General features: G+C 40.4%; 2 protein-coding genes across 9 annotated transcripts; one reads left to right on the forward strand and one right to left on the reverse strand.

Annotated features, from left to right (window-relative positions):
* The first annotated feature begins 16628 nt into the window (after nt 1-16628).
* Nucleotides 16629-83387, forward strand: rai2 (retinoic acid induced 2). 5 transcript variants are annotated; one of them, XM_072260717.1, is made up of 4 exons: nt 16629-17076; nt 76361-77606; nt 80433-80483; nt 82696-83387. In XM_072260717.1, exons 1-3 carry the CDS (start codon nt 17059-17061, stop codon nt 80441-80443), a joined length of 1275 nt encoding a protein of 424 aa, XP_072116818.1. In that variant the 5' UTR covers nt 16629-17058; the 3' UTR covers nt 80444-80483; nt 82696-83387. The 5 variants fall into 5 exon arrangements, 4 of the variants coding, with proteins under 4 accessions (XP_072116818.1, XP_072116817.1, XP_072116815.1 ...); XR_011886354.1 differs by having other exon boundaries at nt 76361-80483; XM_072260716.1 differs by having other exon boundaries at nt 80433-83387.
* A 4929-nt stretch (nt 83388-88316) lies between these two features.
* On the reverse strand, nt 88317-228866 carry scml2 (Scm polycomb group protein like 2). 4 transcript variants are annotated; one of them, XM_072260721.1, is made up of 16 exons: nt 228786-228860; nt 203530-203621; nt 192526-192594; nt 191776-191797; nt 182074-182144; nt 179221-179455; nt 169194-169282; nt 165774-166017; nt 151459-151706; nt 147025-147160; nt 146231-146434; nt 139486-139668; nt 121573-121698; nt 117643-117921; nt 89885-90048; nt 88317-89776 (listed from the first exon to the last, which is right to left on the reverse strand). In XM_072260721.1, the coding sequence occupies exons 3-16, from the start codon at nt 192526-192528 to the stop codon at nt 89651-89653; spliced, it is 2130 nt and encodes a 709-aa protein (XP_072116822.1). In that variant the 5' UTR covers nt 192529-192594; nt 203530-203621; nt 228786-228860; the 3' UTR covers nt 88317-89650. The 4 variants fall into 4 exon arrangements, with proteins under 4 accessions (XP_072116822.1, XP_072116819.1, XP_072116823.1 ...); XM_072260718.1 differs by lacking the exon at nt 191776-191797 and having other exon boundaries at nt 228786-228866; XM_072260722.1 differs by lacking the exons at nt 191776-191797; nt 203530-203621 and having other exon boundaries at nt 228786-228843.
* Between the last annotated feature and the right edge of the window lie 59492 nt (nt 228867-288358).

Raw genomic sequence — 288358 nt, forward strand, 5'->3', positions numbered from 1 at the left:
TTGTGATGGAGCTAGAGGTGTTGCTGCCAATACAGATGACTGTGGTTTTTCTGTCAAGAGTCCAAGATCCAATTAGAGAAAAAAGTTGTGGAGACCCAACGAGGACAGTTTAGTTTCTGAGGGATGATCATATTAAATACTGAGATCAGGTCGATAAGCAGCATCCTACCATATGGGCTGCCATTTTCCAGGTGGGACAGGATGGACTGGAGGATAGATCAGCACATCAGCATTATAAAATTATTTAATTCTTCTTCTTGCACCATTTCTCATATTTACCTATAATTTTGCAATTTTATTGAAAGGGGCAGATCTGGAGGAGCCCAAGGTACACAAATAATTGAAGATTAATGGTTATTATGAGAATAAATCAGATTATCAGATGACTAATAGATGCATGTTTTTTTTGGAGCTGCCAAGGTCATCTCTGATCAAAACACCCAAGTGCCTGCCCCAGTGAGAGCCAAGTATATGGACAGCTTATAAAGGATTGACAGTCAACATCCAAACCAATTTTTACTTCTGTATTTCCTTGACAGAGAAGGGAACCATACAACCCATTTGGTCACGAGAGAGAGAGAGACTACAGATCAAAGTAAAATTTATTATCAGAGTACACACATGTCGCCACATACAATCCTAAGGTGCTTTTTCTGTGGGCATATTTAGCAAATCTATAGAACAGTAACTGTGAACAGAATCTGTAAACTGTAAACATCAGTAACTGTAAACTGTAAACAAACTGTGCAAATGCAGATAATAAATAAATAACAAGCATGGAATAACAAGATAAAAAAGTCCTTAAATAAGTGTAGTTGTTCCCTTCTGTTCTTGAACCTGGTGGTGCGAGTCCTGAGGCTCTTGTACCTTCTACCTGATGGCAGCAGCAAGAAAAGAGCATGGCCTGGGTGGTGAGGTCCCAGAACCGAGCCTTATGGGACACCACTAGTCACAACCCTCCAATCCGAATGTACTCCCTCCACCACGACCCTCTGCTTTCTGCAGGGAAGCCAATTCTGAATCCCCCTGGCCAAACTTCCCTGATTCTTTTGGAAAGGGACAGCAGCTGACAAGCCCAGGATCCATGGCATTTGGTTTGCAATGAAGAATTAGCTTACCTGTCAACTCTCTGAACTTCCGGTGGGGATCAGTGATAACCCGTTTGGTACTTACCAACAATCAGATGGCAACCACTGAGAGTGCTAATCCACTGGACTCACGGGTATGAAATAGAGGCCTTCTACACTTGCCAAGACATGATACTGTTCACCGTCCCCAAGGAGGGTAAGATCATTCTCCTAGGGAACTTCGGTGTCAGGTTGGTCGGGACTTCAACCATTGGAAGAGTACCATAGGAAAGGAGAACATTAGAAACATCAACTCAGGTGGTGTATAATTCTCACCATATGTGCTGAGCACAATCTTATCATCATGAACATCCCTTCTACCAGAAAAACAAATTCAAGACATTTTGGCAGCACCCGATCTAGACCATGTCATTGTCCGAGCTAGGGATCGCTGTGATGTGAACATCACCTGGACAGATCATCACCTGATCCACTTCAACATGTCCATCAGACTCATGAAAAAGAGAAGGGTTCATAAGGAGCAGATTGGGTGGGCCAAGATTAAAACTTGAGAGTCTTCTTGAAACTACCACCCAATAGTATCTCCAGGCGTCATTTGCGAAAAATCTCCAACAGGAATATCCAGAGGTTATTAAAGAACATTGGGATCTGCTTAAATCCACCATCATCAATACCTGCAAAATCATCCTTGGGTACAAGTTCAGAAAACATCAGGACTGGTCTGGTGATAATGACATGGAGATAGATCAACTTATCTCCAAGAAAAGGAAAGTGTTTTGTGCTTGACAGAAGGACTTTGGCAGCAAGGCCAAAAGGGAAACCTACTCCAGAGCCAAGGTAAATGTTCAGTGTACGGTAAGGGAGCTAAAGAATCTTTAGTGGACTGAGAAAGTCCTAGAAATCCAGAGACTGGCAGATCCTGCTGACATGAGAGACTTCTTCAGTACTACCAAAGCTCAGCACATATGGTGAGAATTATGGTACCAGTTCTTTTGGATTTAAACCCCTTGCACTTAAAGAATGGGAAGTACTACCTTATCGGATTGGAGGAATATCACCAATCAATGGCGAGAGCACTTACAAAAACTTCTTAATCGGAACAGCACTGCTGAATCAAGGGTTACTAACCAAGTTCTCTAGAGATCTGTGACAGAAGGCTTGGGGGAATATCCCAATATGAAAGAGGTCCATGATGCCACCAGGAGCCTGAAAAGCAACGTTGACTGGTCCCGCTGGGATCCTAGCAGACCACATACAAAATGCTGGAGGAACTCAGCAGGCCAGGCAGCATCTATGGAAAAAAGTACAATCGATGTTTCGGGTTGAGATGCTTCAGCAGGACTGGTAGACCAACACTCCTGCACCACATTCATGCCTTGCACCTGAAGGTCTGTGACAAGGAACAAATGCCCTCAGGGATGCTCTAATAGTTACCATATTCAAGATGTGAGACAAGGTGGACCATGGCAAGTACAGAGGCAGCTTCCTCCTATCATCAACAGGCAAAGTGTTTGCATACATTCTTGTCAACTGACTCCTTTCACTATCTGTAAAAGCACTCCCTGAATCACAATGTGGGTTCTGCCTATCTAGAGGTACCGCAGATTACAAGGCGCCAATTACAAAAAAAAAATGCTGCAAACAAAGGCAATCCGCATATTTGGCTTTCATAGATTTGACAAAGGCATTTGATACAGTAGACCATATACTATCAAGATATTGCTGTCCTGACATGTACTTACAGATACCAAGGCTACTGCATGACGGCATGTCAGCTACAGTACTTAGCAATCAGAACCTTTCAATGTCAAGACGGGAGTTAAACAGGACTATATCATTGCACCCATTCTATTTGCCATCTTTGTTGCTGCTATCCTTCACTTCATTGGCCAAGACCAGCCACAGGGAATCCCAACTGTGTACAGAATGGACAACTTGCTTTGCAACCTTAACAGCTTCAAGACTAAAAACATGGGTCAGCACCACCACCATCATGGAACTTCAGTATGTGGATCACAACACACTTAGAAGAAAATCTCCAGTGTATCCTGAATGCCTTTGCCATCCCGAATGGTTTTGTTTTGAATATTAAAAAAACACAGGTCCTATATCAGCTATCACCCAACCAGCCATATATCCAGCCCTCTGTAAAAGTTGACGGTATCGTCCTTGAAAACGTAGACAACTTTCCCTACCTTGGCTAGGGTAGTGCTGGTGGAGCCTACACAAGATTAAGAAAAAGAGTCTTTGAAGACACTCATCTATGGGTTCAAACAAAACTTTTGGTCTGTAGAAAAGTTGTCCTCCCTACATTACTGTATGGAGCTGAACCATGGACCAACTATACAGTAAGCACTCGAAAGCCCTGGAACAATACCACCAATGATCCTTACAAAAGATTTTAAGGATCAGCTGGAAGGACAGACGCACTAACACCAGCGTACTGGAGGAGGCCAACATGAACAGCATCTCCACCACGATAAAGCAATACCAACTCTGATGGATAGGTCATGTCATCCAAATGTCTAACTCACTTCTCCCCAAACAAATCCTTTACTCCCAGTTGAAGGAAGGTCAGTGAGCCCCTGGTGGGCAAAGGAAACGTTTGAAAGGGAACATCAAAATCAGCCTGAAGACATTGCATTCAATAGATGCACCTGGAGAAGATCTGTTCAAGAGGGAGCTCTGCTACACGAGAACAACCTCCACTGCATCACAGAGAACAAGCAGCAGCTGCTGCAAAAGGAGAAAATAAACAACCAAGAGACTAAACCACTAACCACAGGCACCTCTTACTTGTGTCCTCACTGCACCAGAATATGTAGATCCTTGACTGGGCTCTGCAGCCACCTGAGAGACACATTAGTAAACAACCTCTTAGGAGAGCATCATACTTGCTTCGACTGAGCACACTATTAATACTACAGAAAACCCAAGCACAAGAGTATTCCCCTGCTGCCTTCAATCAGAAAGGTTAGTATTAGGGTCCTCCTTGACCACTCTCTTCAATGACCATAGACTTGTTCCATGAATCACAGTGTGGATTCAGCTCTCTGGAGGCTTAGTGCACTTGATTTTCACCATACATTAGCTTCAAGAGAAATTCACACAGCAGTATCAACCACAATATGTGGTCCTTTATAACATCACAAAAGCCACTGGCTGTCAAGAGGGACTGTGAAGTATTTTCTCAAAAGTTGGGTGTTCTCTGAAATTGTCATTATGTGCCACCTGTTTTATGAGGAGGATCTTTACCAACAGATCAGTACCCAATCTCAGTGTGGTGGCAACCGTTAGTCTCGTGAGACCATAGATCTGCGCCTGGAAAGTCTTGCTTCAGATTGTATTAGAGCAGCGTCTGTTGTGGCTGTAGAGTCCCACACGAGTGACAGATTCGGTTGCAGCGACTGCACTTGAAGGCACTGTTCCCCAGTGTTGTCTTGGTGCTGTTTTTCCGATGAGTGCGCTTTTCTTCAGCAGCAAGCCTCAGCTTCTCTTCTCTTCTTTTTAGACCTCTGCGTAGTTCCAGCCTCCAGTGAGAGCGATCGCTTGCGATGTCCTCCCACCTCTCGACGTTCATTTTCAGTGACTTCATGTCTCTCTTGCAAACGTCTTTGAAACGAAGATGGGGCCACCCTTGTGCTCTCTTGCCGGAGGCCAGTTCCCTGTACAGCACGTCTTTCGGGATCCTCCCATCTGGCATGCGGTGTACGTGGCCCAGCCAGCGGAGACGGCGTTGTTGGAGGAGGGTGAAGCGGCTGGGTATCTGGGCGCAGGCTAGGACCTCATTGTTGGTGACTCGGTCAGTCCATGTGATGTCCAGGATGCGTCTCAGTGTGAGCTGGTATTAAATAAGACTGGGACATCACCACAAAATTCTCTTCAATCTTTCTAACCTTAATGCTACACATTACATCCAGCAAAACAGGACAGTGTCAAACCCACATTGCCTGCAATCCAGAACCAAGAATTCCCTAATCTCGTCAATCTGCAGAATATGGACATCACTTGGTTTAGATGCACATTTGGAGGCCAATCTCTATATCATTGATACAGACACATGAGAGTGTAGATGCTGGAATCTGGAGTAATAGATAATCTGCGAGAGGAACCCAGCAGATCAAGCAGCATTTGTGGGAGGAAACATTGAGTCAGATCTCTACACCCAAATCATCAAAAAATCCCTTGCTGAAGCATGAAGAGGATTGTCCTCACATGACACAGATTGGTTACTTGTTTCCATTATGCAATGTAGCACCCAACGATAAATGCTCAAAATGAAACACTGAGAAACATGGAACACAACCCTTACCTAGAAACCACTGCACAGCAAAGATGATACTATTAAATTCCAGTACTGCCTTCAATGCTCCAGCAGACACTGTCACTGAAGACCAATTCCTCAGTCCAGGCACAAAGCCCATGATTTGCAAGCAGCAAAGTTCCTTGCTCTCCTGTACACCTTTGAGCCATGCTCTATTTCAGTATACAAGCCAAAGTCCTTGAGAAGTACCTCCACAAAATCTTCATCCACCAATCAGTGAATCAAAGTCAGTGCATTTCAACTGCTCGGACCTCCAGGACTAATGCTGTAATTACACACAACTAACTTTGAAGGCCAGGCCAAAAATTCTACCTGCCCAACACCACACTTCCAAATAGGCACTCTAAGCTCCATCAAGAAAGAGCTTCTCAAACAAACAGAGGAAATAATTCAACATTGCTTCCAAAGCCTCCATGAAAAGGTACAGCTTCCTTACATTAGGACCAAAATAAGACATAGGAGCAGTATTAGGCCACTTAGCCCATTGATTCTGCTCTGCCATTCCATTACGGCTGATTTATTATCCCTCTCAGCCCAGTTCAATCCATAGCTCACAACCACTCAATTTGGCAGAGCAATTTCAAATCCCTTTGTGTGAAGCACGCATAAGCACAGTGTAAATGAAGGTCAGAGTGCCCCACCTTACAAAAGTTACTCCACTGGATGTCACCATGTCTTTATTAGTCAACTCAGAACCAAGAGAACTGGAGTGGTAACAACTCCTGCTCAATTCCTATTAAAAGAAGGTGGAAAAAAAGAGGAAGAGGAGAAAAGAAAAAAGATTGTTCAGGTTTAATGCTTTGTACAGGCTTTTAGCTGGCCATAACTAGTTCCAGTCCTCTCCCTGATAGAGAAAGCAGAGGTCCTTGAAAATTATTCGGAGGAGGATTACATTGAATACCTATCTTGAATGAAACTTGTTATGAGCACAGGCTAGAAATAAGTGACTTTTTAAACTATGAACTCTAGGGGAACTGCCTCCATGTGGTGGAATCTAAAGCTAGGTATCATTAAGATAAAATAGACACAAGGAAAATAAGGAATTCAGAGAAAAACTTTTATTGTGAATGCATTGAGAATATTGAACCCACAACCACAAGAAGACATGACATAAATAACATGACTATATTTAAGATAAAATTTAATAATGTATGGGAGAACAGAATAAAATCAAGATTTCTGCTACATTTTCATCAAATACAAATTGATTGACTTAATTGGATTAATTCTGTCCATCACATAAGCGTGATGCCTCTGATCGGTATGCTTCTGTTAAAATTGTATCCTCTTACTGGCTGAGCATCAGATACAGTTTTGTTCTTCTGTTCACTTGAAAACAGATCAGAATGATTTAATTTTGAGCTAAAAATGAAGGGCAGATAGTCTCCACTGTGAGTTTAATGCTCCCTAAGGAGTCACTCTTGATTGTCACAACAGATAAAATGTACATTTAGTGCAAAAAGAATAAAAAAACTGGATAACTGAAAAGCAGTTTGCAAAGATTCCATCGGCTCTTCAGGTACCAGGGATTAAAGGACAGCTTCATTTATTGTATGGTAAATTTAACATGCTTGGGAGAAATAGGCATCTACAGATCTTTGGTTTCTAATAACTTCCTTACCCCATGACTTGGTCTGATGTGGGACTGAAGTTGATGATAATAAAAGGTCAACATTGATGAATCTTCTTGAAATGACCTGGATTTGGCCTTTGGCCTTTGTTTAGTAATTGTTCCATACAAGTCAACTACAATAAAATCATTACTGTCAGAAAGTTTACAGGTTCTGAGAGAGAGAGAAAAAAAAGGGAAAGATAAATTAACGACAGTATTGGGCACAACACTCTTCTCATTTGACACAATAACAAAAATGCATTGCCGGTACATATGAGGAAGAAAAAGCACAATTCCCAATATTTACAAAAGAGGAAAACCATACAGAATAACTTAGGGCAACTTCTTAAGGCATTCTACAGATTTTGTTTACAAATGGATTCACTATAGAAAAAATCAATTAATAGATCATTTTAATTCATTTAAAGTAATTTTTTGTTCAAGTAAAGCCATTATTATTTGATGTTCATGTTAAGCTAGTAGAATTATATTTACATTTTCTGCTTTAAATACTTGGTATTTAAGCATTATTTTGCCATTTTCTCCAAATTTGCAAATACCTTTCAAGAAAAAAATAAGCATTAATTCCATGGATAAAATGTTTACACAATGTGACCTCAAGAAGAAATTGAATATGCTCTTGGAAAGCAAAAGATAAAATTGAATGAGTAGTAATTTTATAGTATTTGTTAAATACTTAATGGTGATTCTCTAAAACATGCATTTTTAATTTTAAAAACTTAGCTAATTGAGTCCATTTTCAGATGTTGGCTGATCTATTATATCCTTAGTATTTTCTGATGGGATTCCACTGTTTTTTCATAACACCTCTCAATTACATAATAAAGCACACCGGTGTCAAGCAGAGTAACAATAACACCACTGTTATGTAAACAACATTTTCCACACACAACTGGTGAGAAATCACCTTGCATCTAAATTTTATAGTCCATATACAAGTTAAACCATTGCATGGACTTGAGATGCACAAGTTTACAATTGCAGAAATTGCCATCTGTACATCAGTCCTGAAACGTCATTGACTGTTTATGCATTTCTATATTATAGATGCTGCTTGACCTGCTGAGTTTCTGTGCTTGCTTTGGATTTCCAGCATCCCTTTCTTCTGTTTATCATCTGTACAGCAATTTTTAAGAATTGTTTTAAGATACCAAGTGCTGCTTTAACCAAACTACCCCCACTTTCTTCTAGGATCCTCATACACTGTTCTGTTTCTTTCCCAGGGTATTCCTCTTCCAAGAAGATTTTATTTCAGGTGAGGCTTAACCAGTGTCTTGAACAGAAGGTTCTGTATTTAAGATCTTAACCCAAATTCTACAGTGACATTAGGAGCCTTAAGGGCTTATTCTTGCCTTTTTTAACTATGGATGATGATTCTTTTCTTGCACTTGCATTTCTTTCTGAATTGCATTGAGATGGGTACACATTAAAGCTTTCCTCCTTTCTTTATTATTATGTAATAACTCACAATTGATCCTTATTCCACTTGTTCTTGCACCTTTTTACATCACTCTGCCAGTTTTCAATTTGTTGGTAACTGGATTACCAGTCTTCATTTGGGTGTTAATCAGTTTGCAACCTTTATGACTAAATTAAAGTTAGGGAAAATTAATATAGCCCCAGCTAGAATGCCATCCAAAAATGATCAGTTTTTCCACAATGCTTTATTTTCCTTTCACCAGCCCTTCAACAGAATTACTACATTCCCTTCCATGTTACAGGATCCTGATTTTCTCAAACAATTAGTTATGCCCTAACTGAAATAGCTTTTATGTAAACTACACACAATGCATTGCTTTGTTTTCAGCTATTCCCTTAAAATGTTATCTTGACCTTTTCTCTATAAATCAGTGCTAAGATTCCTAATAAATCTTTAGGTATTTATTTGAACTATCCTTAATTATGGTTTCTGCCAATTAATGCCTATTGCAAATGATACCTGTTTTCTCGATTCCCCTTTGAACACTTAAAACATTAATGACAGATAACTGCTTTTTAAAAGTCCTAATAAGCCTATCGGCTAAAACTTCAATATTATAGAATCCAAGACAGTTGTAGAACCCTTATCTTCTTCAGCACTTTATATCATTGGTGTGAATAGTCAGCCATTAAATTTCTACCCTCTCACTAAACATATTTGCATAAATTTGAACCAAGCCCTGCTACCTGCTTTACTTGTGTCCATTCCATAATGTTTTGGTTGTTACCATACGTTTACCTGCATTTCCGTTTGATGCACTGTGGGTGTACCTACACCTCAGGGACTGCGGTGGTTCAAGAGGCAACTCATCACCACCTTCTGTAACTAGGGGCGGGCAATAACGCTGGCTTCGCTGGCGACGCCCACATCCCGTAAATGAATATTTTTTTTTAAATGCCCTTTCGACAAAATAAGGAGGAAATGTTTATGTACATTGAATTCTGAGAATGAAGCATGGACAGAATACTTTGCATTAGGTTCATAAAGATTGCAATACCAGCAAAGTGAAAAGTAGTTTGACTTTTGTCGAAAAGCAGTGATTGTAAATTTAATGTAATATCTAGATCTGGTCACGGTCTAATTATGATTTCATATTTTTTATTGAATTACTTACGTTTTGTAAGTAAGATGTTATTTTCTGAAAGGCACACGCGAATGCATCTCGACAGAGGCTATATTCTGCCAGACATACATTGAATGCGTAGTTCAAGTTTGCTAGCCTAAAACTCCCTCCCTACGTACTTTTAAACAACCCTTTGCTGGTGTGTAGTCTTGAGTGCGCGTGACTGTGTAGCGCGGAGAGCGCCAACGCCGCGAACTATTCATTTGATAAAACGACAAAGGTTTTGCGAAGACAACGGGGCCCGGCGGCTCTCCGGTGGGCTAGATCTGGCACTGTATAATTGACAGCGATCTCTGGGGAGGCGGAGAGGGCTAGCGAGTCCAAGTCAAATGCCGCCTAATTAAACGAGAGCAATCTCCACCACCCAGTCGCCTGCTGCCGAAGCCGCTTATTTAGATTAATGACTTGTATTTCCGCTTTGTCAATGCAGTGAGCCACTGCTGTCTGGGATCTACCTTTAGATTTTGCAAACGGCTTTATTTTGTAATCATTTTTATTTACATATTAGGAGGAAAACTCCAGCTTCCTTGTCCCCAGTTATTTATGTAAATGAAATCCCGCTGCCTTTAGAGCAAAAACAAAAAAAAAGGCAAGCAAACGATTGTTGCGACTGATGTTGCTGCTGCAAGGCATCAGTTTTTGTTGTTTTTTTGCTGAGAGCGAGGGACGTGCGATTTCCCTACACATGAACCCCTTGTACTAACGTTCCCAGTATCGGTTCGCTTGCTGTACATTCTGGCTCACCTACGTTTTCCACGTACAGGCTCTCGCCAAATACGCCGCAATAAATAAATCTGCCCTCGTGACAGTGCTTAACGTCGACAATTATATCTCACTATCAGCAGCTTGGTTTCATCAAGCTTCATACACAGTTAATCTCTTCGTTCCTCATGTTTAAACTGTTCGTCGAAATAGAATCACAAGCCTGATGTTAAGTAGCTCGTGGGAATATCTACTTAAAAACGTTTGCCGTCATTTGTCATACACGATGTTTATCTTTGTATCAAAACCAAATTAATGATTACCAAACGAGGGACGGCTCTTTGACATGTTCACAGATTATTTTACGGAAAAGTTCACGAACAAAATCGTTAAATGGAGCAAAAGACTATGTTTTTTTTCATCGCCGCGCGTAATAAACAAACAACAATATATCTTTAGGCAAAGCAGAGAGAGAAAAAAATATTTATTACTTTACCATAAGTCTTGAGGATCTTAGCGGGTACAGATTCAAAAATATTATCATTGTAATCGATTAACGTAACTTTGCAGCATGCAGCCACAAAAAGAAACATACCTTAAAAGCTACCAATCGAAATCATTTACCACTATTTATTAATTGCAACGTATTTGAAAGGTTCTATTTCACTAAAAACTTCAGCTTACTTCTGCCAACCACTCTTTGTCGAATCTTATTCCATACTAAATTTCATTGTGCTCACGTCTGTTAGTCAACCAAAATCTACTTGAATTCGCCTAATTACATCCTATTAACAACTGCTTATTACCAGTAAGGTCGCCAGAACCCACTCGACTGCTCCCTCACCATCTGCCTACCCCATGGGCAGTGTTTTATGTGACTTTAAAAATTGTTGAAAGCACATTTGCAAACATCCCCCCCCCCTTTACTTGGGGGGGATGTTTACTTTAATGCTTACATCTTGCATAATTTTTGGTGAATGCATATAGAATTGATAACTTACCAAGTGTAAAGCAGGCTTGAAAAGTACTACCACCAGTTTATTTTGCCAGATATTATTCTCGTTTTCACCCTAGATGGAAGAAGCTTTCTTTTGGGGGTGGGAGCTTTCCAATACTTTTTTTTGCAATTTTTTAAAACCAAAAAGGGCAACATTCAATCTTGTTGCATATTTTATCTAATCTTGACAGATTCAGCTTTAGAACATCCTATTTAGAATATATAGAAGCATAAGAAAAATGCTTGAGAAGATTTGCTTTTAGGCTCATGGGACAATTTCAATTTAACCTGTGGCAGGTTGCCTCCCTTGTCCAACTGGAAAACGATTCTTGATTTATTTTATTTTATTTTAAAAACTTATTGTGTTTGAAAGATTTTGCAAAAAAACAAGAAAAATAAACCACTACTTTAAAAAATCATGTCTTGACATTCCAGAATAATGTGAAATCATACATTGGTTCTTTCATATTGATTAAAGTGTCTATGGTGCCTTTATTGGTCTCAGTAGTTAAGGAGAGCATACTTGAATTTTTATTTGAAAATCATTGTGGATAACTTTCTCAAAAGTGTTATAAACAAGTTTTAGTTCATTATCTACTAACAAGAACACATTGTTAGAGATACACTAACCAAAAAATGGTTTTATCAAGCTGCAATCTAATCAAAGGATTTAGATATCATAAAGCATGTTGCAACTATTATCTGGGTCTAGATATCAGATCACAGGGTTGAATGTGACCAGGAGCAACTACTTAACAGTTTAAGAACACATATTATTTAACTTCAAAGTTAGTGGATTCAGTCCAGTAAAAACCCTCCCAATTATTGAGCTTATCTACATGAAACATTGCCATGGAAAAGCAGCATCCATCATTGGAGATCGCCACTGCCCAGGCCATGCTCCTTTCTCACTGCTGCCAGCAGGCAGAAGGTACAAGAGCTTTAGGATTAACACCAACAGGTTCAAGAACAGTTACCCCTCAACCATCAGGCTCTTGAATAAAAGGGGTCAACTACACTCATCTAAGGACTCTTATCTTGTTATTCCATGCTTGGTATTTATTATCTGCATTTGCACAGTTTGTTTACAGTTTGCAGATCCTGATTACAGTTACTATTTTATAGATTTGCTAAGCATGCCAGCAGAAAGCAATCTCAGTGTTGTATGTGGTGACATGCATGTACTCTGATAATAAATTTTACATTGAACTTTGAACTTTTTCCTGTGGGTGTGGCCATGTGTTCAATTTTAAATTAGGAAGATAGCAACCTAAAGCTTACCAAAACATGATTAAAGTTAGTTACTAACAAATTCTATTTATGTTCACATAGGTTGACTATCAGGACTGAGAAGCCAACAATTACATAAAGGACCATCTGACAAAAATACTGAAAATGGGAATTTTATGAATGTCACTTCAGCTTAGGGGAAAAAAAGGCTTTGGATGTATCAAATGCTAATATGTCTTATTATGGTGAATGAAGCTGTCAGCATTATCATGGATCAGCTTCTTACTGGGAATGGGCTGAGCTGATCCTCTCCCTGGGAAATAGTAACTGAAAACACAGGAAAAATATGTGCCATGTGTACATAAAGCAAGGATAAGGATTGAACAGCTGCTGATATTTGATCTGAAGAAAATGATTTGAGGGGAAAGCTTTTTGACACAGTGAGTGTTTGATAAGTGGAACTCCCTGCCAGAGGAGGTAATAGAGCCACTATGATTAAGAGACATTTAGATGGACACTTAAATAGGCAAAGCATTAAAAAATATTGACTTAATGCAGACAAACAGAATCAGTGTAGATGGACAAAATGTCAGCATTGAATGTGGTAGGCTAAAGGCCATGTCTTGTGTGGTACAACTCTGTGACATTATGATGTGTAATAACACTTGGTAAATGACCTAAAAACTGTTCAATGCTTAAATCATTATGTCAAGGAGCTTGTACTCAGTATATCCACCTTATCTGGTTTGTTTTCCTGCATTAACCAATGTTGTTCTGCATATTATTTATATTATACACATGCTCTTTTTTTTGTTGAAGGGGTTTAATTAGTACTTTGTAATTTGCATGGCAGTTTCCACACTAGATTATGATCATATTGCAAACATGTCAGACTTGGAACAATGTACTAGCAAACCATAAGAAAATATCTTTGTTTGCTTTTAACTGTCATGGATAGACAAGGGGACATAATAAAAGACACAGAAGTGTCTTTATCCATATATTTGTGTATTAAATAGTGTATTCAGTTGGGAAAATATCTACAGTCAATATAACAATATTTCACATGATATTTGTATAAAGTATTTAACAACTGTAGTAACACAACACTTTCCAATAAATTATTGGAGCATATTCTGAGTGGTGAATGACAATTTTACTACTTAAATAATGAAATAACAATTTGTAATATATATTCTAAGCTTTAGAGAAAGAGGTTTCATTCATATACTACTGTTAACATAATAAAACATCTCAAGATACTTGCAAAGCATTCCCATATAAAATGTGGCACCAAGCACAAATAAATATATCAGATGAACAAATATTATATCAATGAAGCAGATTTTACAAAGCATCTAGAAAAAGAGGAAAGATGGATTTCAAGGGAGTGAAGGTACATCATTTGAAAAGTAAAGCTTGGCAAGCTGTAAACTGTGGTGAGGTGATGGAAATGGTTGTTGTAATTAAGTCTAAATTGGAAGAGAATGGAGATCTTGGAGAATTAGGTTGTGGGCGGAAATTGCAGGGATGCCAGGAGGTGCAGCAATGGGTGGATTTTAAAGCAAGATTGAGAAATTTAAATTCAGGCATATTGGTTGCCTTGGAGATGGAAAGGGCCAGGGCCAGTAAAAGGTACCATGAAGGTTAGTTTAGCTTCTGCGCAGTTTTCAGATGGCATTGTCTCAAGTGCAGAAGTTGGGAGTAATTTTCTCCAGAGGCCATATGGACAGTACGGCTAAGGCAAGGACACAGATGGACAGGTTTACAGAACAAGAATTAAGTAATTTTGGTGACGGAAGGATATTTGTGTCAGAACTTTAAATTTAAATAAAATATCAAGATCACAAACTCTCTGGTTTAACAAGAGGCATTAGCTAAGGATAGGAATGGAAAGGTTTACCATTGAATGATGTTCCGTAGCTAAGGATCAAACACAGCTGCTTTGCTATCTTAACCATAAGACATTTCTACTTATCCAGTATTGTCTTTGCAACAGGATATATGACAAATTTGACAACATGGGGTTGAGAGAGGGGATGGAGAGAGATGGTAGTGAAGTGTCCTGCAAGTTGCTAAAATGAACACATAATGTGTTTTGAATTTATCACTGAGCATAGCATGTTGATGAAAAATATGAGGGCCAGAAACAGACTCTTGCAGAACAGGGAGACCAGGAAAGGAAGGCATCAGAAGAGATTTTCTAACTATCACTGGATAGATGAACAAGACCAATCCATTTGCCTGGATTAATTTGCAGGATTAATCCAGATCAATGGATTAGATAAGGACTGCATAGAGTGGGGAGGATATTTTGAATAATGTAAGAATCTAGGACCAGGAGGCACAGCTTCAGAATAGAAGGACATCCCTTTAGGACAGAAACCAGGAGGAATTTCTTTAACCATATGGAGGTGAATCTATGGAATCATTGTTACAGATGGCTGTCATTGGGAATATTTGACAAGTTGAAAAGCTCTTGATTAATGAGGGAATCAATGATTACGGGAAGAAGGCAGGAGAACAGTGTTGATCATCAGTCATGATCAAATTACAGAGCAGACTGCAAGGGCCAAGTGACCTAATTCTGCTCCTATGTCTCTTGGTCTTATCAGGGTATTGAAGGCAATATCGATATCTATTGCCTGTAACACACATCAGAGTTGCTGGTGAACACAGCAGGCCAGGCAGCATCTCTAGGAAGAGGTACAGTTGACGTTTCGAGCCGAGATCCTTGTTCAATTACCCTTGAGGAGGTGGTGGCTTGACTCCTTCTTGAATCTCTAGATTCCTTCTGATAAAGGTTCTTTGCCAATGCCAAATTTTCTACCAAAAAAGGCCAATATACTGATTCCCTTCCTTAACTGCTTGCTGCACCTGTATGTTACATTTCAATGATTTATATGCAAGGGCCTCCGGGGTTGCTTTGAACGTCAGTACCTCCCATTCACTCACCATTTAAGGTATTCATTAGATTCCAGTTTATTTTTGTTAAAATGAGATACCTGACACTTCTCAGCATTCTGCTCTATCTGCCAGTCGTTAATTTATTCCGTCGATTCCAGCCTTTTTACATCTTCATCATTACTCACATTCCCACTTAGTTTTACGTCATTAGCGAATTTGAAAGCCCTATGTTTAGTTCCCTCATATTAAGAAGAAACTGGTCGTACATATTGTGAATAGTTATTGCCAAACAAGTTTTAATTCAAAGAACTTTGGCAATGCAAAAAAAAGAAACGGGGTTAAACAAAGATTAGTGATTATTAGTCACCTGTACATCGAAATATACAATGAAGTGTGTAATTTGCGTCAACGATCATCACCGTCCGAGGATGAGCTAGCTCCCTGTAAGAGTTGCCATTCTTCTGGCGTCAACATAGCATGCTCACAATTTACTAATCCTAATCCCCGTACGTTTTTGAAACGTTGGAGGAAACCAGAGTACCCGGAGGAAACTCGCCCTGCCACAGGGAGTACAAGCAAGTTCCTTACAGACTGCAACAGAAATCGATCACGTAGCGCTGTAAAATGTTACGGCAACCGTGTCATCCTCCGGCGGGGATAAGAAGGGCAATACATTGAATTGGAATAAACAATTTAAATATCAACAAAAACATTTAATTCAATCAGAAAATATGATTTAACACATCGGTGTTGTTTTAGTTGAATTACTGCTCTCAGTATAACAGTAACAATTAGCCATATTAAGTGGGTAGTCATGAGTTTAAATAACACAGCAAGATTGCTGATAAATTTAGAAAATTGATGGAAACAATGATTTTGGAAAAAGTATCTCAAACTGCAAACTAGCTAACCACAAACTATTTGCACTAATTGTTTTAATTTATTAGGCTCTTCCATCTCCCCGTTCCGTATCAAAGACTTGAGTCCCGCACAGTGTTTATCTGAGTCATCTTGTACTGTGAGATGTTAAACGTGCAATTGGCCCGCAGATAGACACGGCAGGACAAGGCATGACGCAATTGCTTAAAAATATAAATTACTCTGAACCCTTTGAGCCTCTGCGGGAGAAATGTACGAACTGGAGACTGATGTGAACTTGCACCGATCCTCCCTGCGCTCAGGCCTGAGGGGGTCTGCGCAGGACAGTGCACTTCCAGTAAGCGTAAAGTCACGGTTCGTAGCGTGATATCAATGTGTGAGGGCTGTGCCCAGCATGTGGGGGAGTTCTATTGCAGTTCAGTATGGGCGGGATGGGATGTGATGCGGCGGGGCGGGGCGTGCGCAGCCTGTCGCTTCGCCGCGATTAGGACCCGGTTCCAGGTCGGAAAGCGACCGCAGATCACGAGGCAACCTTACCTTGACAGCCCGAACACCGCCCGCCCCTAAAACCGGAGGGGGAGGGTTAAAAGAGACGCGCTTTAAACCGGGGGTTAAAAGAACGAGAGAAGGACATGTAACTAGAGGAAGCTTACACACAAGCGAAGCCTCCTCTGCTGTCTTCTCGAACACCAGCAATGAATGACAACAACAAGGTGAGTGTGGAAAAAAAAACATCCTACAAGGGAGCCCTTCATAAAAGATTAAAAATGAGTCCGTGCCGTCAAATATTCAGTAGCACTCTGACACTGATACATTGTCACCAGTTCCAAAGGCCAGGCTGCGGCGGTGGAATGGAAGCTGCAGGCTGGCTAGATCCTTCTGTTTATGTGAGAATATTTGTTTTTGTCTTAAATGGTATTTTGCATTTCGAGCTCGCGCTGTCGAAATTCTCCCGCTCCCCGAAGCCCCTCTTGGTTTATTCCGTTACAGTTATTACTGAGGTTTTTTTAAAAAAATGTCGTGTTTTTTTTTCTTTTGTTGAACTGCCCTGGGTAAATAGACTCGTAGTCCCGTGAAAATCAAGGTCTCGCTCTGTGCTGTTTGCGTAAACCTGCACATTCACAAAACTCGTAAATGCGGCCACGTTAATTATGTCCTATCCGTGTTCGTTTAAATTTATTATTTAGTTATCGGGTATGTGCCGCCATCCTGTCAAAACATCGGCAGCTGCAGAAAGTGCGCTTGTTTGGTTATGGGCACACGTTTTATTATTTTTTTTAAATTTGCTTTAATAATAAAGGCGATTTATTGAGAGCTGTCAACAACTGCTTCCCACCATCGCACCTTTATGCAAATGTGCATGATTACGCGTCAAATCCCCTCCCCTCCCCTCCCTCCCACCACACGAGGATGTGCTTGTTCTCACCGCTGACGGAATCGAGATTTTGTGTGTGTGTGTGTGTGTGTGTGTGTGTGTGTGTGTGTGTATGTATGTATGTGTTTTTATATAATGTGTGTGTTGAGGCGAGGAGGAAGCCCCGCCGCTGGAGGTTTTTCCGGCTGAGAGCCCCATTGGAGGGTACAGCTGGCCGCCCCCTTGACTCTTGAGTCTGGCCTCGGCCCCGGCCAGCTGGGTCAGTGTTTACATCGCCTCATTGGCAACCTGCAGTTGGTCGTCGGCGCCCCCTTGATGGACTCCTGTTCCAAACGTCACCGCTGTGCTGTCAATCGACCGTCGATATTTGGATTGGTTGTCCTTCCTTCAAGTATCAGGTGCGTGTGACATACCCCTTATCTCAGGAAAATTATGCGTTTTTAAACATTTCTGATATGGCGATATCAGGGATGGCAATAGGAAAATAAGCTTTGACGAGTTTTGATTTTTTTTTGGTGGCGGAGGAACTGTCGATTTAAGAGAAATGTTTGGGGCCACCTGGTGTTTGAGCCCTCCGCTCGAAATGTCCCGTGTTGCTGGTTCTGTAAACAAGCCTCTTTGGGTGTTGATTCATATTTTGTAAACCTCACGCATCTGCAGCAGTTCTTGCGTTTGTTAATTCACTGCCGATTGATATTTTAAGTGACGGGCTTGCTTGAGAGGGTTGAGAGCGCTAGTGTTTTTAAAATTGTGATTATGGTGGTGGGGGGGGCATAAGAAGTGGCGTAGGACTTGGCTCTGGGGTCTTTCGAGTCCATTTCAATAATAACTCAGCCTTCATCTATACTTCCTGGTCCCGCTAAATATTGATTTCTTCAAAAATCTGATATTTAGAGTAAAATAAATTCACGAAACCGAACCTTCGGGCAATGTAGGGAAGATGTTGAAAGAACCCAGTGTTGTTTCATTACTTAGCGGGCGTATGTGCTCTGTCTACAGACCTTGTCAAATCCTAATCTTACAAACTTCAATCATTCAGGGAAGAAATTCTGCCAAGGTCATCCTGTCTGGTGTTTCAGTGACCCTAAACACACCCATGTATTGACTCTGAACAACTTTCAAAGTGCGGGGAAATTAAGAATGGGCAATAAATGCTGCCACATGAGTAGATTGTTTTTTTTAGAAAAGTTTATTGGCTGTATAATACACTTTCAATGGAATGAAAATAAATGGCTGACCCAGTTTTCAACAAAAACAATTTGCACAGCTAATGACTTACTGGTGGCTTGTTTCAACTTTAAGAGACTAGGAGTTGGTGGTTTTGGCAGACCTCAGTGAATTTTCTTTTCCTCTCACTATCTCCCCAAATGGGATGTGCAGAATGTCCACAAAGGTCATAGAAGAGAGTTGCTGAAATAAAGAAGAAACATGAGTGAGGAGGTTACAGGAGGAAGGTGCAATAGTGATAGTTCCGTTTTAACTATTATTTCTTTTGAGGCTTAGAGAAGCTAATATCAATGGGTCCTTGAGTTGGCACTAATTTTTAAAAAAGATCAATAGAGTTGATCTTCAGATTGGACTTGGTAAGGTTGCACTCTTTTCAACAGCAATTACTAGCCAATATACAAGGAAACATAGTTTGTGAACTAAAAAGTCCCAGATGGAGTTCTTTAAATTTCTAGGTGGCTCCCAAGTGAACAGAATGTGTAAGCTTAACAGGTGCCATGGGATTCTGAAGGAACTCTCTGTCATGTACAATATCCAGTGTAATTAGATGCACCCTAATTAAGGGAATAAAAGCAGTTTTCTATGCTGTTGGAAAACAAATACATAGATCCACTAATCTGTAACCAGAACACAGCAGAGGAAAGGTCATTGAAATCAGAATCTATACTGAGAACGGTTACAGATACCTGAATAGTGTGATGGAATATGCAGTGTGATCCAGAACTACATTATTCCAGTGATCAATTCCCTTATGGTCACAACCTTCTGAAAAAACTTTATCTATTTTCAATATATTCCACAGAAAATTCTAAATCTGGAAGTTGTTTTAAAAGAAAACCACACACACAAACACCCCCCCCTTCAGAAAATGTAGAGCAAATCAGGCAAACCAATGCTTTATTTTTGACCTTAGTTTTTCCTTCCCCCTACTACTTCAAGACATTGTTGCTATTGCTTCATTAAAATATATTAAAATTTATGGTGTCTTGGTGACAAACAGAAACCATAATACAAATAGACAACACAAAATGGACGTGTACTGGATAAATTGACTAAGCCTTCAGGATACAGTAAACAGGAAGGTTGAAGGTCCTGTCAAAGGGTTTCGGCCAGAACCGTCGACTGTACTTTTTTTTTTCCATAGATGCTACCTGGCCTGCTGAGTTCCTCCAGTATTTTGTGTGTGTTGCTCAAATTTCCAGCATCTTCAGATTTTGTTGTTTTATTTTGAGATTAAAGAGGAATCGGTACCTGTGGATTTGACTTAAAAAGACACTTTCAATGAAATATCACATGAAAGGTTACTGCACAGATTATGAGCTTCTGACATTGGGGGTAATATGATGGCATGCCTAGGACATTGGTTTAACCTGCAGAAAATGAGATGCGGGTAGTTACATGGGTCATTACATGGGTCAGGTTGGCACATTGTAACTATTAAGGTGCTATTTGGATCAGTGCTGGGCCTCAGTTATTTAACCATCTGTGCAAGGACCAATATGTTGTAGCCAAATTGACTGTATAAAGATGCGTGGGAAAGCAAATTGTGAAGAGGACAAAAGATGTGTATTAGTTCAGAGAGTAGGCAAAACATGGCCTTGGAATTTTAAGAAGGAGGAATGTGATGTTTTCCACATTGATAGGAAGAATAGAGAAACATTATTTATTAAGGGAGAGATAATAAAATGCCGTGGTACAGAGGGATCTGAATGTCCTTGTTAGTGCAAAGTAAGCATATACAGTAGATATAGCAAGAAATTGTCTGTTTCTGGAGTTGGAGTAATAGAGCACAAAAACTTCAGCTCAACTGGTCCATGCTGACCATGGCAACTTCCTTGTTGCCCACATTTGGGCTGTGACCCTCTAACCCCATCCCCTCCATGTACTTACTCAGATGCCTCTTAAATATTGAAATTATACTTGACTCAACCACTTCTGGCAGCTCATTCCAGATGTTCTCTTCAGCCTGTTAAGAAGTATTTTCTCAGGTCTCTTTCTAATCTCTTGTCTCTTACCTAGTACCTGACTTCTCAAGGTTTGGATTTTTCAATCCTGGAGAAAGGACTACGACTTTCTACCTTGTCCGTACCCCTCATGACTTTATAAACTGAGGTCACCCCTCATTACCCCTGTGGTCCAGTGGATAAAGTTCCAGCGTGGCTAACTTCTCCTGAGAACTGAGGCCCTCGAATCCAGGCAACATCCTTGTCAATCTCTTCTATACTGTCTCCAGCTTGACAACATTTTCCTTATAACATTTTCCTATATGCAATTCTAAAACTGCGGTCTTGCCAACACTATGCTGCAGTTATACAATGTGTCCCTATTCCTAAACTGGATGCCCTGACTGAGGAAGGCCAGCATGCTAAATGCCTTCTTTACCATGTCTTCTGTACGGCTCGTTTCCCAAAAAAAACCTGTTCCACTTGTACTCCTTTTGAAAGCTAAAAAAACCTGTAATTTTTATATAGGATTGAATTGGTTATTGCCAGCCAATAAAACCCCTGAAAATAAATGGTCAATACTAGCTCATTTATTGAGATGCAGCATGGAACAGGCTCTACTGGCTCTTCCAGCCACGCCACCTGGGAATCCTCAGTTGAACCCTAGCCTAAACGCAGGGCAATTTACAATGACCAGTTAACCTACCAACAGACACGTCTTTTGACTGCAGGAGGAAACTGGAGCACTCGGAGAAAATTTGCACATTCCACGGGGAGGACTCCTTAAAGTTGATGTCAGAACTGAACACTCACCTCTGATGCCCTGAGCTGTAATAGTGTCATGCTAACTGTTGTGTTATTGTGGCATCCATCTCTTATTAAAATCTCCCTGTCAATTTTTATTTTATCCAATGGCTATGTGCTAATGTATAAACACCTACTAATTAAAAGTGACCTTGTGACTTATAAAACATAGTAATATTGTGTATTGGCTAAATTTTGTGCTTAATTTGAATTCTATAAATCTGTTCTGTTGGGAAGGCTATTTTATTATGCAACATTTGCTGTGGATTACTGCATCGGATTTGACGGCTTCTAAATTCTGTGTCAAGTGAAGGTTGTATAACACATTACTTTTATTACCAAGATCAATTTGTACTTGGGGTTGGCTTTTGTTAAGTGTGAAACTGTGGCAACTATATCCAGTCAATCAGAAAGTGAGAGCCTTGGAGTAAATTACTACGACACTTATTCTCTGTCAGATAATAACCTTATTTTAATAAAGATGTCAAAAGCATACAAAATAATTTGTGTGAATAACCAATTCCACACACCTGTATTTTTCTCACATCACCTATGTTTGCAAAGTTGCTGCATTAATTTATGTAGATTTTATTAAATACTTTTGTCTGATTATTCAATCTGTTCCAGTGGTGTAGTGGTATCCGCACCCAGACTTCGGAACAAGAGGTTGCAGGTTCGAATCCAGCAGGTTCCTTGCATGCTTTCCATCTGTGCTGGGTTGAGTATTGAGCTAGCCTTGTTAAAAATAAAAGACAAAATACTAAAGAAACTGTAAGATTGCTGCCTGATGAGCCAAACAAGGTGTGGGGAGGAATTTTATATGATTATTTAGCCACAGTAAATTTTCAAAATGTTAGAGGGTCTGTTAATTTCACTATTTACAACACATATTCAACTCAAAGTTTTTGAAATGAAGAAAAGTACTTAAGCTTGCTTTAAAGTCGCCAGGTGGAGCTGCCTGCAGTTTCCTTTAGTTACTTCACCAATAGCCCTATTTGGATTGTTGAAAGAAAAGATTATTAATCCATTTATGCACATTTCTCCCCCCCCCCCCACCCCAAGCATTCATGATTGATTCTGCAGATCTCAAAGTATGCTGTAAAAGTAGGGAGCATGTTCTTCTGAGTAACAGCCTTCTAAAGTTGTAGACAAACATGCTTGAAAAATAATACTTGCTTCCTCTTACTTGCTGTGATTTGCCAAGTTTAGTAAATGGGTCCTGACAGGAGTGCTGATGACCTTCCAAAATGCTATATCAAACATTCCATCCCATTATACTAGAGGCCTGTAAGATCTGCACTTTTCATAATATTGCTGTTTAAATTGGACATTTCTTGAGTGATCTGAAGCATGGTCATCAATCTAGTGTAACTCCAGTGATCCTCTCACCAGATGCTGCCTGAACTGCTTGTGTTGTTTGTGTTGTATTGAAAATATTTGAATTATGAAGCTAATATAGTAATCCTTAGGAAAATTTGTTCTTCTGGAAAACATTTTATAAAGCAATTTGGCAAATCAAGAAGTCTACTATAATGGTTAAGATTAAAATTAATAATTTTATTTTGAATAAAGGTAAACTTTTAAATTTACACCTTTTTCTGAGGCTACTCCCTGAAGGGTAAGGCTGCTTTTCATGCTGAGGTGAATGGGGAGACGAGAAGCTAAAGAGAGTTGGTGTGAGGTAGAGGGGCTGCTGGTGTTGGATGATAATGAACCTGGGCTGGGAACTTGTGATGTTGATGGCAAGGATTTTTTTGTGATACTGCACTTCTGGATGGGTAATGAACAGGGCCTCAAGAGGTATCAGTAGAAGTCTGGGCAATCCTTGTTTTGATTTTAAAGAAAGACAAATTAGCTTTATTTGTCACATGTATAACAAGCATACAGTGAACTGCATCGTTTTGTGTTAACGATGTGCCGGGGCAGTGCGCAATTGTCGCCGTGCTGTTAGCGCCAACATTGCATGCCCACAACTTACTAACCCTTACTAATCCATATACCTCTGGAATGTGGGAAGAAACTGAAGCACCTGGAGGAAATCCATACGGTCTTGAAGAGAATGTCCCAACTCCTTCCAGACAGATGTGGAAATTGAACCTTAGTCAGACTCTCCCTTCTCCACCTCTTTATCTCTTTCACCCACCAACCTCCCAGATCTTTGATTCACCCCTCCCTCCTCCTCTCCTGGTTTCACCTAAACTCTACTTCCACCCCTCCCCCCCTCCCCCCCCCCCCCCACCTGCTGATGCTGACCTTTTCCCTTCCTTTCCAGTCCTGATGAAGGGCCTCGGCCTGAAACGTCAACTGTTTACTTTTTTTTTTCTGTAGATGCTGCCTGACCTGAGTTCCTCCAGCATCTTGTGTGTGTTGTAGCAAATCATGCCATCTCGCAACACGGGGCCATGTTTAACGCTGTTATCCACAATGAGATTGTTGCCACTTGTTTGTGGGCTGCCGGGGTGGGGAAAGGGCTGCTCCCACAGGCTGATCTTTGCAGGAAGTTGGTGTGATTCTGTGGCTTGTAGTTCTTTAACCTCCGTTAATCAAGCTGTAACAGAACCTTGTAACTCTAGCAAATGACTCCAGTAACTTTTACATCATAGTTTTGTACTTTGACAAACCCACCCAAGTCTGCCGGCTTGACATTTACTTTTCCCTTGTGTTTTTCAAGTTTGTAAACCTGCAGGACTTGTGAGCAAATACTGGTCATAATTTCATCCAAAATTCATTCCTTGTTGCATGGGTTACATTTCATGGGGCACTGAAGTGGTCCTTGGCTATCTTGCTGTTGTTCATAATTTTCCAGAATGGTTGTGTTGATTCCAAAATGGCAAGCTTCATGATGCATTAATAGTAGGTATAACCTTCAATATAATGGAGAATGAGGGGCAAAAGCACATGGTTGTGACAGCTTCCCTTGTTAACTGGATATCCAGAGGTATTGTCAACAAAGAAAATTCCAATTTTCACACAGTATATTTCAATGAAGCTGGAGGAAAACGGATTTAACATAGAAGATCCTACAAAGGACTGTGAGAACAGCTGAGGGGATCATAGGGATCTCCCTACTGTCCATCTGGGACATTTATCAGGAATGCTGCATGCATAGGGCCCTTAGTATCATTAAGGATCCCACCCATCCATCTAGCATTCTCTTTGATTTTCTACCATCAGGTAGGAGACTCCAAAGCGCTGGAGGAACTCAGCAGGTCGGGCAGCATCCGTGGAAACGATCAGTTGACGTTTTGGGCCAGAACCCTTCATCAGGACTGAATAGGGAAGGGGCAGAGGCCCTATAAAGAAGGTGGGGGAGGGTTGGAAGGAGAAGGCTGGTAGGTCCAGTTGAAAAAACAGTAATTTGAAAGACAAAGGGGTGGGGGGAGGGGAAGCAGGGAGGTGATAGGCAGGAAAACAATGGGTAGTAGGAGGTGGAACCATGAGGGAGGTGATAGGCAGCTGGGGGAGGGGGCAGAGTGAAATAGGGATAGAGGAAGGGAGGGGGAGGGAATTACCGGAAGTTGGAGAATTCTACGTTCATACCAAGGGGCTGGAGACTACCTAGACGGTATATGAGGTGTTGCTCCTCCAACCTGAGTTTAGCCTCATCATCTACTACTCCTCAGGTTGGGAGAGCAACAACATGGCCTCCTCTGCTCACAGCCTTCTCCTTCCCACCCTCCCCCCACCTTCTTTATAGGGCCTGTGCCCCTTCCCTCTTCAGTCCTGACGAAGGGTTCCAGCCCAAAATGTGGACTCATTGTTTCTACGGATGCTGCCCGACCTGCTGAGTTCCTCCAGCGTGTTGTGAGTGTCGCTTTGATCCCAGCATCTGCAGATTATTTTGTGTTTAAGAGACTCCGATGCATTAAAAACAAGAAGGGTCAGAATGGCTTCTGAACTCTCTGCCGCACTGTATTCAAAGTGTCACTGGCTATGCTGTTCTGTACCTTACCATATTTAATATTAATGCAAACAACAGGAATTCTACAGATGCTGGAAATTCAAGCAACACACATCAAAGTTGCTGGTGAACACAGCAGGCCAGGCAGCATCTCTAGGAAGAGGTACAGTCGACGTTTCAGGCCGAGACTCTTCGTCAGGACTAACTGAAGGAAGAGTGAGTAAGAGATTTGAGAGGGGGAGGGGGAGATACAAAATAATAGGAGAAGACAGGAGGGGGAGGGATGAAGCCAAGAGCTGGACAGGTGATTGGCAAAGGGGATATGAGAGGATCATGGGACAGGAGGTCCGGGGAGAAAGACAAGGTGGGGGGAAACCCAGAGGATGTGCACGGCCTCCTCTACTGTAAAGATGAAGCCACACTCAGGTTGGAGGAACAACACCTTATATTCTGTCTGGGTAGCCTCCAACCTGATGGCATGAACATTGGTGTCTCTAACTTCCACTAATGCCCCACCTCCCCCTCATACCCCATCTGTTATTTATTTTTATACACACATTCTTTCTCTCACTCTCTTTCTCCCTCTGACTATACCCCTTGCCCATCCTCTGGGTTCCCCCCCCCCTTGTCTTTCTCCCTGGACCTCCTGTCCCATGATCCTCTCATATCCCCTTTGCCAATCACCTGTCCAGCTCTTGGCTCCACCCCTCCCCCTCCTGTCTTCTCCTACCATTTTGTATCTCCCCTTCCCCCTCCCACTTTCAAATCTCTTACTAACTCTTCCTTCAGTTAGTCCTGACGAAGGGTCTCGGCCTGCAACGTCGACTGTACCTCTTCCTAGAGATGCTGCCTGGCCTGCTGCGTTCACCAGCAACTTTGATGTGTGTTGCTTAATATTAATGCACTTTAGTTTGTTATTTATGTGTGATTTACCTGTAGATTTTATCCTTGCCCTCATAAGGTATCGTGTGTTAGTGTCCTTTACACCCTGGTTTGGAGAAACATTGTCTCTTTTCTATGTACATGATATGGTTTTGTATGTTATAAACATGTATATAGTTAAATGACAATAAATGTGACTTGAATAACCTTGGAAGAACAGCACTATCATCCAGCTTTTCCTTGTTAAATTGCCACACCACTAGCCTTTGAATATTTCTTTTGATCACTTGGATTTTCTGGATAGAAGTCTAAGAGAGGCTAAACTCAAACCCATTCTCGGCAATGCTCCTGAGCAGAAGAGTAGGGTGATCTTTGCTGTTTAAAGCCTGGAACTGCCTTCTCAGCTTGCAAAATAAATGTGAGGGCTCTGCCAAAAACGTAACCCATTTCATTTGCATTAAACACCTGTTTAGGAGAGTGGCCATCTTCCTTAATGATTCACTTCTGTAAAAATTTGTTGCCTGTTGCCACAAGTAGAATATTACAGTATACATGCATCTTGAAGCATTCAAAGCAGTAAAGACTAGACTTAGAACATATTGCCATTTTCAGAAGGTGTATTACCCTCATTCATTCAAAGTCCTGGCAGAATGACTTTGTATTTTCATGAAATACAGGAATATACTTGGCTGTCATCTTCAAACAACACACTCAACCCTTTTTCCATTTTTTTTTGTTGTTGTAGTATCTGTCTTTTGTTAGGTATGAAGCATTTCCTGCACCAAGCAGCACTGTAGACCCTTTGATTTGAAAGAGTTAATGGAAAATGTTCATTGTCCTATGCTTTTGTTAATTATATTCAGCTTGTTATTAGCTTGCCACGATTTACTAGCAGATAGGTATTCTGTAGAATTCCCAGGGTGTTTTACAACTAATACGAATGATACATAAAATAAATTGTGATTATGTTATGATAAAAAGTGTCACTGAAAGCACAAAGACATGAAGTTCTGCAAAGTGTATTTGAGTGGAGAGAAGTGTATGATTTACTTATGGCAAGAAATATCTTTGTAAATGGAATACACATACCTGCAAGTGGCAGTATAGTACAACGATTTAAATCCTACATTTGCAAGTAGAGTACTGTTTTGTGTGCAGGTCATTGAAGTGTCACCAGGGAATAAAATGTTGCATGGATGAACTCAAGTTTAGCCAGTGTTAGATATTTTCAGGGTAGCTGCTTGCCAACTTTGTTGGGAAAACCACAATAATTTTTTGGTTGTTGTCAATTCTTTCCTAAGGCTTGATCTAAATCAGTAGAATGAGTCATGATCTCTCATTTTAGTTGTTTGTACTTCAGAGTGCTACTTGGTATTTTGAGAATAAAAACTGCTATTATCTGTGGAATTAGAAATGATTGTTGGTACATCATGTACTCGGGGGATACTTGTTCAAAGACATTGGTGGATACTTTGGTAATAAACCTACTGTATGCAAGGAAATGGTCTGTTTGTCCCAACCAGAGTTAAACGTGGATGTGAACACTAGTCCCCATCCCATGTTTCTCTTTCCATATCCCTTCACCTGTCTTACTTTCAGCCATCAACTTAAGCTTTTTTTTAAAAAATAAATTAATAATTTATCCCTCATTATCAATTTATTTTGTACTTCTAAACATATTAACCTTTTTATTGCTGGGATGTGAAGGTCTGTTTACTGTACAGAAATATATTGGTTAATGTGGTTAATAATTGTATGGAAGCAAAGCAAATGTAAAACTGCATGATTGCACACTGAAAATTGGACTGAAGGTGGGACATTTTGAATCTCAGACTGAAATGTGTATGCTTGCACAAAAATAGCAGTGGATGTTGGAGATGCTTAGTAGGTCAGCTGAAGTCTGTGGCAAGAGAAACTGGGCTAAAGTTTCAGACCTTCATTCTATTGTGTGTTACAGTGTGTCATCAGTTAAAACTCCATAGCCACATTCTCCTAGGTTGTTTCAAGTTAATTCAGTATCTCAAGAACCTGGGAGAAGTTTGTGACTGTGGCAAGCCAGAAAAATATGCAAGGGCACTTTCTTGGCTTGGGTTGAGTTTGGGTAAGCAGCCAAGAGCATAGTTGTGAAGTGCCTGTAGCAGTCTCTGTACTTGCGTACTAACATGTTATTGCCTACAAAATTCGAGTTGCAGTGAGATAATGGTTTTTATTGTTGTCCCATCAAACCTCCACTATGACTGAGGCTGTATGTGGGGTGGGTGGAGGTTGCAGTGTTAGAGGGATGGGATTGCCTTCAAATCTCTGATGGGAAGGGCAGTGTGAGATCCAGTCATCATGTTGCAGATGGGTGAAAGTAGGTGGGAAGGTGGGAGGAATTGGTCTGGTGCATGGTGGGCAAGGTGTGAGTTTGAAAGCTGACATTGTCTGGCTTGGAGATTGGCAGCAGGAATGGCATAAAGTATCGAAATGCAATAGGGGAGGGAGTAACAGTAAAGGGATTACTGGGATGGAATAGTACATTCTGAGTTCAGGGAGTGAACTGGAATTCAGGGGGAATGTAAGGAGGAGTGGAAGGTGTGTGCGTGTGTACACTTATTCACTCACTCACTCACTCGTTAGCGCTGCAGGATTAAGACCAGAGGAGTGGCCAATGCTGTGACATCTCATGAGGGAGAGGGAGAGAGGAAAAAAAAAGGTCCATGTCACTCTGCAAGGCTTGAAAAGGGAGGTAACAAGGAATATTATCATTCCAGAGATGAATTCACTTTGACATCACTCCTAATTTGAGATTTGACTGGAAATGTGGGTAAGGTTAACTTTCAAATGCATAGCACTCAAATTCATCACCTGTACACGGTGATGAATCTTACAGCGCTATGCACTCACAACTTTCTCATCTTGCACCAGACCAATCCCACCCATTTTCCATCTAATTCCACCCCATCTGCAACTCGCGTATCTCATTAGTTTTGAGGATGCTGTTCCATCACACATTTATTACATATCCGGTCTAATTTGCTTAGCCAAGCAGCAGAGCAGGGAATCTGCTCTGGAGCATTCCCAGTGTTTTCCTTGTACCTAACCATGAAGAGGTGTCGAAGATTCCAGAGGTACAAAGCTTTGTCTTCATTGCACTCCTGCCAGGAGTGGTTGCATCTTGTCTATACTGCCCAGATAAGCAGTTAAATGGAATAGTATCCAGCCAGGTCCCATCCTCCTTCTGCAGCACCAGAGGATACTGTATTAACCCCTTTGCTTTTGATCTTCAAAGGATGGATGCATACAGTTGTATCCTGATGTTAGTTGGAATTCTGCTCTTGTTATCAAATGTGAAGATAGAAGAGTGATGTGAAGAACAAATTAATATTTTAATTCCAGTCACTGAAATCTCATTTCAATAAGATCTGAGGATGACCACAGTTGGCCACTATGCTTTCATTTGTGAAAGATGGCAACTATGAGGGGTGATTGATAAGTTCTTGGCCTAAGGAAGAAGGTGTCAATTAAAAAAAAACCTAGCACATTTATTTTTCAACATAGTCCCTTCCTACATATACACACTTAGTCCAGCGGTCGTGGAGCATACGGATCCCTTCTTTGTAGAAGTTGGCGCCTTGGACCTCCAGAAAATGGTCCACAGCAGGGTTGATTGATAAGTTCATGGCCTAAGGTAAAAGGAAATGAGATATTAACTTCAAACTTTCTGCATAATCACTGAGTTGAACTGTGTGTGCATGCAATGAGAGCTGTATAACTCATCTCCTTCTACCTTAGGCCACAAACTTACCAATCACCCCTCGTATATAACACATTTTATAACAATTAAATACTGTTTTATTGCCTGCAAATTTGAGTTATAGTGAGACAACTTTTTAACCAATAACTGAAGTATAGGTTAATATAATGCAATGATGCCTGGCAGTCAGACTTCTGCCAGAAGTATAATGCGATTCTGATCCTGTTGAGGAACACAATGTAATTGTAATGGTCTCAGTTGCAAGTTAGAATGTGACCTGCTGGAATATAACACAGAAGAGAATTTGCAGGCAAAATAGTGTGAAGAATATCCATAAAATATTTAGTATTTTCTTTCCTTTGAAGCAAAAGGCAGTCAGCTGAAATTTTGGAGATTCAGTGGAGTAAATCCCCATTGTCTTTTGACTGTTTTACCAAACTCTAGGCAATCGTTTGATGTACACAGAGTGAAAGAAACTTGATTTTATCACATGTTTATTGATAGATACAGTGAAATGCATAATTTGCATTAGTAACCAACACAACTGTGGGTATGCGGGGTAGCCTGCAAGAGTTGCCATGCATTCTGGTGCCAACACCGCATGCTCATAATGTTCAACAGAACAAGAGCAAAATAAGCCCCTTGCCTCCCTCCTACCTACTTGCTCATGCAGACACAGTTTTCAAACCCCAGGACAGGCCATCTCCAGGCACCAGCGGACTTGGATCTGCAGATATTGGGTCCTTGACTTCCCCAGGGGACTCGCAGAGACTTGTACTCCTTGGCTTCGGCCACTGGGCCGTGGGTTCCAGATTTCTGATTGACCTTTGGGCTTCTATCTTCAGTATCAATCCCATGATGATGATATATGAGGACTCCAGACTCCAGGCCTCTAATTCAGAATTGGGAGAGGTGGGGGTCTGGTTGTATCAGCTGTCGTCCCCGCTGGTCTGCCTACCTGACATCTGACCATTGTCGTCCTTGGCCCATTGTCTATGCCTCTGGCTATTGAACATGGAGTGCAGGCCTACACTCTGGCCTGACCTCTAACTTCCCCACACTTCTGTCCCCAAAACAAGTCCTGTGACCCGGGGAGGGGGGGAACTATTAAGTTTGAGTCACAACCTTGATGGAGACTGCAGTTTACACCATTACAACATAGTCATAGGACCAACTGTATCTGCTTTTGGGTTGAAATGGACTTCACTGATCTTGCTCTGCAAGGTTTACTTTTACTTAGACATAGAAAAATGTATATTTTTAACTGCAACACTTAGTTTTGTTGTGTACATTTTTTTTCAAATATGTAGTCCAACTGGGAATTCCTTGGAACTCCAGAGTGTGCTAAACCTTGTATGTAAATAAACCACTCATTTGACTGTATGTTATTATCAAAACATACAGAACTTCATACCAAAATCTAAATGACTTTATGAAGAGTAGTATTTGTCAGTGATGGTCATTACATTTTTATTTTTAGCAAAAATAGAAGCTGTAAGTTAGAGCCACAAAAGACGGCAGGTGTTGGATCTGGAGCAACAGACAATCTACTGGGGGAGCTCAGTAACCTATTTGTTGTGGGGATGGAGAGGGAGAAGTTAATGTTTTAGGTTGAAACTCTGCTTTATGATTTGAACTCTGGAAACCTGCCTTGTTGGATTCTGCACATCAGCTGCGATGTATAGGTTGCAAGAGAAATGGATCTAAGTATGGAATGTGGTGTTATGCCGTCTGCAGCTTTTGTGACAACCAAGAGTTAATAGTTCAACCATCCAAAGTATTATTGACTGCTCAGTTTCAGATAAGTTTGATTTTTTTTTTAATATAGGACCAGAGGTAGGAAATTTTATGGCTTTGTCAGTATTCCAGCAATGACTTTAAGGCTATGCTATGTTAAAAGTAGCAGCTCCCAGTAAGGCCTATGTTTTTGAATGTACATGCAATGTTCTTACATCTTAAAACTGTGCTTGTTTTGAATAAGTTTATAAATAATATATAACCTGAAATAGGCATTTAAGTTCAGCATGGTGCTTCAATTTATGCCTCGGTGAGATATTATGTTAAATCTTGACTGTTAGTATGTGCAGTGTTGTTGTAAGACCGTTCTCAAGATCTTTGAGACCCTATTTTAAATGAAAGAAGTGAACATGACTGGGTGAGCGCTGGAAGTGGGATTCCTTCCGCTGTAGTCGGTGATGATTTGTGACAGGGTGAAGTGTTAAATCTGCTTTTGTTATTTGTGTCTTCTGACTCTCAATTTTAATATGAAGTGAAAATTTTCAACATCTTCCAGTTTTCCATATCAAACATAAATACAAAAAGTAAATGGAACTAAATTGTATAATTAACGTTAAGGGACAAATTTCTGTTGGGTAATATAAAATGAAGTTAACTTGCAGCTACTAGACAAATATAGCCAACAATTTCTGTGTTATGATCAATATGAGTATAATGGCTATATGAAACAGGAAAAATTGCAAATTTTACCTACTTGTAAGTTTTTTCAGACATCAGTGTAGTTCTTCTGCTTGATGTTATTGCCTCTCCCTCCCCATTGGTACAATGGCACTAAATTAGAGGCATGGAGGCTCTATAAGCATTTGCCTGCAAGTTAAACTGGTTCTGTCTGGCTCTCCATGCTTCCAACTGTCTAGCGTTTAGATTTTCCTACAACCTGGCTGTACATGAGTAAATGGTTCCTGGCAATTAAGTAAGTTGTCTTAATAGTTGAGTGAGTGGAAACAAAAATCAGTGATTGCACCACTGAGAGCCAATTGTCCATGTTTGTGCAAATAGAAATCTCCAGCTATTCAAATCCCATTTTCATGCCCCCTTCTTTGACTCTACTGCCGTTTTGGAAATTCTCTACAAGCATTTTCAATGATATTGCATTTTGTCTACCATTTAGCAATTCAGTGAACTTTTCCCAAATAAAAGTTCATCTTTTGTCATCTGTATTAATTGTCTTCAAAAGCACTAGCTGCCTTTTGTATTCAACTCCACACATTGGATTCTATTCTGCATCTGCTTCCAAGTCATAATACAGAGGCTCAAACATAAAAATCTAGATTGAAAGTCTAACACTGTATAGCATTACTCTGCATTGTTGGAGATGTCATTCTTTAGATGAGACAATAAGCCTGTCTGTTCTGTTGGGTGAAATTGAAAGGATACTGGCATTATTACACCCCAGAACAGAAGAGAAATCCTCCATGTTCTGATAGTATTTATCTCTTGATCAATATTTCTAAAACTAACCTTATGAAATGCTGTCTGAGGAAAACTTGCTTGCTACAAAACAGTGCTTCAGTCATTGTAAAGTGCCTTTGAACACGCAGTATTGGTTTATACTCGTCACGTGGGCTTGGATACAGTGAAAAGCTTGTCTGTTCATACAGATCAAACAATTACAAAGTGCATTGAGGTAGAACAAGGTAAATTAATACCAATGCAGAATAAAATGTAAGGGCTACAGAGAAAGTGCACTGCAGGTAAATGATGAGGTGCAAGATCCTAACAAGGTGGAATTTATGGTCAGGAGTCCATTTTACCATATGAGAGGTCTGTTCAGGAGTCTGATAACAGTGGGTAGAAGCTGTCCTTGGGCCAGGTGGTACATGTTTGCAGGCTTTTGGATCTTCTGCCCAATGGGAGAGGGGAGAAGAGAGTTGTCTGGGGTGGGTATGGGTTTTGATTATACTGACTGCTTTACTGATCTATAGTGAGAGGTATAGACGGTCCATGAGAGGAGGCTGGTTTTCACGGTGTGTTGAGCTTTGTCCGCAACTCTGCAGTTCTTTTGCAATTGCATGCACAGCAATTGCTACACCAAGCTGCGATGCATTTAGGTTGTATGCTTTCTATGCTGCATTGATTAAAAATTGGTAAGGGTTGACAGAAATATGCCAAATTTATTTAGCCTCCTGAGGAAGTAGAGGCAGTGGTGAACTTCCTTGGCCATGACATCAATGTGATTAGACTACAGTAAGCTATTGGTAATGTTCAGTCCTAGGAACTTGGAGTTCTCAACCCTCTCAGCCTCAACATTGAGAGATGACCATGTGCACTGTTGCCTTTCCTGAAGTCAATGACCCAATTCTTTTGCATTGTTGATGTGCTACTAAGCTCTGTCTCCTTCCTGCACTCTGATACACTGTTATTTAAGATTGTGGCCCACTTTGGTCGTATCATAGTGAATTTGCACAAATGGAGTTAAAGCAGATCTGGTCGTGCGGCCTTGAATGTATAGGGTGGGGAGTAGTGGGGGTGGGGTGGGGTGAAGGTGCAGCCTTGTGGATCACTAGTGTTTACAATAATCATCAGAGGTTTTGCCGCCAGTACAAAATGTGAAATGGCAAGTCTCTCATCATCAAAGAAGGGCATGTGGTTTGCAATACATTGAGCTAATCTGGTAGACTTCAATCTTGGTAGTTACTAATTAACCTGTTTAAAATCGTATGGTACAAGTCAGAATTTAAAACCAGCTTAAGCAAGCCATCAAACCATGCATTTAATTTTTCTTTTTTGTCAAAAGGTACATTTGATTTAAAACAGTTAAAAGACTTGGATTAAATTAAACATCTCCAGTAAAATGAAATCAAGTTTAAAAAAAAATTCTAAGTTGCTTTTAATATATTAAGGAAAGGTGGGCATTTCATTATCATTTATGTGCCTTCAGGATATTTCAAATTATTTTACAAGGAAGTTCTTTTGAATTGTATGTACTGGTTTAATATACATTCTTGTTAAACCCTGTACAGTTTTTCAATTTCCAACCAATGCAACCAGCAGCTCTATCCTTAATCACTACAGTGACCACTTTGGGCAATTTTTGGTAAAAAAAATCATTGTATAATTAGTTTTTATTGTGAAAGCTGCTTATATTTGCCTTGTGCCTGTAATACTGTTGCACTGCTGTTTTGCATGTAGCCATAAACTCTGAATACCGACAGTATCCAGTTTCTTTTCTTTCACTTTAAGTAAAACATTTTCATGTGATTGAAGTATTTTTAAGTTCTTCTATATAATAATCTAATTTTAATGTAGCAGGGTCTGAAACTGGGTTCATGTGAGATTTATGTATTCATTCCAATTTAAGATAATAGGATGGGTACAAAATTTTTACTTGTATATGAATGAATATATTATAGAATGGATCCTACAAGTTAACCTTTGTTGATCTGAGCTTTTATTTGTGTAATTTTATACTACAATATGATTAAGTATTTGGGTAAGTATAGGGATGGCATGAGTGTAATGCTATTACAGTGCCGCAACCCAGGCTCAATTCCGCCACTGTCTGTAAGGGGTTTGTATGCTCTCCTGTGGGTTTCCTCCCACTTTCCAAAGATGGACGGATTAGTAGGTTGATATGTCACATGGGAGGTGCGGGCTCCTTGGGCTGGATGCTGGATCTCTGGAAAAACTAAGAAGGGTGTGAAATAAAGCAGTTCAAAATGTCTGCAGGTGTATTCAATTGATTTTGATTACTATTTGGAAACTACATTTGAGTCTGCAGTCAAATACAAAATTGACCAAAATAGCTACCTGTTCTTGTGTTATCATTAGTCTTGCTGCTAAGTTGGGCTCGAGGTGTTCTGTATGCAATCCATTACTGATAATTATTCATAATTATCAATTTAATAGATTCCATGCAGAAAAATCTGTGTTTGTGACCCCATTTCACATTATCACTGAACAAGCTGTGTTTGCTTTAGGGAAACTTGAAGTTGTTGTGCTCCTGCCAACAAGTGAAATGTGTTCAAAGATCATTGTGTTTTTTTTTTACAGATGATTAATATAGTACATGTTGCTGCTCGATATGATGCTTGTATCACTTTGGCTTCAGTTACAAAAGTAACATTATAAATGCATGTGTTTTAGGAAAATTTAAAGGATGTGGGCTATACTTGCATAATTTCAGAGATGACATTGCTTGAGGGTAACATTTACTGTCCATTCCTGATGTCAGGAAGAAACTGTGTATGAGGTGCAATTAAATGCAAAACAGACTTGGTCCAGGTGTTTAATCTCCTTTCCTGAGGGACATTATTAAACAGTTGGGTTTTAAAAGTTGTAGGGTTTCATGATTTTTTTAAAAAAAAGTTCCGTATGTATAGAATTCAACTTTATGGGCTGTCATTGTTGGATATTCACTTTCAACCTTTTAGTTTATTAGTCTGTTATTACACCCATAACACCTAAAGTACTTGAATGACCAACATTTTAGTATTGGTGGAGTTAACTTTCTTAAAATAGAGAAATAAGACTCTGTAATATTGAACAGAACAACATGCACAGAATGCTGGTGGAACTTGTAGGTCAGGCAGCAACTATGGAAATGAATAAACAGTTGATGTTTTGGGCTGAGAGCCTTTTTCAGGACTGTATAGGATGGGGGAAGAAGCTAGAATAATAAGGTGGGGTGGAAAGCAAGCTAGGAAATTCATGACCTCCTCTACTGCAGCAATGAGGCTACTCTCAGATTGGAGGAGCAGCATCTCATTTCATCTAGGTAGCTTCAAACTTGATGGCACAAACATCTATTTCTCCAATGTCTGGTAAGTTTTACCCTTCCTTCTGACTACTTCAATCCTCCCCCCCCCCCCCCCCCCCACTGGCCTCCCTTAACTCTTTGCTTCTCTTCAGCTCCCTCTTTTGCCCCTCCCTTTCTCCCATGGAACATTCCCCTCCCCTCTTGGATTCCTTCTTAAGCCCTTTACTGTTTCCACCTATCATCTTTCCCCCTTCTTACTTCATCTGCTCCCCCCCACATGACTTCACCTATCATCTTCTAGTTTGTACTTTCCCCACCCCCACCCTCACCCTCACCCTCACCCTATTCTGGCTTCTTCCCCCTTCCTTTCTAGTCCTGATGAAGGGGTTCAGCTTGAAACATTGACTGTTAATTCATTTCCATAGATGCTGCCTGACCTGCTGAATTCCTCCAACATTTTATGTGTGTTGCTCTGGATTTCCAGCATCTGCAGAATCTCTTGTGTTTGTAATATTGGACAGACTTTCTTTTTTTTTTAAAAAAAGAACTGACAATTAATTATTTTAAGATGTTGTTTTACATTGGAGCAACAATTAATGCAGATGCTCAGTAATCTAACCTTGTGGACAATTGAAAGTGTAATTGAAGGTAGGTGATTTCCATTTGTGCAGTGTGTAAGCTGGTTAGCCATTCAATCCACTTTAAAGCTGCATGTTACAATGGGATAAATCAGAGTGGAGTAGATATACTAGCAAATATTTCTCCCTCCATCAATCAGCATTGCAAAGACACATGATCTAATTGTCATCTCATCATTGTGGCATAGACATTTGCTCAAAGTGCAGAGTTCAAAATAAATTTATCATCAAAGTGTGTATATGTCACCACATGAGACTCATTTTCTTGTGGGCAATTGCAATGGAACAAAAGAAGAATAGAATCAATGAAAAACTACACCGAGAAAAAACCTGACAAACAGCCAATGTGCAAAAGAAGACGATCTGTGCAAATTCATAAATGTGGAAAACAAGCTGCAGAGTCCTTGAAGGTGATTCCGTAGGTTGTGAAATCAGTAGAGAGTGGAGATGAGTGAAATTATTCATGCTGGTTTGGGAGCTTGATGGGTTGAAGGATAATAACTGCTCCTCAACACAGTGCTGTGAGACCTACAGCTCCAGTAGCCCCTTTCTGATGAGGGCAGTGAGAAGAGAGCATGGCCTGGATGATGGGCTGTTTCCTCTATGCTCTATGCTGAGTCTGCAGCCGCGCAATAACTGAAGTGCTCCTGCAAACTTGGCCTTTGTGTGCAGCTGGAAAATTCCCTGTAATTCATTATGTGTTAATGAATATAATCCATAATTTTTCTAAATAATAAATATATCACAACATTTACTTTGAAACATATTGGAGCTTCAAGGTATTTATATTGTTAGTGTTTCAAGTTACAAAACTGTTACAAATTGTAACAATATACACTGAATGGAAATCATTTTTAATAAACAGCCTGGCTGCTGAAAACCAATTAGTTAAAACATTTTACTTTTGCCATTGTGCTTGTCAGTTGTTTTGACTGCCTGACATTGTTTGCTTTTGTGAGTTGTGGTTTGTGTTCGTTTGATGTGCATATTACAAAAAAAAAATTTAAAGTACAGCATAGTTTTTGGGCAGTGATTTTTAAAATTTATGTTTTATGTTCCTTCTCAGAGCAATGGTTGAAATGTGCAGCTGTTTATATTTAAAAAAAAAACATTAGAGGAAACTTTGGGGGTCAATGATGATAGATGATTTCTTGTGACATTTTTCCTTGTAAATGTGCTCTGTGGTGGAGAGGGCACTTTCTGTTGTAACGTGAACAAAGTCACCAGAGAGGCACTGAAGCTGGTGGATACAAAAGTGGTTTGTTCAACAAAATGAGCTGCTCTTGGAGGAAGAGGCCTCTTGACCCAATATTACATGACATTTTTATATGCTAAAGATCAAAGGTAACAGCAGGATAATTCTAAAGTTACATTGTATCTACAATGCGTCCTCTGAATTACATACTGTTTTACATCTCCTTACACTCCAGACACCTAAAATGAATGTTAATTGGCATTGCCTGGTTTAATATTAACTCCAGTCCACAGCTCTGTGAAAACTATTGTTCAGAGCTGCATTTTAAATTCCATCTGCAATCCACTTTCAAATCTGAAGAATGGCTGCTGTTGAACTTGATGTTTGTTATATATCCTAACTCCAGAATATGCCCTAACACTGTGATGGACTAGTATGTATACACGATATTTTTGGAGTCTTCTCCATCCTTGGGCATTGGTATTTTCATATCAGGCCCTGATACAACCAGTTGTGATGTACTCCACTCTTTATCTGTATACGTTTGTAAAGTTTTAGATGGCATGCTCAAATTTAAAAGATGTATCAAACGTCTGACTCCTTACTTTCTCCAAACTTAAACAAAACATAATGGAGGAGAGCCAAAAAAAAAACAGTAGGTAGATTGGGATCCTTCTAGTACAATAGAATAGCCCTCCTAGCCAATAAAGTTGAGAAAGTTATCATGTGTTCAGTGGAAGCAGGAATGTTTCCTGCTTCCGTTGGAATAATCCCAAAGATTGCCATAAATGAATTAGGTTGTAGGTCCAAACCTATGACTTTTGATAACGTTCTAAAAACATCTCTCCAAAAATTATTTAACTTTATGCAGAACCAAATCATATGAGTTAAGGTAGCCATCTCAGTGTTGCATCTATCACAGGTAGGATTTATATTAGAAAAAATATGCACTAGTTTATCTTTTGACATGTGCACCCTGTGCACTACCTTGAACTGAATCAAGGAGTGACAGGCACAGATAGATGAACTATTAACAAAATGACAAATTTTATTCCATTGATTATCTGAAAGTGACTCTTGAAGTTCCAATTCCCAAGCATGTTTAACCTAATTGTTAGACACCATTCGTAAATTCAATAGCCATTTATATATAATGGCTATCAATCCTTTTTGAAATGGTTTAAGCTGAAAGATATCATCTATCATATTTGGTAAATGAGCAAATGGGTAATTCGGTAACAAATCGTGTATTTAAAAAAAATTGTGTGTTAGATAAATCATATTTGTCCATTTAAACAATCCTCTAAAAACAAATCTAGATAAGTTTTTATTCCCTTAGTTTTCCATGTTAAAAAGGCCTTATCTAAAATTGATGGTTTAAAAAAATAGTTAAAATGGATATTTTAGAAAGAACAAAGTTATTTAAGTCAAAAAATCTGTGAAACTGAAACCAAATTTTTAATGTATGTCTAACAATGGGACTAAGATCTTTTAAATTTGAGCAAACTTGGTGACCTTTTATTCAATATTTTCATGTGATCTAATTCTTTTTACGTTTTCAGTTAAATTTTTTTTCTTTTCCGTGAAGTTTTAGATTTGACCAGAAGGATTTTTCTGTTTTTTTAAAATTGTATCCTCAAAATGGACTGCCCAGTCCCTTTTTTTTTTGTTTTAGGTTAGGTTAGTAGGTTTTTTTTCCCCTCAATAAGAGAAATCTTGAGTCTTTTTTTCTATGAACTGTTAAGAGGAGAAGTGATTCTTTATATTATAATACTATATATGATTTCGATAGTGTATATTCCTTTGTACTATTATTGAAATATGTATTCGAGATAACCTCTCCTCTGATTTCCATTTATCCTTTTTAAATCAATAAAAAAGATTGGAAGTGAAAGTTTTAGATGGCATGATTAATCTGTGCCAACTTTTAAGAAAGTAGAAGCATGGCTTTGCCGCCTTCATAATGGCACTTGTGTGCTGGTCCCAAGACAGATCCTCTGAAATGACTAACACTGAGGAATTTCAAGTTGCTGACCCTCTCCACCTCTGAATCCCCAATACCAACTGGCTCATGGACCTCCTGTTTTCTCTTCCTGAAGTCAATAAGCAGCTCCTTGGATTTGCTGACATTGAGTGAGAGGTGGTTGTTGTTATGGCACCACCCAGCCAGATGTTCAATCTCCCTCCGATATGCACATAGTCTGCACATTGTTTGTCCTTCTACAGCATTTACCACTACACTGGATTTGTACAAGTACTTTGGGACTACCTAAAAGCTTAGTGATCATTCCAGGATAGGAAGCAATAAAATATTCTCTTGAAATATTAAATCAAAAAAAATTGGAACATAAAAATAAGAACTTGTCATCAAAATGCTAATTGACCCTAGTTGGGAGATGTGATTATATGTTTTTGACTAACTTTAGAGAGGTGTTTTCTAACATGAGACTGGTCTTGCAAGGTTGAGTAGTTCATGGTGAAATATGGACCAGTGAAGATCCTATTAGTGGGTTTTGAATACATATTAGAAATGTATAGAGCATTCTTTATACAGTGGGCTGGATTTGACATGTTACCCATGGTTGTAGACCTGATGCAGCTGAACAAGTTGACTCTCTGCATTCTTGAGGCCTCTGGTGATCGGTAGCAAGGCCTTGGGAGGATGCTGCTAAGCCTTTGCTCCCCCAGCACTTGGACAGGATTGATGGAAATTGGTGCTGGAGGTGGAGCTTTACCCCTTGTTGAAGCAAGGAAGCTTTGTAATGAGTTATTAAATGTATCTAATATTGAGATTGGTTTAAAATCCTTTAAGTAACTGCTTTGGAGTTCATAACTATGAAATAAGTGACACCATTAAAACACTAACTCCTCAGTCTGACTGCTAGAGGCTTGAAGAGGCCGGTTCCTTAGCAAGCTGAGGAATCCCAGCATGATCAAACCTTGCTATTGGATCATATTGACAGATATACTGGCAGATTCCAGACTTGGAATGAGTTTGCATAAATCCATAAATTACTTGGCTGGGAAAGGCTGATCACTGCTGCTTCACTGGAATGCTGACTTTGACCAGAACTATTTGGTCTAATCAATAATGCATGTTCCATATTGGTTGGCAGAGGATCGAGATCTGAAACTTGGGCAGGATGCTTTTCCGTTGCCAAATACCTTGGATTCCTTAAGATCATGACTCTACTAATCGTGACTAGTAGAAATTAAAAATCAGTTCTTGTGAATAGTAATGGAGTTGCTAAACAATAAAACATTTTTTTATATTTAAAAAAAAATGAAATGAAGAATAATAGTCCATTTGGCCCTGCCACTCAACATTATCATGACAAATCCTGTCTCAATACCATATTCTTACTTGTTCTCATGCCCTTGGATGCTGTTGACTGATGTCTGATAAGGTTGACTGATAAGGTGCCACACAAGGCTTCTTTAACAAGATAAAATTCAATGGTGTTACAGGAAAGATACTGGCATGGATAGAGGAATGGCTGACAGGCAGGAGGCATCGAGTGGGAATAAAGGGGGCCTTTTCTGGTTGGCTGCCAGAGACTAGTGGTGTTCCTCGGGTCTGTATTGGGGCTGCTGCTTTTTACAATGTTTGTCAGTGATTTGGATGATGGAATTGACAGCTTTGTGGCAAAATTTGCAGATGATAAGATGAGTGGAGGGGTGGATAGTGCTGAGGAAGCAATGCAATTGCAGAAAGATCTAGAGAAATTGGAAGAATGGGCAAAAAAAGTTGCAGATGGAATACAGTGTTGGATAATGTATGATGCATTTTGCTAAAAGGGACAACAGTGCAGAGTATTATCTAAATGGGGAGAAAATTCAAATGTCAGAGGTGCAAAGGGACTTTGGGAGTCCTCGTGCAAGACTCTCAGAAGCATAATTTACAGGTCGAGGCTGTGGCAAAGAAGGCAAATGCAATGTTGGCATTTATTTCAAGGGGAATAGAATATAAAAGCAAGGAGATGATGCTGAAGCTTTGTAAGACAATAGTCAGGCCGCAATTGGAGTATTGTCAAAAGTTCTGGGCCCCATATCTCGGAAAGGATGTGTTATTGGAGAGAGTCCAGAAGAGGTTCAGGAGGATGATTCTGGGAATGAAGGAGTTAACATATGAGACCCATTTGGCAGCTTTAGGCCGGTTCTCACTGGAGTTTAGAAGAATGCAGGGGATCTCATTGGAACCTACTGAATGTTGAAAGGACTAGATAGGGTAGATGTGGAGAGAATGCTTCCTATGGTGGGGGTACTCAGAACTAGAGGGCACAGGCTCAAAATTGAGGGGCAACCTTTTAGAATGGGTAAGGAGAGATTTTCTTTTAAGCAAAGTGTAGTGAATCTGCAGAATGCTCTGCCACGGACTGCAGTGGAAACCAAGTCTATGGGTATATTTAAGGCAAAAGTTGATAGTTTTCTGACTGGTCAGGGCATCAAAGATGTGGTGAGGAGGCAGGTGTATGGGGTTGATTGGGATCCAAGATCAGCCATGATGGAATGGCAAGTGGATTTGATGGGCTGAATGGCCTAATTCTCCTATGTCTTATGGTGACCTCGTTGAAACATATCAAATGGTGAAAGGCCTTGATATAGTGGACATGGAGAGGATGTTTCCTATGGTGGCCAAATCTAAGACCAGAGGACACACCCTCAGAATAGAGGGGCATCCTTTTAGAATGGGGATGAGGATTTTCTTTAGCCAGAGAGGGTGAATCTTTGGAACTCTTTGCCATAGGAAGCTGTGGAGGCCAAGTCTTTATGTATATTTAAGGCAGAGGTTGATAGACTCTTGATTGGTCAGGGCATAAGGTATACAGAGAGAAGGCAGGAGATTGAGGCTGAGAGGCATAAGGTATACAGAGAGAAGGCAGGAGATTGAGGCTGAGAGGAAGATTAGATCAGTCATGATAAAATGGCGGAGCAGTCTTGAGCCAAGTGGCCTGATTCTGCTCCTAAATCTTACGCTGTTAATGGATGTACAAGGAGACCCAGGTCCATCTTGGTAGCTCAATGTTTCTCAGTCTTCCACTTAAATTTGTTTTTTTTTTCATTCTAAGTTGGATAATCATTTTCATCAACATTTTATTTAATACGCCATTATTTTTGACAGCTCAATCAACTTATCAAAATTCCTTTAACATCTCCTTTGCATCCTCACAGTTCACAATCTCACCAATTTTCATGTCACTGACAAACTTAGAAATATTATATTAGGTTCCTCCATCAATATTGATGCTGGTTCCAGGTAGTCACCCAGAAGTCACTACCTACCACTGTGAAAAAGACCTATTCATTCCAAGCTAAATAGGCAGCAAAAACTGGTTGCAGTAGTAACTTTCAAAGGGTATTAGCTGATAGAACGGTTGATAGAGTTTTGCAGGATTCAGAAGGGCAGAGATCGGATCTCATAGCTCTTTGAAAGATGGGCAGAAGTATGTTTAGAAGATAATTTGAAAGACTGCAACTGACTCACTTTAGAGCATGTCTTCTAAAACAATTTAATCTGAAAATGTTTTTGTTTGGTTGTAAAAGAACTGACTTCACCAGAAACCATAAAAAGTTACATATGGTCTGTAAATGACCAATTTATTACTCTCAGAAGAATTTCAAAAAATGAACAGATTTCAGAAGAATTGGAAGGAAAGTTGATGTGTACATGTTTTTAGCACTTGACCAGATGTTCTTTTTGTATTTTTGTATGAAAATATATTACGTTATGTTAAGATTTTTAAAATCTTAGGGGAGTAATTAATGTTGGAAACTGAAGTGTTATTAACAAGCAACACACATCAAAGTTGCTAGTGAACGCAGCAGGCCAGGCAGCATCTGTAGGAAGAGGTGCAGTCGACGTGTCAGGCCGAGACCCTTCGTCAGGACTAACTGAAGGAAGAGTGAGTAAGGGATTTGAAAGTTGGAGGGGGAGGGGAGATCCAAAATGATAGGAGAAGACAGGAGGGGGAGGGATGGAGCCAAGAGCTGGACAGGTGATAGGCAAAAGGGGATACGAGAGGATCATGGGACAGGAGGTCCGGGAGGAAAGACGGGGGGGGGGGACCCAGAGGATGGGCAAGGGGTATATTCAGAGGGACAGAGGGAGAAAAAGGAGAGTGAGAGAAAGAATGTGTGCATAAAAATAAATAACAGATGGGGTACGAGGGGGAGGTGGGGCCTAGCGGAAGTTAGAGAAGTCGATGTTCATGCCATCAGGTTGGAGGCTACCCAGACGGAATATAAGGTGTTGTTCCTCCAACCTGAGTGTGGCTTCATCTCTACAGTAGAGGAGGCCGTGGATAGACATGTCAGAATGGGAATGGGATGTGGAATTAAAATGTGTGGCCACTGGGAGATCCTGCTTTCTCTGGCGGACAGAGCGTAGATGTTCAGCAAAGCGGTCTCCCAGTCTGCGTCGGGTCTCGCCAATATATAAAAGGCCACATCGGGAGCACCGGACGCAGTATATCACCCCAGTCGACTCACAGGTGAAGTGTTGCCTCACCTGGAAGGACTGTTTAAGTCTTGTTATTAACAAGATGTTTTAACATTAAAATATTTAAGTTGATATCTAATTATGCTAGTAAAGTTAAAGGGATGGAGTAGAGTTGGGTACCCTGCAAATGATCATGCTTCACTGACTAGAAATGCATAGAGAGGATCTTTAATCATTGTGTGTACGTTGCAAAACAGTTTGCTATTAATTGGCAAAAGGTTGGCATTCGTGTTCAGATGATGGATGTGTCATTCTATATTAAAAAAGGACAGTACTTGTGAATAGAATGCTTCTGAAATTGGAATAGCTTAAAAGTGGTTTGTTTTACAGATGAGCAGAATCTTAATGCACGTGTGTGAGAAAGAGGTATCTGAAGCTACTGTTGTGCTCCCAAAACCCTAGGAGTCTGAAACCAGTCACTAGATGAATACAATGCTTAGGGTAGATTTTAAAAATACATATAAAATTTGAAATAAAATAAATTTCAACTCTCTCTCTCTCTCTCTGGACAGTCAGATTGGGACTATTTGTGCTAGAAAATTCCAAAGCACAATAGGAAACATGCAGAAAATAAAATTCCATAGACTATTCTGAACAGGAGTGTTAAAAGTTTGTTTTGGTACAGAGCAATTCAAAACAGGTCAGAAGCATTCGGCAAAGTACCAATTTTTAAAGTGATTCAAAGTTAACGCATAATTTGATATGCTGGTTGCCATTGCAGTTTCTTCCTATTGTACTTTTATTCAATGTTACATCCTTTTAAAAACTTTAATGTTATATTTACCTTAAAAGTGAAGTTTTAAAACTATAAGAAAGATCTGGAATGCAATAACCTTTTGAAAGTAGAGTAAGGTTCCATGATTTACTGTTGCTTGAATGCTGTCAGTATATAATTTTTTGAATTAAGCTTTGATTGTAAATTATCAGCATGATTTTTGGCCTTTTTGACAAAGGCAAGTTTTAGAATTTCACCTGTAGATGGTGTTCTTTATGCTGTAACTCTTGTGGTGGTCACGTTAAAGCAAAATTAGCCTGGGCCAGTTGTAGTCAGATGAGACCACTGGAGACATCTCTGCTTACTACAGATGGGATAGGCAAGGGTAAGTAAGGAAGTGTGTACTCAAGCTAAATGAGTTAAGCCTCTGTAGTGAGACTTTTCCCAAAAGGTCTTCCAAAAACATAGTGTCCCTTTACCCCACATGAGGTGCCAGAGACAGATGAGATAGAACAACAGATGGATAATTTTCTATCGTCTGTACTAACTTCAAAATATCATTGGCTGTCTGCTCAAAGTTTCGATTGACTTCACCGTCTCTATTGTGAATGGCTATTGATTTTGCGAGTAATGAACTCAAACTTGTACAATTTACTATGATTAATATCTGTAAGTGAGGGGCTAATTCTGTATAAAAATAGCAGTTTTCTGTACACACCTCAGCAGTGTGGGTGATGCTGTTTTCTTTGTGTGCAAGTAAAATAAATCAAGTATGCTGGAGTTGTAAGAGTGTGTGTGTTCTAGGCCTGGTTGGGTGATTTTGTTTTATTATCAGCAATGGACAGTTACTCCAACAGTATGAGACTTTGACAGGGAAAAGGATGGACAACCACGGGAACAGGCTTTTACTTATTTAACTACCCCCATGCACTGAAGAGGATTATGCTGCAGATATGTGCTAGAGCGGCAGTTTTCTCAGCATACTGGAGGCCTTGTTTGAGAAGGCATTAGCTGTCACAGCTGGTCCTAAAGTGGGGCATTCATGTATCCGGGATGAGCCTTGGAATGACTGCTCTCAACTTATTTTCTTTCTTTTTCCAGGCCCAACCAAAGTTTTTCTTTCACAGTTAGATTCCTAACTCTATCCGGACAGGCAAACAACTGATGATGTCACCTCGACTGGTGATGAGAGATACAGCGAGCAGCACTACAAGCAAGTAGCCAACCTGAGCTACCATTCTCCTCTTTCATTTCAAACCCATCTCGGTCCACGCCTGCCAGATGCTCTCTAATGTCATCAAAAATATCCTTTCTCCAAGTTAGAATCTCAATCCTAAAACCCCTTCACCATAATTATCTTGAAACTAATGGATCTATGATCACTAGATCCAAAGTATTTCCCTACTACACCTCTGTCATTTGCCCTGTCGCATTCCCTAATCAGAGATACAGCACTCTCTCCAATTGGTACCTTTGCGTCTTAGTTAACACGTTTGACAAACTGTATTTCATCCAGCCATTTTATGGTATGGGATTTGTGGAACCTTAAAAATCACCTACCATCATGACTTTATTTTTCTTGCAACACACAAAATGCTGGAAGAACTCCACCGGCCAGGCAGCATCTGTGGAAAGAGTAAACAGTTGACGTTTCAGGCTGAGACCCTTCATCAGAACTGGAGAAAAAAGATGAGGAGTCAGAGTAAGATGGGGAGAGGGGATGAAGGAATGCAAGGTTGCATAGGTGAAACTGGGAGGGGGGTGGGAGGATGAAGTAAAGAGCTGGGAAGCGGATAGTGAAAGAGGTAAAGGGCTGGAGAAGTGGGAATCTGATAGGAGAGGACGGAAAGCCATGGAAGAAAGGGAAGGGGGAGGAGCACCAGAGGGAGGCGAAAGAGGGAGATGAGGGATTGGGGGGTGGGGTGGGGTTTGTGGGTATCCATTACTGGAAGTTCGAGAAATCGCTATTCATGCCATCAGGTTGGAGGCTATCCAGATGGAATATAAGTTGTTGCTCTTCCAACTTGAGTGTGGCCTCATAACCATAGTAGAGAAGGCCATGGACTGGCATGTCGGAATGGGAATGTGAAGTGGGATGGAAACTCTCTCCCACTGTTCCCCCTCTCTCATCTCTGCTACCCACCAATTCTTCGACCACCCAGACGCATTACCACAGCCACAGCCACGTATCCTTCCTGGGATCATGTCTTTGCCACCATCTTGTACTACATGGCTTCCAGACCCATTTCCAACTTGTCAATTTGGACCCTCTGAGGACTCCAGGTACTCACATTCAATAACACTTTCCATTTCCATTCCAACATGTCAGTCCATGGCTTCTTCTACTGAGGACACTTTCAGGTTGGAGGAGCAACACCTTATATTCCACTTAGGTAGCCTCCAACTCCAACCTGGTGGCATGAACATTGATTTCTTGAACTCCCAGTAATGCCCCCTCTTCACCATTCCCCATTCCTGTTTCCTTCTTTCACCTTATTTCCTTACCTGCCCATCCCCTCCCCTTCCCCTCTCCTATCAGATTTCCCCCTCTTCAGCCCTTTATCTCTTTCACCAATCGACTTCGCACTCTTTACTTCCTCTCCTCTCCCCCACAACCCCCGCCAGTTTCACCTATCACCTCCTCCCATCCCTCCACCTTCTTACTCCTCACCTTTTTATTCCAGTTCTGATGAAGGGTCTCGGCCAAAATATTCACTGTTTACTCTTTCCCACAGATGCCGTCTGGCCTGCTGAGTTCCTCCAGCACTTTGTGTGTTGCTTAGATTTCTTGCATCTGATCAGATTTTCTCTTTATTTTTCTTGCAACTGTTGACTTTCTGTCTGTAAATTTGCTCCTGTAAATCCTGCTGTCTATTGTGGTCTGTAATATAATCCCATTGTGAAAATCTATCTTGGTCCAGACTTTGCTGTCTTTTTGGATTTTGCTTTCTTGTTTTCAAATGTTTTTATTGTGAAACAATATCAGCCTAACCACAACCAACAATGTCCTAAAGTACATTGCTTTTTTTTCTTTTCTTTCTTATAACAACATAATGAAAATCAAATGAATGTATGTATAGTAAACAAACAAAAAGCAAAGGAAACCCTACCACCCCGTCTGCTTTCCCTTTCCCGGCCCTACCCTCCCCTCACCCCTCCAGTATGTGCTGTTCAGGTCCTACCGCCCCCCCACACTTAGTTCAGCTGTCGGTCTCTTCTAAATACAACAGTAATGGTTGCCAGATTTTTTCAAATTCCTTGAGTCTGTCCTTGATAACGTATCTTATCCTCTCTAGATGCAGAGTATCCATTAATGCAGCCAGCATTGTCTGAGTGGTGGAGTTTCCTCCTTTTTCCAGAACATCAGTATGAGTTTCTTTCCATTAAGTAGGATTTTGCTTTCTTATTGCTCAGCATTGAAGTCAACATTTGACTGCATCACCCACTCAGCTTGTCTGTCAATTCATCGCAGTCAGTTATAATAAAGACAGTGATGATACAAGAAATTGCAGATGCTGGAACAAAAAAGGGTTGGAAGAACTAGTCCTGACGAGGGTCTCGGCCTGAAACGTCGACTGCACCTCTTCCTATAGATGCTGCCTGGCCTGCTGCGTTCACCAGCAACTTTGATGTGTGTTGCTTGAATTTCCAGCATCTGCAGAGTTCCTGTTTGGAGGAACACAGTAGGTCAGGCAGCATCAGTGGAGGGAAATGGGAGTTGACATTTTGGGTCAAATCCCTTCAGTAGCATGAGTGTCTTGATGTGAAAGATGAGTTTAAAGGCAGTGCAATTTGCTGCTGTTGCTACTGCATGATATGTTTAGTGCTAACAGTTTGGGATGAATTTCTAGGCACAGATTTGGTAACTTTGTGCTACTATTGTGCGCACTTGCTGTGCCACTGTCTTTTTGAATGCAAGTACAGTGGATTTTGGTTAATTGGGCCATTGGTTAATCAGGGCAGCTGCTTATTTGGGACAACTCTTAAAGAACAAATCAAATCAAGAAAACAGACAGGACTTCCTGTGTTTATTTGGGACACTATATGCTTAATTGGAAGAGGAGACTGTTGACAAACATTTTTAGTCGGGTGCACATATACACCGTGCTCAGAGCAAACAGTTTTTAAATAGCGTTAGTTGCATATGCTTAGGTTATGCCATTAATTTGGGTCAACTGCTGCCAAATTAAAAAGCAGTGATTTTTGACATGACTTCATGCATGAAAGCAATGAAGGCACTAGATGCCTGTGCTGATTTTGTTCATTTACATTCAATCAAAAGAACATGGCAGTGTACACTGTATGATTTCATCTATCAATAACTATTGGGAATTAATACAGTTTTATAATACATTTGTACTATCGGTGGTGTTCTAATTTGCTATTCAAATGATAGTTCATCTTTAAACTATTTCCACGAAACTGCAGCTAATTGCAGCAGCCGCTTATTTGGGCCAAAATGTACTGATCCCAATGTGTCCCAATTAACCAGAATCCACTGTATTATTTTTCCTATTTGCTGATAGGTAACATGAACGTTTTACCCTCAGACTTCTGCAATAAGTCACTTACTTCGAACTACAACAAATCTCTAACATTTGTATTATTTAGTACAATTGCCTTCCAGTTGCTTTAATTCTTGCTCATGGTCTCAATTTCCAAAAAGGTTATGCAGAAGTCCATCTCTTCCATCTACTTTAGTTGGTTAACCAAACATTTCAGTAAGGTTTGTGGACAAATTCAAATTGGCTCTTGCTATTCACCGTGTTCTTAATTATAGATAACAAAACTTGCCAACTGTTTGTAAATTCCTGCTTTCTTTTGGCTTTCTGAATCAAGTAGTTTTAATTTCCAGTATTTGAATCCAGTGGGTTGTGAAAGTTTTGTAATATTGTAAGTAAAGCATTTGCATACCTTAAAGTCTCAAGGTGGAGCTATCTGTTCCTAGAAATTAAATATAGCACAGTTACTTTTTCTAATACACTTCTTTTTCCCTTGGGTCAAATATTTGGTTTTTAGTCCTTGATTCCTTTTAATGGCTGATATTAATTAATTCTAAGTTTGCCATGTCTTTATTTTCACAGTAATATTACTCTTGTCTTACTGCCATGACCACTTCTGCTCTTGGAGAATTGTAAAAAAAAAATTGTACTAATCTTTGGTTATTGAAATTTCTTCATTCATTTACAACTTATTTTTGTTTACTATATTGCTCCTTCATCCTTGCACTATTACATAATATTTTCATTTAAATTTTTCACATTGTTGTTTTATTTGGTAAGCAGGGCATTTTTCAGATTAGTGTGATTTTTGTTTTGGTATATGCTCTGTTTACTAAGTTATTTATTAAATCTTTCTGGGGTGCCTTTCAGGATGATAAATCATTTCACTGTGATCCATCCCTACTTCATTTTGTTAAAATGAGCCATACCAAAACCTGGACATGGAACAATTTAAATTTATATCATGTCTTTTCTGGCCATTGCAATGCATGTTGCAGCTAATTAAATTGCTTTATAATAGAGAAAGCATAGCAGGCAGTTTGTGCAATCCAAGTGCAACAGCAGTGATACTTGACAGAGACTTGCAGCCTCTGCCAGCACTTGGCTGTTCTGCAGGACTGTTGGTAGGTGTAGATACCAGTGCACCTGACACTCTTTTTGTTGCACCTCGCTTTGCTTATCCCATTCTACAGCCAAACAGGATCAGAGTCTCCTTTCATTTCAAAGATTTTCAAGCTGAAGGTTAAAGGTAGGATTTTTAAACTTGTTAAAAATAATTTCTTTATCTTAATCATTTAAATAATTTGTTACTAAAACTTATAGTAGCATTAATTATGTCTTTAACAGGCGTTTAAGAAAAGCTTTGTGGGATTTGACAGAGATGAAGCCCTGCTCTCATCAACACTGGATTGAAAGAAATTCCAGGCATTCTGCAGGCATAGCTTCAGCATTCCCCCAGCAGAAGCCTGCATTTTGTCTCAATATTTACCTCTCAACTAACGTGGCTGAAAGAAACGCCAGCATGATTCAACTCGGTCTGCTTTTAGTGATTGGAGAGATAAATATTGGAGAGGATGGCAGAAAAACTGCATTCACCTTAAAAAGTCAGAGGGACTAGACTGAAATATGGCAGCTCTGATTACATTAAACCGTTGCTCCCCCCCCCCCCCGACCCCCAACCATCAGACTCTTGAACCAGAGGGGATAACTTAACTCATTTTCACTCAACCTAAAACTGAACTGTTCCCACAACCTATGGATTCATTTTCAAAGACTATTCATCTCATGTTCTCCATTTATTGTTTATTATATATATATTCTTTTTGTAATTTGCAGTTTGTTGTCTTTTGCACATGGCTTGTTTGTACATCTTGTATGCTGTTTTTCATTGAGTCAGTGGTGTTTCTATGTATCTACTGTGAATGCCCACAAGAAAATGAACCTCAGGGTTGTATATGGTGATATGTATTTACTTTCAACTTCAAATCTGAATTTGTAGGCATGCAGTCTTATCACTGGGGAATAATTTTGAGATGTGTTGCAGCAACGCTTTATTGCATTTGTTGATGGAATCTGCTTTTTATTTTATGGTATCAAAAGTACAAAACCAAAAGGTTTGTGGAATGTTACATTCCTCATGGAGATCTTGTGACTTACTTGTGAGAACAATGTAATGGTCTTTTGGAGGTCACCTGATGTAATTTTCCCACAGATGTGAGGTCACGTGATGACAAGTTCACCACGGGTATAAAAGGGAAGACCCCTGGTGACGCAGTTAGTTTTCCAGTTAGAACGTCAATGAGATACTCCGCCCCACTGTGTATTTGCATTATGATCCAGTTTTGATTTTAAACAGATTTTTATGTTCTATTGTAAGGTACAGAAGTCTGAGCCGGCAGTTTAACCAATCGCTGCCAGGTTTGTTAATGTATCTTTTCAGTAACATTGGAGAGTGAAGACGGGAACCTGAAGGAGACGTTTGACGGGTCTGGAAAGGATCAACCGTTATTGAATTTGTTCAAGAAAGAGTGGTCTGCATGAGATAGCCTCTGCTAAAAGTGGTAGAAAAGGCTGTGCAGGATCTATTCTATGGAGGAGGAAGGTCAGTGCCTTTAAAACCATCTTATTTCCGTCGTCAATCCTGTGGACAAGGCAGGATCCGGCTGGGAGTGGCAGTGACATCGTGTCTTCGAGGAATTCGTTACTTCATGGAAGTCTCTCCTAATTGACTATATTAATCTCTTGGACTTTAAAACTTACCATTCGAAGAACTGTGTTTGAATTTATCGCTTTAAGAACTGGTTTTGTATTTATCGCTTTAAGAACTAGTACTGAGTAGCGGTTTACTGAATGACCGCAGAGCCGTTTACTTCCAGTTAGGGTTTTCGTTTTTTTTTTCATTGTTTATCAGGGTCTAATAAATGTTTGTTTGTTTATAAGTCCTGACTCGAGATATTCATTGTTGCCGATCACGTGACAGGAAAGAGTGAGGAATATGGTGTTGAGGCCAATATTGGATCAACCATGGCCTTATTGATTGAATCATTGAACTGACTTGTAGATGACTGGCCAACTCCTGTTCCTGTTATGCTTTTGCACAAAGCTGTGCAAGCATTGCTCAAGTGCTTTATTCTCTGAAAATGGAAGGATTCGAAGACCTGAAGCTTTCATCAAACAGCATTGTACTAGTATAAGTAAAAGGAAATGTCGTCTTTGATGTAAGTCTTGTGATTTGTTTGAAATTTTAAAAAAAATGAATGAAGTAGTTTTTGTATATAGGCAGTATAAAGGATGATGGTATGGAAACTCTTCCATGAATTTAGCCTCTGAGAGATTGCTCCTGATACAAAGAGAGTGTGTTTTCAAGAGTCTTCCTTGTAATGTTGGAGGGCAGTGTGGTGCAGCAGAATCAGATTTCTGGAGGAGCTCAGATGTTGAATGCATCCTTTCTTGTTTCAATAAACTACTCAGTCTTGGATATTGGTTTCTGAGGGTGCACGAATGCACACATCATCTGCAGTCTGTAGCTCAAGTGTTGCGATTCTGGAGTGCTTAGCTTTGAAGTGTAATCACCATACAGTAAGGTTCTAATTATCTCTGAAGAATATTCCACCTTTTGAAGTTTATTTGATTTGAGATGCAATATTGGACAAGAAATGGAGGAAAAATTATTTGGGGTAGTGATGAAGCCGTGACCCCAGTTCTCACTAAGATTTATTAGTATTGTGGCTTGCATTCCATTGTGGAGCAAATGTAAGCTGGAAACCAACTTTAATGGGCATCTAGATTTGAGGAGAGTCTTACACAGTTTCTCTTGATTAATGGTGTTAAGGCTTTTGCGAGGTCAAAGAAGTCCATGTACAGTGATATTTTTTCTGAGTTATCATTTGATGTCGATCGTGGTCCACTTTGCATCTGTATAGATGGAATCCATACTGATATAGGTACAGCTCTTTGGTCACCGGGAGAAAGTGGTTAAGGAAGACACCATGATGATTCAAGTTTTTGGATCATTGGGACCTCTTTTGGCGCAGGCGTGACCTGTACAAAAAGGACGGGTTGCACTTGAATCCTAGGGGGACCAATATCCTGGCAGGGAGATTAGCGGGGGCTACTGAGGTGACTTTAAACTAGAATGGTTGGGGGTGGGAATCAAATTAAAGAGGCTAGGGGTGAGGAGGTTAGTTCACTACAGGGGGATGGGAACCAGTGCAGAGAGGCAGAGGGGTGTAAAGTGAGGGTAGAAACAAAAAGTACTATGGAGAAAAGTAAAAGTGGCAGGCTGACAAATCCAGGGCAAGCATTAAAAAGGGCCACTTTTCAGCATAATTGTATAAGGGCTAAGAGAGTTGTAAAAGAGCGCCTGAAGGCTTTGTGTGTCAATGCAAGGAGCATTTGTAATAAAGTGGATGAATTGAAAGTGCAGATTGTTATTAATGATTATGATATAGTTGGGATCACAGAGACATGGCTCCAGGGTGACCAGGGATGGGAGCTCAACGTTCAGGGATATTCAATATTCAGGAGGGATAGACATGAAGGAAGGGGAGGTGGGGTGGCGTTGCTGGTTAAAGATGAGATTAACACAATAGAAAGGAAGGACATAAGCCGGGAAGATGTGGAATCGATATGGGTAGAGCTGCGTAACACTAAGGGGCAGAAGACGCTGGTGGGAGTTGTGTACAGGCCACCTAACAGTAGTAGTGAGGTCGGAGATGGTATTAAACAGGAAATTAGAAATGTGTGTAATAAAGGAACAGCAGTTACAATGCGTGACTTCAATCTACATGTAGATTGGGTGAACCAAATTGGTAAAGGTGCTGAGGAAGAGGATTTCTTGGAATGTATGCGGGATGGTTTTTTGAACCAACATGTCGAGGAACCGACTAGAGAGCAGGCTATTCTGGACTGGGTTTTGAGCAATGAGGAAGGGTTAATTAGCAATCTTGTCGTGAGAGGCCCCTTGGGTAACAGTGACCATAATATGATGGAATTCTTCACTAAGATGGAGAGTGACAGTTAATTCAGAAACAAAGGTTCTGAACTTAAAGAGGGGTAACTTTGAAGGTATGAGACGTGAATTAGCTAAGATAGACTGGCAAATGACACTTAAGGGATTGACGGTGGATATGCAATGGCAAGCATTTAAAGGTTGCATGGATGAACTGCAACAAATGTTCATCCCAGTTTGGCAAAAGAATAAATCAAGGAAGGTAGTGCACCCATGGCTGACAAGAGAAATTAGGGATAGTATCAATTCCAAAGAAGAGGCATACAAATTAGCCAGAGAAAGTGGCTCACCTGAGGACTGGGAGAAATTCAGAGTTCAGCAGAGGAGGACAAAGGGCTTAATTAGGAAGGGGAAAAAAGATTATGAGAGAAAACTGGCAGGCAACATAAAAACGGACTGTAAAAGCTTTTATAGATATGTAAAAAGGAAAAGACTGGTAAAGACAAATGTAGGTCCCCTGCAGACAGAAACAGGTGAATTGATTATGGGGAGCAAGGACATGGCAGACCAATTGAATAATTACTTTGGTTCTGTCTTCACTAAGGAGGACATAAATAATCTTCCAGAAATAGTAGGGGACAGAGGGTCCAGTGAGATGGAGGAACTGAGCAAAATACATGTTAGTAGGGAAGTGGTGTTAGGTAAATTGAAGGGATTGAAGGCAGATAAATCCCCAGGGCCAGATGGTCTGCATCCCAGGGTGCTTAAGGAAGTAGCCCAAGAAATAGTGGATGCATTAGTGATAATTTTTCAAAACTCGTTAGATTCTGGACTAGTTCCTGAGGATTGGAGGGTGGCTAATATAACTCCACTTTTTAAAAAAGGAGGGAGAGAGAAACCGGGGAATTATAGACCGGTTAGCCTAACGTTGGTGGTGGGGAAACTGCTGGAGTCAGTTATCAAGGATGTAATAACAGCACATTTGGAAAGCGGTGAAATGATCGGACAAAGTCAGCATGGATTTGTGAAAGGAAAATCATGTCTGACGAATCTCATAGAATTTTTTGAGGATGTAACTAGTAGAGTGGATAGGGGAGAACCAGTGGATGTGGTATATTTGGATTTTCAGAAGGCTTTTGACAAGGTCCCACACAGGAGATTAGTGTGCAAACTTAAAGCACATGGTATTGGGGGTAAGGTATTGGTGTGGGTGGAGAGTTGGTTAGCAGACAGGAAGCAAAGAGTGGGAATAAACGGGACCTTTTCAGAATGGCAGGCGGTGACTAGTGAGGTACCGCAAGGCTCAGTGCTGGGACCCCAGTTGTTTACAATATATATTAATGACTTGGATGAGGAAATTAAATGCAGCATCTCCAAGTTTGCGGATGACACGAAGCTGGGTGGCAGTGTTAGCTGTGAGGAGGATGCTAAGAGGATGCAGGGTGACTTGGATAGGTTGGGTGAGTGGGCAAATTCATGGCAGATGCAATTTAATGTGGATAAATGTGAAGTTATCCACTTTGGTGGCAAAAATAGGAAAACAGATTATTATCTGAATGGTGGCCGATTAGGAAAAGGGGAGGTGCAACGAGACCTGGGTGTCATTATACACCAGTCAGTGAAAGTGGGCATGCAGGTACAGCAGGTGGTGAAAAAGGCGAATGGTATGCTGGCATTTATAGCGAGAGGATTTGAGTACAGGAGCAGGGAGGTACTACTGCAGTTGTACAAGGCCTTGGTGAGATCACACCTGGAGTATTGTGTGCAGTTTTGGTCCCCTAATCTGAGGAAAGACATCCTTGCCATAGAGGGAGTACAGAGAAGGTTCACCAGATTGATTCCTGGGATGGCAGGACTTTCATATGAAGAAAGACTGGATGAACTGGGCTTGTACTCGTTGGAATTTAGAAGATTGAGGAGGGATCTGATTGAAACGTATAAGATCCTAAAGGGATTGGACAGGCTAGATGCAGGAAGATTGTTCCCGATGTTGGGGAAGTCCAGAACGAGGGGTCACAGTTTGAGGATAGAGGGGAAGCCTTTTAGGAATGAGATTAGGATAAACTTCTTCACACAGAGAGTGGTGAATCTGTGGAATTCTCTGCCACAGGAAACAGTTGAGGCCAGTTCATTGGCTATATTTAAGAGGGAGTTAGATATGGCCCTTGTGGCTACGGGGGTCAGGGGGTATGGAGGGAAGGCTGGGGCGGTGTTCTGAGTTGGATGATCAGCCATGATCATATTAAATGGCGGTGCAGGCTCGAAGGGCCGAATGGCCTACTCCTGCACCTATTTTCTATGTTTCTATGACTTTCCCACTGTAGTTACCACAGTCAGATCTTCTCCCCTGAAGTGGAGTATGACATGGATGTATTTGGGGGGGGGGTGTGGAGGGGAGAAGGTTGGTAATGGGTAATAATCTAACTGCAGAATGTCTGTAACTACTTGTCATTTAACCTGAATATCATGCCTTCAAACCATGTGCCACAGAAATGAAGGCACAATGTTTATAGGCTTTCTTCTTTCGAACTGTTATTGCAATTAAAACTGGTTGAAGCACCCAAGTTGTAATGGGGACAAGTGCATTGGCAGTTTTCTCAGCTAGTATTTTTATTAGGCAGTATTTGTAATAGTCAGAACTATTCTCTCTACCTTCTGTTTTACCCATAACAAAATACTGGCTTCATTCAAGTCTAAACACAAATAATTTTTTTACCAATGTGAAATGACGGACACTTGTATCCATATATAGTAGTGTTAAAATCCTGCTGGTTATATTTATATATAGCAGCATGACTTAATTGATGATCCTTATTGCTTTCTTTAACATCACCCTCCACATTTTAAGCCACATGTGGTGAATTGTGGACACCATGGTGGCCTCTCGTATCACTGTTTCCCAGACATTCAGTGGATTCTGTTTAGACTGGATTTTTCCTCGTGACTCATGGATGCCATTTCTCTGTTTCTTCAGGTGACCCATAATAATGTGAAGTAACCGTCAGTAGCAAACTGGGTTTTTCTCCATGTGTTCATCAAGGCTCTTGCACATCTGAATTGAGGGAGAAGTTTTTATGTCTTTTTAGGTTTCCTTGTGCCTTCTATAATTATTACCAAGTTTATTTTCATCTAGATTTTGGTTGTGTGCTGGTATAATACGTTCAACTCCAAGAATACACTATTCCTAAATTTGTGTACTACAATTAGCTTATTTTAAGTAAAACTGGGGAAGTTGAAACATACATCCAATAATTTTAAAAGCAAATTGAAGATTCATGTCTCAAACCACCTCAAAAAAAATAGTAATCAATTTGGAATGGGATTTTGTTTTGGGAAAGTGAGCTACTCCATTAAAATCTGTTTTGACATATTCAATACATTGAAGGAAAAGCTCCTGGCATTAAGCAATTGGGATCATGATATTTCATAGGAATTGAGGATGCAATCCTTTAAAAACTAAAAGGCATAATGAGAGAAGCTAATGGGTGACGATGCATTTCTTCAGACCCAACAGAAACTAATGTTTGTTTAGCACTGGCACATGAGAACGAGTGAGTTTCCACCTGTCGAGGAATGTTGAATTTTGTATGCCTGCTAGTATGAAAGTATGACCAAACATCTTTATGGAGGAGATGAAGTCACCCTTCTTACACAAAGATATTGGTGGTATAATTAAGGGATATGTTTCCATTATAATTTGAAAATTGTTATACATAAGGTTTTGTTTAAAAGCCCAGTGTCTGGACATTGGCACAATTGGCGCATTGTTTGTGGCCATGAGTAGTTTTAACCGAGGTTGGATCAGGCTCATGATCATCTCTAGATGAAAGGGCAGCCTTTTTGAATTGGATGGGGCTTGCTGTTTTACTGGTGTTGTGTATCCGTGCCACTGGTCACACAGTGTGTATTTTGATGCTTACTGACAGAAGTTGGAACTTTCAAATACAACTGACGATAAGGGTGGATACTTGTAGGACCACATGTTATTTTGGATTTGTATTCATTTTATAGGACACACAAGACAATGTTGAGACCTGACTCAGCAGCTTCAAACACCACCTAAAATCCACTGTGTGTGCTTAACTTCATGGAGAGTGCTTTCAATTCAAGGCATCATTATTGGTATAGGAGCCATGCATCTGCTATCTGCTTTGTATTCTGTGTTGCGTATGGTAGTTTGTCACATGGAGGGGGCCTGGTAAAAGCAAAAGGAATAAGTTACATATTTGTGCTCTGTTCTGGGCAGTTTGAGGATGGGGACTGAAGGATATTTTTTTTACCACTTAATTCTGCTTAAGTTTCATCACTTCAAGATGGTATGTTTTGTTTGTTGCTAATGAAGGATCAAAAACAGTTCTTGTAATGTCATTACTGGAGTGATTGGAGGGTGCATTGTACAAGGATAACAATCTGTGGGAGTTGCCAGCAGAGGCAATTGGTTAAGTAGAATTGGCTGCTACAATTGGTATTAATGTAGGGTTGGGTCAGAGAAGCAAAGATGTGTTGCCTGTAAAGGGCCCACTTCTAGAGACACTTCAAAAACCCACTTCGACCTGGACCTCTTCTGAATCTGTACTTGTAGCTTCATGTTTTTCAAGGCAGTCAATACTTAGGTTATGTAAAATGATCCTTGGCTGCAAATACACTGAGTTTCTATGTATAATTAGCTGGGAATATTAATACTTCACTTAAAAGTAGGAATAGTGTAGCATATGTTAGAGGAGCTCATGTCCCTGATATTATTTAAGCAAAGTGCCACATTTTTGGTTCTTGAGCAGACCTAGCAGACCACATAGTTAAAATAACCGGAATCTCTAGTTACCATTCTGGTCCTGTAAACTCAATTTTAGAACATGATATCAACAACAGTTCTTTATATTGGTTAAGGGATACTTCAAATTTAAGAAATGTACCTTAATAGTGAAGTACTGTAATGTAACTCCTGCAAATGGGCAATTCAAAGCAAACAACAATATCACTTACTAGTCAATATTTATATAGATTGTGAGACTGAGTACCACTGAGGAGCAAAATGCACTTGTTCAACAAATCAAAACTTCCCTGCTTAATCATCCGGGCTTATTTGCTGAAGATGTGGATAAAGGAGCGACTGTATTTGACAGTGGAAGGAAACTTAGAGCCAGATCAGAGCCCCAAAACAAGTCTCAAGATTTTGAAATGAGTATGTATTGGTCTGGATTGCAGAGTCCCACCAGCACCATCTGCACCTCCTGTGGATGCCTGGTGTACTCGTGGGCTCCCAACTCCTCGTGAGGCAGATCAGCCCTTGGGTAATGAGTAGACCGTAGGAAGCAGCAACTAATTCCTTGCCTGCTGTCTGCCCTAATGAACAACTGACTTCTGATGTAAAAGGTCTCTTCCATAGTTTCTAAATATCTCTGATATTGAAAGACATTACGAGACAACTCAAAAATGTTTCAATTTAAAAGAAATGTTACTTAAATATAAACCCATTTCAAGCCCACAGACAACTTGTGTTAATTGAAGCCCTTTGCTTTTTTTTTAAAAAAAAACACTTGCCCTCACTAGCTTTCTAGTGAAGAACTAGGTCTACCTGTGAGGACTGTAGAGTTAAGTAGCTGGATATGGTGCATCTGGCCCCTTAGTTCAGTGCATTATGGAATGCCTCTGGACTCTTGTTTGGAGGATTTGGGAGATAAAGTACTGGTGAAGTGATTAACTTTCTGTACCTTTCCACTATAGCGAGCTGGCCACTTTGACCAGGACTTTCTACAAGACAGTTTCTCAAGGTTTTACAGTATGCCAAGTAAAAGTAGTATCAGTGGTCTTTTAGTTACAGTCTGCAGCATGAATGGCACCAGGAACAAAATTGATGCCTGCACTCTCTATTGGGTGGTGGCTGGTAAGTGGGCATCATTGTGCTATGAATCAGGAGGAAGGGGCAACAAATATGGGTACTTGTTGAGAGCTGTGAAATACAAGTGTTCAGAGGTCATACATGAATCACGGATGCTTGCATCATTTTTGATTGTGGTGATAAAGTTTAAGGGAATGGGAGATTCTCAGATTCCTGTAAACAATGGATTCAGTACTGATTATGTCTGTGACTGCAGTGTGTTTGAATAATGTCTCACAGCTGCTTTCTTTGGAGCAAGATGAGGGTTAAAGTTCGCCCAGATCCACATGTCTCTGGGCTTTTCACACCTTTTGATTTTGACAAAAAGCAGTACCTGATGGAAATTAGACAGAACATTCCTTTCTTAATTAAAGCACAAATTTGACAGATGTTCTTATCTTTGTCATTAAGTTGTGGCTCCAGCAAACCAGGTAGGACATTTCTTTCCTTAATTAAGGTGGCTGGAGTGTCTAACAAATTGATTGTACGTTTGTATCAATAGTCCATTGACTTGGCCAGAATAGTTATCAAACTGATTGTTCTTTTGTATCGGTGGCCTTATAACTTCTGACAATTCTGATATCGGGCAGTGAACTTGAACTGCTGGGGAGATGAGAAAGGTTCTCTCCCTGATGTCGAGTCCAAGTTCACTCGCCGGCTGATCTCAAAGAAATAAACCGGTGAAAAGATTAGTTACGATATTTTTGTGCTGTCGTTATTTGATCCAGCAAAGTTACGTTTACAGTGGGTGTACTGTAACTGAATTATAAATCTTCATTAAAACTAAATATATCAAAGGTCATGGATAAATTGTATCTATATGTAATATGCAGATAATAAGTTCTTGTTTAAAGTTGATTCTGTTTTGAAAAATATAAAATATTTACTGATCTTAAATCTCTAGTGTCAAAGAGTTTTTTTCTACAAAAGTATTCATTAGTTTGAAAGGCTTTTCTGATAATTGGCTGTCTGTAGTAATAATTTTAAAGAATTATGTTTTTTGTTTTGCCTACTTTTCAATGCCACAGTATGACAGATTATCTGTGAAGTGTATTGAGATTGCAGAGTGCTTACAGCCACAACTAGATAAATAAGGTTAAACGATAGGAACTTTATGTTTGTATTAAACCTGTGTAAAGGATTTGCAGCAACAAACAAAAACCATAGAAATATAGAATCATGCAGTACTGCCTCTTGGACCTCCGGCCCAATGAGTCCATGCCAACCATGGTGCCTACCCAGCTGGTCAAAATAATGAAGATTTCAGTACAATTGAAGGTGTCAAATCTGTGCAACTAAATACTATCTCACTATTCAGTAGTAAAGAAGGCAAATGCAGTGTTGGCATTTATTTCAAGGGGACTAGGATATAAAAGCACCAATGTAATGCTGAGGCTTTATAAAGCATTGGTCAGAAGTTATTTGGAGTATTGTGAGCTTGGGCCCCTTATCGAAGAAACGATGTACTGGCATTTGGAGAAGGTTCAAGGGAGGTTTACAAAATGCTCCCAGGTATATAAAGGTTAATGTATGAGGAGTGCTTGGCTCTGGGCCAGTGCTTACAAGAGCTTAAAAGATTGAGGAGGGGAGGGGTCTCATTGAAACCTATTGAAAGGCTTGGGTAAGGTGGTCATGGAGAGAAGGGGAGTCTAGGACCAGAGGGCACAACTCAGAATAGAAGGATGTCCCTTTAGAATACAGATGAGGAATTTCTTTAGCCAGAAGGTGGTGTATCTGTGGAATTCATTGCCACAGCAGCTGTGGAGGCCAGATCTTTGGGTATATTAAAGTGGAGGTTGATAGGTTCCCGATTAGAAGGAGTATCAAAGGTTATGGGAGAAGGCAGGAGAATGGGGTTGAGAAGTAAAATAAATCAACCATGATGAATAGTAGATAGGCCAAGAGGCCTAATTCTGCTCCCATGTTTTATGGTCTTGTAGTTAGCCTGACATCATATTATTAAAGCAGTAACTGGGCAGGTAGAAAATAACAAGATTGGGCATTGTTTGTGGATTGGAATAATATGCCGGCACAGATTGAAAACTGGCTCGGTCTCTTCAGGATTTTATGGCTCCCGTCCTGAGACCTGGGAGTTAAATGGATAAATCTTTCTTTTAGAGAGCCACAGGAATACACCCCACTGCATGGTTTGGTTAAAGCCTGAAAGTGAGGTTTAACTCCCTGCAACAAAACTTTCTCGATGTTAAGTAGCAGACACAAAATGCTGGAGAAACTCATCAAGTCAGACAGTATTTATGGAGAGAAATTCTTATTGTTAAGCCCTCTGATAAGAGTATTGTGACAAACTCAAGACACAAGCTGCCTTACTTTATAGTATGGTATACCTCTTATTAAGGCAAGTGATATGTGTATTTAATAAGATCGTAAATTGATGTTTGTAGTTTTTAATCTGTGAGGAGAACAGGATGACTTTTCCAGTAAAATGCCAAAATTATTAATTCTATACAAGGCACTTTACAAATTGTTTCTGAATAGATTTCAAGTTTTTTTTTTAGTTTCTTGGAGTTCATTTAGAAGAGAATACTCTAATTAATGGATGAACTACAACAATTGTTCATCCCAGTTTGGCAAAAGAATAAATCAAGGAAGGTAGTGCACCCGTGGCTGACAAGAGAAATTAGGGATAGTATCAATTCCAAAGAAGAAGCATACAAATTAGCCAGAAAAAGTGACTCACCTGAGGACTGGGAGAAATTCAGAGTTCAGCAGAGGAGGACAAAGGGCTTAATTAGGAAGGGGAAAAAAGATTATGAGAGAAAACTGGCAGGGAACATAAAAACTGACTGTAAAAGCTTTTATAGATATGTAAAAAGGAAAAGACTGGTAAAGACAAATGTAGGTCCCCTGCAGACAGAAACAGGTGAATTGATTATGGGGAGCAAGGACATGGCAGACCAATTGAATAATTACTTTGGTTCTGTCTTCACTAAGGAGGACATAAATAATCTTCCAGAAATAGTAGGGGACAGAGGGTCCAGTGAGATGGAGGAACTGAGCGAAATGCATGTTAGTAGGGAAGTGATGTTAGGTAAATTGAAGGGATTAAAGGCAGATAAATCCCCAGGGCCAGATGGTCTGCATCCCAGAGTGCTTAAGGAAGTAGCCCAAGAAATAGTGGATGCATTAGTGATAATTTTTCAAAACTCGTTAGATCCTGGATTAGTTCCTGAGGATTGGAGGGTGGCTAATGTAACCCCACTTTTTAAAAAAAGAGGGAGAGAGAAACCGGGGAATTATAGACCGGTTAGCCTAATGTCGGTGGTGGGGAAGCTGCTGGAGTCAGTTATCAAGGATGTGATAACAGCACATTTGGAAAGCAGTGAAATCATCGGACAAAGTCAGCATGGATTTGTGAAAGGAAAATCATGTCTGACGAATCTCATAGAATTTTTTGAGGATGTAACTAGTAGAGTGGATAGAGGAGAACCAGTGGATGTGGTATATTTGGATTTTCAAAAGGCTTTTGACAAGGTCCCACACAGGAGATTAGTGTGCAAACTTAAAGCACACGGTATTGGGGGTAAGGTATTGACGTGGATAGAGAATTGGTTAGCAGACAGGAAGCAAAGAGTGGGAATAAACAGGACCTTTTCAGAATGGCAGGCAGTGACTAGTGGGGTACCGCAAGGCTCAGTGCTGGGACCCCAGTTGTTTACAATAAATATTAATGACTTGGATGAGGGAATTAAATGCAGCATCTCCAAGTTTGCGGATGACACAAAGCTGGGTGGCAGTGTTAGCTGTGAGGAGGATGCTAAGAGGATGCAGGGTGACTTGGATAGGTTAGGTGAGTGGGCAAATTCATGGCAGATGCAATTTAATGTGGATAAATGTGAAGTTATCCACCTTGGTGGCAAAAATAAGAAAACAGATTATTATCTGAATGGTGGCCGATTAGGAAAAGGGGAGGTGCAATGAGACCTGGGTGTCATTATGCACCAGTCATTGAAAGTGAGCATGCAGGTACAGCAGGTGGTGAAAAAGGCGAATGGTATGCTGGCATTTATAGCAAGAGGATTCGAGTACAGGAGCAGGAAGGTACTACTGCAGTTGTACAAGGCCTTGGTGAGACCACACCTGGACTATTGTGTGCAGTTTTGGTCCCCTAATCTGAGGAAAGACATCCTTGCCATAGAGGGAGTACAAAGAAGGTTCACCAGATTGATTCCTGGGATGGCAGGACTTTCATATGAAGAAAGACTGGATGAACTGGGCTTGTACTTGTTGGAATTTAGAAGATTGAGGGGGGATCTGATTGAAACGTATAAAATCCTAAAGGGATTGGACAGGCTAGATGCAGGAGGATTGTTCCCGATGTTGGGGAAGTCCAGAACGAGGGGTCACAGTTTGAGGATAAAGGGGAAGCCTTTTAGGACTGAGATTAGGAAAAACTTCTTCACACAGAGAGTGGTGAATCTGTGGAATTCTCTGCCACAGGAAACAGTTGAGGCCAGTTCATTGGCTATATTTAAGATGGAGTTAGATATGGCCCTTGTGGCTATGGGGATCAGGGGGTATGGAGGGAAGGCTGGTGCAGGGTTCTGAGTTGGATGATCAGCCATGATCATAATAAATGGCGGTGCAGACTCGAAGGGCCGAATGGCCTACTCCACCTATTTTCTATGTTTCTAAAGTACATTTTGTAACTGTATTTATTGCTGACAAATTTTAATTTGGTTCACAGTTTGAACTACTTTCCTGAAGCTACTTATTGCTGGTACATTCAGTACATGTGTAAAATTTGACATCTTCAATTTTGGTTTACTGCTGTCAGATTAAGATTTGGACATTTATTTTTTTCAAAGAAACAAATAATTAACTTTATCATTGATGTGCTGAAGAGTCTTGGCCTGAAATGTTGACTGTACTCTTTTTTCATAGATGCTGCCTGGCTTGCTGAGTTCCTCCAGCATTTTGTGTGTGAAACTTTATCACTGTTACATTTGTTCCAGATTTGAAATATTTGCAATTGCTGTAGTTTTGGGATAGTGCCAGATATCAGCACTGACTGTTGCACTAAAGCAAAGCTAGTTAAGTAGATCTTATTGTCAGTGATCAATTAGAACTGCATTGTCACCATATTACAATAAAAGTTGTGCTTTGTCATGGACCAGAATCTAGAAATGTTATGATTCCTGATGTAGGGTTTATACCTGAATTGGTGACAAGCCCTTTCCTCCTACAGATGCTGCTCAGCCTGCTGAGTTCCTTCGGCAGATTCAAGCATCTACAATCTACTTTCTATTGACTTCACTTGCTGAATAAAAAAATGAATGGAAGGATTAGGAATTTTAATCCTGCACTGTATTATCTGAACATGTGGTGTTGAACTTGTTTGCATTGGGGGTCATGTCTAAGATATAGTTCCATTAGAATATACTGTACGTTTAATAGTTACAAGTCAATTTGGGCGGAAGGTATCACTTAAGAGAATACTAAAATTTGTCATTGCTGAATTATAATTACGGGTTGTGACCCCACTATTTTGGAAAAGTTTCAAAAGGCTAATTAAGTAATTAAAAATGAGACATTAAAAAAATTAATCTTGTGATCATTTAAACATTTGAAAAATTTTTTTGTCTTTTGGCGTTCTCAAGCACACATTGGATTTAGTGTCCTTCATGGCACCCGTGCAGCTTCCATGACGGGTGTGAATTGTACCTTGATGTAGGTTTCATTGGACATTAGGCAGGAAGAAATAAAAAGTTAAATTATATTTGTTTTGATTTATATTAATCAGCTTTTCATGTATATGTCAATCCAATCAATTTCGTAGTAAAATGTTTTCTTTTCCAAGATGTTTACTTCCAAGGTGAATTGCAAAGGAGTCTGAGTTTTGGTAAGGTAGGGCACAAGAAAGGGAGAACAAATCTTGTGCTTTAATGTGTGCATTACACTGAGATACACTCAAACTTCTATAAATATATCGTGGATCTGACAGGCTGCATCACTGTCTGGTATGGGGAGGTGGGGGGCTACTGCACAGGACTGAAAAAAGCTATAGGGAGTTGTAAATTCGGTCAGCTCCCTCTTTGGTACTAGCCTGCAAAGCACCCTGGACATCAGAAAGGCAGCGCCCATTATTAAGGACCTCCAGCACCCAGGGCATGCCCTTTTCTCACTGTTACCATCAGGTAGGAGGTACAGAAACCTAAAGGCACACACTCAGCAATTTAGGAACAACTTCTTTCCCTTTGCCATCCGATTCCTAAACGGACATTGAACCCGTGAACATTACCTCACGTTTTTAATATATATTTCTGCTTTTTGCAGTATTTTTAATCCATTCAATATATACTGCAACTGATTTATTTTTTCTTCTATATTATATATTGCATTGAACTGCTGCTGCTAAGTTAACAAATTTCACGACATATGCCGGTGATAATAAACCTGATTCTGAGATGGAAGGGAACAATTATTTATTGTAGGCATGACATATTTTGAATGGGGAAGGAGGCTGGGAGCAGAGTAGTGGAAATCCTCCACTCTAGTAGGGGGAACAAATACCAAGTTCTTCGTAAGACTACGGCTAACATTCGGATTGAATCATCCAGAAGAAGAAAGCAGCCACTGGCGGTTGCAATAAATGTCCAAAATCTTCAGTTTTTTTTTCAGGTTCCACAAATGCATTAGTGAACAAATGACTCTTTGGGTATTTAATATAACTCGTTGTGATGTAGAAATATCTATGCTAGTTCCCAGCAGAAAAGTTTCATGAAATCCCGTTTGTTGTTATTTCAATTAAACCTGCAATTTATTCTCTCCTTTTGTCACTTAATTACACCAGGGCAGTCTGCTGCAGCCGGTTAATCTACTGGTACCTTTTCATATGTAGGAGAAAACAGGATTCACATAGTGATGGGAGAATTTGTAATCGTCACACAAACAGCATCTGAAATTCAGATTGAACCTGGATCACTGGAGCTGTGAGATGAATTATTTTTGCTTTCTTTAAATTGATCATTCCAACACTTTTTTAAAAAGGCATTGCTGTAAAAACTTAATTTCAGGAAAGCGGACTTCCTGATTTATTTGCAACTGATTGCCATCTTCATCCACTTTTTCATTCACACAGCAGTTGTCACTGTGCAGGTTTCCTGAATTCTAGTGTCTATCAAGGGGTTTTGTGCACAGGAATTGGCTGCTTTATACGTTTGTAAGTGGCTTTGGAGCTCATTGCTATAGATGATGTCGATTTATAATTTTCTTTCAAAATGGTGGGTTTTCTTTTATCTCAGATATAATCTGTTACTGGTGACTTCTAAAAGGTCTTTTTCATCTTTGAACTAAGATAAAATTCTGTACCTGTTCAAACTGGGGCTGGCCATTATCTCAGGACCTGAAATTCTTCTTTCCATTTAAAATGCCTCAGATGGGTTTGGTAAGGCTGTGATGATCCCCTTCAAGTTGTAGCAATATTTTATACATTTAGAGCAGCTCATTATTTCTAGCCACCAAGTCTGATGCATGGAGATCATGTAGAAGTCTTAAAATAATTTGACCCATGAGGTGCTGTGAATATCTTATCCCTTCAACCAGACACCCACCCTCCAGTCCAGCTCCCAGTCAAAACCACCCCGATAAGAAAGTTTGACTTACAAATATACTAAGTACACAAAATATCAAACACACAGCATGTTGGGCAACATCGGACAAAGGAGAAGTTAATCTTTTTCATCAAAGATCCCAAATTGGAACTATTTTAGACTTCTCACTTTATTTCCACTGTCTGCAGTTTTGTGATCGTATAAAAAACCTCAACGGTAGAATCAGAATTATTTGTCAAATTACTGTTAAGTTCATATAAAAAGAACTATCATTGTTTTAGAAATGGAATATTTTTTGGAACTTTAAAGGATGGTTAAGAAAGCATATGGAGCATTGGCCTTCAATCGTGGGACTGAGTTTAAGATCCGAGAGGTAATGTTACAGCTATATAGGACCCAGGTCAGACCCCACTTGGAAGTACTGTGCTCAGTTCTGGTCACCTCACTGCAGGAAGGATGTGGAAACCACAGAAAGGGTGCAGGGGAGATTTACAAGGATGTTGCCTGGATTGGGGAGCGTGCCTTATGAGAATAGGTTGAGCGAACTCGGCCTTTTCTCCTTGGAGCGATGGAGGATTAGAGGTGACCTGATAGAGGTGTACAAGATAATGAGAGACATTGATAGTGTGGATAGTCAGAGGCATTTTCCCAGGGCTGAAATGGCTGGCATGAGAGGGCATAGTTTTAAGGTGCTTGGAAGTAGGTAGAGGAGATGTCAGGGGTAAGATTTTTTTACGCAGAGAGTGGTGAGTGAGTGGACTGGACTGCCGGTGGTGGAGGTGGAAATGATAGGGTCTTTTAAAAGACTCTTGGATGGCTACATGGAGCTTAGAAAAATAGAGGGCTATGGGTAAGCCTGGGTATTTCTAAGGCAAGGACACGTTCAGCACAGCTTTGTGGCTGAAGGGCCTGTATTGTGCTGTAGGTTTTCTATGTTTCATGATGCCTTAGAAAGCTGTCTAGCTTTGATTTGTATTTGCTTTTTACAAGACTCCTGATTTTTTTTTTCTTCTTTTAATTGCCTGGTTGCCATTCTGACAGTTTGCCTTTTCATCTTTGTTTACTTCCTAGCTAATGTTCAGCTTCAGACATGAACGGTTTAGAAATAAGTTAAAATATATTGGCTTAAAAGGTATGTCATGACTTTAAGCTTAACCCACATCCCTGAGAGGTAAATCATAAACTCTTAAACCCATTTAACCCATATATATTTTTAAAAAGTGTAATCGTGCCTTTTAACTATTGCCGAGTGCCATTGAATACAAACTTCACATGTGCCAACTGTTAATAAAACTAATAATATAACAAAAACTTTCAGAGTAGTTCATCCTCTCATGTAACTGAATTCCAGAAGCTGAATCTAGTGTACAGTTCAAAGTATGTTGTATTATCAAAGTACACATATCACCATATATAGCCTTGAGATTAATTTACCTGTGAGCATACTCAACAAATCTATGGAATAGTAACTATAAGAGGACCAATGAAAGATCAGCTAGAGTACAGAAGGCAAATTGCATAAATGCAAATATAAATAAACAGCTATAAATAATAACATGAAATAACAAGTTATGGAGTCCTTAAAGTGAGATCATTGGTTGTGGAACATCTCAGTGGATGGGCAAGTGAGTGTAGTTATCTCCTTTGTTCAGGAGCCTGATGGGAGAGGGGTAGTAGCTGTTCTTGAACCTGGTGGTGAAAGTCTTGAGGCTCTTGTACCTTCTGCCTGAGAGCAGTATTGAGAAAAGAGTATTGCTTGGGTGGTGGGGATCTCTAATGATAGATGCTGCCTTCCTACGACAGCATTTCATGTAGATGTGCTTCATGGTTGGGAGGGCTTTACCCATGATGTACTGGGCCGAATCCACTACCGTTTGTAGGATTTTCTGTTCAAAGGCATTGATGTTTCCATGCAAACAATAGGAATTCTGCAGATGCTGGAAATTCAAGTAACACACATCAAAGTTGCTGGTGAACGCAGCAGGCCAGGCAGCATCTGTAGGAAGAGGTGCCGTCGACATTTCAGGCCGAGACCCTTCGTTAGGATGTTTCCATACTAGCTTCTACCATGTGTTATGTGTTCATGCTGTTTTAAGGACATTGGAAAAAAAATTGCATAAGAGTGGCCCATCCCACCCCTTGAGCGACAAGTCACTAGCTTATCTACCCCAACATTACTGCAGTACACCATTTCCCTAACCCTTGATTCCTCTGATGAATATTGAAGGAAACCAACAACTGAGGATCCCCAACCCTCCAGGGCAGGTAATTCCAAAGTGCACGTCCCCATTTCAAAATGGAAATGCACAGTACTGATCTGATACACAAGAGGTTCTGCAGAAGCTAGAGTTCCAGAGTAACACAAAGTGCTGGAGGAGCTTGGCAGGTCAGGCAGCACCTGTGGAAAAGAATAAACATTCGATATTTTGGACCAAGATCCTTAATCGGGACTGAAAAGGGAAGAAGCCAGAATAAGAAGATGGGGGAGGGAAAGGAGTACAAGCAAGAAGGTGATAGCTGGGGGGAGGGGAGATGAAGTGAGAAGCTGGAAGGTGATGGGTGGAAAAGGTAAATCTGGTGATATCATGTGCAATGATGTGCCAGTACGTGATTGGACAGAGCACTGAGCATGCATGGGATTGCCAGAATGTTCCGGCACGTGGCTGGGTTAAGACGTGTTTGTTTATTACTGTAAATAAAAGTTCTCTAATTCTTCCAGAATATGATTCTTTACTGTTAACCCACAGTACGTTTAAACAGAAGTAACATAACAGTAAAGGAGTGAAGAAGTGATCTGAGTGGCAATGAGAGTGGACCTTTGGAAAAGGGTAGGAGGAGGAGCACCAAGGAAGGTGATAGACAGATGAAGGGGAGAGGCGAGAGTGGAATGTAAGAAGGGGAAGGGAGAAAATGATCAGAAGTTAGAGCAATCGATGTTCATGCCATCAGGTTGGAGGCTACGCAGTCTGAAGGTGAAGTGTTGCTCCTCCAACCTGAGAGTGGCCTGATCATGGCAGTAGAGGAGGGCGTGGACCAAAATGTCGGATTGGGATTGGAATTAAAATATTTGGCCACAGGGAAATCTTGCTTGCTCCAGACAGGTGAAAGTGCTCAACAAAGTGGTCCCCCAACCTACGTCTGATCTCACTAATGTAGAGGAGGTTGCATTGGGAGTACTGGATACAGTAGACAACCCCAGCAGACTTGCAAATGAAGTGTTGCTTCACCTGAATAGAGATGAGGGAGGAGGTGAATGGGCAGGTGTGGCACTTCTCCTTGCAGGGATAAATTCAATTTTAATTATCATTCAACCATACATGACTACCCTTGAATACAGCCAAATGAAACTGCGTTCCTCTGCGGCAAAGGTGCAAAACACTGCACTAACAGTCAAAACACAACACAAGGCACATTTAGCACATATAAAATAGCAAGTAAACATAACAGTCAGAGAAAAATGTATGTATATAGCCTAAGTGACAGGTCCTGTTAATTAATGGTGCATGGGTGTTGTCAGCAGGAAAAAACAGTACTCAACAGCCCACAGTTGAACGCATGCAAGCATACAATCCACCTTGTAATTCCACAGATCCAACACTGGAGGGCGACACCAATAGGAGGACACAGCACCCGCGCCCACCCCACCCCACCCCTGACCCAGCATGGACATCGCACTACACTGCCTTCTACATCTGCTCTCCTGGACTGCTGCAACAGGCAGGCTTGTGGCTCGAGGTCTAGTCCTCCCTACAACTGAGTCCATGCTCTCTGTCCCACCAATAAACAAGGAAAACAAACTTGCACCATTTTACATTATCAATGCCAACAGGGTTTTGCAACCTCAAGGGAAATGCCCAAGACAACCACTCGCTGGTATACTGCACCCCACCTTTAGGCACTGACTCCGATGTCTGCTACAAGAGGGCAGTAACATGGTCCACACCATGTCAAACTCCATGTCATAGCAGCTCACTGATAGGGTTGACCTTCAGTACCCAAGGTTCTTGATATCTAGCATTGCGCTGCGATTGTTTTTTAAAAAAAGACATTTTTAAAGGAGACAAAAACACCTTTGGTTGTTCCCCAAAGGGCCACAGTGACCAAAGTTGCCAGATAAATGCCAGGAGGGAGATTTTTGGTGAGAAATGAATGGCCAAGGGAATCACTGAGGAAGCAATCCCTGCAGAGATTTTGGGGGGGGGGGGGGGGAGGATCCTGTTGAGGATGGCAGAGGTTGGATTGGATACGGAGAGTCATGGGTAGTAGGTGAAAATAAGAGGAATACAATCCTTGCCAAGGTGGTGGGAAGATGGGGTGAGGGCAGCTGTATGGGAAATGGAGATGAGGGTATCAATGGAGGAGGAAGAGGAACCCTATTCTTTGAAGGGGGAGAACATCTCCGATGTTCTGGAATTTGAAGGATGACAATATTTTGAGACAAACTCTTCATTTGCATATGAGTAAGGGGACCTTTTCTCTTTTTCCAGATAGTGCTTGATTTCTAGCAATCATGGTTTAACTTTCAGCAAAACAAATTTTAAATAGAGTACATTCCCCAACATTTGGTCACTAGCAATTTTGTCCTAATCGCATGTATATCAAATCTTAATTTCCTGATTAGTCTAGATTGGTTTATCCATAGTTAAAATGGCATCATATAGGGAGCATGTAGAGCATGTTGTCTGTTAGTGTGTGGCCTGTTCTCCAAACCGATCCCACTCTTGAGCTTCTTTTGATTAATTTTCAGCATTGACATTGAAGATGGTTTTCATTTTTACTCTATGTATTCAAGCAAAGTAAATTTTCCAGTAATTTATATTTTTACTTTGGAATCCTGTATAGTCAGTGGACAGACAAAATGTATGTGCCTGAACTTGAATTTTGCAGGCATCCCTCTAAGCTATGGGAATGAAATGAAAATCTATTCACCATAGGTGGATTTCATGATTTACCACATGATTTACTTAAATCTAAATAAGGTGTGTGGTTTATTGCTAGCTTCTATAATGTAAACTCTTATAGACAGGCAGAATGAAGTATCTTTCACTCGAATGTTCATATTGCTCTTTAGTATTGTGCAGGTACTGCCACTCTTATATTTCAATTGTCCCAAGCTGCAATCCTAACCTGGTGCTGTCTCCATGGAGTTGATTGTTTTCCCCATGCTCACGCGGGGTTCTCTTGGGTGCTGTAATTACCTCCTACATATGGAAACTGTGCTAATTGTTAGGTTAATTGGTTACTCTGCATTGCCTCTAGTGTGCAGAGGATAAAAGCTGGAAGCTGTAGTGGGCCAGAATAGGTTATAGGCTAATAAGCTAATGTTTGGTATCCGTAGGGGTACTCTGAAAGCCAACACTCAATGGGCTGAATGGCCTTCATCTACGCCCAAAGGAACTATGAATTAAACATGTGCAAAACTTTTATAAAGTTAAAGTTTATTTTATATAAAGGACTTGCTCTTAAGAAACATAAGAAATGTACAGCACATTACAGGTCCTTCAGCCCACAATGTTGTGCTGGCCATGTAACCCAGTGGCCCCCAACCACCAGGCCGTGGACCAGTACTGGGCTGCAAAGATGTGCTACCGGGCCGCAAGGAAACAATATGACTCAGCTGCACCTTTCCTCATTTCCTGTCACGCACTGTTGAACTGGAACAACCCCCCCCCCGTCAGCCAGTCCGCAAGAATATCATTAATATTAAACTGGTCCACAGTACAAAAAAGGTTGGGGACCCCTGATATAACCTACCCTAGAAGCTACCCGGAATTTCCCTACCATATAGTCCTCTATCCTTCTAGGCTCTATGTACCTATCTAACAGTCTCTTAAAGGACTCTCTTGGAGCTGCAGAACCTGTGTGGTTGGTTGGTTGGTATGATGGTGCATACTATTGAATGTCAACGGATGGCCTTTTACCCCTTCTACCCCACCTTCTCATTTTCCATTCCCCATTTTGGTTACCCTCTCACCCCTTCTGTTTTCCTGCCCATCACTTCTTGGTTCCCCAGCGCCTTCCCCTTATTCCACGGTCTACTGTCCTTATTAGATTCGTTCTTCAATCCTTAACCTCTTCCATCTATTATCTCCCAGCTTCTTGCATCATCCCCTCATTTTGTCTCACCCATCATCTGATGGCTTTTACTCTTTCCCACTCCCTCAACCAACTTGCTCTGGCTTCTGCCCACTTACTGCCTGGTGAAGAGTCTTGGCCTGAAACATCAGTTTATTCCCTTCCTTAAGTGCTGCCTGACTTGCTGAGTTCCTCCAGCATTTTGGTTGTTACTTAGAACAATGCGGGTCCTTTGGCCAACCTACATAAACCTACTCAGTGGTCAATCTACCCTTCCCTCTTACATAGCCCATAACCTTACATTTATATCCATGAACCTATCTAATAGTCTCTTGTATCAGCCTTACCACCACTCCTGGCTGTGCATTCTGGGCACCTACTAATCTGTTTCGAAAGTGCCGGCCTCTGACATCTTCGCAAAACTTTCCTTCACGCACCTTAAACAATATTCTCTGGTACTGGCCTGTGCCTCACTGGAAAGAGATGCTGACTGTCTACTCTATGTGGGATTTCCCTGAGCACTGGGCAATCTTTGCGGAGAAAGAAAAAAAAACTTGGTTAATATTACAGGCGGATAAACCTAGAGTAGATCCGGCCATTTCTAATACAAATGGGGGGTGGGGGAACAAGTTAAAGGAAATAGCTGAAATGAATGTTTAATCCTGAAGGCTGCAACATGCTAAGTCAGATGAGGTTCTGTTTCTGAAGCTTGCATTGACTTCACTGGAGCAGTACAGCAGATGATAAATGATTGTGTGAGTGGGATGGGATACTAAGTGACTGGCATGTAAAAGAAGGGAGCTACCTCTACAGATGGAGGAGTTGCTCTGTAAAGTGGTTACTCACCTGCATCGAATAGGGCTGAAGCAAGGATTTTTCCACCCATCCTACAGGAGATTCATAGCTTGAGCTCATATGACTTCCCATCACCACATCTTCAGATCTGAAGAATGAGTAGAAACGAAGTTGGTCAATGTAAGAAAGAGTTCGGTGCTGTGAATGAAGTGGACTGCTTCAAGTAAGCAGAGGACCCTCGAACCATACTGGTATGGGATGGAGATGTAGAGGGCTTGTTTGTCATTAGAGAAAGTGAACCAGTCAGGAGCAGGAAACTGGAAGCTGTCAGAGGCGGAGGGTGATAAAATATGTTGCAGGTGTAAGTGCAAAGGGTAGGAAGGATGAATTCTAGCTTGGGGGAAAAATAAATCTGGTGATGTGAGGGGGCTGAAACTTGGATGATCTTGCATGTGGATCTCAGGAAAGGGGTAGAAGTGGATTGCGAGAGGTTGGAATATGATCAAATGAAGGGTATGAAGAAGTCTAAATGAAATGAGATTGATACCTGGATGAGACTTGAGATACTGATGGAGAACTGTGAGTGGATGATCTGTCCATCGTTTAGACTTGTTAGTGCACTGGAGAAGGAAGGAAATGTAATTTTAAAAATAGTTTAACATAAACCACAGCATTCTAACATGACTTGAGTACACGATCTTCAGTTGTTGAGAATTTATTGTTGAATTTTTCCAAGTTCTATGTCGCAGCATCATAGGCAAAGAAATCCAAAAGGCCCTGGTCACTAATAGAGATTTTTCCATTTAACTTGCAGGCCTGCGATTGGTGTAAACATATTCACCACACTAAAGACAATGCGGATACCAGTGACAGTGAGAGCAAGATACAGTTCTGTAGCATGAAATGCTTAAACCAGTACAAGATGGATCGATTTTACAAAGAAGCTCCATCTAGCCTGCCAATGGATGTTACAGACTCTCCATCCCCTATAATAACAAACAATAAATTGGAGAATGGCGTGACGCAGCTCATTACAGCAGAGGCTTGGAATATCAATCCTACAGGTATCATGAGAAAAGCACTTTCCCCTTTAGTTGCAGTTCCAGCTTCTTCTATAATGACACCACAAACTGAACCTCCTAGTGGAGTCTCACTTAAGTTGGCTGCTACGGTACTCCAACCAATTTGTTTAGGAGATAATCCTATGGTCCTACCAATCCACTTGCAGGTGGCTGGTAGTTCAACGCCACAGGTACCTCCTGGTAGTAACGCACCATGGGTGATGACTAATCAAGGTGCAGTGCCACTGTCTGTATTACTGGAACAGCATTTGATTCAACATTTAAATTCTCCACTACTGTTGACTTCACCTACCCCAAGTCCTGTGAACTCTGCCCAGAACCACATTCTTCAAGGTGCTGCTGGTTCTTACATTCAGACCCAACCACTGGGCCAAAAAGCCTCAAATCAAGCACCAGAGTATGACTTGACACCACCCCTTCAGATCCCTGGTTTTCCTACAGTTCTACAGGATTTCTTTCCTCCACACAGCATACCATCAGTCCCGAATGTTCAGTTGGGCCCTGAGAATACGTCAACGGGTTTTTCCTCATTTCCACACCAGAACCTTGGTGGTGTGCTTTCTCCATTAGTTCCCCCTGCCACTCTTCTTGTTCCATATCCAGTGATAGTTCCTCTTCCTGTCCCAATACCAATTCCCATCCCCATTCCTATCCCCATGGCCAAGGATTCAGATCTTAACAAACAAGCAGACATGCAGAGAAAAACTAACTTCAGCAACAGCACCACAAACAGAGCAACCCAGACATCAACTGAAAAAGAACAAAAAATCTCGGAGTGTATTCAGCACCAGGGAGTACAAGATTATCAACACACCAATTGCAAGTTCAATGCTGAAGCAGAAGCTCTTGATCTTTCAATGAAAAGAACATTTGTAGTAAAGAAAAATGAGTTTTTTTGTCAACCGATTGAACAGGATGGAGTGTTGGATTTATCAATTGCAACCCCCAAGAAACTGAAAGAAAGTCAGAACATATCAGGTAATGCATCTTCTAATCCATCAGCTAATTTGTTGAATGAACCTCTGTCACATCCTAACGAATCCTGGTCCAATGGAGTACCACTGTTAAGTGCACAGAAAGTGGAAGGAGTGTTACACGCCTCAACTAACAGCTGCGAGTTTTCTAGCCAGCATAAGTGGGTAGTGGATCAAAATTACAATAGGATTAGGGATGACTCACGAGCTGGCAGTAATACTGACACCTTGAACAGCACAGATACTACGAAAGTCATTGTGTCTGTAAAAGATGCTGGCCCAGCTATTCTCTGTGGTAAAATAAAAACGGTTGTTGGAGTATCTACAAAAAACTTTTCCTACAAGACAGATTTATCACAGGAGTCTGTGTTGCAGTGTTATGATGTCAAATCACAGCTTGATCTCAGAGACAGCAAAAAAAACAATAAAAATAGAAGCATAAAATTAAAGAAAATGAACTCGCAGGATTTCCATGTCCTTCCAATAAAAAAACAACGATTAGCTGCCTTTTTTGCAAGGAAGTAACATTTGCCATTTTACAGTACTTCAGGAAACAAATCCTGTAAAAAGGAGCAAACTGGAATACAGATTAGGTTGAGGCATCTGTTTTGAAATGAATTCCTGTCGTAATGAAGTTTTATGGAATATTTATTAAATAAACTTTTGTTTGAACCTTGCCGACAGCTTGTATTGAAACAAAATTAGAATAATTTTCAGTCCCCCTCCTGTTCACACAGGAGCTTTGGTAAACGGCCAGTAGTTATAAAAACAATTACAAGGTGTATTGTTTCATATCCTGAAATATTTCCTGTTGAACCCATGACTCTGCAGGTGTTAAATCTCTCTCCTGGCTTGGTTTAAGCGCTTGTATAAAAGTCAGTTCACTTCATCATTAACCTATTTAATGTCCAGGCCTGTGACTGGAAGCAACACATATCAGCCCACATTAAAATTAATGAACAGTTGTTTCTTTGGTTTTCTTCCCCTTCCCCCAAGAGAGTGGTTAATTTTGTCTGAGTAGTATTTGCAGAAATTAAAACAAAATTCATGAGGGCAACTGTTCCATCTGAATCCATTCAATAGTGTATGGTGTAATGTCAATGTTGTACTTAATTTTATTTCACCATATTACATGTGCCTAATTTAGTATAATTTACAAGAATGATAAATGATTGGATTTCCACCTGGTTGTTGACTGTTGTTTTTGAACAGTTAAAAGGAATTGGTAATGTGTTACTTGCCGATTGTTATTGCTGCAATCTAACCACGGAAGTCTCCAATAGTGCTTTAACAGCACTAATGGCCAATAAACTGGTATCTTTTGTATCGTTCTGAAATTCTGACTCTCCAGTAATCTGAAGAAAACAAGTTTGACAAATCTACAACTGCCACAGAAGTAAAATTGGCCAGAAGGCAACAGAACTGTCAGCGTAACCATGTTTGTATCCATAACTTTTTGTGTGCCTCATTAAATGAGATGATGTCTGCCCAGGGGTGACCTTTCATCTCCTGTGATTAATATTCCAACACAGTGATTTCCATGAACTCTTGAAAATTCATCATGGATCTTCAAGCTGATTCAATCATCAGTCACTCAGTTTAACTTTGTATGAAGGTCTCTTGAAGATTCATACGAAACTACACTTGCATTCTACCTAAGCCAATCATGTAACATACAAGAAACGTAGTGTTAGAAATGTCTTGCATCTCGTGTAGAAGTATGTACTTTAAGAGATCAGTTAAGAGTGGATGGTAGTCATATTCACATTAACACAAACCCAGACAGCAGTTTCTGCAGTACTCCTGAGGGTGCTTGTGCAATATTTTAAATAATGAGCATATAGTACATGAATGCAAAGTTTTCACTTGTGTCTCCATTGTCATCATTGCAAACATGAGTGCACTGGTCACCAATGCTTACCATAGAAAGTTTATATTTCCTGTGTGTAATTTAAAAATATTTATTTTGTACATTTCTTTCAAGACTGCATTGTTTTCACTGGGCTCAGATCATCAGTTGCAAAATCAAACTGAATAACGAGTAAGATTAAATGTTTAAGATTACTGCAATCCCTTCAGTATTCTCTATTCAGCCAATTTAACAAGGCTACAGAAAATGAAGTCCTTACTTGACTGGGAGAGTTAAGTTTTCTTTTAAATTTGTTTTGTGGGGGGAAAAATCAATGTGATGATTATATTAAGTTTGCAGTTTATTCAGAATAGTTAAAAACTTAATGACTATAGTACTTCAAAATTGGCATATAACAAGACTTGTAATTAAGCCTTTCAAGAATTCTGAACTTGAAAGTGATAACTAAACTGTATTCATAATTAAATGATTTTCTTTGGGGAAAATATGATCAGTGTAGTGTTAGAAAATGCAGTAAAAAAAAAAGTTGAGGGTAAAATGTAAAAACTTATTAATGTAGCCAGAATGATATCAAAAATTAATTTGTTTCAGAAATTATGGTTTCAGAAATAGTTTGTATTGTATTTTAATTTTGCACTGTTTGAGATGAAAGGCTGAACCACCAAATTTACCATTTTATTTCAAATTGTGCAGTAGTTTTAGAAACGTGTATAGATGGTTTTGGAGAAAATTTAAAACATACATTCAACAAGATGTCAAATATTACTTTCAATTGATAAGCATATGCAAATAGTCCTTCAAAAGTAATTCTTCTTACACCCTTGTGGCAAAAATTGACAGTGGATTAAAATGCATACACTTCACTAATTTTGAAGAAATTATTATGAAGGTATTAAAGAGATTTAACCACGATGTGTGTATACTGAAAGGTACAAATCTCGGACTTTTTTTTTGTTTCAGTTACTCTTTAGGTGGGGTCATTCCATTTTGATTTCTTCACTACGATGTATGGTATGTGGTAATTCTTAATCCTTTTATGGCGCATTAAATGTACAATCTAAACCTTCAATAGAAATCATTCTAGGAGCAATGTTATACAAGTCCAACCATGTATCAAATTCTTAATGCTTTTTGTTCTGCTTATATTTGCTTCATTGAACCAGTTACTTAATCCTACAAATTATGTTTGTAGGGTAATATGCAACTGTTCCTGAATTTAGTGGTGTGGGACTAGGGCTTCTGTACCTCCTACCTGATGGTAGTTGTGAGAAGAGAGCATGGCCTAGATGATGAGGTCTTTGATGGATGCTGCTTTCTTGTGGCAACACTCCATTATAACTGGGCTGTATCCACTACTTTCTGTAGCCTTTTCCATTCCTGGGCATTGATATTTCTATACCAGGCTGTGATGTAGCCAGTTAAAATATTCTCCATTGTGCACCTGTAGAAGTTTTTCAATGCTTTAGGTGAAATGCTGAATATATGCAAACTTCTAAGAAAGTATAAGTTTGCTGCTATGCCGCCTTTATGATGATACTTTTTGTGTGCTGGTCCCAGGACAGATCCTCTGATGGTAAGACCAAAGAATTTAAAGGTACTGACCTTCTCCACGCCCAGTCCCCTAATGAGAACTGCCTTGTGCACCTCCAGCTACTTCCTCCTGTAGACAATAATCAGCTCTTTCTTAAAGTTGTTCACTCAGTCCCCATATCTGCTGGCTCCACAATCTTCAATGGACAGGCTGCTCATTCTTGCTGCTGCATTCAGTGTCCTGTGCTCCTTTGCCTCCATTTTGCAGTGACTCTGGATTTGCCTTTCACCCAGCTGTAGGCTCTCTGGACTTAATTGCTCTTGGCTCCTGACTTTCATTCCTGTCTTGCCAGCTGGATTACAGGTTCCAACAAAATTTAATGGCAAGGCACCTTCCATTTATATTCCTGGCTCACTGTAAACAGCCCATTCTTCTTCAATTGTTTGTTTTCCCTTAAGTAACCTTGAGACATTAAGGACCAATAAGTCTTGGGCTCACTTCCTTTCCATTTCCATGCAAATTTTAGTTGATGCTCCACAACTAGATTCTCCCCCCCCCCCATAAGATCTTCTCTCCTTGCATCTTTCTGTCATGATACTTATTTCTCCTTCCTTGAGTACTTTGCTTCCAATTACTACCTCGACACTGCCTTTGTCTCCTACTTGCATCTCAAACTTATAAACAAACTTTGACAAATCTACAGCCACTCTGCCTCTCCTTTATTTCCCAAGGGCTCCAGCAAGGCATGTCACACAAGCAAAAGCTTCAACTGCTCCACTTGCTTATTATTTTCTTGTTCAGTATATTTGCAGGGAGCTAATTTCTCCTAGCCCCATCTCCATACTATTCCCCAGTCAAACACTCCTCATTCTTCGTCCACCTCTGAATCTATAAATTTCATTAATGGATCACTCTCCCCTCCAAACATGTACCATAAAGACAATTCACATGACTGGATACTGGGATGGAAAATTTCAATTGCATTCATTCAAGTTCTAGTAATTGTAGCATTTTGTTGGCTGTAAATATTCTATCTGAAAGAGCTCAAATATCTTTAATTTAGTTGAAACTGGATATGGATCCAACATAGCTTCTGAGTTGCTAATCAATTGGCAATATTACTCAAGGATTGACTTCTGGGAATTGTAAAAATGTCACATTGGTGTAGATGTAAAAATATGATTTAGAGGTAACTGTAACTAAGCACACTGTACCTAATTTGGGATTAATATGGACATTGTGCATGTTATTTGGGTGCTGCAGTTAACAAGGCAATACATCTTGGTTTGTTTAGAATTACAATTAATGAAAGTGCCAGGTCTACGGTGTACTTGATAAGAATTTTTGAAGGATTATATGAAATGTGGCTAAGCAAATATGTTTAAGGTCCATCTAGGGCCCACATAACTCTTGTGCTGTGTTAATTTTGGTTGCCATTCTGGCTTTGCCTTATTCTCTCTCTCTCCCCCCACCCCCTGACCCCAGTGATAATAGTACAAAATGTGCACAATGAGCTGTTGAAATCTGCCTTAAATAACAGAATGAGTGATAGTAAAATTAATTGCTTAGCAAAATGGAATAATGGTGTTTAGAAAATGTTATTTATGGCAAATTTTTAAATGTAATTTGTATTTTATTGTTAAACATTGAAAGAAATCTATATATTCTAAATTAATCTTAATTTTTTTTCAGAAGATGGCCAAATGAATTAGCATAGTTTGTTATTCAGCATCATTGTAAATGTGGTGTTCTTTAATAAATTATTATATATAGTTGTCAAGCTGTAGTCCTATTATTGACTAAAACAGGGAATAAAATTACAATATGCTATGGTTTTCTAGATGTGATGGATGGGTGTGGAAATCTTTAAATGCTTCCTCTACCACAATACACACTTACCTTTGCTATTTTATCTGCCAGTCAATAATCTTTAATTTGGTGAGAGAAGAGCAAATTCTCTGAATCAGTATAATTTGGTATATATGCACACAGAACAATCCCATGATTGTATTGAGATGTATTGTACACTATTTCCACCCAAACTAAACAAAAGGACAGGAACTATAATGTTCTATACCTGTATATTTTTGTAGGGTTTTACATATGCCTGTGGTTAATTCTCAGATGCTAATGTGAATGATATGAAATTTAAGTCTCCCAGTATAAAAACAGTTAAAAGTTTGTGCATTTCAGAAAAGTAGCGCCATGTTTTGAACTCCAAAACATGAAACTAATTGTGGGGGGAGGGGGAATCTAGAGCCGGGAGATGTGTGTCTTAGTTTCATTTTACTTTAGTGAGGTGCGCACTTATGACGTGATGGTGTAGTTACATGTTATTCACGTACATTGGCATAACATTTGTAATGAATTCAATAAAGAATGCTTTATCAAACAATATATTTATAATGACTCAAATATTACTGAAATATTCAATGTACAACTCTCCTTGTTTAGCTACTAACTCCAACTCAATATAGAATGCATCTCACCTTCACACACCTGTGTGTGTGTGTGTGTGTATATATGTATATTTATGTGCATGTATATATACCCACACCTTTCTCTCCCACCCCCCAAGCAAACTATCGTGACATTGACAACACAGTAAATTTTAAATTGTTCCATTTTTAATTGTGAAGGATTTCTTATTCTTGTGGGAAAATGTCTACCCTGATAAGGTCACTCCGGCAGGTGAGACTTGTGTCTGTAAAACAATCTTGGGTTCTGTGGCACTTGCAGGAGTTGACTCTGGATTGCAGCAAGTCTTAACAGCTCTTGATTTATTTTTTTTTTTCCAAGATGCTCTTGGCATTTTCTGGACAAGTTAGCAACCCAACACTGCAAGGCAAGCTACTCGATCTGCAGATCTATCTCAGGCCACCTGACAAAGCTTTCGGCCAATGTTTTCATTTTAACCATGCCTCGATGACTGGCATGGAGCTCCTCCAACCCTTTAGTGCTCAGTTCGGATGGTGCACTCTCAATCCCCACATAAAGGCAACCCCTATGAAGGGCATTTTCATCCCATTGCTGGTAAAACTGGGGGGGAAATGGAATTTCTACATGTTCTAGCCTTTTGGTTTGCCATATTGACTTGAGACAGTGTTTGGTTTCACTTTTGATCACCTCTGCTATAACAGGAAGACTTTCAATTTGCATTAGGAAGAATACACCAAGAAATGTCCTCTTTTGTATGTAAAATTTTCAGGTATTTTCTTTTCCAAGGGTAAACGGGACAATCCATCAGCATTTCCACGATCAGTCGTCCTTTTGAACTTGATCTTGTAATTGTGTCCTTGAAGAAACAGCCCATCTCTGCATTTGTGCTGCTGCTGTTTTCAACACCCTTCTGTGGATTGAAAATGGACACTAGTGGTTGATGATCAGCAATAAAGATAAACACACTCCAGTACAAGTACTGGTTGAAATATTTTACACTTCAAACCAGACTCAAGGCCTCTCTATCAATCTGTGTGTAATTTTTCTCTGCACTAGTAAGAGAATGTGATGAAAAAGTTATGGGCCATTCACTTCCATCACTCATAACAAGTAACTACACCTATACCATAAGGTGAGGTAACACAAGCTTCACTGGAGGATATGGATCATAATGTGAATACAGTGTCTGACATCACCATTTTCTTTGTCTTTTGGAAAGCCACTTCACACTACTTTGTCCATTGCCCTAGCTTCCTAATCTGCAGGGATGAGTTCAAGAGGTGGAACATGGTAGTCAAGTATGGCAGGAACCTATTATAGTAATTGACAAATCCTAAAAAGGGCAACACCTGTGAGATATCGTTTGGCCTTGGACCATCCACCACTGCTTGAATTTTCTCAGCACACTTGTATAATCCTTATGTGTCAATGGTGACCACAGTAAGTGGGGCAGATGCTGCACCAAAAATAAGCATAGCAATAAAGCCCTTCATGAGTGTTTATGGTGAGAAACATGTAGGGCTCTTTTTCCATTTCTATCTGACTTGTTGGCCTTTCAATCCTAACAATGCTCTCAGCATCATTGCTTAAATTTGCCCTTCTTGGTAGACTCCAGGTTCCTTAACATTTCTGACACAATATTTGTGAAGATAGGATGAAATTTCTGTGTTTCTTTGTTATCTGTTATAAATTGTCGCATTTCTAACTGTTAGGGTTCCTGTGGAATGTATGGGTTTTCTCCGGGTGCTCCAGTTTCCTTCCACATTCCAAATTAGTCATTGTAAATAATCCTGTGGTTAGGCTAGGGTTACAAATTGGGGGTTGGTAGTGCAGCTCGAAGGGCCTATTTCATGCTGTATCTCTAAATAAAATAAAGAGCACCAACAAAAGGCAGGGTTTTGCCCAATTTCTGGTGCAGCAGCACACACTGGGAATCATTTTTTTGTTAAAATAGAGTTTACTTACTCATCAATATTGAGCAAGGTTAAAACAAAGGTACCTGGGGGTGAAAATTCTTAAGTCCTTGAAAGTAATAGGGCGAGTCAAGAACACAGCTAAGAAATTAAGTGGTATCTTGGCTATGTAGTTTGAAATACTGGATATATAATTTTAAAAAATGTACCAAATCCTTACAAACTCCATCTTAGATCTCAATTGAGAACAATGTCAAGGCCCCTGGATTGCATAGAGGGTACCAGCATGGAGTTCAATTATGTGAAGAAATCAGATGATGACATTCTTCCCTTCAGAGCAGAGAAATTTAAGGGAAATTGAACAGAGGCATTCAAAATACGGGCCAGCTGGTGGTGGTGTGATATCAGCACTGGACTTCAGGGCGGATGGTCCTGAGTTTGAATCTCGCTGGGTATCTGCGCAGAAGAAAGGCCTGGCAATGTACCTCTGTATCTTGCCACAAAAACCCTATGGACAACTACACTATCTATACAGTCGCCATAAGTCAAAGGTAACTTGACGGCACTCAATAACATTAAAAAAATATGGAGGATTTTGATCAATGAAGTAGGGAAAGTAATTATTTCCTCTGGAAATTGGTTCCATAACATAGGTTATTTATTTGTTATAAAATGAAAAGGCTAAAAGGAATTTCCTCATGTTTAAGATTTAGAATACACTTCCCAAAATGATGCTGAGGGTGGAAGAAATTGGGGGTACAGTTCTAAATGCGGGAGTGTCTTCATGTCAGTGTAAGTGGGATGGGCGAAATGAATTTTGTGCTTTAAAATTCTGCCAATATGAATGACATTTATAAAGGAATAAAGTACAAATTATTTAGATCACACCAATGACTGAGGTTATTCTGATCGGCTGTGTAATTCTGGGAAAAAGTGCCTGACATGATTGTATGTTTGGTCAGTTTGGAAGTTTTGAATGCACGGTTTATAAGAACATTTTGATTAACCACACTGCCTGAGGAAGAACATTTCTGATCAGGAAGTGTAACTGGGACAGAAAATAATAAATATGATTTTATGGAAGGGTAATATTTCATAGATCTGTTAAAAGGTTTCCTGGAGCAGAATAATTTGGAGAAATATAGTATGTGTATTCTGTGTACACATTACTCAGGAGAGTGTGGGTCACAGACTTTGCATAACTAAAACAAGACCTGGGTCAAAGCTGGATCTGTGGCACAGTTGCAGAGCCTGAGTCAGAAGCTCAGGTCCAATCCTGACCATAAGTGCTACCCACATAGAGCTTGCCCTGTGACTGTGGGATTACTTTGGCTCTTCTGGTTTCCTCACGTAGATGATTACCCATGAAGTCACCTATGGATAATCAGGTACAACATCAAACTCAAATGAAGCCATTAGAAACCATAAACTCATAGAAATAAAGTTTATAAACAAACATGTACCTGAATGGCAGCACCAGTATTGGAAAAGGGTATAGAATTAGAGACTCTGCACAGTAACAGGCCCTTCTGGCCCAATATGTCTATGCACTCAATTACACCCATGTGACCAATTAATCCACTACTCCTCATGTCTTTGGAATGTGGGAAGAAACTGGAGCGTCCGGAGGAAATCCATGCTTCATACAATCTCCTTCCAGACAGTGGTGGAATTGAACCCACGTTGCTTGCACCGTAATAGCGTTAACACTAACTGCTACAATACTGTGTGCCTGATGTTTGAAGAAGACCAACTGCCTTTTTGGTAACACTAACCAATTAATTCTACTTTTCTGCTCTTTCTCAATAGCCCTGCAACTTTCCCCCCTTTAATTATTAGAACATAGAAATCTACAGCACATTGCAGGCTTTTCAGCCCACAATGTTGTGCTGAACTACTCGAGAGACTGCCCAGAATTTCCAGCCCTCTATTTTTCTAATCTCCATGTACCTATCTAAGAGGCTCTTAAAAACAAAAATCTATTGTATCCACCTCTACCACCATTCCATGCACCACACACTCTCTATGTAGAAAAACTTAGCCCCGACATCCCCCACCTCCCCCCCGTACCTACTTTCAAGCATCTTAAAACTATGCCCTGTCATGTTAGTCATTTCAGCCCTGGGAAAAAGCCTCTGGCTATCCACACGATCTATGCATCTCATCATTTTATACACCCCTGTCAGGTCACTTCTCATCCTCTGTTGCTCCAAGGAGAAAAGGCCAAGTTCACTCAATCTATTCTCATAAGGCACTCTCTCCAATCCAGGCAACATCCTTGTAAATCTCCTCTGCACTCTCTCTATAGTATCCACATCCTTCCTGTAGGGAGGTGACCAGAACTGAACACAGTATTCCAAGTGGGTCTAACTAAGGTCTTATATAGTTGTAACATTACCTCACGGCTCTTGAACTCAATCCCACAGTTGAGGAAGGCCAACACAACATACACCCTCTTAATAACACTGTCAAACTGTGCAGCAGTTTTGAGTGTCTTATGGACAAGGACCCCAAGATCTCTCTGATCTCTGATCCTCCACACTGCCAATATTCTTGCAAATATCTTTTGAAATGTTACCATTGTTCCTGGTTTCACCCTCCTTTCAGGTATAGACAACTTGTATAATATGCATTTCTTTACATTACCTTTTTTTAAGTTTAAGAAATCACCTTACAATCTGTCTTCTGCTTATTATTCTGCCACAGGAAGTTTCTCTTTATTTACTCAAAAACCACTAATGAAATACCAACAGAAAATATTGAAAATATTCAGGTTATCAACTATGGAGAAAGGGTTAATTTTTCAGCTCAGTGATATTTCATGAGTTCAACATCTACTGCTTCTCTACAATGCTCCATCGATATCTAAATATATCCTTGAAAACTGTCACATTATACATTGTCAACTTTTGTCGATATGCCACAAGAGGCAATGAAGCACAAAACAGCAAACTGACCAAAATCATTTATTTCTTGCCAAGATGCTGTATTATGTACAGTGCTTTAACTATTGCTTATTAGAACTGCAATAGAAAAATGTTCAGTTAGAACCAAAAATGGAACTGTTCATAAACAATGACAGACTATATTTAAATTACAACATGACTACACTTACACAAGTTACACAAGTTTATATAACTACAAAATGTTTATTACGCATAAAGCATTTTTGCCATAAGTATGTCATTACCAATGCAAAACAAATTTGCTTTTATGTTACTAAAAGGAAATTACCTTGGATAAAAAGGCAACCAGCAACAAAATAAACTATTTCACAGACTTCAAACTTGTGTAAAATAGTTATTTCTTCCAATTAATTTACTCATTATGAAATACATTCAAACTGTTACTGGCAAGGAAATTTTACATTCTTATCCCTGATTTAATTTATCTTCACAGGCACAGATAGTAAAATAGATTACTATCAATATGTTAGACCTCACAGTGTATAAAAACATGGCTAGTTGACTAATCATATAGTCAACAAATTATATAAAAAATTGAGGGTAAGAACATACTAGAAATGTGTGAAGGTCTAAACATAACCTTCCAAAACATTGTGCTAGTTTTAGTTTTCAATTACTGCATAACAGTGTAAACTACTGTCTGACCCCTTCAAGGGTGACAGTATTAGCCTGGTTGATCATATGATAAAAATCATATGGTAGAAGACAGATTGCTCCACTGGAGCATAGGAAGAGCTAGGTAAGAATAGTCACAGGATTTGCTATCGAGGCAAGAACACCTGATCATTCAAAAATCCTTCTAGTAATCTAGAAGCTTTGCATAAATATTTTAGCACAGTAAAATCCTGATGTAGATATCCTTTGGATTTTAGCTATTTTGGTAACAAGAAACAACTGTATTTATGGATTATCAGAAACTTGCAAATATTGTAACACTACTGCACTTTAAGGAAGATACAAATGAAAGGTATGTAAACTGCAGACTGAAATGTGTCAAAAAATTAACAAATTTACATAAGTATAAATGCATAAAATTTAGCATTTTGAACTTTGAATATTTACTTTGAATTCTGCACCCTTGTTTGAATTACCAAAGCAACAATAAAACTTACACAAATATTCTTTGACAATGATTAAAATAGGGGCCATTTCAAATTCTACATTGCAGGATGAAACTGTACATTTTTCTTGGTTTAGAAGTCTCATTAAACAGCAAAGCAGCTGCTCCTCCAAGAGAAATCTGAAAATTGTTATACACAATAGAGGATATTGATGGCTTTCAGGATCAAAACTTCCATCTAGCTGTTAAAAATGAAATGTTATTTTCTCTTAGTATTTTCCATGCTTCAATCTTTCAATATGATAACAAAGCTTCAAAGCTGGGCCCAACTTCAGCCCCATGTATTTCATTATCATGTCACTTCGCAGTAAGAGTAGTGCCTTCCCATCGATTTCCTGCAATACCATAACACATGTTAATACAAGAATTGCTGCCACAAAGGCAATACTTACAAACAGTAGAGATAAAGAAAAGTACTTCTGATAGCTCTGAAAACTACTTGCATGTTTTCTGAAGAGATCTGCATGTGGTGCCAACGCTAGGGGATCTGCATCCTTTACAAATTTCATGACTTCTTCAATTGACCAAGTTGAAGGATCTTTGCTATTAGTTCTTAGAGACTCTCGTTCTGTCGAATGAAGGTCAGGTCCAGTAGTAGAACTTGCAGCTACATTAAAAATTGTAAAATTACAACAAGCTGAACATTGAAAAGCTGTTGATAATTTTGTAATAATTCCTGTAAAATCAGCAAAACTGTTTTCATCTTCCGAAATCATTTATTGATCTGCTCTGTAGAAGTGTAATTACCTTTTAATTGATTGATTTTTAGGTAACCACAGCACTTGAAGTGTGTACTGACAAATGTCAATTCATTGTTTAGTTCACTTTAGTAAATTATTTCAGAAATATCCAGTTGTCAACCAGAATTTGCAAGAGTAAGCCAAGAGAAATTTTCTGTGAGTTAACAGTGAATTGAGAAAGGAAGCCAAAAAAGAATTTTATTTGTTATCTCCCACATCACTGCCATGTGTATGTTTTAAAGAAATTACAATACAAACATATTGCTTTGCTCCCAGTTTGAAGCCTATGGAAATCAGTACTGTCCCATTGACCCCATGAGCTCACTGGAGCAAATATTAGTCCAGAAGACACAGGAGAAAAGTGAGGCCACTCAGCCGATAGAGTCTGCTCCACCATTCCATCATCCCTCTCAACCACAATCTCCTGCCTTCTCCCCGTAACCTTTGACATCCTAACTAATCAATAACCTATCAACCTCTGCCTTAAATATACTCAGTGACTTGGGCCTCCGAAACCATTTATTATCCTACCTATGTTATTGGTACCAATTGTTCATCCCAGTTTGGCAAAAGAATAAATCAAGGAAGGTAGTGCACCCGTGGCTGACAAGAGAAATTAGGGATAGTATCAATTCCAAAGAAGAAGCATACAAATTAGCCAGAAAAAGTGGCTCACCTGAGGACTGGGAGAAATTCAGAGTTCAGCAGAGGAGGACAAAGGGCTTAATTAGGAAGGGGGAAAAAAGATTATGAGAGAAAACTGGCAGGGAACATGAAAACTGACTGTAAAAGCTTTTATAGATATGTAAAAAGGAAAAGACTGGTAAAAACAAATGTAGGTCCCCTACAGACAGAAACAGATGAATTGATTATGGGGAGCAAGGACATGGCAGACCAATTGAATAATTACTTTGATTCTGTCTTCACTAAGGAGGACATAAATAATCTTCCAGAAATAGTAGGGGACAGAGGGTCCAGTGAGATGGAAGAACTGAGCGAAATACATGTTAGTAGGGAAGTGGTGTTAGGTAAATTGAAGGGATTAAAGGCAGATAAATTCCCAGGGCCAGATGGTCTGCATCCCAGAGTGCTTAAGGAAGTAGCCCAAGAAATAGTGGATGCATTAGTGATAATTTTTCAAAACTCGTTAGATTCTGGACTAGTTCCTGAGGATTGGAGGGTGGCTAATGTAATCCCACTTTTTAAAAAAGGAGGGAGAGAGAAACCGGGGAATTATAGACCAGTTAGCCTAACGTCGGTGGTGGGGAAACTGCTGGAGTCAGTTATCAAAGATGTGATAACAGCACATTTGGAAAGCGGTGAAATCATCGGACAAAGTCAGCATGGATTTCTGAAAGGAAAATCATGTCTGACGAATCTCATAGAATTTTTTGAGGATGTAACTAGTAGAGTGGTTAGGGGAGAAACAGTGGATGTGGTATATTTGGATTTTCAAAAGGCTTTTGACAAGGTCCCACACAGGAGATTAGTGTGCAAACTTAAAGCACACGGTATTGGGGGTAAGGTATTGACGTGGATAGAGAATTGGTTAGCAGACAGGAAGCAAAGAGTGGGAATAAACGGGACCTTTTCAGAATGGCAGGCAGTGACTAGTGGGGTACCACAAGGCTCAGTGCTGGGACCCCAGTTGTTTACAATACATATTAATGACTTGGATGAGGGAATTAAATGCAGCATCTCCAAGTTTGCGGATGACACGAAGCTGGGCGGCAGTGTTAGCTGTGAGGAGGATGCTAAGAGGATGCAGGGTGACTTGGATAGGTTGGGTGAGTGGGCAAATTCATGGCAGATGCAATTTAATGTGGATAAATGTGAAGTTATCCACTTTGGTGGCAAAAATAGGAAAACAGATTATTATCTGAATGGTGGCCAATTAGGAAAAGGGGAGGTGCAACAAGACCTGGGTGTCATTATACACCAGTCATTGAAAGTAGGCATGCAGGTACAGCAGGCGGTGAAAAAGGCGAATGGTATGCTGGCATTTATAGCAAGAGGATTCGAGTATAGGAGCAGGGAGGTACTACTGCAGTTGTACAAGGCCTTGGTGAGACCACACCTGGAGTATTGTGTGCAGTTTTGGTCCCCTAATCTGAGGAAAGACATCCTTGCCATAGAGGGAGTACAAAGAAGGTTCACCAGATTGATTCCTGGGATGGCAGGACTTTCATATGAAGAAAGACTGGATGAACTAGGCTTGTACTTGTTGGAATTTAGATGATTGAGGGGGGATCTGATTGAAACGTATAAAATCTTAAAGGGATTGGACAGGCTAGATGCAGGAAGATTGTTCTCGATGTTGGGGAAGTCCAGAACGAGGGGTCACAGTTTGAGGATAAAGGGAAAGCCTTTTAGGACTGAGATTAGGAAAAACTTCTTCACACAGAGAGTGGTGAATCTGTGGAATTCTCTGCCACAGGAAACAGTTGAGGCCAGTTCATTGGCTATATTTAAGAAGGAGTTAGATATGGCCCTTGTGGCTACGGGGATCAGGGGCTATGGAGGGAAGGCTGGTGCAGGGTTCTGAGTTGGATGATCAGCCATGATCATAATAAATGGCGGTGCAGGCTCGAAGGGCCGAATGGCCTACTCCTGCACCTATTTTCTATGTTTCTAAGAGGGAATTCAGGGAGTTGGGTAGGAGGCTGAAAAGCAGGACCTCCAGGGAAGTAATCTCAGGATTGCTGCCTGTGCCATGTGCTAATGAGCACAAGAATAGCATGATCAGGCATATTAATGCGTGGCTGAGAGACTGATTTAGGGGCCAAGGCTTCAGATTCCTGGATCTTTGGGGACTCTTCTGGGGGAGGTACGACCTGTACAAAAAGGATGGGTTACACCTGAATCCAAAAGGATCCAATATCCTAGCGGTCAGGTTTAATAGAGCTGTTAGGGAGGGTTAAACTAATTTGGCAGGAACCAGAGTGATAGGGCTGAGAAAGGGGAAAACAGAAATAAATCAAAGATAGCATGCAACAGAGATGATAGAAAGGAGATGAGCCAGTGGGATGAGTTACAGGGCAATAGAGGTGTGGTGCAGTTAAACCAGAAAGTAACAAATACTGAACTGGAAGTGTTATATTTGAATGCATGCAGCATAAGAAATAAAATGGACGATCTTGAAATTCAGCTACAGATTGGCAAGTATGACATTGTGGCCATCTCTGAAACTTGGCTAAAGGATGACTGCCATTGGGAGCTGAACGTCCAAGTATACACAGTGTATCAGAAAGATAGGTTAGTAGGCAGAGGGGGTGGTGTGGCCCTGTGCATAAGAAATAATATTAAATCATTAGAAAGGAATAATATAGGATCAGAAGGTGTGGAGTCTCTATGGGTTGAGTTAAGAAATGGCAAGGGTAAAAGGACCCTAATGGCAGTTATGTGTAGGCCTCCAAACAGCAGCTGGGTTGTGGATTACAAATTACAGCAGGAGATAGAAAAGGCATGTCAGAAGGGCAATGTCATGATAATCGTTGGGGATTTTAACATGAAAGTAGATTGGGAAAACCAGGTCAGTACTGGACCTCAAGAGAGAGAATTTGTAGAATGTCTAAGGGATGACTTTTTAGAACAGCTTGTTGTTGAGCCCACTAGGGGATCAGCTGTGCTGGATTGGGTGTTGTGCAATGATCCAGAGGTGATAAAAGAGCTTAGAGTTAAGGAACCCTTAGGGAACAGTGATTACAATATGATCGCGTTCACTTTGAAATTTGAGAAGGAGAAACTAAAATCCAATGTGTCGGTATTTCAGCGGAACAAAGAAAATTACAATGGCATGAGTGGGGATCTGGGCAAAGTTGACTGGAAAGGGACACTAGCAGGAAAGACAGCAGAGCAGTAATGGCTGGAGTTTCTGCAAAAAATGATGGAAGTGCAAGACATATATTCCAAGTAAGAAGAAATTTTCGAATGGAAGAAGGACACTACCGTGGCTGACAAGTGAAGACAGAGCCAAAATAAAAGCAAAAGAGAGGAAGCCAAAGCTAGTGGGAAGATAGAGGATTGGGAAGCTTTTAAAACTTGCAGAAGGAAATTAAGAAGGTCATTAGGAAGGAAAAGATGAATTATGAAAGGAAGCTGGTGACTAATATCAAAGAAGGTACTATATACTTAAAAAAAGCATTTAAAGGGTAAAAGAGAGTTAATGGTAGATATAGGACCAATAAAAAATGACGCTGGAGATTTTGCAATGAAAGACGCAGAGATGGCAGAGGAACTGAATGCGTATCTTGCATCAGTCTTTACAGTGGAAGATATCTGCAGTATACCGGACATTCAAGAGTATCAGGGAAGTGAAATACATGCAGTGAAAATTACAACTGAATAGGTGCTCAGGAAGCTTAATGGTCTGAGGTGTACAAATCTGCTGGACCTGATGGAATGCACCCTCGGGTTCTGAAGGAAGTAGCTGGAGAGATTGCGGAGGCATTAACAGTGATCTTTCAAAAAATTGATAGATTCTGCCATTGTACCGGATGACTGGAAAATTGCAAATGTTACTCCACTATTTAAGAAGGGTGGGAGGCAGCAGAAAGGAAACTATAGACCTGTTAGCCTGACATTAGTAGTTGGGAAGTTGTTGGAATCGATCATTATTGATGAGATTACGGAGTACCTGGAGGCAAATGACAAGACAGGCTAAAGCCAGCATGGTTTCCTGAAGGGAAAATTTTGCCTGACAAACCTACAGGAATTTTTTGAGGAAATTACAAGCAGACTAGACAAAGGAGATGTAGTAGATGTGGTGTACTTGGACTTTCAGAAGGCCTTTGACAAGGTGTCGCACATGAGGCTGCTTAGCAAGATAAAAGCCCATGGAATTACAGGGAAGTTACTAGCATGGGTGGAGCATTGGCTGATCAGCAGAAAACAGAGAGTGGGAATAAAGGGATCCTATTCTGGCTGGCTGCCGGTTACCAGTGGAGTTCCACAGGGGTTGGTGTTGGGACTGCAGCTTTTTACGATGTATGTCAATGATTTGGACTATGAGGTTAATGGATTTGTGGCTAAATATGCCGATGATACAAAGATAGGTGGAAGAGCGGGTAGTGTTGAGGAAATAGAGAGCCTGCAAAGAGACTTAAGTAGTTTAGGAGAATGGGCAAAGAAGTGGCAAATGAAATACAATGTTGGAAAGTGTATGGTCATGCACTTTGGTGGAAGAAATAAACAGGTAGACTATTATTCAGATGGGATGAGAATTCAAAACGCAGAGATGCATGCAAAGGGACTTGGGAGTCCTTGTGCAGGACACCTTAAAGATTAACCTCCAGGTTGAGTCGGTGGTGAAGACAACGAATGCAATGTTGGCATTCATTTCTAGAGGTATAGAATACAAGAGCAGGGATGTGATGTTGAGGCACTATAAGGCACTCATGAGACCACACTTGGAATATTGTGTGCAGTTTTGGGCTCCTTATTTTAGAAAGGATTACTGACATTGGAGAGGGTTCAGAGAAGATTCACAAGAATGATTCCAGGAATGAAAGGGTTACCGTATGAGGAACGTCTGGCAGCTCTTGTGCTGTATTGCCAGGAGTTCAGGAGAATGGTGGGGGGGGATCTCACTGAAACATTCTGAATGTTAAAAGGCCTGAACAGATTAGATATGGCAAAGTTATTTCCCATGGTTGGGGAGCCTCAGACGAGGGCACGACTTCAGGATTGAAGGACGTCCATTTAGAACAGAGATGCAGAGAAATTACTTTAGTCAGAGGGTGGTAAATCTGTGGAATTTGTTTCCATGAGTGGCTGTGAAGGTCAAGTCATTGGATGTATTTAAGGCAGCGATAGATAGGTTTTTGATTAGCCAGGGCATCAAAGGGTATGGGGAGAAGGCAGGGGAGTGGGCAAGACTGGAAGAATTTGATCAGCCCATGATTGAATGGCAGAGCAGACTCGAGGGACCGAATGGCCTACTTCTGATTCTATATCTTATGGTCTTATATCTTATCTTCTGGCTAAAGAAATTCATCCTCATCTCTGTTCTAAATGGACGTCCCTGAGGCTGTCTGGTCCTAGACTCAACCACTATAGGAATCATCATCATCTCTGCATCCACTCTATCTAAGCCATTCAATAGGTTTCAATGGAATCTCTCTCCCCCTCCCCCCCCATTCTTATAAACTCCAGCGAGTGTGGGCCCAGAGTCATCAAATGTTCCTTATACACTAACTCTTTCTTCCTGGAACCATTCTCCTGAACCTCCTCAAGACCCTCTCCAATGGCAGCACATCTTTTCTTAGATAGATAAGGGACCCAAAATTGCTCACAATGTATGAAGCTGCAGCATAACATCCTTGGTCTTATATTCTACCCTTCTTGAAATGAATGCTAACATTGCATACGACTTCCTTACCACTAACTCAGCCTGAAAGTTAACATTTAGAGAATCCTGCACAAGAAGTCCCAAGTCCCTTTGCACCTCTGATTTTGAATTTTCTCCATGTTTTGAAAAGAATCTACACCTTTATTCTTTCTACCAAATTACATGACCATACACTTCCCTCTACTATATTCTATCTGTCACTGCTTAGACCTTCTCTTAATCTAAATCCTTCTGCAGACTCCCTAGTTCCTCAACACTAGCTGCCCCTCCTTCCTATTGTCCGCAAACCTGGCCACAGAGCCATCAATTCTGTCATCCAAATCACTGACATATAACGTAAAAAGCAGTCCCAATATCGACCCTTACAGAACACCAATAGTTATTAGCAGCCACCAGAAAAGGCCCACTTTATTCTTATTCTTTGCCTCCTGCCAGTCAGCCAAAGCTTCTATCATTGCTTCTATCTTTCATATACGATGATGGTTTCTTAATCTTGTTAAGCAGCTTTATGTGTGGCACCTTGTTAAAGGCCCCCTGAAGATCCAAGTAAACAAAATCCACTGATTCTTCGTCTATTCTGTCTGTCATTCCTTCAAAGAATTCCAATAGATTAGTTGGACAAGATTTCCCCTTTAAGAAAACCATGCTGACTTTAGCTTACTTTATCATGTGCATTTAAGTACTCCAAAATCTCATCCTTAGTTATGGACTCCCAACATCTTTCAAATCACAGATGGTTAACTAACTAGTCAGGCTAACTAGCTTATTACTTCCTGCCTCTCTTCCTTCTTAAAGAGTGGAGTGACATTTGCAATTTTCCGGGCCTCCAGAACCATTCCCGAATCTAGTTATTTTTGAAAGATCATTACTAATGCCTCCAGAATCTCTTCAGCTACCTCTTTCAGAATCCTGGGGTGGATGACTTATCCACCTTCAGACCTTTCAGCTTCCCAAGCAACTTCTTAGTAATAGCAACTGCACTCACTTCTGCCTCCTGACACTCTCAAATTTCTGGCATACTGCTAGTGTCTTCCACTGTAAAGAGAGATGCAAGATACTTATTAAGATCCCCTGCCACTTAATTGTCCCTCATTACTACTCCTCCAGCGTCATTTTGCAGTGGTCCAATATCCACTCTGTTTTACTCTTTATATATCTGAAGAAACTTTTGATATTTTCTTTTATATCATTGGCTAGTTTATCTTCATATTTCATCTTTTCTCTCATTTTTTTTAGTTGTCTTCTGTTGGTTTTTAAAAGCTTCCCAATCTTCTAATTTTTCACTAATTTTTGTTATATTATATGCCCTCTCTTTTGCTTTTACGCTGTCTTTGACTTTCCTCGTCAGTCACAGTTGCCTCATCCTCCCTTTAGAATACTTATTCATCTTTGGGATGTATCCATCCTGCGCCTTTTGAATTGCCTCCAAAAACTCCAGCCATTGCTGTTCTGCCATCATCCCTGCTAGTGTCCTCTTCCAATCAACTTTGGTCAGCTCCTCTCTCATGCCTCTGTAATCCCCTTTACTCCACTGTAATACTGATACATATGACCTTACTCTTCCTTCTCAAATTGCAAGGTGAATCCTATGTTATGATCACTGACTCCTAAGGGTTCCTTTACCTTATCAAATCTGGTTCACTACACCACACACAATCCTGAATTGCCTATTGTCCTAATGGGTTCAATCACAAGCTGCTCTAAAAAGTCATCTCGTAGGCATTCTACAAATGCCCTCTCTTAGGATTTAGCACCAAGCTAATTTTCCCAACCTACCTGCATATTGAAATCCCCCATGACGATCATAACATTGCCCTTTTGACATGCATTTTCTATCTCCCATTGTAATTTGTAGCCCACATCCTGGCTACCGTTCAAGCCAAATATTGTGGGATGGAAGAGGCTCATAATTTTATAACATTAATTACTCGTAATGTATGAAATAATTAATACATTATCAGTAAATAGTAGATAGATAGATATACTTTATTGATCCCGAGGGAAATTGGGTTTCGTTACAGCCGCACCAACCAAGAATAGAACATAAATATAGCAATACAAAAATCACAAACAATCAAACAAAAAAATGCAAACTATGCCAGACGGAAATAAGTCCAGGACCAGCCTATTGGCTCAGGGTGGCTGACCCTCCACAGGAGGAGCTGCAAAGTTTGATGGCCACAGGCAGGAACAACCTCCAGTGACGCCCACTGTTGTATCTCAGTGGAATATGGCCAGAGTCCAACAGCAAAAAGTTCAATATCCGGTCTACAAACACGTTCCTTGATCGTAATATGACCCGGATTGCACCATCCGTTGTTAACCAGAACAATAAGCACCCAACTCCTTTACGCTTACCGCTCTCAGTGCACTTCCAGTCAGCCCGAACGGTCTGGAAGCTGTCCATGGAAAAGTTTTGATCGGGTATGTCCTCGTGCAGCCCCGTTCCAGTAAAACACATAACACTGCACTCCCGAAATGTTCTCTGATGCCTGGCTAGCGCCGTGAACTCATCTATTTTATTACCCACTGAACTCCTCTTCTCCATAAGTCTCTGTTGTCTCCACCCGGTCCTCTTTCCTCACCTTTGTGATCCCCCCTGCATCCTCTATGTTTTCCTCCAGATTTCAGCAGGGGTGTCCGCCACTCTGCTCACTAAACCGGCTGGCATAAGCGCAAGCAGCTGGTCCCTGAAATAAACAATGCGACCATGCTTCTGCCCCGCTAATGAGGTATGTCGGAATGTAACTATTTCCAGCACTAAAAACCCAAATAAAACTCTCTCTACCAGCATGTTAGAGAGGGTGCAACTTCAACATGTTACCGTGAAAAAAAAAATACAATAAGTAACGTAAGTTAAAAGAGTAAGAAGAGAAAAGTAAGAATTAGTCGGAACAGCTGTAACAGGCTGCATGCACGACCGGCGCATGCGCACTTTTATATAATGTTGTGTTTGGAGTGAGAATACATTCAGCTTTTTAAATGATGTTTTTGACTGGATAACCATGCAGTAACACAGCCAATAAAAGGAAGGCAAGATCAAGCAGAGTGACCATTTTGAAGTGGCCAGTTATAGACAAAATGGCAGCCAGGGCAGTTGAATGCTTCCCCTGCAAGAAATGGGAAGTCAGTGAACCTCAGGGTCCCCCTGATAACTGTATCTACAGAAAGTGCACTCAGCTGTGACTCTTGACAGACTGGATGAAGGGGGTACTGTTGGATGTACTCAGGATCATCCAGGATGCTGAGGACATTATATATGAAAGTTTTAGTGTGCTGGTCATGCTTACTGTGCAGACTTCAGGGTGACCACAAAGAGAAGGGAGTTAACAGAGAGTGCAGAATTATACAATAGTTATTCCCTTCAGTGACAGCTGTATTTCTTTAGGTGTGTGTACGCGCGTGGGGGAGTGCCCTTTCAGAGGACAGCAGCAGTAGCTGGGTTAGTGGCACCATGCCCAGCTCTGAGGCAAGGAAGGGAAGGTGAAGTCAGGCAGAGTAATAGAGATAAGGACTTGATAGTAAAAGGTGAGGATAGGCATTTCTGCTGCTACAAATGAGACTCCAGAATTGTGAGTTGCCTCCCTGGTGCCAGAGTCAAGGATGCCTCACAGAAGGTACAGGTGATTCTGAAAGGCACAGGTGAGTAATCAACTGGAGATTATGGTCCATATAGGTACCAAATGACATGGGCCCGAGTTGGGATGAGGTCCAGCAAAGGGAGTAGCCACTGAGAGATGGAGGAATAGATACATAGACAGTTAATTAAAAGTGCAGAAACAACAGATTTGTCATAATGAAAGACTAACTTTCCCAGTATTGATTGGAACCTCCCTAATACAAGAGACTTAAATGGAGCAGAATTACTCCAGTGCACCTAAGAGGGGCTCTTAAAACAGTATGTGGAGAGTCCAACTAGAGGAGAGAACATAGTAGACCTGGTTTTGGGAAGTGAACCAGGTTAGGTGACAGACCTGATAGTGGGTGAACATTATGAGAAAAGTGACTACAACTCACTCTGTTTTAAGATAGTCATGGATAAAAATAAAATTGGAACGTGGTCAGGGGCTAAATTGGCGGGGGGGCGGCAGAAGGGTAAATTAAGACAGGATGGGAAAAAAGCTAAGGGGTATTGACTGTAAGCAGCTGCTGACAAACAGTCTGACGTCTGGGAGTTATTTAAAAGTTAGCTGATGGGATGGGAATATTCTGGTAAGGAGTAAAGACATAACAGCAAAGTAATAGAATCTTTTATGGCCTGTGAGGTCCTAAATTTAGTCAGGAAGAAAAAGTATACACAAGGTGTAGGAAGCTGAAGTGATACTGGGTCCTTATGAAATATAAAGTAAAAGTTCGGCACAGACTAGAAGGGCCGAGATGGCCTGTTTCCATGCTGTAATTGTTATATGGTTATATATAAAGAAAACAGGCAAGTGCTCAAGCAGGTGCTTAAGAAGGGCATGAAATATCCTTGGCAAACAGGATCAAGGAAAACTCCAAGGCATTTTTTATTTAAGAAAAAAAAAGGATAACTAAAGAGAGGGTAGGACCACTCAAGGATAAAGGAGGGAATTTGTATTTGGAGTCAAAGCAAGTGACTGAGGTGTTAAATGAATACTTTGAGGTATTTACCAGGGAGAAGGATTTGGAGGATAGTGAAAATAGAGTTGGATGTGCCAATATGCTATGATATTTTGAGGTTAAAGAGGAGGTAGTGCTGAGTCTTCAGAAAAGCATCAAGGTGAATCAGTCCCAAGGCCTGAATGCATAAAGCAATATGTGAGAGATTGTTGGGACCTTGACAAATATCTTTGTGTCCTCACTATCAATAGGTGACGTCTGACAGTACTGGAGAGTAGCAAATGTTGTTTTTGTTCAAGGAGGAAAATAGGGATAATCCAGGAGATAATCGGCCAGTGACCCTCATATCAGTGGTTACAGAGAAACTGCAGTGCAGTTAGACAAAAAGGCACAAGATTGTAGTGAGGCAATTGTGAGGTCAGGAGTCCAACATATATTAGGACACCATTCAAGTCTTATAACTGCAGTATAAAAATTATTAAAAAAGGTACATGCTTTCAAGCTTTTGTATCTTCTGCCCAGTGGAGGGGGGTGGGGGAAAAAAAAGAATGGTTGGTTGGGACCTTTAATAAGGCAGTGAGAAGTGCAGACAAAGTCCATGGAGGGGAGGCTGTTCTCCATGATGTGCTTTGCTGAGCTGTGCCTACAACCCTCTGCAGTTCAAGCTGACACAAGCAGAGCAATTGCTAAACCAAGCCGTTTTGCATTTGGATAGGATGCTTTCTATGGTGCATTGATAAATATTGGTGAGGCACAAAGGAGAAGATAAAGATGTATGGTATCCAGGGTGAATTGCAAGTTCGGATTCAGAACTGGCTTGACATAGAAGATAAGAGTTCAGGGGTGGAAGGCTGTTATTCTAGCTAGAGTCCGTGACCAGCAGTGTTCTGCAAGGATCAGTGCTAGGTTCTGTATTGTTTGTGATATATACCAAGGATATGGATGAAAATGTAGATGGTTGGATTAGCAAGTTTGTAGATGACTCAAAGAGTGGTGGAATTGTGGACAGTGTAAAGGACCATCAAAGAATATTGTGGGATATGGATACATTACAGATATGGCAGAGAAATAGCTGATAAAGTTTAATATAGGCTGGTGCGAGGTATTGCACTTTGGGAGATCAAATTAAAAGAGAAATTTTGGTACAGAGGGATCTTGGGTTCCAGCTCCATAGTTCACTGAAAGTTGCTATGGCAAGTTGATAAAGTGGTAATGAAGGTGTATGTTATGCTTGCCTTCACTGGCAGAGATGTGAGTAGAAATGTAAAGAAGTGATGCTGTAAAACACGTTTGGTCAGATCACACTTTGAGTATTGTATGCGGTCCTGTTCACCCCATGTAGGAAGGATGTGGAGACTAAGATGCTGCCTGGATTAGATTAAGGAAAGGTTGGACAAACTTGGATTATTCTCCCCAGAGCATCCGAGGAATAGATATGGTATGGTATCAGAATGTTTTCCCCAGAATAAAAAATGAGAGAGGAAGCTAGTGACTTGAAGGGCAAGTTTTTTTTTTAAAAAACATAGAAAATGACAGGTGCCTGGAATGGGTTACCAGAGGTAGTAGATGAAGCAGGCATTTTGGTGGAATTTAAGAGACTTTTCAATAGACACATGAAAATAAAGGGAACAGAGGATGTGGATGATATATAGGAAGAGAACATCTAGTATAAATTGGCATGCAATTTGACACATCGTGAGCAGTGCTGTACTGCTTCATGTCCTTATGTTGATAGTTACAAGATTAATAATAATTGAACTATAATTATGAATGTGCCAGCTAATGGAATAATTTGTGATTCTTCACTGGAATGTCATGGTCCAGATTCATCCAAGCAGATATTGCAGACTGGAAAAAGCTCATGTATTTCCACATGGATACTCATTTAAGTATTAACATTAGACCATTGGTCCATAAGGTATAGGAGAGGAATTAGGCCATTTGGCCTATCGAGTCTACTCCATGCTGATCTAATTTTCTTCTCAGTCCCAATCTCCTGCCTTCTCCCCGTATCCCTTCATATCCTGGCTAATCAATAAGTTATCAACTTCTGGCTTAAAAATACATTAAGACTTGGCCTCCTCAGCTGCCTGTGGCAAAGAATTCCAGAGATTCACCACTCTGGCTAAAAAGATGCCCTTCTATTCTGAGGCTGTGTCCAATGGTCTTAGACTCTCCTACCATAGGAAGCATCCTCTCCACATCCACTCTATCAAAGCCTTTCACCATTCGATAGGTTTCCATGAGGTCACCCCTCATTCTTTTAATTCCAGTCAATACAGCCACAGAGCCGTCAAATACTCTGCATTTGACAAGCAGTTCAATCCAGGAATAATTTTCGTGAATCTCCTTTGAACCCTCTCCAGTTCAACATGTCCTTTCTAAGATAAGGTGCCCAAACCTGCTCACAATACTTCAAAAGAGGCCTCACCAGTGATTTATGAAGTTTCAACATTACTTTTATATTTTAGACCTCTTAAAATGAATGCTAGCATTACATTTGCCTTCCTCACCAGACTCAACCTGCAAATTAACCTTTAGGGAGTCCTGCACAAGGACTCCCAAGTCCCTTTGCACCTCAGTTTATTGTATTTTCTCTCCATTTAGAAAATAGTCAATCCTTTCCTTTATTTAACAAAAGTGCATGACCATACACTTCCCGACACTGTATTCCAACTGCTATTTCTTTGCCCATTCTCCTAATCTGTCTAAGCCCTTCTGTAGGCTCTCTACTTCCTCAAAACTACCTGCTCCTCCAACTATCTGAATATCATATGCAAACTTTCAAAAAAAGCCATCAATTCTATTGTCCAAGTCATTGACATTTCACGTAAAACAAAACAGCCCGAACACAGATCTCTGTGAAACAATAATAGTCAACAGCAGCCAGCCAGAAAAGGCTCCCTTTATTCCCACTCTTTGCCTCCTGCCAATCAGCCACTGCTTTATTCATGCTAGGATCTTTCCTGTAATACCAGGGGCTTATAGTTGTTCAGCAAACTCATGTGTGGCACCCTGTCAAAGGCCTTCTTAAAATCTTTGTCTATCCTGCTTGTTATTTCTTCAAAGAATTCCAACAGATTTGTCAGGCAAGATTTTCCCTTGAGGAAACCATGCTGACTCAGGCCTATTTTATCGTGTGCCTCCAAGTACCCTGAAACCTTATCCTTAATAATCAATTCCAACATCTTCCCAACCATTGAGGTCAGACTAACAGGCCTATAGCAGTATTGCACCCATATTATACTGTCTCAGTACTTATACATTTGAGTGCTGTAGCACTTACTTTTTATTCAAAGTTATTTTGTAAATAACACTATTCTTTGCATTTCTGGTCAGATGCTACTGCATTTCATTTGCTTTGTACCTGTACTCGGCACAACGACAATAAAGTTGAATCTCATCTAATCTAGTCTATAGCTTCCTTTCTTCTGCCTCTCTCCCTTCTTAAAGAGTGGAGTGACATTTGCATTTTGTCTTCTGGAACAATTCCACTATCTAGTGATTCTTGAAAGGCCATTACTAATGCCTGCACAGTCTCTTCAGCCACCTCTTTCAGAACTCACCATCTGGTCCAGGTGATTTATCTACCTTCAGACCTTTCAGTTGCCCAAGAACCTTCTCTCTAGTTATGGTAACTTCACACACTTAATGCCCCCTAACACTTGGAACTTCCACCATACAGCTAGCACTTTCCACAGTAAAGACTAATGCAAAATACTTATTCAGTTTGCTTGTCATTTCATTCTTCCCCATTACCACTTCTCCAGCATCATTTTCCAGCAGTCTGATATCCACTCTCGCCTCTCTTTTACACTTTAGTGTATAAACCCCTAACAACCCTGATTTAACCCTAACTTAATCACAGGTAATTTACAATGACCAATAACTCTACCTGGTACATCTTTGGACCGTGTGAGGAAACCAGAACACCCATGGGGAGGACATACAGAGACTCCTTACAGAGAATTCTGGAATTGAACTTTGATGTTCAACATCCTAAGGTGTAACAGCGCTATGCTACCATGGCAGTATTCATTTTGCCACTTAATCTGTACATTCCACCCTATCACAGACCTTCCTTTTGATTTTCTTCTCCCCTTCCTCCTCTCTCTGAAATTCAAGGACATGCTTAATTCTATTTTTTCTTAATTCTCAAAAGGTCACATTAATTTTCATTTTCATTTAGATCTTTTTACTAATTATTGAAAATTGACAACAAAAAACATTAATATAATCAAGTCAATATATCAATATGTATAATAAGAGTTAAACTATTAACCAAGCTAAACAGTGTATCAATAATAATAATTTAAAAAAAAAACAAAATGTTAAAGCTTTTTTTTTGGGAAAAAGAACCCCTGCTAACTAAAACAAAAAAAACCCTGCTATCAAAAAAAAACACAAGAAGAAAGCACCCATTTGGAGCACAAACCCAGAGCTATACGCCATACAAGCTTCCATTAAAAAAAAGACATCAATCCGCCACCAAATCCATTTACCCAAGAATCAGAAGGGGACCATCTTAATTAACACAAATCAAATGATAGTAGCGGGCAAAAGAACCCCAACTTTTCTCAAAGTCAAATCGAGAATCAAAAGTTCGACTTCTGATTCTTTCCAAACTAAGACATAGCATCACCCGAGAGAACTATTGTATCAAAGTGGGAGCAGAAGCATCTTTCCATTTTAATAAAATAGCCCTTCTAGCCAATAATGTAACAAATGCAATTACATGTTGGTCTGATATAGAAATACCATGAATACATTGAGGAATTATACCAAACAAAGCTGTCAATTTATTAGGTTGTAAATTAATTTTTAAAGCTTTAGAAATTGTAAAAAAAAATATATTTCCAAAACTGTTTCAATACAGAACATGACCAAAACATATGTGTCAATGTAGCTATCTCAGTTTTACATCTATTAACATTAGGAAATATTTTAGACAGTCTCTCCTTTGTCAAATAATAACGATGTACAATTTTAAATTCAATTAGAGAATAATTGGCGCAAATCAAAGAAGAGTTAACCAACTTCAAAATTCGCAACCAATCCTCTGTTATCAAGGTCATGTTAAGCTCTCTTTCCCAATCTTGCTTAATCTTAAGTAGAGGATAATTATCCCGTTGTAATAGTAAATTATAAATTTTCTCAATAAAACCTTTCACTAAAGGGTTCATTTTTAAAATAATATCTAACAGGTCAGAATTTTGTATATATGGAAGATTGCTTAAATATTCTTGTAAAAAATGTCTGGCCTGAAGATATTGCAAAAAGTGTGAGTGTGAAAGAGAGTATTTAGTTGTTAATTTCTCAAAGGACATCAATCGGCCTTCTTGAAACAGATCCATAAAGGGATAAGTTCCTTTATTCCTCCAAAGAGAAAAGGTAGGATTACTAAGTGAAGGTTTAAATAAATACTTTCAATAAATTAAACTAAGAAGGTTAAATTTTTTAAGATTAAAAAACTTCCGAAACTGGTACCAAATTGGTAATGATTGCTTAATAGAAACCATAGAACCATACAAACTACTACACAGAAACAGGCCTTATGGCCCTTCTTGGCTGTGCCGAACCATTTTCTGCCTAGTCCCACTGACCTGCACACGGACCATATCCCTCCATACACCTCCCATCCATGTATCTGTCCAATTTATTCTTAAATGTTAAAAAAGAACCCGCATTTACCACCTCATCTGGCAGCTCATTCCATACTCCCACCACTCTGTGTGAAGAAGCCCCCCCAATGTTCCCTTTAAACTTCCCCCCCCCTCACCCTTAACCCATGACCTCTGGTTTTTTTTCTCCCCTTGCCTCAGTGGAAAAAGCCTGCTTGCATTCACTCTATCTATACCCATCATAATTTTATATACCTCTATCAAATCTCCCCTCATTCTTCTACGCTTCAGGGATTAAAGTCCTAACCTATTCAACCTTTCTCTGTAACTGAGTTTTTCAAGTCCCGGCAACATCCTTGTAAACCTTCTCTGCACTCTTTCAACCTTATTTATGTCCTTCCTGTAATTTGGTGACCAAAACTGAACACAATACTCCAGATTCGGCCTCACCAATGCCTTATACAACCTCATCATGACATTCCAGCTCTTATACTCAATACTTTGATTAATAAAGGCCAATGTACCAAAAGCTCTCTTTACGACCCTATCTACCTATGACACCACTTCTGGGGAATTTTGTATCTGTATTCCCAGATCCCTCTGTTCCACTGCACTCCTCAGTGCCTTACCATTAATCCTGTATGTTCTACCTTGGTTTGTCCTTCCAACGTGCAATACCTCACACTTGTCTGTATTAAACTCCATCTGCCATTTTTCTGCCCATTTTTCCAACTGATCCAAGTCCCGCTGCAGGCTCTGAAAACCTTCCTCACTGTCTACTACACCTCCAATCTTTGTATCATCAGCAAATTTGCTGATCCAATTTACCACATTATCATCCAGATCATTGATATAGATGACAAATAACAATGGACCCAGCACTGATCCCTGTGGCACACCACTAGTCACAGGCCTCCACTTGGAGAAGCAATTCTCTACTACCACTCTTTGGCTTCTTCCATTGAGCCAATGTCTAATCCAATTTACCACCTCTCCATGTATACCTAGCGACTGAATTTTCCTAACTAATCTCCCATGCGGGACCTTGTCAAAGGCCTTACTGAAGTCCATGTAGACAATATCCACTGCCTTCCCTTCATCCACTTTCCTGGTAACCTCCTCGAAAAACTCCAATAGATTGGTCAAACATGACCTACCACGCACAAAGCCATGTTGACTCTCCCTAATAAGTCCCTGTCTATCCAAATGCTTGTAGATTCTGTCTCTTAGTACTCCTTCCAATAACTTACCTACTACCGATGTTAAACTTACCGGCCTATAATTTCCCAGATTACTTTTCGATCCTTTTTTAAACAATGGAACAACATGAGCCACTCTCCAATCCTCCGGCACCTCACCTGTAGACAGCGACATTTTAAATATTTTTGCCAGGGCCCCTGCAATTTCAACACTAGTCTCCTTCAAGGTCCGAGGGAACACCCTGTCAGGTCCCAGGGATTTATCCACTTTAATTTTCCTCAAGACAGCAAGCACCTCCTCCTTTTTGATCTGTACAGTTTCCATGATCTCACTACTTGTTTCCTTTAATTCCATAGACTTCATGCCAGTTTCCTTAGTAAATACAGACACAAAAAACCTATTTAAGATCTCCCCCATTTCCTTTGGTTCCACACATAGCCCACCACTCTGATCTTCAAGAGGACCAATTTTATCCCTTACAATCCTTTTGCTCTTCATATACCTGTAAAAGCTCTTTGGATTATCCTTCACTTTGACTGCCAAGGCAACCTCACGTCTTCTTTTAGCCCTCCTGATTTCTTTCTTAAGTATTTTCTTGCACTTCTTGTACTCCTCAAGCACCTTATTTACTCCCTGCTTCCTATACATGTCATACAACTCCCTCTTCTTCTTTATCAGAGTTGCAATATCCCTTGAGAACCAAGGTTCCTTATTTCTATTCACTTTGCCTTTAATCCTGACAGGAACATACAAATTCTGCACTCTCAAAATTTCTCCTTTGAAGGCTTCCCACCTACCGATCACATCCTTGCCAGAGAACAACCTGTCCCAATCCACGCTTTTTAGATCCTTTCTCATTTCTTCAAATTTGGCCTTCTTCCAGTTCAGAACCTCAACTCTAGGACCAGATCTATTCTTTTCCATGATCAAGTTGAAACTAATGGTGTTATGATCACTGGAACCAAAGTGCTCCCCTACACAGACTTCTGTCACTTGTCCTAACTCATTTCCTAACAGGAGATCCAATATTGCATCCCCTCTAGTTGGTCCCTCTATATATTGATTTAGAAAACTTTCCTGAACACATTTTACAAACTCTAAACCATCTAGACCCCTAACGGTATGGGAGTCCCAATCAATGTATGGAAAATTAAAATCCCCTACCACCACAACTTTATGTTTCCTGCAGTTGCCTGCTATGTCTCTGCAGATTTGCTCTTCCAATTCTCGTTGACTATTGGGTGGTATGTAATACAATCCCACTAATGTGGCCATACCTTTCCTGTTTCTCAGCTCCACCCATAAGGACTCAGTAGACAAGCCCTCTAATCTGTCCTGCCTGAGCACTGCTGTAATATTTTCCCCTAACAAGCAATGCTACTCCCCCACCTTTCATTCCTCTGCTTCGATCACATCTGAAACATCGGAACCCTGGAATATTAAGCTGCCAGTCCTGCCCCTCCTGTAGCCGTTTCACTAATTGCTATAACGTCATAATGCCATGTGTCAATCCACGCCCTCAACTCATCCGCCTTCCCCGCAATACTCCTAGCATTGAAATATATACACCTCAGAAGATTTTTACCACCACTCACAACCTGTTAGTGGATTTGCTTGAACTTTTAACATCATTTATTTTTACCCCAGCCACACTGTCAGCTCTGGCACTCTGGTTCCCACCCCCCTGCAAATCTAGTTTAAAGCCTCCCCAACAGCACTAACAAACCTCCCTGAAAGGATATTGGTCCCCCTGTAGTTCAAGTGTAACCCGATCCCAGCTGCCCCAGAAGAGGTCCCAAATATCCTGAAATCTGAAACCCTGCCCCCTACACCAGTTCCTCAGCCACTTGTTCATCCTCCAGAGCATCCTATTCCTACCCTCACTGGCACGTAGCACAGGTAGCAATCCTGAGATTACCACCTTCGAGGTCCTGCTTTTCAACTTCCTACCAAGCTCTCTATACTCACTCTCCAGGACCTCCTCACTCTTCCTTGCTATGTCATTGGTACTGATGTGCACCACGACATCTGGCTGATCACCCTCCCACTTCAGAATGTCATGCAATCGATCAGAGACATCCTTGACCCTGGCACCCGGGAGGCAACAAACCATCCTGGATTCTCTGTCACGACCACAGAACCTCCTATCTGCACCTCTAACTATCGAGTCCCCTATCACTACCGCTCTCCTCTTTCTCCCCCCTCCCTTCTACACTGCAGAGCCAGACTCAGTGCCACTGATCCGGCTACTGCAGCTTGTCCCAGGTAAGTCATCCTCCCCAACAGTATCCAATGCGGTATACTTATTGTTGAGGGGAATGGCCACAGGGGAACCCTGCTCTAAATCATAGGATCCTAAATCCTAAATCATAGGATTTATATTTAAACTAGAAATTTTGGCTAGTTGTACAGGTAAAGAAGCTCCTAATAACGAAGTTAAGTAAAATTGTTTCACAGCTTACAATTCCAGACCAACCCATGGTGGTCGTTCATTTTTATTGGTCCAATATAACCAAGAACACGCATAATGTAAATTAACCGCCCAATAATACATTCTTAAATTAGGCAAAGCAAGACCTCCGTCCATTTTTAATTTTTGTAAATGACATTTTCCAATTCTTGGTCTTTTATTATTCCAAACAAAAGATGAAATAATAGTCAACCTGATCAAAAAACTTCTTAGTTAAAAAAACAAGAATATTTTGAAATACATATAAAAATTTTGGTAAGATCATCATTTTAACTGCATGAATTCGATCAACTAACAAAAGTGTAAGAGGATTCCATCCAGAAAATAATTACTTCATAAAATCCACTAAGGGAACTAAATTAGCTCTATAAAGGTCTCCATAATTTTTAGTGATGATAATACCTAAATATTTAAAAGAATCCGTAACTTTAAAAGGAATATCATCATACATAAAAGCAGAATCATTTAAAGGAAATAGTTCGCTTTTATGCAGGTTTAATTTATATTCTGAAAATTTTCCAAATTCATTTAATAATTTCAATAAACTGGGAACAGATTCTTCAGGATTCAAAACATAAACTAAGAGATCATCAGCATAAAGGGAGATCTTATGAATAGTCCCATTTTTGGAAATTCCTTGAATACCCCTAGCTTCATGAAGTGCAATAGCCAGAGGTTCCAGCACCAAATTAAATAACAAAGGACTTAACGGACATCCTTGTCTCGTACCCCGTGGAAGTCGAAAAAAGGGGGATCTACAGTTATTAGTAATCACAGTGGCAATAGGGCTTTTATATATCATTCTAATCCACTTATTAAAATTAGTACCAAAGCTAAATTTCTCTAAATCATTAAATAAATATTTCCATTCAACTCTATCAAATGCCTTTTCAGCATCAAGAGAAACAACACATTGGGGAGTTTTCGAGGGGGATGAGTATATAACATTTAACGGTCTCCGAGGGTTAGAAAAGGAATAACAGCCTTTTATAAAACCTGTTTGGTCCTGAGAAATAATTTTAGCTAGTATATTCTCCAACCGATTAGCCATTATTTTTGAAAGAATTTTAGCATCTACATTTAATAATGAGATAGGTCTATATGAAGCACAATCCACAGGGTCTTTATCTTTCTTAAGAATTAAAGAAATAGAAGCTTCATAAAATGTGGAAGGTAACTCTCCTAACAAAAAAGTATCTTTAAGCATTTCCAACATATAAGGAGTAAGCAAATCTTCAAATTTTTTTATAAAATCCTATAGAAAAATCATCCAGTCCAGGAGCTTTACCAGATTGCATTGAAAAAATAGCTTTCTGAATTTCTCTTTCAGTAAAAGGAGTATCAAGAATTTGTTGATCTTCAACAGATATTCTAGGAAAATCAATCTTTTGTAAAGAGGCATTCACTTTAGAAGGATCAGCTGGAAACTGAGATTTATAGAGTTCACTGTAATAGTCTTGAAAAATTTTATATCTTCATAATTACAAGATAAACTATCATCTCCCTTACAAATTTTTAAAAATTTAAATTAAATTAAATTAGAAAATTTAAAAAAAAGCTCTAACTGCTTTTAGTTGGGATGCTAATAGCTTATGACTTTTATCTCCAAACACATAAAATTGACTTTTTAATTTAAGCAAATTTTTTTCAATAGGATAAGTTAATAATAAATTATATTGTGATTGAAGTTCAACCCTTTGTTTAAATAAATCAATATTAGGAGAAACTGCATAAGTGTTATCCAAGTCTTTAATTTGTTTTGAAATCCTACCTAACTCTATTTTTGGTCACATTAAAACATTAATTATCTTTCCACAGGGACTGCTCAATTGACTAAGAATATTCACTATTTCCTCTATTTCAGATTTCCAGTATTTACAGTACATATTTTGGTTTTGCTCTTCATATTCCCAATGGCAGGTTAATTGGCCAATGTAAATTTCCCCTAGTGAGTAGGTGAGTCATAGAACGTGGGGATAAATGATAAAAATTTAAGGAGAACAAAATGTGGGTTCATTGTAAGTGACTGCTTGATGATGGGTCGAAGGGCCTGTATCCATGCTGTGTCTCTTTATGGTTCCACGTCTTGAATCAAAAATAAAAGACAATGAATTACAAGTGGTATTTACAAGAAGCACTACGGAGGTTAAGAACTTAAAGATGTAGATGATACCATATAAAACCAACACAAAATCCTCAAAAAAGACATTGCTTATGTAGATAATGAGCAATGGCAGGAGAGGTAATTGTCATACTAGAGAAAAAAGTTTTAAACATATTCAAAACAGGAATGACAGTAGACTGAGGGCTGTATAAAACAGAAAAGTATCAAGAAAGAAAAAAAATAAGCATTAACTAACAGGAAATGCCAGTATTAATTGAAAATGTTTAAAGGCAAATGAAATGCACGATGAAGCAAAAAGATAGAAGCAGGCAAGTCTGGTATTGGCTTGTTAAACAAATATCCCTTTCATGATAGGAAAATTACAATATTCTACCTGTGTAATAATCTTCAATGTGTGGAAGGCAGAATATTGCATGTAAAACAAAATAGATATGGCAATGATAATGGTTCATAAGAGAGACAATTATGTTGTTGGTACTGTCTACTTCTTAATTCAAAACAAAATTGTGAATATATAGTCTCTAATTTTCCAAACTCGTTAGAGACAGGAAATACACTCTAGAAATAGACATGTGAAGCATAAATGATCACAAGAGTGGTGAAGAAAAATAAGGTCCACATGGATTCCAGAAGACATTTGATCTGGTATGGCACTGAACTACTGGAAATTAAGCTCAATGTGGTTAGCTATATAGGAATGAAAAATTATTTACTTAATGTTTCGATACAGAGAACTGTTAGGGAGGAAAGAAATGGGTATCTATGTACAGAAAACTTTAAAAGCAACATACAAGAATAAAGGTATTCAAAAAATAACTGAATGCTGTATTTTAGCCACCTTAAGATAGAAACTATGAGGAAGTTAAACTTCAGTTATGCAGAGCTATAATCAGATCAGAATTGCAGTACCACATATCATTTGGACATAGAACCTGAGTGAATGCATCAGTCTTGTATTAATAGAATGGAGATTCACTAGAACAATACCAGAGTTCCAAAGGCTAGAGAACATAAGTTGCCTGACATTTAATATTATAATTCACAGATTGAAGAATGTGTAAAATAATAAAAATGTCTGAAAAAGTAGATGGCGAGAAACTATTTACTCTTGCATCTCTTATGCATCAATCTCAAAATGAGAGTAGGCATATCATGAGTATGGCATTTTGAGGCAACCTTGCACAGAAATATTGATGGAAAGCTGGAAAACTTCCAAAAAGCTGCTTCTTTTGGGGCAAATGGAGTTTTCAATAATGAAAGATTAATAAAAGATATCAAGCAGCATAGATCAAAAATACAGAGACATAGGAGTCACAATCTAATTCAGGTGCTTGGGATAGTAGGTCTGACAGATAGAATGGCCTACTTTCTGCTCTTTGAACAGACAAGCAAAACTATGAGCAGTGCACTTCAGATCAGTATTATCACCGGAGTCAGTATTATGTACCATCAAATAGTGTTCAACAGCCAAGTTATTCTGTACAATTCATACCGCATGGACTTTCTCAGCAACTCAAACAAAACTTATTTTTGATTTCTGGTTTCTCACCAAACTAAATAGTCAAATCGAATTTGGGGGAGGGAAGAAAGCAACTAAGAAGGGATTCACTTATATTGAAGTAGAATTCTCTATAATTAAAATAACCAGTTTAGTCCATACTTTGGTAAATCAGATTACCAAGGTGTGCTCTTTCTCCTTGCATACAAACAGAACCTGAAACAGGATGATCCAGTACAGAAAATTGTACTGTCTTCTGTCTGAAGAAATACATAAATTCCTACATGACTCCATTGAGTCAGTACACCAGTCCATGTTCAAATGCTCAGCAGCCAGCCTAGGTGAGTGCTTCACCACCATCGTGGACTTAGTCCTTCAAGCATTTGATGATAATGTACCAAAATGGACTGCCTGGTTGAAACCGTGGGTGAACCAGGAGATCCACTCGCTACTGAAATCTAGGACTGCAGCATTCATATCAGCTAACCCTGACCTTCACAAGAAATTAAGATATGAACTGCATAAAGCTATCAGAGATGACAAGAGACCATACCAGTCCAAAATCAAATCCCAAAAGAGCTGTCTGTTGTGGCAGGACTTGTAGGCTATAAAAGTCAGGCAGCTCATTCCTTTCTGTTTTAAGCAGAAGGGGATCAGTATGTCACCCCCACACCAACAGCTTCCAATTCATCTGAACCTACAGTCACCGCTGCAGGCTTAAGATGAATCTTCTGGAGAGTGAACCTGCCTAATGCGTCTGATCGGAATTATGTTCCTGGCTGTGTCCTTAGATCTCGCCCATGTTGATCAGTAGGTGAGGGTATTTTCAGACATTTTTAACCTCTACCTGCTTCTACCTGAGGCTCCCACCTGCTTTAAGATGATCACAATCACTGTACCTAAAAAGAATTGAAGTAATGTGCCTTAATGAAAACCACCCAGTGGCTCTGAAACCCACCATCATGAAGTGTTTCCAAGAGGTTGGCCTTGACATATTATTAACTCCAGCCCCCCTGACAGTTTTGACCCACAGCAATTCATTTACCACAATGACAGGTCTATGGAGCACTTCATCCCCCTCACCCTACATTCATCTCTAGAGCACCTGGACACTAAAGACACCTACGTTAGACTATTGTCTATTGACTACAGCTCTGCCTTCAAGATTATAATTCCAAGCAAACTCATCACCAAAATCAGAGGTGTGGGAGTCAACACCTTCCTCTGCAAATGGATTCTTGATCCAGTAAGGAGAGACAACATCTCTACCACGATTATTCTTAACATTAGTGCTCCACAAGATTACACAACCTCCTAATCTACTCCTTGTACACTAATAACTGCATGGCCAGAATCTGCTGCAACACTCATCTAAAAGTCTGCAGATTATACCACCATAGTGGCCTGTATCTCAAATAACAATACACTGGAGTACCAGAAGGAGAAAGACAGCTTAGGAACATGAAGTCATGGTAACAACATTTCCCTCAATGGCAGCAAAACTGAAGGAAGGGTCAATGACTTCAGGAAAGGAGCTGGTGCAGAGACTCTTATCTACTTATCTAACTGGAGGTGGAGCTTAGGATGGTGGTGGTGTCTAACGGTGACACCTTTGCTTGCATCTTTGGAAACAGCTCTATTTCTAGCTTTGATATCTCAATTTTTCCCTTTCAAAGTTCTTTTGAAGACCCCAACCTGGAGTTACACGCTGAGTTCGGTTCTTTGCAGGCTTTGACATCTCATCAGAATGACTGGATCATCCTGCCTTTAGGATACTTATTTGCAATGTATCTATCCTGCGCCTTCCCAATTCCTCCCAGAAACGCCAGCCATTGCTGCTCTGCCATCATCCCTTCAGTCAATTTTGGCCAGCTCCTCAGTTATGCCTCTGTAATTCCCTTTAATCCACTGTAATACTGATACATCTGACCTCAGCTTTTCCTTCTCAAATTACAGGGTAAATTCTATCATATTACGATACTGACACTCCCCCCCTCCCCACAGGGTTCCTTTACCTTAAGCTCTCTAATCAATTCTTGTTCATTGCACAGCACCCAAATCAGAACAGCTGATCCCCTAGTTAGTTCAACCAGGAGCTGATCTAAAGAATACCAAGTAGTCTATCTCACCTGTGAGTTGCTGGACAGCAGTGAAGCTGGACGTATTGCACATCGTTTTGTAGCCTGCGTCAGGGAATAAAGCATCAGAGGCAGTGCACGAGGATGGTAAAGCATCAGAGGCAGTGCACGAGGGTGGTATGTGATCCAACAAACAGTGGAAATGATTGGCTCAGACGGCAAGACCCTGTTGAATACTGAGAGTCTAATTCATTGTTTCATTGGAGAGATCAATGCTGGGGGAGCTGCATTGCCTTGGTTGTTGCATGGGTAGGGCCTTCATGCCTCTGGGCTGGCTGTTGTGGCTGCTGGGGAAGGAGGCAACAGAGCTGCCACTGGATTCGGTGTTTGGTTGGGGACTGGCCCCTCATTTCAATGCTGCCCTCCAGTGTTTGCTTAGCCAAAGATGAGCTGGATTGCATTCGTCTACAACTGTACTAGGCGAGATGAGGAACTGCTATGGGCTTGTTCTACAGAAACGTGTCTTCAGGACAACATCCATACACCATCTAACTACATGCCGTGACACAGTGATTTCTGCTGTATATTTTTTAAAACATATTTTTTGCGACTTGAGTTTTTCTGCCATCATAATTACATGTGCAATATCTGCTGTGTGCTGAATGTGACTGTTGTGTTTTGCACCGTGGCCTCATAAGACCACTGTTTCATTGGCTGTATTGTATGCTTGAACGACAATTAAACTTGAACCAGAATGCATTCTGTCTGGATATATCATGATTTGGTATACCAATTGCTCCGCCTGTGACTGCAAAAAACTGCAGAGCATTCAGCACTTCATGGAATCCAGCCTCCCCTCCATGGACTCTGTCCATACCTCTCACTGCCTTAACAGATAGCATAATCAAATATCCACTCATCCCGAACATCCTCACTTCTCCTTTCTCTCATCAGACAAAATATAAAGCAATAAAACATGTACCACCTGGTTGAAAGACAGCTTCTACCCCACTGTGGTAAGTCTATTGGATTCCCTATTACAATAAGATGGACTCTTGACCTCAGAATCTTTATGATCTTCTTGCATTTACCGTTTATCTGCACTGCACTTTCTTCTTAATATTGTTATTGATTTACCTTGTACTACCTCAATGCACTGTGTAATGAATTGATCTATATAAACACTATGTAGGATAAATTTTTCTCAGTACTTTAGTACATGTGATAATAAATCTCAGTAATATTCCTCTATTACTACAACTAAATTTATTAAAGTTCTAAGATTACTGGCAGGCAATCCACTGAGCTGATAAGTACTATTTTTTAAATGCTTCTGCACTATGCCACTGACTGTAAGAACTAGAACCAGTTTCAGTGAAGGTAAACAACTATTTTAAATTGGAATCTGAAAATCTCCATTCATTTCTTCCTGTTTTCTTTCCTATAACTATGTGATCCTTACATCAAGAAGAATATGCTTGAACAATAGACAACAAACATGTTGTCACAAAAAAAAAGTTGCACTAATTAATTCCTTACCTTCTATTCTCCTTTGCATTCTGGCTCTATTGACATCGTAGTAACCATTATTTGCTGCTGAGTTTGAAGTCATCCTTCGTAAAGTAGATGCAGAGTTTGAGGTAGAACAGGATGGTACAACTGAACTTCTGAAACCAAGTTTACTTCCTGAGTTACGAAATTCACTTGAATTTCGTTGAGAGGGGCTAGGTGGTTTAGCAGAGTTCAGAGCAGAATCCAAGGACTCTGAGTATTTGTGTTCCTTTGGTGTAATATTATCTTCTGCAGGCAATACCTCAGCTAAAGGTAAAAATGAAGAGGTCAGAACCTGCAGCCTATTAAAACAATTACATTAACACTTCCCTGAGTTATGCTTTAGAACTATGCCCATTTAAATCATTTCTCACAAACAGCACATGTAGCTTCACCAAATTAAACCAGATTAGACTTTCATTTGCCATACTGATTCATACATATGATAAACTTTGAGTCACTGATTGTACTAGTGTCTTCAAGAGTGAGTGAGAGTGATTCAGTGATTCAAAGAGATATATTGATACATAAAAAACTGGTTCCAGAGGATGACATTTTCAAATGATTAAAAATATGTATTACAAAGTAGTGCCTTAGCACTAAAGGCAACATAGAATAAGTGAAACACTTCTTGAACATATAAATAATATATATGTACACAATTACAATATCAATTACAATAGAACTAACAAAAGTTGGGCAGACTTTCATTGATTCTGTTATGGTTACTATCCTATAAAATGAATCTCAGGATTGTATATGGTGACATACATGTATAGTACTTTGACAATAAATTTACTTAGAACTTTGAAAAATGTATTTCAGCCTCAATATTTACAGCAATTATTGCTTTGCATCTTCTGTTTGGAATCCGGCTTCAAAACAGAATCCATATTTGGAAGCCACCGAATAAGATTTCATTTAAGCTTTAAATGTAAATTGACCAATTACAGGTAGCATAAAAATAACTAACTGCTAAATACATTCTACCTTAACTTTGTAACTTATATTTCTAATTCAACTAGCATTAACAACTAATTTCATTTCGCCAAACCAAGCAGAACCAAATTTAAGCAGGAAGCATAAATATTCTACTTTGAGTCACAACTTATAATTGTTGTGATTTAATACAAATTCCTGCATCAAGCAGTTGTAGGGAAATTGCTGGAGAAAATTCTTAGGGATAGGATATATGATTAAGGAAATGTGTAAAAAATAATAAGGTTATTGTTACAGGGGATTTCAACTTCACTAATATAAATTGGATCCTTCTTAGTGCAAGGAGTTTAGATGGGGCAGAATTTGTTAAGGGTAACCAGGAAGGTTTCTTAAATCAGTATGTCAATGGTCCAATGAGAGGCGGTGCTGTACTAGACCTGGTGTTGGGTAATGAGCCTGGCCAGGTGACTGACTTTTCAGTGGGTGAATAGTTGGGGAACAGTGACCACAACTCCTTAACTTTCAGAATAGCTATAGGCAAGGATAAGTATGGTCCTTATGAAAAGGTTTTAAATTGGAGTAGGGTAAATTACAAGGGCATTGGGCAGGAATTTAGTCAAGAAGAGAAAGGGAAAGTATGTAAAGCTTTGAAGTTAGGATCAAACGAAGCACACGCGGAGTATAAGGAAGCCAAAAAAGAACTAAAGAAGGGAATTAGGAAAGCTGGGGTGGGGGGGGAGCCCAAGAAAAGTCCTTGGCAAGTAGAATGAAGGTGAATCCCAAGGCATTCTGTACACATATCAAGAACAAGAGGATAATTAGGGAGAGGGTGGGACTACTCGAGGATGGGGGCGGGGGGGGAGAGGACATTTACTTGGACGTGGAGAATGTGAGTGAGGCACTTAATGAGTACTTTGCTTCAGTATTTACCAAGAAAAAGGATATGTGGACCAGGAGATCAGTGCTCTGAGTGTATAAATATATTAGATCACTTAGGAGGTCAAGGAGGAGGAAATGTTGGACCTTCTAATGGGTATTTAGGTGGTTAACTCCCAGGGCCTGATGGGATTTACCCCAGATTATTGAAAGAGACAAGATTGTTAGACTTTGACCAGTATCTTTTTGCTCTCTCCAGGCAAGGTAATGTCCTGGAAAATTAGCGAGTGGCTAATGTTCTACGTTTAAGAAGGGAACAAGGGAAAACCTTGGGAACTATAGTTCGATGAGTCTCATGTTAGTTGTAGGGAAATTGTTAGAGAAAATTCTTAGGGATAGGATATATGAGCATTTGGAAACTCATGGGCTAATTAGGGAGAGCCTGTATGGCTTTGTGTGTGGCTTGATTGAGTTTTTGACAAGGTCATAAGACAGATTGATGAGGGTAGGACAGTAGATGTTGTCCACATGAATTTTAAGTAAGGTGTAACTCATGCAAGGCTAATCCAGAAGATTAAGATGCATGGGGTCCATGGCGAATTGGTTGTTTGGATTCAGAAGACAGAGGGCAGTGGTTGAAGGGAATTATTCGAGCTGAAGGTCTATAATTAGTGGTGTTCTGTGGGGATCTGTGCTGGAACCTCTGCTGTATGTGATGTATGTAAATGACCTGGATGAAAATGTAGATGGGTGGGTTAGTAAGTTTGCGGATGATGCTAAGATGGGTGGAGTTGTGGATAGTGTAGAAGACTGGCAAAGGAGACAGCACAATATAGATTACTTGCAGATATAGGCAGAGAAATGGCGCATGGAATTTAACCCAGATAAATGTGAGGCGTTGCACCTTCGTAGGGCTAAAGCAAGGAGACAGTACACTGTTAAGGGTAAGATCCTTAACAGTGCTGCTGAGCAGAGAGATCTTGGAGGTCCAGGTTCGTAGCTCCGTGAAAGTGGCTACAGAGGTCAATAAGGTTGTTAAGGAGGTTTATGGACTGCTTGCTTTTATTAGTCAAGGCACTGAGTTCAAAAGTCAGGAGGTTATGTTACAACTTTATAAAACTGGTTAGGCCACATTAGTACTGCGTACAGTTCTGGTTGCCCCACTATAAGGATGATGTTGGGACTTTTGAGGGGGTACAGAAGAGCTTTACCAGGATCTGCCTGGTTTAGAGGGCATTTAGTATCATGAGAGGCTGGATAAACTTGGGTTGTTTTCTCTGGAGTGCTGGAGGCTGAGAGGAGATCTGATAGAGGTTTACAAAACTGATAGGCAGAGATAGAGTAGACAGGGAGTATCTGTTTCCCAGGGTAGAAATGTCTAATACCAGAGGGCATGCATTGAAGGTGAGAGGGGACAGGTTTAAAAGAGATGCAAGTACTTTCACTCAAAGGATCGTGGATGCCTGGGATGCACTGCCTGATATGGTGGCAGAAGCAAATACATTGGAAGTTTTTAAGAGATGTTCGGATAGGCACATGGATGTAAGGAAGATGGAGGGATATGGACATTGTGTAGGTAGGAGAGATTAGTGTTTGGGTGTTTCTGATGTGCTTTTTAGCTGTTTCAGCACAATATTGTGAGTCGAGTGGCCTGTTTCTGTGCTGTACTGTTCTATGTTAAGCATCTCAGAAAAATCAATATTGGAAGGATGCAAGTTAAATTGATTCCTCTGTGATTCATACACAGTAAATTAAGGTAATGGAGACAGATCAACTAACTTCAGCCTCCTCCTCACTGTTTATAAAATAGTATGTATTCATGGTAAGGAAAAACTGAACTACATCTACTGCAATGTTAATTGCTACCAAATGGAGAAAATGGATGCAATAACATAAAAATTCCAACTTTAAGTTACGTACTTGTGGATACCTCTTTAGGATTCAAAATGGCAACTCAGGCAACTAAGCAAAACCAGCACACAAAAAGGGGAAGAATGTTCATCAGGGTAAATATATTACTTTGTATTCAAGTTAAACTCATTTAATCTAAATACAATTCATATTCAGTAATTAATAGATCACCTTCAGTAAAAAGTACAGTACCTTCAGAAGGATAAGATTCTGCTCTGGGAAGCTTTGGGGAGAGGGGAGCAGTATATGGTGGAGATTCCTGTGGAAATCGTTTTAGTCCCCTGCTTAGTGTAGCAGGATCTGATATCTCTTCTTTGGCTAAGGGAAAGAATTGCAATATTGTCATGAATATATTACATCAGTCACACCATTAACTTCAATAGAATACTGAATCTCAGACTGAATGTAGACTTAAAAGTAATAAATTTGACAAGTTGCCTATTTTTTGCTTCGGAACTATCTTGGTTATTCAGAGCTATCTACCCAGAAGGAAAAAAAAACAAGAGTTAATCCAGTTCCTATTTAAAAGCTTTAACTCAACTTGTATCAGCTTTCTAAAACTGCAACTCACCACATAAACTAACAATTGAGAAGTTCAGTCTCTGCACCTCTAGTTCCAATTTAAGAACTTTACTGCATAGTAGTATTAATTGACAAGAGAGACATAGTGAGGCATGTATGAGGATCCAATTACTAAATCTTCATATTGCATATTGTACCTCTAGTTAATCTAACTACAGCTTAGATTAGAACTTCAAAAGTATCCTTGTTCAAAAATAACATTCCTCCATTTCATTTGAAATTAAAGCACTCCACACCAATTGCTTACAGAATGTAATAGTGAAAAAAATCATTGCAAACAGTGCATTTTGATCCATTAAATTAAAAAGATACTGTGACACAAGAGGCTCTCACTTGTAATCAATATCACTTGAACATAACCACGTGGATCAGGTGAATTTAAAAATGGTACTAGATTCTGTATTAAATTTTGCATCATCTTTCCACAAAAAGTCAGATATTAATATCATTTTCAAATGAACAAACTTAACTTTTAAGTAAATGCTTTGTAACATTGATATGAAACTGAGAAGCACGGGGTAAATTTAAATTCAAATTGCTTTTAGAGAACAATAACTGTGACTTAATATTCTCTGTAGCTATAATTGTTAGGTTTACATCAACACAGTACAAAACTTTTCATGTCTCAGCAGTTCATTCACTTTCCATACACTAATGCAGTTCCTAGAGACCCAATACCACAGTTAAAACTATTTCACAAGATTGACAGTTTTGTGCATCTGAATATTATAAAAAGCAAGCTGTTGTCAAGTGAAAGTGGAGTCTGCGGGCTACGCTTTCATCCTAAACTCAACACAAGTGTTCAAAAAGAGAAACTGAGCTATCTTGCTACTATGTTTAGAGTAAGTACTGCTTCCTTCAAAGGCATGTTTGTCAATTTCAAAACTTTTCTATGATTCATGATGCTTTAAATATTCATTAAAACTGTTTATTAAAGCAGCAGTTTTTAAAAACGTTCAAATATATTTAAGGCAATTTCTGTTTCTTTTGTAGATCTAAAACGCATACATGGATCTGTTAAAATATTATTAGTATATAGTTGTAATACTAATGTGCAGTGGCACAAGTCGGCCCTTGAATCAACAAACAGTTGCAGTTTGTGTGTATTACAATGCTGATCTTGGTTCTTCAATACTGTAGTACTCGTAGTTCTAATAGCATAATGGATCGAACCTGATGCATCTGAAGTGGTACAAGTTTCCACTCTTTTAAGGGTATATATTGTTCTGCAGGTTAATGGTTCAAGCTTGCAAAATCATTTTCATATTAATTTCAGCAAACTTGTGAAGCTGAGGTCCTCTAAATTTATTTGCATTTTATAGGTCTTGATAGGTTTATTATTTAAAAGCATTTTAAGGGTTCATTGCCCTAAATGTTTATTGATCCAAGATGCTGCATTAGCTTGTGCAATTTATGCATTTCTGGTGCCTTATTGTCTGAATTGCTGTAAATGTTTCAGTGCTGTGCATTTAAGGTACTCAATTTTTTTGATGCATCTTAAATGCAAGTAGTGCATGGATAATCTAATGCTGTACAATACATATGTAATTAAATTATGCATGTACGACTGCATGACTTGTGTGAGATGTTGCATTTTTGGGGTGTTCTATGATTCTGAAGAACTACATTAATTTAATGGGCTTCGTGTTTCTGATATACTACATTACTTTAGAGTGAATTATGAGCCTATAATGTTCTATTATTTTGAGGTGCTTCAGAGTCCTCACTTTTGTTGCAGTATGGTATACACCATGGGTCTGAAGTGCTGTTTTACTTCAAACTGCTGGTATGGATGATGTTTTATAATAATCCTGCTGTTGTTTATTTACTTAGGCTGCAATACTGCAGGTGTCCCCTGCTTTTCAAACGTTTGCTTTACGAAACCTCACTGTTACGAAAGACCTACATTAGTTACCTGTTTTCGCTAACAGAAGGTGTTTTCACTGTTATGAAAAAAGGCAGCGTGCGGGAAAAAACCAGCGCGCCGCGCGCCCCGAGCAGCCACTCTTCCCCAGATTCGGAACGGCATTCTAGCCGGCATTGCTAAACACGTGTCTGTGACCAGCCGTTTGCAAGATGAGTTCTAAGGTATCGGAAAAGCCTAAAAGAGCTCGTAAGGGTGTTACACTTAGCACAAAACTAGACATAATTAAGCGTTTCAAACATGGTGAATGAAGTAAGGACAAAGTGAGTTTGGCTTGTGAAAGTTGACGTAGATGATGCTGAAGAGGTTTTGGCATCCCATGACCAAGATTTCATAGATGAAGAGCTCATGCAATTGGAAGAGGAAAGGATAACAATCGAAACCGAATGCAGTAGTGAACCGAACGTGAAGCAAGTGCGTGAGATTTTCGCTGCAATGATAAAGTACGACTTTAATTTTGAAAGGGTACGTCGGTTTAGGGCATATTTGCAAGCTGGTTTGAGTGCTTACAAAGAACTGTATGATAGAAAATGCGCGAGACTAAGCAGTCAAGCAAGCCTTCCACATCAGATGACGAACCTCGACATCAAGGCAGGCAGACATAGGAGAAGATGAGCTGCCTGCCCTAATGGAAACAGAGGATGATGAGATGACACCCCAGTGTCCCACCACTCCAACCTCCAGGCCGCGGACAGATACCGATTCGTGGAGAATGCAGCGGTAGCCAGGCGGCACCCAGCACATCTTTTAAGAAAAAAGCCGAAATAAACATGCTAATTAATTAGGTGCCGCCTGGCACGTAAACATCGGCCCAGATCAGAGGCGACGCAATCGACAATCACCTCTGATCTGGTCTGACAGTTACGTGCCAGGCGACACCTAATTAATTAGCATGTTTATTTCGGCTTTTTTCTTAAAGATGTGCTGTGTGCCTCCCGGCTACCTCTGTACCACTGCATTCTTCGCGGCAATGTATCAGTCGGCGGCCTGGAGGGTGGGGGCCACTGCACCACCCCAACCTGCGACGACTCAGCCTAACACACCATCATCAGTGTGCTCGGCATTGTCTTCCCGATTCCCGTAAGTGATACTACACTGTACATACATTATTTCTACTTTATATTGGCTGTATATTTTTATGTGTTATTTGGTATGATTTGGCAGCTTCATAGCTTAAAGGTTACTGGAGAGCGCTTGCGCCATGTTTCTGCCAAGAGCGCTTGTGTAAGATTTTCGCTACAGCGAACAGTGCAGGCAATGGTTGTAGAAAAGTATTTCTACTTTATACTAGGCTGTATATTTATTATATCATTCCTGCTTTTACTATATGTTACTGTTATTTTAGGTTTTGTGTGTTATTTGGCATGATTTGGTAGGTTATTTTTGGGGTCTGTGAACGCTCACAAAATTTTCCCATATAAATAAATGGTAATTGCTTCTTCGCTTTATGACATTCTGGCTTACGAACCCTTTCATAGGAGCGCTCTACCTTCGGATGGTGGGGGAAACCTGTAATATGAGGCAGAATCACAGTTTGGGGGTGTTTTTGGTACTTGGATTCTTAAATTGGTTGAGGTGCTTTTAACAGCCTAAGATTACATACTAATTTGGTATAGTTTATAGATCCATGGAGCTGCGACAATTTCTGCTTTAAGAGGTTATGTATTTGTAATAATTTCAGATGTTCATAGGTTCCCTATGATTTCATGGCTTTTATGGATGAGATGTGGTTAGAGTTGGATTTGAGGTTTTGTGCCTACAGGTCTGCAATACTCCATTCATTTGATGTCCCATGTAGGTGTACTGGCTGGAACTACGTTGTGGTCTATTGTTCTCTCAACTTATTGTAATTTTATGGCTCTGATGAGGGTGGACCCGTAAAAGTCTGATTCACTGAATAAAAAGTAATTGGTGAACTTGAGTTTATGGATAGTTTGAGGGTGCTTTAATGACATGAATGCTGCATTTGTTTGAGATGTTTTGAGTGTCTGAGGTGCTGTAATACATTTATATGCTTTGAGGGGCTGATGGACAAGGAGCTCCAGAGCAACAAAGCACTACACGCACTAACCAGAAGCCATGGATGACCACAGAGGTGCATGCGCTGCTGAGGACCCGTGACTCCGTCTTCAGAGGGGCTGACAAGGCAGCCCTAACAACAGTGAGGGCCAAACTGTTCCGGGACATCAGAGGGGCAAAGCATGCACACGCCCAGCGAATCCACAGCCACTTCCAGGACAGCGGCGACACGCGGCGGATGTGGAAGGTCATTCAGGACATCACCAACTACAAGACAACACCACCTGCCTGTGTTGGTGATGCCGCCCTCCCAGACGCATTGGATAACTTCTACGCTCGTTTTGAGGCGGAAAATGACGTGGCGGTGAGGAAGATCACCCCTCCTCCAAATGACCAGGTGCTGTGTCTTACCGTGGCCAACGTGAGGAGAACCCTGTGCAGGGTCAACCCATGGAAGGCTGCTGGACCAGACAATATTCCTGGCAGAGTGTTTAGAGGATGTGCAGACCAGCTAGCTGAGATTTTCACTGACATCTTCAACATCTCCCTGAGCAGCACCATCATTCCTACATGCATCAAGGCCGCCATCATCGTCCCCATGCCGAAGAAACCTTCAGTGTCCTGCCTCAACGACTATCGTCCCGTCGCACTCACATCCACCATCATGAAGTGTTTCGAGAGGCTCGGCATGAGGCACATCAAGACCCTGCTGCCCCCCTCACTGGACCACCTGCAGTTCGTGTACCGTCCCAACCGTTCAACAGATGATGCCATTGGCATCACCCTCCACCTGGCCCTAACCCACCTGGACAAAAAAGACATATATGTTCGAATGCTGTTCATAGACTTCAGCTCAGCATTCAACACAATCATTCCTCAGAAACTGACTGGAAAGCTGAGCCTACTGGGCCTGAACACCTTCCTCTGCAACTGGATCCTAGACTTCCTGACTGGGAGACTTCAGTCAGTCCAGACTGGAAGCAGCATCTCCAGCACCATCATACTGAGCACAAGGGCCCCCCAGGGCTGTGTGCTCAGTCCACTGCTGTTCACTCTGCTGACCCACGACTGCGCTGCAACACACAGTTCGAAACACATCATCAAGTTCGCCGATGACACAACCGTGGTGGGTCTCATCAGCAAGAATGATGAGTCAGCATACAGAGAGGAGGTGCAACACCTAATGGACTGGTGCAGAGCCAACAACCCGTTTCTGAATGTGAACAAAACCAAAGAGATGGTTGTTGACGTCAGGAGGACACGGAGCGACCACTCTCCGCTGAACATTGACGAATCCTCCGTAGAGATTGTTAAGAGCACCAAATTTCTTGGTGTTCACCTGACGGAGAATCTCACCTGGTTCCTCAACACCAGTTCCATAGCAAAGAAAGCCGAGCAGCATCTCTACTTTCTGCGAAGGCTGAGAAAAGTCCATTTCCCACCCCCCATCCTCACCACACTCTACAGAGGTTGTATTGAGAGCATCCTGGGCAGCTGCATCACTGCCAGGTTTGGAAATTGCACCATCTCGGATCGCAAGACCCTACAGTGGATAGTGAGGTCAGCTGAGAAGATCATCAGGGTCTCTCTTCTCACCATTACAGACATTTACACCACACACTGCATCAGTAAAGCAAACAGCATTATGAAGGATACCACGCACCCCTCATATAAACTCTTCTCCCTCCTGCCATCTGGCAAAAGGCACTGAAGCATTCGGGCTCTCACGACCAGACTATGTAACAGTTTCTTCCCCCAAGCCATCAGACTCCTCAATATCCAGAGCCTGGACTGACACCAACATACTGCCCTCTACTGTGCCTATTGTCTTGTTTATATTTATTGTAATGCCTGCACTGTTTTGTGCACTTTATGCAGTCCTGGGTAGGTCTGTAGTCTAGTGTAGTTTTGTGTTGTTTTACGTAGTTCAGTGTAGTTTTTGTATTGTTCATGTAGCATCATGGTCCTGAAAAACATTGTCTCGTTTTTACTGTGTACTGTACCAGCAGTTATGGTCGAAATGACAATAAAAAGTGACTTGACTTGAAAGGGCAAAGAATTATTTTACTTACTTAGAGATACAGTGCAGAACAGGCTCTTCTGAGCCACTGAGCTACAATGCCCAGCAGCCCACGTATTTAACAGTAGCTTAATAACCGGACATTTTACAACAGCCAATTAACCTCCTAACTGATACGTCTTTGAACTGTGGCTAGGCTTGTGACTGGATTGTCACAACAATAGTGATTTACGTATCTATGCAAGGAAATTTACATACTAAAATGTAAACATGCACGGAATTACAAGTCAACATCTGTGACTCAGTCCTACTACTTAATTATTGAAATTGGTGTTTAAAATGCACCTGCAGATCCTAAGCGCTTTTGACACAAGCTGGAAAAATATGGGTTCTTCTTGGTTTGCCAACTCTCAAATCTAGCATATTAGAAGTTTTCCTAGTTTATGGCAGAGCTAATTTTGGTTGCAGGATAAACAACAAGTTAAGCCACATCATAGTGAAACCTCTTTGCATTGGTGGAATGAGTGAATGCAACTGCATATTTTTCATTAAGAGCAACACCATTAAAAATACCAATTTCCCTGTGCATGTGAACCATCAACGAGGTATGTTGATATAACTTATGTTCCAAATCTTTGACTATTCACCAGTAAATCATATATATTAATCTCATAAATCTAATTACTTGTAACGTGAATCGGGAGCTTATGACAAATGACGCTAGAAAAAAATCCAGACTCTTTAAGACATTTACCATATACAGACAGTAAAAACAGAACTTATTTTGTGAAATACCTCAATAATCTTTAGTGTAAATGTTCTACTGAACCACATACATACAGTGCAATGTTCATGCTTAACAAAGTTCGAAGTAAATTTATTATCTAAGTATATGTAACATCACCACATAATACCGAGATTCATTTTCTTGCAGGTATTCACAGCAAATACAAAGAAATACAATTGGCCCTCCTTATCCACGAGGGATTGTTTCTGAGACCCCCCGCGAATACCAAAAAACGCGGATGCTCAAGTCCCTTATTTAACCTGTCACAGTGCGGGTGAACTTTAGGACCCAGGGCAGCACAGGACCCGCCGCCCGCAGTGTTTCTGTTCCATTGATATATAATATCTAATACAATGTAAATGCTAAGTAAATAGTTGTTATACTGTATTGTTTAGGGAATAATAACAAGAAAAAAATGTCTGCACATGTTCAGTACAGGCGCAACCATCTTAGCTCTTCTGGGAACGCTGATGCTGCCTTGGCATCAGCCGATCCCGATTCTCCTGTAATCTTTAAGTTCTTGAGGCTGTAACACTTTACATAGCCAGCCAGCCAGCTATCCCTAGCACTAACACTTCCACGAATTTCAGCTTCTTTCTGCTTTATTGTGAGAATGCTCGATTCGTTCTTACGGCCCACTTCGGAATGCGACTTTTCAGAAAATCTAATATTTCTAATTTCTCGGCGAGAGATAGCACTTTATGTTCCCTCTTAGCCTTTGAGGAATTGCTTTGACCACGTAATTGTTTTTTAGGAGCCATTTTTTCACAGAAACAAAGTAGCAAACGAACGAGACACGAGGCGAACAATGCTCGAACGAGTGCTGGAGAGAGAACTTCCGGGTTTTCCCGATTTGCGGTTGATTGAATTCGCGCATGCGGAACTCGCAGATAAGGAAGGCCGACTGTACAAAAGAGTCAATGGAAAACTGCACACAATGAAGACCATGAGCAAAAGACAACAAATTACGAGGGGTGATTGATAAGTTCATGGCCTAAGGTAGAAGGAATCAATTTTAGAAAACCTAGCACATTTATTTTTCAACATAGTCCCCTCCTACATGTACACACTCAGTCCAGCGGTTGTGGAGCATACAGATCCCTTCTTTGTAGAAGTGGTCCACGGCAGGGGTGATTGATAAGTTTGTGACCTAAGGTAGAAGGAGTTGAGTTATTAATTTCAAACTTTCTGCATTATCACTCAAAGATTTGAACTGCATGTGCACGTAACAAGAGTGTCTTGGACTCCAGGTGGTCCACAGCACAAGTGACTGATAAGTTCATGGCCCAAGGTAGGGTTATACAGCTCTCATTACATGCACATGCAGTTTGTCTCTTTAAGTGATAATGCAGAAAGTTTGAAGTTAATAACTCATCTCCTTCTACCTTAGGCCACGAACTTAATCGCCCCTGCTGTGGACCACTTCTACAATGTAAGAAAAATAAATGTGCCTAGGTTTTCTAAAATTGTCTCCTTCTACCCTAGGCCACAAACTTATTAATCACCCCTCGTATGTAAATAACAACAAAGGGAAAAAAAAAACAAAATAATAAGTAATAAATATTGAGAACAAGAGTTGTAAGATCCTTCAAATTGAGCCCATATATTGTGGAATCAGTTCATATTGTGGTGAATGAAGTCATCCACTCTGATTCAGGAGCTTGACGGTTGAGGGGCAGTGTGGGTCCTGAGGTTCCTGTGCTTTCTTCCTGATGGCAACAGTGAGAAGAGAGCATGGCATGGATAAAGAAAGTCCTTGATGGATACTGCTTTCCTATGATAGCACACCTCATAGATGTGCTCAACGATGGGTAGGGCTTTACCTATGATGAACTGAATCTACTATTTTTGCAGGATTTTCCAATCAAGGGCATTCATATTTCCATACCAGACCATGATGCAGTCAGTATACTCTCCACCATGCATCTATAGAAGTTTGTTAAAGTTTTAGATGACATGACAAATCTTGGCAAAATTCTAAGAAAGTAGAGGTGCTGTGCTGTGCCTTCTTTGTAACAGCCCTTATGTCCTGGACAGATCTTCTGAAATGATAACGCCAAGGAGTTTATATTTACTGACACTCTCCACCTCTGATCCCCTGATGAGGACTGTTTCATAGACCCTTAGTTTCCTCCTCCTGTAGTCAATAATCAGCTCTTTGGTTTTGCTGGCATCAAGTGAGGTTGTTGTGGCATTCTGCCAGATTTTCAATCTCTCTCCTATATGCTGATTTGACACCACCTTTGATTTGGGCAGCATCAGTGGTGTCATCAGCAAACTTAAATACAGCATTTGAGCTGTATTTATCCTCATAGACATACGTATAAAGAGAATAGAGTAGGGGTTAAGCACATAGTCTTGGGGTGCACCTGTACTGATGGAAATTGTGGAGGGAATATTGTTGCCAATCCGAACGAACTGGGGTCTGCAAATGAAGAAGTCAAGGATCCAGAAGGCATTGAAGCATAGGTCTTGGAGCTTAATAATTCATTTTGAAAGGGGAGTCGAGTAGAATTCAAGGCTGTAATCTATGAAAAACATTCTGATGAATGCATCTTCACTGTCCAGATGCTCTAGGTTGAGTGAAGAGCTATTGAAATGCTGCTGACCTATTGTGATGCTAGGTAAATTGAAGCGGATACGAGTTGCTCCTCGGGCAGGAGTTGATGTATTTTTATCACCAACCTCTCAAAGCACTTCAAAGTGGATGGAAGTGCTGATGAACGATCGTGAATGAGACAGGTTACAATGTTCTTTTTGGGCACTGGTATGATTGAAACCTGCTTAAAGCAGGTAGGGACTTCAGACTGCTGAAGCAAGAGGTTAAAGGTTATCAGTAAACACTCCAGCTAGTTGATCCGTACAGGTCTTCGTTGCTCAGCCAGGTATACCATCTGGGCTAGATGCTTTTGGCGGGTTCACTACCTGAAAGATGCTCTCACGTCAGCTTCAAGAGACTGAAATCACAGGGTCATCAGGGGCAGTGGGAGCTCGTGAAGGTGCCATGTTTTGTCAGTCAAAGCAAGTATAACAGGCATTGAGCTCATCTGAGAGCAAGATCTTTTTGTCACATATGTCGCTTGGTTTTAATTTGTAAGAGGTGATAGCATTCAAGCCCTACCATAGCTGTTGAGCATCCTTCTGTGATTCAAACTTGGTTCAGAATTGCCACTTTGCATGTGACTTGGCTTTCCAGAGGTCATACCTGGACATCTTGCATTTTACTTGCTCGCCAAACCTGCACGCCATTGATCTGGCCCTCAGCTGATTCTCAATCCCTTAGTTCACCCAGGGGTTTTAGTTGTGGAAGAGTTTGGATGATTGTGTGGGACCATACTCATCCTCGAGTAATTTTATAAAGTCTGTGTCAACCATGATGTATTTGTTCAGATCCTCTGTTGGGTCTTTGAATATAGCCTAGTCCACCAAATCAAAGCAATCCTGCAGCTGCTGCTCTGCCTCCTGCACCCACCTCATAGTTATCCTTACCTCCGGAGCCTTGCTATTTAGTCTCTGCCTGTATGCAGGTAGGAAGAGGACAACCAGATGATCAAATTTCCCAAAATGCAGTCTAGGGAATGATCAGCAGGCATTCCTATCATGGTGAAACAGTGGTCGAGTTTGTTGGGACCCCTGGTGCTGCAGGTGATAACGATAATTGGGCAGAGAGATTTCTTCAAGCAAACTTGATTCAAGTTCCCAGCAATGATTTGTCAGGCATTGGGGTAGGCTGTTTCTTGCTTGCTAATTGCCACACTCAATACATTAAGTGCTTGCTTAACATCTGCCTTTGGTGGTACATAAACTGCGATCAGGATCACATTAAGCAGAATGGATGGCTCTTAATTATTAGTTATTCCAGGTCAGGAGAACAAGAGTGTGACAAAACCACTATCAGGAAGACATATTTAATTTAACCTTTAATTTAATGTCTTGCATCTGCATCATCTTCAATTTGCAATTGCTTCCTTTCAACAGGGATATTCACAATTATGTGTTGCTGATTCTGCTTTAAGGGTTATCACAAGGAACATACTGTTTGGAAACACTTTAGCATTCAATACTCATGGCATTAAATGTCTCACAATAGAAAGGCGGGTGTCAGAAAATACTTGAAGTTATTGGAAAATAAATTTAAGCTTTGAAGGGGTAGGAAAGAAATCACATTGTTGTTAAATGCAAAAAGATTTTAATCATATTCAGTGACCTTCTGTTCACCTGGTCCATGATGCTATTTTGAGAACCTTAATTTAAAGCAAATTAAGTTCAGGTTTTAGAAATCAAAATTCATTGAAAACAGTAAACCAAAGCTAACAGAAAGTTAACAAGCAAGAAAGGAGGTCTCGTTAAAATCTATTTAAACCAACTTGTTGTGTACCAGCCATTGAGGTCCATTGAAAGTGTTAGAAATTGATGACTGGAAGTTCTCAAACGTACTTCAGAAATTAATGTGGATTTTCTCTGTATTCAATCCTGATGTAGTCAAATTAAAAATCATGCTCAAGGTTGTGTTGATAAAGCATCAATAAACTTGCAAGCAATTTCCACATGGTTATGTAATTACCAGTTCTTTTTTTAAAATGACATCAGCGGCTAATAATGTTTTAAAGTATTCCCAATGCTATTCGCCTGGACCCATTCCTAATACCTTTGGTTGCTTAAGTGGTAATATGCCTTCCCTCCCCTTATACTATCATGATTTTGTCTGAATGACTCCTGTCTTACATTCTATCACACACTTGCCCTTGTATTTGTTTCTCCACTTCTCATTTTTCTAATATGCATTGCATTTGCAGCATTTTAATGTTAAAATAGTAATCATTTATCTCCAAACATGTTTCCTGATCTGTTTTATATTTCAGTTTCACAGGATGGGGAAATACTGTGTTCTTTCAAAAACTCACTTAGATTGACAGCAACAAGAATATTCCAAAATATTCACACAAATGATATGAGAGAATTGGATCTACTTAAATGCCAAATAATCTCCAGCCAAGTTAAATGTGATTCCCTCAAACAATACGGTTGAGTGACGATGCTTTAGTTTTTAAACTGCAGGAAGTCTGGTAGCCACCAATTATCCTCTCATATTCTTCCACAAAATATGCAGCATTACTGTCTACTACTACAGCAAATTTTGTAAGTTGTCATATTTCATTCTCTTGATACTGAAGGACTGTTAACTCTTTGAGGGAAATGGTGCAATGCACAGTGAGAGTATAAACTAAAAGAAAAATTGTAAACCTAAATTCCCTTAGAATAGCCATGCTACCAAGCAACTCTTGGTGATGGTGGTTGAGCCTACATGTAGAATATACACTGTACCCTTGCTACTTTCAAGGTATTGTTCAATATTGATTTATTAAGGATAGAAGGGGGAAATCAGTTGCTTTCTTTGCCCATGCTTGACCCATGCAACTCCCTTCCGCGTGTATACCACCATACTGCCAATTCCAGCGGGTCCAGACTGTGATGGGGGAATCCGGCACTTTATGAACAAGTTATGATTCTGTGGCTGTAACTACTGTAGGTCAGATAGTTACTGGATAAGTCTGTGGTTCACCTTCCTCAATTTTGACATCAATCCTCAGATAATTGTGAGGCGGATTACGCACCTTACTGGCCGGCTTTTGCTTCTGAATTTGATACCTAGATTGAAGATGGGCAATCTATTTGGTTTTACCTCCACTCCGTTTTAACACTGCAATAAAGATACAAACAGGTGGCCTGTTGGGCAGTTTCAGTGAGCAATTAAGCGGCCATCACATTGATGTCTATCATCGAACATACACATTCAAAACTGGGCAGGGATGGTAGATTTCCTACCCTGAAGGGCAAGAACCTGGAAATTCCATAGTCATCATTAAGAGTAATTTTTTTTTAAGTTCCACAGTTGCCATGATGGGATATGAAGTTGGGATTCTGGATTATTAACCCTGTGTCTGAGTTACTGAAACTTCTGTGGAATATTAAACTAAACTTATATTCTTTTTAGGAAAAATACTGTGACCATTTACCTTGCCCCTCATGATTTTATACACCCTTGAAGGTCACCCTTCAAGCCTACTAAGCTCAAGCTTTACTATACTAAAGCCCAACAGTCCCAGTATCATCCTGATAAATCTTTCCTGTACCTTTCCAGTTTAATGACATCCTTCCTATGCCTAGGTGGCCAGAACTGCACACATACTCCAAGTGTGCTTTCACCAACAACTTGTAGAGATGTGACATGATGTCCCAACTCCCGTACTCAGTGCCTTGACTGATGAAGAATATATTTGGCATGCTTGTCTTCAATATCTCCAGTTTTAGAGATCTCTTTGCCTGTTTCCTTAGGTTTCTCTGTTGTGTAACATGGTCCAGAGCACTACCATTTACCAAGTCCTACCCAGGTTTAACTTACCAATATGTAACACCTCACACAAATCTGAAATTAATTTTATCTGACATTCCTTGGCCCAGTCTCCCAGCTGATCTAGATTTTAGGTAGCCCTCTTCACAGTCCACTATACAGGTTTCCCCCGCCATCCGAAGGTACAGCATTCCTATGAAACGGTTCATAAGCCGGAATGTCGTAAAGCAAAGAAGCAATTACCATTTATTTATATGGGAAAATTTTGTGAGCATTCGCAGACCCAAAAATAACCTACCAAATCATGCCAAATAACACATAAAACCTAAAATAACAGTAACATATAGTAAAAGCAGGAATGATATGATGAATACACAGCCTATATAAAGTAGAAATACTTCTCCACAATCATTGCTGCACTGTTCTCCGTAGCGAAAATCTCACGCAAGCGCTCTCGGCAGAAACATGGCGCAAACGCTCTCCAGTAACCTTTAAGCTATGAAGCTGCCAAATCATACCAAATAACACGTAAAAATACACAGCTGATAAAAAGTAGAAATAATGTATGTACAGTGTAGTATCACTTACCGGAATTGGAACAGCGCTGAGCACACTGATGGTGTGTTAGGCCGAGTCGTCGGAGGTTGGTGTGGTGCAGTGGCCCCCACCCTCTGGGCAACAAACTGATACCAATTCATGGAGAATGCAGGGATACAGCAGTAGCCCAGATGCACCCAGCACATCTTCAAGAAAAAAGTCAAAACAAACAAGCTAATTAATTAGGTGCCACCCAGCAAGTAAATGTCGTCCCAGATCAGAGGAGACACAATCGGCTCTGATCTGGGCCGACATTTAAGTGCCGGGCGGCACCTAATTAATTAGCTTGTTTATTTCGGCGTTTTTTCTTAAAGATGTGCTGGATGCGTCCCGGCTACTGCTGCATTCTTTGCGGATCGGTATCTGTCCGCGGCCCGGGGGTTGGGGTGGTGGGACACTGGGGTGTCATCTCATCGTCGTCTGTTTCCATCAGGGCGGGCAGGTCATCTTCTTCTATGTCTGCCTGCCTCATAGTCGAAGGTCGAGGTTCGTCGTCTGCTGTGGCTGATGTGGAAGGCTTGCTTGACTGCTTAGCCTCGTGCATTTTTCTATCATACAATTCTTTGTAAGCACACAAACTATCCTGCAAATATGCCCTAAACCGACACACCCTTTCAAAATTAAAGTCGTACTTTTCTGCAATTATTGCAGCGAAAATCTCACGCAGTTGCTTCACGTTCAGTTCCTGGATGACTTCACTTTTGATCCGTTCGCTACTGCATTCGGTTTTGATTGTTATCCTTTCCCCTTCCAATTGCATCAGCTCTTCATCTATCAGTTCTTCGTCATGGGATGCCAAAACCTCTTCAACATCATCTTCGTCAACTTCCACAAGCCAAACTCACTTTGTCCTTGCTTCGCTCACCACAATCAAAACCATTAATTGTCTAGTTTTACGCTAAGTGTAACACCCTTACGAGCTCCTTCAGGCTTTTCCGATAACTTAGAACTCATCTTGCTAACGGCTGCTCACAGGCACGTGTTTAAGCAATGCCAGCGAGAATGCCGTTCTAAATCCGGGGGAGAGCGGCTACTCAGGGCGCGTGCTGCCTTTTTTCGTAACAGTGAAAATACCTTCTGTTTGTGAAAACAGGTAACTAATGTAGGTCTTTCGTAACAGTGAGGTTTCGTAAAGCGAACGTTCTAAAAGCGGCGGACACCTATACTACTAATTCTGGTGTCACCTGCAAAGTTACTAAACATGCCAAATACATTCTCATCCAAATTATTAATATAAACAACAAACAACAGGGGACCCAACACCAATCCTATGGCATACCACTGGTCACAGCCACCAATTTTAACCTTACACTAACATTTTCTGCTTCCTTCCACTAAGCCAATCTTGTATTCAATTGGTTTGCTCACTCTGGATCCTACATTATGACTTGCCTATCATGCTGGACCTTTATCAATGGCCTTGCTAAAGAGTGGCTAAAGTACCAGGAATATACTGTGTTCCAATAATCCTCTAACATTGACAATTCACTTATGATCAGACTAAACAGTATTAGGTACATATCCAGTTATATATGGATACGGTGTATTAGAGGTATTGCCTTCAGAGTTCTTTAAAAGCAAACTTCAAGAAGGGTAGTTTTTCACATGCGTTTGCAAGATCCTTTTTTTCTGTGCCAATGACAATAGCTCATGGATGTCTTCAAACTCCAGGACTTTATTTTTCCCATTATGCCATGATTTATGGTTCACATAGTGACCAGCATCTTGTTCACACACAGAAAAGAAAATATAACACTTAAGGAGACATACTACAATTCCATTATTCATAATCTGTGCAATCAGATCTCTATTTATCCAGCCACATTCAAACTGCAACTTCATTATGTAACGAATATGCAGTTGGTAAAGTAAAAACAAAACTCTTTCAGGAATAGTGTACGATACTTGATTTGTTTGATGGGTAGCATTTGTTCTAGTAACATAGTACTTTAGAAGTATTGTTACGCTATTAATACGTCAATAACATATTACAGGTCAACTTTCACTCATCCGACTACCTGTGATACGGTTCCTTCGATAATCTGCACTGATTTCAAATCATACCAGTCTGCTGCGCATTGTTTCAGTTGTGCTAGTTCTGTTCACGTGTTGGCGCGCTCTTGTAAGCACAGACAGGCAATTCCTGCTTGCTTTCCTGCGGGGGAGCTGGCGCGCGCTGGGTTGGTCCGCCTTCTCACCTGCCTGCCAGCAGTCGCACAGTGCCCTCCAGCGTTGCCCAGCCAGCACTCCATTCTCTTCTGCCTACAACTCAGATCAGATGTGGCTACCCACTGAATTTAAGCATATTACTAAGCGGAGGAAAAGAAACTCACGAGGATTCCCTCGGTAACTGCCAGTGCAATGTAGTCTTTGGGGTAACTGCAAGTCTGTGTCTTTGCTATCGCTTTGCTCACGCCTGAGTGCTGGTAGTGGGTGCACTTTTTTTTGCCCGTGGGGAGGGGGGGGGATTGTTGCTCGCTGCCGCTTATGTGCGGGAGGAAGGGGAGCTGGGGGGAACTTAGGGGTTCTAATATTTAACTGTCGTTCATTCTTCAGGGCATTCCTCTGTTTTTGTAGATGGTTGTGAAGAATAAGCATTTCAGGATGTATATTGTATACATTTCTCTGACATTAAATGAACCTTTGAATCCTTTGTTATTTTAAAGGTATGATGAGACGGTTAGCTATTGCTTGATGTGATCCTTCAGTAATTCGGCATTTTCACTAATCCGGCACTCTTCAGGTCCCAATGGTGCCGGATTATAGAAGGTTGACCCATAGTACACTATAGCACCTTTCAGCTGTCGAGAACAGTCCAAAATTGACTCAAAGTTTGTTTGTTCAGAAGTACAGTTCATAATCAAAATGGGCATTTATGATAAACCTGCAATCATTACACAAGAGTCACGACCAAACTAAGGAAGCCTTTCCCCAAAAGTCAGCGCCATTAGAAATGGAAAGATTTAAAAACACAAAACTCTACAGCACATTACAGGCCTTTCGGCCCACAATGTTTTGCAATGTAATTACGCTAGAAACTGCCTAGAATTTCTCTACCGCATTGCCCTCTATTTTTCTAAGTTCAATGTACCTATCTAAGAGTCTCTTAAAAAACTCTATTGTATCCATTTCTACCATCTTCGCTGGCAGTGCAGTTCATGAACCCACCACTTTCTGCATGAAAAACTTACCTTTGACATCACCATTGTACCTACTTCCAAGCACTTTAAAATTATCTCACGTTAGCAATTTCAGCCCTAGGACAAAGCCACTGGCTATTCACATGATCAATGCCTCTCATCATCTTACACACCTCTATCAGCTCTCATCCCCTCTAATCTTCCGTCACTCCAGGGAGAAAAGGCCAAGTTCACTCTAACTATTCTCATAGGCATGTTCTCCAAATCTTGTAACAAATTAACCAAGTTCATCTCCAATTTTTTATTTTGGATTGAAAAGTGTTATTAATTTGAGAGTTGTCGGTGTTTTTTTTATTACGTAAATCACATTCTTGTTAATACCATGTCCCAAAATGAATGTTATGAGACAGATGAAATGAAACAAATAAATACAGTTATTTAAGCATTGCCTTGTCTTCCTAGATCACTAAGCTCATGTCATGGAAGTAAAATTTAAGATCCAATTATCTTCATTTCCAATCACTGTTGAAAATAAAATAAAACTTCGCTCCTAAGAATGGTCATTACTATTAGTATATCTAATTCCATTTCTTGACATATTATTTTGTAATTTTGCATCATACCCTGCAGTACGTAATATTGCATTCACCTTTAGAACAATAATTAAAATTGAATGCTCTTTACCTGATTTTACTCTTTCATATTCTGTTGGACTATGTGCATTTCCTATATATGGGCTGAAAGGCTGGCTGCTGAAAAGGTTCTCACAATGCAGACTGTAACAGAGTTTTTCCAGAAATCGTAATACAAATGAGACACTATTTACAGATGGAAGCTTCACTGTATGCTTCTCTCCATCAAACGAGGCTGCAATGACAAAAAGGGAAAAAAGTGTGTTACAATGTACAAAACAATAAGGAAAAATTTTTTAAAAATGAAATTAAATACAGAATCTTATTAAATTAGTTCAGTCTATGAATGGGCCTTGTAGTCCAAGGCTTGCGTAGTTTTAGATCTACTTGCTTTTGTAAGTTCCTGAATGACATGGAACAGCTCCAAAGTATCCTACAATATGACAGAATTAAAAATGTTTCAATATTTAACAAATTTGGAAATGTAGTTCAGAACTCCAGTAGATAATACTGAACAGAATATATACCAAATGCTGTTAACATCCCAAAACTGATCGCTGAGCGTCTTGCGATGAAGATGATCTTTGCATCATCAATAGGGACGGGAGACGTACCGGATGATTGGAGGGTTGCAAATGTTGTTCCCTTGTTCAAGAATGGGAGTAGAGATAACACAGGAAATTATAGACCACTGAGTCTGACTTCAGTCATGGGAAAGCTGTTGGGAGAAGATCCTGAGAGACAGGACTTGAGCATTTGGAGAGATATCATCTAATTAGGGATAGTCAGCATGGCTTTGTCAAGGGCAGTTCATGCCTTACGAGCTTGATTGAATTCTCTGAGGATGTAACACATTGATGAAGGTAGAGCAGTGGATGTAGTGCATATGGATTTCAGTAAGGCATTTGATAAGGTTCCCCATAAAAGGCTCCTTCAGAAAGTAAGGAGGTATGGGATCCAAGGAAACCTTGCTTTGTGGATCCAGAATTGGCTTGCCCACAGAAAACAAAGGGTGGTTGTAGATGGTTCATATTCTGCATGGAGGTCGGTGACCAGTGGTGTTGCGCAGGGATCTGTTCTGGGACCCCTCCACTTTGTGATTTTTATAAATGACCTGGATGAAGAAGTAGAAGGGTGGGTTAGTAAGTGTGCTTGATGACACAAAGATTGGAGGTGCTGTGGATAGTCTGGAGGGTTGTCAGAGGTTACAGTGGGACATCAATAGGATGCAGAACTGGGCTGAGAAGTGGCAGATGGACTTCAACCCTGATAAGTGTGAAGTGGTTCATTTTGGTAGGTCAAATTTGAAGACAGAATATAATATTAATGTTAAAACTCTTGGCAGTGTGGAGGATCTGAGAGATTCTGGGGTCTGTGTCCACAGGACACTCAAAAGCTGCTGTGCAGGTTGACAGTGTTGTTTAGAAGGCGTATGGTGTGTTGGCATGCATCAACCGTGGGTTTGAGTTCAAGAGCCGTGAGGTAATGTTGCAGCTATATAGGACCCTGGTCAGACTCAACTTGGAGTACTGCGTTCAGTTCTGGTCACATCACTACAAGGATGTGGATACTATAGAAAGAATGCAGAGGAGATTTACAAGGATGTTACCTAGATTGGGGAGCATGCCTTATGAGAATAGGTTGAGTGAACTCTGACTTTTCTCCTTGGAGCGATAGAGGAGAGATGACCTGAAAGAGGTGTATAAGATAACGAAAGGCATTGATCTTGTGGATAGCCAGAAGCCTTTTCCCAGGGTTGAAATGGCTAACACGAGGAGGCATAACTTTAAGGTGCTTGAAAAAGGGTACAGAGGAGATGTCAGGGGTAAGTTTTCCACACGGAGACTGGTGGGTGTGTGGAATGCACTGCTGGCAGCGGCGGTGGTGGAAGTGGAACAATAGGGTCTTTCAGGAGTCTCTTAGGTAGGTACATGGAGCTTAGAAAAATAGAGGGGTATGCACTGGGGAAATTCTAGGCAGTTTCTAGAGTAGGTTACATGGTTGGTACAACATTGTGGGCTGAAGGGCCAGTAATGTGCCATAGATTCTATGTTCTAAAACTTCTATATGCTGCTGGCCATCTAGTCATAACTGCCATCTGAATGTTAGAGTCAATGTCATTAGCAATAACATGTCATTTCATCTTGTAACCAAAGAATATAGCTTAATATAGCAAACTCAATCACTAAATGTTTTAAAAAGATATATTAGATCGAATTCTTGTGGTTTGGGATAAACGTGAACCTGTCCACCTGTAGGCTTTACAGTATGGAAAATATTTGTTCGAATATTCCTGATAACAGTAAACAGAACATGTTTAAAGTTTCTTTTTATCGGCTTCTGTATCTTTCTTCGAAAGTTTCATCGATTTACTGCCAAACGAGTCCTCGCTTCATACAATTCACATTTTGACAAAATTTTTCTTGTATCCTTCCCTCAATTTTTTCAAGCCTAATCACATTTTGTGACATTTTTTACTGATCTAAGATGAACTTGGGAATCTGATAAACCTGTGGGATATGAATGTAAAGGATTTCCAGTACATTTGGAAGTAATGACTTTCTCAAATCAAGGGAGAGTTATTCATCCCATCAAGTCCATGTCAGGTCTCAGAGCACTCCCATACCTCCACTTTTTCTTATTTCTTCTCACATTCCTATCAACTCCATCCCAATTCTTATGTACTTACCCACATTAGGGGTAATTTGCACAGTTGCCAATTTAGCTAACAACCAGTACCTTTTTGGGTACTAAAATGCCCTGAGAAAACCCATGTGATTACAGGGGTAATGTACAAACTCTACAAAGATAGCACTGGAGGTCAGGATTGAATCTAGGTCAATGCAGCTGTGAGACAGTCACTTTTCCTGCTGTGCCATTTCAGGAAAATATGCCACTGACTTCAGGTGCGTTAAGATAAAGGCTCATTACAGCATTTAACAATACCTCTGCTCAGCCTCAGACCTAAAGAGCTACAGAATCGGGAGGCTGAAGATGACAATGCAAAAATAATGTTACTGTTTATTTAAAATGATGTGTGCAGATCTGTAATCTAATGGCACTGTAATAGCGTTGCAGTAATTGCTACAGTGCCGTGATACCCCAGATGTGAGGCAATGTTTTTGGGGGGGGGGGGGGAGGGAGGCAAACAAGGTAGCGGAATTCACAGCAATGCTAGGATTCTAAGAAGTGCATGTCCACAGGTCATGTGGTTAGTTAGCAAGTTTAAGTAAGCAAAGGGATTAGTCTTCTTTGATAGCCAAGGCATGAAATACAAGAGCAAGGAGAAACAGCTCAGTACGGCACTGGAGGAGTAGCTAAGAGAATTACATGCATGTCTAAAAGCCAGGAGAGTTTTAGCCATGACCAAAGATTGGGTGCACTGGTGTGTCTTCTTGGATTTGAAGAAACTGTGGGAGTAGTTAAGTGTTTATAACTATAATGGACATTGGTATATTAGATAATTTAGTAGAGAAGTGGGTAACCAGAGAAAGTAATAAGAGGATGATTAAAAGTCAATATTTGTTTTCAAAGGATAGTACATTCAAACTGCTTGAAAGTATAGTCATGGCATAAATACTAATCACATATAAAGTGTGTTTGAATAAGCTAGCAAAAGGGATACACTGGATAGTATTTCTTCAGCTGATATTGACAGGCAGGTTGAATAACCTTCTGTATAGCTGAGTTTTAATTCTATTATAGCAATTTGTAAAAAACATTGATTAAAAAAAACATCTTAAATCCCTTCAGCAAGGAATCACCATTGCAGGTTAACCGATTACTTAAAAGAATTAGTAGTAATAATGTCTAGAAAACATTAAGCAAGTAAAAACTGGAAACGGAATCTGGACTCTCCTCTGAACTCTTTGATTTAGTCACAGTTTAAGAACTATTCTTGACTGCCCGTGGAGAATGAGTAATCTATGCCTAATCTGGTAGGCAAATTTTGCAAGATGGATCTCTGATTTTTTTTTTGTTAGCACTTTAAATCCCATCACATGTCTCTATGCCAACAATGGGTCATCAGCATTTTCATTCCTTGGCCATCAACCTACACCGAGAAAACACCCCATCTTTTAACTTAGGTACCTACAAATTCTTCCATCTTGGGAATGCTAAGTAAGTAAAGTTTATTATCAAAGTACATACATGTCATTACATACAACCCTGTAATCTTTTTTCTGTGAGCATACTTAGCAAATCTATAGAACGCCAACTGTAAACAGGATCAATGAACAACAAACTGTGCAAATGCAAAATATAAATAAATAGCAATAAATAACGAGTATGAAATAACAAGATCAAGATTTCTGAAAGTGAGACCATCGGTTATGGGAACAACAGAAAAAGAATGAGTGCAGTTATCCCCTTTTGTTCAAGAGCCTGATGACTGAGGGGTAACAACTGTTCTTGAACCTGGTGGTACAAGTCCTGAAGAACTTGTACCTTTGACCTAACGGCACAGCGAAAAAAGAGCATGGCCTGGTGGAGAGGGTCTTTGATAATGGATGCTGCTTTTCTACAGCAATGTTTCATGCTCAGTGGCTGGGAGGGCCTTACTGTGATGTACTGCACCAAATCCACTACCTTTTGCAGGCATTTCCACTTAAAGGAATTGATGTTCACATACCAGGTAGCAATGCTGCCAGTCACCACACTTTCCACCACACATCTATAGAAGTTTGCCAAAGTTTTTGATGACATGCCAAACCTCTGCAGACTCCTAAGGAAGTAGAGGTGCTGCAGTGCTATCTTTGCAGTTATATTTATATGATGGGTCCACGACAGGTCCTTTGAGATAGTGACACCTAAGAATCTGAAGTTACTGGCCCTCTCCACCTCTGATCTTCCGATGAGTACTGGCTCATGGACCACTGGTTTCCCTCTCCTGAAGTCTACTATCAGTTCCTTGGTCTTATTAACATTGAGTGAGAAGTTGTTATTATTACACTACGCAGCCAAGTTTTCAACCTCCCTCCTGTATGCCGATTAATTACCATCTTTGATATGGCCCACAACACTGGTGTCATCAGAAAACTTGTACATGATGTTGGAGCTGTACTTAGCCACATAGTCATAGGTGTAAAGTGAGTAGAGCAGGGGGCGAAGCACACATCGCTGTGGTGCTCCTGTCCTGATGGAGATTGTGGAGAGATGTTTTTGCCAATCTGAACTGACTGGGGTCTGCAAATGAGGAAATCCATAACTCAACTGCACAAAGGAGTAATGAGGCCCAGGTCTTGGGGTTTACTGATTAGTTTTGAGAGGATGATGGTATCAAATGCTGAGCTGTAATTGATAAAGAGCATCCTGATATTTGCATCTTTGCTGTCCAGATGTTCCAGGGCTGTGTGAAAAGCCAATGAGATGGCATTCACTATAGATCTGATGCTTCATTTTAAGCAAATTGAAGCAGATCCAAGTCACCAATCTGATATGCTTCAACACCACCCTGTCAAAACACTGGGAAGATGGTCATTGAGACAGGTTGCCATGCTGTTCTTGGGCACCAGTACGATTGAAGCCAGTCTGAAGCAGATGAGTACCACACAGTGCTGAAGCGACAGATTGAAGATATCCATGAACACACCAGGCAATTGGTCAGCACAGGTCTTCAGTACTCGGCCAGGTACTCCATCCGGACCGGATGCTTTCTTTGGATGCACTCTCTTGAAAGCATCTTCAAATACTGAAATCAAACAATTATTGGGAGGCACAGGGGAGCATGATGGTTCCCCCCATTCTGGTGGTGAAAGCGAGCAAAGGCTGCACTGAGCTAATCTGGAAACTCTGCCTTCCCCTATGTTGCAAGATTTAACTTTGTAGGGAGTTATGGCATTCAAACCCACCCTGCCACAGCTATCGAGCATCCCTTGTTGATTCCAGTCTAGTCTGGAATCTCCACTCCACCCTTGAGGTGGCTTTTCGGAGGTCATACCTGCACTTCTTGTAGCGTTCTTGAGCTCCAGACTTGAATGTCTCTGTTCTGGCTCTCAGCAAATTCCAGATTTCATGGTTCATCCAGGGCTTCTGATTGGGGTAAATCCTGAAAGATTTTATGGGGATGCACTCATTCACAGCTGTCTTAATAAAATCTGTAACCACCCTGGTGTGGTCATTCACGTCCTCAGATGAGCTCTTGAACACTGACTGAAGGCAATCCTGCAACCGTTCCTCTGCCTCCCATGACCACCTCTTAGTTGTCTTGATTTCGGGAGTCTTGCTTTTTAGGCTTTGTATGCAGGTAGTAGGAATACAGTCAAGTGGTCCAATTTGCCAAAATGCAGTCTGGGAAAGAAATAATAGTGTAGTAGTGGTCTAGTGTGTTGGGACCTCTGGTGCAACAGATTACATGCTGGTGATCACTGGGCAGTGTTTTCTTCAAACAGGCCTGAAAAAGTGTCCTGAAGAAGGGTCTTGGCCCCAAAACGTTGACTTTTATTCATTTCCATAGATGCTGCCCGACTTACTGAGTTCCTCCAGCATTTTGTGTGTGTTGCAAAAGGTATGGTACAAGTGATTGTTATTTTCAATTGATGCAAGGGCCTATCTACATTTTGACTACAGTACCAAAGTACTAAATCAGCTGTAGTGTGTTCTTCAGTTGCTAAAGGGTGATCTAAACTATGAAAATGTGAAACAGAAATCTACTTGAGTGAACCATCTTAAACTTTTTCCAAATATACAACAATCTTTGTATTCCTTTATAAAATCTCATCAAAAATTAAGTATCTATAACTCTTTATCACTTTATAATTAATGTCATTGAAAGGACTAAAGGTATTCCCTCTCACCAGTTATTGCCTCTCCTCCATGATGTCCAGACTTCAGAAATGAGAAGACTGTTTTAGCCTGGTAAGCACAATCAACACAGCCTTGTACAGCCTGCTGAAGCACTGTTGGCACAGGGCCTGGCCCAAAGTGATCTGGAAGCTGCTGAACTTTTTTCTTATTCAGATGAGGTCCACAGTTTCCATGTTTGTTAACGTACACACAAACTGTAACAAAACAGCCACTATTAAATATCAAGACTTAACAACAAAACAATTTGTGATAATTTCCATTGCATACAAGGTGCCATGAGTAAATGTAATTCTCAAAGATAAGGAAGGACAAAAGATTAGTACACTCGTCAGCTGCTTTTTTAGCTACTACATTAATGGACCTTTAAAACAGGGGCCTGATTAAAAATTAAGCACAGACTTATGAAATGGGTTATTCAAAGACTGGATGTCACTTAGGTATTAAATTTACAATGCTCTAATACTTACAAGCCACTCAGTCCAAATATTTCTTTTAAAATATCAAATAGAACAACAAATCTAACAAAAAAATCTATAACTTAATATTGCCTTCTTTGGGGTTTGAATTGTGCAATTTACAATGATCAAGGCACATCTTTGTTGTGCATCACACAAATTTATGTAATTCACTTGATTAGAATTATGTAAATTATGTGAACTTAAAGAGTGAAGTGTATTTGAAATATAAGGAGGAATCAACTGTCATGCCACACAATCATCAACTGTTAAAGACTCTTGTCCTTCCTTGTATTTGACTATTATTAGAAATGAATAGAGTTGTTTACCTGTGGATAAAACTGATGGCGTCGTATTGGGAATACTAACAGCATCTTGGGGTCCTTGGGCACTGCTAACGTCAGTTTTGGCTATTGTTGCAGTGGGTGAAGGAGGATGCGGGCTCTGTACTGTTCGACTCTTTCTCTAAAGTACAAAAAAAAGTATCTTACAACTTTCCACAACCTGTGTAAAGGTATGCAAAGGGAATATGTTTTTATTTATGTTTTAATAATGTGAACATAACCAAAATGATTGCACATTTCATCTTTTGATTGTGTCTCTTTGGGCGTGCTTTTGTTCAATTGCGCTTTTCACAGTCTGCTTTATTAAACTTAGCATAAACTCACGTTTATCCAAAATTGTACTGTCAATGCTCTCACATTAAGCTTGATTCACATAAAACTGTCTTTGCTGAGTTGCACTGGCACACGTTTAAGCAACACTTTGATTTTCAAATTCTATTCACTTTTAAAAAAAAACATCTGCAGTGCCTTGCTTACCATCTTTCTCATTAACCATGACCAACAATTCCTCCAAGAAAACTTACATTTTTAAAATTCAAGCATCTTTCTTACCTTTGAATAGCTTCCTTCAACAGAATAAATGAATGGCCCAGTCTGAATTAGTAAATTGTTTTATTGTCATCACATGTATCAAGGTACAGTGAAAAACTTTGTTTTAACTTCAATACAGATTACTTTATTACAATAATGCAATGAGATAGTACAAGGGAAAACAAGAGAAACAAATTCTGGAATAACTCAGCAAGTCAGGCAGCATCTATGGGGTGCTTTGAGCCAAGACCCTTCATCAGGACAGAAAAGGAAGGGAGCAGAAGTCAGAATAAGATGGGGTTGGGGGTGAAGGGAAGGAGTACGAAGTAGGCAGGTAATAGATAAAACCAAGTGAGGGGGAAGTTGGGTGGCTGGAAGAGTAGGATGAAATAAACTGTGAGAGATAGGTGAAAGAGACAAAGGGCTGAAGAAGGAATCTGATAAGAGAGGGCAGTGGACCATGGAAGAAAGGGCAGGAGGAGCGGAACCAGTGGGAGATGACAGACAGGTTAGGAGAAGAGAAAGAGTGAGAGGTAACCAGAATGGGGAGTTGAAAAAGAGAGGAGGGTTGGAAGGGGAAGAGATTACCCAAAGTTGGAGAAATCAGTGTTCATGCCATCAGGTTAGAGACTACCCCAGATGAACATATGGTGTTGCTTCTCCAAACTCCAATAAAGGTAGATTATGGAATCACAAGTTCATCTTGGCATACAAGAGATCTATTCAGTAGTTCTGTAACAGTGGGATTAAAGCTTTCCTTGAGTCTGGTGGTATGTGCTTTCAAGCTTTGTATCAGCCTGACAGGAAGGAAAAAAATGTTCAGGGTGGAGAGGGGTCTTTGATTACGTTGGCTACTTTACCAAGTCAGCAAGGTGTGGGCATAGACCATGGAGGTGGCACAAGAGATTCTGCAAATGAAGGAAGACTTCAGCAACATACAAAATTCTGGAGGAACTCAGCAAGGCAGAATGAAAAGCCTCAGCCCAAAAAGTTGATTGTGTATTCCCCTTCATATATGCTGCTCCAACATTCTGTGTGTATTGCCAATGGAGAGGGGACTGGTTTCCATGATGTGCTACACTACACCCACAACTATCTGCAGTTTCCAGCAGTCTTGGGCAAATCATGATGCCAACCCATGATGCATCCAGTCAGGAGCTTTCTGTGATGCATTGATAAAAATTGGTGTGGTTCAAAGTGGCATGCTGAATTTCTTTAGCCTTCCAAGGAAGTAGAGGTGATGATCCACATTCTTGGCCATGGCATCTACTAGGTTGGACCAAGGCAAGCGGTTGGCGATGATCACACCTAAGAACTTGAAGTTTTCAACTCCCTAAACTTCAGCACTGTTAATGTAAAGGGAGCAAATGCATTGCACCCACACCCCCTCCCAATGACCAAATCTTACGTTTGGCTGATACTGAGGGAAAAGTAATTGTCATAACACCATGCCACTATGCTGTCTATCTCCTTCCTGTACTCCAATTCAATTGAGATTTGACCCATTATGGTGGTGACATTTGTGAACTGATAGGAAAAGTTAGAGCAGAATTTGGCCACATAGTCATGAGTGTACATGAAATTAAGTAGGGGGCTGAGGATGCAGCCCTGTGGGGCACCAGTGTTGAGAATAATCATGGCAAAGCTGTTGCTGTATCTTGTTATTGATTGTGGTCTGTTGAATGGGAATTAAGGATCTAGTAGCAAAGGCATATGTTGAATCTCAGGTCTAGGAGTCTGGAGATGAATTTGCTTGAAATTATAGCATTGAAGACAGAGCTGTTGTCAATAAACAATAGTCTATTACTGGTATTGTTACCATCACAATGCTTGATAAAAAGAAATGTAGAACCAGTGATATGGTATCTACCATAGACCTGCTTAGGTGGTAGGCAAATTGCAGTATGTTGAGGTTCTCTGGGATGCTGGAGTTAATGTGTGCCACGACCAGTCTAAAGGGAGCCATGGCCACTTGAAATGATTTGTTTCTGCTTGAACACATTCGTGTTAAGTGCTCTGGGATGTTTTGCTGTAATATTGACTATTATTTGAAGGAAGTACACACAAAACTAAAACAATGCTCTTTCTATCACTACATTTTTCAGAAGTTTCTTTCTGAACAGTTCTGCCATACAACACATACAAAATTCTGGAGGAACTCAGAAGGCCAGGTAGCATCTATGGAAAAGAGTACAGTCGACATTTTGGGCCAAGACCCTTCAGCAGGACTAGAGAAGACATAAAAGGTGGGGGGGGGGAGGGAGGGAGAAACACAAGGTGATAGGTGAACTGGGAAAGGGAGGGATGAAGTAAAAAGCTGGGAAGTAAACTGGTGAAAGAGATACAGGGCTGGAGAAGGGGGAATCTAATAGGAGAGGACAGAAGGCCATGGAAGAAAGATAAGTGGGGAGGAGCACCAGAGGGAGGCAATATGCAGGTAAGGAGATAAGAAAGGGAAAAAAGGGAAAAGGGGATGGGGCAGTGGGGGGGGGGGTATTACCGAAGTTTAAGAAATCGATGGTCATGCCTTCAGCTTGGAGGCTACCCAGACAGAGTACAATATGTTATTCCTCCAACTTGACTGTGGCCTCATTGCAACAGTAGGGGAATCCATGAATTGACATATCAGAATGGGAATGGGAAGTGGAATTAAAATACGTGGTCACTAGGAGATCCTGCTTCTTCTGGCAGACTGCTTGGGGCCCTGAATGGTAGTGAGAGAGGTGGTGTAGGGGCAGGTGTAGCACTTGTTCCAGGAGGGAGATCAGTGGGGAGGGGCAAATGGACAAGGGAATCGCGTAGAGAGTGATTCCTGCGGAGAGCAGAAAGTGGGGGTAGAAAGATGTGCTTGGTGGCAGGATCCTGTTGGAGATTGCAGAAGTTGCGGAGAATTATGAGCTGGACATGGAGGCTGATGGGGTGGTAAGTGAGGACAAGAGGAACCCTATCCCGAGGGTGTCAGGAGGATGGGATGAGAGCAGATGTGTGTGAAATGGAAGAGAAGTGGTTGAGGGTGGCATTGATGGTGGAGGAAGGGAAGCCCCTCTCTTTTGAAAAGGACATCTTCATTCTGGAATGAAAAGCCTCCTCCTCCCGGTTTCAATGATCACCTTGTGTTTCTCCTTCCCCTCCACCCACCTTTTAAATCTACTCCTCATTTTTTTTCCCTCTAGTCCTGCTGAAGGGTTTCAGCCCGAAAAGTCGACTATACTCTTTTCCATAGATGCTGTCTGGCCTACTGAGTTCCTCCAGCATTTTGAGTATATTGCTTGGATTTACAGCATCTGCAGATTTTCTCTCAGTTCTGACATACAACTGGGATAGAGAACAAGTTATCTGCTTGCTCACCTACAAACAGAATGGAATTTCATTTTAAAAAATGTAAAGAGCAGAAAGATTAGGCCCGAAATGTTCATTTAAAATTGAATCAGTTGAGTAATAAGGGAAATAATAGCAGCTTTTATAATTAATTTCAAGATACTCTGCACTCCCACAAAGTTTGCCACATTAGGATATCATTGGCAGACAGCATGAAAAAATATCAAGTTTCTTGACATTATTACTCTTATCAAACAAATACTCACCGAACATCACAAAAATGAGTTATGACTGGTATTTCATAGGCAAGTGAATTTATAATAGTGTGCTCAATTTTGTTTATCAGTAAACCTTCTTTCTGGTACTTGTATAAGTACTAAGTATCATTCCTTTCTATCTATTCAGCAAAAAGAGTTCTACAAAATTCAAATAAATTATTGAAGATCCTGTACAATCATTTACCAAAATATCTATGAATCTTTTGTCTCTGACAACATAACATATAACAGACACTTTGGGTATTGCATTTATAAATACTCGAAAAGTTTAAATAGAGGTGTCTTGACAAACCTTAAGTCCAGGCTTTGCTCCTCTTTTAGCTGGTTTGATTGGATCAGTACAAGAAACAGATTTAGGTGATAAATTACTTTCAGATGCTATGGTCTTTTTTGAAGTGGACGGCCCAGGTCGTTTTCCTCGAATGTTTTTACGGCCTTTCTGTGTTAGCACTTCATCAGGTTTCTGTGGTGACTGCATAGTCCTTTTAGTCAATCTTGAAGGAGTTGATGGAGTTGCAGGAATACTCTTTGAAATAGAAACTGTGAATAAGCAGAACATTTAAAAAACAGAACTCCTGAACATGTCAAAATCACTGGTGTCTAATATATATTCCTCTTGTTCACAAGAAACAGATCATTCCATATTTTTCCTTCACAATCTAGCAAGACCAATCACTTCTCCATCTGTTTTATTGAATGCTATTGTCAGCCTGTCAACAATAATATATTTATCTCTTCACCAGAAGTTATGAGGTCCAACTCCAGTCCTGATATATAAATATAACGGATGTTTTAAGGCTGTATAGATGGATATACAATTTAAACCAGAGGAGAAAAAAAATCTGGTTTAACAAAAACTCAACTTGTGAGAAAAAGACATACGATCCTGTGCAAAGTCCTAACACATATTTAGCTAGAGTGCCTAAGACTTTTGCACAGTACTGTAGTAAAAAATCCTAATTTCATAACATATGTGAGTGATGATAAACCAGATCCAGATACATATCTCTACTGTGGACTGAGAGTGGGAAAAGGGCAGGCAGAGGGGAATCATGGTTGGAAAACTGGAAAGGGAGAGGGGAGAGAGCGGGAAGCACCAGAGAGACATTCTATAATGATCAATAAGCCAACTGTTTGGAACCAAACGTCCTTGCCTGGTGCTTCAGGGCTGGGTGTACCTGGACCAGTGCCTGATACTATGCTACCTGTCACACACCCCTCCTGCAGTGTGCCACCCTCGCCATTACCAACATTCCTTGCACTCCACTCCACTTTGATAAACACAGTACTGTGCCAAAATCTCAGGCATCCTAGTTATATATGTTATATATGTGCCTAAGACTTTTGCACAGCACTGTGTGTGTGTGTGTGTGTGTGTGTGTGTGTGTGTGTGTGTGTATATATATATGTGTATTTTTTTCCCTAATATACAAATTGTTAGTATTTAGAATTATTAACTCATTTTTGAATTCTTCTGTCTGCTTGGGAGGGTGGAAAGAAGAAATTATTGGTTTAGTGCAGCTTCATTGGAAAATGGGTTTATGTGAGACCCGTTACTGAAAAGCTTGAAAAAAATAATTTAAGGTTTGCTAAACTTGAAGAAAAATCAACTCTCACCCATTATTATTTGACTAATTAAGAAGATTAGTAATCCTCTGTTATCCAACAATCCACTGAGATGAAGAAAAATGAGAAAAATCAAAAAGGATTGCAAAATGTAACTGACAGAATCCATATGCTCCTTAAACCTGTTGCAATTTCTAACTGAGCCACATTCACAAAACAAGAGAAAATCTGCAGATGCTGGAAATCCAAGCAACATGCACAAAATGCTGGAGGAACTCAGCAGACCAGGTAGCATCTATGGAAAAGAGTACAGTCAATGTTTTGGGCCCAGACCCTTTAGAGGGGTCTCATCCTGAAACATAGACTGTACTCTTCTCCATTTTGCATGTATCACATGCTTACCATTGGGTCTTTTGACTGAACGTCCTCAATGGAATTAAGAAAAGCTTAATTCACAAATACAGAAATTGCAAGCAATTGTTTATATCAGATCTTGAGTGCTATTTATAAATTACTGTGTGTGGTTTCCATGTTTTCCCTAGGGCCACATAGGCTTCCCTCAGATGCTTTAATTTCCTTCCACATCACAAAGAAATAACTAACTATAGTAAACTAACTCTAGTAAGGATAGGTTCCAGGAGGATGTGATGGGTCTGTGAGGAAGAATGGACTAAGGGAAATTAGGGATCAATAGGAGTGATAGGTGTGCTCCAAGAGCCAGCACTGAGTAGGCCAAGTGGTTTTCTATGCTAAATGGGTATTTCCATGCAGTCTGCATTAAACATTTCATTTTTTGAGTGGAAGACAATAAAATGGTAAGGAACCTTAGTATTCATATGGGTTTAGCAAAGTAGCTTTTCATAAATACTTTATAGAAATACAATATAAAATAATTGAAGTGCTCATGATTTTAAACTGTACACAAAAGAACAGTTTTTAATCAAAGATACAGATGTCCGCTGCTTTTCGAACATTCGCTTTACGAAACCTCACTGTTACGAAAGACCTACATTAGTTCCCTGTTTTCGCTAACAGAAGGTGTTTTCACTCTTACGAAAAAAATCAGCGCGCGATAAAATCAGCCGCTGTCCCCCGGATTCGGAACGGCATTCTCACTGGCATTGCCTAAACACGTGCCTGTGAGAAGCCGTTTGCAAGATGAGTTCTAAGGTATCGGAAAAGCCTAAAAGAACTCATAAGGGTGTAACACTTAGTGTAAAACTAGACATAATTAAGCGTTTCGATCGTGGTGAATGAAGTAAGGACAAAGTGAGTTTGGCTTGTGGAAGCTGATGAAGATGATGGGCATCCCATGACCAAGAACTGATAGATGAACAGCTGATGCAATTGGACGAAGAAAGGATAACAATTGAAACCGAATGCAGTAGCGAATTGAACGTGAAGCAACTGCGTGAGATTTTCACTGCAATGATAAAGTACGACTTTAATTTTGAAAGGGTACGTAGGTTTAGGGGATATTTGCAGGATGGTTTGAGTGCTTACAAAGAACTGTACGATCGAAAAATGCGCGAGGCTCAGCAGTCAAGCAAGCCTTCCACGTCAGCCACAGCAGACGACAAACCTCAACCTTCGACATCGAGGCGGGCAGTCATAGAAGAAGATGACCTGCCTGCCCTAATGGAAACAGGCGATGATGAGATGACACCCCAGTGTCCCACCACCCCAACCCCCAGGCCGCGACAGATACCGATTCGCGGAGAATGCAGCAGTAGCCGGGAGGCACACAGCACATCTTTAAGAAAAAAGCCGAAATAAACATGTGAATTAATTAGGTGCTGCCCGACACGTAATTGTCGGCCTAGATCAGAGGCGATGCAATTGGCTTTTTTCTTAAGGATGTGCTGGATGCCTCCTGGCTACTGCTGTACCACTGCATGCTTTGCAGATCGGTATCGGGTCGCTGCCCGGAGGGCGGGGGTCACTGCACCACCCCAACTCCGACGACTCAGTCTAACACACCATCATCAGTGTGCTCAGCAAGCTGTCTTCCCGATTCCCTTAAGTGATACTACACTGTACATACATTATTTCTACTTTATATTGGCTGTGTAATTTTACATGTTATTTGGTATGATTTGGCAGCTTCATAGCTTAAAGGTTACTAGGAGAGAGTGTTTCTGCCAACGGCGCTTGCGTGAGATTTTCTGCCAAGAGCAAGAGCGCTTGCGCCGTGTTTTTGCCGGCTTGCATGAGATTTTCGCTATGGAGAACAGTGCAGCAATGATTGTGGAAAAGTATTTCTACTTTATATAGGCTGTGTATTTATCATATCATTCCTGCTTTTACTATATGTTACTGTTATTTTAGGTTTTGTGTGTTATTTGGCATGATTTTGTCAGTAATTTTTGGGTCTGCGATTGCTTACAAAATTTTCCCATATAAATAAATGGTAATTGCTTTTTCGCCTTACGACATTTCGGCTTACGAACCGTTTCATAGGAACGCTCTACCTTTGGATGGTAGGGGAAACCTGTACTCCAAAAGCTGTACTACTAAAATGTAGGGGAAAAAACATCACTTTTTATGACTTTTCAAACTCAATTAACGTTAAGCACAAGTTTAACACTGAATTTATCTGGTGTTAACTATAGGCAACTCTAGGCCCGTATGTGGTTGACTTAACTGCCCTCTGAACTATCCTAGCAGTTCACAAAAAGTAAAACTCCAATAATCTCCAATCCAATTGTTCAGAAATCCCAGAAGTTAAATATCGGCTCACCATAGTACTTTTCCCACAGTCAATTTGAAGTCACTGGGGCCTATTCCCTCACTTTAAACACAGCAGGCACCATTTCCTCTGTTAGTACAAACACTATTATTGATGTCTGACACATGTTCAGTTATAGACAGTAAAAGTGATAATCCAGCTCCCAAGTTTGATATAGATCATCACAATCAAAGCTTTTAGCCATATCCCAGGCAATTCCATCATAGTGTTCTGCCTCACCAGCAAGACAGAGATGGGAGGCCATGGAATAAAATCAGGTGCTGTGGTCCCAGCAGTACTCCTCCCACAATTCCACCACATCTAAAACAACATTAGGTCAGATAATTCTCACTCTAACATTACTATTAAGCCAGGAAATCAAATGACATTCAATCATTGCAGAAGATCAAAAGAAACACCAGTCAGACATAAAAATGAAATTCTACTCAGTGTACCATCAAAAAAAAAGGATATGAACTAAATCTAAACTATAATAGGAACACAATGAGTGACACAGTAACGAAGGTTTCCTATGATCATGCCTCCGGCACTCACATTTGAATCATTTATAGAGTCATACAGCACAGAAACAAACCCACCAGCTCAAATTTGGCTCTATGTATCCAGTAATCAGGGATAAGATAAACTGAAATAACAGGAGAGCTTATGAACATCGACACAAAAGGCCCAGCACACAAATGCCGTAGAAGATGAATACCTGGAGTATGGAAACAGGCCACCGGCCTATTGCGTCTAAGTTGATCAGTGGGCAACCATCTGTATTAAACCAGTACTTAGTTCATTGCCTTCTATGATTGGTCGATTCAAGTGCTTATCTAGATACCTCTGAAAGACTATCAGCAACTATGCTTAAACTAATCTCTTAGGCAGTGTTTTTCAAGAACTCACCACTCTCTGGGTGAAAAAGCTCAACCCCCACCAGATCCCTTTGATGTCATTCTTCTTGCCCTAAATCTATGACCTCTGGAATTACCTGCCTCCAATATGGGGAAAGGTTTATTGCAGTCTACACTGCCTATATCCTCAATTTTATAACCAGTTCCTCCATCTTAACCTCCTCCATTCCAGGAAAAACAGACCTAGCCTCTCCAGTCTCTGTTCAATTAAAATACTGTATCCCGAATAACATTCCAGTAAACCTTTGCTGCACCCTCTCCAGCACCAACAGATTTTTTTTATGTGTTAAGGTTGAGAGTAACATTTAGGCTTCAGCTAATGACTGGCAAGTAGCATTTGCACAATGTATCAGGCAAATGATTACAAGAGAACATTAAACCACTTCCCAATGACAATGGCATTACCATCAGAAGACCGTGTAAGGAATCTGGAGCAGCAGCTGGATGACCTTCGACTCATAAGGGAGAATGAGGCAGTCATTGATGAGAATTCAGGGAGGTAGTCACACCTAGGCTGTCGGAAGCAGGTTGTTGGGTGACAGTCAGAGGGGGGAAAGCAAAGGTGAGCAGACAGGTAGTGCAGAGCACCCCTGTAGCCATTCCCCTGAATACTAAGTTTACCATCCTGGATACTGTTGGCCGAGATGACCGACCAGGTGTGAGCCACAGTGGCAGGGCCTCTGGCACTGAGTCCGACCCAGTGGTGCAGAAGGGTGGGACGGAGAAAAGGAGAGCTGTCGTCATTGGAAACTCTATAGTCAGGGGAGCAGAAAGGAGATCTTGTGGACGTGAGAAGGACACCCGCATGGTTTGTTGCCTCCCGGGTGCCAGGGTCCGGGATGTCTCCGACCAGGTGCACGACATCCTGGTACGAGAGGGAAAGCAACCAGAAGTCGTGATACATGTTGGGACCAACGACATAGGGATGAGGTCCTGAAGCGTGAGTTTCGGGAATTAGGCAGAAGGCTGAAGAACAGGACCTCAAGGGTGACGTTCTCAGGATTGCTGCCAGTGCTACGTGACAGAGGTGGTAAGAATTGGAGGAGATGGCAGTTGAATGTGTGGCTGAGGAGTTGGTGCAGGGAGCAGGGTTTTAGATTTTTAGATCATTGGGATCTCTTCTGGGGAAGGTGGGACCTGTACAGATTGGATGGGTTGCACCTGAACTCGAGGGGGAGCAATATCCTTGCAGGTAGGTTTGCTAGCATGCTTCGGGAGGGTTTAAACTAATTTGCGAGGGGGATGGGACCCAGAGCGATACAGCAGTGCAAGAAGTGCATGGAGTAAAGCCAGATCTAACATACAGAGAGGATTTGAGGAAAGAGAAGCAGAATAAACGGTGTAAAGACAGTAAGGTAGAAGGGCTGAAATGTGTGTACCTCAATGCAAGAAGCATCAGGAACAAAGGTGATGAACTGAGAGCTTGGATACATACATGGAATTATGATATAGTGGCCATTACAGAGACTTGGCTGGCACCAGGGCAGGAATGGATTCACAATATTCCTGGATTTCAGTGCTTTAAAAGGGATAAAGAGGGCGGAAAAAGGGGAGGAGGGGTGGCATTACTGGTCAGGGATACTATTACAGCTACAGAAAGGGTGGGTAATGTAGCAGGATCCTCTTTTGAGTCAATATGGGTGGAAGTCAGGAACAGGAAGGGAGCAGTTACTCTACTGGGGGTATTCTATAGGCCCCCTGGTAGCAGCAGAGATACAGAGGAGCAGATTGGGAGGCAGATTTTGGAAAGGTGCAAAAATAATAGGGTTGTTATCATGGGTGACTTTAACTTCCCTAATATTGATTGGCACCTGATTAGTTCCAAGGGTTTAGATGGGGCAGAATTTGTTAAGTGTGTCCAGGATGGACTCCTGTCACAGTATGTGGACAGGCCGACCAGTGGGAATGCCATACTAGATCTAGTACTAGGTAATGAACCGGGTCAGGTCACAGATCTCTCAGTGGGTGAGCATCTGGGGGACAGTGACCACCGCTCCCTGGCCTTGAGCATTATCATGGAAAAGGATAGAATCAGAGAGGACAGGAAAATTTTTAATTGGGGAAAGGGAAATTATGAGGCTATAAGGCTCGAACTTGCGGGTGTGAATTGGGATGATGTTTTTGTAGGGAAGTATACTATGGACATGTGGTCGATGTTTAGAGATCTCTTGCGGGATGTTAGGGATAAATTTGTCCCAGTGAGGAAGATAAAGAATGGTAGGGTGAAGGAACCATGGGTGACAAGTGAGGTGGGAAATCTAGTCAGGTGGAAGAAGGCAGCATACATGAGGTTTAGGAAGCAAGGATCAGTTGGGTCTATTGAGGAATATAGGGAAGCAAGAAAAGAGCTTAAGAAGGGACTGAGAAGAGCAAGAAGGGGGCATGAGAAGGCCTTGGCGAGTAGGGTAAAGGAAAACCCCAAGGCATTCTTCAATTATGTGAAGAAAAAAAGGAAGACAGGAGTGAAGGTAGGACCGATTAGAGATGAAGGTGGGAAGATGTGCCTAGAGGCTGTGGAAGTGAGCGAGGTCCTCAATGAATACTTCTCTTCGGTATTCACCAATCAGAGGGAACTTGATGATGGTGAGGACAATATGAGTGAGATTGATGTTCTGGAGCATGTTGATATTAAGGGAGAGGAGGTGTTGGAGTTGTTAAAATACATTAGGTCAGATAAGTCCCCGGGGCCTGACGGAATATTCCCCAGGCTGCTCCACGAGGTGAGAGAAGAGATTGCTGAGCCTCTGGCTAGGATCTTTATGTCCTCGTTGTCTGCGGGAATGGTACCGGAGGATTAGAGGGAGGCGAATTTGTTCCCTTGTTCAAAAAAGGTAGTAAGGATAGTCCGGGTAATTATAGACCAGTGAGCCTTACGTCTGTGGTGGGAAAGCTGTTGGAAAAGATTCTTAGAGATAGGATATATAGGCATTTAGAGAATCATGGTCTGATCAGGGACAGTCAGCATGGCTTTGTGAAGGGCAGATCGTGTCTAACAAGCCTGATAGAGTTCTTTGAGGTGGTGACCAGGCATATAGATGAGGGTAGTGAAGTGGATGTGATCTATATGGATTTTAGTAAGGCATTTGACAAGGTTCCACATGGTAGGCTTATTCAGAAAGTTAGAAGGCATGGGAACCAGGGAAGTTTGGCCAGGTGGATTCAGAATTGGCTTGCCTGCAGAAGGCAGAAGGTGGTGGTGGAGGGAGTACATTCAGATTGGAGGATTGTGACTAGTGGTGTCCCACAAGGATCTGTTCTGGGACCTCTACTTTTCGTGATTTTTATTAACGACCTGGACGTGGGGGTAGAAGGGTGGGTTGGCAAGTTTGCAGACGACACAAAGGTTGGTGGTGTTGTAAATAGTGTAGAGGATTGTCAAAGATTGCAGAGAGACATTGATAGGATGCAGAAGTGGGCTGAGAAGTGGCAGATGGAGTTCAACCCAGAGAAGTGTGAGGTGGTACACTTTGGAAGGACAAACTCCAAGGCAGAGTACAAAGTAAATGGCAGGATACTTGGTAGTGTGGAGGAGCAGAGGGATCTCGGGGTACATGTCCACAGATCCCTGAAAGTTGCCTCACAGGTGGATAGGGTAGTTAAGAAAGCTTATGGGGTGTTGGCTTTCATAAGTCGAGGGATAGAGTTTAAGAGTCGCGATGTAATGATGCAGCTCTATAAAACTCTGGTTAGGCCACACTTGGAGTACTGTGTCCAGTTCTGGTCACCTCACTATAGGAAGGATGTGGAAGCATTGGAAAGGGTACAGAGGAGATTTACCAGGATGCTGCCTGGTTTAGAAAGTATGCATTATGATCAGAGATTAAGGGAGCTAGAGCTTTACTCTTTGGAGAGAAGGAGGATGAGAGGAGACGTGATAGAGGTGTACAAGATAATAAGAGGAATAGTTAGAGTGGATAGCCAGTGCCTCTTCCCCAGGGCACCACTGCTCAACACAAGAGGACATAGCTTTAAGGTAAGGGGTGGGAAGTTCAAGGGGGATATTAGAGGAAGGTTTTTTACTCAGAGAGTGGTTGGTGTGTGGAATGCACTGCCTGAGTCAGTGGTGGAGGCAGGGACACTAGTGAAGTTTAAGAGACTACTAGACAGGTATATGGAGGAATCTAAGGTGGGGGCTTATATGGGAGGCAGGGTTTGAGGGTCAGCACAACATTGTGGGCTGAAGGGCCTGTACTGTGCTGTACTATTCTATGCTCTATGTTCTATCACCGATATCTCACCATTTTGTTGTTCACAGCTAAAGCAAAATTTAACTAGACCAGATACTCAAACAGTACAACTACAGGATTATCTTTGCTTCTAAATTGGTAGTGTGTTATGATACTCTACACCGATCTGGAAGAGTATATTTTTGAAATACTCAAGAAGCTGAATACAACAGATTATCTGTCACCTCCGTGGATTATGGCAGACTATAGCTGCAGTGTGTATTTCAGCCTCTCTGCAGTGTCCTAACCAAGGATTCTGTGACAGTATCTTTTGTGACACTACCAGAAAGAAGGATTTTGCTGATGAATAAACACAAGAGATTCTGCAGATGCTGTTAATCCAGAGCAACACACAATGCTGGAGGAACTCAGCAGGTCGATCAGCCAGCATCAAAGGGGAGGAATAAACATTTTCAGCTGAGCCCCAGTCCAGATAACACACACAAAATGCTGGAGGAATACAGCAGGCCAGGTAGCATTTATGGAAAAAAGTACAGTCAACGTTTTGGGCCAAAACCCTTTGAGAGACCCAGTCCAGACGAAGGATCTCAGCCTGAAGCTTCGACCACTCCCCTCCATTGATTATGCTTGACTTGCCGAATTCCTCCAGGAATTTGTGTGTGCCGTTCTTTTATCGACGAATCATAGTAAAAAATGGAAATCGTTGAAAAGTACAAAGGAAAATGTTTGATTGTCAGGGCAAAGGAGGAATGTAATACTATCATCCACAGTATCTGCACTACATGCACATTTGTGGCTTAAGTACCCCAACTGTCATTTGCGATGGGCAATAAATGGAGGCTTGACAGCAATCTGTTACTGCATGGATGAACTTAAAAATCTTTCATTAGCCAGCAAGAGGGATGGAAGATTATTCATTACAGAACTGAGAGGTTCAGGCAGAACGTAGCAACATGGAGGAGGAGAAGATGGCGGCACGACACAGCGCGCACAGCCTCTCTGGTGGTGATGTCTGTTATCTGTCAAGTAGGAGGCCGTGCACAATTCTGATTTGATGGAGGCAGACGTGAGAGCACGGAGGAACACCTGGTGAAACTTCTGAAATGCCCGCTTCGCTGCCGCTGCTGCTGTGTGATCCGAAATCTCCAGAGGGGAAGGCCCCAAATCCTCGGCTTTGCCTGTTGCTTGGCGGCCAGGGCTGGGGTCGAAGCACTCGGCAGAGATTGTGCTCGGTGTTGGAGGGTTGGTCGGAGGCTCAAAGTTTTCGGACGGAGTCAGAGTCGGACTGTGGTCGGGTGCTTCCAGGATGCTGCATCGGCAAGTTTGTGGCACTGGAAGCTCAAGGCAGGGAGAGTTTCTTCCTTCCACCGTCTGCGTGAGATGTTGGGGCTAATCGGGACTTTGAGACTTTTTTTTTTTACCATGCCCATGGTCTGCTCTCATCAAATTACGGTATTGCTTTGCACTGTTGTAACTATATGTTATAATTATGTGGTTTTTGTCAGTTTTAGTCTTGGTCTGGCTTGTGTTTCCGTGATATCATACCGGAGGAATATGTATCATTTTCTAATGCTTGCATTTCTAAATGACAATAAACTAGGACTGAGTGTCCTCATAATCTAATCTAATCTAACTATACTTTCCCCAACACCGTTTATTGTCTAACCCGAACAACTTCATGAACTAGATGAATTGCCTCTAAATAACTCAGCATGGAAAACTGACGAATACTGAGGAGAAAACAAAGTGTGCAAATATATTAATTTGTTGAATTTTTAAGCAATGTCACAGAGCCAATTTATTTTAGTCCACAAGTAGGACCTCGGTAAGTAGTGCAAAATTTGAATTTGTAGTATTTCAGTTTGTTCATTTAATGATACACTGTCTTTTTCTGATCATTGTTTAAATTGAGAAATACAATTATTTTGCAATTGACATGAGGCAGCTGGTGACCATAGAGTATTAAGTGATATATGAAATATTATTTCACAATCAATATACCAAACACATCCATTACTGGTCCATTCAAACATCTACTTAAAAATACAGCAACAATAAGAAAACTATTTTGCTATCCACCTTAAAGAATAATTCACCCTTCTCACAATCAGCAACTGTTCTAATAAATAATAATTTTAACAATGAACATGAGTAATTTTACTAAAATGTTAGATGAATTAAAACTTTAGCAAATGGTATGGTCTTGTTCCAAAACAAAAAAATCAAATCTACGAAGAAACAAATTAATCTTTCAAATTTTTAATTAAGTTAAATTCTATCACAATAAGCTCAGGACTGGAAATGTTTGATATTAAAGTTATACTGCATCATGCATTTATAATTAATAGCACAAAATACAAAAAATATTCACCAACTGCATTAGAATATATATCAATTTTTGAGAGCCTGGACCGGTGATAAGTGTATTGCAACACCATTTACTGCACATTTGGACTTAAGCACTCTTATCAAACAAAAGCTACACAGGCAACCAATAACAAAGGTAGCTTTGTTCATTTAAAAGAAGTAAAATAAGAAATATATATGCTTCAGTAACATTTACCGTGGTTTGATTTAGGTGCATCCTACCAACTCCTACGAGCCTAAAAGTCCCTCATTTCCCTTCTAAATTTTCTCTGTCGACTGTACTTTTTTTGCCTACCAACCCATCCACAAAGCCCATACTTGACTGAAGCTTGATATTTGCATTAGTTTGGGGATGTGGGGGGATGGTAGAAAAGTGATGAATTTTAAACTAATCTGTATACCATGTGCAGGCTAGAGACAGTGCTCATCAGTCACCTGCTCCCACTATCTTCACCCCTAATTTTGCACAAGGCTAAAAGGTTAAAATGGGTCACAGATTCACAAAAGGCAGAAACTCAAGTTGGTCATCTGCATTTGCAGACAACGGTCGCCATTCTAAAATGTATACTAAATCAAAACCAGAAACACTTGCATCAAATTCTCATGCATTGGTAGTCTTATAGTCAGTAAAACAGGTTTTGATATTTACATAAATCTCTGATTATGTTACCAAATAGGGAAACAGGCAACATTCATTTCACAACTCTATCATATAGAACACACTTATTATAGCAACTAAGAATTAAAACCCAAATATGCCATTGCAAATCCTATAGAAATTAGATATGGTCAAATAATGGGCAAATATCCATCAATAATTAATTTTCACCTTGTTTTTCAAATGATCATATTTTACAAGGTCACATGAATATTAAACAAAATGATCATAACTTATTTACCTAAAACAAATTAAGAGGAAGCTGTAAAAGTGCAGCAGTTTACAGATTAGACTTTCAAGTCTTCACATTAAAGGAACGTATTTGACAGTTACAGGGCTGGAAATTTGCATGTAACTATCCCCTAGGTAATTTGCAGCATGTAAGAATTCATATCCATACACTAATTTAAATACTTCTTCTATTCAAGTTTAAACTTGCACATAGAGCTACTTCTAAGCATCTTACCAAAACTTAAAATTTGAATTTGAAATTGAACTATCAATCTGCCATGTTTAACAAAAGATCAGCTACATTTAAAAATATTAAGATTGAACTCAAATTATAAATTCCAGGATTTATCAGTCAATATCATAGCAAAATAAATGTTTTAACAACCTCAAATAAAGAAAGAATTTAATCTACAACACTGAGCATTACATATTATTGTTAGGCATCTTGATATATATGATCAATAGGCAGGGTTAAATAAAAACATAAAAACTGTTTTGTTGGAAGGACAGATCAATAGTTCAGTCCTTTTCAGAAAATGTCACCCTACTGCCTGCCAGTAAGTTCAATTGCTCATTCCACACTCTGTGCCCATGTTGTTACTAGATTCCCATGAAAACAAAGAGCCTCTGTCTTATTGGCTGATATTTGAATGCTGTGCCTTCCCTGCCTTTCACATTCAAAGTGCTTGTGTGCAACTATTGTGACTCCTGAGTATTTCAATATGCAACTCAACTAAGCATGGTCTGATCCTCCTGAGTTCTATGAAATAAATGAAAGCCCAACTAAAACATTATCAACTAGAGCTTTCAATTTATTCAACCTTTTTAAACGACAGTTGTGGATTTCCAAAGCCAACAATATTTAATAATTCTCTGACAATTAAATTTCTGAAACAAAGCAAATGATATTCCTCAAATTTTTTAATGCTAGATTTTAATAAAGGAAAATGAAACACAATCCAAATATTCTAACCATCTGATTTTATTTAAGATTTCATTTAATGTACACTGTCATATGGGAAAAGTCTTAAGGTATCTTCAATCTAAGCCATAGAGCAACTGAAATTATTGAAAACTCAGTCATTGATTTAATTAGCTAATATAACATATAAACAAATACATGCACCGTACAAGTTAAGCCTAGCTCTTAAATCACAATAATTCCCATCTAACACAGAACCGTTAACCTCAAACCCTTCCCTCCCCATTTTTGTTTCTCTCTCCTTCTGATCCAACTGGCCCCACCACCCTTAGTCTTTCTCCTCTCCCACCCTTTCCCCTTCCTCATCCTCTGCCCATCACTCACACACTTCTCCCAACAGTTCCCCAAATCTCCATCTCTGAATTCCATGCTTCACCATCTACTCTGAAACTGTCTGTGAATTGATATTAGTATAAAATCATCTGAAGATGTTATTATTTCAAACTTTTAACAAAGAATGACACCACGTCAACTTGGAAATCAATTTCTAGTTTTGGATCATCAATAGTTAAAAATCTTACACTTTCCTGATTATTTATCAGAATTCATTACAACATTCAAAGTTTATCAACAACTCTTCAAGGCAAACTAAGAGTAACCAGTAAATACAGGAAATTTTTTTACTGGCTCCCATATCTCAAATTTTCAAGAAGGTTGTCTACAGCTAAGTAACAGTAAATTAAAAGTTTAAATTAAACTAAAAATAACTTGCATTTCTACAGCAAATCTAATGGCTTCAACATCTGCTACTGAGTTATAATCATTGCTGTCATTGTCAGAGAAGGTGACAGGTAATTTACTTGACATTGTAATAAGAATTAAGGATAATCTTGTGAGATTTTGGTTGAAGTATGAAAATTGGCTAGGTAACCAACTGATAATTCTACAATTAAGCAAATCTTTGTTAAACATACCAAAATGTATCTTCCTCACAAAACTTTAAAACAAACAATATTCAGTTTAAAACTTACCCCTATTGCCAGGTGGCTGGAGACTATCTCCTGTCATAGCACACCATCCCACTGGAAAAATATCACGAGAGTCATATTTGCACCAGTAGTCGAAAGCACCTCTCCAACCATCAAATGTTATAAAAATGTCATCTCCTTTCACTTCACTGATAGTTGCTGGACAAATCAGATGAGGATTTTTCCGGTCCACAGCTTCCAGTTTCATACCAACTTTGAAATGATTATGCTGTGGACTGGGAGGTTCCTCCAAGAGAAGAGAAGTATAATTTTTAAGTGTACGCATTCATTTAAAACTCATAAAGAATATTACAACTTTAACTAAACATTAACTTAAGTGTAAAAGTAAGTAATAGAGGCTTGGCATCATTCTTCAGTTTTCTTGAATGCAAAGTTAAACTTTTTCAATCAAGTATGATTGCAGTTACAAGGTTAAAACTTAAATGGTGTCCTTTGTTGAAAGGAACATGAAAAGCAAAGGAGGAACAAGAAAGTACTGAGGTTCAAAAGCAGATTCACTAATTGAGCAATTTTCGTCCAACAGACTCATAAATATAACAGTCCATACCTGTCCACAAAAAATCCTTGTAAGCATACCCAACTCTATCGCAACACTGCCTTTTTCAACTTCTTTACTCCTTCTAAAATGTCAGACAACTAATTTTAATTGCAGTAACAGATAAGCACAAGTTTCCTGCAACTAAAGGGCCACTATCATCTTTGACATAAAATGCATATCCCTAGCAATCATTTAAATGAGCTAAATCATTCAAAATTTTGTCATACCTAACTGAAGTTGAACTTCATCTACATATGCATCACATCACTACGACCAACTACTTCCAATTCTATAACATAATTCAAATTCAACCCAATTTCAGTTGTCAATTGTTGAAGTCCTCATCCATGCCAGAGTTACTGCAAGACAACTACTCCAATTTACATACGTTAGTCTCCTTGTTTAATCATGATGAAGCAGGGTAATTTGGGATAGGTTCTAAACATTTTTGTTGCTTGCAACCTATCTCATGTTAAATTTTGCTTAACTATACTTGTCAGGTTAAGCAATGTTCCAGCATTATTTTTTAATTATGTTTTCAGTCCCCCCCCCCCCCGCCACCCATAGCTCCCAAACTCAGTAAGCTCCTCTAGCCCCACAATTTCAGATACATTCTAATTCTAGTCTGTTGTGATTTAGGACTATAGTTATTCCACCACTGGCACCTATGCCATTTAGTTGCTCAAAGACTAAACTCTGGACAAGCTTCCCTAAACTTCTTCACTTTTCAAAGCCTTTTTTTTTAGGCTGTTCTTAAAATTTGACACTTTGCCCTCTGCAGCTTGATCTGGTTAGGTATCTTGGTATAATTTATTTAGGATCAAATTTAAATCAAAGAAAATGAAGATATTAAGTTACACACATCAAAGTTGCTGGTGAACGCAGCAGGCCAGGCAGCATCTCTAGGAAGAGGTGCAGTTGACGTTTCAGGCCAAGACCCTTCGTCAGGAAGATATTAAGTTCTTCAGTTCATTTTCAGAACAAAAAAAAAGGTGTGGATCAAAAAAGGAACCACACAAATTTATATGTTTAACGGCTTGATTAATTTAGGAAAGAGAAAAATTTCTGGAGAGATCAATTTAAATTATAATTTAGGATGGAAAACTTATTTTAAGTCTTGCACTGTAGCTTAAACTTAGCCTGGATTGGCAGTATAATCAAATAGCAGTACAGCAGGGACTACATTTAGGAGACAAAAACCATTGCTGCCATTAAAAAAAAACTACAAAAAGAGAATAGCCAAGTAACAGCTTGCATTAACAGCTACCATTAAGTGACATTTTATCACTACCTCTGAACTCACAACTTCAATTCCTGAATTCAGCTACTGATTTGATCATTTGTGCCAGAGATTTGGTTGGTCTTCCGGATAAACGTGCTTCCAATGACATTTGATCTGTTATCAAACATTATTTAATGAATTTTAGGGCTCTGTGTAGTAAAGCATTAACCTTGTTGAAAATATTTAGCAATATACAAAATGAATTCCTCAGACTTAAAGTAGTACTCCCAGCATCCTATACTGAAAAAAATGCTTTACTCCAGGATGTGCTGTCTTCCAAGGTATAAATATCATCTTGCCATCAGTTAAATTGGACTAATGATCCTGTGTTTATAGTGTAAGTTTATTCACAAGTGAAAATACAACCCAAGTATATTACTGCTACAAAGCATCTTGTAAATCTTTGAAAGCATCTAGTCATTAGTACTATTTCCTACAGCTCAATACTTGCTTTTTAATAATGCTTCATTATGTCCTGAAGTTCTTCACAAAAAATGCATTCCTTTTCAAATGCTGTAACTGATACTGAAGTAAATGTGAGAAGTCTTTGAAATAAGATGCCACAAATGGATAGCAACCAAATAATCTGTTATGCTAGTGATGCTCGTTGAGAAACGGATTTTAGTCATGCCACCAGGGGACCTCCTTGCTCCTTACAAAGGAATTTCATGTCCATTTCACTCTGCTAAATTTAAAGTTCCATCTAAGAGGGTGTTTAGAAAAATGAAATGCTGTCTTAATAGAGCACTGAAAAGTCAACCCAGTTTTATGTAAACAACAGGAATTCTGCAGATGCTGGAAATTCAAGCAACACACATCAAAGTTGCTGGTGAACGCAGCAGGCCAGGCAGCAGCTCTAGGAAGAGGTGCAGTCAACGTTTCAGGCCGAGACCCTTCGTCAGGACTAACTGAAGGAAGAGTGAGTAAGGGATTTGAAAGTTGGAGGGGGAGGGGGAGATCCAAAATGATAGGAGAAGACAGGAGGGGGAGGGATGGAGCCAAGAGCTGGACAGGTGATTGGCAAAAGGGGATACGAGAGGATCATGGGACAGGAGGTCCAGGAAGAAAGACAAGGGGGGGGGGCCCCAGAGGATGGGCAAGAGGTATATTCAGAGGGACAGAGGGAGAAAAAGGAGAGTGAGAGAAAGAATGTGTGCATAAAAATAAGTAACAGACGGGGTACGAGGGGGAGGTGGGGCCTAGCGTTTTTATGTATTCAAGTTTTTAAAATCTTCAGTATGATTTAAAGGATTTTCCTAAATCAATATCCTTTTAATTATTAGTTTATATTTTGAAAGAAGATTCAAATCTTTTCACCCTATGCCAAACACAAATAGTTTCAAATCTAACATCACCCTATGGCAAACACCCTTGTATTATTTACAAGGATGGGTGACACCTTCACATGAGAAGCAGAATCTTCAGAACACTGCAGCCTAGCAATAAAATATTAAATTTTATAATTAAAGGGGTAAGAGGGCAGTGTTGGTCAATGCACATCAATAAGAGTTCAACAGAAAATAAGGCATCAGATAAAATGGTAACAACACTTGGTGTATTATTTGAAAAGGACATTTCTTACCTTTTTAAATATAGATGCTGGGGCCATTTCTGCTCCATTTAATGTTCTAAGCAGAAACATCGGCCACGAAGAAGCATTCATTCTGAATCCTGTCCACCCATGCAAAACAAACATGAGGTAGGTTTCAAACAGTACTGAAATCATAGGGGAAAATAATGCCAATTCCAAGTTACGGAATAGATTTTCCATCGCAAGTGGCCAGTCTTTTATTTATAAGAAGTTTTTTAAAAGCTGCTTATGTCATTTCTGGTGCTCATAAGTAAATCCTTAAGATTACCACTTCGCAGGCATCAAAATTATGTTATACATTTAGATACCTTACATCTCAAATGAATAGCCCAGCCAAAGGTGATGGGAACAGTGAACTAAATTAAGAGACAAATTCAGTTCGACATCTTTTTGTGAAGACAGCTCCAATTTTTAACATGGACAAACAATGAAATAGAAATGTAGATCAAAAAAAGAAAACTCCAAACAGTTCAAAACTTCATGGCCAAAGGCCTTTATGTCACAAGTTGGTACCTACACTTGCCTGCCTTTTCACAAGCTTGAGACAAAGTCAACTCTTATTTTGAAAATAAATGTAAGCATTGAAAATGTTAAAAATATGCAAACCATCAGGAAAACAAATGGTACAATGCCCTTTATTGTAAGAGGATTTGACTATAAAATGCTACATGACCTTATGAGTGGAGATATCTTGCTCCATAAAGGCAAGATAACATCTGGAATATTCATCATTGAAGGATATACTTATTATAGATTGAGAGCAGCGAAGGTTCCCGAGATAGATTCCTGAAAGGTCAGGTAAAGCAGATTGTGTCTATATTCTCCATTGCAGAAAAATAAGAGGCTACTTCCTTGAAACACACAAAATTCTCAGCAGGCTTGGCAGGGTAGATATGGATCTGATGCATCCCATGCCTGAGATGGTGGAGAATAAGGAATCACAGTTTCAAAATAGGGATCTGCAATTCAGGATGGGGTGCGGGGGGGGGGGGGGGGGAGGGAAGAGGGGAGGGAAGAATTCTTTGCACCCAGAAGACAGTAAATCCTGTTATGGCCATGGAAGCTGAATCATTCACATTCAATACAGATTTTTTAAGCTATTAAGGAATATGGGATTAATGCAGGAAAGAACAGAATTAAAAGATTCATCTAATTGAATGGTGCAGCTGCCTCAGAGGAATGAATAGCCTACTCCTGATAGTCTTACTTACATTCTACTAGCTTAAGTTCAAGACAAGGGTGGTGATCCTACGGCACCCACGCCCAAGATGGCACGTGCAAAAATTTTGTTGGCAAGCAGCACATAGTGCCAACCCTCAATTCTTTAAACCCTATCCATAAATAAAAAGATAATGATTATCTTTACTGCCAAATAAATCATGATATTTTACAACCTGAGAACAGTGAGATGTTTGCACAGGAAACAGCCAGTGGTTGTGAGAGCACGTGATGTTGGATAATGTGTTTTAAAAACCTCACAGACCTGGTGCACCTATCAGTACTTGGTTAGTAAACAGATACAATAATAATATTTGGAAATTATGTTTTTTCAATTATCTTTAACAAGATTAATATTAAAAATTTTGAAACTGATTTTCTAAAATGTTTCATTTATTTCAAGAGCAATATGCACTAAATGCTGGAGAAACTCAGCCAGTCAGGCAGCATCTATGAAATGGTGTAGTCAACTTTTTTTGGACTGAGAACCTTCATCAGGACTTAATGAAGGGTCTTGACCCAAAACATCAACTGCTTACTCCATTCCATACATGCTACCTGACAGGCTGATTTCCTCCAACATTTTGTGCTTGCTGTGCAAGATTTCCGGTATCTCTGCTGAATCTCATGGTTGTCCTTATTCCAATCTGTCTCTTTTTATTTTATTAATAGTCAAACAATGAATACATGTAAGTAAGCAACAAGACTCATCCTCGTTCCTTAAAAAATTCCATAATTATTGTTACTAATTCGTTAACCAATGATCATCTCAGCTCCGCATTACCATGGCACATGAGAAAATTTTTCTTAGCAGACGGTCACCAATTCTCAAAAAGGTACTCCACCTCTTTTCAAGAAAGTTAGAGGCAGGTTATCGATTTTGGCTTAACTTCTGATAAAGATCAGACCAAAATCTAAATTGACTTTTGTACACCTTCTGATATGTGGATTCCCAGAATTTTCCTTAACCTTTATAACTGTTTAAGTAACAGGCTCTCATATTGAAATGGCAAATAAATAAAACATCAACAGCAAAATAGTTTTCATGGTAAAAATTCCAAGTTCCTGGTCCTTTTACAATTTATATGAAACGAAAAAATGTGAAACTTTCTAACCTGAAACAGATGGATCCCTGTTTTCAGCATTCTAAAAAATTATAAAGCTTGTCTGTTGGCCTTCTCCTTTCAATTTTCCCACATAATATTCTCATAGAAAAGCAGTTAGCCTTTATTCACAGCCACTCCTGATGAGATTGTAAACCACAGAGAAATGAACATCAGAAATAGAAGAAAAAAGATCTAGCTAATCTACGATGCCTGATACAAAACAAAGCTACTCTGGGTTCCCTAATATCCAGTGGAAAACTCATGGATCCCATGTACAAGAGTAATTAAGGTTGTTTTACTGGTTCTTTGATAAAGTAAAGAATAGTACAACTATAGCAACTTTTCTTTTCATTAGCTTAACTTAAAAATATCTAGAAATATAATTTTACAGAGTTTTAACAGCTAATAGCAGGTGATTGGTGTATCTGTTAGCAAAAAATAGAGTGAAAGGAAAGGAAAGGGAAAGAGAATGACACGTTTTCTCATGACTAACTATTGCAACATCAACTAACAAACTTGTGCCTCAAAGATTCAGCTCATGCAGAGGGTCTAGCTGATTCTGAGTTTTGTTAAGATTTTACAAGATGCATCCATATCAAAACTAAACTGCCAATAGTCAAACCATTAAAGCAACTGGTTCAAGTCTAATAAACATCACCAATATAATTATTGTGCTTTGAAGAATTAACTAACTTAAACTGAAAAGTTACATGTGAATGGGTCATATATCATGTTTATGCCTCATTCCTGGGGGTTCCATTTCTTCCTCAAGAGAACCAGCTTAAAATATACAACCATAATTAAAGTGTATTGTCTAAGGGTTGACCATAATTGCTAATAATTTTAAATAAATCACTTGAGAGTAAATATCAAGCTGAAGTTTAAACCAAAAAGGTATTTCATTACAGTTACCAATTAATTTATCTACCTCCTAAAATAGTAAACTAAAGCAGAACATCTAATCAAAGAGGTTGTCAGGAAAAGTAACCCTACCATCCAACTACACAAAACTGTCTTGATTCTTTTCCAAAAAGAAAACAAAGGAAAGCCTCTAAGATTGGTTGGGATCAGGGCATGATTTGCTTTCTTTCCCCCCCTATCTTCCAAGATCAAAAGTGTGTCTCACATTCAAAAATAAAAGGAAACAAAAACAGCCTCAGCCATTATTTGCAGATACACTATTTGTGTGGACACAGACCACTGCAATATGCCACTCGATCACTTATTGAATAACAAATGCAATACCTATGCAAGACAAAGCTATGGATGACCAAAACCACCAGCCGTTTATGGAGAAAACCAACAGAATAATCTGCAAATACTCAGATAGTAAGCCAACAATTACGAGGATGAGGCCCACTGACATCTTACGCTGCCTTCTATTAAACCTTTTAACACTTAATCTCATTTTCTACCTTACTATATTTTGTCCTTCTCTTTTGATCTCTTCCACTACACGTTTAGTGTTTCACAAAGTAATATAGCTTTTTGCAATTCTGACCAAAAAAAAGTTATCCAAAACATATAACTGTTTATCTCTTCTGCAAATATGCCCTGACCTGCAGAGTATTTACATTTACTTCACTCAAACGGAGGGAACGTCGACTCAGACCATGAGAGGCCTGCCTCCCCTTCGACGTTCCCTCATTCAAAGCTTGTGTGCAATGTAAAGTATATTGACAAATTTCTATAGATGCGAGGTTGAAAATATATTGACAGGTTGCATCATGGCCTGGTACGGAAAAGCCTTCAATGTTGACACAGCCTAGCCCATCATCCTAGCTATCACTGCTGTCACAGGAAAACAGCATCTACCATCAAGACCCCCACCATCCAGGCCATGCTCTTTTCTTGCTGCTGCCATCAAGAAGGTGGTATACGAACAGTTATTACTCCTCAACCATCAGGGACTTGAACCAGAGGGGATAACTCCACTCAATTTCACTCGCCTCTTCATTGAACTGTTCATATGACACATGGAACAAGGACTATTTATCTCATGTTTGCTCTATTTATTGCTTATTTATTATATTTTTAATTTTCTTTTTGCATAGCTGGTTGATTTTTTTTGCATACTGGTTATTATTGTTCCTCTTGGGTGTCGTCTTTCATTAGTTCTATTGTGTTTCTTGTACTTACTGTGATTGCCCATAAGAAAATGAATCTCATACTTGTATATGGTGACATATATACTTCGATGATATATTTACTTTGAACATTGATCAAGGATAATTTCATTCCAGGCTTTGCTCCAAAACAAAGCAATATCATGATGAATAAATTCCAGTATGAAATTTGAATGCATTGTAATTTAACTTACATTTATAACTCTTCAGTGATGCCTGGATCTAACTATAGTTAAATATCTATTTCCAAATATCACATGTTAAATGAATTCCAACCTACATAAATCATATTGTCTGGAGTCCATCCTCCATACATTGATCTTCTTAAACTGTGCTCACCCATTGAAGTATATACACTCAACTTTACTTATTATTTTCCCTTCTATTTTTACTTTAAATTGTCCATTCTATTTGAAGCACTTTGAAAGTTAAAGCAGAGGTATTATAGCAAACAACATTCCTGTAAAAAACAGAAATACACTAGATTCCAGTTAATTGGGCCATTGGTTAATTGAGACAGCCATTTATTTAGGACAACTGTTAAAATAAAGAAAATAGCTGTGATTCCCTTTGTTTATTTGGGACACTGTGCCACTTAATTGGGACAGGAAGCTGTTGCTGAACAGATTCTAACTAGCTTTAATCGCGTGCGCTTGTGTGGCCTTTAGACACTGCACCATGCTTAGGCAAAACAGTTTTTAAATAATGCCAATTGCATACGCTTGTCTTATGTTATCCATTGGCCAATGGACACCAATTCAAATTAGTGAATTTTGATAATTTTGTTTTTATTTCAACTTTTAAAAATTTTCAAACCCTTGTCAAGATGTCATGAAAAGATTAGACACTAGCCAAAAAATTACCCTACTGGACCACATTAAAAGCCATCCACCAAACATCAGTCATTAGTACAGTTTGTCACTGGTGGGAAATATGAAGTCAAGGAATGTAACAAAGGTGGCACATCTAAACAAAACTGGAAGACTGTACAGGATAACAGGATATTTATTGTTGGATTACCAACACTACTTCATGCAGGAAGACAACGAAGGAGTCCATTATCTGTACTCGGTGTCTGCGCTGAATCTGTTCATCTACAATGCCTGTAAAAAGTATTCACCCCTTCCCCCAGAAATTTTCATGTTTTCTTGGATTTAATGTGGCTTTTTTTTCAAAAACATTGAATCAACAGAAAAAGACTCTTTCGTGTCAACATGAAAACATATTCTTCAAAGTGATCTAAATTAATTACAAATATAAAACACAACATAATTGATTGCAAATATTCAACCCCTTCAAGTCAGTATTTAATAGACACACTTTTGGCAGCAATTACAGCCTTGAGTCTGTGTGGATGGGTCTCTATCAGCTTTGCACATCTGGACACTACAACCTTTCCCCATTCTTCTTTACAAAACTACTCAAGCTCTGTCAGATTGCATGGGGATTGTGAATAAACAGCCCTTTTCAAGACCAATGGAATTGGGGACTCTGCCTTGGCCACTCCAGAACATTAACTTTGTTATTTTTAAGCCACTCCTGTGTAGCTTTGGTTTTATGCCTGGGCTCATTGTCTTGCTGGAAAACAAATCTTCTCCCAAGCCACAGTTCTCTTGCAGACTATGCCAGGTTTTCCCTGCATTTTGCTGCATTCATTTTACCTTCTACCTTCACATGCTTCCAGGGGCTGATACAGTGAAGCATCCCTACAGCATGATGTAGCCACCACCATGCTTCACAGTAGCGATGATGTGTTTTTGATGATGTGCGGTGTTTAGCTTATGCCAAAAAGCTCAATTTTGGTTGCATCAGACCATTGAACTTTCTTCCAGCTGACTTCAGAGGCACCACTTGCCTTCTGGCAAACCCTACCTTACAGTTCATGTGAGTTTTTTTCCCCCCAACAGTGGCTTCTCTTTGCCACTCTCCCATAAAGCTGCGACAGGTGAAGCAAGTGGGCAACAGTTGTTGTACGCGCAGTTTCTCCCATCTCAGCCACTGAAGCCTGCAACTCCTCCAGAGTGGTCACAGGTCTCTTGGTGGCCTCCCTCACTATTCCCCTTCTTGCACAGTCACTCATTTTTTGAAGACAGCCTGCTCTAGGCAGATTTACAGCTGTGCCATATTCTTTCCATTTCTTGATGATTAACTATATTCCAAGGGATATTCAGTGATTTGGAAATTTTCTTGTACAGGTGTCCCCCGCTTTTCGAACATTCGCTTTACGAAACCTCACTATTATGAAAGACCTACATTAGTACCCTGTTTTCGCTTTCAGAAGGTGTTTTCACGGTTACAAAAAAAAGCAGCGTGCGATAAAAAATCAGCACACGAGAAAAAGCAGCGTGCGATAAAAGGCAGCACGCGCCCCGAGCAGCCACTCTCCCCGGATTCGGAACGGCATTCTCGCCGGCATTGCTTAAACACGTGCCTGTGAGCAGTCGTTTCCAAGATGAGTTCTATGGTATCGGAAAAGCCTAAAAGAGCTCGTAAGGGTGTTACACATAGCGTAAAACTAGACATAATTAAGCGTTTCGATCGTGGTGAACGAAGTAAGGACAAAGTGAGTTTGGCTTGTGGAAGTTGACGAAGATGATGTTGAAGAGGTTTTGGCATCCCATGACCAAGAACTAATAGATGAAGAGCTGATGTAATTGGAAGAAGAAAGAATAACAATCGAAACCGAATACAGTAGCACACGGACCAAAGGTGAAGTCATCCAGGAACTGAACATGAAGCAACTGCGTGAGATTTTCGCTGCAATGATATAGTACGACTTTAATTTTGAAAGGATACGTAGCTTTAGGGCATATTTGCTGGACGGTTTGAGTGCTTACAAAGAACTGTATGATAGAAAAATGTGTGAGGTTCAGCAGTCAAGCAAGCCTTCCACATCAGCCACAGCAGATGACGAACCTCGACCTTCGACATCGAGGCAGGCAGTCATAGGAGAAGATGAGCTGCCAACAATGGAAACAGACAACGATGAGATGACACCCCAGTGTCCCACCACCCCAATTTGCGACGACTCAGCCTAATACACCATCATCAGTGTGCTCGGCGCTGTCCCAATTCCGGTAAGTGATACTACACTGTACATACATTATTTCTACTTTATATCGGCTGTGTATTTTCACGTGTTATTTGGTATGATTTGGCAGCTTCAAGCCTAAAGGTTACTGGAGAGAGTGTTTTGCCAAGAGCGCTTGCACCGTGTTTTTGCCGACGGCGCTTGCGTGAGATTTTCGCTATGGGAACAGTGCAGGCAATCGTTGCAGAGAAGTATTTCTAATTTATATAGGCTGTGTATTTATCATATCATTCCTGCTTTTACTATGTGTTACTGTTATTTTAGGTTTTATGTGTTATCTGGTAGGTTATTTTTGGGTCTGCGAACGCTCACAAAATTTTCCCATATAAATAAATGATAATTGCTTCTTCGCTTTACGACATTTCGGCTTACGAACCATTTCATAGGAACGCTCTACCTTCAGATGGCGGGGGAAACCTGTATCCATCTCCTGACTTGTGCTTTTCAATAACCTTTTCACAGAGTTGCATGGAATGTTCTTTTGTCTTATTGGTGTGGTTTTTGCCAGGATACTGATACATTAGCAGTTGGACCTTCCAGATACAGGTGTATTTTTACTACAATCAATTGAAACATCTAGACTGTACACTAGTGATCTCCATTTAATTAATTATGTGACTTCTAAAACCAATTAGCTGCACCAGTGATGATTTGGTGTGTCATATTAAAGGAGGTGAATACTTATACAATCAATTATTTTGTGTTTTATATTTGTAATTAATTTAGATCACTTTGTAGAGGCATGTTTTCACTTTGACATGAAAGAAGTCTTTTTCTGTTGATCAGTGTCAATAAAAGCCAAATTAAATCCACTGATTCAATATTGTAAAATGATAAAAATTGAAAACTTACAAGAGGAGCAAATACTTTTTATAGGCACTGTACATTCAAAAGAACAAGGCAGCATGTAGTTCATTGATAATCATTAGGAACAAATACACAGTTTTATGGTACTATAATAGTATTGGTAGCGTTCTAAATTATTCTATATTTCACTTAAATACATAATTTGTTACTCAGTTAAATAGTAGTTTGCCCTTTTTTCAAAAAAAAAATACCTTCTTAACAACTTCCACGAAACCAGTTAATTTGGGCAGCTGCTAAATTGGGCCAAAATGTGGTCCAATTATCTAGAGGCTACTGTATATCTAAACACTAACATTCGGAATCAGAGATTGAAGCAGGTGAAAATTATCCTGGGGAATTTAGATCAGAATCTCTATTTTCTATGTTTTATGGTCAATCTCAACCCCAGGATGTAATATACAGAACCACATCACTGTTCAATAAACTTGCAACAGTGATGTAACATATTCTTGCACAAGAGTTCATGCTTATCACTGGTAAATCATGATTCAACGATATTGTTGTTAAATAACCTCAGAGTGAATATACATTATGTTTCAGAATTTTGACTGGCTTGAGTGGAAAACCAACTGGATTTATAAAAGGATTTTTTCATTAGGTTAAATTTAGCTAAAAAGGTTGTAAGGTCATAAATTCCATACAACATATACAATATTTGAAAATGGCAATATCCAGACGTTTTTGAACACAATTACATGACTTGCATGCCAAATTTATTAATTACATTCAAGAACAGGATTTGGATGTAATCTTAAAATCACCTCATCACTGAGTAAGCCATAGGGGGAATTTCGGGAACTTGTATTGATTCAATTCTAAAAGGAGTATTTCAGCAATGTTCTGTATATTTTTTAAAGTTAACTGTATTGAGTACATTGGGTCTACTGAAGGGAGAAAATTATGTCCTTTCCCTTTTAGTTTAAATTTCCTACAGAATTAATTAAAAGTAAGGACATTAACAGGACAGGTCTTTCTTTTTTTACATATCCTGCTTTTTAATAAAACAAACAAAACTATTAATTTGATAAAATGTTATCCACTAAATCTCCAAACCATAAGAGGAGGAGTAAGCATAAAGTTACAAGCCCAACTCCACCTAGCTTGGTATTGAATAAAATAGTGGATTGATCTTCTGGTATTAAATCCACTTTCATACCTTTTCTCCTTCATTCCTCCCAGCTCAAAATCAATGAGCTTGTGTATATTCAAAAATGAACTATCATCAGATTCTCTTCAGCTGCAAGAATTGTAATCCTTTTACTGAAGGCATTTCTCCTTAGTCCAATCCCAAATATTTGACAGCGTTCTTTGGGAAAGGGCCCACATGAAAAAGTTATGGATGTTCTTTTTCAAAAAAAGTTACAGAACGATTTTGTGGGACAAATGATACACACATAACTTAAGAGAATAACTTCGTTTCACAAACTATAATTATCAATCAAGCACCCAAAAACAGATTCTTACATTTGTTATTCTCTAAATTTGTTGCAATTATTTACACCTTGTCATTTAGTAACTAATTTATTATGTAGGAAGTGAATAGTATTTACATTTATATACTGATGAAGTGTACACCATCAATTCAAACAGGTAAACATAGATTTTCTTACCGAGTGGAGGCTGCAGCATTCCACTGTTCTTCTCACAGGTCCCAATAGGTTGTATATCGGATGAGTCAACTAATCGCCAAAAATCATTTTTGTTGTCACTCCCATCAAGACGTAATCGCAGCCTTGCTCCCGTTATTCCAACCACAGTGGCTATACAAATTGAAGTAACATTCCTTGGATCCTGAGCTTCAAGCTTCATGTTAATTTTGAACTCATTGTTGGGTGGAATTCTTGGCTGATGTGAAGAATCAATGTTAATACAAGTCTTCAGTGAAAATTTTTTTCTATATTTTCATAAAAAGGCAATGTAAATTTTAAACAATTTTCTATCTCGAAATACAGTCAAGCAACTAACCACTTCAGGATGCTTGCATGAGAGTGCAAGGTCTCAAGACTCTCTTTCCTCGAGACTGTATGATCCCTTAGGCCTATTCTAATGTTACCTGAGAATACTGCAAAGAGTCTACATGCAAACTTCTCCAATGTTGAAGGGTGAGTAATTTAGACAGTACTTTGTACAAATGGGCATTACCAGACAATATTGAGGGATTCATCTTCAAATCTAAATGAATATACCATAGTTGTCACCAACTTCATCAAGACCTGTGTGGATGAGCGTGTGCCTTTGAGAACATATTGGACAAACCTAAATCCAAAGTCATGGATGATTTGTAGTCTGCTAAGGGCTATATCTGTGGTTTTCAAGACTGGTGATCTAGAACTATACAAGTAGTTCAGGTATGACCTATGGAAGGCAAAAAAACCTATTCTGATTGAAGTTAGAAACAGAATCAGATGCACATTGGCTCTGGCAAGATTTGTAGGCCATGACTTCCTACAAGGCGAAACCTAACATCAAGAATGGTTGTGATGCTTCATTCCCAGTTGAATCCAATGCCTGTTATGAATGTTTTGAAAGGGAGAATAAAACTACTCCTGTGTGAACCCTTGCAGCTTCTGGTCATCTTGAAAGATCATCTTTCAAGAGCAAACCAACTGGCCCTGATGGTGAACCTGGTAGGGCACAGAAAAGCTGTGCCTATCAACTGGTAGAAGTGTTCAAGGACATCTTTAGTCTCTTACAACTGCAGTCAGAGGTTGTGACTTCCTTCAAAAGGGTGACAATTATACCAGTGCCCAAGAAGAGCTTTGAAAGTTTGGTCATGGCCAGAATCAGCTCCTGCCTAAGCAAGGACCTGGACCTGCTGCCATTTGCCTATTGCCACGATAGGTCTACAGATGTAATCTCACTGGCTCTCCATTTGGCCTTGGATCACCCGGACAACAGCAACACCCACATCAGGCTGTTGTTGATTGATTGCAACTCAGTATTCAATACCATCATAGCTTCAGTACTACTCAAAAACCGCCACAACTTGGACCTCTGCATCTTGCTCTGTAACTGTATCCTTGACTTCATCAGGAGACCACAGTCAGTGCAGAATAGAATTAACATTATCTCACTGACCTCAAGAATGTGTGATTAGCCCACTGCTCTACTCTCTCTGAATCCACCACTGCGTGGCTAGCACAGCTCAAACTCCATCTATAAATTTGCCGATTGTTGGCGGAATTTCAGATCATGACAAGGGGGCATACAATACAGGAGTGAGATAAATCAGCTGATTGAGTGGTGTGATTGAGTGGTGTCACAGCAACAACCACAAGGGGTCAGCAGTGCAAATACTGAGCAGTTTCAAATTCCTGGATGTAAACATCTCTGAAGATTTATCCTGGGTGCAACACATTGATGCAATTACACAGAAGGCATGACAATGGCTATATTTTAGGAGTATGAGGAGATATAGCATGTCAAAGACTCTAGCATATTTCCGCAAATATACTAAGCAGAGCATTCTAACTGGTTGCATCACCATCTGGTATGAAGGAGCCACTGTACAGGATCAGGAAAAAGCTACAGAAAATTGCAAACGCAGCCAGCTCCATCATGGGCACTAGCCTCCCTAGCTTCGAGGACATCTTCAAAAGGCAGCATCCATCTTCAGAGACTCCCAAGATTCAGGACGTGCCCTCTTCTCATTGCTAACATCAAGGAAGAAGTACAGAAGCCTTAAAACACACACTCAATATCTTAGAACAGTTTCTTCCACTCCACCATTAGATTTCTGTATGGACAATAAACCCATGGAAACTACCTCAATAAAAACTGTCCAAGTCCCTCAAAACTGAACCAAGGTAACCAAAGCCACATTTTCCAAATTTAGGTAATAGAAAATTTTCTCTTGAAGTAGAGATACACAGAATGTAGATTACAAGTACATATTAGTGAAAAGAAAACATATCTGATATCCTGAGATACTCTCAAAATCAAACAATACCTGTGCATTTTCCACCTACAGATGAAAACATTTTAACCCATTAAGTTAAAGAATATGTTAACAATCACCAATAAATTGACATACTTGTGTGCATTGGGATTAAATGACAACACTGCAAAGGAGCCAGTATCTGTTGGCAATTATTGAGAAAGGTTAACAGCAAATACTGAAACTAATTCTAACAGTGAATGCTGAATAACAATCAACTAAATAAATACACCTCTACAAACAAGTAATGTCAAATCTTCACCAATGCAACTTGGAAAACAAATGAGTCTGTGTGTTGGGGGGGGAGTGATTGCAGCAATGTGAACAAAAGTAAAATCTTCATTTTAAACCATGAACTTTATATTGTGTTGGAACATTAACAACACTTGAATGAAGATGTAGAAAAGTTATATAACTGAGCCAACTCTATTCAACAGTTTGATCCTGTCATTAAACGAACAATGGCCTCACTTCAAAAACCTAAATGACTATCACCATGTGCAATTCAGCTTCTGTAGTTACATACCTGTCTAAAACAATGTGGGGGAGCTGGAACTTCTCCACTTTCTTTCAAGTAATCATCCCAGTTAAAATGTTCTGTAAACAACAAGAACAATTTTGTACAATAGAGTGTCATACAAGTTCTATTCTTGATGGGTGTTTTCGCCATTGCAATTTAAATGTATTTTGGACAAAAGTAAGAGGTTAAGGAAAATTTGATTAGGATATTTGGATGAAGTAGCTTGAAGTTTCAGAATTTCATGACTGATAATCTTGTGACCATGAACCTGCTTTTGTTGGATCAATATCCAAGTTGCTAATTAATTAACAATAATTATTTCATTTTCTATACAATAATACCATCTAAAATTGTGTTACTGAGCAAGAAATGGAAGAAATATTTATGGCATAACAGTTTAATTATTTTCTTAGCTCCAAATTAATTATTCCCTGCAGCTATTCAATTCGCCTTGTTCAGAAATTCAAACAAATGAAGCTGAACATAAAAGCTGTAATAGGTTTAAATATGTAAGACCATTAGAAAATCACTTAAGAACAGGGGGCACATCAAATCTTATGTATAAACATGAGAGGCTCTTATAAGTTCTGCACAGTAGCAATAACATGCACTGATAATCATGGTTTGGGCCTCCTCATCGTAGGGGGAGCAATATCCTTGCAGGTAGGTTTGCTAGCATGGTTCGGGAGGGTTTAAACTAATTTGCGAGGGGGATGGGACCCAGAGCGATAGAGCAGTGAAAGAAGTGCATGGAGTAAAGCCAGATCTAACATACAGAGAGCATTTGAGGAAAGAGAAGCAGAATAAACAGTGTAAAGACAGTAAGGTAGAAGGGCTGAAATGTGTGTACCTCAATGCAAGAAACATCAGGAACAAAGGTGATGAACTGCGAGCTTGGATACATACATGGAATTATGATGTAGTGGCCATTACAGAGACTTGGCTGGCACCAAGGCAGGAATTGATTCTCAATATTCCTGGATTTCGGTGCTTTAAAAGGGATAGAGAGGGCAGAAAAAGGGGAGGAGGGGTGGCATTACTGGTCAGGGATACGATTATAGTTACAGATAATATAGCAGGGTCCTCTTTTGAGTCAATATGGGTGGAAGTCAGGAACAGGAAGGGAGCAGTTACTCTACTGGGGGTATTCTATAGGCCCCCTGGTAGCAGCAGAGATACAGAGGAGCAGATTGGGAGGCAGATTTTGGAAAGATGCAAAAATAATAGGGTTGTTATCATGGGTGACATTAACTTCCATAATATTGATTGGCACCTGATTAGTTCCAAGGGTTTAGATGGGGCAGAATTTGTTAAGTGTGTCCAGGACAGATTCCTGTCACAGTATGTGGACAGGCCAACCAGGGGGAATGCCACACTCGATCTAGTACTAGGTAATGAACCGGGTCAGGTCACAGATCTCTCAGTGGGTGAGCATCTGGGGGACAGTGACCACTGCTCCCTGGCCTTTAGCATTATCATGGAAAAGGATAGAATCAGAGAGGACAGGAAAATTTTTAATTGGGGAAAGGCAAATTATGAGGCTATAAGGCTCGAACTTGCGGGTGTGAATTGGGATGATGTTTTTGCAGGGAAATGTACTATGGACATGTGGTCGATGTTTAGAGATCTCTTGCGGAATGTTGGGGATAAATTTGTCCCGGTGAGGAAGACGAAGGGACAAGGAAGGGACGTAGGGTGAAGGAACCATGGGTGACAAGTGAGGTGGAAAATCTAGTCAGGTGGAAGAAGGCAGCATACATGAGGTTTAGGAAGCAAGGATCAGATGGGTCATTGAGGAATATAGGGAAGCAAGAAAGGAGCTTAAGAAGGGGCTGAGAAGAGCAAGAAGGGGGCATGAGAAGGCCTTGGTGAGTAGGGTAAAGGAAAACCCCAAGGCATTCTTCAATTATGTGAAGAAAAAAAAGGATGACAGGAGTGAAGGTAGGAGGGATTAGAGATAAAGCTGAGAAAATGTGCCTGGAGGCTGTGGAAGTGAGCGAGGTCATCAATGAATACTTCTCTTCGGTATTCACCAATCAGAGGGAACTTGATGATGGTGAAGACAATATGAGTGAGGTTGATGTTCTGGAGCATGTTGATATTAAGGGAGAGGAGGGGTTGGAGTTGTTAAAATACATTAGGACAGACAAGTCCCCGGGGCCTGACGGAATATTCCCCAGGCTGCTCCACGAGGCAAGAGAAGAGATTGCTGAGCCTCTGGCTAGGATCTTTATATCCTCGTTGTCCATGGCAATGGTACCGGAGGACTGGAGGGAGGCGAATGTTGTCCCTTTGTTCAAAAAAGGTAGTAGGGATAGTCCGGGTAATTATAGACCAGTGAACCTTACATCTGTGGTGGGAAAGCTGTTGGAAAAGATTCTTAGAGATAGGATCTACAGGCATTTAGAGAATCATGGTCTGATCAGGGACAGTCAGCGTGGCTTTGTGAAGGGCAGATCCTGTCTAACAAGCCTGATAGAGTTCTTTGAGGTGGTGACCAGGCATATAGATGAGGGTAGTGCAGTGGATGTGATCTATATGGATTTTAGTAAGGCATTTGACAAGGTTCCACACGGTAGGCTTATTCAGAAAGTTAGAAGGCATAGGAACCAGGGAAGTTTGGCCAGGTGGATTCAGAATTGGCTTGCCTGCAGAAGGCAGAGGGTGGTGGTGGAGGGAGTACATTCAGATTGGAGGATTGTGACTAGTGGTGTCCCACAAGGATCTGTTCTAGGACCTCTACTTTTCGTGATTTTTATTAACGACCTGGATGTGGGGGTAGAAGGGTGGGTTGGCAAGTTTGCAGACGACACAAAGGTTGGTGGTGTTGTAGATAGTGGAGGATTGTCAAAGATTGCAGAGAGACATTGATAGGATGCAGGACTAGGCTGAGAAGTGGCAGATGGAGTTCAACCCGGGGAAGTGTGAGGTGGTACACTTTGGAGGGAGAAACTCCAAGGCAGAGTACAAAGTAAATGGCAGGATACTTGGTAGTGTGGAGGAGCAGAGGGATCTCGGGGTACATGTCCACAGATCCCCGAAAGTTGCCTCACAGGTGGATAGGGTAGTTAAGAAAGCTTATGGGGTGTTGGCTTTCATAAGTCGAGGGATAGAGTTTAAGAGTCGCGATGTAATGATGCAGCTCTATAAAAACTCTGGTTAGGCCACACTTGGAGTACTGTGTCCAGTTCTGGTCACCTCACTATAGGAAGGATGTGGAAGCATTGGAAAGGGTACAGAGGAGATTTACCAGGATGCTGCCTGGTTTAGAAAGTATGCATTATGATCAGAGATTAAGGGAGCTAGGGCTTTACTCTTTGGAGAGAAGGAGGATGAGAGGAGACATGGTAGAGGTGTACAAGGTAATAAGAGGAATAGATAGAGTGAATAGCCAGTGCCTCTTCCCCAGGGTACCACTGCTCAATACAAGAGGACATGGTTTTAAGGTAAGGGGTGGGAAGTTCAAGGGGGATATTAGAGGAAGGTTTTTTTACTCAGAGAGTGGTTTGTGCATGGAATGCACTGCCTCAGTCAGTGGTGGAGGCAGATACACTAGTGAAGTTTAAGAGACTACTAGACAGGTATATGGAGGAATTTAAGGTGGGGGCTTATAATGGGAGGCGGGGTTTGAGGGTCAGCACAATATTGTGGGCCGAAGGACCTGTACTGTGCTGTACTATTCTATGTAAGGTGTAAATCTGTATTTTTCAGCTGAATAAGAATGTCAATGATTGATTACACTCCAAGCATCAAACAATTATTGAGAAATCTTTTAAAAAGCCAAATAAAATTTCGGAGAAAAATTAAGCATTTGTACAGCCAGCTATTCAGAGAACTCCATGACTTTTACTGCAAATGAGAGTGTACATCAAACTGCTGGATAATTTCAATAATACTCTTAATTGGTTCTGACAGTTAAATTTGATCCAGACCAGATCATTGCTCTTCGGCTACAGCTTCAAAAATGCTAAGAGTCAAATATGGAGAAACTGTAAAGGAAAAGGTATATCATAAGTACAGTTGCAAGAAAAAAAGTTAGTGAACCCTTAGCAATTACCTGGTTTCTGCATTACTCATAAAATATGGTCTGATCTTCATCTAGGTCACAATAATAGACAAACACAATCTGCCTCAACCAATAACGCACAAACAATTGTACTTCTTGTCAATACTGAGTACACCATTTAACAACCACATTCTAGGTTCAAAGAAAGTATGTGAACCTCTGGGATGATGCCCTCTACAAAAGCTATTTGGAGTCAGGTTTCCAATCAATGAGATGAAATTGGAGGTGTGGGTTGTAGAGGTTACCTGCCCTATAAAAAAGACAAAATCAGGTTACTGACAGAGCACGCTCTTCTCAAGAAAGATCTGATTATGTGCACCATGCCTCAATCCAAACAACTTTCAGAGGGCCTTAGAAGAATTGTAGAGATGTATGAAGCTGGAAAAGGCTACAAAAGCATTTCTAAGACCTGGTTCATCAGTCCAGTAACAGAAATTGTCTACAAATGGAAGAAATTTAATACCGTTGCTACTCTCACTAGGAGTGGGTGACCTGCAAAGAGCACAACGTGTAATGCTAAAGGAGGTGAGAAAGAACCCAGAGCAAAAGACTTGCAGAAATCTCTAGAACTTGCTGATGTCTCTGTTCATGTGACCACAATAAGAAAAACACTGAACAAGAATGATATTCATGCAAGAACACCACAGAGGAAACCACTGCTCTCCAATAAAAACTTTGCTACGTGTCACAAGTTTGCAAAAGACTACCTAGATGTTCCACAATGCTTCTGGGAAAATGTTCCGTGGACAGATGAGAAAAATTTGAACTTTCTTGCAGAAATGCATACCACGATGTTCAGAGGAAAAAGGCACTGCACACCAACACCAAAACCTCATCCTAACTGTTAAGTATGGTAAGGAATATCATGGTTTGGGCTGCTTTGCTGCGCCAGGGCCTGGTCAGCTTGCAATCGTTGAGGGAACAATTAATTCAAAATTTTATTGAGACATTTACAGGAGAATGTCAAAGTAGTGGTCCATCATCTGAAGCTTAATAGAAGTTGGATGATGCAACAAGACAATGATCTGAAACACAAGACTAAATCAACAACAGAATGATTTAAGAAGGAAGAAAATTTGTGTTTTGGAATAGCCACGTCAGAGTCCAGACCTTAACTCAATTGAGATGCTGTGGCATGACCTAAAAAGGACTATTCATGAAAGGTATTCAAGAAATATTGATCAACTTAAACAGTTTTGTATGGAGGAATGGTCTAAAATTCCTCCTAGCTGCTGTGCAAGTCTGATTAGCAGCTTCAGGAAATGTTTGGTGCAGGTTATTGCTGCCAAAGGAGCTTCTACCAGTTGTTTAATACAAGGGTTCACATACCTTTTCCGGCCTGAAAAGTGAATGATTAAACAATGTGTTCAATAAAGACATGAAAAGTACAATTGTTTGTGTGTTATTAGATTAGGCAGTTTGTGTTTGTCTATTATTGTGACTTAGACGAAGATCAGACCACATTTTATGGGTAATTAATGCAGAAAACCAGGTAATTGCAAAGGGTTCATGAACTTTAACTTGCAACAGTAGCTAGAAGACTGTCAACATTGAATTGATAAACCTTCTATTATACTTGAAAATAGTTAGCCGGATTAATTAGAGGTTTTCTTGCTTTGAACTAATTTCCCAATGGAATTTCAAGCTATTATTTTATTGCACACTTTAATACCAGGAAACAATGTGGATATCCACCATTTCTGTCATGTGGATACTGGTACTTTGAAAATGAGTATAAAACAATGCAAAGGGCAGTCTGTTTTAGTGATTAAAAATGATGTAATGCAATTTTTTGATAAAAATATGCAACTCTGGGTCCAGGACTGATTAACATGAGCAAAGCTGCGAACTATGCACTGAACACCTCTGAATTTCAAATGTTACTCTAATGAATCCTCCTTCTCTCCCACCTATTTTCCTCCTCTACTGGGTCCACTCTCAATATGCCAATACATAAAGGCAGACAATGGCATTATTATAAGCCAGTTAGTCTGACCTTACTGGCATAAATACATCATTGAATACATTCACTGAACACTTGGAAAATTTTGCAAAACTGAAATTATGGTATCATAAACACATAGGATTCATGAAAAGAAATGTTGTTTGACAAATCAGATACTTTTTTCTGAGGTTGCAACTAAGGGGGTTGATAAAGGAAGAATCTGAGCAAAATGTATTTGCAGTTTCAAAAAGCATTCAATGATGCCACACAAGTGGTTACTACTCAAAATAACTGTTCGGTAATGGAAGATTTTACTTAACAATATAGCATAGATATGCGTACAGGTAAAAGGATTAACAGAATGGTAGGCTGTTATCCACAGCAATTATGTAACAGTGGGGAAATCAATAATAATAGTCCATATTTTGTCACCAACTTCAAAGTAAGCTACCCACAGAAATCACACATTATCAGTGTCATGGATTTCTTTCTCCCATTTCATAAATTAAATTTTCACAATATTAATGTCATCAAACATGTTGAAAAATAGTTATGTAGCCTTGGTCTATATTCCCTTGAGTTTTCAAAAAGGTAAGTTATAAAAGTGAAGCCTGATATCACCAAAGAGACTATAGGAGATCCTTCTCTCTATACGAGAGGCCCTCTAAAGTATCTCTGATTGCCCGTTTAGCTCTCCCTGTTAAAAATATGCATCTCTGAGTTGCACAAACACAGCACCAATAAAATGCATCCATCGGCTGCTGTGCACAAATGTAGGAATTAAAGGAAGCCATCATACAAATTTCACTAGCATTCATTTTCATTGGAAAAGCACAAAAATAATGACCAAATTACTCCATTGGAGGACACTAGAGTTCTTGTAACTGACAAAACATTCCAGCAGAAAAATCATAACTTGTCCAAATCTCAAATCCATCTTTTACTTATTTGGGAAAGTTAGTGCAGAAACCAACTTCATCTCAAGGTTTTTAACTTAAAATTTTAACTACTTTCTAAAATTTAAATCAACCACATCTAAAATTAAGATTTAACTTTAAATAGTTCAGCAAGAAATTGTATAATATAGACGTAAATATCTAGTGGCCTTGAGTGATGTGTGGAGACAAAACTACTGAATCTTGGACTTGTTCAAAAAGCTGCAGCATAAAAGAGTTTACTCTTTATTTCTTTGTATTCTAATAATACACTCTAGGAAAATTGTGCATCTTAGCAAAATGGACTTAATGAGAAATAAAATTGTATCTTCAAAAAGCTTTTGCATGGCATCTCTGCTTGACAGCTGTACATTTTTTAAAAATCAGATGCTGGGACCTCAACTGTTTATAATTTATAGTCCTGACAGATGGAGAGATTAAGTGTACTGTAGTCAGATTTACTAAAGATACAAAGATAATTAAGAAAGCAAGGTGTGAGGAGAATTCAAAGAATCTACAAGGAAGCAGAAAGGTTAAACAATTGGAGAACATTTTGGCTGATCAAGTTCTATTAACAAGAAAATATGAGGTTACTGTATTGGTAGAAAGAATTAAAAAGGAGAACAGTGTTTAATAAATAAAAAGTATGGAGGGGCCTGAATGTCCCGTATATGTAACATAGAAATACAGCATTTTAGGAAGATAAATGGAAGATTAGCTTTCCTTACAAAGGCAGTGGCATATAAAAGTCACGGTGCGACTTTCAGGACATTGGCAATACAAACATCCATAACACTGAATATAATTCCTGTCTCCTGGGTGAAGAAAAAGTATTTCTGCATCACAGACAGTTCAGAGAAAATGCACTAGGTTGAATCCTGAGACTGAGAGTTTGTCTAATGAGAAAAGATGGAGTAGGTTGGGAGTGCCTACAGCAATTGACAAGAATGAGGGGTGACCAAATTGAAACATAAAATATTCTGAGAATGCTTGATAACTTTGATTCCAAAATAATGTTTCGCCATGATACTTTACAAGCATCATACAAGAAAATAATTAATCCACATGTATTGAGGCTTACTAATATTTAATCCTAGAAGAGTGCATTTTAGAAGAAGCATTTCTAACCTGTCCACCATAGTCAATGATGAAAACAAATACCAGCAAGGAATGTAAAGGAGACTTGGCTTGAGCCCTCAGAAGAATCAAGAAGCCAACAGTTTGGCAAATGAGAACAAAAGTTTTATATTTTTAAAAATCAAACAAGGTAATTAAAGCTAGCAAAGAGAATATTGGTACAAAGAGATCATGGATTTAATGCATGTTTCACTCAGAAATTTCTTTCCTGCTGCTGGAATTTCACAAGTCTCACATACTGTGACAAAGAATCACATAGCAGACATACAGAATACAGAGAAACATAACAATTTAACATTATTTTCACCTATTTTTAATATAGTATAAAGTGAACAATTTTATTGTCAAAATTAAGCCTTATGGTCAGAAACAAATAAGTATAACATTGGGCTATATTCATGACATTAGTGAATACAATGTATACAAGTTTTGTATTTAATATTCAAGCAGTTACAAAAAAAAAACAATAAATGTGCATCCTTAACATTTAATTTACAAAAATTAACTCAATCTTTTCAATGAAGCAACAGTGAATTTGTGCTAACTCTCAGATGTTGCAACAACCTTATCTTTAATATTTCTGAAGGCAAGTCTTACAAAAGATCATAAGCCAAATGCACTGGCTCTAAAAATAATGTCCATATTTCAAAGAATTTGCTTAAAAATCCTCTAAATATTTCTATATAGTCACTTATTTAGAAGAGTTAATTTTGCAGTGTTACAGTCCTTCATATGAACAAGCTCACTATTCAAAACTACCATGTGAAGCAAATTAATTAATAACTAGTAATGCATTGCCAATTCAATCAAGAAAAAAATGACACTGAAAATCAAGCATTGTTTGGATATTTTACATAAACTCTATACAAGTTTCTTTGTTTACCTGTCTCACCAATGTAAAGCAATTTCAAAAATCCTTCATCAAAATAGTGATTAACGAAAAGCCTATTAAGATGTGTCATTTTTGCAACTTTACAGTAAAATCCATCAAGGTCACGTATCTTCATACCAAAATGAGCAAAGAAAACTAAAACTCAACCACATAAGCCCAGTATATACAGCTGTCCAAACTACACAAAAATCAAAAAAATGCAAATCCAGATCAAAAATACAAACTAAAACTGAATTTTTGGAGTCACTTAACAAATATTTAATCAACTTTGAAAAGAATTAAAAGAAAGAAATGGGAAGAAAACAATTGCATACATGTACATACTTGCACAGAGTGAAATTAAAAGGGGCCTGTAAGCTCTTAAAACAGAAAATAATTAAAAAGGCTGATGTGATATAAACCCAAGACAATATGAAGCATAAAAAAAAGATTTAACGTGTTTCACAACCCCTGGATATTTCATAGTGATTTACAGCCAAATGAAGTACTTTCATGTGTGGTCACTGTTATGACATGGGAAAAGCAACAGCCAATTTGTGCAATAAAAAAGCTCCTATAAACAGCTATGTGATAATAACCAATAAAAAAGTAGGAATGGCAAAAGAGAAAGCTAGCAATGCAAAACAGGCTCAGGAAAAGAAAAGGAAAATAGCATGCCAGAGACACAAAGGTGCAGAAGGCCCCACCAGTTCAGAGTTCTGTCAGAGGGCCCCCACCTCAAGCACCAACTCACCTCCCCGAAATGCCAGCATCTCCTGCCATAGAGAAAGTGTGATTTTAAGTTTAGTCAGAAATTAGAGATCAGTATTAATTCCTGAGGTTAAACAAATCTTTAAGTTTGGAAACAGTAATGACATGTACCAAAAGCACTGTTTTTTTTAGTAGTTTAGATTCCCAAACTGGTTTTTAAGCTATTTACAATTATAAGAATAACTAACTGCTCTATGACCTACTGGTATGATTAAATCAGTCATTAAATATGAGCTTATTTACTGCATCCTCTGAAGACACAAAGGTTTGTTTAATTCTCAGTTACTTTAACAGGATTACTGCAACAGCATTTGTCCTGTTAACTCAAAGCTGAGACAATCTGACAAATGCATCCTTTCCAATAGCACTGGTCAAATCAGAGGCTTCTATTGTTGTGAAGTGCCACCAAATCTATCACATACTCAATCTTTTCCAGATATTCTAGACATACATTTGAAGTAAACACTCAAACAACAGCTTTAATAAAGGGAAAAAAACTTTTATTTCAACAAGTTTTACTTGTTTGCATGCATAATACAAAATAATAACACTTCAAAAAAGTTACAATATTTAACATATAACAGCATCTCCAAACCAAGCCACAAAAAACAGAATTAATTCAAAAGGTAAAATAATATTTTAATATACACAAACTTAAGTGGTTCAAAAGATGATTATCAGGCATCCTCAACACAAGATTTTATACTTTGCTTTCCCTAATGTAAGCACTTACCATTGCTCTTAAGGGAATTATTTGGCAGATGATTCTTCCCAGATTTTTCTTTACGACCTTCCTTTGAATCTAAAAAAAGTGCAAATATGCTGCTTTAAGTACATTAATTATAGCTACAGAAGAATAAGTTCTTCATCTGATGAATAAATTAAATACTAAATAATTTGTTTACCCCTTTTGAAAGGCACTCTGACCAAAATTAATCCTTACTCAAACTAATGATTTTATCACAAGGAAAATAATAACCTACTGGGGGAGCTCAATGGGTCAAATGGCACCTGTGGAGGTAAAGACATGGTCAACATTTTGACCAGTCACGATGCAGGGGCTTGATTCAAGACAGAGGATCCCTTTGCCTCTACAGATGCTGCTTGATCCACTGAGATCCTCCAGCTGCTTGTTTTTTGCTCCAAATTCCACGACATCTGTAGTCTCTTATATCTCCAATGAATTTGTCACAATGGGCAACCTATGATAAGGCTTCATCTGGCTTTTACTGGTTACAACTATGAGGTCAAAGGTGAAACAAAACATACAAAAGAGCTTTTTATTAAATCGACATAATACCAAAGTCTAGTACTGTGCTGTACTATTCTATGTTCTATTAAGATACTACTAGACAGGTATATGGAGGAATTTAAGGTGGGGGGTTATATGGGAGGCAGGGTTTAAGGGTCTGCACAACATTGTGGGCCGAAGGGCCTGTACTGTGCTGTACTATTCTATGTTCTATGTTCTAGTTGCAAGTTTCACGTTCAAAAACCATGGTTCCAAACTGTCTTTACAAAGGGAATGCCGATGGTTGTATAAAACACACTATATACAAAAGTGTGTCAAACAAAATACTTAAATAATCTATTACTTCATGCAGAAGTAAAGCCTGTATAGCCACTAGCCAAGCCCAAGAGTAACACATGCAACTCTAGCCATAACACTTGCCATGAAAAGTTCTTGGCAAATGGGATTAAAGAGAATTCCAAGGACAGCAATTGTTGGAGTTGGACAGTGTAAGAGTGGGAGGCTAAGGCTTTGACTCAAGAGGCTTCAGCGTAGAGGTGGAGCAAGTGGCCAAGGAAATAAAAGCACAGCACTTTTTAAGAGAAAGGCTTCAGTGAGAAGGCACAGATAAGAACAGGTGGTGTTTTATTGTGTCATTTATCCTTAGTCCTTACTTCTGTCTTGGCAGGATAGTAGGGGTTAGTGGAATTATCCTGCAAGATGTGGGAAGTCAGGGAACCTCAGGGGATCTCTGAAAAGTGCACGACAAACTGGGCCAAGGAACTGGTGCTGAATCTGCAAGTACTCATAATCATCCGGGAAACTGAAGGCTTCGTGGACAAGACTTTTACTGAGGTGTTCGCACACAAGGAAGCGGCTTCAGGTAGATAAGTGACTACCTAGAATAAGTAAGGAGAGTTGGCACCTGGGGCCATTCTCCTCAACAATAAGTGTACCTCTTCTGATACTGCTGGAGGTGATGGCCTATCAAAGTGCAGCAGCAACACCCAGGTAGTGGCACTGTGATTGCCTCTGAAACTCAGAAGGGAAGCACAAATTCATCCAGAGCAACTCAGATAGGAGACATGACAGTAGGGGAGACAGAAAGGAGATTCTGTGGGTATGTAAGAGACACTAGGATGGTGCACTGCCTCCTGGGTGCTATGGTTAAGGATGCCCCAGACAGGCTGCAGAATATTCTTAAGAGGGACAGTGAGTAACCAGAGGTCATGGTGCACACTGGCACGAATGACATAGGTAGAAAGAGAAAAGAGGTCCTGCACAATGAGTATCGGGATTTGGAAACAGATAGAACAGATGAATGAATTGCTGAGGGTGCAGGAACAGGATTTCATGTTCCTGGCTCACTGGAATCTCTTTTGGAGCAGACCTGACCTGTACAAGACAGATGGATTGCATTGTATCTGGAGAGGAACCAATGGCCTGGCCAGGAGGCTTGCTGAGGTTAATGAGGTGAGTTTACACCAGTTTGGTATTCTGGCATGTCAGAATGTGGAGGAACTGAGAGGAACATAGATGCTATGACAGGACCAAGGTCATAGGCACCATGGGATGGAAAGACTGAAGTGTTTTTTTTAATTCTAGGAACATTATGGTAACATTATGGATCAGTACATGGAACTATGATGCTGTAGCCATAGCAGGGACTTTGTTGGGAGGGGGAAACGAATGAATGCTTAATATTCCAGGGTTTTGATGTTTTAGAAAAGAGAGGAGGAGGTAAAAGGGAGGGAAGTGGAGTTGCACTATTGATCAGAGACAATATCACTTAGCTGTGACATAATGGAGGACTCATCCTGAGAGCCTCTATGGGTAGAACTCAAAAATAAGAAAGGTGCAATCCCTCTGAGAGAGTTATATTACAGACACCCCAATAGCCACTGGAACATTAAGTATAGTTATGCAAACAGATTAGGGAAAGATGTAAAAATCAAAGTTGTAGTAATGGGCAACTTACACTCCTCTAATATTGACAGGGCCTCTGTACTGCAAGAAGTTTAGACGGGGCAGAAATTGTTTCTTGCATCCAGAGTGGCTTCTTAAATCAATATGTAGATAGCCCAACAGGACCTGATGTTGGTTAATGAACCTGACCAGGTAACTGACCTTTCTGTGGTAAAAGTTAGGGAACAGTGATCACAACTCTAAGTTTCAAGACAGCTATAGGTAATAATAAGTATGGGCCTTGCAGAGACCATCAAATTGAAGCAGAACAAATTACGAGACTATTAGGCAGGAACTGGGAGAGTTAACTGGAAACAGCTGCTTTTGGGAACATCCACATCTGATATGTGGAGGGTATTTAAAGGCCAACTGCACAGAGTACAGAAGAGGTACGTTCCAGCAAGAAGAAAGGACAAGGATAGGATATATTGCAGGCTATTGAGAGTCAAGACATGTCATTGCTCGGGCTTTGACCAATATACCTGTGCTCTCTCTAGCCACAGGCAAGGTCCTGGAAGACTGGTGAATAGCCAATGAGGTTCCATTATTCAAGAAGGAAATTAAGAATAATCCTGGAAACTATGAGTGGTAAAGAAGTTAAATCCTCGAGATAGGATTTATGAGCAATTGAAAAACAACAGCCCAATTAATGCAAGGCAAGTCAGGCTTACTAACTTGACTGAGATTTTTGAGAAGATGACAAAGGTGTTAGAGAAGATAAAGCTCTGAATGTTATCTACGTGGATTTTATAAAGTGTTTGACAAGGTCCCTCATGGTAGGCACATCTACAAGATTAAAATGCATGTGATCCACTGTGAATTGGCCATTTAGATCAAAATTTGCCCATAAAACTCAGAAGGTAGTGGTTGATGGAACTTATTATGGGTGGAGGTCTGTGTCTTGTGGTGTTCCATAGGGATCAATACTGGGACCTCTGCTCTTTGTAATATACAAGTGACCTGGATGAAAATGTTGGATAGTGAGTTAGTAATATTGCAGTCAAAACTGCTCTGCTGAAGAACATCCCTACTCTACCCACTGGAATAAATGAACCTATCATGAAGTTCCGCTCTCCTCTCAGCAAGTCCCGGCATATCACCATTGTCAGTGTCTATGCAACAACTCTCGTGAGTCCAGATGAAGACATGGAAAGTTTCTACGAGGACCTGGACCAGACTATTTAGACAACCACCAGCGACAAACTCGTCATCTTGGGCGACTTCAACGCTAGGGTGGGGACAGACAGCGACAACTGGGACGGAGTCCTTGGGAGACATGGGGTGGGAAAACTAAACAGTAACGGCCTGCTGCTTCTGAGCAAGTGTGCCGAGCACAACCTGTGCATCATTAACACGATGTTCAGACTTGCAAACACGTACAAAACAACCTGGATACATCCCAGGTCCAAACACTGGCACCAACTCGACTATGTCATAGTACGCCAGCATAACCTTCAAGATGACACCATCACCCGGGACATGCGAGGTGCTGAGTGTTAGACAGATCACAGGCTGGTTCGGTTGGTCCTCAACCTGCACATAGCCCCTTTGCTTTTTAAGCAACCAGAGACTGTCAGAGTGTCATTCAACATTGGCAGACTGCAAGACCGAGGTCAAGTCCAACGTTTTCGAGATGTATTTAATGAAAAACTCTCCGGCAATTCACCACTTGTGGAACCTGTTCTGAAAAGTGGACACAGTTCAAAGATGTCATCACACAGACTGCAACAACTGTACTCGGACTGAAAACCCGAGTGCATCAAGACTGGTTTGATGAAAACCACAAGACTATCTCAGCAGCCCTTCAGGCCAAGAACAAGGCCTATGCAGACTGGCAGAATGACCCGTCATCTGTCTCAAAGAAAGACAAGTTTAAACACCTGCAGTCCAAAGTACAGGCGGAACTGCGAGAAATGCAGGACAAGTGGTGGCAGATAAAGGCTGAGCAGGTGGAACGCTATGCAGACATGCATGCCACCAGAGAGTTCTTCAGCACCATAAAGTCAGTTTACAGTCCTTCTAAACCAGGATGTTCCCCCTTGCTGTCATCTGACAGGTCGAGCCTGACCAAAGACCAGGAAGGACTGCAAAACCGCTGGGCTGAACACTTTTCCAACCTACTCAATAGGCCGTCCACAGCTGATCCTGATGTCTTACAGCAGATCCCTAAGCAGCCAGTCCTGGATGACCTAGACCTGTTGCCCTCTACTGACGAGATCGAGGGCAGGATGGCATTCTTGCCGAGATCTACAACGCATTAGGCCCAAATGCCTTACGGGCGTTCCAAGACATCCTGGAAGACATCTGGATCACAGAGGAGATGCCTGACAACTTCCATGATGCCCTCATCGTGGCTCTCTACAAAAACAAGGGAAGCAAATCAGACTGCGGAAACTACAAGGGTATCTCACTGCTGTCCATTGCAGGCAAGATTTTTGCCCGCATTCTCCTGAACAGACTTGTCACTGTCTCGGAAAGGAACCCCCCGGAGGCGCAGTGTGGCTTTTGGCCAGAACGGAGTACAACAGACATGATATTTGCCGTGAAAAGTGCATCGAGCAGAATAAGCCTCTTTACTGTCTTCACTGACCTGACAAAGGCATTTGACAGTGTAAACAGGGAGGCCCTCTAGATCATCCTGAGATGCTACGGATGCCCGAGGAAATTTGTGAAGATGGTTCAGCTGCTCCCCAACGGAATGGCTGGACAGATCCTTTGCAGTGGTGATACATCAGCTGCATTTGTCATTTCCAATGGGGTAAAGCAGGGCTGTGTACTAGCCCCAGTCCTGTTCAATCTGTTCTTCATTTGCATGTTGTCATGTGCTGTCCAAGGTCTGAAGGAGGGAGTGTACATCAGGTACTGATTGGATGGCTCTCTCTTTGACCTTTGCCACTTAAACGCATGGACGAAGTGCCTCCATACAGTCATTCAAGAAACCCGCTTTGCTGATGGCACTCCTGGCACACAAGGACAGTGATCTACAGTTGATGCTGAACAAATTCTCAGACGCTGCTACGTCCTTTGGCCTGACTGTCAGCCTGAACAAGACTGAAGTACTTCACCAGCCCGTACCAAACACCAACTCCATAGAACCAAAAATCACTGTTGATGACATCCAGCTGACAATGTAAACAGCTTCAAATACTTGGGAAGCATGATCTTGAGTGATGGGTCCTTGGACAGAGAAATTGACTCCAGGATCAGCAAGGCCAGCCAGGCTCTGGGGAGGCTGCGTACCAGAGTGCTCAATCGGCACAACGTCCGCATCTCCCCAAGGCTGAAAGTCTACTGTTATATACCCCTAGGGTTCATTTTTTCTGTGGACTGTCACGTAAAACACCAAGAGAATGAGACTGACATTTGGACACTGTTGGATTTCTGCTGACTGCAAAATTGCATGCAGCACTGTAAAGGTATCAGCAGCAACAGAACATACCTGGAGTCTGTTTTTGATGTTAAAATCCACTATCTTTATTAGTAACTTCTAAATATAGTAACTTAACCAGGTGATCAAAAGTTAGCAGTGTTATGCATATATAGGTGTATAGATAAAGTTTCCAAACTCATTCGGGCTCAGGTGGTCAGAGTTACAGTCTTACGATGGTAAGTAAGAAAGTGCAGTTCAATCCTCAGATTAACTAATGCGAGATATTTGTAAACCAAAGGCAAATGTTGTGAGAAGGCAATTAAGTCGATATTCCACAGCTTCAACGACAGCAATACAAAATAACAATAGCAGTAGGTTTTATCTCCGAAGATGTTCCATTCCACACACAAAGTATCACCAACAGTAGCTTATCACAAAAGGGACCATCTTCAAGGAAACCACCACCCAGGCAAGAGTACAGACACACACAGCTCAGAGTCAAGATGGTTTCAATCAATGAAAGACACCAGTGAGTGGGGTCGCTGGTTTAAACTTTCAGTTGCCCAAAAGGGATGAGTTAAAATCGATCCAGAGTATTGATAAATGACTCTCACAAAGTACTGCAACTACGTTTGTAGAAGAAGTTTGCAGAGAAAGAGGAGGGGAGAGAAAGGCTTGAAACAGCAGAAACCGAGTGACAAAGAGGTCACTATTTGGACTCTCTCCAAGTAGCCCGTAAGGGTGAGTTTGATTCCATTCGAATACAAAAGTGTGACTGTCACACAGTTAATCCACAGGAGTGGCTTCTCTGGTGAGGGGAAAACCTTTGTGAATACCACGTGTGCGCTTACCCTTGTCTGGGTGTAGTAGTTCACTGAAGAAAGGCACACCTGTGGCAAATCACTGTTGGAGTTATTTCATATGTCGTGGAACTGGATAAGTGGCTATCACGTTGTGTGTTTGAGGTAACCTGATACTTCATTTGTGGAGTGGAACAACTTCAGGGATAAAACCTACTGCTATTGTTATTTTGTATTGCTGTTGTGGAATCTGTGGAATATTGATGCAATTGCCTCCTCACAACGTTCGCCTTTGGATTACAAATATCTCACATTAGTTAACCTGAGGATTGAACTGAACTTTCTTACATACCTTTGTAAGACTGTAACTCTGACCACCTGAGCTCGAATGAGTTTGGGAATTTATCTATACACCTATATATGCATTACACTGCTAACTTTTGATCACCTGGTTACTATATTTAGTAGTTACTAATAAAGATAGTGGATTTTAACATCAAAAACAGACTCCAGGTGTGTTCTATTGCTGCTGATACTTTTAGTGTTGCGTGCATGTAACCAATACTTTTCCCAGGGTTGCGTGTACGTAACACTACAGAGCTGTGGTCATCCCTTCTCTCCTATATGGATGTGAGACCTGGACTCTGTACCGACAAAACATCAAACTGGAGAAATTTCACATGCACACCCTCCGCTCCATCCTTGGCAAGACCGTGTCTCCAACCTGGAAGTCTTGGATCGCGCGGAGTCTACCAGTGTTGAGTCCCTGATCATCAGAGCCCAGATGCGGTGGGCGGAACACGTCATCAGAATGGACGATCACCCTATGCCTCGCCAGCTGCTCTATGGTGAACTGGAGACAGGAAAGAGACCTTAAGGTTGACCACGCAAGCGCTACAAAGACACTGTGAAGGAAACCCTACGCTACTGTGACATCCAGCCAAGGGAACTAGAAGCTGCGGCTGCTGACAGAACCCGCCAGCGAGCCCTGTGCTACGAAGCCTACACCAGTTTTGAAGACTGGCGCTGCCAAAAACTGTCGGAAAACTGTGAGCGCCATCACAGAACAGCAGCCACAATTATTACAACAACGGACTTCCAGTGCCCCCATTGTGCTAGACTCTGCGCTTCCAGACTGGGAATGCAGAGTCACCTCCGTGTCCACAGATGAACTGCACAACAGTGTGTCTTCTTCGAATCCAAAGGACTACCAATTATTATTATAATATTGCAATCAGTACAAAGTATTGGTGAGGTGGTAGAGTAAAAGACAACGACAACAATACAGCGAGATATAGATGAAGGCTAGATGGAGTTTAAGTGGGCCAACTGTGAGGTATTGTATTTTGGGAAATCAAATGCAGAGACACAACACTTAATAGCAAGGCCCTTAATTGTGTTGATATGCAGAGGGATCATGGGGTCCAAATTCATAACTTACTGAAAGTGGCTACACAGGTTAATAGGGTAGTAAAAATGTATAGTACGTTTTCCTTTATTCATTAAAGATTTGAGTTCAAGAGTCCAGAAGTTATATTACAGCTTTATAAAGCTCCACTGCCTCTAAATTATTCAATTCAGTTCAGATCTATTTCTTACCCCACCCCAACCTTTAAAAGAGAAATGAAAGGGAACTTCTTTATATAGAGTGTAGTGAGTACCTGGAAGGAGCTGCCAGAAGAAGTGGTTAAGGCAGATATGATTGCAAAATCTAAGAGGTACTTGAATAGTTAATTGAAGGGGACGGGGTTTGGAGGGTTAAGGGCTAAACACAGACAACTGGGACCAGCAGGGAAGATGCTATGGTCAACATGGACCAATTCGGCTGAAGGGCATGTTTCTGTCCTGTATTAGCCAGTGACAGTGTAATCATAAAAACTTTTTGATACAAGTAGAAACTACTGTCCCATTGAGACATTTGTCTTCTAGTTTGCCAGTTCCATCCATCTAGTTGATCCCGCAATCAGTACCATCTATCAAATCTTTACTGAATGGCCTGCAATTTTTTTTTCCCCAACCTTTAGTGTCAAGCCAATTCTTGTTACCAGTCAAGCACAGAGCATCTGAAAGAAAAATCGTAGACCATGCAACTCTACTCTATTCTGTTTCTTCTAAAAGCACCATATCGTTTCAGTAATAGAAACACAGACCATCTGCCTATTTATTATTCCCAAAAGGCTAAAAGCCATCATATTCTGTAAGCATTAAATTCCTTGCCCTGTTGAAATAACAAAATAACAGACTTAAACTTATACAACCTTATTATTCAAAATAATTGTAAAAATTTTTTAATCAATCACCTAAAATTCCTTTTATCACTTCACAATATGTAACTCTCAAAACTATCCAAACAAAATCTGATTGATTGGAAAGAAAAACATTGAAAAAATTGTACAATTCATGTTTTTCAGTGTTCAAGTACACATATCACTGCTGTACTACAACATAATTGTCAGACATTTCTTTTCATACACTGCTTTGGATTCAAATGGACATAAACGGTTAAAATTTTGCAATACTCATTGCATCTGGTATCCATAAGTAAGCATACTTCAAGTTATTATTCCATCATTGTGTCCCATCAGGATCATGATCACAAAATTTCTTAGTAACACATAAACAAAATTATATTTAGAACAAAGCAGATGACAAATTTCATTCATCAACTTTTACCAGTTAGTTAGTTATTTTTGTAGTATCGTTGATCCTGATTCACATTTTCACTTCTTTCCTACTGCAAGATGATCATATCCTCTTCACTCTGAAGAAATACTTGCAATCAAACTGAAAGCTGATTATATAAATAAGAGGATGTAGAATATAATTGCTAAGAAAGTGCAGCTGCATATAGTTCAAAGAGCTGTTGATTAACTCTGAGCCGACATAACGTTTATAATGCAATGAGTATACCAGGGGTAGGCAACTTTAAGCACAAATGATTTTCTAGCATGAGTTATTCATTAATATGAGGCAAAACATAATTAGATGTATTTAAATGGATAATTCCCATATTTCAAGTTTTTTATGGCATTTATCCGGCCCACAGAGGCAAAAAGGTTGCCAACCCCTGGTGTATACCATAAACATTAAGTTATTGCTTAGAGATCAATATTATCCTGCCCATCAATCTAAAAGAAATCCAAAACCCAAAGTCAGTCTCTTTCACAAGTTCAATTGTGATGCAAATTTTTAAAAATTAATAATCTAGAAAAGCTCTGATTCCATTAATTGCATAAATTCAGATTAAACCAGAAAATCCTGCACCTCTCACTCTTAACAGAACCAGTCAATGCTTGTGATAACATCTGGAAGCACACAAATTCAGAATGAGGGAATGTTGAATGGAAAATCTTTGCACTTGCCTCTTAATTATTAAATATCATGCCCTATGTAAGAAAAATACACAAACAATAATAAAATTAATATGGTGCTGGACAGCTACAAAACATTGACCACCATAAGTGATCAAAAGTAATTTTTCATTTAATTGCACCATAGGCCCTCAAAGGAGGAAAAAGTAGCAAACAGAAGATGCCAAACACCCTTCAGGGGTTCCCAACCTTTTTTATGCCCTGGACCAATACTTTTAAGCAAAGGGTCTGTGGACCCCAGGTTGGGAACCCCTGCATCTAAATGGTCATGTTGCTGCAAACAAATATGTACAATCACAGACTACAGCACGAATAACTAACAAACACCAGCAACCACTCAGGAAGAACTGTGGCAGCTGATCAGCAGGGAAATTGACAGTATTTGAGTAACTTAGCAGTTTCTTGTCGCGACAGAGGGAAATGGTGCCATTTTCTAGGCCCTGAGCCCAAATAAGGTATGGTGAAATGGGCTACAGAGAAGTGGAAATGCAGAGACAAACCATTGGACATCTTTTCATCTACCCACTGCTCCAACAGTGTCCTGTACGTTTCAAAATTTTGCTGAGCTTTGTAGCTTAGCTGTCAATAGAAAAACTGATAACTGGGTCAATGGATATAATATAAAAAGGATATAAAAGGAGAAAGAAGCAGTGAAAATGAAGGGTTCAAGAGGAAATATCATTTCTTGCACTTATAATTCAATGGACAAAGTTACCAGGTTTGCTTTTTTCATGAATCAGTTTCTTAAATTTATTTTAATACTGAACGTTGTCATCTACTAGACAGCTTTCCATTTGTGATGGTTGTGTTACAAATGTCGTTTTTTGAAAATACCCAAATTATTTCTCATCGCTGAACTACAAACATATAATATTAGTTAATTCTCTCGAACATTTAGGTTTTTGTCATTTTAAGATTTGCAACTGACTGTTTTCAATGTGCTTTAATTTTATAAGTTAGGTAGCATATCCACTATATCGTTTGAGCTGGTCAGGCTTACCTTTTGTTGTTGAAATCCTCCCCATAATAATCGTTTCTGTGTAAAATGTTCCGGATAACACAAAAGCTTCTTTTTAAAAAAAGAATGATTTCCTGCAAAGAATTATAAAACATTATCCAGAATACAAGACTGTGTGATTAGTTACAAAAATAGAAACAGCTGCAAATAATCAGTGGGTCAGGTAGCATGTGACAAGAGACCATGCAATATATTCTATTGTCCATATAGATAGCATGGCGTTTTTCCATTGAACCCAGTAAAATGCATCCTCCTTCTTGACATTAGTCAATTTCAAAGTGTACAATTCTCAGAAAGTTAGGCAATGCTGGACAATTAACATTCTAGCTCACATCAAGGGGGAGAAAATAAGTCAATTTGCTCATGTAAATTATTCAAACATGCAGACTAATATGTTACTTCCTACTTTCTGTTGAATGGTTGAGATTTAACTCGGAAGGGCAGAGGAGGGACATTGTGCATCTGAATAACTAATGATGAATGACTGCATGAGTGACAGCACTAAAAATCTGTATAGGATTGTTACTAAAATCTGACTCAATCATGACAATTCCAACCAAGAGCATTTAAAATTTTTTCATAAAATATCACCATAAGACTGATGTCAAACTATTCTTTAATCTTTTTGAGGAACAAGTACCAATCAAGAACAGAGAATATAGGCAACAAAACTGATAAAGTGACACGACAAAAAGTTTTACACACAATTCAAACCTGACACTATCAGTACAATCAGACTGTTGTCCAGTAGATAAGCTGTTCATAGCTCACCAACTGCCACACAACACATGCAAAGTCAATGGGCAACATTTTAGTGGAAAAAAAAGAAAAAAGTGCTCTATGCAGCTACCAGCTGCAATTTCTTTACAAATTAGTTTTTCGCAATATCATCACCATTTGTTGGCTCGTCACTAATATTTATTTAACACACCCCGAATTGCTCTTGAATTGCTGCAGTCCTGCTCCCACAGGGCTTTCGGGTAAACAGCACCAGGATTAACATTTACCAAAGCTGAAATAACGGAGATACATTTTCAAGACAGGATGATGTGCAACTTCAAGGCAACCAGCAGATGGTGACATCTCCCTGCACATGCTGCCCATGTTCTTCATAAAAATGCTATACATGTTAGAATATCCTTGTAGTAGTCTCGATGTATTTTGTAGCTGGTACATGTTGCAGAAATGCCAATTTGGAGGCAGAGGGAGTTAATTTTTAGGATGGCAGATGGGCAACCAATCAAGTGGGCTGTTTTATTCAGATTAGTTTGTAGCTTTTTAAGAATCGTTAGAGCTGCACTTAACCATCAAGAAGAAATTATTTCAAAAAACTCTTTATTTAATCTCGTGGAAGATGGAAGGATTTAGTCAGAAGATGAATCATTTGCCAGAGAATACTCAGCCTCTGAGCTGGCCTTACGTTGACTGCATCTATGTGCCTGGTTAAGTTGAGTTTTGTGTCAATAGTAGCTGCTAGGATATCGTTGATGGGATTTTTACAATGCTAATGTCATTGAATATGAAAGGCTGGTAGTCAGAGTAAAAGAACTTCATATTCCACCTGGTCAGTCTACAACCTGATGGCATGAAAATTTTCAGATAACCTCATTCCCCTTTATCTCTTTTCTCTGGATCTACTCAGTTCTGCCTACACCCATCTCTATAATCACCCAGTTTCTTTCCCCTCCTCCACCAACTCCACCTGCCCATCACACTCCTTCCATAGGGCTCCCTCTACCTCCCTTATTTGGTTCCATGCTCCACATTCCTTTTCTATCTTATTCCATGACCTGCAAAACTTTATTGTCCCAGCCTCTGTCACTACTTTGACTCTTCCCTCCATCTCCATTTCACCCTTCATCTGGATCCATCTATTGCTTGCCAGCTGTTGCTCCACCTCTTCCCATCACCTCTCTCCTGGTGATCTTCTACCTCAGTTAAGATGTTGACTATCCATTCCCCCCCACCCCCATAGATGCTACATGACCTACTGAGTTACAGCAGCTGTTTGCTTTTGCAAACAACAGCTGTCTTCCCTTGTTGGAGATGATTATGCCCAGCACTATCAGCCCAAACGTTGTCTTGGTCTTGGTACATGCAGGTGTAGATTGCTTCTTTTTTTGCAGAGGTGCTGCAAAATGTACTGAACAAGGTGATTTAGCAAAGGAAGACAATTTTCTTAAAACACTTTTCTGGCGAAAGCTTTCTTACAAAATAGATGACTTACTTGAAGTATAAGACATTCAAGTCCAGGAAAACAAATTACAAGCCAAGTTAGTAAAAATAATTTCAAGTACCAGCAATCAGGTCATTCCTAATAACAGCAAATTTATGCATTTTAATTATGAGCATTCCATCATTCAATGCTCACTTGTTCTTGCATTTAAAATGATATACCCTTCAAGATGCCAGTGGATGATACTTTGCTTAAAACAATGCCATGTCAGAAGATAATCCTTAAGACAGATGAAGCATAAAGCCTGATTTATACTTGTGCGTACGGGCTATGCCGTAGGCCTGATTTATACATTTGCATAGCCCTATGCCGTAGTGAGCATGAGTAGTTGTGTCTGCGTCGCTCTGTAATTCGCTGTCAAAACGCTAGTTGGTGGTGGGGTTTCTATGCCACTGTGTTGAGTTTCTTCGTGAGAGACATGGACGAGGAAATGCATTTCAAATATTTTCGGATGTTGGCAAATAGATTTGACAATTTGGTTCATTGTCTCCAACCGTTTATTTTGCATCAGTGTACAGACATGGCAGAGAAAAGCAACCGGAAATGCGCAGGAGGAAATACAATGCTACCAAGCGGACCATTCACAGTTCTTGCGGTCTGCGTTGCCACGACGCGTGAGTTACTTTTTTGGGGAGGTGCACAGCATAGGGTACGCAGAACCTACGGCGTACATTTGACACAGAAGTATAAATTGGGCTTACTGCTCATAAGAACAGTACAAATACATGCAAGGTTAAAACACAAACTGAAGTTAGCAGTTTTTCTTTAAAAACCTTTATCATGTGGTCAGCCACATTTTTTCCACTACCATTATCATGTGGTCAGCCACAGAATAGTGTCATGATGATGATTTACAAAGAAATCAAATGAAGTATTCTCTTCTTTAACCCAAGATCAGGTGACATTGAATTCAAAAGCATTGGTAGGCTCTAATTTTAAATTAGACTAGATGTAATTATTCTCAATTATTTTGCTGTCTTAGCTTACTAATTTAAAAGGAACTGGAGATACTGTAAGTAGTAGCAGTTTCTATATCTGCACTACAGAATCAACTCATGACATTGATGAAAGATCATTCAAGAGGGATGTTTATAAATTTTAATTTTAAACTACTTTCTAAAAATGTCAGCTTCAATTTATGACTGAATTTGTGAAAATACAATGCAAACCTTCAAAACCATTTTTTATTCTGTTGCATGTATAGAAAAGGACATTGTGTTATTTTAGTATTTCTGTGCTGTAATTGTTATAATCATTTAATTGAAATTTAATGCATTATAGCTAACATACAAATATACTAAAATTCATCAATGCAATAATGCTGATGTGCTGTTATAAATTTTAAAATCATTCCTTCACCACAATACAATAGGTAAAATGCATCTAAGACTGTACACTCAGCATGGTAATTTTCATCCATGGGGGTCCCAACCTTCTTTTATGCCATGGACCAATACCATTAAGTAAGGGATCTGAGGACTCCAGGTTGGGAAACTACAAGATCATACAAAAGTGCTGGAGAAACTCAGCATGCCAGACAATATTAATGGAGGGAAATGGACAGTTGGTGTTCAAGGTTGAGAACCTTCATCCAGTCTAAAGGTACAACTGTACAAAATTAGACAATTAGTAATCATCCAGTTAAAATTTGGCGGCTTGAGATCATGTGAGTTGTTGCTTATGGTGAGTGAGTGTGACATTTAAAAAGTTACTGAGACTTGTCAGGACTTCTGGTGGAGCTTGAGATCATTGGATAATTAAGCACTTGGCAAGGGCTAATAAAAAGTTAGGCTTAAGAAGAGCAGCCATTTTTGGAGTGAGACAATGTTAGGGTGGGGAGTGTGAGGCTTTGGCTCAATACGATATGGCAGGAAGAAACTAAGGCAAGTTTCTAGTAAGTTTCTTCCTTATTGCACAGCTAGAGCAGTGGGAATGACAGTCTGAACTTGGAATGCTGCTCTTGCAAGATGTGGGAAGACAGGGAGACCCTCCAGTATCACTGATGATTATACCTGCAAGAAGTGCATCCAGCAGCAACTTCTTGTAGACCACATTAGGGAGCTGGAGCTGGAGCTCCAGATCATTTGGGACGACGAGAGGTTGATTGACAGGAGATAAAGGGAGATGGTTACATCTAAGGTGCAGGTCACAAGTTATTGAGTGACCATCAGGAGAGGGAAACGGGTCCTCCCAGTTTCCTCCAGGTGCTCCCCCACATTCTAAAGACATACTGGTTACTAGGTTAATTCGTCATTGTAAATTGTCCTGCAATTAAGCTAGGGTTAAAAAGGTGGTTTGCTGGGCCAGAAGGTCCTGTTTTGCAATGCATCTCCAAATAAAATAAAATATTCAGGGGTTCTGTTGTTTTAGACGTGATAGGGGTCAAGGTATTGGTTGAAAGTAGTGTCGCGTTGGACGGAGGAAAAGGATGAGGTCCTCCGTGACTGCTTTGAATCGGTGGACTGGTTAGCATTCAATGACTCAGCAACTAGCCTCGATGAGTATGCCTCAACTGTCATGGACTTTATTTGGAAATGCACGGAGGACTGTGTGTCTCGCAAGACGATCCGGGTATTCCCTAACCGGAAACCTTGGATGAATTATGAGGTCAAGTCCCTTTTAAAGGCTAGAGCTGCGGCTTTTAGGTCCAGGGATACCAGTCGCTACACGGAATCCAGGCATGAACTCAGCAACAGAATAAAAAATGGTTTTGAAGGTTTGCATTGTATTTTCACAAATTTAGTCATAAAGTGAAGCTTACATTTTTAAAAAGTAGTTTGACCCACCCAGCCAAAACACTTTTCGTCCCTCTTCCCTCTGGGAGAAGGCTCAGGAGCTTGAAGACTCGTACGGCCAGATTTGGGAACAGCTTCTTTCCAACTGTGACAAGACTGCTGAACGGATCCTGACCTGGATCTGGGCTATACCCTCCAAATATCCGGACCTGCCTCTCAGTTTTTTTGCACTACCTTACTTTCCATTTTTCTATTTTCTATTTATGATTTATAATTTAAATGTTTAATATTTACTAATTTTTACTATTTTTAATATTTAATATTTGTAATCCAGGGAGTGGGAAGCGCAGAATCAATATCGCTGTGATGAGTGCACGTTCTAGTACCAATTGTTTGGCGACAATAAAGTATAAAGTATTAAAGGGGGAAGGGTGGCATTAATGAACAGGGGGAAAATGTCACCAGTGTTTTTTTTCGCACCTGTGCTGGTTCAGGAGATGGACACAGTATACAGAACTGATGCAAAATAGGGGTGAGGTTATGGATCATATCCGGATTGTTTGCTGTCTTGAGCAAATTAGGGTGAATATGTCCTCAGGACCTTATGGGAGGCTTGTGTAGAAATTGCATTGACCCTAGCAAAGGTATTTAAAATGTTCTTAACCATGCTGAGGTCCCAGAGGATTGGAGGACAGCTAATGTTGCTCTGTTGCTCTAGAAAGACTCCAAAAATGAGCCAGGCTATTGAGTCTGACATCATTAGTGGTTAAATTATTGGAAGTTATTCTAAGCGACAGGATATACAAGTATTTGGATGTACTGTGCCTGATTAGGGATATTCAATATGACTTTTGAGTGGCAGGTCATGTTTAACCAATTCTTAATTTTTTGAGGTGGTTACCAGGAAAATTGATGAAAGATAGTCAACAGATGTTGTTTATGTGGCCCTTAGTAAGGTCTTTTGCAAAGTCCCATATGAGAGGCTAGTCAAGGTGGTTCAGTCACTTGGCATTCAAGATGATGTGGTAAATTGGGTTCAATATTGGCTTTGTGGGAGAAAGTAGTAGTGGATGGTTACTTCTCTGACTGGGGCTTGTGATTAGTGGTGTGCTGCAGGGATGGTGCTGTGTCCATTGCTGCTTGTCGTGTGTAAGAATGGTCTGTATGATAATATGGTAAACTTGTCAGCAAATTTGAACAGGGCACCAAGATTGGGGCCTAGTCGATAGCGGGGAAAGCTATCAGCTTGCAGCGGTTCTGTACCAGCTGGAAAAATCAGCTAAAAAAGATGAGATTTAATACAGTTAGCATGAGGCATTGCACTTTTGGAGGACAAAACAGGGTAGGACATACACAGTGAATAGTAGGGCATCAAGGAATGCAGTAAACCAAAGGGATCTGGGAATACAGATCCATAGTTCCTTGAAGGTCGGGCCAAAGGGTAGATAGAGTGCTTTTAGCACATTGGTTTTCATAAATCACAGTATTAAGCACAGGAGTACAGATGATATGTTGAAACTGAATATGACGTTGGTGTGGCCAAATTTGGAGTATCATGTGCAGCTCTCATCACCTTCCTACAGGAAAGATAACAATAAAATTGAAAATTACAGAGAAACTTTACAAGGACATTACTGAGACTGTGTTAGAGGGAAAGGTGAATAGGTTAAGACATTTGCTCCATGAAGCAAAGGAGAATGAGGGGAGATTTGATGGGGTATTATAGGTAGAGTAAATACAAACAGGCTCCCCCCCCCCGCCTGCCCACTGAGGTTGGGCGAGGCTGGATCTAGAGGTCAAGTTTGTAAATGACATGAAGGTTGGTGGAGTTGTGGATAGTCTGAAGGGTCTTAGGTTGCAATGGGATATCAAAGGGATGCAGAGCTGGGTTGGGAAATGGCTGATGGAGTTCACCCCAAAAACTACGAAAATGGAACATGCTAGTTATACAGATTGATTCATTTGTCACATGTACATCGTACCATACAGTGAAATGCATTTTTTGTATTAACAAACCAACAGAATCCAAGGATGTGCTGGGTCAATCCACTGGTGTTACACACATTTTGGAACCACATAGCATGTCCACAATGTTCAGCAGAATAATTTAGACACAATAAGCTACAAAACAAGCCCCTTTCCTCCCGGCTACACACACCTCCAACCGCAGGACAGGCTTCTGACTTTGCCCATAGACTCTCAGACTTGTACACCCAGTGCTTCAGCCATTGGTTTTCAACTGCTGATTGACCTTCAGTATTGACCCCAGGACTAAATAATGACAGGATCCTGAACTCCAGGCCTTAAACTCATGTACCTAGGGGATCACTGGCCCTCGTGCCTTCTGCTCATACGACATCTGATCTGAGGAAGGACCCATCTGGATGGGCAACAGCCCTCTTCTTTGCTGGTCCTCATCCACAGTGCCTGCCAGCCCGACATCCACTGCTGTTATTCAACACACATCTGCTTCGCTAGACTTTGAACAGAGAGTGCAGAATGGAGCTATAGACTCTGACCTGACCTCCAACTCTTCCTCAACTCTGACCCTAAACTCTAACCTGGCCCCTAACTCCCTCTGTCCCTAAAGCCATCCCTACAAACTTAAAAAACAACTAAGTCTGAGCCACGACCTTGACAGCTCAGTGTCATCTTGATAAGTTTATGATATTACTATAACTGCTGCCCTTCAGTTGTGGTAATATCATAAACTTACTGCATTGGTTTCTGATCAAGATGATAATAGTCACAACTTTGACAGGTGCTATCAAACCTGGTGATTGTGTGGTCTAGATAACTAACAGCAGTGCATTTTGTATATGATAGACTAAATGCCTGAAGCAGAGGCACTTGCTTTAATATTGAAGGCACTGACTAAATTGCCTACAAGCAGATTGGCGTGCACGAATTGGTATGAAGCTTCTAAATGTCATTGGGAGCTGTACTCATCTAGCAAATGGAGAGTATTTCATTGCATTATTGACTTGTGTCTTTAGCTGATGAAAAGGTTATGCACCGTCAGTTGGCACATGATACTCCGCCTCTGACCTGCTTTATACCACAAAAGCTCTGTGGCTAGTCCAACTGAGCGTCTGGAGAATATCAGCTCTCAGATGTCCATGAAGTGGAAATTCACAATAGGTGGGTAGGTGGCTGGATTGCTTCTTGGTGGAGATTATCATTGCTTCGCAATATGTAGTTCCAGTGTTACTTGCCACTCATCAGGTCATACCCAAATGCTGTCTAAGTATCATTGTACATAAACACAGGATGCTTTACATGCTAAAGAGTTCAATAACACTCAATTCCATTCACAATCAGGAAGCATCCTCACATCTGATCTTATTATGCAAGAAAGATCATTGATGAAGCAACTGAAAATGGTTAAATTTAGGGCACCTAATTTGCATTGTTAAAGCCATGTTTGGAACTGGAAAGATGACCTTCAACAACCACAATAACTTCCTTTGTACATTAACTGAGATTAACCAGAGGATAGTTCCTAAATGCATACTGACCTCAAATGTATTAGAGGTGCTTGATGTTCCAGCAATGTTGCCTTGATGTTAAAGGCAGTTGCTCTCATCCCATGTTAGACTTTTAAATCCATGTTTGGATCAAGGCTGTGAAGAGCTCTGCAGCAAAATGATCATAGCAAAACCCAAAATGAGCACTGCTGAGCACATTATTGGTGACTGTGCCATCTGACATCATTCTCTATGACTCTTCAAATGACAACTGATGGAGAGTTGGCCAATTAGAGGTACTTATGTAGACTGGGTTTGCATTGTCTTTTGTGCAAAGGACAGATTTGCCCACATTACAAATCTAGCAGTGCACAGCCTAGAACTGAACTACAGGGAAGTTAACTCGGATGTACAAATCTTCTAAATTATAGTTGCCTCTCAGTGCCAGAGATCTTAGTTCAATCTTCTCACAGTATGCATACTCTATGTGCTATTTGGATTTATTGAGTGTTCCAGATTGCTCCCATATCTTATAGGAAAAGAGTAAGGTCGATAGGTTAAGTGGTCACTACAAATTGTGTATAGGTACAGAATGTGTATGAAACTGATAGTAATACAGGGAGAATAAAATTGTGCGTGTGCAAGAAAGCTTTAAGTGGATGTTTAATAGTTGTCACGCATACAGTCTATCTCCATCATTTTCTTTTTTTCCCTCACATTTTCCAAGATTGTAATTGAGTGCAAAATAAATAATACACCTTTATATCAAAATTGAAATCAAAAGAAAGTCCTCATAAACTATTTGATATGACCAATAAAAGCAAAGGCTGGTACCGCCAAGAAATCATGCATGAAACCATAAAATTATACTCATTTATAGCAACATCAATACTGATCTAAAGCAGAGCTTCCCCAATTATTCCAACTAATTTCAATTTAATAACTTTAGGTCAGCCATAGTTCATCTTTTCATAACAAGAGTTTTTTTTTGAAGTTTTTGCACTGAAGAAGTTCATTACTAGTTGATATATTTTTTACTGGTTGTATTCAAATTGCTCTTTTAAAAAAGGTAAAATCCCCATACATAAGGTGGCAGTCAAAAAAAAAATCATATCACAGGACAAGTCCAAGAATCTGGCAGAAGGTGCTACACTGGCTGTGGACTTTCTGTATTACTGGATCCAGGCATAAATAGTCGATTTCTAGAGAATCAGCATAGTGCAAGGTCTCTCTTAGTACAAGCGGCCAGGTGCGCTGACAAGAAAAATGTTGACAATGGTAAGCTCTATCCCCAGGCTGATTACCTGTGAAACCTGCATGTTCAATTCAATGATCGTGTCTCTGACATTCAGGTATTCAAATATCACTTAGAACTTATCAAAAGTTAAAATGATTAAAAAGAATTAAAAGTTAACAAAATCAGGCACGCACACACATTCTTAGAAAGAATGAAAGCTTTTAACTAAACTCCAACAAATACATTGCTTATCTCCAATCCAGCAATGTCTCATATTAGATTCAACTTGGTGTACAGTAGATTAAACAGGTGGACTCCTCTTCCTGAGAGCTGGGAAATTTGTAGAAGTTCCTATCATATATGATTTAATTGGAAACCCAAATGGACAGTTCACAGCACTACGGCCAATATGCTACTAAAGATTCACTGAGACTGCCAATTTACAGACCTATTCCCTAGCAAATCCAATGCAGATCTCTATGGAAGATTTCCTCCAACAAAATGAAATGAAAAGTAAATTTTGGTTAAGTATGTCTAAAAAATACACAATTAGAAACATTAAACTGAAAATTAAAATATCTTCTCCTCCCGTGAAAATAAAAGAAAACTGCTGATGCTAGAATTCTGAAACTAAAAATAAAATGCTGGAAAAACTCAGGCAAGTTGGGCAGCATCAAAGAAAAGAAAAAGTTGATCTTTTAGGTCTGCAATCCTTTATCAGAACTAGGATGCATGTAGGTTTTCAGTGAGAGGGAAAGTTAGGGTGGGATTTATGGAACAAAGGGAGCATCTGTGATTGGATGAATCAAAATGACCTAATGTAGACAATTCAAAACAGGTCCTCCAAGGTCCCAAGAATTGCACACTACCCAGACCACAAGTTTAAAATACAACCATGATAGAGGTCCCACATAGCACACGATGCCGATATTATCCTATAGGAACACAATGCCTATATTATCCTATAGGAACAATCTAGAGAATAAATTTTATTTTCAATTGTCATTCTTATAATAAATCTAATTGCAAGAAAAATTAGTTCGAGCCTATACCGGGCTAATAAATTTTTAAAAAAATTTTACTGTATACAGGTTTCCCCCGCCATCTGAAGGTAGAGTGCTCCTATGAAACGGTTCGTAAGCCGAAATATCGTAAAGTGAAGAAGCAATTACCATTTATTTATATGGGAAAATTTTGTGAGCATTCGCAGACCCAAAAATAACCTACCAAATCATGCCAAATAACACATAAAACCTAAAATAACAGTAACATATAGTAAAAGCAGGAATGATATGATAAATACACAGCCTATATAAAGTAGAAATACTTTTCCACAATCATTACTGAACTGTTCTCCGTAGCGAAAATCTCACGCAAGCGCTGTTGGCAAGAACACTCTCTCCAGTAACCTTTAAGCTATGAAGCTGCCAAATCACACCAAATAACATGTAAAAATACACAGCCAATATAAAGTAGAAATAATGTACAGTGTAGTATCACTTACAGAAATCAGGAAGATAGCTTGCCGAGCACACTGATGATGGTGCGTTAGACTGAGTCATCGCAGGTTGGAATGGTGCAGTGGCCCCCACCCTCCAGGCCGCCCAGCGATACATTGCCGCGAAGCATGCAGGAATGCAGCGGTAGCCGGGAGGCACACAGCACATCTTTAAGAAAAAAGCTGAAACAAACATACTAATTAATTAGCTGCCACCTGGCATGTAATTGTCAACCTAGATCAGTGCCGATTTCCGATTGCGTCGTCTCTGATCTGGGCCGACAATTACATGTTGGCGGCACCTAATTAATCAGCATGTTTATTTCAGATTTTTTCTTAAAGATGTGCTGTGTGCCTCCCGGCTACCGTTGCATTCTCCGTGAATTGGTATCTGTCCGTGTTCTGGGGGCTGGGGTGGTGGGACACTGGGATGTCATCGCATCATCGTCTGTTTCCATTAGAGCAGGCAGCTCATCTTCTTCTATCTCTGCCCGCCTCGATGTCGAAGGTCGAGGTTCGTCGTCTGCTGTGGCTGATGTGGAAGGCTTGCTTGACTGCTGGGCCTCGCGCATTTTTCTATCACACAGTTCTTTGTAAGGACTCAAACCATCTTGCAAATATCTCCTAAACCAACGTACCCTTTCAAAATTAAAGTCGTAGTTTATCACTACTCATTCGGTTTCCATTGTTATCCTTTTTTCTTCCAATTGCATCAGCTCTTCATCTGTCAGTTCTTGGTCATGGGATGCCAAAACATCTTCAACATCATGTTCGTCAGCTTCCACAAGCCAAACTCACGTTGTCCTTACTTTGTTCACCACAATCAAAACGCTTAATTATGTCTAGTTTTACGCTAAGTGTAACACCCTTACGAGCTCTTTCAGGCTTTTCCAATACCTTAGAACTCATCTTGCAAACTGCTGCTCACAGGCACGTGTTTAAGCAATGCCGGCGAGAATCTGGGAGAGAGCAGCTGTTGGGGCGCGCAGCGCGCTGCCTTTTATCGCACGCTGATTTTTTATCCACGCTGCTTTTTTTTCGTAACAGTGAAAACACCTTCTGAAAGTGAAAACAGGGTACTAATGTAGGTCTTCCGTAACAGTGAGGTTTCGTAAAGCGAACGTCCGAAAAGCGGGTGGCACCTGTACCAAGTTCTAAATAGGATACTGCTGCTGGCCCAGATGGCACATCTCTCAATAGAATTCACAAAATGGACATCACTATGTCAAATAGAATGTATTGGTGCATGATTCTTCCTAGTAGAGTAATGTTATAGTTGAGACCTGAACCATTGGGTCCAGGAATGAGAGTTTGAATCATGTCTTGGAAATGTTAATTGAAGTATCTAAATAAGTAAACATGTGATTTTAAAAAAGGTAAGTCATAGTGAAACTACCTGTCAAACTACTAGATTGTCATTAAAACCTATTAGTTTCAGTAATGTCCTCTGGCACAGAAATCTGATATACTTATCCAGTCTCGCCATAGGTAATTCCACATCCACCAATGTGGTTAACTCTTAGTGTCTCCTTAGTTCAGAAAGCATCCAGAGATGGACAATCAATACCAGCATTGCTGCTTATGTAGAAGGCTTTGTGGCCAAGTTTGCAGATGATACAAAGATTGGTGGAAGGGCAGGTAGTGTTGAGGAAACTGGTAGGATGCAGAAGGACTTAAGACGGATTAGGAGAATGGGCAAGAAAGTGGCAAATGAAATACAATGTTGGAAAATGCACGGTCATGCACTTTGGTAGTAGAAATAAATGTACAGACTATTTTCTGAACAGGGAGAAAATCCAAAAATCTGAGATGCAAAGGGACTTGGGAGTCCTTGTGCAGAACACCCTAAAGATTAACTTACAGCTTGAGTCGGTGGTGAGGAAGGCAATTGCAATGTTAGCATTCATTTCAAGAGGTCTAGTATACAAGAGCAAGGATGAGGCTTTGTAAGGCACTGGTGAGGCCTCACCCTGAGTATTGTGAACAACTTTGAGCCCCTCATCTTAGAAAAGATGTGCGGGCATTGGAAAGGGTCCAGAGGCGGGTTATCATACGAAGAACATTTGATGACTCTGGGTCTGCACCCACTGGAATTCAGAAGAATGAGGGCGGATCTCATTAAAACCTTTCGAATGTTGAAAGGCCTAGACAGTAGATGTGGTAAGGATTTTCCCCATGGTGGGAGAGTCTAGGACAAGAAGGCACAGCCTCAGAATAGAGTGGCGCTCTTTCAAAACAGAGAAGCAGAGAAATTTCTTTAGCCAAAGTGTGGTGAATTTGTTGCCACATGCACCTGTGGAGGCCAGGTCATTGTGTGTATTTAAGGCAGAGATTGATAGATTTTTGACAAGACATGGCATCAAAGGTTACGGGGATAAGGCTGGGAACTGGCGTTGAGGGGGAGGAAAAAAGGATCAGCCATGATTGAATGGCAGAGCAGATGCGATGGGCCAGATGGCCTAATTCTGCTCCTCTGTCTTATGGTTTTGTATTCTTAGTGAGCTTAATGTGGCAAAATTCCAACTAGTATCAACAATAGCCACCTGCAGCCCAGCAGACAACCAGCAAGTCCATCTCACCGATCTCCCAAATGCTCATTGACGTGTATGGGCAGACACAAGTTGGTGGTCATAAATTGGGAAGGAGCTGTAATAAGTTATCGACAGGGAGGTGGTTAGACTTGCCCAGCAGATTAGACCTATGCAGAACTGGAGTCAGAGCTAAGCAGCACAGAAACAGGCCCTTCTGCCCAACTCACTCATTCCTAACCAGACTGTGTACATTCACATCCAAATTGTCTATATAAATGACAAACAGTGGACCTAGCGCCGATCCCTGCAGTACACCACTAATCGCAAGCCTCAAGTCTGACAAACAACCCCCACCATCGCTGCAGTAATACAAACAAAATGGTCGAGGAACTCAGCAGGTCAGGCAACATTTATGGAGAGGAATAAAGAAACAACTTTTCAGTCCTAGACCCTTTATCCACCATTGCTGCCTTTCTCCTACCATTAAGCCAATTTTGTATCCAATTGGCTAACTTACCCTGGATCCCTTGAGATTTAACTTTCCGGACTAATCTAGCATGTGACACCTTGTCAAAATTCTTGCTGAAATCCATGTAGACAACTTGACTCCCTCATCTATCTTCTAGGTCACCTCTTCAAAAAAAATCTCAAATTCAAACATTAAAAAAACAAAAAAGAAAAAGCTGGTAAAATCTAAGCAAGTCAGGCAATTACTAGGCTTAATTCCCATTCACATCAATTGGGGGTTCAGATCCTGCATCAGTCTGTTCTATCACGGGATGTGAAAGGTGACTTCCTGACGTGAATGCTCAAGAATCTGAGCAAACTGGAACTCTACTGTTGTAAATCAGCTGTCATTCAGCAAATCTGAGTCTTCTACATAATAACAAGCATACGAAGCCCTAAACTTGCTACTTCTTAACTGGCTATATAACAGTGGTTCAATTTGGAAACACAGGCATTTACCAGAAGAGTTAACTGAAACTTACAATGTCATTAATGAATTTGCCAAGCCATTTCTGTAAAGTGGTCTGAAACACATGATATGACAGATTCAAATAAGAAGTTTTGAAATAGACATTCATAAATTTTGGAAGGTACAAATATGTTCAAGGATTTGCACAATAGAAGAGAGTTTGGAAATGGAAGTATTGTGTAACACATGCAATATGCTTGTGTACAGTTCAGAACTAGAACTACAGCAACTTTCCTCAAAACAACTAATCATGACAAATAATGTTCAAAAAGCAGATTCTGAAGATATCATAAAACAGAGGAAATGTACCAGTTCAAGAAAATCTGTAGTTTAATAGTCAATTCTATTTTGAAAATCATCTGTGCCTTTGTGTGCAACCTCTGATACAGTTGTTGCAAATGGAACCAGAGGACTAAAGTGGCAAAACTTTGCTGACCTTTACTCTCTCTGGTTCAATCAGACAAGTTTTCCAATTTATCTTGTCGATTTAAATACTCTCCTAAATAGTCAGTCTTTGGAGAGTACAGCTGTTACTGTGTATCACCTTGTTGTCTCTATTAAGATCTATAATATTCATCTCACTTACTGCTTCAGGTATTCCTCAGTTTACAATGTTCCTCGATGAAAACTTACTATATAAAGCCAGTAACCTGTCCTCTATTTGTAAAGCCTTTCTTGCTATCTAAAAAAAGAATCTCAACCTTAACTTGTGCAGTACTTCCTCTCACAGTTTCGATTCTGCTGGTATCATAATGCTTTGTTTATTTCTGGGATTCATCAGATATTATTCTATGCATCAAGATGACTTCAAAGTGCACCTACAGTTCCACGGATTGCATTTCCTCGAAGAAACCACAGCAACCTCCATTACAAATACTAAACTGAATGCAACTGATAGACGTGTAAAAGGTGAGCATCAGCTCTTGTTTAAATCTTCTAGCTTTGTTAGATTGTCAAAAAAAAGAGAAAGTAAAAATGCCTACGTTAATCTAGGAAGTGCAGGTTTTTCCCAACTATGAAGGGTAAAGAAGAATAGGAAGTTGTTTCCAGCTTGAGTGAGTTTAAAAGATCAGAATGACAAATGCCTGAATTAATAATGATCCAAGATAGAAAAATTTGAAAGAACACAAGGAGGATGATGGATCTCCCAGAAGTGTGAGCATATTCAAAGCTATACATGACTGCTTTCAAGAACTTTCCTTTTGCAGCATATCTTTTCCAAAGGAAATAAAATGAAGTTGCACTTTAGGGTGGCTACTTTCCAAACATGTGCATAATATACATAATAGAGCCCTTTTGGAAGATGCCCTCACATACATTCATCACAAGCAATGGAAAAACTGCTCCAAGCTTCAAGACAGTCAAAGATCATCTTTATCTTCTCCTTAGAAGCAACATCAAGAGTGCCTTTAAACTTAATCTTCTTAGTCCACAATTCAGAGAATCCAGGAATCCACATTATTCAAATGCCAATCTCCAAGGGATGTGACAATCCAACAAAAAAGACAGTTTGATAGCACTGCTTCATGACATGAGAAAAGAAGCTAGCAGCCGTTTTCCACCAACACCTTTTTTAAGGTTTGTACATCAGCAATTCAGCCACACAGAAAATCCCTGCCATCAACAATGCAAACTTCAAGCTATGTGACAATTGTACCTCTATGGAAAGTTACCACCACCTTTAAAATTGAAGAGACAAATTAGAAGCTGGAGTACACTAATTCAGTACCAAGTTCCCGCCGACATTCAATAAGATCATGTCTCATCTGATCTGATTGCAACCACAACACCGCACCTATCACCAAGCAGAAACTTTGCATTTTTCAGGTAGCTACTCATATCTGCCTTTCCACTTATACATATTCAAGGACACTACTTCCACTGCACTCTGAGTAAGAATGGTAGTGTAGTTGTTAGCACCACACTTTACAGTACCTGCGACCTGGGTTCAATTCCTATAAGGAGTTTATATGTTCACCCTGTGATGGCATTGGTTTCTTCTGGGTGTTCCAATTTCCTCCTACAGTCCAACTACATACCGGTTGATAAGTTAATTGGCTGTTGTAAATTATCCTGTGATAGGCTAGGATTAAATTGGGGGATTGCTGTACAGCAGGGCTCGAAGGGCCGATTCCGCACTGTATTTCAATAAATACATAAATTCCAAGCAATTTCACCTCATATGCTCCATCTTTCTCAACTTCTGACCCAACCACCACTGCAGTTCCTCACCTCCCTCCCCCAATTCCCCCAACCTGCTCTGCACCTAAGAAAAGATGTGCTAAATTGGAGAGGGTCCAGAGGAGGTTTACATAAATTATCCTGGAATGAGGAGCATTTGATGGCTCTGGGCATGTACTCCCTAGAGTTTAGAAGAATGAGGGAGGATCACATTGAAACCTACTGAATATTGGAAGTCCTAGATAGATTGAATATGGAGAGTAAAACATAGAAAATAGGTGGAGTAGGCCATTCGGCCCTTCGAGCCTGCACCGCCATTCAGTATGATCATGGCTGATCATCCAACTCAGAACCCTGCACCAGCCTTCCCTCCATACCCCCTGATCCCTTTAGCCACAAGGGCCATATCTAACTCCCTCTTAAATATAGCCAATGAACTGGCCTCAACTGTTTCCTGTGGCAGAGAATTCCACAGATTCACCACTCTCTGTGTGAAGAAGTTTTTCCTAATCTCGGTCCTAAAAGGCTTCCCCTTTATCCTCAAACTGTTTCCAATAGTAGGAAAATCTAGCACCAGAGGGCACAGCCTCAGAAAGTATGTTCCTTCAGAACAGAGGTGAGGAGGAATTTCTATTTGAGATGGTGGTGAATCCATGGAATTCACTGCCACAGAAGACTGTGCAGGCCAGGCCAGGCCATTAGATATATTTAAAGCAAAGGTTGATAGGTTCTTGTTAGTAAGGACAGACGTTACAAAGGCAATAGGGTTGAGGAGAAAAATAAAGCAGCCATGATCAAATGGAGCTGAATTGATGGACTGAATGGCTTAATTCTGCTTCTGTGTTTTATGTCTATGATCTTATCTTTCCTAATGATCACAGACAAACCCAATTTAGACCATCCAGTTTAATTCCCTCAGAATAATTCCCATCAACTCCACCCTTATTCTCCTACCACTCATTTACACTGGGATAAAGCCTAGTATATACTTGCGCGTCAACGTGTCGCCCTAAGGTCTGCGTTGCCCCAAACCCTACGCAAAGCCAACGCGGAACCCTACACGAGAGCCTGCATTGCTGCGACGCGCACTTCTCCCAAAATGTAACCGCGTATCGCGGTAACACAGAACACAACAGCTGTGATTGGTCCACTTGGTAGCATCGCATTTCATCCTACGCTGCAATAGGTTCCCATTGGGTGACTGAAGGGCAGGGAAGGAACTCTGGCTGCCATGCTTTCCATAAAGCTTTACAGACCTCTGAAATTATGGAGGACACATTTCGCTTTTACGAAAAAAGATGCTCGCGTCTTGTTTACCCCGAGAAAGACTACCATGACGCCTTGCGCGGGCAGGTGAGTGCACATGCGTGATGTGCGCGAATTGCAGAGCGACACAGACAAACCAACACACAAGTATAAATGTTCACAACGCGCGTAGGCCACTTGAGTTAGGTTAACCACTAGGTTACAGTGTCCAGTTACGCAGAAGTATAAACCCGGCTTTACTGTGACTGGAGCCAATTAACATGCCAAGCAGCACGTGTTTATGATGTGGGAAGAAATCTGAGCAACTGATGGAGCCATAGATTAGAGGGAGATCATGAAGACTCTACAAAGAATAGAACCCAAGGTCAGAATCAAACAAGGTTACTGCAGTTTTAAAGCAACAGCAGTTCCAATTATGCCACTGTGCCCCCATCTTCAGCTTTAAAATGTTCAGCCCTCAGTTTGAGACAAAAACTCTCTCAACCAAAAGAGGATGCTCCATTCTATCAAGAACTCAGGCTAAATGTTTACTGCATATTGTTTTTATCTTAATTGAAGATTCAATTGTTAATGACATTTCATATCAAAATTACTTAAAATATCTGAGTAATACTTCTGACAGATCTTGAGCTCTGAATTGTAAGAGAAATTTCTTCAAAGGGTGGTAAACCTTGAGAACTATGGAAGCCAAATTATTGTGCTCATTCAAAATCAGATCTATAGATTTTTGTATATCAAGGAACTCAAAGGTCATGGCAAAGTCTTTAAACGCAGCAGAGATAGAAAGCCAGCCACGACTCAAGGAATGACAGAGCAGGCTCAAAAGGTCCAGTGGTCTATCCCTGCTATTTATTTATATAGCGATGAAGCTGGGTGGAACGGCATCATGATTCTTAGCTCCTTCCTTAGCAAGCTGATAGTTTTACTAAGCTTCACTTAGAATATCATTAACTTGATCTTTCTTGGCAAGACTCCCTATGGTGACTATATCTGTCCTGAGTTAAAAACTTTGCATTTACCAATTATAACCATCCCTACCTTTGTTTCCAATGGACCGTGTTTTATTGCTGTGTTGCCATTGCCTCTTTGATACCATGAAACACATGCCAAGCATTCTGTGTCAGAGGACAATGGGATACTCTGGAAAAAGTGGTATTTCTTGGCATCTGAATCCAAAATGCAAAAACAGCTGCAAACCGACTGGTTCACTGCCTAGATGTTTTTAGACTGCTTCAAAAAGTTCTTAATGCATTCAGTCTCTTAAGAATAATGTCTCCTCTGAAGTTGATGAGGGCAGATTGCTTGGCTTCAAAAAAAAAAGGACCATAACAATGAATATTTGTCTCTAATCAGCAACAGTTTTTGATTTTCTGCTGCATGACTTAGAAGTTCAATATTTTACAATGTGCAAGTTGACAAATTAATTTTGAATTTGATTTAGCATTCAGAATGGGAATAATGAAAAGCACTCATCAACAGAATCCAAGAATGCTAAGATTCTTATCAGAAGAGAGACTGATTGACATTGAAATGGGGACAGCTTTTCTCCTTCAAATAGAAAAGCTTCAGGGAGACATCCTGTTTGTATAGACATGTTTTCTGAGTCAATGACAGTATTGTGATGGCTGTGTTAAGAATACTGTTAAGAGAGACATCTACTTTTGTCCAGATATGGCATTCATTTATGTTTTGCCTTCAATATCTCTTGAACATCTATTACTTAATCTGTTTTAAAAAGGTACAAACTACTCATGACAACAATATGCGTTCCTTGATGTGACATCAGAAGCAAATGGGCCTGCCTCTTTCTGCACCTTCATATTTCTACACAGTTCTCACTCTTTGTTGAAGTATTCTGTCTTTGGGATTTCATTGATGGTGGAATCAAGCTCAATTAAATATTTTATCTATGGGACAATACTGGAATTACGGACAATCAAGAGTTTTTTTTACTGTGGGTTCCATCATTTAACAGTGAATTCCTTGCTGTGAAGCGTACACATTACTCACACATTTCTTCTGAATTCTTCCCCTACCAGGTGAAAATATTAAATTACTTCTTACAATACTTTCAAAGCCTTACATCTTGTAAGCAGGCTATGTCAGTGTTCAGTCCAATTTCCATGTCAGTTACAACATTCTTGCAGGTGACAGTCAACTACCTTTAAATTCCTTAATATCCAAAAATCTAGGTTTACTTTTGAATGAGCATAATAATTTGTCTTCAACAATTCCAAAGTTTACCACCCCCTCAACGAAGAAGTTTCTCTTGCAATTCAAAGTTCAAGATCTGTCAAAACAACGATTATTCAAAGTTACTTCAACAAATATTACCATTTACTAGAAACATAGAAAACCTACAACATAATACAGGCCCTTCAGCCTGCAAAGCTGTGCCAAACATGTCCTTATCTGAGAAATTACCTAGGGTTACCCATAGCCCTCTATTTTTCTGAGCTCCATATGAAAAGACTCTATCGTATCCTCCTCCACCACCGTTGCCGGCGTCCCATTCCACTCACTCACCACTCCCTGCATAACAAAAAACTTACCCCTGATATCTCCTCTGTACCTACTTCCAAGCAGCCTCTTGTGCTAGCCACTTCAGCCCTGGAAAAAAGCCTCTGACTATCCACACGATCAATGCCTCTCATCATCTTATACAGCTCTATCAGGTCACCTCTCATCCTCTGTCACTCCAAGGAGAAAAGGCTGAGTTCACTCAACCTATTCTCATAAGGCATGCTCCCCAATCCAGGCAACATCCTTGTAATTCTCCTCTGCACCCTTTCTATGATTTCCACATCCTTCCTATAGTGAGGTGACCAGAACTGAGCACAGTACTCCCAAGTGGCGACCAGGGTCCTATATAGCTGCAACATTACCTCTTGGCTCCTAAACTCAATCCTATGATTGATGAAGGCCAACGCACTGTATGCTTTCTTAACCACAGAGTCAACCTGCACAGCAGCCTTGAGTGTCCTATGGACTCGCAGCCCAAAGATCCCTCTGATCCTCCACACTGCCAAGAGTCTTACCATTAATACTATGTTCTGTCATCATAACTGACGTACCAAAATGTCATTCACAATTTAAACTTAAGGTGACATGTCAGTCCTCTGCATGTGTTTCTAACATTCGAGCTTGACAATCAAAGAGCTGGCATCTTTTCTTTACATTTAATCTACTTGTAGAATTAAAACTCTTAACTCTAAGCAGCAATTAAAGCGGGTGAACCATAGTGGATCAGCACCTCCCAAGTCAACAGCTTTCTATCTTTAAGTAGAATGCAATGGTTCCTCCAAATACCAGTCAGTCTGTCAGATCAAACCTGAATACAACATCTGGAGACCCTGGCTGACCCCTCAACCTCCATGATTAGGTTAAAAAAGAGCAATTAGGTAACATGCCACATGCACAAAAAGTCATTTATTTTTCATGCCACAAGTTTAAAACATTAGCTTTATGATCAAGATGTATTTACAACAAATCCCTCGACATAACTCTTTGCTTTGATATGTTATATAAGAATACATTCATTAATGCTAGGTAGAGCAATGAAAATGCTCATAATTACTCCAATGAATAGCTTATTTTATCCCAGAAAGTAGAAAAAAAATTCTCATTACCATCACCTACAAAACACAAGGATAGTCTTTTACAGGTATCAAAATTAGAATCAAATAGAATTAACTTTCCATCCAGATAATAATGAAAACGTATAGAATGTTTTGAACATCAGTGTCACACATTTGTACATCACTCAGACATTCCTTTGAAACATCACATCCTAAAACATGTTGAAACATTTGCTGTAATATCCAACATCAAAATAAAATATTCCCAATTGCTACTTGAGAAAAATACATTTCTCCTTGAAACAAGATTTCCAAAGACAATTGATAAAAGACGATAAGAGAGTGAATTGGGGAAATAATACAAAAATGAGTAAAGCTTTTGTAAAGGATAAAAAACTGGAGGATTAAATGTCATTTTGAAGTCAGAAGACCTATTGGTTGGGCTGCAACTCTTCACACCACGTATCAATGACACAGATAAAGAGAGCATACACAATACAAAGTTCACTGATATTGGGTACATAGGGAAAATAAACTGAGAATACAAATGAACTGTTGAGGAATATTGGCAGATGCAATGAATAAGCAAGAAAGTGGCGTGGGGGGAATATTGTCTGGGGGGGATTATTTATTCACTTGCGTAGAAAGAATGCAGAACAATTCCCTTTAATTGATGGTTTCACAGTTTGTGGGGCCTGGGTTTAATCCAGACATAAAATGCAGCCAATGTGGAATGTACACATTCTTCTAACCTCAGTATGGGATCCAAAACATGCGCTGATAGGTTTAGTGGTTACTGTAAACTACTCATTACTGTAGGTCAAATGGCTACAAGAACCTGTAAGGGTATAGATGAGCAACACACATAAAAGTTGCTGGTGAACACAGCAGGCCAGGCAGCATCTCTAGGAAGAGGTACAGTTGATGTTATGGGCCGAGACCCTTCGTCAGGGTATAGATGAGATGTGAGAGGAATTAAGTTGCGGAGGAAGTGAGTAACTATGTTGAAATGGCTCAAGTGGAAATGGGCTTGAGCCCCATGAGCTGAACAATCAAAGTAAATAATAAGAACTTAAACAGCAATTTTGTTGGGAGTGTCTAAAACTTCGAAGCAAAGCACAGCTCAGGCAGCCTTTCAGCCAAAATGATACCCTCCGCTGGTTGGGGTCGACCATGGATGTTGCTTCCTGCAAGCCAGTCAAGTATGCAAGCCAGGGCAGTATAACATTAGTTGCTCGTGCAGCAGACTCCCCCTGTCCACTCAGCTGATGAATCCAAAGGAATGGCAGATATCGATATAGTTTGGTGCCAGTGGCATTGCAGGAGTTGCCAGTCAGCATTGAACTCAATGTAGGTCTGTCTTCGGGACTCAAGCACTCGATTTCTCCCTCTGGCTTTACTACCGAAGCCTTCCCCATGAGCAGGCATAGCTGCAAAGCAGCGTAGGGTTGAGGTTAAGAGTTTTCCTTCTCCTAGATGAGCTACCAACAATGATTAATGAACCCCATCTGCCCAAAGCAACTAGTTTTAAGATGTCAATAACCCACATTTGCTTCTCATCCTGTCAATAGAAACTGTTCTGCCGGACTAACTAAGCCACACATGAAGGACAGCAGCTGGACTTGTTTGACAGAGGCTATCTGAGATACACACTATTGGGAGCATTTAATAGGTAGTGGGAGCTTATCCCCACCCGCCCTGCTACAACAACATTAAGGAACCTTTTAGTCAATTAAGTATACTAACCTATCTCAATTTAGCATTAACATTTCTTTACCTTCCAGATCTATGACGACTTTTCCACCCCTGGAAACAGTCCTGATTGAAGTACTGCAGTAAACCATCATCCCTCAACTTTCCTAATCTATCTCCATCACCATTAAAACAGCTGAATGAAAACAAAGATGAGAACATCTCCAAGCAACACACACAAAACACTGGAGGAACTCAGTAGGCCAGACAGCATCTGGAGAAAAGAATGAACAGTCGACATTTCGGGCTGAGATCCTTCAGATGAAGGGTCTCGGCCCAAAACGTCGACTGTTAACTCTTTTCCATTGATGCTGCCTGGTTAGCTGAATTAAAACAGGTTCTCCATTTTCATCTGTTTAGCCATTACTAAACACCAGCCTCTTCTCCATCTCCTACACCACTATCTCTGAAGTACTAAAAGTTTATATCCTTGTCACCCTGTTTTCTATCCTTCAAGCATATAATTAACAACATGGAAGAGTTGGGCTGAAAGGCCTGATTCTGTGCTGTATTGTTCTACAACATACCAAATGCAACCACTGCAAATATTTATTTCCATCTTGACAGCATCACCAAATCCCAGGGCTGTTCAAACCTCATCTTTACTGATGCAGGATAAATATTCCCACAGGGACGTCCATTTAGAATGGAGATGAGGAGGAGTTTCTTTAGCTAGAATGGTGGAATTCAGTGGAATTCACTGTCACAAACAGCTGTCGAGGCCAAATCATCGGGTGCATTTAAAGTGGAAGCTGATAGGATCTTGATTTGTCAAGACCAAAGGTAATGGGAAATGGGGTTGAAAGGGATAATATATCAGCCATGATGGAATGGCGGGCCACATCGATGGGCCGAATGGCCGAATTCTGCTCCTTGGTCCTATGAATATTCTCAACAGTTCACAGTAAAACGGATTAATGTAACATGATTCAAAGCACTGCAAAGTAAAAGTTCGTTCAATTTCGGGCCATGAACATTTGTCTGGGAAATTTGTATTGTTTTTTTAAAAAAAAACATACCATTTTGTTAAACGGACATATAACACCACCACGCCTATAAATCGGCTGCCATGGCAGCAAGAAAAAGCTGCGAAAGGTCACATCAAAAGGCCATTTTTCCACAGCCAAAAACGTACACATTCGCGAATCACACACCTGTAGCTCAAGAGAGAGTAAGAAAGTTGCAAAACTTTCAAGCTTCTGCCCACGGTGCGTGCATAAAGAAGAGCAACATTTTGTAAAGTGGAAAAGACGGCGACAGAGAACTGAGCGATGTTTCTGGTGGGAGGGTTATGAGGAAAGCAAACCAACTACAGTGAGACAAGGGAGCAACTGGCACCTTGGAACAGCAAATGAGTGCACAATCCTCACGCCAATGCCCACTAGGGCAGCCCCTCGATTTGCACCCAGCAACCGCAGACTCTGCGTTGCTGAGTGTAACCCAGGCTGCAAACTGCTGCGAGACTTGAACGAGCCGACAGGTGAGCCGAGGGCGCGAGGTCGCGCACAACCCCCCCCCCTCCCCGCGAGGAGGGGCGCGAGTCTGAGGCTCGGGCTGGCGCCGCGCTGTTCCGCTCCCGACTGGGCACGAGCCGCAGCATCGGTTCGAGCTCGCGATCTGAAGTCGGGACATGAGGCTCTCCTGCACGCAGCCGGTCAGCAAACTGGCCGTCCGGACCAGCTACACCTTACCTCACCCACCCCCCCAACTCCTTCCCACTGCACACCTGCCCACGGGACCAACGGCCAACAGAGCTGATCGCGAGTTAAAAGATCACTCACCCACAGCGTAAAAACGCTGAGAGACGATGAGCTCCACAGTCGCACCTTCTACTGAGCCGCCATATTCCGCTGCGTAACCGCGACGTCAGGGTCATCGCATCCACGCACTCGCTCACGCAGCTGGGCGGCTCACGGTGAAAGTGCACGTGCTGCGAAGATACAGCGCGTTCCCAGACCAACAATTTGCCGTCGGCGCTGAGAGGCGGTATGTCCCCTCAGATAGATTTCTATTGTTTTGATCGCAATTAACTATCTTTTTCACCGTTATGTTAGTACTATGATTGATGTAGAACATAGGGAAGCGCGTTTTGAATAAGTGAAATTAGATTATGTCCAGTCAATTAACAAAAACAACTCATTTGAATCAAGTATTTCATCTGTTTAAAAATAATTTATTTGAAACAATTTTGTGCCAGTTTTAAACTCTATTTTAACTTATTTAGAGATACAGCACGTCATTCTTTCAGAAATGAAATGTAAATTACCGGGAATAACTAAGGCGGCGTCTGTATAAAGGAGGGTCACTCAGGAAGTTTTGAAAAGAGAAACATTTCAGGTCTGGGACCCTTCATTAAAACTCTCTGAATAGATCAATCTCCTGCTCTCAGATCCAGAATCTGCATTTTCCTTCTCTTAAAAAAAATCTGCAGTTGTACCCTTTACCCATCTAGAAGTAATCTTTTTTGATTTAGCTTCATTCACATTGCACATTTTCATAACGACTGTAAATTTTTAGCTATACATCATGAAAGCATGAAAGGGCTTTTTTTTAAGTTAACGAATGGACTTAAGTTTTGAAAATTCACACAAAATTGTGTTTGACTTCAGTCCTCTGCAGATTCAGAAATTTAAAAATCCATTCTGAACAGCTTTTCTTTCTGACAAAATAATTTTGTATTAAGGGAATAGCTTTTAAAACATGTTAAATGTTTGCTAATGAATACTATAACAATTCAAATAATTGTTATAAATACAATAACCGGAATGTAATACACCAGCATTTAACATGAGTGTAAATAAAAAATGTCCCTAAACCTCATTAAAAAAAAATGCTTGGTCAAAATTATGAATCTTAATGAGAGTGCCTTAAAATAGGAAATTTAGGTTGGCAAAGCGGAAAGGTGTAGAGAGAAAAAAACTAGGTATCAGGCCTTTGGTAAATAAAGGCAAGGCTACCACTGATTTAAGTTCTGACGAAAGGTCTCGACCGGAAATGTCGACTGTAAATCTTCCTATAGATGCTGCCTGGCCTGCTGTGTTCACCAGCAATTTTTATGTGTGTTGCACTGATTTAAGAGTTAAGCTGGTTGATCAAGATTCCGGAGTAGGTGACATATGAATGCCCTGGATGACTAACACTAAGGCAAGTGGAGAGGGAAGGACCTTGGTAATTAATATGAGAATTTCAATAGACTGCTCAGGCATTGCAAATACCTCACCAATACCACTGCACTATCTGATAAATTCACTTGAAGGAAAATAAATTTCCGTGCATATTGTCTCCCAGGTTAACATTCGAGACATTCAGTTACACTCAGTCTGCTATATCAGACAGGCCACATAGTTCACATGCTCCATGCTGGAACAGATACTATATTCCACATTCTGCTGGAGGAGATTACTAAGCAGACAGAGAAAAGATACAGGTATGTGCACAAAGTCTCTCTAAAGAAATCCAACATCCTGACTGATTGCTGGGATCTTTAGCCAATGGATTTCCGTACAGTGAAGTCAGAGTATTCAGGACGAGTCCATGCACTGTGACTACAAAGAAGCCTTGCAAAATCAGTAGAAGAAAAACTACCCACCATTCTACCCCACCTGTGGTAAAGCCTCTTGCTTTCATAGTTACCTGATCAGCTGCCTCAGGGCCTACACAACAAGAATGGAGGTAAGAAGACAAAGGAGACTGCATTTGTTGGAATCGGGAACAAAAAATACACTGGAGGAACTCAGTGGGTTAATCAGCATCTTCGGGGCCAAGGTGTAAATTGACGTTTCAGATCTGCTCCCTGACCCTCAACACAGGTGTCCCTCAGGGCTGTGTCCTAAGTCCCCTCCTTTACTGTCTGTATACCCATGACTGTGTCGCTACCCACAGCTCCAATCTGCTAATTAAATTTTCTGATGATACTACACTGATTGGCCTGATCTCAAATAATAATGAGGCGGCCTACAGAAAGGAAGTCATCACCCTAACACAGTGGTGTCAAGAAAACCTGTCCCTCAATGTCGCAAAAACAAAGGAGCTGGTTATGAACTACAGGAGGAATGGGGATAGGGTAACCGCTATTGACATCAATGGATCTGGGGTTGAGAGGGTGAACAGCTTTAAGTTCCTCGGCATACACATCACCGAGGATCTCACATGGTTGATCCATACCGGCTGCGTGGTGAAAAAGGCACAACAGCTCCTTTTTCACCTCAGACGGTTAAAGAAGTTTGGTATGGACCCCCAAATCCTAAGAACTTTCTACAGGGGCACAATTGAGAGCATCCTGACTGGCTGCATCACTGCCTGGTATGGGAAATGTATTTCCCTCAATCGCAGGACTCTGCAGAGAGTGGTGCAGACAGCCCAGCGCATCTATAGATGTGAACTTCCCACTATTCAGGACATTTACAGAGACAGGTATGTAAAAAGGGCCCAAAGGATCATTGGGAACCCGAGTCACCCCAACCACAAACTGTTCCAGCTGCTACCATCTGGGAAACAATACCGTAGCATAAAAACCAGGACCAACAGGCTCTGGGGCAGCTTCTTCCACCAGGCGATCAGACTGCTTAAGTCATGCTGATACAATTGTATTTCTATGTTATATTGACTGTCGTGGTGTACATACTATTTATTATAAATTATGATAAATTGCACAATGTACATTTAGATGAAGACGTAACATAAAGATTTTACTCATGTAGGATGTAAGGAAGTCAATTCAATTCAATAACCTTACATCAGGATTTGAAGTAAGTCATCCTTGATTTAGAAGGATACCATAAGACATAGTAGCAGATTGTGTAATTTGACTGCCATTCCATCATGTTTGATTTAAAGTTCAAAGTAAATTTGTTATCAAAAAATGCATACGTCTCCAGATGGAGCAGCAGGGTTAGTGCATTGTTTACAGCACCAGCAACCAGAGTTCATTTCCCACGACTACTTGTAAGGAGATTGTATGTTCTCCTCAGGACCACGTGGGTTTCCTCCGGTATCCCAAAGATGTGTGGGTTCTTAGGTTAATTGATCACACGGGTGTAATTGGGCACTGTGGGCTCATTGGGCCGGATTGGTCTGGTACCATGCTGTATTTCTCAATTTAAAAAAAGAATTCAAATACTATCTTGAGATTCATTTCTTGCAGGCATTCTCAGAAGAACAAAGTAATAGAATAGAATCAATTAAAAACTACACAGACAGAATGACCAGCAACCAATGTGTAGAGGACAAATGGTGTAAATATAAAAGAAGTGATAATAAGTAAATAAGTAATGATGATTTATTATCTGATGAATCAACCCATTCACCTGCCTTCTCCCTATAACATTTGACACCCTTACTAATTAAGAACCTCAGCTTTCAATATGCCCAGTGACTTGGCCTCCAACAGCCATTGGTGGCAGTGAATTCCACAGATTCACCACCCTCTGGCTAAAAAAAATTCCTCCTTATCTCTATTCTAAAGTGACGTCACTCTATTCTGAGGTTGATCACAATATTGCAAATGTGGTCTGACCAATGCTTTTTGAAGCCTCAGCATTACATCCTTGCTTTTATATTCTAGTCCTCTCAAAATGAATGCTAACATAGCATTTGCCTTCCTTACCACCAGCTCAACCTGCAAGTTAAGCTGTAGGGAATCCTGCACAAGGACCCTTAAAACTTCTTATATCTCTGATTTCTGAATTTTCTCCCCATTTAGAAAATAGTCTATGTCTTTATTCTTCTACCAAAGTGCAGGACAGGTTATTAGTGGTTTGTTATACTCAGCTTTTCGATATTAGAGATTAAGGTTGTGTCTTTTCTCTGCATCACTGACACTCACATGTTACTTTTGTAACACAGCAATAGAAATAGATATAGATTTACTATGGTGTGTTGCAATTCCACGAAATTTATATAACTTAATTTTCCAAAGCTAAATATAGTTTAGTTTTGATTTTGTTGATTGGTGCATTTGTAGGTCAGTTGAACATCAAGTCTATGATAGAAACATAGAAAACCTACAGCACAATACACGTTCTTCGGCCCACAAAGCTGTGCCAAACATGTCCTTACCTGAGAAATTACCTAGGGTTACCCAGAGCACTCTATTTTCTGAGCTCCATATACCTGTCCAAGAGTCTCTTAAAAGACCCGTATTAATGATGACTCATTAATATTCAGCTTTGCACTTGGTTATTTCATGGATACTCTGACCACTTAGGGTTTATTCCTTTATAATATTTTGATAGTTAATCTGCATTAGATGTCATGTATATATTTCATCTAATTCACGTTTAAGGCCCAATTTAAATTGCAATATCTGCAACGTTAGGCCTGCACCACTATACACAAACAAGAGAAAATCTGCAGATGCTGGAAAGCCAAGGAACATACACAAAATGCTGGAGGAACTCACCAGGCCAGGCAGCATCTTTGGAAAAGAGTACAGCTGACGTTTTGGGCCTAGACCCTTCAGCAGGACTGGAGAAAAATGATGGGGGACAGAGTTAAAAGGTGGGAAAGGTGGGGAGAGGGAAGGAGGAACACAATGTGTAGGTGAAACTGGGAGGGGGAGGGATGAAGTAAACAGCCAGGAAGTTGATTGGTGAAAGGAATACAGGGCTGGAGTCTGATAGGAGTGGACAGAAGGCCATGGAAGAAAGAAAGGGGGGAGGAGCACCGGGGGAAGTGATGAGCAGGCAACGAGATAAAGTGAGAGAGGGAAAACGGGGATGGGAAATGGTGAAGGACAGGAGTGGGTCATTACCATTATAGGCTGGATGATGCAACCCACACTTAGCAGTTTCTGGCCTCACTCATAAACACTCTTCAGATTCTTTGGCTTGTCCTAAGCCATTCTTGGAGGTCTCTGCCCACACTCTAAACAGCTCAAAGGATTGAACTCCATCTCAGCCAGTTCCAGTAAACTTTACCCACAGGAGACATCATGTGCTGGACTAATTATTTCTCTTGATTGATACAGTGAACTGTAGATCATACCACAGATATAATTTGATTGAATTAGTCATTTCATAAGGATTTTGCACTCAACAGTTTTGCATCCACTTAGTAACTTTTGACATATTTGCGCCCTCTATATTGACAGTGGTTATTGTTCAATTTAATTATGGTGCATATGAAATAGGAAGAAATGCTACATATGTCAGTGCGCTGAAATGCACAAGACATTATCCTAAAGAAATACAAGCTAGCAGAGGGATATTTGTTGTACTTTATAATGTGAAGTTACTTGTAATTGTTGCATTGATATTTAAAGTTAAATCGCAATTCATGTGTCAAACTTGAGCTGATAGCAATTGTATCCTTGTTTCATTGCAACACCATGAATTGTGATGCTAAACTTGTGGCCCAGTTGAAATTGCCCAAGCTTCCTCAAGTGCAAACATAACTTGGAGAATCTGGGTAATACAGTGTTTATTAAATACATTTATAAATCTATTCTTACACAGGTTCACTTGCTTTCACAAGGTTGTCAGGATTGTTGAAGTAAGCATGGTATTTGAAGTAAACAGAAAGGATCTGACAGACGAAAAGAAAAATACTGATTTTGAATACATTGTGTTTGACTAGTCAACAGATGACAAAGATAACTGCACTCAATATTGTTGCTGCACCTAGTGTGTGGCTTGGAAAAGCTGTTGGCAGTGCCATTGTTGAAGCTGTGAATTATTCCAAACGATGCCACTACTGCCTTTAAATGACCAATAAGTTTCAAAATAGAATTTGACAGACTGCCTGAGATGGTGACATACCATGCTATGTAGTGAAAGGCACAGTACAATGCAGTCCAATTGGCCTGATTCATAATTTGGTGCACAAACACCAAGTCTGACTGGTGATTAGCAGTGGATTTATTTCTCTGAAGTTAACAAATTTTCTTTAAAAATTGCAGCCGTCAATTTGCTAATTTCAGCTCACAACACAGAGAAGTAATAAATTGATACTGGCAATGTGGTTCTATGTTCATAACTACTATTGACAAGATAGAATTGATGGTTTGTAGTAGTTCTTACTATACTCTGCATGTAAATAGCCAGCATTGATCATGAACCACAGGTCTCATTTCACACCCAAGTGATGGACACACAAATCTCATGATTAAATGATGTAAATCAGACGCTTCACATATAGTTCATTGCTCAAAATGCCAAAACATTGATGAAATCTTTCCAGTCTTTTGAGATGTGTTCTGTTCCATTCATTGGTTATATTACAATCAGTGGGTTTGACTCTTGAAACACAAGACAACACACAATGTGCCCAGTGGAGATATAGACTGGAATGCAACTTTTCAAATGGTCAGCAAAATGCTAGACTACACAACTGTGAGGAGAGAATTGAAGGGGTAATTCAATGAAGGCCAGAATGTTTTGAGATTTGTACACATTTGAAAAGAGTTCTATAAACTTAAATGGTAGGCCTTGTGTAAATTAGATCTTGTGGCGTCAAGATATGATTCTGCTCTCTAAAGAAAACTTTTAATTTCAGATATTTGTGGAGTTATGTCATAACCAATCTGTCATCAGTTTTAGTTGCCAAAGCATGTATGCAGTGAATTTTTTTAGTCAGTAGTTAACCCTTAGATTTTGATGTTAAGTTAAATGATAATCCCAAGATACTAACTTCCTGGTGCTTGCGTGGCTAAAATTTTATTTGCTACTTTTCAGCCATATCTTGAACAGTATTCTATTATTAGTATTTGAGACAGGTTAATTGAAAGTCTGAATACCATGCAATCTTCAGCAAATGGCCCTACTTTTATCCATGTAATGGAGAAGTCTGATGATACAAATGAAAATAGTTGGGCATGGAATACTGCCTTGATAAATGCTTACAAAGAAATACTTGGAATGAAATGATTTATCCTACCGGCAATTTTAACAGCCTTTCTATGTCAATTCTGTGAATCCAATACTAGAGAGCTTCTCTTTTATTCCCACAGGCCAGCCTTACTATGGCATAAAACTGGAAACTACTGGAAAGCCTCATCAGGTCTATCTCTGTCCATGGAAAGAAAAAATGGGTTAAGATTTCACATTAAAGATTCTTCATTAGCTGCCTGAGCAGCTGAAAGTTTAGAGCATTTTGTACTTTTATTTCAGATTTGCTACGTCAGCAGTTTTGATTTTAAAATATTATTGTATTTACTGTCTTTTCAAGGAATCCAGTTATACTATGACAGGATTTATGTCTATCTCTTTTTCCTTGTTCACATTGATTGGTTTTTGTTTTACTTCATGTTTTTTAAAGGGTGTTGATTAAAGCTCAATTGCACTGCTATATTTCTTTCCAAACAACAACTCTTACCTTAAAAGTAATATGTTTTCTCTCTTCCCAGTTCTGACAAAGCATCTTCTACCTGAAGCATCAGTACTGTTCTTCTTTTCCCAAATGCTACCTGATCTACTGGCCATTTTGCTTTTATTTCAGATTTCCTGGATGTGCAGTTGTTTTTAATTTTCCCTTAACTAAATATGGATCTTGGGTAGCACATTTCATGCATGCATTATTTGTGTCAAGAAGATCAATATCATTTCATTGCTGATAATTATTAGATCAAATGTTTAGATTTAGATTATGAAGACACGCAGTCCTCTTTTATTGTCATTTAGTAATGCATGCATTAAGAAATGATACAATTATCTTAGAGTCTTAAGAATATCTGAACTGAACAACAGTGATCAAGTTATTGGTGAGTAACATTCACTTCATAACATCTCTGACAATTCCATCCATTGTTTTGATGTAAACCAGGGGTTTCCAATCTTTTTTATGCCATGGACACCTATCATTGACCGAGGAGTCAGTGGATCCCAGGTTGGCAGCCTCTGATGTAAACTGATGTTGTAATATGGAAAGTAAATATACGTAGAACATTTTTCACATTTTGTGGAGCATGTGGCAGTGCGGCAGGTGCAGCAGAACAACTTGACTTGAACTTTTGAATTGTTGCTAGGATATTGCTGGACATAGTAGCTTTTACTCTGTCCACTCAGCCGTTTGTAAATGTCATATGAAGGGTGCATTAAGGTGGTGAAAATGGGCGATGCAATGATTACCAATTCATATTTCTGGCTATATGTTATGCACCACTTCAGCTAATACTTCTCTCTTGTGCAGAGCTCTATGATTTTGAGAATGGAGAACTTAACAATATTATGCGTACAGGACTAATGATTGGAGATTTAGTTTGAGCAAAAGGAGATGTTTGTAGTTGTTGGAGATCAATCATCCTAGCTGAGGGCAACAGTGCAGGTGTTCCTCAGGGCAGAGTCCTTGGCCAGATCATCTTCAGCAACTTTATCAGTAGCCTTGTACCGTAAAGTCAGAATTATGTCATGTGTACTATTCATTGTATGATGTTGAATTTCATTTGCAGCTTCTCTGCAGATAGCACAGTCCAAGCCTACAAACAGCAAGATCTGGACAGCATTCAGGAAATGGTAGATAAGTGTCAATTAACATTTGTGTCACAAAAGACAATACATCCATTGACATTAAATGGTGTTATCAATGAGTCCCAAACTATCCACATCCTGAGGATCATCATTGACTTAAAAACTCAGTTGGAGCAGCAAAAATCGAAAGAATGGTTGCCTTCAGGGTCCAAAATTGAGTATACTGTAATGATTCATTGGCCTTCTTACACCATAAATACATTCTACCATCTACATGGCATATCCAGAATGTGATGTGACATTTTCCATTTGGATAAATGCAGCTTCAGCAATGTTCAAGAAGCTTAAAAAGCATTGATTGGCAAACCATCCACCATCCTTGACAATATGACTGGCCAGTGTTAATGTGGATTTATGGAACATGCATTTTTGAGGTTCAGAATGGAAAAGGAGAAAGCAACTGGATTTGGTGTATTTGGGCTTTAATAAAATGACCCACAAGAAGTTACTAAACTAAATTGGGGCATGTAGATTGGGAGTAATAGAGGAATGAGGATTGATAAATGAACAAAAAACAAAAAGAAGGAATAAACTGGCTGTTTTGAGATTGCAGCTGTGAAATAGTGAAGTTGGTGTTGGTATTGGTGTTAGGACCTATGCTGTCACAATGTAAAAAGCCTAATGTAATATGTCCAAGTTTCTTGATGATAAACCAATTTAGAAATGAGCATTAAGTTCTGGTCTTGCCAGTGGTGCCTAATTCTTAAAAAGTGAATATATTAAATAAAGCTTCTCCCTGTTTCCAGCTAAATACGGCAGTACAGATCTCAGATTTTACCCACTCTTTAAGTGTCACTTAGCTGTATAGTAACATAACATTTTCACTGTTCAACATACACATACAGGTATTGCCATTCTGTAGCTTCTTCAGATTAACAACTCATTTTCAGTTATGCCCTGTGCTGCTCCTGATATGTGGTTTGACATTGTTGGACACATTTGGTTCAATAGTAAGGATAGACTGAGAATTATCCAAAGGGTTGAAGAAACAGATGAGGGCAGTTTGTAATGTTGCTGCAATAACTAACCTTGAGTACTTTATGATACAAACATTTTGAGTTAATAATAATTTATTTATAGAGCACTTTTCATACAGACTTGTCAAAGATGTTACTTGGAAGAACCACAAAAATCAGGTTTGTCTTGCTGGGTGACATATTGCACAGTAGAGGGGCCAGGCCTACCTTTTGCAATGCCAAGGACAGGAAGAAACTCAGAATGTAATAATACTTGGTGCCCATGTAATTTGGTCCACACCCTGATACAGTCACACTCGTAAGTAGTCACAATGAGGGCAATGCTGAGTTCACATAGTAACCCATCGGACTCACTCCATTTGAAGCCCCAGATAAACTGGAAGATGTCTTGGGTGATTACCAAGGGAGAAGAGTGTGGAGCAGGTCATACCTGCAACAAGTACAGCAGCTCTGAGAGCATATCACAGCTGAAAACAAAGGTTTTCCCAGTTACCGAGAGAGCATGCCATTTCCACAAAGCCAAGTTTTGTTTTACCTTCCCAATTCATTTCAGCCAATTCTCAGTACATACCTTAGTTACACCAAACCAGATCCCTAGTATTTTCTGGTAGCTGGGACTGAGAGTGACGGGGTCATTGGATTGCTTTGGCCAATGAGAGGTGACCTGATAGAGGTGTACAAGATAATGAGAGGCATTGATCATGTGGGTAGTCAGAGGCTTTTTCCCAGGGCTGAAATAGCTAGCAGGAGAGGGCATAATTTTAATGTGCTTGGAAGTAGGTACAGAAGAGATGTCATGTATTTTACGCAGAGAGTGGTGAGTGAGTAGAATGGGCTGCCGGCGGTGGTGGTGGAGGCAGAAACGATCGGGTCTTTTAAGAGATTTCTGGATAGGTACATGGAGCTTAGAAAAATAGAGGTCTATGGGTAAGCTTAGGTAGTTCTAAGGTAAGGCCTGTTTTGTGCTGTAGGTTTTCTATGTTTCTAATTACTGAAGAGTATGGCCTTATTCTTCTTGCAGTTGACTCTGATCCCAGATGGCAACTTGAACTGGTCACAGACCGTGGATCCAAGCAGAAGACGGAGCCATTGTCCATGTATAGGAGGTTTTGACTTGCGTGCCTCCGCTGCCTGGCAATGTCACCCCTCTTATGCTTCCTGATGGATTTGGCGAACAGTTCTATGCAGCACGCAAACAAAACAGGAGAGTGGACAACTCTACCTGACTCCAGACTTGATGGGGAAAAGATCTGTCACCCACCCATTGATTTAGACTGCACTACAGATATCTGTGTAAAATCCCATGTCTGGTTCTGTCTCCCACCAAAATCCCTGCATGTAGGCAATGGTATCCCTGAGTAGTACAAGGCCATCTTCCTGCCAGGTATAGCACAGATTTGGCTCAGGAGAATCATCTGCCCCAGAGCAGAACTGAATTCTGGACACAAGGTGAAAGTGACTACTGTGAACACAAAAGGCAGCATTTGACAGTGTGGCATCAAGGAACCTCAGTGCTACTAAAAAATGACAATGTAGCCAGAAATTCCCCAACAGATGCTTTGTGTATATGAATGATGTAATTGTAGCGATAGCATGTGAATTAATCTTCCCTCAGAAGGATTAGGAATGATCTTGTTAAATGAAAGCAGAGTGTTTAAATTACAAAGAACATGAAAGCTGCTGAGAAACTAGATGGAAGGGTGGGGGCAAGACTATTACATACTTTATTTAAGTCGAGGAAGATAACTTATTAATATGTTTCTTTGTTTCATAGCTGCCTGCGGGGGGATGAGTCTCAGAGTTGTAATCTGTATACATACTGTACTTTGATAATAAATATACCTTGAATCGTATATTCTGGGACACATCAGCAGTGATGTAACCTGGGATCACCGGGTTAGGGTTAGGGTTATCTTCTGCACTGTGTTTGATCTTTCATTGATCCTGTTAGAGTTACTATTCTATAGATTTGATGAGTATGTCCACAGGAAAATTAATCTCAGGGTTATATATGGTGACATGTATATACTTTTGATAATAAAATTTACTTTGAAACTTGAACTTAGAATATTTGAATATGCAAAATCTGATTTTGAGAGTGGACTGGCAGTGTCAAGGCAAAGTGCAGCAATAATTCAAGTGTTTACTTTCTTGAATCTATAATGAGAAGCTTACTCACTTTATCATGTTCAAATAGAGAAAAAAATGGGACAGAATTATTCTTTTCAGCTCAACTTTAGTTCAGTCACCGAAAGCAACATTGTTGTACATAGAGGTATTCACCATCCTGTGTCTGGTTGATTGTGAAAGTTAGATAAAGTACAGCTGAAGGGCTATGAGTGATCCCACAGCAGCAGGGGATTCTGTTTTATGGCTCAAAGCAATTTGGAATTGGGGGTGGGGGATGTGAGTTCTCAGGAGAGGAAATGTTTTGGAGCAATTGCTGGCAATTCCTCAGATTTTTAACATTGTTCTTTTGTAACGTTGAAGGAATTGATAACAGCATTCTTCAAAACTAGTTGAGGAGAATTAATGTTATTCACTACCACTGGATATGAAAAAGTCTAGTTAATCAGAAAGCATGAAGATCAGACAGGATTCTGGTTTCCAGTAGCCTGTTGAAACATGAAATATTATTTATCAGATGTGATATGTTACATGAATTAAAAGCGGAAAATTTAATACATCGCCAAAGTTAAAATGTCAAATAAGTTTTGCCAGTCTCCTTTTAAATAACTAAGAGCAAAAAAAATCAACCATACGGTTGAGCAGTAATATGCCTGATTGAAAAGCATGCTTTTCCACAGAGTTGTATTAACTAAGGTGCTGTTGGAGGGTCGTAAAGCTGACATGTAAAAACTGTTTTCCCTTATATGGATGCTTCTTGTATGTACCCAGTGGTTTATTTCAGGTGGAGAAACATTACCAGACATTAAAGTTATGTCATATAATAATCCTTCTATTCCTAATTGCATCTTGGGCGGAGCTTGGCAAGCTTGGGCAGACTAGTACACAGGAGGTGTGGAGAGGCATGAAGAACATAGCTGTAGAACCTTGGAATGCAGCTATGAACGGCCAATTGAGTTAAACCAATTCTTTAATAGATTTGACAAGGCTTCTTTTCACAGCCCCCTCAGTACACCAACCCAAGTGTCGAGGCACCCAATGCTCTCTGAACACCAATACCTCCCCTTTTCTCTCCTCTCCCCTCCAGATCAACATATGGATGAACAACACAGGCTACCACCGTCTACACCCCTTCCTTCCCCAGCACCTACCAGCTTTCATTGCTGGGGGAAAAGCTCCGTTCAATGCGTTGGCACTTATATTGTATCCTGGATAATGGACTACCTGTCTGGCAGATCACAGTTTGTGCAGCTTCAAAGCTGTGTGTCAGATGTGGCTATAAGCAGCACTGAGGCCCCACAAGGGACTGTATTGGCTACCTTCCTGTTTACCCCGTATACTTCAAACTTTAGATACAGCACTGAGTCATATCATCTGCAGAAATTCACTGATAATAGTAATATTTGGGTGTGTAATGGGAGGACAGGGGGATGAATACAGGGCCCTGGTGGAGGACTTTGCTGAATGGTGCAAGCTGAATCATCTGCAGCTCAACATCAGTAAAACAGAGGAGATTAGATTATGAGGACTCTCAGTCCTCGTTTATTGTCATTTAGAAATACATGCATGCATTAAGAAATGATACAATGTTCCTCCAGAGTGATATCACAAAAAAAAAAACAGGACAAACCAAAGACTAACACAGACAAGACCACATAATTATAACGTAGAGTTACAGCAGTGCAAAGCAATACCATAATTTGATAAAGAACAGACCATGGGAATGGTAAAAAAAAGTCTCAAAGTTCCGATCAACTCCTGATAGTCCCCGATAGCAGGCGGCAGAAGGAAGAAACTCTCTCTGCCATAAACCTCCAGGCACCGACAACTGTCAATGCATTGGAAGCACCCAACCCCAGCCGACTCTGAGCCCATCCAAAAACTTCGAGCCTCCGATCAGCCCTTTGACACCGAGCACCATTTCTGCCGGGCGCCTTGACCCCGTCCTGCCACCGAGCAACAAGCAAAGCCAAGGATTCGGGGCCTTCCCCTCCGGAGATTCAGGATCACACAGTAAAAGTGGCAGCTAAAAAGGCATCTCAGAAGTTTCTCCAGATGTTCCTCTGTTCTCTCAGATCTGTCTCCGTCAAATCAGAATTGTGCATGGCACCCTACTTGACAGATTACAGATATCATTCACCGGAGTGGCTGCGCAAGCTGCGTCGTGCCACCATCTTCTCCTCCTCTGTTGGACTTTAGGAAGACCAAGCCTGCACTGCTCCCTGTTACTATTGATGGTGAGGACGTGGATGTGTTGAGGACCTACAAGTACCTGGTGATGTAGCTGGACAACAGACTTGAGTGGAGCACCAAAACAGAGGCTGTGTACAAGAAGGGCCAGAGTTGCCTGTACTTCCTGAGGAGGCTGAGGTCCTTTGGAGTATGTGGGACTCTCCTTCACATGTTCTACCAGTCTGTTATCGCCAGTACAATCCTCTGTGGTGGTGAGCTGGGGCAATGGCATCAGCATGGTTGGTGCCAACAGGCTCAATATATTGATTGGAAAGGCTGGCTCTGCTATAGGAATCAAACTGGACACACCGCAGGCTGTAGTAAAACAAAGGGCCCTCTGGAAAATCCTGGCAATTCTGGACAATATTTCTCACTGTCTGCATGCCACTTTGGCTGAACAGAAGTGCACTTTCAGTAAAAAACCAAGACAACTGTGCTGCTCAATATGAGGTCTTTCTTACCCTCGGCCATCAGGCTTTTATAGTGAGTCAACTTATAGGTGTGGATGTGATCTTGCAATCTTTGACTTGTACATCTTATTTCTAAGGTAACTTATTTTTAATTCTTTCTTACTTCTAATATTTGTACAGTATATCTGTGCACTTGTAATGCTACTATAACACTGTAGTTTGCTTTGGGATCAAGAAAGTATCCATCTATCTTCTCCAGATCCCTCTTTTGATTATTTATGCCAAATTATTAATGTCAATTTGGCACCACATTTTTTGCCTTTCTTCCCATTACTGCTTTCCCTGAATCTTAAAAATTGCCTTATCACCAACGTTTTTCCTGTTCTGAAAAGAATTGAAGGTTCAACTGCCTTCTAGAACTAGATCTTTATATTCTATTCCAGGTGCTGTCTTGCCTTGACAATATGTAATTACAGTAAGACATTTTCATTTTGTCCTCTAATTCTATGTCAATGAAGCTTAATGGGCTATTCAGTCTTATTAACTGCTTCCTGCATCTGCAAATTAACTTTATGTAATTCATGTACAAAGACTCGTGGATAGCTTATTTATATAACAGCTTGAACTTGTTGAAAAATATGGTCTAAGCAAAAAGATTAGTGAGCCAAAAGGGCCAATTCTGTGACTTTATAAATGCATGTTCTGTTTTTTTCTAAAGCATACACAGTAGTCTGTAGACCGTGAGGTGCTTTCTGAAAAAGTAATGCAGGAAGCAATACAGTTAATCAGCAAACAGCAAGAGTGGCTCGATGGGTCGAAAGGGCCTACTGCACACAGTATCTCAATAACTAAATGATAAAGTAAAACTAAATAATGGCTGGCTGTTCTGCTTCACTGGCACTGATTTATGATCTTGGCCAAAAAAGAAATTAATAAATATGAATCTTTTAGCTTAATATTGGAGGGAGATTGGAAACCTGGCTGAATGGTGCCACAACAACAACCTCTTTTCACTCAACTTCACTTGCCCCATCATTGAAATGTTCCCACAACCAATGGACTCACTTTCAGGAACTTTTCATCTCACGTTCTGGATATTTATTGCTTGTTTATTATTATTTCTTTATTTTTGTATTGTATTTTTTACACTCATCAACTGGATGATGAATCAGCATACAGGAAGGAGAATGAAAACTGACTGTAAACTTCAGGAGAGGGAAACCAGAGGTCCATGAGCCAGTAATCATTGGAGGATCAGAGGTGGAGAGGGTCAGTAACTTTAAGTTCCTGGGTGTCACTATCTCAGGGGACCTGTTCTGGACCCATCATATAAATATTATTGTGAAGAAAGCACAACGATGCCCCTACTTCCTCGGGAGTCTGCAGAGGTTCAGCATGTCACCAAGAGACTTGGCAAAGTTCTGTGGTGCAAAGTGTGCTGACTGGCTGCATTACAGCCTGGTATGGGAGCACCAATGCCTTTGAGTGGAATATCCTACAAAAGGTAGTGGATTCAGCCCAGTACATCATAGGTAAAACCCTCCCAACCATTAAGCACATCTACATGAAATGTTGCTGTAAAAAAGCAGCATCAATTATCAAAGATCCTCACTACCCAGGCCATGCTCTTTTCTCACTGCTGCCATTGGGTAGAAGGTACAGGAGCCTCAGGACTCACCCAACCAGGTTCAAGAACAGTTGAGTATGTCCACAAGAAAATGAATCGCATGGTTGTAAATGGTGAAATAGATGTACTTTGATAATAATTTACTTTGAACTTTAAAACTGCATGCTTTTTCATAAATTTTACTCTAAGAAGTTATGAAAGTGACGGCCTAAATCCTCTGGTTTTCAGGTTAAACATCTTTGGAATTGCTCAGTGAATCAAGCAGCATCTATGGAAGCAAAGGGAAGATAGATGCTTTGCATCGAAACTTCACATCATAGCAGAGTGGAGAGGGAAGATAGCTAATATATGAAGTAACACAGCCAAAATGCTGGAGGAACTCAGAAAGTCAGGCAAAGCCTATGGAGGGGACTAAGCAGTCAATGTTTCAAGCTATCTTCATCAGGAGTGTAAAAGAAGGGTGCAGAGAGCCAGAAAACGAAGATGGGGAGAAGGGGAATGAGTACAAATGACAGGTGATAGATAAGACCAGATGAGGGGGAAAGTGGGTGGTCGAGGGAGGAGGGGATGAAGTAAGGAGCTGGGAAGTGATAAAGGGTTGATGAAGAAGGAATCTAATAGAAGAGAACAATGGACAATGGGATAGAGGGGAGGAGGGTAATCAGGGAGGTGATGGGCAGATGAGGAAAAGAGAAGCAGTGAGAAGGAAGTAGAATGGGGAATGGGAAAAGAAGGGGGCAATTACCGGAAGTTAGAGAAATTGATGTTCATGTCATCAGTCTGGAGGCCCCTCAGATGGAACATGAAGTGTTGCTCCTCCAACTTGAGTTTGGCATAGAGGAGGCCATGGACCAACATGTTAGTATAGGAATGGAAAGTTGAATTCAAATAGGTAGCCACAGGAGATTGGGTCTTTTGAGGCAGATAGAACGAAGGTGTTTGATGAAGCAGTCCCCCAATCTGTGTCAGATTTCACTGATATAGAGGTGGCCACACCGAGAACACGATACAATAGATCAGTGCTTCCCAGCGGGGGGGGGGGATTACATATCTTAAGAGGGTGTTAGGGGAAATAAAAGTCGTCGTGGAGCGTTCAAGATTCTTGGAGGGGCAGTAAACGGCACCCTAACTTGAGGCATGAGACCAGACTGACCATTAGGAAAACAGGCACTTCCAAACAAAAGGATGAGGTTCAGAAACACAGGAAGAACCGTAGCTCTGCAGACAGTGAATACTCATTGTCACAATGTGTCTGAAACTCAGCAATCTCATCGGACTTTACCAACCAAACACATTATTGGGAATGTTGAAAAGAGCTTGGGAAACAAGATTGAACTTCTGCATGGAGATGTGGCATGCCTAGCTGATCTATATGACAAAATGAACATTCTAAATATGAAACTACAGAGTGAGAATTTCAATTTAGTCCAGGCAAAAAGTACAGTGTCCACTTTTATCAGAAAATTGGAAATACATAAACAAAACATTGGGAAAAGAATGTTCTCACAGTTTCCCTGCAAGAAAAGTGTGGCACTCTCTTTCACAGGTAGTGATTTGCAAGAGTACTGCTCACAACTGCAGTTACTAAAGAAGGATTTTCAGAATTGACTCAAGGATTTGAATGATCTGGAAATTCTGGATTGGTTAATTAACCCATTTCTTTGCAAGGTGGAAGAACAGGAAAAGAGCTTGCATGAAGAAATGATCAAAATTCAGAATGATGAAGAAGCAAAAATGTTGGTATGTTGTATGTGGCTACACTGTTATACAAAGTTTCCTAGTCTGGAAAAGAGCATTTCCATCCTCCTACCTTGTTGAAAGAGGCTTCGTGCAGTGAACCATATACTCACAAAATACAGAAACTTTTTGGACATTGTTACACTTGGGGACTTAAAGGCTTTTGCTGTCACAACTTGAATGAGATATTTCAACTCTTCCTAAAAACCATCAAGTTCAAGGCTCACATTGATATCGAAGCTACTGTACGGCTAAGTTTAAAGACAAATAAAAATTTAAAGCAGTATCATTTTTCCCTTGTTAGCTTATGGTAGACATGTTCTTACACTGTGAGGGTGCTTGAAAGTATATTGTGCCTAAGAAAGGCATTGGCTAGTATGAAGGTGCTCTAGGGGGGCACTGGGCAAGTATAAAAGTGCTTTATGGGGGAGGTGGGCTATAAAAAGGTTGGGAAACACTGCAATAGATGATCCCAACAGACATACAGGTAAAGTATCACCTCAGGTGAAAGGATTCTTTGGGACCCTAAATGGTGGTGGAGGAGGAGGTGTAAGTGTTGGTGTAACTTGTCCATCCCACACTGATCTCCCTCCTGACACTTTTCTCTGCAACTGCGATGAGTGGACAAGAGAGTCATATAGAGAACAACTCTATGGGAAATGTGCTTGGGATACCCAAGTTGTGAAGATTGATGTGCTGGGTATGGAGGCTTGTGGGGAACCCTATCCCTGTAACAGCATCAGGAGGATACAATGAGGGCAGATGTTTGGGAAATTGAAGCAACATTAAGAGTGGTGGAAGGGAAACCATGGTTTTTGAGCTGTGTTCCAGCTCGACCTATCACCTATCAGTCTCTGTCTCGGCACACCCCTTTTGCTCCACAAATGCTGCTTGAACTGCTAAATTTCTCCAGCAGTTAGTTAACTTTTTACTCCAGATTTCAGCATCAGCAGTTTTTTGTGTTTCTGTTTGGAACTGTCCCTACTTCAGATATCCTTCTACAAAATCAGTTAAATACTAATGACACTTTAATTTGCCTTGGTGAACCAGGTTTTGCTACATGTCAAGGTACTTACAGCCACAAAAATGCCAGTTTGAGCCACAATTTCCAAATACAGTGGATTTTGGTTAATTGGAACACATCGGGACAGGTACGTTTTGGCCCAATTAAGTAGTTGCCCCTAATTAGTTGAAGTTTCATGGAAATAGTTAAAAAGACAAGCTACTGTTTAACTGAGTAACACTTTATGTATTTAAATGAAATACAAAATAAATTAGAACACTTAATACTACTATAGCAGTATAAAATTGTGTGTTAGTTCCTAATTGTTATCAATAGGGGAATTTATCCAGTGTACTTCTATGTTGCCGCATTCTTTTCATTGACTGTAAATGGACAAAATCAGTGCTGACACCTAGTGTAAATAATGGATTGCCTGCATACAATGCAATTGATGATAGCATCCTCCAACTCTTCATTTTAATCGTAACATTCAAGATGATTGTTGATACCTTTAAATTCTTTGTAGTTCCTAACCTGATGAAGTAGTGAAATAATTTCATTTTCACCCCTGCCCGCTTCTGGCATCTCCAGGCCTGAATACTTGAAACCGCAGTGAACAACACAGTTCTCACCAACTATTAGTGACAAAAATCACGATTTTTTGAATACAAGAACACGTAACTGACATTAGTTGAAAATTGTTCACTCTAAGCAGGATGTAGTGTCTAATGGCCACACAAGTTCACACATCTGAAGTTAGTTAGAAACTGTTCGGCAACAATTTTCTGCCCAAATTAGGCAGCATGGTGTCCCAAATAAATGAAGAAAATCTTAGCTATTTTCTCGATTAGTTTTCGTTCTTTTAGAGTTGTCCCAAATCAGTTGCTGCCCCAATTAGCCAATGGGCCAATTAATTGGATTTCTATTTCCATTTTCAGTAGTCTAGCGGAAAGCAACAGAAAAAAATTGATCCCTGAGGTCCTGGCTACCCAGGAATGACTTGAAATCTGGGAATGCAATGTGTCTACTGTTTAAAGAATGCTGATGGCAAAAAGCAGTTCAGTTCACATGATTCAAAAACTAATTAGATAGAACATAGAACAGGCCCCTCTGGCCCAATGAGCAGTGCTACACAGCAAACCATCTATTTAACATTAGCCTAATCATAGGACAAGGTATGATGACCAATTAGCTTACTAACCAGTATGTCTTTGGACTATGGGAGGAAGCTGGAGCAACTGGAGGAAACTCACACAGTCACACGCAGAATGTACAAACTCTTTACAAGCTCTAATAGCGTCACACTAACCGCTACCCTAATACTTCTCTTGTGTGTTACAACTGACGGTAAGAGACCAAGAAAGAACAAAGAAACACCGATGTAGTAAACTGTTATTGAGTAATTTCCCAGCCCTGTCATTCTTCATATCCACCCAAAACAAAATACATCAGGATGAAATCAGAAAATCTCAGTAGCATTGGTGATTATTGCTATGTGATCCTGCAGTTATATCTAAGTGCATCATTGTCCAACTTTATCACAACCAGAGGTAATTTTTAAAAGAAAAAGAAGAGATTTTTTTTTCAGTTAGTATATGGATTGTGGATATGCACTGTTCCTTGGATTGTTTACCTTTTATGTCTAATTGATTTTGGACTACCTCTGTTTTTTCACTTTGTGTTGCAGGTATCTCATTTGATATAATGGGGATTTTTAAGCTCTCTTTGTATTTATCACTTTCATTCAATTTGGGATAATTTAATTAGCATTGTATTTTCAGTGTCTTGCATAGTAGTTGTTGTTTTTGGGGATTATTGCTTCATCTGGACACCTATGGTGTCTGATTGGAGCTGAATTCCTATATGCTCTAGGGTGTATTTCAGCAGGGTATGCCAACCCTTCTTTGTTCAGTCACTGTGGATCCTTGCCTGGTGAAACTCAGACCGAGTTCTTCTGTGTATCATTGAGTGATTTCAGTTCTTCAGATTCTGTATGCATTGCCTGAGCTCGTGTTAGTTTTGCTGGTTAATTTCTGTAATAAATCTTTTGTTTTGTTTGAATTGCCAAAGTCTTTGTGATTCCTGCACTTGAGTTTGCTAGTGACCTTTACAATCTTACACAGTAAATAGCTGTGATCCAGATCTGCTAACTGTGTAGTTGTGTTTTTATATTTAGATCTCATTGGGCCACATGGTGGCATAGTTCCGGTGACACGGAATTCAGTACTGAATATATGGTAATTGCATGATCTTCTTGTGACCAGTTACCTCCAAATCCCAAAGATATTTCTGGCTAGCAATCCCAGTTGCTAAATTAATTAGCTGCTATTGGTAGAATCTGGGATAGTGAATGGAAATGTGGAGAGAACAAAATATGATGAGTGAAAGTGGGTGTTTAATAGTGTCGATCATGGGCAGAATCATGTCATCCATTGTACAGCCTTCAGATGGAGTGGATCTAATTGAAATTGTGTCCCATTTTTCTGCAGCTTCACTATTGAATGGCACTCACAGAAAACTACATGTAGGTTACCGTAACATCATTTACTGCAGCTATTCTAGTCAAAAGCCTGTCATTTTATGCGTATATCTGTAGTCTGCTGCATTGTACTTTGGAGTCCTGTGGCATTTGGAAGGTTATTAAAATCTGCCTTTGCAACTTCGAATGGGCAACTGCCATTTCCCCTCATTTTTCTCCTCTTTTTTCTCCTTTTGTTTCTGTTGACTCTGTGATGATCCCATTGGATGTGTTGCATCAGCTGGGCCTACAGGAAAGTGATGGTCTATTGCTAAACATGTCAAAGGTAGGAGGGGCAAAAGAATTCATGCCTGTAAACTCTCTTCCCCCAGATAAAAGAAGATGTCCAGTACAGGGAATAGTGTTCTCACTTTCAGACCTTTGAAAAAGAATGTGCCTGGAGGCAATGGTTTTCTCAGGCTACGTCCACACTAGACCGGATAAATCCGTAACCGAAGCTTTTTCTCTTCGTTTTGACCCTCTGTCCACGCTGAAACGGCGTTTTCCTCCCCTGAAAACAGAGCTTTTCTTCTGAAAACGCCAGTTGGATGTTGTAGTGTGTATGGGGTAACGGGAGGTTTTAAAAAACCTGTTGTCCCTTTCATCGGTGAAGAGACTATGTCTGTAGGAAATGTTTCCAGGGTGACCCCTCTGTGGGAGTGGGGAAGATGTTGGTGGGGCCACCCGGGGGTCTGTGTGTCCGTATGTGTAGCTATTGTAGTGGCTGTGAGGCTGGTATTGTGGTGGTGAAAAGTACTGGGGGGGGGAGCCATCATATTCCTCATCATTGCAAATCCCTCTGCAACAGAGTTCAAGGTTTGTCGTCAGTATGACCTTACTGTTCGTGAACTCCCTGTTGGTTGCCTCCATACGCTCCAGTATTTTTTTTTTCAGTTTTAAGTCCTCCTGCACGACAGCCAACAACTGTCTGTCGTTTGGCAATTTCCTTTTTAAGTTTTTCTAGTCTGTAACTGGACAAACGCACACCAAGAATACCGTTTCCTCTTCGCTTGTTTTCTGTAGATGTGTCCTGCACATGCCCAGCAGGAGGAGATTTGCCCAAATACCCATTTTAATGTGGATGGAGGTATTTTCAAAAATGCCTGTTGTGGTCACCTATCATTTTTACACGAAACCAGCATTTTCAAAATTATCTGGTCTAGTGTGGACGTAGCCTGAGTCAGTTGAGCCAGAAGCCAATGACAGACAGAGTTCCAACCATGCAGCAATTCTTGTACAACTTTGTCTTAGATTATTAATTTGTAAATTGGCTTATGTTTATCACATGTACTGAGGTACAGTGAAAAGCTTGTCTTACATACTGTTCATGCAGTTCAATTTGTTACAGAGTTCATTGAGGTACTACAAGATAAATCAATCTCAGAATAAAGTGCAACAGCTACAGAGAAAGTGCAGTGCAGGTAGACAATAAGGTGCAAGGCCATAATCATTATTGTGTGGTCAAGAGTTCATCTTACTGCATGAGGGGAAATCTCTAGATCTTTTCAAATGGCAGTGGCTGGTCTATGCCACGTCCCAGTTTACTGTGTTCTTCATGATCAAGAACTTCATTACTCTCAAGGAGGTTTGTCCCTGCACTACCCTACAGTTTCACCTGACATCACCATCCAAGACCATGACTTTTGCCATCAAGAATAACAAGACCAGTATATGTGTGGGAACACCACTGTCAGATGGTTCTCCTCCAAATCATACCTTTTAACTAGATGTTTGTACCAAACGGCACTATGAGAGTAATTTAACCAAATAAAATACAGCAGTTCAAAGAGGTGGCTTATTACGACAGTAAGTGATGAGCAATGAACACAGGCCTTTCTAGCAACACCTGCATTCACAGAGTATAATAAAAATTTGGAAAGTTGTTCCAATATTAGAAAATTTATGGAATGAGGTAATTAAAATATAATTGCAAATAACAGCAGATGTAAATCTATATTGAAATGAAATATACTTAAGTAAGTTTGGAAATAATGCAGAAAATATTTACAACAGTGTTGCCAGAACTTAAGCAGATGAGGATTTTATTCATTGGAGTGTAGGAGAATGAGGGGTGATATAAAAGAGAGGGGTAGAGATAGGATTGTTGCATAGTCTTTTCCCCAGGGCTGGAGAATCAAGAACTAGGGGGCAGTGGTTTAGGGCGAGAGAGGAATGATTTAATTGAAACCTGAGGGGCAACATTTTCACCAGAAGGTGGTCTGTATATAGAATGAACTGCCAGAGGAAGTAGCTGAGACAGGTATATCGACAATATTTTTAAAAAATTGGCCAGGTCCATGGATAGGAAAGTTTTAGTGAGTTATGTGGCAAATGCGGGGATCTTGGTCAGCTTGATGGGTTGACCAATGGACATGTTTCTATCCTGTGTGACTTTGTGACTCTAAATGTGCCATTCATAAACTTTATCCATTTACTCCCATTCTGATTATAGGCAATGTTGCTGCATGAATGAAATCACTGGAGAGAGTTACTGGTAGATACAAAGCAGCTTCCTTATTTGACAAAGCAAGGTACAGCAGGCATCATAAGGAGTTGCTTTCGGTTTAAAGGTCTGCATGCTCAACGTGGGGCTAGATATTTATTTGCTAAACACAAAGGACAATTTCATATTTACAAAGTATAGACAATGCTTTCTTTTGAAGCTACATACAAACTTCACACCTTCTGATTTGCATCCATCCCACAACACCAGCAGGTCTGTGGACTGGGATTCACAGCTTCTAGGAATGCATTGTTCCAAATTAAATCCACAATACATTTTCAAGGAACAGAAGACTGGTAGCCAAAGCCATTTGCTAAATGTAAATGACCTAAACCCAAAAATCACTCTAATAGGCTATCAGTAAGAATGAATACTTTGAGTCATCAGTGCTTGCCAAGGAGTTGTGCTAATGCTTATGATTCTTCAAACCAAAGGTTGAGAATCTCACCAGACTAAAACTGTAAATAATATGTACTGTATCTTTCTTTGGACAATTCTCAACATTAATTAAGTTGTACAGATGTTGCAAAACATAATACTTTAAACCTGCCAACAAGGTTAATTTCTGGTGCAGCAAACCAAACATCATTCTCCTATTTAATGGTGCACTTTAATCTCTTCATAAAGCCTGTGCGAATGGCATGAGAGACTCAAAAAATAATTGTAATACATCATATTAAAGCAGGAAGAATAAGTCCTGGGGTTCCTCAACTTTGACTCTAAGCTTGATGAGATTAAATTAGATCAAGTGAAGCATGAACAAGGAAACCTTCTCCTGATTATCTGCTGTTGTTCTTCCACAGTTGACTTATCAATGTTCCTCCACATTGAACAATGTGAGGAAGAGGCCTTGAAAATAACGAAGGCCACCAAGATTGTACTGGCCGAGTCCTGAAGGACATACTTGGAGTGAGTGAACCAACATAAGTGATAAACCTGATTTTCATCTGTCTGCTTTGATTGATGCCTCTGCCCAAGATGGTGTTGTGAAAGTGACCATCATGTGGTCCTACCATCTGTTACTGCAATCATACAAAATGAGGTGGATTCAGGAGAGAACAGACAGTTCAAAATTGGACAACTACAAGGTATTGGAGACTATTATTAACAGTAGAATTGTATACCATCACATTTAGCACCCCCATGGCTGGAATATCCATCACTCTGGTATTATAAAGATGAAATATGAAGGTAAGCTAGCTAATAATATAAAAGAGTATACAAAAAGTCTTTTCAGATGTATGGGAAGTAAAAGAGAGACGGAAGTGGATATTGTAACTGGAAAATGATGCCAGAGGGTTAATAATGGAGGACAAAGAAAAGGTGGAGAAGCTTAAGTATTCTGTATCAGTCTTCACTGTGGAGGACATGAGCAGAATGCTAGAAATGGTAGAGTGTCAGGGGAAGAAGCAAGATCATTGCTATTTCTAAGGTGCTTGGCAAACTGAAAAGTCTGAAGATAGATAAGTCACCCAGACCAGATGGAGTTCACCACAGGGTTCTGAAAGAGGGAGCTGAAGAGATTGTGGAGGGAATAATAATGATCTTTCAAGAATCATTAGATTCTGGAATGGTTCCTGAGGACTAGAAAATTGAAAATGTCACTCTATTCTTTAAGAAGGAAGGGAGGCAAAAGAAAGGAAATTATGGGCAAGCAACACACATCAAAGTTGCTGGTGAACGCAGCAGGCCAGGCAGCATCTCTAGGAAGAGGTACAGTCAACGTTGCAGGCCGAGACCCTTCGTCAGGACTAACTGAAGGAAGAGTTAGTAAGAGATTTGAAAGTGGGAGGGGGAGGGGGAGATACAAAATGGTAGGAGAAGACAGGAGGGGGAGGGATGGAGCCAAGAGCTGGACAGGTGATTGGCAAAGGGATATGAGAGGATCATGGGACAGGAGGTCCAGGGAGAAAGACAATGGGGGGGGGACCCAGAGGATGGGCAAGGGGTATAGTCAGAGGGACAGAGGGAGAAAAAGGAGAGTGAGAGAAAGAATGTGTGTATAAAAATAAATAACGGATGGGGTATGAGGGGGAGGTGGGGCATTAGCGGAAGTTAGAGAAGTCGATGTTCATGCCATCAGGTTGGAGGCTACCCAGACGGAATATAAGGTGTTGTTCCTCCAACCTGAGTGTGGCTTCATCTTTACAGTAGAGGAGGCCGTGGACAGACATATCAGAATGGGAATGGGATGTGGAATTAAAATGTGTGGCCACTGGGAGATCCTGCTTTCTCTGGCGGACAGAGCGTAGGTGTTCAACAAAGCGGTCTCCCAGTCTGCATCGGGTCTAACCAATATATAGAAGGCCACATCGGGAGCACCGGACGCAGTATATCACCCCAGCCGACTCACAGGTGAAGTGTCACCTCACCTGGAAGGACTGTCTGGGGCCTTGAATGGTGGTAAGGGAGGAAGTGTAAGGGCATATGTAGCACTTGTTCCGCTTACAAGGATAAGTGCCAGGAGAGAGATCAGTGGGGAGGGATGGGGGGGACGAATGGACAAGGAAGTCGCGTAGGGAGAGATCCCTGCAGAAAGCAGTGGTGGGGAGGGAAAGATGTGCTTAGGGGGGGTGGGGAGGGAAAGATGTGCTTAGTGGTGGGATCCCGTTGGAGGTGGCGGAAGTTACGGAGAATAATATGTTGGACCCGGAGGCTGGTGGGGTGGTAGGTGAGGACCAGGGGAACCCTATTTCTAGTGGGGTGGCGGGAGGATGGAGTGAGAGCAGATGTGCGTGAAATGGGGGAGATGTGTTTGAAAGCAGAGTTGATAGTGGAGGAATGGAAGCCCTTTTCTTTAAAAAAGGAGGACATCTCCCTCGTCCTGGAATGAAAAGCCTCATCCTGAGAGCAGATGCTGCGGAGACAGAGGGATTGCGAGAAGAGGATGGCATTTTTGCAAGAGACAGGGTGAGAAGAGGAATAGTCCAGATAGCTGTGAGAGTCAGTAGGATTATAGTAGACATCAGTGGATAAGCTGTCTCCAGAGATAGAGACAGAAAGATCTAGAAAGGGGAGGGAGATGTCGGAAATGGACTAGGTAAACTTGAGGGCAGGGTGAAAGTTGGAGGCAAAGTTAATGAAGTCAACGAGCTCAGCACACGTGCAGGAAGCAGCGCCAATGCAGTCGTCGATGTAGCAAAGGAAAAGTGGGGGACAGATACCAGTATAGGTTTGGAACGTAGATTGTTCCACAAAGCCAACAAAAAGACAGGCATAGCTAGGACCCATACCAGTGCCCATAGCTACACCTTTAGTTTGGAGGAAGTGGGAGGAGCCAAAGGAGAAATTATTAAGAGTAAGGACTAATTCCGCCAGACGGAGCAGAGTGGTGGTAGAGGGGAACTGATTAGGTCTGGAATCCAAAAAGAAGCGGAGAGCTTTGAGACCTTCCTGATGGGGGATGGAAGTATATAGGGACTGGACATCCATGGTGAAAATAAAACAGTGGGGGCCAGGGAACTTAAAATCATCGAAAAGTTTAACAGCGTGAGAAGTGTCACGAACATAGGTAGGAAGGGATTGAACAAGGGGGGATAAAACCGTGTCGAGGTATGCAGAAACGAGTTCAGTGGGGCAGGAGCAAGCTGAGACAATAGTTAGCCTGACTTTAGTGGTTGGAAAGATGTTGGAGTTTATTAAGAGGATTTTGGGTACTTGGAAGCACATGATAAAGTAGGCCAAAGTTAGCATAGTTTTCTAAAGGGGAAATCTTGCCTGACAAATCTATTGGAATTCTTTGAGAAAATAACAGGCAGGGTATACAATGGAGAGTCAGTGGATGTTGTTTATTTGGATTTCCAGAAGGCCTTTGACAAGGTGCCACACATGAGGCTGTTTAACAAAATAAGAGAACATGGTATTACGGGAACGATACTAGAATGGATAGAAAATTGGCTGACTGGCAGGAAGCAAAGAGTGGGAATAAAGGGAGCCTTTTCTGGTTGGCTGCTAGTGACTAGTGGTGTATTGCAGGGATTAGTGTTAGGATTACTTCTTTTTAAGTTATGTGTCAATGATTTCGATGAAGGAATTGATGGCTTTGTGGCCAGGTTTGCAGATGATATGAAGATAGACAGAAGGACGGGTAGTGTTGAGGAAGTAGGGTGTCTGCAGGACTTAGACAGATTGACGGAATAGGCAAGGAAGTGGAAGATGGTATATAATGTAGGGAAGTGCATGGCCATGCACTTTGGCAGAAGGAATAAAGGCATAAATTAATTTGTAAGTGGGGAGAAAATTTAAAAAAAAAATCAGAGGTGCAGAGGGACTTTGAGTCCTTGTGCAGGATTCTCTAAAGGTTAACGTGTAGGTTAGAACATAAGAAATAGGAGCAGGAGTAAGCCATCTGGCCTGTCGAGCCTGCACCGCCATTCAATACGATCATGGCTGATCTGGCCATGGAATCAGCTTTAAGTTGAGTCAGTGGTAAAGACGACAATTGCAATGTTAGCATTCATTTTGAGAGGACTAGAAAACAAAAGCAAGGATGTAATGATGAGGCTTTATAAGGCATTAATCGGATTGCACTTGGAGTACTATGAACAGTTTTGGGTCCCTTATTCAAGAAAAGATGTTCTGGCATTGCAGACAGAGGAGGTTCTTGAGAGTGATCACTGGAATGAAAGGGTTAACATATGAGGAGCATTTAAAGGTGCTGGGCCTTTCCTTTCTGGAGTTTAGAAGAATAAGGGGGAATCTCATTGCAACCTATCAAATATTGAAAGGTCCAGATGGTGTGGATGTGGAGAGGATGTTTCCTATCATAGGGAGGTCTAGGACCTCAGAATTGAGGGACGTCCATTTAGAAGAGAGATGAGGAAAAATGAGAGTGGTAAATTTGTGGAATTCTTTGCCACAGAAGGCTGCAGAAACCAAGTATATTTAAGGTGGAGGTTGATAGGTTCTTGATTAATCAGGATGTCAAAGGCTATGGAGAGAAGGCAGGAGTATGGGATTGAAAAGGATAATAAATCAGCCATGATGGAAGGGCAGAGCATACTCAATGGGCTGAATGGCCGAAGTCTGCTGCTAGGTTTGATGGTCATATGGTGTTGTATACAAGCCGGGGACCAGCTCTGATGCAATGAAGAATATTGAGGGGATATTGAGAGCAGCACCAGGCTATCACAAAAATAGGCTTTCCCTCTGTATTTCTCACTGTCTCAAGAAAGCAGCCAACATAATCAACAACCACTCCCACCCAGGTCATTCCCTCTTTCTTCCCCTTTCCATCAGACAGAAGATACAAAAGCTTTAAAAAAAATTACCACCATACCCAAGGAGAGCTTCTATTTCAGCATTATATGACTCTTCTACAATAAAGATGCACTCTTGATCTCTCAATCTACTTCAACGTAACTCTTACACCTTCTTTGTTTCTATGTGTTGCACTTTCTAAGTAACTATCATTATTCTGCATTCTCTGTTTTCCCTCAATGAAATTCCTCAGTGCAAGTACATTTGGAATGATCTGACTGGGTGTTGTACAAAACAAAGCTTTTTACTGTACGTATGACAATAAAATATTTATTGATTTATTGAGATACAGCGCAGAATAGGCCCTTCTGGCTCTTTGAGCCCTGCCACCCAGCAATCTCCCGATTTAATCCTAGCTTAATCATGGGACAATTTACATTGACTAATGAACCTAGTCAGCTGGTATGTCTTTGGACTGTGGGAGGAAACCGGAGCACCTGGAGGAAACTCATGTGGTCACAGGGAGAACGTACAGTACAAACTCCTAACAGACAGCAGCAGGAATTGAACCCATGTCACCTGATCTGAAAAGCATTGTGCTAATCACTATGCTACTGTGTCTCCCCACCCCAATTACCCAGTAATAAACCAATTACCAATCTGAAATGAGGTGCCAAGCTGGTGGAACTACACAACATTCCATACATGATTAGTGGCAAAATCTGTATTCAGCAGTTTCAGTCAGGCAACCTCACAACCAACAGATCAGATCAAAACTTTGTAAATCTGCTAAATTATGTCATAGATGATGGAGAACAAATATTTAACTAACAGGAAGAGCATGTTTCAAGAAAAAAGCTCACCCACATGATTGCAGGGTCCAGCTTGTGAGTCTTTATACCAGGTTTAGGTGTCAAGGAGGTTCACCAGGTTGATTCCAGGGATGAAGGGGTTAACCTGTGAGGAGAGATTGAGTCGCCTGGGACTATAGTCTCTGGAGTTCAGAAGAATGAGAGGGGATCTTATAGAAACATACAACATTTTGAAAGGGGTAGATAAGATCGAAGTAGGAAAGTTGTTCCCATTGGAAGGTGAGACTAGAACTAGGGGACATTGCCTCAAGATCCAGGGGAGAAGATTTAGGATGGAATTGAGGAGAATCTGTTTTTCCCAGAGAATGGTGAATCTGTGGAATTCTCTGCCCAGGGAAGCAGTTGAGGCTTCTTCACAAGATATATTTAAGAAACAGTTAGATAGATTTTTACTCAGTAAGGGAATAAAGGGTTATGGAGAAAAGGCAGGTAGATGAAGCTGAGTTTATGGACAGATCAGCCATGATCTTATTGAATGGAGAGGCAGGCTTGATGGGTCAGATGGCCTACTCCTGCTCCTATTTCTTATGTTCTTATGGATCTTGATTTCCTGCTTGAATCCCCCACCATCAAAGAAGTTAGTCTTCAGTCAATTATATTCACTCCATGTGAAATTGAGCTGAAAAAACAGGATGCAGTCAAGGCTATAGGGCCAGGTAAATTCCAGTAGGTTTGAAGATCTGCATTCTAGAACCAGCCGTCTGCAAGGCAAGTTTAAGTTTAATTGCCATTCAACCATACACATGCCATAGTAACATGTATGCAGCTAAACAAAACCTCCTCTGGGGTCAAAGTGCAAAACATAGTACATACAGTCACACAGCTCATATAGTAATGATAGCACATACAGTCACACAACTCATATAGTAATGATAGCACATACAGTCACACAGCTCATATAGTAATGATAGCACATACAGTCACAAAAATCAGAGTAGCACAGCTCCCTGAGTGGTATGATCTGAAGATTGATGGTGAATGCGAGGAGTCATGGAACCATGTTTCTGCGAGAACAAGTATGCAGCAGATCCTCAGTGAAGGTACGTTTGTAAATCAACTTGTCTTGTGCAGTGTCAGCAGCAAACAATAACAATCCAGTTTGTCTTCCGGGGAGCGAACACTGGAGATCAACACCAATGGGAGAGCTGGCCTGCAACCCAGCACAAATCCCTCCATACTCTTCCACACCAACTCCTGCGCCTCCTCCCTGGGAGGCTGCAACAGATGATGCTGTGGCATGAGGGCCTGGTCTGCACAACAACTGAGACAATGCAGCTCCCTCGCCACTGGTCTGTCCAGTGAACCAATGAACTGGACTTGCAGTATTTTACATTATCAATGTCCAACAGGGTCATGCGATCACAAGAAAAATGTTTTAAGACACATATTTGTACAACAAACGCGTCTACCCAACAATGTTGAATTTAACCTTGATTTATGCTATTTACGAAAAAACAGGACAAATCCATCCTGGCAAGATACTGCCTGGTCAATTTAATTTCAATCATAGCACCTATGCTGCAATAAACTGCTCAACAATGCCTAGTGTTGGTTTTGTTGTGTCTGCACATTCTGGGCTTTCTTATAGTATTGGTCTAAGCAACAAACCAAGAATTGAATCTTAAAGCTGAAGTCAAACAAAGAGTGCTCATCTAAATACCTCTTAAATATTGTGAGAGTACTGTGTCCATCATCCCTTCAGACAGTGTTCCCCATTTCAGCTATGTCCCGCTGAATAAAATCTTCCTCGAGAACTGTCTAAATCTTCCACCCTTTACCTCAAATCTGGTCTGGTTATTGACACCTTTGCCATGGGGAACTGTTCTCTCACTATCTGCCCTGTTGATACACTTCCTAATTTTCCATACCTCAATAAGGACCACTCTCAGACTTTTCCACTTCACAAAAAAAGAAACAAATTAACCCTATTTGGTCTCTCCTCATAGCAAATATACTCCATCCTTGGCAAAATCCTGAGGCATACCATAAGTTAGTTATCTGAAATTGGAAAATTCAATATTCATACATTTGGGTTATAGACTACACTCCAGCAGTGAGGATTTATGTAACACATACATTCTCAGTACTCCGATTTTTCTTTAACTGCTATGAGCTATCTTTTTGCTTTTTACCCGAGGCTCAGTATTGGAATTGGAATATCGTCTAACATGTTGGGTTTAATGGGCACATTGGTCTTGTTGCCTGTAAGGAGTTTGTATGTTCTCCCTGTGACCGGGTGGCTTTCCTCCTGGGTGCTCCAGTTTCCTCCCACAGTCCAAAGACATGCCGGTTGGTAGGTTACTTGGTCAACCATTAATTGAGTATAATTTTGATAGTTACAATTGAACCGTTGATTTCATATAATTAATATCAAGATTCTGAAAGTCCCTAAAGTCTTTTATTGCCCTGTTGTGAAAGCTCACTCTCTTGATACATAAATGCCTTAGTTCTTTGTTGCCTATGACCTTGCCTGATGTGCTAAGTGGAAAAATAAGCCTATCTGGGACCTTTGTTGGTTTGCTACAATGATGAAAAATATATTTACTCAAGCAGGCCAATCAAACAGCCCAAAATACTCTTCACTTAGTTGCATAAGGTACTCCAATTGTACCTCACAACCCTGTAACTTAGGGTACCATCAGCAGGAGTGCCTTCCCTCATCCCACCACCTCCAAGTTACATGCCATCCCAACTTAAAATGTATTCGTTGTTCGTGCTCCATTGAAATTCTGAAAAGCACAGTGAGAGTACTTTCACCAGGAGGACCGTAGTGATTGAAAAAGGTAACTCATAACTTCTTGCAGAATGGGAAGTTATGAATGGCAAATACACTCAATGGCCAATTTATTAGGTACCTTCTGTACCTCTCATAAAGTGGCCAATGGGTGTATGTTCATGGTCTTCTGTTGTTATAACCCATCCACTTCAAGGTTCGACATGTTGTGCATTCAGAGATGTGCTTCTGCACAACACCATTTTAACGTGTGGTTATTTGAGTTACTTTCGCCTTCCTGTCAGTTTGAACCAGTCTGGCCAGCATCCTCTGACCTCTCTCATTAACAAGGCGTTTTCACCCACAGAACTGCCACTCACTGGGTGCTTTTTGTTTCTTTTGCCACACCATTCTCTGTGAACCTCAGAGACTGTTGTGTGTAAAATTCCCAGGAGATCAGCAGTTTCTGAGATTCTCAAACAACCCTGTCTGGCATGAATAATCATTCCATGATCAAAGTCACTCAGATCGCATTTCTTCTCCATTCTAATGTTTGGTCTGAACAACAACTGAACCTCTTGACTATGTCTGCATGCTTTTATGCATTGAGTTGCTGCTACAGAATTGGCCGATTAGATATTTGCATTAACGAGCAGGTGTACCAAATAAAGTGGCCACTGAGTGTATGTTCCAGGCTATCAGTAATGGTCCTGTCTCAAAAGAAAGAATGCTGCAAAAGAAACTGCTGTGCTACAAATGCAAGGTTAAGCCTTGGTTCTTTCCATTTTACATATATGCATGTAAACTTAAGTATCACAAAAATGTATTTGGCTGAATTGTGCAGGTTTCTGGCTTAGAGTATTAGTAAATGTCTTGTTTCCAAATAGTAAACATGTCAGTGACTTGTAAGATTATCTGGAACTAATTGGGAAGAATCCCACATCTCCTTGATGATGGTCTTATCTCAATCAATAAACCAGTCTGCTGATAAATTATTGACTGGCTGCCTGGCTCAAGTATCTGATTAGCAAGTCTGCTACTGAGAATTAGTTCACTCCAACCTCCTGTTGTCATTGTATTTGTCCGGCGTTTGTTCAACCCCCTCTTTTCAGATAGTGAATAGACATTCACCAAGAGTTAATTTAGGTTCCAGCCAGACAGTGGCAACAGGAATTCTTTAGACCATTACTGTTTGAGCAAAACACATTCATTTTAATGTGTGGTTCCTCTTTCTCTCACAAAAACAAGCACAGCATATTTTTGGATCATTTAGATTTGTCAGATTTTTTAGTATCCCTTCAGCATCACAGAATCTGGCCCTGTGGCTCAGAAGGATAGGAAAAGGAAAAAGGCAGCAGTAATAGGGGACTCTGTAGTTAGGGGGTCAGACAGGCGATTCTGTGGACGCAGGAGAGAAATGTGGTTGTAGTTTGCCTCCCAGGTGCTAGGGTCCAGGATGTTTCTGATTGCGTCCACGATATCCTGAAGTGGGAAGGTGAACAGTCAGAGGTCGTGGTTCATATTGGTACCTATGACATAGGTAGGAAAGGGGAGGAGGTCCTGAAAACAAACTACAGGGAGTTAAGAAGGAAGTTGAGAAGCAGGACCTCATAGGTACTCAGGATTACTGCCTGTACCACGTGACAGTGAGTATAGGAATAGAATGAGGTGGAGGATAAATGCATGGCTGAAGGATTGGAGCAGGGGCAGGGATTCAAATTTCTGGATAATTGGGACCTCTTTTGGTGCAGGGGTGACCCATACAAAAAGGATGGGTCCCAGGGGGACCAATATCCTGGCAGGGAGGTTTGCTAAGGCTGTTGGGGAGAGTTTAAACTAGAATTGCTGGAGGGAGGGGTGGGAACCAGAGGAAGAGACAGAGGAAGGGGCGGTTGGCTCACAAATACAGAAAGCTTCGAAGTGCGAGAGGGAAGATAGGCAGGTGATAGAGAAGGGATATGCTCAGACTGATGGTTTGAGATGTGTCTATTTTAGTGCAAGAAGCATCATGAACAAAGTGGATGAGCTTAGAGCGTGGATCAGTACTTGGAGATATGTGTGGCCATTACAGTGACTTGGATGGTTCAGGGGCAGGAATGATTACTTAGAGTGCCAGGCTATAGATGTTTCAGAAAGGATAGGGAGGGAGGCAAAAGAGGTGAGGGTGCGGCACTGCTGATCAGAGATAGTGTCATGGCTGCAGAAAAGGAGGAAGTCATGGAGGGATTGTCTACTGAGTCTCTGTGGGTGGAAGTTAGAAACAGAAAGGGGTCAATAACTCTGCTAGGTGTTTTTTATAAACCACCCAATAGTAACAGGGACATCGAAGAGCAGATTGGGAGACAGATTTTGGAAAGGTGTAATAACAATAGAGTTTTTGTGGTGGGAGATTTTAATTTCCCAAATATTGATTGGCATCTTCCTAGAGCAAGGGGTTTAGATGGGGTGGAGCTTGTTAGGTGTGTTCAGGAAGGTTTCATGACACAGTATGTAGATAAGCCTCCAAGAGGAGAGGCTGTACTTGATCTGGTATTGGGAAATGAACCTGGTCAGGTGTCAGGTCTCTCAGTGGGAGAGCATATAGGAGACAGTGATCACAATTCTATCTCCTTTACCATAGCATTGGAGAGGGATAGGAACAGACAAGTTAGGAAAACATTTAATTGGAGTAAGCGGAAATATGAAGCTGTCATGCAGGAACTTGGAAGCATAAATTGGGAACAGATGTTCTCAAGAAAATGTAGGGCAGAAATGTGGCAAATGTTCAGGGGATATTTGCGTGGTGCTCTGCAGAGGTACAGTCAACTGAGACTTATTCCCTTATTCAAGAGGAGGAAATTATAGACCAGTGAGTCTTACTTAAGTGGTTGGTAAGTTGATGGAAAAGATCCTGAGAGGCAGGATTTATGAACATTTGGAGCGGCACAATATGATTAGGAATAGTCAGCATGGCTTTGTCAAAGGCAAGTCATGCCTTATGAGCCTGATTGAATTTTTTGAGGATGTGACTAAACATGTTGATGAAGGTAGAGCAGTAGATGTAGTGTATATGGATTTCAGCAAGGCATTTGATAAGGTACCCCATGCAAGGCTTATTGAGAAAGTAAGAAGGCATGGGATCCAAGGGGACATTGCTTTGTGGATCTAAAATGGCTTGCCCACAGAAGGCAAAGAGTGGTTGTAGATAGGTCATATTCTGCATGGAGGTCAGTGATCAGTGGTGTGCCTCAGGGATCTGTTCTGGGACCCCTTCTCTTTGTGATTTTTATAAATGACCTGGTTGAGGAAGTGGAGGGATGTGTTATTAAGTTTGCTGATGACATGAAAGTTGGGGGTGTTGTGGATAGTGTGGAGGGCTTTCAGAGGTTACAACGGGTCATCGATAGGATGCAAAACTGGGCTGAGAATTGGCAGATGGAGTTCAACCCAGATAAGTGTGAGGTGGTTCATTTTGGTAGGTCAAATATGATGGCAGAATATAGTATTAATGGTAAGACTCTTGGCAGTGTGGAGGATCAGAAGGATCTTGGGGTCCGAGTCCATAGGACACTCAAAGCTGGTGCGTCAGTTGACTCTGTGGTTAAGAAAGCATATGGTTCTTTGGCCTTCATTAATCGTGGGATTGAGTTTAGGAGCCAAGAGGTAATGTTGCAGCTCTATAGGACCTTGGTCAGATGCCACTTGGAGTACTGTGCTCAGTTCTGGTCACCTCGCTTCAGGAAGGATGTAGAAACCATAGAAAGGGTGCAGAGGAGATTTACAAGGATATTGCCTGGATTGGGGGGCATGCCTTATGAGAATAGGTTAAGTAAACTCAGCCTTTTTTCCTTGGAGCGATGGAGGATGGGAGGTGACCTGATAGAAGTGTATAAGATGATGAGAGACATTGATCGTATGGATAGAGAGGCTTTTTCCCAGGGCTGAAATGGTTAGCGCGAGAGGGCACAGTTTTAAGGTGCTTGGAAGTAGGTACAGAGGAGATGTCAGTGGTAAGTTTTTTTACACAGAGAGTTATGAGTGCACGGAATGGACTGCCGGTGATGGTGGTGGAGGTGGATATGATAGGGTCTTTTAAGAGACTCCTGGATAGGTCCATGGAGCTTAGAAAAATAGAGGGTATGGGTAACTCTAGGTAATTTCTAAAATAAGTACATGTTCAGTACAGCATTGTGGGCTGAAGGGCCTGTATTGTGCTGTAATTTTTCTATGTTTCTTCAATGAAAGCAACTTGCTAGTATTAACAGGGCTTACATATGTGCCCTCAAATAACTTCTTCCAACAGGTGTCATTCCATTGCCGAGTTTTGTAATCAGTCTGTCTGGATGCAGTCTTTTCCTGCTTTTTATGTCCATTGGTAATAGAATGCATGTGATTTACCTCCTATAAAGCACTCTGGTGGCTTCAGCAAACGACAATATATTGGATCATTAAGTACCTCTTTTACGCTTGTAAAGTGTGATCAAATTTCTAAGCATCAATGTCTGCCTACCTGCTGGAAGCAGCAAATGGCCACAACTGAGGTATTTTAGGGTTGCTTGTTCTTGAAGAACGTACCCCTGTGGCACTCAGTGTCAAGATAGTAGAAACTAAATAAAATAACCATTTCTTAAATCTTAAGAGTTTTATTACTTCTCATGGTATTAAAATCCTTCTGTTAAATTACTTGTCATGTGATGTTGGCAAATAAGAGCCTTTGATCCAGATGGCAGGTTTATGGCTGGGGGCAGAGAAGGATTGGACTAATTACAAAGGAATACTTGCTGGAGAAAAAACTAGAAACGAGACAATGAAAGGCAAAAGGCAGATAGATAAACAGGCCGATGTTGTCAGCAAACTGTTCATGTTTTTTCAGCCCCAGGCTCCATGGTGAATGGAATTTTCCAGGTCTAGTCTGAACTACAATGAATACCATGTCAAAGACTCGGTTAGCACATTCTTAAAGAACAATGTCTAACTGTAGTTTGCATTTATTTAGGCAGCAGATTCATGAGAATGAAATGAAGTTAACTGTTATACTATAAGGTTCTCTCTTGTAAAATCACTTAAATCATGATTAAATTCAAGATATTTTGTTCTTTGTCTATAAAGGTGCATCAGATATAGTTCTTGTAGAATATGAAAATGTGATTTGCAATTGTTGAAAGTACTGATTACCTTTTCACTTGAAGTTAATGGTAAATGTAAATATTTAAACAGTTGTAGTAAACAGTTTGACAGATGGAATTTAATGTATACGTGAGGTGTTGCACTTTTGGAGGGACAAACAAGGGTAGGACAAAATTTGAATGGTTGGGCACTGAGGAGCGCGGTAGAACAAAGAAATCTTGAAAGTGGCATCACAGATAGATGGGTCATAAACAGAGCTTTTGGCACATTGACCATAAATCACAATACTGATTTACAGGAGTTAGGATGTTATGTTGAAGTTGTATAAGACTTTGTTAAGGTCCAATTTGGAGTATTGTGTGCAGTTTTAGTCACCAACCTACAGGAAAGTTAACAATAAAATTGAAAGAGTACAGAGAAAATTTAGAAGGATGTTGCCAGGACTTGAGAACCTGTATTTATTGGGGAGATGTTGACAGATTAGGGCTTTCTTCCCTGGAGTATAAGAGAATGAGGGGAGATTTGACAGAGGTATACATAATTATGAGGGGTATAGATAAGGCAAGCACAAGCAGGCTTTTTAACTGAGGTTGGATAAAACTAGAATTGGAGGTCATAAGATAAGGGTGAAAGGTATGAAATTTAAGGGGAACCTGAGGAAAATCTTCTTCACTCAGATATGGTACAAGTGTTTAATGAGCAGCCAGTGGATTTGCTGGGTGTGGATTTGATTACAACATATAAGAAAAATTGGATAAGTACATGGAAGGGGAATGGAGGACTAGGCAGGATAACAGTTTGGCATGAATTAGATGGGCCATCTAAGGGCCTGTTTCTGTGGTGTAATACACTATGATTCTATAAATCTAATAGTTTAATCTACCAACATGCTCTTCTTAAACAATCATTCCATGAACTTGTGTATTAAGATTAGTGGCATCTGGATATATACTGTATGTTAGGTGCTCATTTGAAACGTAGTCTATGAATATTTTAAAATAATTTTGAAGACTGGTGAGAGTAAATTATTGAGCTTTTTAATGCACATGAAGGAGATGCTGAACTTTGGTAGTATCTTTCAATTAAATAAAATATTTGGCAATTTTGTGTACAAACTATTACGTGATCTTTCAAGAAGTAACCTGGGGGCATTTGGTACATTTGCAACCAAAGACAACTTTATTTTGTTCATTTCCCATGGCATGCTTCATTGGCAATTTTCTGTAACTAATCCAGCATGTTTTTGATCATGCATTTCCGCCTGCCTTTTATATTATCCATTGCTTTATTTTCATTGTGGTTGTTTCTCTTTCCACCCCCCCCCCTTTCTCATTTCAGAATCATTCATTACAGCTTTTTTATATAATAAAATTATATTCTATTCTTTGCTTTGTTTTTCTCATTTCCCAAAGAGAAATGGAAGCCAGACTTAGGATCCCTATCTCTTCATTAGCAGGAATTTATACTTATCTAATTGAATGCAGAAAAACAGAGTGTAAAGTGAAAAAGATGTGGCAAGTTTGACAGGGTTAGTTTATACTACAACTAGATTGGCTGGAGTTTGGGAGGTCGTTGATTGGGGAATGATGGAAGTGTCACTTGTTTTGTGATCCTCATTACCTACATAATTGATAATGCAGTAACAGTTACTTGGTTAACAAGAGTGTAAGAACATCAGAAGTAGAAACAGTTTTGCCTTTCAGTTCTGACTCCTTTTCCTCCAGGGCTAGATATTTTTATCTCAACCCCACAATCATGAGTTAGACCATTTCCTTTGTGTCTGTCCACTCACTGCATGCAAGTTTTGGGTATGTTCGATATTTTTTTATTATGATTGCAACATCCATTTAGACTTAATAAAGTCTAGACCAAAAATCTATGATTTCTTTCTGAAATATGACACTGTTTAATCCTCTTCAATAGGAAATAAAGATTCATAAGACCATAAGATGTAGGAGCAGAATTAGGCCATTTGGAACAGTCAACATGGATTTGTGCATGGAAGGTCATGTTTGACAAATCTTATTGAATTTTTTGAAGAGGTTACTAGGAAAGTTGACGAGGGTAAAGCAGTGGATGTTGTTTATATGGACTTCAGTAAGGCCTTTGACAAGGTTCTACACGGAAGGTTAGTTAGGAAGGTTCAATCGTTAGGTATTAATATTGAAGTAGTAAAATGAATTCAGCACTGGCTGGATGGGAGACGCCAGAGAGTAGTGGTGGATAATTGTTTATCAGATTGGAAGCTGGTGACTAGTGGTGTGCCTCAGGGATCTGTACTGAGTCCAATGTTGTTTGTCATATACATTAATGATCTGGATGATGGGGTGGTAAATTGGATTAGTAAGTAAGCAGATGATACTAAATAGGTGGCGTTGTGGATAATGAAGTAGGTTTTCAAAGCTTGCAGGGAGCTTTAGGCCAGTTAGAAGAGTGGGCTGAAAGATGGCAGATGGAGTTTAATGCTGATAAATGTGAGGTGCTACATTTTGGTTGGACTAATCGAAATAGGACATACATGGTAAATGGTAGGGCATTGAAGAATGCAGTAGAACAGAGGGATCTAGGAATAATGGTGCATAGTTCCCTGAAGGTGGAATCTCATGTGGATAGGGTGGTAAAGAAAGCTTTTGGTATGCTGGCATACCAAATCAGAGCATTGAGTATAGGAGTTGGGATGTAATGTTAAGATTGTACAAGGCATTGGTAAGGCCAAATTTGGAGTATTGTGTGCAGTTCTGGTCACCGAATTATAGGAAAGATGTCAACAAAATAGAGAGAGTACAGAGAAGATTTACTAGAATGTTACCTGAGTTTCATCACCTAAGTTACAGAGAAAGGTTGAACAAGTTGGGTCTTTATTCTTTGGAGCGTAGAAAGTTGAGGGGGGACTTGATAGAGGTATTTAAAATTATGAGGGGGATAGATACAGTTGACATGGATAAGCTTTTTCCATTGAGAGTAGGGGAGATTCAAACAAGAGGACATGAGTTGAGAGTTAAAGGGCAAAAGTTTAGGGGTAACATGAGGGGGAACTTCTTTACTCAGAGAGTAGTAGCTGTGTGGAACGAGCTTCCAGCTGAAGTGGATGAGGCAGGTTCGATGTTGTCGTTTAAAGTTAAATTGGATAGCTATATGGACAGGAGAGGAATGGAGGGTTATGGGCTGAGTGCAGGTCGGTGGGACTAGGTGAGAGTAAGCATTTGGCACAGACTAGAAGGGCCAAGATGGCTTGTTTCTGTGCTGTAATGGTTATATGGTTATACAGTATATACAGACCACATTTGATCCTTGGTGATGCTTATGCCAAGAAACTTAAAGCTGTTCACGCTCTCAACCCCAGATCCATTGATGTCAATAGGGATTAGCCTGTCTCCATTCCTCCTGTAGTCCACAACCAGCTCCTTTGTTTTTGTGATATTGAGGGAGAGGTTGTTTTCTTGACACCACTGTGTCAGGGTGATGACTTCTCTGTCGGCTGCCTCATTATTATTTGAGATAAGGCCAATCAATGTAGTGTCATCAGCAAATTTAATAGCAGATTGGAACTGTGGGTGATGACACAGTCATGGGTATACAGAGAGTAAAGGTCAACATATACTTGTCTAGGATAACATATACTACAGCCACAATGGTGAAATATATTAATAAATCCTAGAGATATAGTTATTCTAACTCTGGCAGAAGCAGTGAAGAAATTAATACAACACAATTGTGCTGGAAAACAATTATGTTAAAACTAAGATTCTGCAAAAATGTTATTCACTCTTCACTTCAAACAAGGCATAATATTAGTTTTCATACATTCATAATTTTGAGTATCTTCATGCAGGTGAAAAAATTTGCATCTGCTGTAAACTTGGCAGTGAATATTTATTATCTGAATTCAGTGCAAAAGCATCAAAAACAATACAACATACCTTCTAATTAGATATTCTGTTCTGCTGGTTTCTCTTTTCTTAACATGAAGACATTGGGACTGCCACAGATAACAAACAACACAGTGCTAGACTGAACTAGAACTGAGGTGAAACTGAATGCACCTGGACTCTTACAGTGACTTTTGTGCGTTGGTGTTTACATTTCTTGTTTTTTCCCTCTTTTATTTTGCCGTTTGTGAGGTTTGATTTTTTTTTGCATGGGGGTGGGATTAGGTCTGGTGTTTTTCTCTGAATGGATTCTATGGTTTTTCTTTGTTTCATGGCTGTCCATGGAAAGACAAATCTTAGGGTTGTATACTGTATACATACTTTGATAAGAAATGTACTTCGAACTTTTGAACTTTGATTTATTCTAGGTTCTAACATATGAAAATGAGCTAATTATTCAATAAAAAATAAGCCAGAAGAACTCAGTGGACCTGGCAGTATCTGTGGAGGAAAATGGGTTTTTATTCAAAAACAAGCTTTCTAAAATATAGACAAAAGAATAAATAGTGCAAGACCTTTTTGCACTCTTAGTGTCACTTTAGTGAATACATTCAGTATTCAGAGAGAAAGGAGAACCTGAAATTGGAAAATTCACTGCTCATACCATTAGGACATTTGGTTTCACCCTTACAATGGAGCAGTCTAAGGAGATTGGGAAGTGCAGTTAAAACATACTGCAACTAGAAGGTCAGATACTCAGTAAAATAGTCTATGCTTGGCCTCATCAATGTAGAGGAGGCCACATATTTTTCAATAAACTTGCCTTTGTTTGTGTTGGCGTCTCATCAGAATATGGGATGCATCTAGGGTGAAACCGGAGGACCAGATGACACAGCCTCAAAATAGAAGAGCGTCCTTTTGCAACAGAGAGGAGGAATTTCTTTAGCTAAAGAGTGGTTAATCTCTGGAATTCTTTGCCACAGGCAACTGTGGGGGCCAAGTCATTACAAAAATTTAAGGCAGAGATTTTTCATTGGTCAGAGCATGAAGGAATACGTGGAGAAGACAGGAGATTGGGGCTGAGAGGAAAATTGGATCAGCCATGATGAAATAGTGGAGCAGACCCAATGGGCCAAATGGTCTAATTGTCCTCCTATATTTTATGGGCATGGTCTTAAATAATGCTTTCTACAGTGCATCCTTTTTACCGGGTGTCTATTGAAACACCCTCACTAACAGTCACTGGACTCAGTGGTGAGGAAACCACCTTTCTCGAACTCCGTGCATCTAGGGTCAATATGACTCGGATCTTGCCAAAACCAGTAAGCTGGGATGTTTTGACCTCCAAAATCCCCATCTGTTCAAATACTGTGTAAGTACTGCTCCTCTGCAATTAGCTGTCGGCAAGAAATAACAGATTGTACACTGCATACAATTATAAAGAAAGTATATTTACAAATTTCAGCTTTATCAAATAGTTAGTAGGAAAAAAAAGGGGGTGGGGAATAAAAGAGCCCATTATAGTTAGCATAGTCCAAATGTGCACATAAAGTTGGAGCTTATGTTGAAGTTGTCTTTAACTCACGTTCTGGACCCATGGTCTGCGTGAAAGCATACACCATCTTCCAAACGTCGCTCGAAATCCATCTCAATCAAATGGGCTCCCCCATGGGATATTTGCCCTTCAACCTTGAAGCCATTCATCTGCACAAAGCACCATGTACAACCGGGATGACATCCTCAGCCATCTTCCTCCTGTCTTCCCCCAGTTCCCCCCAAAAAGGACCTCGACCCACACCAGTGTCCATTACAAACACCTTTCCACCCAACATTTTCTACAACCTTCTCCCAATTCCCCCATCCTGACTGGCTGATCCAACATCCCTAAGTTGAATATCACAACTCCTTGTTTCTAACTCAAACCAGAAAACTATTAAGTGAAATACCCTACAGCATTAACAGTAAAATCTTAACCATGTTGTTTTCCCCCCCAACAAAGATAGTCATGTCCTCATGACTTTGAAATTTATCAACCTATCATTTATAACACAGTTTAAAAAGGAATTTCATGAGGTCAGGACCTCCAATCCATGTAAATGGTAGTGACATATCTCACTAGGGGGACAGACACAACACTCTGTTCCCCCAGTGCTTCATAGGCCAGCCTATTTGGAGGTTTCTTGACTCTTTGAGACCTCCTTATTCCCATATTCAGCTCCTCCAGCTTCATGACTGAACTTAGCTTCCTTCAGTTCAAGCAGGTGCTGCCAAACATCTTCAACCTCCGCTGGTGCTAACTGGCGAGACCTCTCTTGGAAAGGGGTGTCCTGAGTTGCTGTAATAGTGTGGCAAGTACTCCTGGAGTAACCAACATCAGACTTGTCAGTGGAAGAGGCATCTTCTCATTCCAACATCTTCTCAGTTAATTTGCTCTTCCATTCCTCGGACATTTCATCAAATGTGGGGCTTCCTGTCACTCTGGCTACTCCTCCATTATGCAACATGACAGGTTTAGACTGGGTGTACCACACAGTTCCTCATTTCTGCTCATCATCCTTCTTAGGAGAAAATTGCACCTTCTCAAAAGTGGCTCTGAACACCAGGTGAATGGACAAGGTTTGCAAAAAGGTCTTTTCATTTCTCTCCCACGAGCTTTTTCACAATGGAAGTATTTGTTCCCACAGGAATGGAAGCTCCACTCCTTTCAGCTGGATCCAGGCAGACCAACACTGACCTGTCAATCATCTGAGTTACTCCCACATCTGCTTCCAAATACTCCAGTTTCAACGACAAGTACCATCGTATGGGTACCCTTCTGTACTAAGCTCTGAATCTCAAGGGTACAAAGTGGCGGCAATGTTAAATGCATCAAATACTGGTTGTAAAAGGATCTATTAAGCAAAGTAACTTGAGAACCTGTGTCAAGTGTGGCTCCAGCATAAATACCTTCAATCTGTATGGATACATCAGAGCTTGGTCCCACTAAACCTTCAGGAATAGAGTTTTGTACCTTAGGATTTCCCTTGATACACTGATAGGAACATATCGTCTCCGAAACGCCAGCCCATTCCTTTACCGGGTCCTTCCATAGTTTTACCTCTTCTGTATGATCAACTGCTGACTTACTTTTCAAAGATTTTCCTGTACTTCACATCTCATGTCCACCTCATCCACAGTTGTAACAGAAAATGCCAGTTACTTCCCTGGTCAAGGGACCCCATTCAGTAGCAGCCCTCGCCTCGGTACATCTCACCAGAGGGTCCACCTTCCTATCAGCATTCTCATGCTTTGTGGCAGCACCAGCCGATATCATCCAAGACACCTCAGCCGTCAGATCTTTCATGACATCGTGCAAAACCCCCACTTGTGCGGCATCAGGGGTTTCTTCAGCAACAGATGCTACTAATGAGGATTTTGCCCTACTGACGGAGGCTTCCCGTTCCTCCATCACGATTTCCGCTTCTCTAACTTCTCTGAGTAATTCAGTAAAAGATGGAGGAGGGTGCATCTTGTGGGCCATTCGAACACTTTCTGCAATCACGTCATGTGATTGTGTGCCCTTCACAAGTTGCTCCATCCTCAACAATTTCTCTCAGATGGTTGAATGCCCCCTTTGTGGGACAAACAGTGCAGTAGCTTCTCCCACCTGAAAGTGGAGGCAGACAACAACTTCCTCCTGAAATGTGTGCCTAAACTTCATCCTAAGATAGGCTGCACTTTCAGCTGTGCCAAAAACATCTTCCAGAGCTTGCAGATAATTAGCTAATGTTCTTAATGGACTTTCTTCCTTGAGGAACCTCGCTATTTTAGCCACCAGACCTTTTAAGCTCTATACTAGTCTCAATTTTTTCCTATTTGAGCTCTGCCATTCATCCAGTAACTGAGATGTGTGTTCAGCCCAAGCCTCATATTCTTCTTCCCCCTCAGGTGAGGGCTTGACCCCAGAGAACACTCCCAGCCTACAATAACTTTGGCTCTTCACAGAGATAATTATGCTTTTATCAACCAGTAATGTAGTAGCCAGAACGAGCTCAGCATGTAAATCAACTGCTGAAGAACTCCTTACAGCTTTTACATAAGACAATTCCTTCCCCACACTTCACAGAAATGACAGCAGCTTGTCTTTAAAGTCTCTGCCTTCAGCTAAGGGAAACTCATCTTCCAATACTGAACCCTTCCCTCTTCTACGCTCCCTTCTTGTCTAAAAGTAAGGATGGCCCATGGCCCTGCCTCTTGAGGTGCCCCAATTGTATCAGGCAGATCCACTCCCGTCACGTCATTGCTAGTCTGAACTAAAATGACATCTTTGCCCGCTGCTTGGTCAAACCATTTTTTCAAGAGCATAACTTTCCCTAATACTGGAACCGAACTTAAAATTCTAATCAACATTTAATCTGGGCTGCGGATGCCCGCCCTGCTCAGAACACAAGCAATAGTTATGGGTAATTCCTTTGAATTTCGCCAACACTTGACCCCTGTGGTGTCCATAATCATGTATCTTAATCACTTTCCCAGACACTAGTTTAAACTCAAGCTTAAACACACACCCCACTTAATCAATTCCTACAACAAGTACATTGTATTCAGCGAATCCAATACCGGACAATAGCCCCCACAATGAAACCCTTTTTTACTGGGCATCTATAGAGACATGGCTCGTTAGCCCATTACTAACAAGCCACTGGACACAGCAGTAAGAACACCATCTTTTGTGAACTCTGTGCATCTAGGGTTGGTATGGCTTGGGTCCTGTCAAAACTGGGAAGTTGGGATTTTTTTTAGATTAGATCATGAGGACACACAGTCGTCTTTTATTGTCATTTAGTATAGATTATAGATTATGAAGACACGTAGTCCTCTTTTATCGTCATTTAGTAATGCATGTGTTAAGAAATGATACAATATTTCTTCCAGTGTGATATCACAAAACACAGGACAGACCAAGACTGAAAAAACTGACAAAACCACATAATTATAACATATAGTTACAACAGTGCAACAATACCATAACTTGATGAAGAAGTCCATGAGCACAGTAAAATTCAAAGTCTCTCAGATGTCCCACATCTCACGCAGGTGGGAGAAGGAAGAAAAACTCTCCCTGCCACACTGACCACAATCCAACTCTGAGTCATCCGAAAACTTCAAGATCTGATCAGTTCTCCAATACCAAGTACTGAGGGCCATCTCTGTCCAAACGATTCGACCTCCTTCTCAGTCGCCAAAAGCAGGCAAGGCCGGGGATTTTGAGGCCTACCCTCCGAAAGATTCTCCACCACGCAGTAATGACAGCAGCCAACAAGCGTTTCAGAAATTTCTCCAGATGTTCCTCTGTGCTTTCACGTCCATTTTCCATCAAATCAGAACTGTCCACAGCCCTTATTTAACAGATACGATATCATTTTTCACCGGAGGGCTGCGCACATGCAGGCGCGCTGCCATCTTCTCCTCCCGCCTTTTGCTTTTGCAAAAGTAATGCATGCGTTAAGAAATGATACAATATTCCTCCGGTGTGATATCACAGAAACACAGGACGGACCAAGACTGAAATACTAACAAAAACCACATAATTATAACATATAGTTACAACAGTGCAACAATACCATAACTTGATGAAGAACAGGCCATGGGCACAGTAAAAAAGTTCGAAGTCTCTCGAATGTCCCACTTCTCACACAGACGAGAGAAGGAAGAAAACTCTTCCTGCCATGCCCGACCACAGTCCGACTCTGAGTTGTCCGAAAACTTCGAGCCTCTGACCAGCCCTCTGACACTGAGTACCGAGCACCATCTCTGCTGAACGCTTTGACCCCAACCTTGGTCACCAGCAGCAGGCAAAGCCGGGGATTTTGGGGCCTTCCCTCCGGAAAATTCTTGATCGCACAGTAGCATGGCAGTGAACCGGGCATTTCAGAAATTTCTCCAGATGTTCCTCTGTGCTTCTCACATCTGTCTCCATCAAATCAGAATTGTGTACGGCATCCTACTTACAAATACGATATCATTTCACAGGAGAGCTGCACGCGCTGCATTGCGCCGCCATCTTCTCCTCCCATTTTGACAACCAAGACCCCGATCTGTGTGAACTCTGTGTAAATACTACTCCATGCAGTTAGCCGTTGGCAAGAAATAACAGATTGTGCACTGCATACAATTATAAAGTAAGTATATTTGCAAATTTCACCTTTATTGAACAGTTAGTAGGAAAAAGAAAAAGGAAAAAAAATGGCCATTATAGTTAGCGTAGTCCAAATGTGCACATGAAGTTGGAGCTCATCTTGAATTTGTCTTTAGCTCATGTGCTGGACCCACGGTCTGTGTGAAAGCATACACCATCTTCCGAACGTCGCTCGAAATCCATCTCGAACAAATGGGCTCCCCCACCAGAGTATTGGTCCTTGAAGTCATTCATCTGCATAAAGGACCCTATGCAACTCAGGATGGCATCCTCAGCCATCTTCCTCTTGTCTTCCCCCAGCTCGCCACCAAAAAGGACCTTGACCCACACCAGTGTCCATCACAAAAACCTTTCTGCCCAGCTTTCTCCGGAACCTTCCCCCAATTCCCCCATCCTAATTGGTAGACCCAACATTCAACATCACATCCCCACTTCTCTAAATGAAACCCAAACAATCAGCAGAACAGACTGCTTCTACAGAAAAATGTTAAATGAAATACCCTCCCACGGCGTTAGCAGTAAAATCTTAACCAGGGTGTTACTTCTATATAAATTATTAAGAGTCAAAGGGAAGATGCTGAATTTCTTTAGCCTCCTGCGGTGATTGTGTGCTTCTTTGCCTGTGGAGTCCATGTGGTTCGACCAGGACAGGGTACAGGTAATGTTTCCACCTCATGGGGCAGAAGCCGGGGTTGGTTTGTGACATATATCCCAGCTGCACTGTGATCGCTCACAATCTCTTTGTGATGTAACGGCAGGCAGGTTAACTCCAGTCACATTCAGTGAGCTGTATCAATGACAGGTTAAATTACAGTGCAAGTCCAAGCAAACAAAGATTGGGGAAGGCCCAGGCATTGTGAATGCTAGATTCTGGGGCCACTTACAAGATGCTGGAGGAACTCGATGGTTCAGAAAGCATTTAAGGAGGGAAAATGACAGCCAAAGTTTTGGGTCAAGACCCTTCATCTATAGAGGGCAAATAGTATAGAAGGGTGAGCAAGACCTGGCAGGTGATAGGTGGACCAGGGTAAGGATGGGTGATAGGTAGATGAGGGAGGGGAAAAGGAGAATACCGCCATAAACTGGGAGGTGATTGGTGGAGATGACAAAGAACTGTAGTGGATGGCATATGTTTGGGGAGGAAGAGGGAGCATGGAATAAAGGGAAGAAAATGAAAAGGGGAACAGTACAGGAAGGAGGACTCAGGGAAGAGTGTGTGGATGATGGGCAGATAGTGTGAGAGGGGAAAGAAAATGGATGATGGGGGCTGAGATGGGTATACCGTAGGAGGAACTGGGCAGGTCAGGAGTGATAGGAAAGCAACAGAGGGAGGAGCAGGTTACTGGGATATGGAGAATGCATTGTTGACAGCCTAGATGGGATAAAAGGTGATGTTCATCTAATTTGCTTTTTCCTCTGTGGAGAAAGCCAAGGACGGACAGGCCACTGTGGAGGACAGATAAAACATTTGGCAATCAAGAGTGCCAAACAGCCATGGCAGACAGAGCACAGGTAATTGGCAAACCAGTTGCCCAGTCTGGGTCTGGTTCCACTGATATAGAGGAGGCTACATTAGGAGCACTAGATTCAATTGACAAGGGAGGAGGAGGTGCATGTGAACATCTGACTCACCTGGAAGGGCTCTGGATGGTGGTGTTGGGGCATATTCTGGAATCAGGGTACATAGCAAATATTAACTTTAGCAACCAATCTTTAGACCTGAACCTGGATTGTGGATTAAATTTATAATGCAGCCTTGGACAATAGTTTCCTGGAGCTGTGGACGCTGGCTAATTGAAAACCAGATAATGCTGATTAACATTCATTTTGGGTGTCTGAAGTGTGGGTGCGAAGGAGGTGTGAAAGTTACATGTGATCCAAAGGAAGCATTTAAGATACATTGTAACTACAGAATTATCCTTTGATTTTAGCATATAAAATGTCATGTAATATTGTGTCAAATAGGTCTCTTCTTCCAAGGATATCTCATTTTGTTGAATAAAGCACTTCTGTATTCACTAGCTTCAGTGTCTTGACTGTGACTTTGTTCACATTACAACATTTGGGGCCTCGTCTGGTATGCCATCATGACCCATGGTGTGACCAGCAGTCAAAGTGAGTGAGCACTTTTTAAAATTAGCACCACACATACATTTGAATCTGTTCAGATCGCTGACCACGGGATCACGAGGTATCATGAACATGGCAGAGAGATGAACTAGTAGATGTATAAGTAGTGTGGTGTGTGTGCATTCATGTGTATTGATGTAAAAGACTAAACATTTGTGTTAGTTTGGTGAGATGGGGCCACCAGTTGCGAAGGGTGGTTACTGACAGTTTGGGACACCAGTGGGGTGCGTGTATATTCATTCTGGAACTGTATTTTGGCAGACACATTTGCAAGTGTCTGTGTGTGTTTTAAGAATATGTTTGTAACCTTGGTGTAATAGTTTTAAATGCAAAGGAATACAATAAGCATTATGAGCTCAGTCACATATAAGTGGCAGTTTGCAGAGTAGTACTTAGTGGTTTGAAGTATGTACTGTTTAATTTTTATCCATCATTTACATTTTGCGTAGTGTGGGAATTTGTGTGGAGATATTTGAGGGAGATGTTATACCCCGTTAGAATATATCTGTTGGAATGGCACTGTTTGAGGTCAAGCAACCCTGACGACCCAAGCTAGCCCTCATCTTTGGCTACGACCGTCCATAAGCCCTTATCACAGTCGGTACAGAATGTGTTGGACAGTGTAAATCTTCCTTTATAATATCCTATCAAATATTTACAACATTTGTTCAACACTGTTACACATTCTCTCTCTTCTCTTCTGCCTTTCAACTTACTAGTGAGCATAGGCCATCAACAACCTTTTTCCAGATCAACCTGTCTTGTGCATATCTCTCCAGCTGTGACTATGTCATTCCCACTCTCCTGGCGTCGGTTAACACTTCCCTCCTCCATGTGGACTTGGGCCTACCTCGCTTTCGCTTGCCCTGAGGATTCCATATGAGAACTTGTCTGGTGATACTATTTGGGGGCTTCCTCAACGTGTGTCCTATCCAGCACCACCTCCTTCTCTTGATCTCTGCCTCAATTAGTGTCTGGTTGGTCCTTTGCCATAATTCTGTATTGTTCACATAATCTGTCCATATTAGCTCAAAATCTGACGCAAGCATTTGTTGATGAAGGTCTGGATTTTTCTGATTACTTCTGATGTCAGTCTCCAAGTTTCAAAGCCGTATAGGGGGACAGGTTTGACATTTGAGTTGAAGATTCTCAATTTGGTTCTTTACCTTAGTTCTTCTGCCATCCAAACTGGACGTAGTATTATGAAGGCTCCTCTGGCTTTTTGGATCCTGATCTTTAATCTGTACCTCCTTCCTTGTTGACAATGCTTCCCAGATAGACAAATGACTCAACTTCTTCTAGAGGAGCATTTCTCAGGATAACTGTGTTGTTTCCTGCATTTACTTTACACATTAATTGGGTTTTATTTGCACTGATTCACCAAGTCCACCCATTTCAGGGCAGTGGCTGAATAGCTTCTCTGCAGAGGCCTCTCACACTCTTAGTAGATCAACTGCAGAACCTAGTACACAGTGCAAAGCTCTCTCTGAATTGCTTAATCAAAAGATCAAACTCAGATCTAGTGTGCCTGCATTACTAACCTTACACTCAGATTAGGCTAATGTCAATGGGTTGCATCAAAGATGAACCCTGATGGAACTGACTTATGGCTTGGATGCCCACCTAAGCAGAAGCCTCATCTGATGTCAGTCAACAGTGGTTGTGTCAGGCCCGCTCCTGCAGGGATCTCCCAGCATCTAATAGCATTCACCTGCTGCTCGTTGCATCACCTACAGCCTATTTTACTCCATTTCTCAACCAATGTCCTTGCTTACTTATCAAACCATTTGCTCCTAGTTGCCTGTTGAGCTTAGTTTCTGTTCTCTCTTGGTTTGTGGCTTGTTATTTTGCTGTCAAGTATTAAAGTTATCAGTTACTGCTAAATTGTCTCTGCTGCTCTGCTTTTGGGTCAAACCTCTTTTACACTTCCTGACAGGATGAGTGAATCCTAAATTGACCCAGCAGAATATGTTCAAAGGAAGCCCTCTGCTGACATGAGTACATAATCCAGAAGCAGCAGAAAACCATGCTTGCCACTCTCTTCCAACTCTCTGTCTCAGTGCAGCAACTCTGCACCAATCAACCTCCTCCCTCTGAGCCTGTATTCCTATGCAGAATGCTTTGATGGGTCTACCAATCCAATTCTGCAACTTTTTGTTCCAGTGTGTTGTACACTTCGAGCTCCAGCATCTCATTGTTCTATGGGCCAGGACAAGATCACCTTCCTCATCTCTCTTTTGACTAGGTGAACTCTGACCTGGGCCACTGCAAACTGGGGCAATAACTCCCCATTGACAACAAATATGAGGATTTCACCTACAAGATAAGCTGGGTTTTCAAACATCCAGGAAGTGGAAAGGAGGCAGTGGATCTGGTTCTTTGCCTGTGTAAAGGCTCACGCTCTGTGCTGAATTACGCCGTGGAATTCAAGACCGTCACAGCAGAGTGTGGCTTGAATGTGGAAGTGCTGCTGGCCTATCGCCATAATGGCTTCTCAGAGCACTTGAAAGATGAGCTGTCTACCTGGGAGATGCCCACCAGCCTTGAAAGCCTCATCACTCTGGATCTTCATATTGACAACACAAAATAATCTGCAGATACTGTGATCAAAGCAACATTTTCAGTACGCTGGATGAACTCAGCAGGTCGGGCAGCATCAGTTAGAAATGATGAGTTGACGTTTCAGGCCAGAACCCTTCATCAGGACTGAAGAATGAAAGATGGGGAAGGATTTGAAGAATGCTTGTAGCCTCAGTTGAAAGACCAGTAATTTGAAAGACAAAGGGGTGGGGGAGGGGAAGCATTGACGTCATAGCCCTTGAAAACAATGGGTAGTAGAAGAAGGAGGCGGAACCATGAGGGAGCTGGGGGAGGGGGTAGAGTGAAATAGGGATAAAGGAAGGGAGGGGGAGGGAATTACCGGAAGTTAGAGAATTCTATGTTCATATGAAGGGGCTGGAGACTACCTAGACGATATATGAGGTGTTGCTCCTCCAACCTGAGTTTAGTCTCATCATGGCAGTACAGGAGGCCATGTATGGACATATCTGAATAGGAATGGGAAGCAGAGTTGAAGTGGGTGGCTACGGGAGATCCTGTCTGTTGTGGCGGACGGAGTGGAGGTGCTCGACGAAACGGTCCCCCAATCTGCGTCAGGTTTCGCCGATGTAGAGGAGGCCGCATCGGGAGCACCAGATGCAATAGATGACCCCAACAGACTCACAAGTGAATGTTGTCTCACCTGGAAGGACTGTTTGGGGCCCTGAATGGTTGCAAGAGATGAAGTGTAGGGACAGGTGTAGCACTTACACTTACAGGGATAAGTGCCAGGTGGGTGATCAGTGGGGATGGATGTGCGGATAAGGGAGTCATGGAGGGACAGGTATCTTATGGACCCTCCAGATCATGAGCCAGACCCTCAGTTCCATTCCTAAAGCCATTTCAGGTTGCAGGGCTCTCATCACCAATGGCTCCAGATCCCATGCAGGTAGGGACAGCTCCCTTAACTCCCCCCCACCAGAGTGTGAGCGGCAGTGGAGAAGCAACTTGTACACCTACTGTGAAGTAGCTGACCGCTAACCTATCAAGTGCCCACTGCATCTGGGAAAACTGCCTCCAGGTCGGGATGAGCGATGTCCTATCAGGCAAGCTCTCCCTAGCCCCAGCCTCTCTCACTCTGTTCTTCTCCACACTCTGTCAGCCCCACACAACAAGAGGCTCTGGTGGATTTTGGTGCAGTGGACAACTTTCTGGACTGGACACTGTCTGCAGCTTAGAGTCCCTACCAAACCTACCTCTGACCCATTCAACATCACGGCCATTGATGGACATCCGTTGGGGTCTGGGACAGGTAGAATGCGCACACGGCCTGTGCACATGAGTGTTAGAGAGCACCGTGAGTCCATACAATTATTCCTGATTGAATCACCCAACCCCTCCCTCATCTTGGGTTACTCCTGGCTCTGCACTTATGGTCCTCATTTCACCTGGTCATCCGGTGCCTTGCTGAGTTGGGGGACTACTCACCTGCAACCTCAGTTCACTTCAGCCTGTAAATCCGTGGATATGGAAGAAACGTTCGAACTCACCAAACTTCCACGGGAGTATCATGACTAAGTCATCTCCTTCAGTAAAAGGGAAGCCTGTACCCTACTGCCTTACAGACCACCTCCCAGGCACCACCCGTCACTGATGCCATCTGTTCTCCTTTTCTCCTCCTAGGACTACACTGCTGAAGTGCTACAGTGCAGGTTCATTCACTCATCTCAGTCCCCAGACAGTACTAGATTCTTTTTTTGTAAAAAAGGAAAGATGGGGGATCTTCATCACTCCATTCACTACCATGGACTCAATAAAATCACCATTATGAACCGCTACCCTCGCGCCTTGATGGATAATACATTTGAAACATTCTGCAGGGCCCAGCTCATCACCAAACTGGATATACGGGGTGTGTACAACTTGATCTGCATCTGCCATGGGTATGAGTGGAAGACAGCACTCATAGCACCCGCTAGCCACTATGGATACTTGGTGATGCCTTTCGATTTCCAACAGTCCAGCCATTTTCCAAGCCTTCATTAACATAAGCACCTCTCTCTACTCATCCCTTCTCTTCTCCCCCCTCCCACTGCCCTTACCCCTGCAACCACAAAAGGTGTAACATCACTGTTGTAATGTTAATAAAGTCACAGTCGAGACTCTGAAGCTAGTGAATACAGAAGTGAATTCAACAAAGTGAGATACACTTGGAGGAACAGACCTTTTTGACCCAATAATACATGATACTTTTTATGCTAAAGATCAAGGGACAATTCTGTAGTTACAATGTATCTTAAATGCTTCTTTTGAATACATATAAATTTCACACATCCTCCTTTGCACCCACACTTCAGACACCCAAAATGAATGTTAATCAGCATTGTCTGGTTTTCAATTAGCCAGTGTCCACAGCTTCAGGGAACTATTATCCAGGGCTGCATTATAAATTTAATCTACAATCCATGTTCAGGTCTAAAGATTGGTTGCTAAAGTTAATATTTGCTATGTACCCTAATTCCAGAACATGCCCTGACAGTCCCTTCTCTTGGCCCTTCTGAACAAAAATAAATTTGTTCCCGGGAAGGCCAAACCTTAAGGAGGATCTAATCAAAAAGGGCAGCAAAAATGCCCTATACTCTGGAACCACTTCCTCAGTTACCCTACATGCAGCTGCATCTACACTATAATCTCTAATGGCTTCCTACAAGACTCTAAGCAGAGATTGTTCCAGAAATTTGATCAGTCTTTAAAAGGCCATTCATATGTCTGTTACTTCCTTCCCTGGTGGTTCGATTGCAGTTTAATCACATTCTTCACCCCTTCAATTTCTGATAGCTAAAACTCTGCAGTGGCAGTTAGTAGTTACTCTCTGGTCAGGGGCACAAACAAGGTGAATGCATCAGACTCACAGGCCCTCTCATTGATGTACAGGAAGGGGTTGAGGAGGTCTCTATTTGAATACTGTAAGGACCTCTTTCCACACCCCCTCCCCCGGTGGATTTGGTGGATCAGTGCAAATGAAACCCAATTAATGTGTTGTAAATGTTTGATAGGGTAAAAAGCAAGATTTACTCTGCCCAACACATGTTGTACCTGCTGTGATAAACTTAATTAGACAATTGAGAGGAAAGTAGAGGACAATTGAGAGGACTCTTGACCTATATGATATGGGCTAATATCGTCATTGATTCATTGGTGGCTTGAAATCATTCACATTCTATATGCTTTTAGACCTGGAGAGGTATGGGTTCATTTACAGATGTTAGAGAACAGCAGATGTCCATTGCCTATCTACAGTACTGTGCAAAAGACTTAGGCACACATATATAGCTAGGGTGCCTAAGACTTTTGCACAGCACTGCATTTGTCAACGTGGAGTAGAGAGCAAGTCTGTAAATATGGCGGGATGTAAAGGATGTTGGGAATAACGAGGGAGGGGTGTAGGACAGGTGCCAGAAAAGGAGTGCCGCGGTAGGGAATAGCGTAGGTGCAGACACACCCAGCCCTGAGACACCAGGCAAGGTCATTTGATTCCAAACAATTAAATATTGATCATTACAGAATATCTCTCTGGTGCTTCCCACTCCCTCCCCTTTACCTTCCACTTTTCCTAATCATAATTGCTTCTCCCTTCTCCCTTCCCCCTTCCCACTTTCAGTCCACAATAGATATTCATATCAGAATCAGGTTTATCGTCATTCACCTATGTCATGAAATTTGTTTTTTCTTTGCTGCAGCAGTACAGTGCAATATATAAAATTACTACAGAATTGTGCAAAAGTATTAGGCACCCTAGGAATACATATGTGCCTTTTTCACAATATTGTATGTTTTGTTTCATCTTGTTAGATTAGAAATAATGTGCCTATGTGCACATGTACGCATGTGTGAACGTGTCTCTGAGTGTGTGTGTCTGGGTGTATTCATAAGACATAGAATTAGGCCATTCGGCCCATTGAATCTGCTGCACCATTCCATCATGGCTTATTATCCCTGTCAACCCCATTCTCCTGCTTTCTCCCTGTAATCTTTGACACCCTGACTAATCATAAACCTATGAACCTCCACTTTATGCATGCTTGAATGTGTATGTTTCTGTGTGGTTTTGTATATGTGTGTGTATGTGTTGTGCATCTATAAGTGTGTGTGTTTGTACATATACATGTGTGTGCATGTAAGTCTTCATATTGAAGGGATTTTTCAACTTTTATCTCCAATTCTTCAATTTGCTTCATAGCTTAAGACTAAGAATATTCCTCCAAGATACCTGGCAATGCCTTTGCAGCAGTGTACATGCGACACGAGTGTGCAACATGCAAGAGAGTGCCATCCAGTGGTCCAACCTCGAGTTGGACTATGGCAGAGGGGAGGGTGGGAGCTCTTGGACATTCGTTCAACATGAGGAGGTGAAGAGCTGACTGAAGTCTTGAAGAGCTGACTGAAGTCTTGGGGTCTTTGGAGAATGGGATTGCAAATGAGATGTGGCTCTTCATATTGTGCACATGATTGTGAAGGTATAAAGAGCAGCCTGTTTAATGCAGAACAATTTGATCAAAGGATTCACGATAATCCATGGACTGAATATGTGGATTGTCAGTTGGCTTTCTTGCTGCTATTAATGGCCCTTATCAATGGGCTAATGGTGAATCTCACTATTTGCTTCTAACTAGCATTCAAGTTGGTTTAGATTTTGTTTCCTGGAATATTTCCTCTGGCAATAGATGGTAGAAAAGATGACCCTGATCACCAAGTGTTGGACCAGTTGGGAAACCCCTGGAGATAATATCCTGATTATTTATCTCACTCATAACATATTGGAGCAGGATCAGGTGCTTGTTGCAGTCACAATTCCTGGAGCAGTTTGGGAGTTTTTAGTAATGTACTTGAAATGACAGCTCATCAATCATGGAACGGTGAGCATACAAGCCCATTTCCAGCACTCCCTGTGGAATTCATTGCCAAAGTGTAATCAAGCAGGCAGGGCAATATTGACAGGAAATTCAATAGCGAAGGAGACAGCCAGGAGATTCTGTGGTTGCAGAAGACGCACCAGGATGAAATGTTGCCTCCCGGGTGCCAGGGTTAAGGGTATTTCTGCGTGGCTGTAGAAAATTCCTCAGTGGAAGGGTGAACAGACGGAGGTTTTGTAAATGTTGGTGAATCTGAAGCCACTGACAGCTGTGGATGCTAAGGCGTTGGGTATACTTAAAGTGGAAGCTGATAGGTTCTTGATTAGTAAGGGCATCAAATTTCCAATAAGAAAGCAGGAGAATGGGGTTGAGAGAGACAATAAATAGCCTGCCGGTGTTATAGTGGCATCCGCACCAGACTTTGAGTCGAACAGTTCTGGGTTTGAATCCATCCAGCTTCTTGTACACTTTCCATCCGCGCTGGGTTGAGCGTCAAGCTAGTAATCGGCCTCGTAAAAAAAGAGACAAAACTGCTAAAGAAACAGCAAGGTGGCCACCTGATGCAGCACAAGGTGCGGAAAGGAGTGACAGGGGACAATAACTAGTAACAGTTGAATGGCGGAGCCAACTTAATGGGCTGAATGGGCTAATTCTGCTTCCGTCTTGTGTCTTATGGTCTAATATCACAGCAAACCATGAACAGTCCCAACAATGAGTTTTTAAAAATTAGAACTTCGGTGACTTCAGTAAAGGTTGAGAAAATGTTATTCCTTAGACTAACATCGCTGGCCTGAACATCTAATATCTTGCTGGAAGAATGAAACTTTTGTCAAGAAGCCAAGAAATTATTATTTTTTAATTGATTTCTAAAATTCTTTCCTAGTTACATAATTTACTTGAGATTAGGGATAGTGCAGTTTTGATTGCATTAGCAGTTCTGCAAGCTGTCTTAATTAAACCACGTAAGTGAGATGACCTACAAACAGTTTACCCTGCTGCTTTCATTACTGAAAATTAACTTATTTTGTTTTTTGACTCCTACATGTTTGTGTTAGAGAAGAAAGGCCTATGGAAAATGAAACTGAAAGGGAAAACTCAAGTAGAAAGTGAAAGTACAGGAGGCTGAAGATTAGGAGCTATCAGTGCACCCAAATTTGCTTTGTGTTTAGTATTTCCAAAATACATTTCATTTGCGTCAGTCATTTGGGTTTGGAACAATTTAGCCCTTAATCTTCCGTAACAGGTTCACCATTAAATGCAAGTACATTACAGTGTCTATACTTAATTGATTTAGTGTTCTAATGTATAGTATACTGGAGTGAAAATGTTAACCTTGCCTAAGCAAAAATGCCTCTTGTTTGCAGGAAAGAACAAGGTCGTAGGGCAGTAATTTTGGACTGTTCTTAATAGGCCATTCAGCATATCAGGCATTTAATTAGATGAATTAAAATTGTCTCTAAACTGCATTTATTTTTCTTGACCCTGAACCTCATCAACCTCTAATGTAATACAAATTTTAAAATATTTTTTGATGTTTTCAATTCAATTCAATGCCATCAGGTTTGAGAAGTCAATATTCATGCCATCAGGTTTGACAAGTCCTGATGGCATGAACATTGACTTCTCAAACTTCCGCTAATGCCCCACTGCCCCCTTGTACCCCATCTGTTAATTATTTATATACACACATTCTTTCTCTCTCTCTCTTTTTTCTCCCTCTGTCCCCCTCACCATACCCCTTGCCCATCCTCTGTTTTTCCCCCTTCCCCCTTTTCTTTCTCCCTAGGCCTCCTGTCCCATGATCCTCTCATATCCTTTTTGCCAATCAACTGTCCAGCTCTTGGCTCCATCCCTCCCCCTCCTATCTTCTCCTATCATTTTGGATCTCCCCCTCTCACTCCCACTTTCAAATCTCTTACTAGCTCTTCTTTCAGTTAGTCCTGACGAAGGGTCTTGGCCCGAAACATCGACTGTACCTCTTCCTAGAGATGCTGCCTGGCCTGCTGCGTTCACCAGCAACTTTTATGTGTGTTGATAGCAAATTTAGCCTGTTCTTCCCATGCACATACATGGTCCACTCCAGGACAGGCTGTCTCCGGCCTCCAGCCTCCAGCCTCCAGTGGACTCGTGGATTTGCAGACGTTAGGCTTCAACTTCTCCTAATGGACTTGCAGACTTGGGGTTCTAACCATCGAGCCTCGACTTCCAGACTTCTGATTGACTTTCGGGCTTCAATATT

Source organism: Mobula birostris, chromosome 6, assembly GCF_030028105.1.
Source record: "Mobula birostris isolate sMobBir1 chromosome 6, sMobBir1.hap1, whole genome shotgun sequence".
NCBI classification, from domain to species: Eukaryota; Metazoa; Chordata; class Chondrichthyes; order Myliobatiformes; family Myliobatidae; genus Mobula; species Mobula birostris.

What these genes read in the sequence shown, in the direction of transcription:
- scml2 (XM_072260718.1), bottom strand. Translation starts at nt 203,554, where the DNA reads ATGGGGAGGATTTCAACAACAAAAG. An exon ending in AGAATCTTATCCTTCTGAAG is followed by an intron (nt 117,922 to 121,572) that starts GTACTGTACTTT and finishes TTTTACCTTTAG; the next exon opens with CTGAGGTATTGCCTGCAGAA. An exon ending in CAGATCTCTTCAGAAAACAT is followed by an intron (nt 89,777 to 89,884) that starts GCAAGTAGTTTT and finishes ATGGTATTGCAG; the next exon opens with GAAATCGATGGGAAGGCACT.